Raw genomic sequence first — 272,117 nt, 5'->3', positions numbered from 1 at the left:
AAGCATGGGATGCCTGTTTAGAGGCTCATACTTTTCCTAGTAGAATCTAAATCTTGGTAAAATCTTTGTGATTACATCTACCAGAATCTCCTGGTCAACAGGGCCAGGTTCTGGATGTGGTAGCCCCCCAAAGTAATATTTCCAGGCTCTAGTTAAACCCCAGTGACACTGAACATTCTTTTCACCCATTTATTTGTGTTATCATCTAGCGTGCTGACAAGTTTTTCTTCTAGGGTTTTTTTTTCTGTGGTGATGAAATTATGTATATCTTAGGCGCGGTACAGACGGGCACTTTGCGGCATCCTCATCACAAACTAGGGCTAGATAAGGCACTAGTACACGAGGAGGCTGCCATCATGGCTCGTCCCCATCTACAAGGGCGGTGCCATGATGGTGCGAGCGTGACAGTGTCCAAACACCAGTGGCTGGAAGTCATGTGATCAAAGCATGCAAGGACGCCAGTTGCACCCCTTCCAGGAAGCTCTTTTTGCTCCTGAGAGGGAGCGCATCCCTGCCGCACCATTTGGTTGCTGCAGCAAAGATGCGGGGCAAAGATGAGTGGCATGGATCTGCCCATCTGTTGAGCCCCTTACTCTCTGATAAGATATACTGTGGTCTGGACATTATTTAAAATATTGTAGCCCATCTTTCCAGCAGATAGTCTTCAACTTTACAAGGTGGTGAAAATACACATGTGCTCCATCAACTTCTTAGACAAATATATACTTATTGATCAGATCATCTATCGGGTACCATGGGAAACAAAGGTCTATGAAGTCTGGCTTCTTTTAAGCCATAATTTATCATCAGAAGGCTGGAATTATTATTAGCATAACTGTACCACCACCATTAAGGTTTTATTACCACACATCTGGATGTTACAACCAGTGGTACCACTTACTTGCTGTGTCTCAACAGATGTGGCTTGTTTGTCCATGATGCAGTTAGATATTGTCTGCTCTGATGCAGTAGTCATGAACATTTTGGTATGTGTGCCTGCTTTCTTTTCTTTTCCTTCCTTCCTTCAAAACAGAGGCATCTCTGCTGGAGATATTCTGCTTACCTGGTATCAGCTATGCCTAAATAATTTCCCATTAATTTTATTTGAAATTCAAGAAGGGTGCCTGGATTTAGAGCATATTGTACCCTGAGTTGCTAAAATGTGCTGCTGCAGGGTATCAGGGCTTGCATGCTGTTCAGCTGCTCCTGCTAGCTGAGTGCAATTGCTTTCTAATTTCTAAGCAAGCAAGGAAGGTGGGGAATGGTTTTGGCAACTGAGAGTGTAGCGTGAGTTTAAAAACAAAAATCCACATGACAAGAGATGAAAATTATCCACTTTTCTTGTGGTTTCCTCTCAGATCCTGACCATACTTGACCTCCAGCTGGGGAAGGAACACTAAGCCCCCAACAGGCTGTCTATAAATATCTTGTTTGTGCTAGCTGTTAGGGGAGCTGCCACAATGACTACTACAAATGCAGTTCAATGGAAACTGTTCAGTTTGGGCAGTAAGGAATTAGAGTAAATCCTAGAAAACAGAGTAATTTATGTAGTACTTCAGAGTGTTCAAAGCACTTAGTCCACAACCATCCCTGCACGAGCACCCAGAAAAAACAAACCTGCCTTTGTATTTATTTCTTTGCCACAATTCAGCCAAAACTCACAGGGAGGCTTACAAAATGAAACAACAAAAAATAAGGCACCACCACAACAAAGCAACTTCATGTTGTTTTTACTTATTTCTTGTGTGTTCTTTTGTCAGTATTGGTTTTAATTTTTGTAAGCCACATTGAGTCCCAGTTTTGGGGGAAAGGCAAGATATAAAGGATAATAACTTTTTTAAAAGATCACATATCAGTAGCTACAGATGAAAATAGTCTAAAAGGCTTAAGCAAATATATGTGGTGTGAACAAGACAAAGTCAGGCTTCTGTAATTGTGTTAAGCCACCACCTTACAACAGCTTTGCAAGGTAGGCTAGGTTGATGCAGAGCAGTTCCGGGAAAATTGTGTATGCCATGATTGGGTAGGAACTGGCCCTGGGTCTCCTCAGTCTAAGGGCACAACTGTATACAATATTGAGGAAGACCTTGTTTGTTTGCTTTTGAAAAGTTTATGTATAATCATTCAACACCACAATGGAGCAAGTGTTAAGCTTTCTCCATGAGTTGTTTCCCAGTCTAGATAACACAAACATATCCTGCTCATATACATACCTTGATTACCTGGGGATCTGTAATTTCACCACAGTTATTCCAAACTGTTAATGGCCAACATCCTGTTAGTAACATACGTTAGTGCGAGTTATATTATGCATGTGGAATAGTTTTTTTGAACATGCACAATTGTCATATCCAGCTGATGGTGATCTAAGTGGTGTCAAAACTGTGACAAACTAGAAATAAGTTTTTAGCAAGATTGAGGGGACAGCCCAACAAATTATTACACATCTAAATAAGGCAGTTCAGCAAGTCAGTTTCCAGGATGTTGGGGTACTTTCAGAAGTTATGCCAACTGAAATGAAGCCTGAAAGCCTGTAATTATCACCATTTGGTACTTTTGTCTTTTTCTTTCCTTCCTTCTCGCCAGCAGTCAAAATTACTCCATAAAAACATAGATGTGTCTTCCCCCCTTGTTAGTCTATCAAGTGTTTGTGCAATGACAATTTTTTTAAAAAGTGACCATTTGCAATGTAACAGCCTATCATTGAGTCCACTACCACCACTACCACCTCTGCACACCATTTATTTATTTAGTGACATCAGTGGGATATGTCTTTGGTGGGTTGTACACTGCCATTAAAGTACGCGTGGAGCACGTACTAGGGTTAGGGAGGTGCGGTGCTTCCACACCTTCCTAACCCTAATACGCGCTCTGCACATAAAAAATGACGGTGGCCGTTCCAGACGGCCACCGCCATGAGGACGTCACGGCCGCGCCGCCTCTATACGGGGCGGCGCGGACGTGACGTCCTCACTCCACGCCAGGGCGCCTAGTGCGCCCTTAGCGGGACCAGGAAGGAGCTCCATTTCGGAGCTCCTTCCTGGTTTGCAGCGCCGCTTTGCGTCGCTGGGTGCAGCCTTCAGACGGCTGCGCCCAGCGAAGAAAGGACTTGGCCCCTTTCTCCTTCTCCCTGCCGCCGCGGGGTGTCCTTGGGGCTTGAAGCCCCAAGGACACCCCTTTTCAGGCTGCGGGGAAGCGGCGTTTTGCCGCTTCCCCACAGCCTGAAAAGCGGCGGATCGGGGCCTCAGCGGCTGCCGTTCTACCAGCTGAGGCCCCGATACACCGGGGAAAGGGGCGGGTACAGACTGCCCCAAATGGGCGGTCTGTAACCCGCCTTTATCTATGGGTTGGATTCAGAATAAGTTGGACATTATTCAGTTCCACTGAAACCACATTATTTTCAATAGTCTTGATGCATAGGTAAGTTAGTCTAAGTCCACTCATTTTATGCATTTCTGGAAACTGATAGATTAGTTGAAGGATGGGGGGTGAGAGAGAGAGAGAGAAAGAGAGCTCTATATATCAAATCTGCCAAGTAAATATAATATTTCATTTACTTTGTCTTTTTTGTGAAAGCTCATGTTACAATAATTCATAGACTTCAAAGTGCCACAGTGATAGTATTGGGGGTGCAGAAAATCTCTGGCTGCATGACAGCTTCACAATGGATAGAGGAACAATCCAGCTGAGATCCACCGATATTTCACCATGAAAACAGTATTGTGAACAAGGCCTGAAAAACTGAAGTTTAGCTTAACTTGTGTATGGGAAAAAATCTGTTACCATGCAATTTAAGGAAGGAAGGAAGATCAAGCATATGTACTTTGGCGCACAAGAAGTTAAAAAGAGGAAGAAAAGGCAAGGAGATCGTAGGAGACAAAAGCACTGGCAAAAGACTGAGCAGTTTACAAATGTGATGCTCTAGTCTCTGAAACAATTTGGCAATAAAAATCAAATGTGACAAGAAATTAATCCATATTGCATTCTAATTACTGCTTGGAAAATGGAGGAAGTGTAAGATGTCTGAGATACTTAACTCTGAAAGATGACTATTACAGTAACTTTGTATTTACTACTTTGGATAAGAAGATTTACAACTCTTTGATATGAAATGCTTTAGTGGTTGTTTAAAGTGTCACCCACACTGTCAACTCATACACATGTTTTTCAGTGGGGTTTCAGCTCCTTAATTGTGTACAGATGGCAACTCATGTCAACAACAAAAGTTAGTAATCTAGCATAAGTCCCTGCCATCTTTGAACACTGAATTTTGGCATGTAGTGACTTTGACTTCCCGTTTTCTCCTTCAAAAACATTCATGGGTAGCCATGTTGCCCATAGAGCAAATCAAAAATCCATCAAACAGTGATACCTTTATTGGACCAACCAAAATCCACAATTGCATGTTGCAAGCTTCGAAACTCCCCTGGCTTCTGCATCAGGCGAGGTGTTAAAAACTACACAGGAGGGGGAAGAATTGAAAATGTTAGTCATGGGCCTGCATGTTGCTGGGTTTTGATCTCACTTCAGATGGTATGGAGGGGTCTTACTTGCAGGCTGGAACCTCCTCCTTCTGGCCATGTGGTCACTGGGAGATTCTCAAAGTCCAGCAAATTTAACATCTGGGCCCGTACAGACAGGCCAAAATAAAGTTGCTTCGGGTCACTTTGGAGATATGCTGTTTAAATAATGCAGGTGTCCTAAGATCCAGAAGCTGTGCCAAAACCATGCTCCAGTCCTAAGGAACTGAGTGCAGCTTTGGCGCAGCTTCTAGACTCTTAAGATGCATATGTCATTTAAATAACAGCATACCTCCAAAGTGATCCGAAGCAGCTTTATTTTGGTCTGTCTGTACAGGCCCATCCATTTGCAAAATAAAAAAAGGAAGCAAGACCCCAGACACAACTCTCTTGTGTCAGAGATCATTTGCATCAGTGTGGGTGGGGCCGTCAGCCAATTGCTTTCCAGTCAACCGGGAAACAGATCCTCATTGATCACAAACGCAGCTGCCTGGTAAGTGGGAATTGGGGGACTTTCATGGTCTCTGAATATCCCCTAAACTAGGGTTTATGTAGAAATCATAAACACAAGATGGTCATGAGTGCGTTAACTCTAGGTTATACATTTGTAACAGCCCAATAGGCCAATGTTATATGTAAAGATTTGAGAGTAATATTGGTGGGATACAGACCGCCCAAAAAGGGCGGTCTATCCATGCCTTGTTTTGCTGCATGAGGGACCCGTAGCGGACAAACCGTGCAGCTCCCTCACGCAGCAAAAAGAACCCGCAAAAAGCCAATGGTGCACTCGCGGCATCACAATGATACCGGGATGTGTGGATGCTAGGCACAAGGTGCTGCCATTTTGACACCCTTGTCACGTGCTAGGGGTGAGGCATGTATGGGCAGTGCACCCTTGGCCAACCCCTACCATGTGACGAGGGCACACTTTAGGCCTGTCTAGATCGGGCCATTGCTAATTTTTCTTACAAAATTGTTAGTGTAAAGAGTTGAGTGTTACTTTGAGAGAATCATTCTATAGAATTGGGGGGGGGGGGTATTTGGGGAATTTGCTTGTGTTTCCAAAAAACAAGGAAGGAAGGAAGGAAGGAAGGAAGGAAGGAAGGAAGGAAGGAAAGTTTTTAAAGGAAATGTGCTAATAACAAGAAACATCATAGTCACCATCTTGTTGGTGCCATAATTTTTTGTGGTCATGGCTGCAGGAGGTTTACCACTTTCCTCATGCAACAATCATCATCAGTGCATGGAGAACTCATGATCCTACTGCATACACACACAAGCACAACCATTTAGGAGGCTCTGGAGGATGCATTCATTACTGTGCATCCAGTTATAGGAACTCAGGCAGATGCTTTTTTGGTTGCTGCTTGTTCTCCCCAAGCCACTAAATGGCCGCATGGGGCTATGTTGGGGAGGACCACAGGAAGAAGGTGAATTCTTCATGTGGGGAAAGGTGGCTGATGGTTCACCAAGTTTCACTAGACAGAGTTTTACTAGACAATGCATGATCTCAGCACACCAGTTCTCCTTTTAATGAGTAATGTCCCTAAGCCACTTTTTTTAAAAAAAAATTAGCATCAATTTATTTTAAAAAGTAACATTCCAAGTATTCTAACATTATGCAAGCAATTCAAACTGTTCTTAGCCACTTCCCATTACATCTTGAACATCAAAAGCTGTTCAGTGAAAGGAAAAACCTTAGTAAACTTTTTGAACCATCAACCGTGTGTGTGTGTAAAAATACAAACAGATGGAAAGGGGATAATCCTGATGTGCAAATATAGCTTATATAATGGGTCCACCATATCGGTAGGCTAGTGATTTGAAGATTGGATAATCCATGGATCACCGTGCCCCCATATTGTCCAATGGTGGTATGTGTCCACTGGCATGCTGACACATGGGTGGGTGCACATATATCACCACCTGTTGAATAATATTAGTCTTGAGCGTCCGACTTTTTTACTATCTGCAAGGGGGGGGGGCTGAACTCCCATGAATGGAAAGGATTCCTTGTAAATTAGAGCCCGTACAGACAAGCCAAAATAAAGCTGCTTCGGGTCACTTTGGAGGTATGCTGTTAAAATGATGCATGCGTCCTAAGAGGCCAGAAGCTGCACCAAAGCCACGCTCCAGTCCTAAGGAAGCAGCTTTATTTTGGCCTGTCTATATGGGCCCTTAGTCTTCTTATGACAAATTCCTCAAATGTGTCCACACACCTATGATGTACTTACAAACAAAACAATAAAAAAGCATATCTAGCTAAAGCATGTGGAATGACCTTACATTCATGAAGCAAATTGACAAAGAGTTCACTGACATCAGGAGTATCATAATGACCCAACAAAGGACCTTGAAGAAATAACTGTTATTACATGCTGAATGTGCTAAATTGCTCAAATACTAGGGCAAGTTGCTTTCGGTCCTCTGTTCTTCAGCATCCTAGTCCCTTTAGTGTTATGAAAGTAAACGACTGTTTTCTGAAGAAGAAAAACAATTCTCCCTCCTCTTCTGAATGCAGTCAGATTTAAGTGTTCTTATGAACCTATAGGGTTTGACTCACAAGATTAAATAGGTAAAGGGTAATTAACATGCTTCTTTGCCCTTGGTTGGCTCTTGTGATAGTGGAACTTCCAGTGACATAGCCATGTTAGTTGTGTGCTGTTAAAACAACAACAAAGAATCCTGTGACTGTAAATATTAATGGCCAAAATTAGACTAAACAGAGCATATAACAGGCACGAGGGAGGCAGGGGTTAAATGCACATATCAGCCACTGAATCCCTTGGCTTATCCTGAGTGACTTTAACTCAACTAAACATGATTTACTGTGACTTGACTGGCCTTAATCTGATGTTCTTGATCTGAACCAACTAACTTCATCTCATAAATTACCTGGATCTATGCAATACAGCATGTCTCTTCCCTTGTGGTTCCAAGCCCTAACAAGCAGGGAAGATGGTAGAAGACCCTTTCATTCTTTGAGGTGGTCCTGATTTTTTTAAAGTATATTTTTACTAAACAGGCAAAATGTGTTATTTTTGCTGTGGGAAAAAAAGAGTGGTATCATGTGAGATAGTTACATTTAAGCCCAAAAGGAATTTGTAGGAGTGAACAGGATTTATACATGCCTGGACATGAGAAAGGTCAGTCAGAGACAGGTCAAAGGGTGGATATTTCATTGGCCCTCATTAGTCTTTAATTACACACCAATGAACTGTCAGTCTGCCATTGTGCATATTTTGATTGAAATGGTCTTTTAGACTGGAGTGAATTTAAAAAAAATCTAGTCACAGACTTGTCATGGAATCAGATGGTCATGCATTCCTCAAGAGAGAGAGAGAAGTGTCAGAGTCAAGAGGACTTGGTGACCTGAAGTTCAGAGAGGTCAGCATGGACTGCAAAGATAGAGGTTATCAATAGAGACTGTTTAAAGGAAGATAGGAAGGTAAAGTGAGGACTGCTGAGGATAGAATTCACATAGAAGAGGAGGAAGATGGAGCTGTAGAAAGAAGAAGACTGCTGAAGCAAGTCCCTCAAGAAAGCCACAGGCATGTCTGTCAGCTGTGAAAAGTTGAGCTAAAAAGCTGTAGTGTTTTCAGAGAGAAGCAAGATAACAAATAGCTTCTACCATGAATTTTCATCAGGTGGAACCTGAATAGAAAGAAGATGTCATTTCAAAAATTTCTAAAGCAACCCATGGTGAATTCTGAGTGGGGAAAAGTTGTTGAAAGTGAAGAAAGTGGAACCACATTTCCACAAGTGATTGTGGAAAATAATGGTAGATCCAGGTAGTTAGGGTCACCCAGTGAGTTTCTTCTTTGTTGTCTCGGTTCTGTGGCTTCTTCACTCTCAGGGCTGACTTCACCTCTTCCTAAGTATCTCCTTCTCACTTTACTCCTAATCATGTAGCTAGAAGCCCCCCCACCCTCTCTAAATGGATAAATACTGATCTCTTCAGCTTTGACAGTCATGTTGATGAATGAATCTAATCTCCAGATACAGGCTAACAGAAGGAATCAAAACTGGATAGTTTCACTCATTACAGACATGATCTGCTTCCAGATGACTGACATATCTCTAGGTATAGTATTGGGAATTATCTGTCATTTTAACAACAACAACAAAACTCATGCTGCACTTATATTTTAAATAACATTTGCATATTTATTTACATTTTATCAAATCTCCTATTCTATCTCATGGCCAAAACATGTTTTGTTTGTTTTTTAGAAACAGTTAGTGCCCATGGAAGGCAAGAGATAGCCAATGGCACTGTGGTGAATTTTATGTAGATCTTCTCAGCAAAACCAATCAAGAGAAGTGAAAAAAAAATGGATCAGCTGTGTTGATCCATATTAACAAATTAGTTCTAGCAATTTTAATTGGCACCTGGATTAAATCGTTGGAGAGAAAGACACCCTGAAATACTTCACATTACCACAAGTATAGCTCACAGCAATATATTGTTACTGGGAACATCCATTTCCCTACTAGCTGCTGTGAGGATTACAGGAAAACCTGAGCAGGGTAACAGGTGATATCATCATCCCTGCCAATCAAAAAATCCCAGCATTTTGGCCCTGTGAGTCCAGGGTCAACTACACCAATGAGATCAATGTATATAAGTAGGATCATAGCATAAAATAATAAGCATCTTTAAGTAGGGCAGTACAAATTGAAGGAAGTTCAAATTTTAAAGAGGGATTCTTTACAGCATATTAAATACAAAGACATTTTTAACATCACAATTTTCTTGGCTTTAGCAGATTTAATTGGGTCAGAAGACTTCATGAAAGCCTACACCAGACTATAAATCCTTGAGTCTACAAATTACCACAACAGTTGTCTTCTTCTTCTTCTTCTTCTTCTTCTTCTTCTTCTTCTTCTTCTTCTCCTCCTCCTCCTCCTCCTCCTCCTCCTCCTCCTCCTCCTCCTCCTCCATATAAGATTAACACCTATTCTTCTTACCTAGGGGTACTGTTTAAATTTCAACAAAGTGAACAGAAAACCTATAGACAGTAGCAGGACATCAAGATCACAATCCAGCACTGAGTTAACATACTTCGGCCCACCAATTTTACAGCGGGAGATCATAAATGTTTATTTGAAACAGGATGAAGCGTCCACATTTTCTTAAAGTGTTTAAGTGGTGGATCTTCATCTAAACATAATTTGCTAAACAAGTATCACCAGATCCATCACCCTAGATAATTATCAACCATCTTTTTTCAGTCTTTCTTTTTGAAAGGAGGTGCTACGAGCAGTGATTCCAACAGAACTCAAAGTGAGGCTTTCTTCAATCTCCTTTTGGTCCAGGCCTTGCTTTGGAAAAGATACCACTTTAGGCAGCAGAGGGAATGGATTCCTATTAGTACTGCTGGACTCCTCAGTGGTATTCATTATCATCAGCACAGTATTCCACTATGACCTTTGGTTTATATATTGTTTCAGGGCATAGTTTTGTGGTGTTTCTGGTTGTATCTGGTTGCATGTTCCTCAAAGGTAGTACTGGAAGTCATTGCCTTTGGGATTCTTCAGTGCTCTATTATGCCCCCTCTGTTTTTAACAAATGCATAAAGTCATCTACATAAATCCTTCCAAATATATGGAGCTGAGTCTCATCACTATGCTGATGAGACTCAAGTTTCTTCTTCTTTTTAAAGGGAGGCTAAGGAGGCTGAGAGAGCCAGTGTGGTGTAGTAGTTTGAACATTGGACTGTGACTCTGGAGATCAGGGTCTGCTCAGCCATGAAAACCACTGGGTGACCTAGGGCAAGTCTAGGTCTCAGAGGAAAGCAAAGCCAAAGCCCCTCTGAACAAATCTTGTCAGGAAAACCTCGTGATAGTTTTGCCTTAGGGTCACCATAAGCTGTGGAAATCCTGAGTTATTGAAGATGAAGGTTTTCAGTATTGTCAGCCTGGCTGGATGGAGGAGGAACTTCTTTTCATAAACTTGCACTCCTTCCAAATGACCAGGTTCACAACTTGGGGGTCACTCCTAGACTTAGTCTTGGTTCTAGGTATCAGGTTGTGGATGTGGCCAGGGATTTCTTTGGCTGGGTTTGCATGGTGTACCATCTATAGAAGGCAGATTTGGCCCCAGTGATCCAAGATTTAAATTATTCCACCTGATTACTGCAGCCCAAGCCTGCCACGCCAGACCTAAACAATGTGGGATAGGGATTGGATCACTTATGACAGTTCTAAGATTGCTCAGGGCCTGAAAATTATGTGCTGATTCAAAACATTGGAATATTATAAAATATGAATGCTCCATAGCAAAAATGAAAAGCATCAAAGCCTGTTAATTTTTCTTTTCCACATAAGTTTTGAAAATGCATGTTGTATCCTAGTAAATGGGCCTTTAAAAAAATCCAAAGTCTAGTAAACATTTAACAGAATAAACAATAGTCATTACAGTGGAGGAAGTAGATTGTAATGGGGAAAATCCTGTTAAGAGATTAGAATTCAATTTCCACTCAACCATTTAACTGATTTCCAATTTCCATTTCCTTGTACTAAGTAATAACCTAATTTGTGGTCCTGGAAATATACATTGTGGCTAATGTAATTTTTACTTCAAAAGCATACTTTATAAGATCTCTAGCTTTAGAAACACAACCTCGAAAATGCAAACACAAACATTTGGTAAGGAGTCTTTCATAAAGAATTTTCAATTATAGTCATAATCGCTTTTTTTGGATCTTATACTCTGCTACAGAAATGCTCCTGCCACTTTGTCGCTTGTGACACAGAGCACCTTACATTGGTGTCACAAAGACATATAAAATCTTTTTTGTCTGATCAGGCAAACAGATGCAAGTGAGGTGTGTGGGTTGAAGTTTCTTTTTCTTTGTTCAGTTGTGTAACTGTAGTTGGGCAGCATAAATAAAACCGGGGCTTGGAAAAGTTACTGTTTTGGAAAACAACTCCTAGAAATCCCCAGCCAATGCTGCTTGGTGATTTATGGGAATTGCCATCCGTGTGTGTGTGTGTGTGTAGTTTCCAAACTCTGGCAAAAACACCGTTTGGTACAGAAAAGATGGGATTTCCTGTTTATCTGTTTCAAAAAAGCAAACATGTAAAACTGAGTTAAATATTTTACAAACATTTAAAATATTATGTATGTGTCAAAAAACAGTCTCTTTCCTTCATATCTTTTTCTTTGCATTGTGTCTGCATGCCGAGTCCCTCTTGTCTTTTAATTCTATAAGCTTTTACAGCACATTATACATTTGTGGCAATATTAATAATAGCAACAATGTAATATGCAGTTCCACTGGGTTTTTTTTAGTCTTCCAAAATTTGCACTAATTTATATGTTGCCAAACAGGGAAGTTGCAAATATCTTAATGTATAACATTATTTAGGATTGAAGGTAGGACTGTGTTTCTGGTACAGAACTGAGTTGTTAAGAACTCATCCTTAGATGGTTTCCAGTCTGTTGACTAATAAGAGCTGGGTTAGGACTTTATGCAGCTGCAGATCAGAAGGAGCACCACAGGATTTAGGTCTCTAGGCTTATGGGCAATTGTTGCCTTCCGTCATACCATTGAATGTATGATGTGCCTCCTCCAAAACCAGTACAATTTGCAGAAATCTTTAAAGGTATTTGATCATTAGGAGGTATGTTGTTTCATTTATCCATGCATGTAATTTTCCTTGACAACTCCTGGAGGGGTGGGGTCATTTCACCCTGACACGATAATAGATGTTAATATGGCTGTGTGTGACCTTTTGGAGTTGCTATATTTTGTCATGCTGCTCTTGCATTAAGACTGAAATGGTAAAAGGGAAAAAAAGTAGCTTTTCTCTCGTAAACCAACACTTTAGAGACTGCTGTATAAATAATTTGCCAAAGTACAATGGGACAGCCGTTCTTGCTTGTTTACTCTACAAATATAAATCTTCTTTAAAAAAGAAAGAAAGAAACGAACCCTTCCCGCCCTGCCCTGCAAAACCTGATGAATAAGATGTGCTGCATGGTAAACACAGGGCTGTATTGCAAAAGCTTCATGCCTTGATTGCTACTTGAAGATAAAAATCATTCCTCACACTTTGAGACAAAAGTAAATGGCAGTTTGCAATGTTAAGAACCCCTGTGGAAATAAGATGAAATGAGACGAGGCTTCCAGACCTGTGAGAAAAATCAATCTGATGGAAAATTGACAAACTTGTTTAACGTGCCGGCACAGGATCCGAGAGCTGACCCATAGAGACCTCCACTTAGACACACTGTGAAGTTACTGTCAGTTCTCTTAATCTGTTCAATTACACAACAGGATCTCAAAGGGGAATTTTTACCAAACATCACTTTAAATTAACTTTTTCTCCTTTGTGTTTTAAGCCTTCAGTCTTCCCTCCCATTCAAAATAATGCCTCTCTAGCATCTGTAATAAATTATTTAAAAACCCCAAATGCTTGTCAAAAAGAAAAGTTTATGAGAGAATCAATTTTATTTTATTTTTATTGGCCTACCACAAATCTACAAAACTTTATTTTAAAATTAGTCAACCAATCACTATGAAAACCGGGATTTTGCTACTCGGGACACATCTGGATCTGGTGTTGAACTGGTAATTTTTCAGCAGTCACTCACCATATTCAAGGATAGAAAACTGATTTAAGATTTACAATATTTCTCCAGGGAGAATAAAACAAATACCCTTTGGCATAGCTGCAAGGCAAAACCATGTAAACATTCTGAGAGAGAAGGGAAAACAAATCTTTAGACTGCTATCTGCTGCTTGTGAATATCCTACCTTTCTTACTTACCACAACTATTTTTCCCATGGCATTCATGAAGTTAGTGCTAAGTACTAAGTATTTATACGTTGTGAAATTAGGGCTACAATACTCAGTATGTTTTTGTTGTTATGTGCCTTCAAGCTGACTCCAACTTATTATGATCCTATAATAGAATTTTCTTGGCAAAAATTATTCAGAAGAGGTTTACAGCTGCCTCCTTCTAAGGCAGAGAGAAGGTGACTTCCCCAAGGGCACCCAATGAGTTTCCATGGCTTAGTATAATTAATATAAATCAAGTCCAATATTAAGGGAGAGTATTGGAGAGTTCAGCAGCATAAGGAATGGAAAAAATAAACTTTCTTAACAGGACTGAAAAACTAGAGATTGAATCTACCTCCACTGAAAAAGATATATTTCACAACATACATTACCCAAGAACCAGGAACGTCTGTGGTAAATAGTTAAACGTCTAATCTGCATTACAGAAATAATGCAGTTTGACACTGTCATGACTCAATGCAATGGAATCCTGGGATTTGTAATGTATTGTGGCACTAGAAATCTCTGCCAGGAGGCTAAATATCTTACAAAACTACAAATCCCAGAATTCCATAGCATTAAGCCATGGCAGTAAAAGCAGTCTCAAACTGCGTCATTTCAGCAGGGCAGATTAGAGCAAGGTCTCTGAATGCTGTGTATTATAGTTCGTCCATGGATTTGAGCTTCCACAGACAGCCAGTCCTGGTTTTTTTTTAAAAAAATGGGTACAGGTGTACATGCATGCATGCTCGCCTGTTGAAAAGAACGGGACTTAAAGTCCCATGATTTTTCCCATCTATTTCCCCATATTCCAGTTTCTCAAATCTGGACATTTAATTTGCCTTCTGATGGAGCAGATTCAGCACATTAATAGTTGCATTTTTCTTCTACTAAGTTTCAACCCATGTATTGTTTTTGTAGAAACAACTGATCTAAAAGTACAGTGGACTCTTGTTATATGCTGGGGTTTGGTTCCAAGATCCCCCGTATATAACAAAATCTGTGTATGCTCATGTCCCATTAATGACATAGCAAAATGGTGTCCCTTATAAAAATGGAAAATCAAGGTTTGATATTTGAAATGTATACTTTTTTTGAACATTTTCAAACTGTGTATGCTTGAATCTTTGTATAAAAAAATCCGTGTATAAGAAGGGCCAACTGTATAAAGAAATGCTCAAAGTGAATATGGAGATACTACAGATCACTGCTTGGTCACAGAATTTATTGTATAACCTAGCCATGTGCCATGGCAGAGCGTCTCTCCCTTGTTTGTTCCATTCTGCTGCTTGCACTGCTCACTGTCCCTTTCCTACAGCTTTTATCCTTGCTGCACCTCACATCCTCACAAAGCATATGTTCTTCACAAACTCCACACTTGTATCTCTCACTGTCCCCTTCCATCTTACTTCCTCACACTCTCATAGTGTCTCCCTCCATTGTTTCTTGGCCCGCAGTGCTTGTACCATGCACTCCACTCTCCTTTCCTTCTTTGTTTTTAAATGAGGCCAAATTGACTTCAACTTATGGTGACCAAATGGATGAGAGACTCCCTCACTGAGTCGATCCGTCTGGAATGTGGTCTTCCTCTTTTCTTACTGCATTCTACCTTACCAAGCATTATTGTTTTTTTCCCCAGTGAGTCATGTTTTTTCATTATTTGGTCAAAGTACACCAGTTTCTGTTTAATCATCTTGGCTTCTAGGAAGAGTTCGGACTTGATTTGCTATAGGACCCATTTATTTGTCTTTTTAGCAGCCCATGGTATCTGTTGAACTCTTCTCCAGCACCACATTTCAGATAAGTTGATTTGCTTCCTACCAGCTTTCTTCACTGTCCAGCTTTCTCAAATTGAAAATAGAATGTCACAGACCATTGTAACTTTACTATTTAGTGATGCATCTCATCACTTCTGGAACTTGTCTAACTCCTTCATAGCTAGCCTTCCAAGTCCTAATCTTCTTCTGATTTCTTGACTGCAGGTTCCATTCTGTGTCATGACAGAGCCAAGGTATGGAAAAGCTTTAACAATTTCAATTTCTTTATCATCTGCTTTAAAGTTATGTAAATAATCTCTGGTTATTCTTAATGTTCAGCTGTATACCTGCCTCTGCACTTTCTTCCTTGCCTTTCTTCTGTAATTGTTCCAAGTCTTTGCTATTTTCTGTTAGTAGTATGGTGTCATCTGCATATCTTAAATTGTTGATGTTCCCTCATCTAACCTTCACATATCCTTCTTTACATCTAATCCTGCTTTACATATGATACATTCAGCATAAAGGTTAAACAGATAGGGTAATAAAATACAGGAATGTCTGACTCCCTTGCCATGGAGAATATTTTCTCCATATTTTGCCCTGATGCCTCATCTCCTCATCTCCTGGGTACAAGTTATGCATCAGGACAATCAAATATCACAAATTTGAGTTAGAATTTGAATGGATTCTGCCTCTGTTGCTTGAAGCAGCAATACTGGTACACTATCTGGTCCAGGTGAGTTATTTCTCTCAATTGCTTTGAGTGAACGTTTCACTTCACTTTCTAAAATTGTATATTCACCTTCACATGGTTCTTCCTTGAATGAATCTGTCACCCTTTTATCTTTTATATAGTTCTTCAATGTATAGTTTCCACTGGTTTTTTTAATTTCTTTTTTATTATGTAGTGTGTTCCTCTGCTCATGATAGAGCATCCCCACTTAAAACCACATTTCTCTTTGATTTCTCTGATCATGTGGAAGAGGTCTCTTGTTCTTGTGTGTGTGTCTGAGTGTGTGTAAAATCTTCTTTTTCTCTGTATTGATTGTTATAGTAGTTCTCTTTGTCCCTGTGCACAAGTAATAAATAAAATAAAAATAAATTGTTTTATTTATATACCGCTATTCCAAAGATCATAGCGGTGAACAGCAAGTAAGCTAATTAGCAAGTAAGCTAATTTGCCAACAGTCTGGGTACTCATTTTAGCGACCTCGGAAGGATGCAAGCCTGAGTCGAGCTTGGGCCCTTTTGCTGGTCTTGAACTCGCAACCTTGTGGTTTTGAGTGAATGGCTGCAGTACAGGCATTTAACCACTGCACCACCATCAATCAGTTGCATTCAGGGTTCTGACATTATTACTGTCACCTGTTACTTTTGTGTCTTGTCTGTCTTTAACTGCTTCACGAGTTTCATCTGTCATCCAGTGGGGCTTTTCTTTCTTTTTGGCTAGACATAGTCTCTTTTTTGCATTCTTCACAATATCCCTGGCTTTAGTCCAGAGTTGTTCTGCCTCCTGGCCCATTAGCCTTAATAGAATCTTATAACATAGACATGGATTATACTGATGGGTTTTCCTCAATTCTTATTGATATGATTTGGTCAGTCTTTGCATTATATCCATTCATTGCTTTTGCTATATCTTTCCTCAGTATTAATGCCACCCTATTTCCTCTCAGATTTCCATTTCCTGAGTAAAACACTGTGTAATTTTCTGACTCAAAATGTCTCCTTCCTGCCCACTTTAGCTCACTTACCTCAAATATTGCAATGTTTCTACTTTCCATTCTTTGCTTTACTGTATCTAGTGTCCCCTGGTTCATGCTTATCACATTCCATGTTTTATGCAATGTGTGTCATGCAGCTTCGGACTTCCTTTCACTTCTGATCACATGAACATCTGAAGTCCTTTCAGTTTCAGTCCAGTTGCATCAGTCCAGTTGCCACAGTACTATTCTTAGTTGTCCTCTGTTGTGTCCCATTTAGTGCTATCCAACCTGGGAGTCTCATCTTCTGATGTTCTCTTGTTTCATTTTGGATTGTCTCATCATAGAGTTTTCAAGATAAAAAACATTCAAAGGGGATTTACCACATGCAGTACTAACAAGTATCAGCGATGGTGCTACTGCCATTGTCTCCAAGATATCCTCCAACAGTGTCCTCCCCACTACTGCTGCTGCCCAGTACCTGTTTGGCACATTTAATCGGGCTCCTCAGCAAAAACCTGCCTGACATAGGAGACAGTACTGGAAGTACTACTGCCATCAGCACAGCCCTTTGCCTCCCAGGAACACATCATTCCCATTACTGTGGGAAGGTAGTGTGGGATTCCTTCCTTTGCCTCACCTCATTTCTGAAAGGCAGGGCTTGACTTGTTTCTGGCAAAGCAATTACACAGGAGAGAGAATGCACATTTTACCTCATAGCTCAACTCCTACAAAGGCTAGAGACTCATTTTAAAAAGAAAAAGAAAAAGAAAAAGAAAAAGAAAGTAAGGGAGGAAATGGAATCTAGGCCAGAAGATGGTCTAAATGGGCAGTGGATGGTATGGCTATAATACAGGTAAAATCTAACCAAACCAGGTATGGCAAGTCTAAACAAAAGAAGCTATATTCTATGGGATAGCCATAGCTTTTCCTCACAAGGCTAGAAGGCAACATGCCTAGCATTGCCAATGTGACAGCTTCACTCATGCAAGATGGATTCACTTGCAATTCTGACAGCTTCCTAATGTTTGAAGGCATCTGTGTCATAGGCCTTCCCTGGTGAGAAGAGCCCTTTTAACCGTTAAATTGTTAGGCAAAAATGTTGGCATTTTCTAGTTTTACTAGTTAAAAGGGCTGTTCTCGGGGCCTCACCCCACTGCCTGCCAGTCACTGCCTGAACATCCCATGTATCTTTCTGAGAATCCCAGTGACTCATTCTTAGGCCTCCAGAGTCTTTGCTTATGGAAGATCCAGAAACAGAGCCCTAAGGCAAAAGCTCTGCCCTGTTGATTTCCCCTCAGCAACTGCAAGTCAGAGATGCATTGCCTTTAAAGAAGGAGGCTCCTTCCTTTCAGCTATCATGGCTAATGGACATTGATAGACCTGTCTTCCATCAATTTGTCAAATCCCTCTTTAATGCCATCTAAACTAAAGACCTTCACCACATTTTGTGGCACTGAAACCCTGTAATTAATTATATGTCATGGGAAGTAGTGCTTTCTCCTGACTGCCCTGAATCTGCTACAGTAAATTTCACTAGGTGACCCTGAATTCTACATTAGGGAAGAAGAAAAATCTTCCTATATCCACTCAGCATTTCATAAACCTATATCATGTCTTCTCCTCTCCCCCAGTTATTCTGTTTCTCACTTAACCCACATACATAGACTTCACAGCTTTCTAAGCATTTGACTAAGGTCTTTTTAAAAGTACATTATTGAGTGCTAGGATATTTGCAGTGTAAAGTGAAATGTGGCCATACTATAAATTTATATAAAAGGGTTGATACTGGCCATTTCTTCTTATTTTCTTTCTATAAATGCATCTTTAAGCTCCCAAATACTGCCTCTGCCTCCCCCAGTACTGGCTGGGGTATTTTCTCTTTCATTACTGCTAGATGGAATTAATATTTTTAACACATCCATTAAGATATTATAAAAAGTTACCTTTTGACCTACAAACTCCATGCTGGCTAGGGGATTCTGGGAGTTGTAGATCAAAAAGTAACTTTTGCAAGCTCTATACTCATCTGGTTGAGAACAGTGTAGCTTTCCATGAGGTCCTAGTGCCAAGATAATCAACCCCAACAAGGAAGAATGTGTGCTGTTGCAGTGGATCCAGAGTTTACATCCCTGGGTTCATAGTCAACAGACCTCCCCAACATTGTTTAAATCCCTCCCAAACCTATAATAATACATTATGGGCTGTTTTGGGCCACAAGCCCATAGTGTTTGGCTCACAACTCAACAAGAAAACAATACACTCAAGAAAGAAACATTATTTTGTCGGCTGAAGCTCTTCTTAAGTGGAGTCTCAGTCTGGAGCATTAAAATGTAGATTGCAGAGCTAACAGGGTTTAAACTCTAGGGCAGGGATTGTATGTACAGCGCTGTGTAAATTTACAGCGCTCTATAAATAAAGGTTAATAATAATAATAATAATAATAATAATAATCAACTGGATGGGGGCCAGGAGCCAACTACCCTCAGACTCCACCATGGGCCACCTCAGATCCACATATCTCTCTTTTCCTCAGCAAGGACTCTAAGGCAGTGGCCCCTGGTGATTGAACATTAATCAGAGTTGCAAAGAGCATGACATTCAAATAAATACGAAGCCTAAGTAATGAGGGCAATATAGAAACACATACTTTCCAAGGCTCTCTTGCCCTGAGCTTCCTCCCCCGTACCCTGCAGACCAGAGAAGAACTTTTTTTTTGTTTTTTTATTTATATACCGCTATTCCAAAGATCATAGCGGTGAACAGCAAGTAAGCTATTGTACTCACATCCTACTTGTCGGCTTTCTTCAGGCCATTGGAGGAACCAAAACGCTGGTCTAGAAGATAAGGCCTTGGTCTGTCCCAGCACAATTGTACTTGTTCTTGTTGAAGAAGTTTTGAAAAGGGGAATGATGACAATAATATGACTCTTCACCCATCTGTTTCCAATGCATTGGATACTACAGTACTCAAAAGGGACTTTGAAGGAATATCATACCCAGGAGGACAAGTTACTGGAGGCGGACGTCTGCTTTGATTGGTAGCCAAGTCCTTGGCTGGTAGCAATTGAGAATAGCTCCCTCATGATTCATTGCCTTTCCTTTCCCTTGTTCACAATGGAGACTCTTATTCCTGAAAATACTTGCAATGACTGGAGAAAACGGGGGGAAATGAATTTGAAATGGGCAAATTACTCTTTCCTTGACTATAAAATTAAGCACAACCTCTTTCCACTGAGGATTGAGGCAATAATTTCACTGTATCTCTAGTGGGAAGGAATACTACACCAGCTGGCAACTGCCATAAAAATGCCAAGATATTAGCAGTGGCATCCCATGCAGAGGAACATGACAGAGGGTAGCACTAATAGCAAAAGTGAGATCCCAGTGGTGGCCAAGGGCAAACCAGTAAATATTTTTAAAAATGGGAAACAATTTCCCCCTCTGGGGTTTGCCTGTCAGGGAACTGATTGATTGTTGCAGAAGTTCTTGAATCCAAATCTTTTTGTTATTTCCTTCATGTTTATTGAGAAGAGAATTATTTCCAGGAGGGACAATCACATTGGCATGAGGAGCTTTTAAATAAGAGGGAAGGCAAGAAAAAGGCAATTTAAAGGTTAAAAATTCTAGCACAGACTGTGAAGTAGCTGCCAGGTCCTTTTAAAATCAACATCATTTAGGACATGTTAAGATGTTAACATTTGGTTTAAATGTCCCATAGTATGAAAGACCCTTACTCTGCAAGCAAGATAAATTGCCTATCATAACTGTGGTTTCACATCACATGATTTAGGAGAGAGGTAGCCAATGGCTCAGATGGAATCGCCAAACTGATCCTCCCCCCAACCGATTACATTTTAAGCAGAGAAGGAAGGAAGGGAGTTTAAACAATATATAGTTAAAAAAGAGAGTTTTCAAACATAAGTAAACTATCATAGCTTTTAACAATTAAATTGATAGGAGTGAGGGAAGGAGTGTACCGTTCACTTCTTCCATGACTGGGACCCCTTTAAAAAATGATTTGAACATAACAAACAACCTGAGCTGCATGAAAACCAATGGAAGATGAAGTTTCTCTATGAATCAGAGTACTTGGTTTGGAGTGAGTGGAGATATAAGGGGAATTTTTAATAGACCCATCTCTGGCTTCTCAGACTGGGTCTGTAGTGGAGGACACTGTATTCTCCATGGTAGGAAGTTGGACAAGTTGGTCCTTGCAATCAGTCCCTTCCAACTCTATGATTCTATGACTTGCAATCTAAAACTGATGATAGTAATTGTGGCAATGATTCCTCAGAAACTATTGCTCCTTGAAATATTGACCTTAACCCGGATTACCCCCATACACGACTTACACTATCCCAGAAAGGGCTGGCTTCCTCTTTAGAAAGCATTTCAAATACCTTTAAAAACTAACTCTTCTTCTTCACCTGTGATCACCTGTGGAAAAACTACTTGAGATCCATCTCAGTTCTTTTTGTTAGAAGACAGCTAACAGCTGTATTAGCTTATTCACCTGTGTTTATGACACCATATAAAAAGGCTGGCATTTTTCATGTTTTTAAACAAATATCTTGTGGCACCATTTCATTTTAAAACCTAATATGATTATTGCAGGATTCTCAAAAGATGCTCTCTTCTATCTGGCAGTCTCTGCTCTCAGCCTCTGCAGTGTTATACATAAAAATAAGATATTATGCTAGGGTTGGCGTACGTTCCCGCACATAGTTGCTGGCTCACCAATTATTTCACACTGACCTGGTCTATCCATGATGGGAAGACCCCCAAAGGAGAAAAAATTAGCATGATATCTAAATTTTGTTTATATTGTCATGTAAAATAGTTCCCACCTGACTTTCCCTTATTTTGATGCATTCCCTTGTTGAACTAAACAAGCACTACATGGTATTTTCAAATATGCATAGTTTAAAAGGAGCAATGGCCCCATTCCTCATATCACTCAGCTTGGCTTTACTTTGAAGTTATTTTTTAGGGCTGCAGCCTATGGAGCCATATGTGCCTTTGCTTGCCTTAAAATTAAGCTGGAGAAGTAATCACTTAAAGTGCCAGATTTTTTAGTACACCCTGAAGGATCTATTGAGATGATTTCCCCTCCTTCTTTTTGTGTGGCTAGTGCAATTCTGCATGACTTCGTGTTTTCTATAATGTATTCTCTCTCTCTCTCTCTCTCTCTCTCTCTCTCTCCCTCTATTGCCCTCTTTCTCACACACAGCTGTACTCATCCCTTAATACTAACATCAAAACCATAGGATGGTAACACTGTCATTAGGATCAAATAAATTAGCTTACTTGCTAATTAGCTTACTTGCTGTTCACCGCTATGATCTTTGGAATAGCGGTATATAAATTAAAAAAAATAATAAAAAATAAATAAAAATAAAATGAGTCCTTCAAGAAGGAAAGAGAGGGAGATGCTCTAGGGAAGGAATCAGAGGCCAGATACAGGAACCTTGGTGGTGGTCACCAATTTTGGGTAGCATTGCCTCTGGCAGTTGCCCACCCCTAAACTAAAATGTTACCACATTTTAGCAAATGATTTGGGGTACAAATGTTACTGGAATGTGTCCCACATACTTTTTCTACATTTTATCTCAGAGGTTTTAAAAACAACAACACATACAGCTGGGGTTTGGTTCCAAGATCCTCCGTGTATAACAAAATCTGTGTATGCTCAAGTCTCATTATATATAATGCATAGCAAAATGGTGTCCCTTATAAAAAAAATGAAAAATCAAGGTTTGATATTTGAAATTTATACCTTTTGTGAACATTTTCAAACCGTGTATGCTTGAATCCGTGTATAAAAAATCTGTGTATAAGAAGGGCTGACTGTATTTGAATGCTTCCCTTTGGCTAGATCTAGACACCTGTTTGCAAAGGTTGTTAACACATAGTTTTCATATTGCTGTTCAAAGCCCTTTTGTTTGTGTACTGTAGCTCTCCTGAAATATATTAAAGAACGCTGCTATTATTTCAGGATGATTAAATTGCTATGTGTGCTGAATTATTATCTTTACCTGATGCTTCTGTTGTGGTTTGGAAGAAAATTGTATGGTTGTGGACACTGCACACCACAGTGTTGACAGCTTGGGAGGAGTGATTCAGCACTATGTCTAACTGTCACATACATTTATCTCTGTGACCCTGTGGCTTCATTCCAAAGCCAGAATACTCTGTTTGGGAGAGGGAACTGCCTCTTTCTTTGGCTAAGTCTCAGGTCCCTGAAAAAACAAATCAGACATCAGCAGTTCATAAGAACAGGTTTTCACTTCCGAAATCCTGTATGTACTAATGAGAGGCAGGGGAGATCTGACTTCTATTCTTGCCCCCCCCCCCCCCTTTCCATGGACATTTCTACGATAGCTCTATTCTGACATCAGAACTTGTAAGGCTACGAAGGGGTAAAAGATGGTTCAAGCAATGGCATGGCTGTGAATATGCAGGATCCAATCGTCACCTAACTCCAGACCTTTCTGCTGACTGGGTGATAATCTACACCAGCTGTGGAGCTAATGTAGATTGGTTCCTTCCTACTGATTTTAATAAGATTGATTTGTTTCAGAAACCAGTAGGGAATCAAGCTCCAGGGTCATAAAGGGAAAGTGAAATGCTGCTGCTCCTTTCCTCTCTTGTGCCCTGCTTAGCTTATGTGGGAGAGCTCTGGATTTGTCAGGATGCTATTACACATCATTGCTCTCCATCACAGCATCTCACAGCAATGACAGGTGTTCACTCTGGGGCACTGGAATGGCAACCGCGTAAGGAAAGTTTTGAAACCTGCTCACTTCTCAGTATCAGTTGTGAAGACCTGGAATGGGAACCAGTCAGCACTTTTCAGAACTCATGTGCTGATCAGCATAAGTGCAGTGGCTGCTCTCCTTCACCCCTTTTCTGAGTAGGAAACCCACCCCTCATTAAGTAAAGGTAGAGGAGGCAGAAGCAGAGAGGGCCCACATACTCTGTTCCTGCTGACAAAGGGATGGGTCTCACATCAATATGCGCCAGGGTAGAAGACACACCAGAGGGCAGGTTGTTGTGTGTTTTCTCAGACCTTGAGCTCGTCTTGCAAAGGGCCTTGATTTTATGGCATTCTGCTTTTCTTCTATCAGGATACAATGTCCTTGTCCATTTGTTTTCACCTTGATCTTGAAGAGAGCCACTAAGAGCCACTAAATAGGTAAGCTTAGTTAGTGTATCTGTACTATTATCATCCATTCTACAAAGGTTTCAAACAGTATTCAGAAACTACATTTAGTCCAAGATGCAATGGCCCAGTTGTTATCAGGACCTCTGCATCAATATAAGATTGAAGCAGCAATTATCTTCCAATTTATTTCAAAGTACACATGAAAGTGCTGCTGACCTTTAAAGTCCTTACTGGCTTAGCACAAGGAGATCTGAAGGACTGCCCTCTTCCATGAATCTATTGAAATCACCTATATGCCCCAACAACCTCAGAGACAGGCTTATTTGAACGAGGTAGGAGGCCTTTATGGTAGCATCTAGCCTCTGGCTGTCTCTTCCACAGGAAGCCCATTTCATTTCCTCATTGATGATCATAGAATCATAGAATCATAGAATCGTAGAGTTGGAAGAGACCACTAGGGCCATCCAGTCCAACCCCCTGCCATGCAGGAAATCCAATTCAAAGCATCCCTGACAGATGGCCATCCAGCCTCTGTTTAAAGACCTCCAAGGAAGGAGACTCTATCACCCTCCGAGGGAGTGCATTCCACTGTCGAACAGCCCTTACTGTCAGGAAGTTCCTCCTAATGTTCAGGTGGAATCTCTTCTCCTGTAGCTTGCATCCATTGTTCCGGGTCCTGTTCTCTGGAGCAGCAGAGAACAAGCTTGCTCCCTCTTCAATATGACATCCTTTCAAATATTTAAACAGGGCTATCATATCACCTCTTAACCTTCTTTTCTCCAGGCTAAACATCCCCAGCTCCCTAAGTCGTTCCTCATAGGGCATGGTTTCCAGACCCTTCACCATTTTTGTCGCCCTCCTTTGGACACGCTCCAGTTTCTCAATGTCCTTTCTGAATTGTGGTGCCCAGAACTGGACACAATATTCTAGGTGGGGCCTGACCAGAGCAGAATACAGTGGCACTATTACTTCTCTTGATCTAGACACTATACTTCTATTGATGCAGCCTAAAATAGCATTGGCCTTCTGATCTTCTGAAAATTATTAAGAACACCTTTCTTTTTAGGAAACCATTTGGTATATGATTTTAATTTGCTCTTGTTAATCTGTCCTTGTCTTCTGACCATATTTTGACTGCAATTATATTTTTATTCTCTACTGTTTTTCATATTTTAATGTTTATTGGTTTTTGTTTTTGTCTTAAAAATGTAAGCTTAATTATTAAAGTTTGGCCAAATCAAATTAAAATACTGAAATTATTGCTTACCCCTGTTAAGTAAGGCATTTATCCAAGTGTTGAACCCCTTGCCTAAGCATTACCAGGGGTTAGCTGGTATCTATGGTATAACCGATTAGTCCAATTTTTGACAAGAGAAAGGAATCTGTCATTGTAGTAAATTCATGCTTCACTAACTTCAGAATACAAATTTCTGCACAAAAAAAGTAGTCATGATTTTGTTACCTTGTTCACACTGCTCTTTGGTCATGATACAGTGCTTTTCCTATTTGTTCTCGGATTTCCATTAACTCATCAAAACAATGTGGCTTTTAAAGGCTTAGTTCCAAAATATCCAAGACAAATCCAAGTAGCTTTATTCAAGTTGTTTCCAGTATCAACCCATTTTAAGTGTATAGGGCAGACTTTATGTATCCTGACTTTCAAAAGAAACCTAAGCTCTGTAAATTAGCTCTTTTCTGAACTTCTTAGTCTGGCCCTATTCCAGAAGAGAGGTACATGAGTAAGTGTGTGTGTCGTCAATGCAGATGTTCACCAGGACACTACTCGATGGGTGCATTCAATGTAGGGCATGCAGATATGCTTGAAATTGGGTCCACTACTTCCACAGCATGACAAGAGCTAGATCAACTCATGCATGTTATATGATTGCTGCTTTTTTAAGTGGAAAAAACAACTTTTTAAATAGAAAAATAGATTATTGATCCATGTTTTGAATGTAAAACTCTTTCCTCCCTCTCTGTCTACACCTGCTCTTTAGCTTCATGACAGTTCCCAGTGTGAAACTCTGCAGTAGAGAGGGGATAATATAGTAGCTGGATCATAGTTATAGTAGGAAAGATTACAGATGTGTGGCAGGGTTAAATAAACACTTCCATTTTGGCAGATCTTTACAGTTTACATGCTTTCCTCCACTACTCACATGTGCTATGGAATGTTTGTATATGCATAATTTTAAGGGCTCCATTCAGCTTCATACATTATTATAAGCCACACTGTTCTTTTGTTCTAGCAGTGTCCTTCCATTAGCAGGAAGCTTCTCCTATGCCTAGAAAGCCCATATTCATCATCATACAAATCTCAGACAAAACATTTTCACAGGTTATTTACACGTGTTGATGCTGGTGCTAGTTATTCTGATAACTCTGGGGAAGCATCTAATGAAGGGGTAGGAGACTTTTGCAGGTCTGCCTTGGAGTCCTATGGAAGCCACATATATAAGCCAAAATGGATCTATATGTATGTGCCTGTGTCATAAACACCCACAAAACAATTCACTTCTGGATTTTAAAGCAGTAATCCTGATGTTAAACAGTATGGCTAGTGGGCTTCAACTTATTTCAAAATGTTAGTCTTTTCTGGAGGCTTTGAAGTGATGCAATTCATTATTTTTGTCCTGAGAAAGTGCTGTTGGGTGTGGTGGTTGTGGGTCCACAAAACAACTTGAGGGCTGCATGCAGCCCCATCGCCACACTTTGCCAATGCCTTCTCTGATGAACCATTACTGCTACCTCTTACATTTTTCCTTCTTGTGTTATGACAGATACAAGTCTGTGCTTGCTGACTGTATTTTGAAGCCTGGGCTGATTCAGTCAAGCAATCTTCCAATCTCGCTTTTTGTTATCTGAGTTAGTTTTCTTCTGATGCATTCAGAAAGAAACCCACTGGAAGCAAGAGTGACAAGAGCAGGACTGAGCTGGGCTGGCTCATTCGGCAGAATCCTGGCTTACGATGATGTCCAAATTTGACCTAGGTTAAGCTGAACACAATATTTAAACTAAATTCCAGGTTGAAAGTTGCCCACCTGAAAATTACTAACCAGATTATAGAATCAGATTAACTCTCAGACTAATTTGTCAGAACAGAAATTTTTGAAAAAGTGTACAAAATGCACACTTTCTGTTAAACTAATAGGGACTCAGTGAGAGCTTGTGGAAGTTGAGATAAGGGTACTAGCAATGACTGGGGATACTTTGAGATATTCTGTCATTTGTTAGAGCTGTACAGCAATCTGACGGGCATTAATGCAGTTACATGAAGCTGTCTTCTGTGAAATGAGTCCTGTAAAAATGGGCTCATTCTGTACCAGGGATAGGATAACCACAGCTAGAAAGATGGCCTAACTACAATCATGTGAAGCTATGCAGAGATAATCAGAAATAGGAAATTTCAGCAATCACTGAGAGAGGTACCTGAGTGTGTATGAGGAAGGAAGGTATAATGAACTTGGAGAACTTTAGTTACACCCTTCACTATCAGTTCTCAGTAGGTCAGTGAGCTCAAAGCCTCTTTGCTTACACTTACTGAGGCAGCCTGTTGGAATTAGACTAACAAAACAGAAACATGATAGGGGTTGAGCAGATGGAGAGGAAAAACCACTGTTCCTGGTTTTCCTGATTTAGTTGGAATGCCAGCTGTCTGCACAACTTGGTCCCAAGATGGGCTGAACACCCATGGGCAGTCTGCACCATGCAGTATCAAGCCACATTGCTCCATTATTTTTTCCTCACCTCCTGCCATCCCACTGGAGACCCTGTGTCACACAGTCACAAGAGTGATATACCACCCATACAGTGCATTAATGGGCCCAGTGGCACATTGGCAAAGCACAATCATGGAGACCCCCCCATACCTGACACCTTCTCTTCTTTCCTCCATCGACTGACCAGTTGGTTAATGTGTTTATTAGATCAATTGCATTTTTGTTGACCTGCCATATTTGTTGTAATTTTGCCTCGTGGAGTTTACTGATGTGCACCTGTATGCTCAACAAAATAAAAACTCAATATGGCAAGCAATCGCACTGGTGGTTGTGGCCCAGGGCAGATGCTTCTGTGAGCTGCCTGGGACTTCCTGTATTCCCACACTTGCATCATGCTGTTTATATGCTGGTGCGATAATGTGCACTTTTTGCTTTAGTGGAACAAAAAGGTTTTATTTGGTTCCGGTTTTTCACCCTGGAGCACTGCTTTGTCTCTGTTTCACCCCATTTCTGCCTTGTGTATTGTGAAAATAGAGATCTGAAATGGGGTGAAACTGCTTTTTTTTTTGTCATTGTGGACAACCCCTAGTTGCTGACTTGCAGGGAGACAGAAGACAAGAAGGTGACATGTCAGTAAAGGAAGCAGGTAACTGGATCAGAAGAAGCCACCTTGGGTCCCAGCCTGGGTGAAAGGTGGCAAATAAATAAATAAATAAAGTAAATGAGATTTTTAAAATAAAAAAGCAAAATATTACATATTGAGTATATTATTTAATGATGCAGTACCTGATAGAATGGTTCTGATCAGTTATGTACTATATCCTATGTTTGTAAGCATTTGGGGGGGGGGGGAGAAGTAGGGGACATGGGACCATTGGGATATATACCAAAAGTGCCAGGCTGTATCATTAGTACCTCTGGTCAAAATTATCATGAAACTCTGCTGCTAGTCAAGGGAAGATGGTATTGGACTAAGACACCTTTATACATCTTCATACATTCTCAAGTTATGGATTAAAAACCCCAGCAATGCCATCCTCCTTTCCCATTAAGATTGGGCAAAATGCTTCATTTCATTATAAGTTTAAGGATCAAATTGCAGATATCAGGGTGGGCAACTGATGAGGAGAGTATCTTGGCTAAAAGTGTTTCTTCACTAATAACTGTTCATTGTAGATAGGGAGGAACCCTACGAATGGCTTTACACATTCAGAGTCATACTTTTGGTTTTCATACCACAAAAAAACAAATCCACATGGCTAAGGTAGCTACTTGAAAATTCCTCCGCACCCATCTCATTTCTCTCAGCAGGGGGGAAGATGTCGGGGGAAGACGGTTGGATGCTTGAAAGAAATTAAACTATCAACATTCTGCTGAAGCATGCCTCTCTACCAAATCTTTACAATGTGTCAGTAAACAAAATCACACACACAGAAGTCTGGATTTTTTTGTTTGCATGTTTCTACTTCGAAAAACACACTCATCAATCCCTGTTTTGAATTCACTGATAACCAAATGAAAACAAAACAATCTTCCACTGTTGTCATTTGTGCAACTACAGAGATGGAGAAGAGTTATTTCCTCATTTGTCAGGGACTTTCTACAGGTACAGAGAAAGAAAATTCAATAGCATTCAGCAGTTCCTTTGAGCTTAACAAGTTAAAATTCACCATCGTGTTCAAATGGTTGGTTTTTTTTAATGCTTTTTTTAAAACTGGAGGAATGTTCTCTTCCATAAAGAGGGGCAGAATATTTTTGATATGGTGGCTACTCTTTCTCATTCCCACATAATCAGCAGAGGCAAGTCTTGGGTTAGTATGCTCTCCCTTTACCTCACTTCCAGAAAGGAGATCAGAAGCATGAGATTCTGACTTCCCTTAACTAGAGTTTACAGTTAGATCTGAACTGGGAGTCAGGTGAATCTAAACTAGAGTCCATAAACCTGGAGATCATGGAGTGTCTCTGTAATTTAATGCAAAGAGGGGACTACCCTCTGAATGAGGGAAGGGGGGCTTGGCAGGGGAGTGGAGAAGGTTGGTATGACTCAAATTTTGAATTTGGCTTAGTTTTAAGTGGGTTGGTCTTTACTTCCAATGAGACTATCCCATTGTTTTTGATTGGTTTTGTGTTGCACTTCAATTTCTTTCTCCCTTCTGTTCCTTCAAATTCTGATACAGTCAGTCCTCCATGGATTCAAATATCCACAGCTTGAAAATATTTCAAAAATACATAAATTCCAAAAAGCAAACCTTGATTTTGCCACTTTATATAAGGGATACCATTTCACTATTCCACTGTATTTAATAGGACTTGAGCATCCACAGATTTTGGTATCCACAGGGGATCCAGGAACCAAACCCCAGCGGATATCAAGGGCCCAATGTATCTCTTTCCCAAGTAAAATGAGAGCAAATTTTCCCATGTAGGCAAAAAGAAAGTTTCCCAGGTAGGCAGGAGAAAGTTATATACCTCTCTGTTACTGAACAAGATCAGGTTAGACAGTGGAAAACATGATGTTCATTAACTACGGACGCCAGTACAGTTGTAAAAAGGGGAAAATGCCCAGACATTTTTTCCAGTCATTGTTTTTATTTGTGAAAATAATGCCACTATTCATGTGGATAAAAAGCCCTGCATTTTATATATCCATGTGTATTTCTGACATGCCAAGCAAAATCCATTGTACAGATTTTGTTTTTCTTGAGCAAAGGCTTTTAGTCTCAATTTGAAATATCTAATAAGAAAACATTCAAAGAACTGTCACAAAAATGACATAAGAAGCCCTTTCTGTCATTATCTGGAATGGATGCCATGAGCCTGGACATATGGTTTATACAAACATGCTAATGCTGTTTTCCAAGTTATGCTGCCTAAAGTCTTCTAGATTAGCCAAACATTTTGACAATAATGGCAACTCTTCAGGTCAAGGCTGAACATTTGATGTTTTGGATTAAAACACTTTAACCTTTAAAAAATAATACACAGTGTTACATCTAAAAACAAAACAAAACATCCTTTATAAAATTGTTGCATTCTAAAGGTTACTTACTGCCCTGTCTGTTTTCAGTTTCTGCTTGTCAATTACCATTAAATGTAACTCCTCACAATACAGTTAACAGACGCAAAATTAAACTATAGTGACTATAAAACATCATTGCATTCTGACTATTTTCTGCATACATTCAATCTACAAACTTGCTCTGGAGTCCAGATGACTGACTTATAGCAAATTCAGGTAGCTTGTTATGTGGGATACAATTAAGAAATGTATGCAGTATAATTTAAAATAATGGGGAAGATTTCCCCCTGCCTAGGAAGTAACTTTAGGTACAACAGGGTTAGGAATCATCAGCCCTACAGATGTTATGGGACTCTCAACATCCCTTACCCCTTGGTTGTGCTGCTAGGAGTGGCAGTCCAATAATATGTGGAGGGCTGCATCCTTGATGTAAAGCAATAAGATAATCTAACAAGGAGAGTAGTGTGGCTGAAGTTTTCCATCAGTGACAAATTACAAAATAGTTCATTTCACCCTTAAATGGTCACATTTCAGTACTGGCTCTTTAGCAAGCTTAGCTATCAAACTCTTAAATTTCTCTCTTTAAATTTGATAGTCAGTTATGATGAAATGACCAAGAATGCACTTCTATACACAGCTGCTCAGAAATAAGTGTGACTGAGTTTAACAAGACTTATTCCAAGGCAGGTGTGATTTTGACCGAATAAAAGTTGAGGGCTGGTTTAAAGGGATACATTTTTCCATGTGTACTTGAATGCCAGTACATGACTGCGCAGACAAAGGTTATGATCAACCAGCATCCATTTTCATACTAATAGAAGACGTCGGCTGAGATAACAGAGGTGACTCTGGGGTTACTGCTCTTTCTCTGTATGTATCAGTCACCTAAGCTTTCTGAGCAGTTGTGAACCTGAATACTTGACTGCAAAGATTAACTTGTGTACACCAACTCTAACTTGTTTTAATAAACAGTTTTACATGGATATTGAATTAAAGAAACACTGCATAATAGTACACAAACATAGTGGCTATCCTGTCTTTTCCCTTTGCAGCTTGAATTTATTCCAAAAAGGAGGAAGGGAGACCATATGGACAAGAGAGCCAGTTTGGTGTACGGTTGCTACAGTAAAGGTGCATTAGGGAGTGTGGCCACATCCTGACATCACTTGGTCCTCAGCTGAAAGTGCAATGTGGAGCTTCTCTACCCAGTGCTGTGACCAAGCAGTTGCCTTTGTTTCCCCTCCACCTTCCTTGAGGCCTAACCTGTTTTTGTACCCACATTCCCTTTTGAGAAAAAAATGCAGATGACTCAGGAGAGGGGAGGGGGAAATATGAGGGAGCAATGCAAGCCAGGTTGGGTTCTCAACTGTGGGTTTCCCCATCACTGCTCTATAGCTTATGGGAATTTGGCAAAAAGCCTCTCCACCATGGAGGAATGAACAAATGTGCCTGGGCAGCTGGAATACAAATCACAGATAAAACAGATATCTGCCATGTCAGCAAACCCCAGTGAGCTACCATGTTCAGAAGGCATAGCAGAAGGGGACAGGAAAGATTTGCTCCTACATTTAAACAGACCACAGTTTCTGTCACATCCAGTCTCAGGAAACTGCAGTTTATTTAAAGTATTGCTAGGGAATAAGCCAGGAATGGAAACCACTGTTAGTTTAAATTTATATCCTACATTTCTCCCTACAACAGAGTCAAGATAGCTTGTTTGAAGTAGCCATCGTTTAATGAAGTGGTCCCCAAACTGTGCTCTTTAAGGGATTTTGGACTTCAGTTCCCAGAATCCCAAACTATTGGCCATGGCTAAGGCTTCTGGGAGCTGAGGTCCAAAATCTTTTAAAGGGCACAGTTTGGGGACCACTGTAACTAATCACAGTTCAGATGTAACAGTGTTTTGAAGTGGAAGCAATTGCTTTCAACCTTCTGTTGTGGTGTCTATAGGGAATGCATAAAGCTGAGGCTCATTGCAGCTCTTTCAGACAGTGGGAAACCATACTTTCCTGTTGTCTCTGGATCATTACTTTTCCCTTTTACACATACAGTATTTCATTAATTTATATAGCAAAATTTGCTGAAAATTAAAATGAAATTACAGTCAAAGTGTGGCAGAACCAGAAGATACAACATGGAGAAATTTCATGAATGGCACAAATCAGTAAGGAATATCTACTACAGCTGTTTGTTTCAAAAGGACAGTAGATTTACAAAAGGTTAGCAAGATAGAGGGCAAAAATGGCAGCACTAACAGAAAGCAGCAGTATCATCTATGTAAACACTCACAACATATATGCCCAGCATTTATCAAAGAGTCAATTAAAACAGAGAATCTGTAACCAAAATGTCCTATTCCTCTATATCTTTTACTTGTGGATTCTGTTACTCTGCATTTCAAAAACACACATGTGGATAACATGAATTTAGATAAAATCTGCTTTAAGATTTGTCTTTAATTTCAGTGGAGTCCAGGAAAGAAGTCGTCACTTAGAATCCAAAAAGAAATGGGAGCAGCTGAAATAAAGAAATAATACAAAATAAAAAGGCATAATATATTAAATTATTGAAGCTACCCACAGAACTAGCAGGAACCAACTTCAAGAAATCTGCCAAAGACTTTTAAACATTGAATTCATATACACAAAAAACTTACAATCCACCTCGAAAGAGCTGCTTCCATAATGAACATATACTTCGAAAAAAACATCCTAATTGTGTTTCTACTTCATGTAAACTCAAAAGTATTTTGCATCAAGAAGAGTAGTATCCCCTCTGCAAAATCTTACAGATTTGCAGATATTTATGTTCACAAATAAACATTCAGAAAAATAAAATATCTGACCAGATTTTCTTCCAATGTTTCCATTACTAAACTTAACAGACATTCTCCACTACATAATAAATACATACACACACATACTTGTGTGTGTATATGTATGTGTGTATGTGTATATATATATGTGTGTGTGTATACACACACACATACATACATATACATATACATATATATACATTCAAAATTAAAAGATTTATGCTAAAATGGAACATACGTTTAATAAAAAGCAAAATATTAATAGTAAAAAACAGTTCTCAAATGTTCAGTTTAACTCTGCTCTCTGTTTAATATCACATCATGAATTAAGAGGCAGTGGACATATTGGGTGTCCAGCCCATCTGGTATGCTCTTTCCAAGGTCCTCTTGCAGTCTTGTAGTACAGTACTGAATGTGATGTGTGGGTGCTGCTGGACTAGTTGTTCCACAGTCACTTCATTCACCTGCACACACACAAAAACATATATGTATATAATTTTTTTTTAAAAAGATATGAGTTGACTTTTGACCCCCAAAGAATTCCCAAGAACACTTACAGTTAGAAAGCATTAACTAGCATCTTAATAACAATAAAATAACACAGAGATTAAGAATAAGAGAATGAACTTCAAATCAGAGAATGAAATTTACATTATTCGTAATCACAAGCAGTGTGGAACACCAATATTTTAATGGTCAATTACACAAAAATTAAGTCAGTCTAACCAGGAAATTCCAAACTTACTATGTCGTCACAGAGAAGGTCCTGTTACATGTATCTGCCAACCTAGCTTCCTCTGAGAATGACATATGAAACTGGAGACAAGATCCTACACTGATGATTTAGTTACAAATACACAACTAAGGCCTAGGGATGCGGTGACTTAGTTGTTAAGATGCCAATTTTGACAAGTGGAAGACTGGAAGTTTGGCAGTTCAAGGCCCAATTGCTGCATGATGGAGTGAGCTCCTGTCACTAGTCCCAGCTTCTGCCAACCTAGCAATTTGAAAGTATGCAAATGCAAGTAGACAGATAGGTACCACTTCAGTGGGAAGGTAACAGCATTTGGTGCAGTCATGCTGACCACATAACCACCAGAGCAGTCCTCGGACAACATTGGCTTTTTGGCTTAGTAACAGAGATGAGCACTGCCCCCTACAGTCAGTCATGACTAGACATTCATGTCAAGGGATTACCTTTACCCTTTACTTTTACATAACTAAGGACAGGTTGAGTATCCTTCATCCTGAATTCCAGAAACCAAAATTGTCCACATGGATAGCTGAGATAGTGACAGCTTTGCTTCCTGATGGTTCACTAACTTTGTTTCATGCACAAATTATTAAAAATATTAGGTATAAAATTACCTTCCAGCTTTGTGTATAACGTGTATTTGAAACATAAATAAATTTCATGTTTAGACTTGGGTTCTATCCCCAAGATATCTCATTATGCAAATGTTCCAGACACCAGAAAACAAAAATCCAAAACACTACTGGTCCCAAGGGAGACTCAACCTGTATTGCCTCCTGGCCTGAATCCCCAAACCTACCTTAACAGGCAGCAGCCACTTTTAACAATGAAGTTCTCTTTTGCTTGTGTACACTTCCTCTGATGATTGGCAGCTGGAGGAGGTTTCTCTTGGTGGCTATTTCTCCTTGAATATGAGTTGGCTCCTGGGGCCAGAAGCAGCTTTGGCTAATACGTCAGTTGTGGGATGGTGCTTCCAGCCTTCTGTAGCCAGTGATCTGCAGTGTGAGGAGGAATTGTGTCAGGGGTCCTGCTTCTGACTGTTGCAGTCTTGTTTACTGGTGGGAAAGGGCTGGAAATATCATTCTGCTATGCCCCATTTACCAGACCTCCATCAATCAGAATGGCTCCCTGGAGGTAACAGTGAAATTCAGGGGGGTATGTACAATCATGGCAATACATAGTGTTACTGAATATGGAGCAGTCATTGGCCTGTAACTCTAGGTTATGAATCTGTATCTGCAGTACAGGATGCCAGCCAGGGACTCCAAAGCAGATACTAGACAATGGACAGAGTCATTTGGGAGGAGGTGGTCTTTTAGATTCCCTAGCCCAAATTGTTAGGGGCATTTAAAGATAACAATGAGCCCATTAAGTTGTGTGTGGAAACAATCTGGAAACTAGTATAGTTGGTGCAAGACTGCTGGAAAAAAACACGTATCAGATGGCCAACTAGGTGCCACATTCTGCAGTGGCTGCAGTTTCTGAACACTCCTTAAGAACATATTGTAGTAATTTAAACTGGAAGCAATGAAGACACTGATCACTGTGACCAGATCCACATTCACCAGTGAGCACCACAACTGATGAATTAGCCAAAGCTGCTTCTTGCCAGAGGAGCCATCTCACACTCCAGGAGCAATAGCCACCAAGAAAATCCTCTTCCGACTGCCAATCATCAGAGGGAATGGAATTAAGTGCAAAACAGACTGTAGTTTCAAAACAATCTGTCATTCATACAATGTAATATATAAATGAGGACATACTATTTAGTTAAAGAGGGTTTTGGATGCCACACTGGCTTTACATCTCTCAGTAAAAACTGACTCCAAATTAAGTCTTCTTTTGGTAACAATTGAAATGGTGGCAATCAATAATTAAAATTTACCAGCCTAGCAGGTCAGGAATGTTCCTGCTAGAACTTAACCAGAGATACCACCTTTATTCCTTGATCATACAAAGCAATCAGAAAGGCCTAATTAAACTTAACACCTTTACAACTGCTGTGCTGTGAAGGGATTAATCTGTCAATTATTTTTAAGCTGATTGTAGTTCATATCACAGAACTAGACAGCTTCCATCATCCATTAGATAAATAAAAGATTAACCTAAGAACCACAACTTTTAGGTAGCTTTCTTTAGAATCTTTATTGAACATTTTAAAAGACATCAATATTTAATTTAAATACTCAGCAGCCTAATCTGAGAGGGTGTGCCAGCATTACAACTGTTCACCTTGTATTTTTGTATCACACATCCAGCTAATATGAGATAACAAGCCTAATGACAATAGCAACAACTTTCTGGGGCTGCCACAAATAAGTATTCATTTTCATTAGAAACCTTCTTGAAAGAAATGTTTTTAAGCACAATGCCTTAAATATCCATCTACCATAATCCCACCCTTGCCCTGAATGAACCTGCAACTGAAACAATTGTGCTAGGCAGCGCAGAGAATGAACAGTGATTGCATTTTATGACAGGGACAAATGACGGGTTTAATCTACAGTTCTTCTGCTTTGATAATAGAAACACTCAATCTTCATTGGGAGATCTGTCAGCCGAAGAGCAACTTGGAGAGAAAATGGGTTTAACTTCTTTTTCAAGTACAGAATCCCTGCAAGCTCTAAACACTTTTGTAAACAACTACATTATGGCAACACTGAAGGTGCCCAAAAACAGGAACTCTTTTTAATAAATCAGAATGAAATGTGTAATGGTACAAGATCTCCAGTAGCATGCACATACTGGTAAATCACATCTGAAAGACTGACCAGAAATGTTATTAGAAAGAAGTAACTGGGTATATCAACAGATGAAACACGTAACTGGCATAAATGGTGAAAGGCCTTCAGTCCAGGGACAGAAGCAAACCATAGTCATAATCATGCAAGCTCTTGGTGTGATATTTTATGTGTGATATCAGCACCAAATACTTCTGTTAAACTCTTTGCTTGCTCAGAGGCATCAAACCCATTTTTTCTTTTCTCTCAGAGAAATATGCCCCATGCGAAACCATACACTGGCTTTGAGTTGTAGACCTTTCTAGCCCCCCTTTACCTTTCCTTAGTTTAGAATTAATAGAATAAACTGCTATCCTGTTGTTCTCCATATTTTAAGTATTATTTTCTGAATTCATTTTTTAAAATTATATTTAGCAACAAATGTTTGACTTTTTAAAACCTAATAGTTGAATGAATAACATTCTCAGGTGGCCCAATTATAATTCCTGCCTGTAGCTACAACACAATGAAAGGTTTCTGGAATCATTCTGTGTGAAGTACTAGGCACATGATCTGTAAAGGCCGATATGTACCATGGAGTTTCAATTATTACCTTAGTGTTCAGGGGCTCAGGGCTAGTTGAATAGCATATACACAACACAAAATCTGCATCCTGGATTTCCTGAATGTTAAGGAAAACAATGTGATTCGATTTAAATTATGGATTAAAAACAACATCAGTGGACTGGTAATGAAAGCACCTGGCAAGACCAACATTCAGTAGAATACTGATGTGGTATTTTTGTCAAAATGAATTACTTAGGCTTTTTTTTATGTGCTAGTATTCTTGAACACTGCTTGCATGGTCTAGTCTCCAATACTGTGGCAGTAGTACCTGTAAACAGGTTGATAAGTAAGTTGGACAACTGACAGAGCTCCTGCCCAAGCTGGTGGAAGATGTAATCAAACAATTACCTGATCTAATGGGCATATGATATACAGGCACTGGCTGACATACCTGGGGCCAAAAGGTCACTATTGCATAACCAATGTATTCTGCTGAGTAGCAGTGGAAGTGGAGTTGTATAGACAGCATGTTCTATGCCTTGTCTTTGCATGCTGCAATTTAATACTGTGTGTAGCAGCTGAACATAATATATTGTGCAGAGCAGTTGTACAATGGCACATAGTAATTGACATGTATTGTGCAATGTTGCTATTCTCCCATGTGGATTGTGTAGTACAGTGATCCTTCTGGATTCGCGGCCTTGGCACTCACGATTTTGGTCATTCATGAGGCCAAGGTTGCAGATCCATCACTCCCCCCCTTACTGGCATCTTCCCCCTGGTGCTGGGGACTTTAATCAGAGCCCAGACCACCGGGGCTTGTAATCGCCCCCAGGAACCATCAGGACTCAATTTCCCAGCAGTGTTTGGGGCTCAGCGTGCACGTGCTCTGCCCCCTCTGCCACAGCCAATGGATGTTTAGCATGTCCATTGGCTGCAGCGGAGGGGGTGGGGTGTGCACATGCTGGGCCCAAACACTGCTGCGCAAGAGAGTCCTGATGGCTGCTGGGGCCGATTACAAGCCCCGGCATCCCAGGGTCCGATTAAAGTCTGCAGTGCCGGGATGAAGATGCTGGTAAGGGAGGGAGGGAGGGAATTTCACAAATAGTCAAGTCCCATTGTCTCCAATGATGCCATTTGGGACAATGGGACTTCAATATTTGCGAAATTTCAGATTTGCAGGGGGGCATGAATCCCCTGTGAATCTGGAGGGACCACTGTGCTCATGCAGTGCATCTCGACAAGTGGACAGTTACACTACACGGAGGGGATGTTGTATTGTAGGCATTAACCACTTTGCAATGATTATAGCTCAGTGTTTTGCATTAGTAAGGTAAGAACAGGGCTACAGCTGACCTTAACAGATGTCAGCCATTACTCTGCTTAATTCTGGACTAGAGAGCCAATAATAACAACTTTATATACAACTTTCTGTCTTAGAAGAATCATATTATTACAAAATAGTTAGCTGGCATTGTAAACCATCCATTGATTAAAGTGTTAATTGTCTAATGTCTGAAAAGGCAGCAGATCTTGTTTGATCTTGGAAGCTAAACAGGGTCATCCATCGTGAGTATTTGTATGGGAGACCACCAAGGAATACCAGGCGCTGTAAGCTATATTTCAGAGGAAGGAATTGGCAAAATCACCTCTGAGTATTCCTTGCCTCACAAAACTCTTATGAAATTCATGGGGAACAGACAACTTGAAAACATACATACACACAATGTATGAAGCTTTTAATGCTTGATTAAGCTCAGACTTAAGTGCAGTGAAAAGATGGAGGCCCTCCTACAAAGTTTCTTAAGCTTATACACAGTACTGTTAAGAGCCCAAAATAATTATGTCACTAAGTACAAGGAAACACTAGTGTCTCCCACACAAACTGTGATTTCTGTAACTATCTTGTAAGAACCAAATTAGAGTGTTATTGATGTGTCTAGACCAACTTACCCCATGGAAAAGTAGAACTCTGAAAAGCATTGCATATTTGTAGTTCTGTGTAAGTTGTATATATGGTACTTTGAAGTCCAGGGTTATTAGAGGTTTGTACATTTTTTCTCACTTTGCTTCTAACTTGTAAACTGAACCTTGTAAATTTAAACCTCTTTTGAGAACTAGAAGCTTTACAGGATAATGTCTGTCTTCCCATGGCACAAGCAAGGAAAAAACAAGCACAACTGTTGTTTCCTGCTTGCAGAGATACTTATTTGACATTATAAACAATATGGGGATGAATTAGTTAAACGGGAGATGCAAAATAATCCATCTAAAATCTTCCTGAGCAATTCAGCAAACAGTTTTCAGATACAGCCTTAATAGAAAGTGTCTCAATTTCCCTTAAAAGGCATCTTTTGTTCTATCTTTTAAAAAGCTAATGTTGCAAATCTAAATTTAAAATAAGAACATGTTGGATGGGGTTGGAGTGGATGAAAGCATTGAAGTAAATTGTTTTCTAATAGGATTCTCTGAGTTAGAGAATCAGATATTCCTAATATTACACACAGTACTTCAAAAATCCATAGAACCCAATATGAAGCAATTTGATTTGAACAAATTACAGTCATTTATAAGAGGAGAAAATAAATGCTGGATACTTAGGAACATGAGAAAAGATTAGGCTTTGTAATTCTCTTCAAGAATCACAAGTTATCATTTGTAACTTTTTAAAAAACAAAAAAATAATGTGCGCCATTGTAGTATGCTTGTTTCATATTTACGAGTATTCTGCAATATTAGGAAAGAAACTTTGTTCTATCTACCATAAATGTCCTGCTGGTCTAACAATGACATCTTTACCATTTTAATAGATTGTTGGCCCTCTGTGAGTAATATAGCAAATTATACACATGGTCAGCAAAGACTTGTTCTCATTTTTAATGTTGAAGAGGAAAATAAGTATTACCCATTGAACTGATTAGATGCATGTTTTAATGCCATTAGGAATGAACATCCCAGTCCAGAACTATTAGTTGCTGCAGATGTCTACAAATGTTTTGAACTGTGATTTTTCCAAGAGACCTAATCTGGAGTTCTGCACTGGAGAGAGCAGACAGAGTCTTCTCTGCCAGGGTACTGCAGTTGCAGGACTTATTTGTCAGAAAGCGCCACCAGGATGACTCAAAACCAAGGCTTTTAAACCTGTTGTCCATTAACTAGAAAGTCTGTGAAGCAACTGCAAGAAAAATTTATTCCGCAGTCCTTCAGTTTCTTTCCTGTTACAAAAACTGTTTTTGAGTGCATTTTTATGGGGAGGTGATCTACATCTTAAAGATATCTGTGTCCCATAAAAGGTTAAGAACCTGACCCAAACACAGATTTAATGCTTTGAATCTAAACTTTTTTGCCCTATCAGTCATTTTGGGGAATACAAAACTGGTGTCTATTTTGGATGAAGACATTTTTCTGGGTTCACGGGCATTAGTTTATTGTTGCTGCCTATTTATTTATTAATGTTGTGTGCCTTCAAGTCATTTCCGACTTATAGCAACCCAAAAGCAAATCTATCATGGAGGTTTTCTTGGCAAGATTTGTTCATGGGATGTTTGCCCTTGCCTTTCTCTGAGGTTGAATGTGTGAGGCTGCCCAGTGGGTTTCCAATGGTTTCCCATAGACTTAGTCCAGCACTCAAACCACTATGCTACGCTGGCTCTTTATTTATAGTTTACCATATTTATGGCCCGATACACACCAGCGCTTTGAGCTGGCCTGGGAACAAAACTAGGGCTCAGTAGCACGCACCAACCGCATGCTGCTGAGCCCTAGTACATGTGGGGGCCACCAGGACACATTGCATGCGTTGGTGATGTCGCACATGCACCACGGACAAATGGCTTAGCACACCTGTGACATCACCGCACCATCCTACGGCGCTTGTGGTGTCGCAGCTGCACAGCAAACAGGAGCTGCTTCTAAGTGCTACTTATTTTTGCTGTGCAGCAGTACTGCACCATTTGGTTGCTGCAGTAACGCTGTGCAGAAAAGAGAGATGGCTCCAGCCCACCTTTCCAGGCAGTGTGTACCGCACCTATGATTGATTTAATTGCTGTCCAGTGCTTTTTTGTATTCTGTTAAGAAAAACAGCAGCACAACATTTTAAAATAAACTAACATGGATATAATTTTGTGTCTTTTATGGTTTAGAAATGTTTGAAAGTATAGTTCAAAATAGTCTCTGAGAAATGACAACTATATGGAGTACTCCTAAGAAATGGTGTTGGCACAAAGGTCCATATAATGTTTAGAAGCAGCCACATGTAAATCTAGGTTTTCTAAATGTAGCAATCCTATGCCCATGTACCTGGATATAAGTCTAGCTAAACTGCAAGTACAATTATCTACTTTGTACAGATTTCATGAAAGTATATAATGTAAAATCAAATGGCTTTCCCTTTAATTATTAGATCTGTCACTTTTTTCAAACAGGAAAATTATACCTACAGTGATCTTTCACATATGTTAATTCATTTGAATATTTGCAGCTCTGAAACTGCCTGTTACCCTTCACTCAGCTTGAACTAAACAAAGTTCAGGGACAAATAGCCAGCCAGTCTTCAAAAGGCAGTGCAGGGCAATTTAAAACTATCCATACAACCATTATTTTAATTACAAGTGTTCCAATCTTTCAATCAGCCGTGGGCAAAGATATTCCAATATATACATGAAGTGCTACAGTTTCCAAAGGCAACCCCTTTCACCTCACTGGGAGAAGACCAGCTCTAAGAACACATCTCTATCGGGATCAACAACAGGCCAGCATCTACTAGCAAGTCTGGCTGCTGAAAGCAAAGCCCATGGCTTCACTTTCCATTTTGGGGCTTCCTTTTCCTGTTCCATTTCCTGCTGGATGTAGTCCAGAGCCTAGGAAAGTTACTTGGTTGGACTAGAGATGCCAGAATTCCTCAGCCCAGCATGGTTAGTGGCTGTATATTTGTTGCTTTGAGACAGTGTTCAAAATTTAAAAATGGGGTCTAGGCTCAAGACATGGAGCTACCTGGAGTGATGCTCACTGCTGCCACTCTCCGGAAAGGCAACCACCAACTAGTGACAAAGAAAGGGACTCAGCAGAAGTCATTCGATACCACCCCTCCTCAAACTTGGAGCCAACTCTGCCTTCTATTAAAGGCTGAGGTGTAAATGAAGTAAACATTTGTGAACATTTCTCCTAGTTTTCATGCTGGCAGTAAAGATCTTAATCTAGTGATTATGAATGACTATCCCTTTAAACTAATATTTAATAATTTAAACAGGTTTTATAAAGCTCTGGAGAAAATGTCCCTCCCTCCCCAGATCTTAAATAAAAGTACTAATGCCACTCTTCCACGTTGTTGTTGTGTGCCTTCAAGTCATTCCCAACATATGGTGACCCTATCACAGGGTTGTCTTGGTAAGTTTCTTCAGGAAGGGTTTGCCATTGCCATTCTCTGGGGCTGAGAGAGTGTGACTTGTCCACAGTCACCCAATGAGCTTCAAAGGCCAAGCGGATATTTGAACTCTGGTCTCCAAAGTCATAGTCCAAAGCTCAAACCACTACACCACACTGGCTCTCACTGTTCTCAGTGCTGCTTTTTAATGGTTTTGTAATGGGGAAGGGGGAGGTCAAGCCTCATCTCTGGAAGTGTGTTTAGTAGCCATCATGGAGAAGTAGCATTATTGCTCCCTGGATGAGAAAACACCAAGACTTAGGCACCAGTAATGGTGACTAATGCAGCTGTTCTGCCCTAGTGAAAAAAATGATATAAAACATCCACTTCTTTATCCTTACATTTTCCTGCACTCAAGCTGGGCCCTACAATTATGTATCTTAGATCAAGGATCTTTATACAGAACCCCTCATTAAATGGACAAGATAATGTAATGACATTTTAAGAATGCAGAGTTTAAAAAGCTAAAAGAAAATGTAAGGTTTTAATGAAGACATACAATTGTCATTTGTCTTGATACCAAGATTATTAAGTCATTTTATTCCTCAGATCAGTAATGTGTTGCTTCCACACTGTACATGGAAATAAAAAAGATGACAGTAATGGCAACTTGATGAGAAATGAATTAATTTGATTATTTCCATGGTGTGGATCAATAGCACAGCTACTAGTGACATCTATAGCCTAGAGGCAGTTATATAATCGATGGAATGAAACAGAGCCTGCCTTTACCCAGCCTTGCCATGCTTCTGATCTTTTTTGGCAAGACTCTTGATGCTTTAGTAATTCTAAATTTATGTCAAGCGCATATCAAAGAAATGCCAAACAGACGATGTCATGACGAGTATTTTGGTGAAGACTGTTGAAATCTAATGCTTCATGTTCTTTATGTTTCTTTGTGCTTATGAGCTCCTTCCTTACATGTCTAGCAATATCATGTAAATTTGGAAGGCTACCTGGTATAATCCCATGGGAAAAGGCAAAGAGGAAGGGGAAATGGGCCCATATGTGGCTCTGACTAAAATGTATGGAAGAACATTTTCTATCACAATGGCATTTGTAAATCCTTCTCTGGTTGCCAAGATTTTCTTCTTTAATGATGCTCTAGATGCTTTTAGTTGGAAAAAGAAATTAGGTCTGCATGAAGTTAGAAAAGTGAAGGAAGTAGTTTTGTTTTTTGAATTTCTCTGTGCTTCTGTATGTGAAAAAGGGAGCTGCCAACACTGCATTTTAAACATTTTAAATTCAGGACAGAGCTTCTGAAAATTTGTTCTTTTTATGGCTACTTTCCTCATTCCCCTGCATGCAGAGGTTTAACAAGCAAGTTAAATGACCCCCAGTGGTACACCTAATGCCACACTTTACAGCATTCTCATCAAGATACCCAATATATTTTCCCCATTAATCAGGAACAGTTTTCCCCATTTGCTCTGCAGCCGTCTCACCGATTTTTATTCTTGCTAGCTCAGTTGTCTCCCTACACAGCATGCAGTCCCTTTGTAGGAAGTCGGGAAAGCATAAGCCAGCAATTAAATGAACGTAGACTATACAGTATCCATGGTTTAACTAATGTTGTACTAAAATTCTCAACATCAAGGTCATTGATTGTCTTCAGCAACCAAAGAGAGGAAAACAAATTCCTTTTTTAAAAAAAGTCATTTTTGATTGTACAAGCAGTTTTAACTAAACTCATAGCAGACATCTATGTAAAATTGATCAGGTGGTTCAGGGCATAATCTAAATCCCAGGGTCAAGTAACCTTTTGAACAGCCTAAGCAGATAATCTTAGCCCAATTCGTCAAAGAATCCTCTCACACTTTTTTCCTTTTGCCTCTTACAAAAACCATGTTAAAGTACTACGTTCTGTCAGTTCACAAAGTAGTAGTTCTACAGCCTACCAGATAGATTTTTAATACCTTGATTTTTACAGTTTGCTTTTGTAAACAAAATTGCAGAAAGTGTGAGTTTCTTAAGGAGTTTCAGAATGTAAAAGATAATATGTGGAAAAATTAATAATAAATCCCTTTGAATCAAAATAGCTGTAGTAAGCTTCTTGGTCCATGTGCTTTTACAATGAGGAATTGTGATCAAAGGAAGTGAACTGAAAATTATTTCTTTTGAAAATCACACTGCTTTTAGTTCATTTTGTGTATTAAGACAAAGAAGACATCTGTATTAATGTCATGACCTCCTACAGACAGAAATGATGGAAGTCAGTAACTAGCTGCTGTTTTAAAACAATTGTTAGCACCACTGGATCAACATCAGAGAGCCAGCTCAGGACAAAACTATCACAGTTGCAGTGTGCACTAGTTGTTTTCGTATAACTGCTAACATGAATATAATGCACAGAATAAATGGACATATCACTCTCATGAAAATTATGCGGTTTTTTTAAAAAGATAAAAGCTTCTTACCTTATCACATCTCATCAGTCCCAAGTATCTGAGTGACTTACTACTCTGAGCAATTTGGGTGGCTCCCTGATCAGTGATTTCTTTGCACCATCCTACATCCACAGTCTCTATTGTCATACTATATCGCCCAATAGCTATCAGTGCTGTAAAACATGAGATAAACCATGCATGAATATGCAACATAGATCAGAGAATTTTTTCTTTAAAAAAAGTTTTATGCATACATGAATGATTAAACTGACAAAATAAATGTTATTTATTATAACAAACAACATTTAAAGCCAAAATATAATGTAGAAATTGATATAGAAATAATCAAGCAGGTTTTTTTAAATAACAGAAAACTACTCATGAATATGTTACATTATTCCAAGCAACACAAGTTTAAATTCAAGGTTGGAGGATGATATATAAATGAAGTAAATAAATGTTTACTAAAATCCAGATAAAATGTTATGGACTACCATAGCTAACATTTATTATTATTTTTCTGGAAGCTGCTTGAAACAGGCCAGCTTGAAAATTCTGGCCTGTTGAAACAAAACACAGCTAAGATGAAATGTAATTAAAGGTTCCGATATAACACTAAACTAGTTAATGAAAGAGAAGTGAACGCTTCAGATCACCTTCTTGTAATCACAATAGAAGAAGATAGGAAAGGGTGGGGGAGCACGTGAGGCTATTTGCTGCAACTCATTCCTATAATGAAGAACTGTGATTCAATGTGACAGCTGAACACAGTCTGTATGTTTGTACTAAATCCTTTCTCTCCCCCATTAATTCTGGAAACGGAAGGTTTTATTCTATTAAATCATACACCCAATGAATTATACAAAGTCCACCTCTCCCCATCCTAATTCTCATGTAGTCCACGGAAAACATCTTTTTAGTTTTATATTCCATAATTTGCCTTGATGTCATGTCGTTGCCTTTTATTCCATGAAGAGAAAATATTCATATATTTTAGCAGAAACAGTTTTTCAGTGTGGCCGGGGTCCAAATTCATGCTGCCAGTTTTTTAAATGGTTCAATTCTATCATGTAGGGATTTTGTACATTGATACTGGTACCTAATCAGTCCCGACAAACATAAATAGCTGTTCTGAGAGCCTTTAGTGCTGAAGGGCAGAGTATAAATACCGTAAATAAAAATAAATAAATTGCATGGTAAATATGACTTCTTCATTCCTCAGTTTTCAAAATGAAGCATTAGAAATGCACTGGAATCCTACTTTTTATTCATTTGTAAGACGCAAAGAGGTTCCTCCTGCCTGCCCAATTTCCTTCTTCTCTAGTTAGAGTGCAACTACATCCTTCCAACAGGCATGCTTACTGGGGACAATGGAAACTGTAACCTAATACATATAGAGTGTACCAATGATGCTTGACCAACATTCATCCAATCAGCCATCAGAAATACCTACAACATTTCAACCCTTGATATACCTAAACCTAATGTGCATGCACAGATAGGCAGAGATGTTTAGATTCATATACTTTCACACTGTGATGCCCATCAACATAGCCTGCACCAGCCCATAACTCCTGAGATCAAGCCATCTGCTGGCCTTTACTTTCAAACATCAATTCAATATAGTATAACTGCCATAAAAATTGGGACTTGATATTTACATTGTGATTTGGGAGCCAAACATACTCAGGGATTGTTCCCACTACAGTTTAAACCAGATCTCGATCCAGTTTAAACCACTATGGCTCCCACTTAATTCAAATCCCTGAAGCGATTCGGAAAGGGAGGCATAGTTTTTACCCATTTTTACCCACTTAACCCACGTGAAAAAGACGCTGGTAAAATGAGGTGTTTTTTGAGCTGAATTGATTTATTTGAAAATAAATCGATTCAGCCCAAGTGGGAACCAGGCAGAATCGAATCGGATTCAAATCCGCCATAGTTCCCACTGGCAGTGGCTTTCCCAGCCATACCTCCATGCTCCATCCTCAGTCCTCTGTCCGCATCTCTCCTTCTACCCTGGCCTCTCCTCCGCTCCAGTATGGCCAGGAGGATGGAGGGAGACATGGCAGGGAAGCCGCAGCTGTTGCTTCCAGCACCAATACTTGAAACCGGCGCAAACATAATGGGAACCATGCTGCTTGCTGAACTGGTTTCAGGAATTGGTGCAGGAAGCGAACCAAGAGGTAAATGGGAATGAGGCAAGATTCTTCATGTCTGTCATTATAAAAGGATTGCAAATGTATATCTGTAATGATAATGCTTTATATTTATTGTTTCAAATAGATTTTATTGTAACCCACCCTGAGATCTTTGGATATAGGGTAGGATATAAATATTTAAATAAATTAAATAAATAAATTATGTAAGTCAACCAGTATGCAAGTCAACCTGTATGTGTTTTTTCTAGGAATGTCTAGGTCCTCCAGTGTGACTTTGTTGGTCAACTTCTAGCACAGTCACACTGCAGGAATTAGAGAGAACATATTAATCAAACCTGTGAATAATCAAATCCACAAAAGTCAAAGCAACAAATGTGGAAGGCCAACCGTAACTAAAACATACCAAAATTTATTATGAGTACCACATTTTTAATTGTCAGAATAAGAGTTCAAAGACATCTAAATGTCTACTGTATTCAATAAAATGAGTTTATTTTTATGGCTCATGTATAGGTTTTTGTGTGCCATACCTCCTTAACTATTTCTTTTACTCCTTGGAAAGGATAAGGAGAGGGGCCTAGAGTTGCTATGCAAATTCTCTGACTGCTTTTATTATACTATTCCCCAAAGAAAATAGGATAGGGTAGATAAGAGACAGAGCAAAAGAAATATAGCTTTAAAAAAAAGGCTGATAGCTGTTGCTATATCTCTCCCGTCAAACAACACAAGTATTTCTAGTTCAAGGGGAACAAACAAAGTTAGAATCACCCTAGCCTGTATCTCTTGCCTTCATAACACAGTGCCACTGCTTGCCTCAAAAAACAAGAGGCAGATAATAAGCTTTACTTCAACATGCCACTTCCACTATTGCTTCTCTGTTTTTTTTGCTTATTACACACACACACACACACACACACACAACCAAAAACAAAACAAACGTAAAAACCCCCACAAGTGTGACAACCAATATATAATTTGCTATGTACATCTGTAATCATTCAATCAGTTCTTAAAGAATGTATGTAGTCTATAAATCCTTTAACACCAAAGTTTTTGAAATTTTGCCCATTTTTTCCCATATTGCTGAGTTGTATTCCCTGCAACATACATGGTTAATCTATCCATTATAGCGAATTTGCATATTTTAACTTTCCATTCCTCTATAGATGGTATTACATCGGTTTTCCAGTATTTAGCAAATAACATACGAGCTGCTGTTATCATATACAGCCAGATATTTTTCTCATCCTGACTAATTTCTTCTTTTCTAATGTCAATTATATTTAATAAAAATATTGCTTCTCTATTTGAAAAGAAGGAATAACATTTAAACCAGATGTGTTAGATACACTTGGCCTTAGTCCAACTTATCCCTTTTACTGGTCTGTACTGCGGCTGGCATTATCTGCATTCTACACACTTTAAACAGGGCAGGAAATCTAATGGCTGAAGGAAAATCTAGCATGATAGGGATTGTTGCTCTAACCATTGTCCATTCACCTAAAGATAAGGACCACCCTATTTGTCAGAGTGTAGCCATAAGGGCTCTCTTATACCTCATCCACAACAGAAAGAGATGTTACAAGATGTAACTGTCCAATAAGGTTTATGTGTGCTACCTTCTTTTCTATTTCCAGAGATTTTCTAGTCTACCATACTCATCAGAAGCATGGGATACTTTCTAAAAATGGCTAATTTATTCTGAAACAGTGCCTCCACAAAGGTCCATGCATTTGTTTAAAGGTAATATAGCATCCAGAGTATTTATGGTTATTGGCAGAAAGATTTAGGAAAGGTACTGTATAAACTAGAAATGTTTAAAAAGTTAGGTATGAACTAGAAATCTTTCATTTTATTAAACAGTACAGCATAATAGCTTTCTTCCATGGCTCTTGCCATAAAATTTTATTTACTGTATTCATAGCTTGGGGAGGGAAAATAAAATGGCCTATGATAACAACTTACACGCAACTATAGGATTTTAATACAAGGGAAACTGAGAAACAGTTTAGCAAAGACCAGTGGGAAATAAGTGATATAACCAAATGAAAACGAACAAAGGAAATTGTACATTTAGTACTAAGAACATTTCGCAACGTATCAACTGGACAGTGGAATATTCATTTTAAGGGACATGGTAACATTCTCGCTGTTTAAGTCATTTAGAATATGTATGAACAAAAATATCAGATACTCAGCAGAAAAGGGGCTGTAGTATCAGTTCCTGGACAAGATTATACAAGAAGTATTCCAACTTTATTTCTATTAAATGAAAAAAAAAATTCTACAAGGGAGATTCATACATTCTGGAGACTGATGAGACAGCAAATACTGGGAGGGAAAAGGGCTTTGTCTTCAGGAACAGTATAGCAGCTGGTAATTCTAGAAAATCAAAATTGGTTGCTGTAAAAGATTACAAAGAGTGTGGCACCATGCTCAGTTATGGAACTTTGTGTTACCTGGAAAATAAAATAAGACATCTGCAATCTGGATTGTTAAAATAATCCACACATGTACATTACATGCTGTAAACCGCCCTGATGTTTTCGAAGGGCGGTATATAAATAAAGCTATTATTATTATTATTATTATTATTATTTAAGAAACAATGCAATGGGTTTTTTTTCACTTGGTGAGAACTCTAGGTATTGTTATCAGGACTTTCTGCATAGCAAGACCTTTGATCAATTTTCAAACAAATATAAAGGACTTGATATAATATGAAAAAAATAATAGAATATAAACATTTATTACACACACACATATATATAACCAAAACCTGTATTTTATATAAAAATACAAGACAGGAGACATTTTAAAGTTTGGGGAAGCCTAGAGATATTCAAGGGTTTTCCACTTTCACAGGGGGTACTGTCAGCAACTCATCTGAGCCCTGTAGCCAATGCTGGCATACGGCAGAGTAAACTGGCAAATTCAGAAACGTGGTTCTCAGTCCTCAGTTGAGATAACAGCAGCTGGATGTCTTCCAGGAACTGTCATGGCCAGCCAAGATGAGCTCTTGGAGGATGAGGATGAGCCTCCTCCAGAGCAAGGGCTGATTGAGGCTACGCCAGGTGTTAGTTCTGCTCTGCCAGGTCCCAGCTGTGCTTCCCCAGCCCAAGAGCAGGAGGTCCAACCAGGTCCTAGTGCTGAGGAGAGGCCTCCTATGGTGCCACAGCCTAGTGGTGACTCTGGAGACGATGCTTGCCTGCAGGTGCCTTCTTACCAAGAGAGACGGGCCGAGAGTGCTTGCAGGCGCAGATCCAGAAGGATTGCAGAAAGACAATTAGCAAACCAGCCTCAGGTGGCTCGAGGGAGAGTTTCCCTGATTTAAGTGGGAGAGAGGCTTGAGTTTGTTGCTAGAGTTTATTGCTTTATTTACAGTGCTATAATACAGATCACAAATGAATAGCAACTCTCCTACTACAACCCACAAAGCAATCGCTGGAAGCTCCTGAGCTTATATAGCCTTCAGACCATGTGGTCTCCCAAACTCAGTTATTTCCTGTGCCACAGTGTAAAGTGTCCCACTGTGCAATACAGCTAGATGTTTCATCATCCAGGCACAAGTGCACACAGGCATCAGAGTGTATTTGAGGCTATGAGCATCAGCTGTGCTTGATCAGCCTTGTCCTTCCAGTGCTGGATGCTCATGGTCAGACACACACACATCTAAGCATTTCCCAGTGTGCTGATTTTAACCCTTTAACACAGGGGTAGGCAACCTTTTTGAGCCGGGGGCTGGGTTGCTGTCCCTCAGACAACTGGGGGGCCGAAGTGGGGGGAGGGAGAGATTCCACCCTCCGGGGGCGGGGCCGTGTACCAGGGGTGGAGCTTCTACCCTCTGGAGGCGGGGCCACATGCTGGGGGCGGAGCTTCCACCCTCTGGGGCGGGGCTTTCTCTGCTCCCTTTCCCGACCTCCAGCTGTCTGAGAGACAGCTAGAAGTGGGGGGGATTGGGAGAGGGGGTGACAGGCGCGCGCCTGCTCCTCCTGCCCTTCCTTGGCCCCCAGCTGCCTCCCAGAGAACCAGTAGGGGCCCATGAGGGGCAGGAACAACAGGTGCACGGCCCCTGCTCCTGTCCTCGGGGCTTTGCCAGGCCTGAGGTGTCCTCCGAAGGACACCTCAGGGCTGCCAAAGCCCCACGGGGAGGAGGAGGCATGTGCCTGCCCTCTCCTCCTTGGCCTCTTCCTTCGGCCGAACGGGCTCCAAGGGGCCCTTTCGGCCGAAGGGGAAGGCCGAAACCACTCTCACTGTTAAAGCAGACCTTTTAGCATTGAAAGCACTGAAAACACACAGAAATGCACTTTGGAAAGTCACACTGTCTCACCTTCAGAAAGACTGCATGTCCCACAAACTGACATATCATCACTACCACTCTCATTGTAAAAACAGGCCTTTTAGCATTGAAAGCACTGAAAATACACAGAAATGCACTTTGGAAAGTCACACTGTCTCACCAGAAAGACTGCATGTCCCACAAACTGACATATCATCACTACCACTCTCATTGTAAAAACAGGCCTTTTAGCATTGAAAGCACTAAAAATACACAGAAATGCACTTTGGAAAGTCACACTGTCTCACCTTCAGAAAGACTGTGTATCTTATTCCTACTACTCCTCCTGCTCATTCCTTCCTCCTTCCTCCTCTTCTTCCTCATTCCTTCTCCCTCCCTCCCTTCTCCTCCTGCTCCTTCCTTCCTACTTCTTCCTCCTCTTCTTCTTCCTCCTCCCTCCCTCCTCCTCCTGCTCCTTCCATCCTTCCTCCCTGCTCCTCCTCCTCCTCCTCCTGCAGACCCCTGCCTCCCTCTCCCCAGGCCCCCGGCGCCACTGCCTCTCCCCGCGCTCTGGGAGGGCCAAGGCTTCCCCACAGGGCGGGGGGAAGGCCAGCGCCAGCTGCCCCAGCGCTTTCCCCACCCCTCAGAGCGGGCAGAGGCCGGCCCTGAGGGGCGGGGGAAGGCCAGCGCCGGCAGCCCCAGCGCTTTCCCCGCCCCTCAGAGCGGGCAGAGGCCGGCCCTGAGGGGCGGGGGAAGGCCAGCGCCGGCCGCCCCAGCGCTTTCCCCGCCCCTCAGAGCGGGCAGAGGCCGGCCCTGAGGGGCGGGGGAAGGCCAGCGCCGGCCGCCCCAGCGCTTTCCCCGCCCCTCAGAGCGGGCAGAGGCCGGCCCTGAGGGGCGGGAGAAGGCCAGCGCCGGCCGCCCCAGCGCTTTCCCCGCCCCTCAGGGAGGGCAGAGGCCGGCCCTGAGGGGCGGGGGAAGGCCAGCGCCGGCCGCCCCAGCGCTTTCCTCGCCCCTCAGGGAGGGCAGAGGCCGGCCCTGAGGGGCGGGAGAAGGCCAGCGCCGGCCGCCCCAGCGCTTTCCCCCGCCCCTCAGGGAGGGCAGAGGCCGGCCCTGAGGGGCGGGGGAAGGCCAGCGCCGGCCGCCCCAGCGCTTTCCTCGCCCCTCAGGGAGGGCAGAGGCCGGCCCTGAGGGGCGGGAGAAGGCCAGCGCCGGCCGCCCCAGCGCTTTCCCCCGCCCCTCAGGGAGGGCAGAGGCCGGCCCTGAGGGGCGGGGGAAGGCCAGCGCCGGCCGCCCCAGCGCTTTCCCCGCCCCTCAGGGAGGGCAGAGGCCGGCCCTGAGGGGCGGGGGAAGGCCAGCGCCGGCCGCCCCAGCGCTTTCCTCGCCCCTCAGGGAGGGCAGAGGCCGGTCCTGAGGGGCGGGGAACGGGCGCGCCGGCAGCAGCAATCGGTGGCAGGGCTGGCCTGGGGCCGCTCCTACGGTGCCCACGGGCCGGATGCGGCCCGCGGGCCGTAGGTTGCCGACCCCTGCTTTAACAGGTACTATGTCCTAACCCCCACAAATGTGGAGGGCTGACGGTATAGTGAAATGTAGAGGAGTACAGGGCCTATGATTTTATTGGGAAGCCAACTGAAGATGCCTCAAGGAAATGAAAAGGAAGTGATTTTGTTTGCATCTATATAGTAAGTCTAGTTCTTTAAGAACTTTAGCACATTGGTTTAAATTCCTTCTATCTTACTGCACTGAGAAACTGGCAAACTTCTCAACTAGAAGCAAACAGCAATTCTTAATTATTATGTTTGCTTGGGGAAAAGTAATTTTTAAAAACAGAACTTTAATATATAAAAATATACAGGCTCAGTAACCAGAAGTCTATTGAAATACATATAGTAATCACAACTTGCATTTCTTCAGATCATTCAAGATTTCTTCAGATAAGCTCACTCTTATGCCTACATCACATGTCACAGAATGGAACAATAGAAAACAAGAATTTTCTGTAATGTATATATATACATCTAGAGCAAGTAAGAACAAAATGTAAGCCTTAATTTTAAATTGTCTTGCTTCTGACAGTAAGTCTCATTCCAAGCCTCAACATGAATTAATTTTTACAAGGCTTTGTGCTTGTTCATAACCCAGTGCTCAGTGACACACACACACATAGACAGACACACACACAGCGATAAATGGAGGGATACAGCCAGTAACCATGGTACTGTATCTTGCCATTAAGGTAATTATGATTAACTAAACTTGAGTTGATCTCATTTGCTCATACAAATCAATATAAATGGATGCTTAGATTGTGCATTACTGAGGCTCCGGTAAAACGAACAAAATTAAGAAGGGCTTCACACTGTGAATCATCACAAACAGATTTAAAAAGTAATGAAGGAACTTCTTTTTACATCCCTTCCAGAATTTCTGATAATTAAACCTTTCAGTTTTAACAGTTGACCCAGCAAAACTACTGAGACATTGTACCTAGGATGTATGAAGCAGAATTTGCACCATCATATTTTCAGTGGACTCATAAAATTGCTTTCAGATAATGACTGTTACAATACAGATCCTAGAATAAGGCATAACTGCATAGGGTACACCTTAATTGCAACTACTGCAGAATAATAAAATGTCTGTCATTAATTAGCTGTCCTGTATAAAGAATGGGATAGAACTTCTTGAAAATAGTTGAGTGTGATCACTCGGGAACTCTTTAAACAGTAATTAACATGATGGAAATGCAAATAAAAAAATGTAGAGTCCTAAGGGCTTGAAAAAGGCTACTTTCCCCTCAAGTATTTTTTCAACACACTTTAGATTCAGCAGCATAATTTCAGCCTTCAAAATATTCACTAATAAGAATCATGTCCTAGGGGAACATAAAGAAAAGCATTTCAATGTAGAAAAATTCTTTTCCAAGAGGAAAGTCAGCAAGTCTGTAGCTAGTAATTTTATAATGCTCATAAGATAGTCATTGGTGGCATGTGTCAGGTCAGTAACACATGTCAATTTATCATAGTTAATATAGTGTGGTGATAGGAAATATACTGATCTTTCTAAAGTGTTCAAAGCAGGGTTAGGGTTAGGGATAGAATTAGGGTTAGGTGTTCAAGGCAGCTTTTCAGCTGAAGAGTAAGATAAAATACATTATATTTTATTCGTTTATTTATGGTATTATTATACCATATATGGTATATGCAATATATGGTATATTCAGTGTAATATATACTAATATACTGGTATGGTATAATATAGAATAGTATATACCTGTATATTATATTGTATATAAATATTATGGTATTAATATACTCCTACCAAGGCACCAGCTTTCTATGGTCGTGGGATTGCATACTCCTTTTAGACAAGAAGTTATGCTGATGGCAACAGTGCTGCTGGTAGGGTCTCCCATATCAGATAAGCTTTTGATGAGGGGCCTGACTAAATGTGCTGAACAGCTACTGGGCAGCAGCAGTAGTAGTGGAGAGGGCATTGACAGAGGATCTCTCAGGACAATGGCAGTGGCACCATAGCTAACACTTGTTAGTACTGCACAGAAGGAAGCATGGTAAACCCCTTTTGGATGTCTTTTATCATGAAAATTCTGCAATGAGATAATCCAAAATGAAACAAGAGATAGCACGAGAAGATGACACTCCTAGGTCAGATGGCACTCGCCAAAGTGATGTTTAGCTACTGATGTGTTCAGAGGTGAAAAGAAGAGCTGAAGCTGCACAAAATATAATAGAAACATGGAATGTGAGAAGCAAGAATCAGAGGAAGCTAGATAAAGTGGAACAAACAAATAAAAAAAGAAATTTATTAACAACTGAGCTGACTTCAGGAAAGGAATAGTAACAGGGATTATATTGTAAACATACATTGGATAATGAAGCACACCAAATAATTTCAGAAGAAAATGAGCCTGTGCTTTATAGATTGTAACAAAGCCTTTTGTTATATAGATTATGGATTATTCTTAAAGAAATGGATGTACGTTTGGAATATGTTTTGGAATATTTATATTCCAAATAAAATTTGAATTAAGGCTGGAAATATACCTCTTAAATATGCTCAATAAACTCCCACAGGGGATCGAAAAGAAACACTGGCGTATTTTTCTATACCTGATCACTGTGGCAAGATTGGTTTTGGCACAAAGATGGAAGGATGAGAATATGCCAAGTCTGGATGACTGGCTACTAAAGGTGCTAGAAATGAGAAATATGGATCAACTGACTGCTCTATTGAACAATTATGACATTAATCAAACTGAAAAAGAGTGGTCACCGGTATTAGAAATATGCACCCAGAGATAGGTAGTAAATTAGAGAGAGCAGTAACTGTTATGGCAATAGTTAGTGGAAGATCCACTGAATTAATAAGAATATAATAGAGAACTATTAGAAAACTTTATATGTTAAAGAGATTTTGATTTTGAGGAAGAATAAGACAAGAAGTTGTCAGAAATAACAGAATCAACTATTGAGACAACATTAGGAAGTTAATTTGAGTTGCTATAACAAGGGTTAAGATATATTCTGACATTAGAAGTTGATGATAGAATAAGCACTGTACATTATAAAGGAAGTATCTGGTGTTAGATTTAGAGAATATGTCTTATATGTTTCTTCATTGTTTTCTTGTAAAAGTATTTATTTTAATATCTGTGATATAAATTAGAAAAATAAAGTTTTTTAAAAAATAAAGAAATGGATGTACAACATTTGCCTATCCTAATGTGTAACCCGTGCCCAGGACACAAAGCCATTTGGACAGAATATGGAGATTCTGAGTCATTTCCAATTGACAAGAGGGTCAAGCAGTGCTGCATTTTATGACCCTATCAGTTTAACCTTTGTGCTGAATGTATCATATGCATGGAAGGATTGAACTCTGAAGAAGGACTGGAGAAGGGAACACCAACAGTTTAAGATATGCAAAGGACAATTTATATACTACTTAATATAATCAAACCATTTTAAAAACAGTATTGCTTGAGAAGGAGGCACTGCTGCAGCTGTGGGAAAGTAGGGAGGCTGAGGATGGAGGGGGTGGGGATAGTGTTGGTGGAGGGGGAGACAGAAAGAGAAGAGTGTGAGTTTAGTACCTGGGCTGGGCAGGCCTGGATCATTGGGATGTAATATGGGAGGAGAGGAGAAAGGGGAGAGATGCTGAATTATTTTTTTTTAAAATGCCTGCTTGGGAGAAAGGGGGTTGGTGGAAATAATAGAATCCTAGAGTTGGAAGAGACCACAAGGGCCATCCAATCAAACCCCCTGCCATGCAGGAACTCACAATCAAAGCACCCCAGACAGCTGGCCATCCAGCCTCTGTTTGAATTTTAATTTTAGAACAGTTTAATTCCTTTTTAAGGGGGAGGGTGTATATATTTGTATTATTATTATCTCTGTACATCAGTATTAATTTAATTTTTGGAAACCACTTTGTTTCTTACAAATAAGCGGGATATAAATGAAAGTTTTAGTATTTATTTATTTATTTATTTATTTATTTATTATGTATAAGACCACTGTCCAATGTGAACAACTCTTGCTGTCAGGAAGTTCCTCTTAAAGCTTAGGTGGCATCTCTTTTCCTGTAGCTTGCATCCATTGTTCTGGGTCCTATTCTCTGGAGCAGCACAAAACAAGCTTGCTCCATCCTCAATGTAGCACCCCTTAATCAGGGCTATCACATCACCTCTTAATTGTCTCTTCTCCAGGTTAAACATATCCAGTTCCCCAAGTCTCTTCTCATAAGGCATGGTTTCCAGACCCTTCACCATTATGGTCGCCCTCCTCTGGACACACTCAACATGCCTTTTGAATTATGGTGCCCAGAACTGGACACATTATTTCAGGCAAGGCCTGACGAAAGCAGAGTAGAGTAGCACTATTACTTCCCTTGAGCTTTCAATAGAACGTTTATGCTGACACTTGAGGACAATTTTGAAAATAGTTATACCCTGTTTTTCTACCACATTATTACTATCACTATACACACAGGCACATTACTATCCCTTCCACACACATGGAAATCTATCATATCTCACTTTAGCATGGTGTAGATGGCAACATCCTTAGCTCAACATCATCAACAAAAAGGGGGGGAAAGAGGGAGAGGGGGAGAAGAGAGGTGGAGGGAAACCTAGCCAAAATTCATCCTCAGGTCACATTTTTGGGTTGAAACCCTCTCCCCCCACTTTTTTCCTGAAACAACAGCAGTAAGAGTGAAGAAAGCTGCAAGGGGTGAATCTCACCCTTTCTCCCTCTCCCGCTGAGTTTTTTTCTCTCCCTCCTTTCCCCTACACTGGGATTTTCTTTCCCCTAGAAAATGATTCAGAGAAAACAGCTACTTTACCCAGAGAAGGGGATGGTTTCTCTCTTTTTGATAAAAGCCAAGGTGTAGTATTTACTCTTATTTTTTTTAAAAAAAGGTTGACTTAAAAACCACATGAGGTTGACTTATACATGAGTATATATGGTAATTGGTCCAAAACGACTAAGATACAGCAGAAATAAGTTCACATGTAAAATTTCCAAAGTACCGATGGGAAATCTGGTTCATAGCTCTTCTCTTCTTTATTAAACTATTATACAAATGCATCCAGGATACATACTGTGCTTTTTGTGTTGATTTCAACACAGTCTGCACAACTTCATTGGGGAAAGCCTCCATGGTCATAAATGTACACATTATGTACCAATGAAAATTAATGTAGGGATGTTTATTACACCTATATGAAATTCATAGGGTTGTCATAAGTCAACAGGCATTTTAAGGCACAGACACAAATGACTTTATGACCTGCACTAACTTGTATAGCTGAAAGTTTTGTTCCTCTTTATAAGGAACAATAGAAGACTTCAGAAGGCCAGCAAAGTTGTTGCTATAAACTTAAAACCTGAGTATCAGTTTACTTCAATAGATATTACTTTTTAAAGAAAGTAACTATATAACTATTTATTTTACGCTATCTGCTAGGCTGGAGTTTAAGTGAACATTGCTTACTGACAGCAACTGTTCTGGTCCAGAAAATTTCAACACTGAGTGCACCTTTGTGCATCTGGTGTAAAGAATAATTCTGATCCTTGTGAAGGATCAATACTTCTTTGTTTTTCTCAGCTGTGAGTGCTGCTCTCATTCTGGACATTTCTCCTATTGTAGTACATTACTGGAATTATATCCCTGCACCTCAGATGGGCTTACAGTATGTTTTATTACTACTGCAGTGTAGCTTAGCTCATGTTTCAATCATATTGACAAAATAGTTCCAAACAAGTTCAAACACCTGTTAACCTCAAACAGTATTTGTGCCATATCCATTCCTATTATGCAACAAATGTTTCACTGAAATAAGAAACCTTTTGGCCACTTAAAGTACTTTTTTATTCAGAAAACCTATTAACTAATAATCAGATAGAATGGTGTTAGCTAACTATGAACTAAAGTTGCTTCCTTCTTGCTCTACAATGCAAACAATTTCAGATAAGAACACAGATTAATCCTGTTAGATCATATCAAGTGTCCATTAGCTGAACCTCCTATCTTTCACAGAAGAAAGCATTATGTATGAAAGCATTTGCTCTGCTCTGTTCCCACCTTCATAATAACCCTTTCAGGTTTTTCACTCTTGAATCCATGCTAACAATGATAAATGAATAGTAATACAAATCCACTAACAATGGTGAAAGGTATTGTTAAAAACAAAGAAATAGTTTTATGTTCTATTGCTACAAAAGATGCTCTGAATACTTGTACATTTAAACTAGAATGGTAATCTCATGTTAAAAGTAACATCAGACTCAAATTTACCTGAGTGTGCCATAAATCGTAGCTGCATTGAGATATCATGTACAGTGAGACCTCAGTATCTGCAGGGGATCTGTTCCAGCCCTCCCCCCCCAAAGGATACCAAAAACTGCAGGACAATAGCGGCAGGGCAATTACAGACAATGGTATCAGGTAAGCCCCCGTTGTCCTCAGTGGCGGTGCAGCTGCCACCGCTGGGGACAATGGGGGCTGTCCCTAATGGATGCATGCACCACGATTGGGGACAACAGGAGCTTGCCACCCGCAGATCCTTAAATAATGAGGCTCCACTGTATTAAAAACAAAACAAAACCTGGTTTCTGTATAAATACTAAGGCTAAATCCCCCTATTTTGTTTTTAAATGTGATACCAAGGACAAAAATTATTGAATATATGCAGAGGGACATTCCCTAGGAAGAATATCAATTCAGGTTTAATAAAACAGAATATAGGTCATAGTCCTCTGAGCACATGCAGTGAACTTATACTTATACCCACACCCACTCAACTACTTATATTCAATACCAACAATTTTGTATATTCTACTGAATAACAGTACCATTGCAAGGACACTATATGCAGCTTATACACAGTACTGTATACAAGACTAGCTTTGATTATTTAACCGTAGCTATCCTATCTCCAGGACAATGCTCAACTGGCTGCTGAGACCTGGCTAAGTACAACTTCAGGGGCAGAGGAATCACAATGGAAGAAATGAAAAAGCTTGATGCACTCTGAAAGGTCTATTCAGTTCCCTGTAGACACCAGAAAATTGGATTAACAATAAATTGGGTATGTTCCTGTATTAATACTTATTTCTTTTTTTAAAAAATGCAACATTGAAAGGCTATGTGGCCATGTTCTAATCTAGAACATGGCCACATAGCCCGAAAAACCCACAAAAAGCTATGGATGCTGGCCAAGAAAGCCTTCGACTTCACAACATTTGAAAGTTTATCAAACAAAGTCATACTAAATATTCTTAATTTCATTTTAGTTAAAAGGAGTGGCGATACATTTCCACCATAGTGCACATATTCCACAGAATAATGTAGTTGGATATAAGACGTATATATATGGTCAGGTTTTACCAATGCTTTCCACCAATCTTCTTTAATCTGGTGCTCTTCACTTTGTTGGACTACAACTACCCCATTATGACAAGAATAGTTAGAAAGGACTGCTGTTAACATTTTTTTCTGCACAATACATATATGTGCAGGTTGAGTCTCCGTTATCTGGAATTCTGAAATCTGAAGTATTCCAAAACTCCCAACTCTTTCCTGGGTGCTTGAGATAGTGACACCTCTGTTTTCTGATGGTTCCGTATACATAAACTTTGTTTCATGCACAAAATTATTTTAAAATGTTGTATAAAATTACCTTTGAGCTATATGTATAAGGTGTATTTGAACATAAATGATTTTTTTTTTAGATTTGGGTCCCATCTCCAAGATATCTCATTAGGTACGTATATGCAAATACAGATATTCCAAAACTGGGGAAAAAAATCCAAATCACAAACACTTCTGAAATGAAATGAAATGAAATGAAATTTGAAATGAAATGAAATTTATTTATATACTGCCGTTCCTATGATCACGGCGGTTTACAACAGAATAAGATACAAAATACAACAATACAGGTTACAGACAGGATAAAAACCATATGCTACTATACAACAATAAATCCATCCTTATTCAATCAAATAATAAGACAATCTAAAAATACAATAATTAGTATACAAAACAAGAAAAAAACAACAACAGGACATGCGAGGAAGGCATTACAGCCCATGTCCCAACGAACCCCTAAAAAAGAAACTAACTACGCCCCTCTCCTCTATCTCCCTCCCTCGAAAGAGTCCACGACGGCGGGACCAGGCAACAGTCCTTGGCATTCCGCCCTGATGGTATAGGGGCGTGGACAGAGAGCTCTACAGGGGAGCCGGTGGGCCGGCTTTTGTAGGGGCCGCTCCCACCGGCCCCGCCCCCCTGGAAAAACACCGCTGCGGCGGCGAAGAGTCCTCTGGGCCGCTCTGCCCAGGTGGAAAGGGGCGGCGGCGGCGTCCTCTTCGGGGGAGCCGGTGGGCCGGCTTTTGTAGGGGCCGCTCCCACCGGCCCCGCCCCCCTGGAAAAACGCCGCTGCGGCGGCGAAGAGTCCTCTGGGCCGCTCTGCCCAGGTGGAAAGGGGCGGCGGCGGCGTCCTCTTCGGGGGAGCCGGTGGGTCCCAAGCATTTAGATAAGGGAGCCTCAACCTCTAGGTTTTTTGGGTTTTTTGTTTGTTTGTTTGTTTTTTGCAATTATTAAATCTTAGACTCTTACTAAAAGATCCAGTGTGGTGTAGTGGTTTGATTTTTGGACTAGAACTGTGGGACAATAGAGTTCAAATACCTGCCTGGCAATGGAAACCCAAAGGGAGACCTTGGGTAAGTTGCACTCTCTCAGTCTCAAAGAAAGACAATGGCAAAGTTCCCCTGAACAAACATTGGCAAGAAAACCATGTGATAGGATTGCCTTTGACGTCATATGTTGGAAGGGATTTGAAGGCAAACAACAACAACAAGAACTACATTGTGTGCTTTCCCCCCATTAAGTAAATTAATTTTTCATAGACACTGAAAATAAAAGGATTTGTGTTTAACAAGTTCCAGTCATTTCAGTGGGTCCTCTCTTAACAGGTCCATTGCAAGCATATGGGGCAAAAATTGGTCCTGTTCCTGGTATAGCTGCCCATCTCTGAAGTACAGCTACAATGGAATTGGCTTTTGAAAAAAAAAAGATTGTAAATATCCCATAAACATAGATTTAATTTGTGTGTGTGTGTTCCTTATGTGAAATCATCTAAAGCAACTGCCTAAAAAATCTATAAGACCTGTTGAAAAGACGGATTTAGTGTTCACCACAAACAAAAGTTTAAAAGGTCTCCACACAAAAGTTTGACTGTGCTAGAATATTTTGCTGTATCTTTAAAGGCATGGAAATTTTAGCATTGTTCCATTAGGAGCGTCATAAATTCCTTATGATAGAATTACTCCCGCAAGAAATCCTCTTGTTTCCAAAGGATTCCAGCATATATTTTTATACACCTGAACTGTTTGTTGGCCAATAATATATTTATACAGCCCGTTAATTTTAATTAGGAAGTTCATATGAATCACTATTTTATCTATTCAGTAGCAGTGAACACAAACATCTACAAGGCAGCAGATACTGAGACAAAATATGGAGAAGCCTTTTGTTATAACTTAAATATCATATATGTTACTTTACTAATTTATATCTTTCTCCTGGCATGGGACCCAAGGTGGTTTACCACAAGGCTAGGACAAGATAAAAAAGTTAAGGCACAGTTAAGCAAGCTATCGTGTTAAAGCAGCATTATCTTTTAAAAGTATAAAATGTTTTTAAAATATATTTCTCAATATAGCAGGTGTGTGATGAAACCTATCATTCAGTTGATAAAGATATACTATCATCTAATCCCTCTGAACTGGAATTCAGCATTTGGGCTGAAAAGAGTCTGCCACCTTTGTGTGAAGCTGTTCTTTTCCATTGAAATCAATAGAAGGGAATTAATTTGCAAAAAGAAATACTACCTATGCATTAAAAAGACCTTTTTTTATGATAAGAGCTGTTTGACTGTGGAACAAACTTCCTCAAAGAGTGATGAACTCTTTTCAGGAATGTTAAAGTTGTGTACTCCTGCCTGTCAAAGGTTTGGGCTATAATAATAATAAATAAATAAAACTTTTATTTCTATCCTGCTTTTTGTTGAAACAATCAAATTGGCGTACAAAGATTAAAATGCCTCAATATATACATAATATCTCCCCCCCTTAAAAAGGATTAAACAATATAATGGTAAAATTCAACAATTAAAAACCAAAACGATAACCAATACCGATAGATGATAACCATGGGCCCAATCATATGTGTGGGAGAGTTTTGTGTGGCCGAGTTTTTTATTCCAATAAATAACTACATTGCCCTGGCTTTTCCTTCCAATTCTCTAATTCTATGAAGATCTCCAGCACTACCATAGATTACTGGCTGGTTTCATAGAGTGTCTGGAGGCAAAGAGAAGTGTGGATCCAGGAACTACTGCCTCTCCAAGACCTCCACCCCCAAACACATATACATTGGCATTCCTCTTTTACCCTGTGTCTGATGCAAGGGCATCATTAGGGGTGTGAAGATATGAGGCCACACTAAGTGAAACCCTAAAGAGGCGTGACACCACTGCTTCCCAAACATCTACCTCTTGGCAGAAATGGGCTGTGGCATTTATCTGTGTCCATTTAAAATGATGAAAAGATGATGCAATTGGTGCAAGGCTCTGTGGGAAGTCAAATGAGAGGCTACAAGTTTTTTTAAAAAAATAAATTTAAAATTTAAAAAATATTTTAAAAATAATTAAAAATATTTTAATTTTTTTATTCTTTCACATTTTTCTTTAAAAATATCACATCTTACCAAATTTTCACTTTAACTACATTAAATTATGTACATGTAAACGTTTCCCCACAGATCAACTCTCTCTCACCCCTAGCTGACCTTTGATATCAGATACTAAAAGGGAGATATTAAATGATTTATAGGAATTACAATTTATGAGTAACATAAATGGTAAGTGGTGTGGTATGGGAGGAGGTCAATGCAGGAGTGTGACTCCACAAGTAACTGCACCAGGTAACGCCAACCTTAGTGACAACACTGGGAGCAAGCTTATTTTTTGCTGCTCCAGAGTTGAGGACATGGAACAATGGATTCAAGCTATACAAAAAGAGATTCCGCCTGAACCTCTTGGTGTTTGACAAGTGAATATGCTGTTTGACAGGGGAATATGCTGCCTCAGATTGTGGTAGAGTCTCTTTCTTGGAGGTTTTTAAACTGAGGCTGGATGGGCATCTGTTGGGAGTGCTTTGATTATGCAAACACATTGTGTGCATGGCAGAGGGCTGGACTGGATGGCCCTTGTGGTTTCTTCCAACTGCATGATTCTATGCAAGCATAAAATAAAAACAAATGTACTCAATGGCTGAACATACAATTGTAAAACAGTGGGCCCATACAGACAGGCAAAAATAAAGCAGCTTCGGGTCACTTTAGAGGTATGTTGTTTAAATGATGCATGTGTCCTAATTGGCCAGAAGCCATGCTAAAGCCTAAGGACTGGAGTGCAGCTTTGGCGCAGCTTCTGGCCTCTTAAGATGCATGTGTCATTTAAACAGCATACCTCCAAAGTGACCCAAAGCAGCTTCATTTTGGCCTGTCTGTATGGCCCAGTTCTTCCTAAATTTTGGTACAGTAAAAAACAAAACAAAACAAAAAAAACCCTGACACTTCTTTGCCTTTGTGTTAGTGCTGACTATTGTGGTAAAAATGTTGTGAGATTATTATGGTGTCATTTTCAGAAAAGTAGCCATGTTAATCTGGAGCAGGAAAAGCAACAAAGAATCACATGGCAACTTAAAGACTAACACATTTTATTTGGCTTATGGTTTGGTGGGCTGTAGTGCACTAAATTTATGTCAACAAGACCTGTTTGTCCTTAAGTGCAACAGGAGTCTTTGTTGATTATAATGAAAATACTCCCACTTGTAAAGAATATAAACGGAAGTTTGACTAATATAAAGTAAGATTGAAATGTTTTGAAGAGACTGAAGGGATTTACATAAATTAACTGTTGTGTGAGCTTAATACTCTCTCAAGCAAACAGGAAAAAAATGATACTGGGGAGTATTCACTGAAAAGTATGAACATAGTGATGTAAGACTATGCAGTCCAATAGGAAGAAGCAAACTCTACAATATAATGCATAAGTCTCAAAAAAGCTTTAGATGGCCAAAAATCAAACCCTGATTCTTAATTCAATGGAAAAAAAAAGATTTTTGGGGAAGTCTGTAAGTTTGTAAATAAATTGTACATCGTTCAAGGCAACTATATGTATATTTATTTATTAAATTAGTTTCACTGTGTTCAGTGATGCTTATTCAAATAATAAGAGTTAAGTAGACTTCAGCCTTTACGTTCAAACCTAAACATAGGTTCTAGGGAATAACTCCCATCAGGTAAACACGTTAAGGTTTCTTCCTTGTTTACCTCAGATTATTTACAATGCGTTGGATCCAAATTTAGGATCAAGAATTATCAGAGATACTGCCCTTCTCCCACTACAGTCTACCACACTGATCAAGGCCTCCAGCCCCCCATGTAGCATTTTGAGGATTCTGTAGGGGGTTTTGTGGGGAGAAGGGCAGGAAAGTTTCTTTCTTACAGTCCAATTGTACACACCTAAGTCTAATTCCAATTAAAATAATGTCAACCCTTTTTCCTGGGAAATACAAATAAAAATGTTCATGCCCACAAGCCAGACTGCAGGAGTTCACAGCTGTATGCCAACCCCAAGACATATAATACAATGGAGATATACACTAAATTTATGGTACTCTACAAATGTTAATGTGAACTTTGTGCTTACTGGGCCAGGAGATGGAAAGTTGGGAGGAAAAAAAGAAAAGCCAACAGGATGAGCAACCACCCTGCAACAAACTATCAACAATCCCATCATAAAAACTATACTACCAGAAGCTTGCAAACTATGGCAGCAATACAATTTCTTTTGCCCTGAACCCAACATTGCTCACAATCAGATATTCCAAGAGACATGAAAGGCATTCTGTGGAAGATGCAATTGACAAACCTGACTGATGGGGTAATGTCATGTATTTTCATTTCACTTTTAGAGTGTTATAGCTAGATGTATGTATAAGGGAGTATGGACTGGGTGGTTGTTCTTTCTTTCTTTCTTTCTTTCTTTCTTTCTTTCTTTCTTTCCATTTATAGTTGTCCCCCAACTTGTGAAAACAAGGGGGTAGGGGTGCAGGATCCCTGCAACAGTGGAAAAACAAAAACCTACAGGACACCTTTATTTTTGTCTAGGCATTTCTAGGTCCTCCAACATGATTGTATGGTCAGCATCTGATGGATGCTGATCAAAGAATTGCACTGAAAGACCTAAAAATGCTTAGAGAACATATTTTTTCAGTCACATTTAGATCAGTAGCAAATAATCAAATCCATAAATGTGTAACCTGCAAATGTGGAAGGATGTCTGTAGTGGCTTCTTTTTTTTACCTGAAGATATTGTACTCTCAGTATTAAATAGACCAATAAGCAACTTCTGCTTCTAAAATATAAAGGGGATATGCACATTCCCCACTATTTCTCCAACAGTGAACGATAGCCTGATAATGAGTGTCTCCTTCAAGGCATCAAAGTGCCTCATATTACCATTTAATATATTGAAAAACTAAAGAACCAGGCTTAAACTCATTTGTTCTTAACATTTGTGCATTTAGGTTCACACTCCAGAAAATAAAGAGGTTAAATTAACCGTTCAAAGTCAAAGTCATTGTAAGCAAAGTCAAACGGCAAACCTCTGCAAGAATTATAGATTAAGTACAGGTGTTCCCATTCATAATTTTATGTAGGCTCTAAAAATACTGTCCTTAAATGTGATACATATATACAGCATTTATTTTTCACCAATTCTATTCGTATTATGGCATTTGTTTCACAGCTTGAAAGTCTCCAAGATTTAACACCTTCTCATTTTCTGGTCAATCTTTGTCTTCAATACATAGTTGCAGAAGGCAAGGATAATATATTAAACTCATAACAACTGCTTTCTCCCTTTCTCAAGTTAATCACTGCTGCTTTTGCAAGTTTTATTATATTTTAAGAGTAACAGTATGGATTATACATTTCCCCATATCATTATTTCAATCTAATCACTTTGACACTGAGTGTACACATTTTAAGTACAAATGAACTGATGGCACACACCTTGAAGCCAAAGTGCGTGCAGAAGCCATTGCAGGAAATGTCAGCATTGTACTTGAAAAGTAGCCCTTGTGGATAGCCATCGTATCCATGACAAAAGAGATTTTAAATAAGAAGAAGTGTGAGAAAATATTTTCTTTGATTACTGGTACAGGAAACTGTACTATAGCAAATCTGGTGCAGAAGACATGCCTGGAGAGGAACATATTGGGGGGAAAAGGACACCTATAGAGCACATTCAACTCTATGGAACTGGCTTTCAGTAAGACTGAAAAGGGAAAGGAATCAGAATCCTTTGACCAGCTTTGCAAGAAAATTACATACAGTAGCAATTTGTTCCACTCAATACTAAACACTATAGACTTTGAAACATGCATTCATGCAGTAGAATTGTGATATGCAAGCATACTTTTTGATCCAGACCAGAATATGCCGGAAAGATTGAAAGATAGCTACCGTGCAGAAGGGCTTAGTGTAGTGACACAAAATAATGTTTCAAAACAAGATTTACATGTAAGTATCTGTGCTCCTGCTATACAGATAATGGACCTTCATCATTTTAAATCTTTTAAATAGTTTAATTCTATTTAAATATCAACCCATTATACATTTTTAACTATACTGTAATCACTGTAATTTGCAAGCTGCTTTGAAACCCAAATTTGGAGGAAGGCTGGGGTATAAGTGGTGGTGGTAATGGTGATGATTTCTCAAAAGCAAATCATGCTAAACTGTAACTTTTTTTTTTGGACAGAGTTACTGGTCTGGATATTAGGGAAATGCTGTGAATGAAGGATATCTTGATTTCAGTAAGGTTTTACACAAGTTTTCCCATTACATTCTTGCAGAAAAGTTTGTAAAACTTAAGCTAGATGATGCTACAGTAAAATGGATTAGTATCTGGCTTACAAAACAATTTCAATTATCCATGAGCTGCCTTGGTCCTTTCTGGAAGAAAGGCGGCATACAAATGAAAATGGGGATACAACCTACTGGGTGACACCAATCCTAATGAGGCCACTGGTGCTCTTCAGATTCTCATTTCACTAATTCATCTACATTTTTATCAATATGGTTCAAGTTTGCAAAAATTTAAGAATCACTGCATAGATAATCAGATATGCAATATGTCCATTCTGTATTTAATTAATACCTAGAATCTGAACATATTTTTAAACATCAATAAATCTAAGAATTCTGTTTGCATTATTTAAACCTCAATAAAAATTGAAACCCAAACAACAGGTATTTGTCTCAAATTAAATAAATTCACAGTCATTTACTGATAAAGGAACTAACAATTTTGGTATCCATGGGAGGTCTTGGAACCAAACCCCAGTGGACATCAAGGGTCCACTGTATATTTTTAAACTATTTTGTTTGAAATCCAGAATATTTTTAAACCACATTATAGCAAGAAAGGTAAAATAAAGCTATATCAAATTACTTAGAATCCAGCATCTTAGTACACTTCTTAAATGTTTGTTATACAGTTCTGTTTTGGCTTGTGAGGAAATTAGTAAACACGTTCTCATACCTAGGATCAAACATTAATTGGAGCGGGGACTGCAGTTAAGAAATCATAAGAATGCTAAGAACAGGGAGCACAGAAAACTAGGACTAGAAAAGATCCTAAAATGTAAATATAGGTTTTAGCCATTGTATTCCCTATTACCATGTATGGATGTGAGAGCTGGACAGTTAAGAAAGCGGATAGAAAGAAAACCAATTCATTCGAAATGTGGTGCTGGAGAAGAGTGCTGAGGATACCATGGACAGCCAAGAAGACAAACAAACAGGTCTTAGAATCGATCAAACTAGAAATTTCTCTGGAAGCCAAGATGACTAAACTAAGGCTGTCATGCTTTGGCCACATCATGAGAAGGCACGACTAATTAGAAAAAACAATAATGCTAGGAAAGGTAGAGGGAAGCAGAAAGACAGGAAGGTCATATGCTAGGTGGATGGATTCTCTAAAAGAAGTCAAGGGTATGCATTTGCAGGAGAGCAATGGAAGACAGAGAGTTTTGGAGACGTCTAATCTACAGGGTTGCCATGGGTCGAGATCAACGTGAGGGTGGATAACACAACAAAAACACTTTCACAAAGTTGAGACTGAGCTTGTAAGTGGTAAGAAATTCACTTAGCTACAGTGGACAAAAAGGCACCAAGGGACAGAGTATGAATCCCATGTGCATCAGACAGGAGGCAGAGCTACTGTTAAATTGCTTAGCTTCACTCTAGTTCTGAACTAAGGCGCTGCAGAAATGCAGAACAATCCATACACTTGAGTCACAGAGACCACAAAGAAGAACTCATACAGCTATTTCTAGGTCAAAATAGCTGTATCATACTGTACCTGCCTGCTTTAGAAAAGTTTAAAATGAAGAGCCTTTCAAGAGAAAAAAATGGCAGCCCTAATTCAGTATTAACATGGTTCTAAGATCCTGAAGAGTAAAGATATATAATTGAAAACTAAAGCTAAGATTGTCCATGCCGTCGTATTTTCAACTATATGTGTGGTTGTGGAAACTGGACGAATTTGAAATGTAGTGCCAGAGAAGAGTTCTACGAATACCATGGGCTACCGAAAAGACAAATAAATGGGACTGAGAGCAAATCAAACATAAACTCTGCCTAGAAGCCAAGATATTTAAACTGAGACTGTCGTACTGTGGACATAAGACTCACTAAAAAAGATAACAATGGCGCTATATAGACGGGCCCTATCGGGCGCCGTCGTTACACACATATTTCAAAAGTGGGGTGCATAAATGGATTCCCAATGCACCTTGCCCCTCGCACATAACGAGGGCGTAAAAATGGTGGGGCCCTATACACATGGGTGTCGCCATTTTGATGTGACAGACGCCTAGCGTCCACACGTCACGTCGCCTTGATGACACCACAAGTGCACCATTGGCACCTTGTGGCGTCACAACAGCACCAGAAAAAGAAGCCGCTTTTTGCGCAGCAAACAAGGGTGACGGCATTGGTGCCTTGCACCGTTACAATGGCCCTGGAAAAAGAAGCTGCTTTTTGCAGCTTCTTTTTGCTGCAAGGGAGTCCGCTGCGGCTCCCTTGTACAGTAAACAAGGGAGGCGGCAGCCCGCCCTTTTGGGCAGTCTGTATCCCACTATTGCTTGGTAAAGCAGTAGGCAGACAGCATTCCAGGTCAATAGACTCAATCAAGGGAGCCACAGCCCACAGATTTCCAGGTTCTGAGCAGGGAAGTTATTGATAGGGTGACTTGGAGATCTCTCATTCATAAGACTGCCATAAGTGAAGTCACCTTTATAGCCCTTAACAAGCTTTGAATCCATGTATATCTGGTGTTTGATATACGTGGATTCAAAGCCGGCTCTCAATGAACCGGACTTGGATGAATCTGTCAATTGTATTTGTCTCACATTCAAACTTTAAAATCTGATTGCCTTTCTATTCTAGATATGAAGAAACTTTTAAAAGTTGGTTAATTGTTACAGTTTTTTAAAAAATAAAATTCATATTAAAATTATCTGACCTAGAAGTGAGTTGTTCTTTTATACTGATGACTTCAAATCCAAATCCAACTTTTCAATAGCTATTATGAACATGTTGGACAAGATTTGTCAGGCAAAATGACAGGTTGTGTGCCTATGCATATATATTTCTTCTACTTAGGTCCAAAACACACTGGAGAAATGATCCAGTCTGAGACCACTTTAACTGCCCTGGCTCAGTGCTAGGGAATTCTGAGAACTGTAGTTTTGTTAGCCTTCTGTCAGAGAGCTCTGGTGCCACAGTAAACTACAATTCCCAGGATTCCCTAGCACTGAGCTAGGGCACTTAAAGTGGTCTCAAGCCGGATTATTTCTGCAGTATGTTTTGGACCTAAGATAACTACTAACTTATTGAGAACATATACATTTTTTTTAAAAAAAATCTGTTTTCTATGTCTAGAGGACTTACATTTGTGAAGAATTTGATATACCATGTTAATCTCATATTGCACATAAATTCCTGTGTGGCTGTGAGTCTGGATGTTAATAAACCTGACCAGTACACAATATTTACATATGAAGCAATGGCCACTGTACTATAAGAAGTGCCTGTAACAATGCCATCAATGACTGAATCTCTCCAGTTTATCTATGAAGCTAAAATATAATTAAATAATCCCATTATTTAAGACCGATAATTTAGCGTTATTGGAACAAAAATGTACACAAAAGCAAACGAGGAAGTTAAAAGAAATACTTCACTATGGGCTGGGGCAGATGGGCAAGAAAAAGTGGCGTGATTCTGTATTTTCTGAAAGCAGGTCAAAACCCCACAGGGACATAGCCAGGATTTTGAGAAGGGGGGTCCAGACTAAGTGCCACCATTATAATGGGGTTGGGCGTGGTGGCACGCATCATTGTAGCTAACAGAAGGGGTGGCCTGGACCCCATGGACCCCCCCTTGGCTATGTCCCTGAACCCCACTGTCCACTCGGCCCACTCCCCACAGGCAGTTTGGACCAACTTGAAGTGTATTTAGCCAACTTGCTGGAGTCTACTAGAGTGAAGAAAGATCAGTTCTAGCAGTTGGGACTTCAGAGGAAGAGGACTGACTATTACTACTGCTCACATATCTTCCTTTTCTGCTGTGACCTTCTCTAGAGAAGAAACAAAGGAGTCAGCAATTAATTATCCAGCTTTGCCACTGCGGAACTGTATTTTAGTCAGGCTTCTGTGGCCTCTCAGGATGAAAAAAGACCAGCTTTAGTGACCAACATCAGGTCTATAAATTTTGCTTTTGCTTAGTACTTGTTCCACTGAACTTTTTTTTTTTTACTGAACTTTAATGTTTATTGTGAACTCTGGGTACCGTTTATGGTTTTTAAAAAGCAGTATAAATATATATTAAATAAATGCACATTCATTGGATTATTTCAGTTTTTGTTTTAATTTTGTTGTATTGAGTTGCTCTAAAGCAGGGGTTCCCAACCTGGGGTGTCCATGTTCTCAGGGGGTGTGAGAAGGCATTTCAGGCGTGTGACAAAGAATGGGTTATGACCTTGAATGACGAGTCACAAGTTGTCACTCATTTTTTCCTGAATAAATTAGAACCTAATTGCTCAATTTAGATTTGCATTTTATGCACTGAGGTTTTTTAAAAAGGTCAATTTGTTCACCTGTGGTATTGAATGTGGTCCAGTTTTTGGTTCAAAAATTAGAAATTAGACTTCTTACTCTTTAAATATGGTATTACTTTTGTAGGTTGTGTGAATATTAATCAAACATTTCCTGGGAGTGTGGGGCAGAGAAAAGGTTGGGAACTATTGCTCTAAAGGCTTAACTAACCCACAAAATCAGATACCAAAAAAATTATAAAGTCATTTATTTTGTCTTTTTGTCACAGATATCTGAATTTGATTTGTATGACCTTGAACATTTTCTTACTTGAAAGGTGAGACAGTGCAAGAGCATCTGTGTGAGACAGGAGTGTGGCCAGACAGACATTGATGAATTAGAAAGAAAGGCATGGCAGCTTAAAGATCACACATATAAGAGGCACGACAGAAAACAAAAACCCATTAGCCATTTTGATGGAGTTTGATATGGTAGATAAAGAATGACTATGCTACAGTAGATGATTTTAAGTACATTGTATAAGATTACAACCCATATGCCTCATCATTTTGTATTTAAGTTCATCCTAGGGTTCATCTTTCTAGGCAGGTGGTAATTATAAAAGAACTGAAAAAACTACAAGACACATGTTACACCACTGGATCATACAGGTTTACCATGTTTCCCATTTTAATTGATGTGATTAATAATCTGGTTATCTACATCACTCTCTCCAAGCTATATGTAGCCACTACTGAAAAGGAGTCCACCAAAAGAAATGACATGGAAGGACTCTCTCTCTCTCTCTCTCTCTCTCTCTCTCTCTCTCTAATAACATTTGCTCCAGAGTCCAATTACAGAAATGGGAAGGAGAGGGTAAACTACTATTTCAAATCCCAGCTCAATTTTCAAAGAAATTACCTCTGTCTTTCCTTTCCCAACATTACAAAGTTCAAGTGATGCTTCACAGCTAACAGCTTCTTTTCTTCTTTCTTCCCACCCTCCTTTTGTCTAGCCCTTTCTCTGTGGGCATGAAGAGGAAAAGAGAATAGGGCACTAGTGCAAACATGTATTATGCACTGTAGCTTTGGAGAGGAAAATCTATCTACATTTGGGATATTTTAGTAGATTATCTGCCTTACCACAGTGGGTGATTATATTTAAACAAAAGTCATTACAATTTTAGGGGATTATATAAAATCGACCCTCAAATTTCATGGGGTTATGGGTGCAGGGCCCTGCAAAAGTGGAAAAATGTGAATATTACTGGGCCACCCAAACCATATTTGACACACAAAAAAGTACTTGTACTGGCAGGGTGGTTAAGCATGGCCATGTACACATTCCTTCACTCATTTACTCACTTGCACAAGTAGGTGGGTGGGAGCAGGAAGGGGATGGGATGTGGGTGGGAGGAGGGAGAAAGGGACACTCATCCCAACCCATCCCCCCCCCCCACTTGCCCATGAGAGGGAGGGAGGGAGGGAATGTGCACGCTGCTGGGCCCAGTCACCCCACCAATTTCATTTTCTCAGAGCAACAAAGGCATTATCAAAGTTCCCCTTAAGGATGGTGTAGGGCTGTAGTGGAGAGGGCAACAAATAAAGTAATTTATGAATAATTAACTCACAAATGTGGAAGGACAACTTTGTACAACTTCAGTACACAGCTTCTGTATAAAGCTGAGTACCAAAACTTCAGCTTTAATTAATACACATGTTTTATGCTGGAAGTATGAATAGGAGGATAATAAAGAAAATGATAACCTTGTACTCTGCTATCAGAGTAAACAAGTTGTTGTTAACTGCTGTCAAGTCACTTTCGACTAATGGCAACCCTATGAATGAATGACCTTCAAGTTACCCTATCATAAATGGCCCTGCTCAGGTCTTGGATACTCAGGGCTTCCATTTGGAATTAGGTCTTCCCCCTTTCCTTCTGCCTTCTATCTTGCCAAGCATTGTCTTTTCTGTGAGTTATGTCTTATCATGATATGTCCAAGGTACAATAGTCTCAGTTTAGTCATCATTATTTCTAGCAGAGTTCAGACTTGGTTTGCTCTAGGATGCATTTATTTCTCTTTTTATCAGTCCATGGTATCTGTAGAACCCCTTCTCAAGCACATTTCAAATGAGTTGATCTTTTCCCTATCAGATTTAGTCACTATCCAGTTTAAATAGCCATACATACAATTGGAAATACAATGACATGGACAATCTTACCTTCAGTACTCAATGATACATTTTTACACTTCAGGATCTTGTTTAGTTCCTTCATAGCTGACCTTCCAAGTCCTAGTCTTCTGATTTATTTTCTGCCAGCTCCATTATGATTAAAGACTGGGCCAAGATATAGAAAATCTTGAACTATTTCAATGTCTTTGTCATCTACTTTAGTTATGTAAATAATCTGTGATCCTTTTTTTTCTTAATGTAAACCTGCCTTTGCACTTTTTTTCCTTGACTGTCTTCAGTAATCATTCCCAGTTTTTGCTGTTTTCTGCTAGCAGTATGGTATCATCTGCATATTTTAAATTCTTGATGCTCCTTCCTCCAATTTTCATGTTTTTTTCCTTCAAATCTAAGGGTCAAAACAGACCACTCCAAAGGAGCAGCTCCATCCTGCCCCTTTCAATACTGGATTGGGGCTGTGGCCCTGATCTGGCGCTTTGCTGGCTCTAAAAGAAATGGCAAAAATGCCACTCCTTTTATAGCCTGCAAAAAGGCACCCTTGCTGCCACGGCAGCACTTTTTGGTGCTCCTTTCGGTCTGTGTCATATAAACGCTGTGCCAAAGCAGCACTGTGATGCTGGCGTGGGGGCGGTGTCAGGACATGTATCATCCAAATGCCATGCTCCCATGCCGGCACTTCAAGCCGGTCTGTACAGCCCCTAAGTCTGCTTTATATATGATGCATTCAGCATACAAGTTAAACAGAGTGAAAAAATGTAGCCTTTCACCATACCGATTATAAACCATTCCACTGCTCTGTATTCCTGACAGTAGCCATCACAAAAATAAAATACTGTGGCACAGCCATTTCTTTAAGAGTACAGTGGTACCCCGGGATACGAAAGCACCGCCTTACGAAATTCCCGGGATACGAAAAAATCCCATAGGAAAAAACTGTTCCGGGTTACGTTTTTTTTTTCGGCTTGCGAAAAAATTTTTTGGTGCTTTTCGGCGCTATTTCACACGAAATCGCGGCTTTTAGCGCTAGCGCCTATGGCTTTTTCGGGTTGCGAAATCTTTCGGGTTACGAAGGGCTCCGCGGAACGGATTAATTTCGTAACCCGGGGTACCACTGTAATTCATTTTTCATAATCTGCACAATAAAAGGCTTTGCTATAATATACAAAGCACAGGCTGATTTTCTTCTGAAATTCCTTGGTGTGCTTCCTTATCTAACATATCTTTGCAATATGATCCCTAGTGCGTCTTCCTTTTTTGAACTCAGCTTGGACATCTGGCACTCCTCATCATATATTCTCATTCCATAAATAGTAAAAGTCTTTACTATAAAATTCTGAATATCACTTTGCTTGGATGTGAGATTAAATGCAATGGTCCTGTGGTTATTGCAATTCCTGGTGTTCAGTCAGGATTCTGCCAGATCTTGTCATAAGTAGTGGATTGTTGTTTTGATTGATTGCTGCTATTCTCTTGTTTTTCCAATTGATAATGTTTATGATCTATAAAAGTATATTTAGAGATGTTAAAGGTAATTATCAACCATGGCACGGCATATCATTGAAATTTGGTAGTTTAGCTGATTGGAGTGGTAGTGTTTGTTCTGAGAAAAAAATATTTGACTGGTTGGAGTATGCACCATGGAGTGTAAGGGAGGAAAATGATATTGAATTCCCACAAGATTAGTTTCATGGGGAATTTGAAAGGGCCTAAAGTGAAAGCACAAGAAAAAGGTGGTTAAACCAGTACGGGTTTATGAACAAATCAAGGTAAAGCCCATGAATTAATTAAGGCTTATTTTATGCTTGCATCTGGAAATTATGTTAGTTCTGTCTACAGAAGTCATACTGTTAACTTCTTTTGGTGATGAAACAAAGTTTTGCTGCTAGAATACAGAAGACTGATTTCCTGACTCCAGTGAAGAAGAATTTATTTAATTGCTATTATTTAACTGCCAGATCCTATCATAAGTAGTGACTGTCATAAGTAGATAAGTAGATTTCTTTCTCCCAAGTGGCTTCCACATCATTTTATAAAATTATAAGTTCATCTTCAAGTAGTTCTTACTTGAATTAATCTGTCATCCTTCCCCCCCTTTTATGGAGTTCTGTGTATTGTTTCCGGTCTTTGTAATTCTGCTTGATCATGTAATGTGTTCCCCTGCTGGTCGCAAAGCATCCCCACTCTTGGCTTAAATTTTCCTTTGTTTTCTTTTCTTGGTTCTTGTAGAAAAGGACTCTTTTTCTTTCTTTTTGGTTGTCACCTTCTACAGTGCGCCCGCATTATACGCAAGCGCGTTATACGCAGGCACGTTTTATGTGGATTCCAGCATATGCTGGAAGCTGCAATGGAAGTGAGGGAGGCGCGCACCGGAAAGAAACAATGGTGTGCGCTCCTGCGGCGTGCGCCCACGAGCCGCTACTGTGCCTCTGCGGGCATGAGCTCCATTCATTTGAATGGGACTTGAGAGCATCCGCGTTTTTTCCTTTACGTGGGGGGATCTGAAATGGATCCCCCGCGTAAGAGAAGGGTGGACTGTATTTATCTGCTTCTTCTTGCCCTGCATATAAGTATCTAAATAACTGCATTCAAGGTTCTGACTTTGATTTTGTTTCCTTATACTTTTCCTTCCATCCTTAACTGCTTGAAGAGTTTTAGCTGCCATCCCTCAAGGCTTCTATTTCTTTTTTGGCTACAGATAGTGTATTTTTGGTTCAGTCCCAAGTTCTTCCAGCTCCCAGTCAATTAGACATAACAGTGCAAATCTATTTTTTACATTTTACATTTATGTATGGTTCTGAAAGCTGGACAGTGAAGAAAGCTGATAGGAAAAAAATCAACTCATTTGAATTGTGATGCTGGAGAATAGTAAAGTGCGCCTGTGTCATACATGTGCACGCTTTACACGGCTTTCAGCATATTCTGAAAGTTGTGCGGGGAGAAGGGGCAGTGCGTCCCATAGGGAACAATGGGGCACATGTGCGCTGCCGTGCTGCCACATGCACAATTCCCATTCATTTAAATGGGGCTTGAGCATAGGCAGAATTCACATTATGCGGGGGAATCCGGAACGGATCCCCCATGTAAAGAAAAGGTGCACTATGGACATCCTGGACCACCAAAAAACAAATAAATAGGCCCTAGAGCAGGGGTAAATAAATAAATAGGTCCTTCCTACCTCATAATGCTCTCCCTGTCAGCTTGGCCAATGGTCTGGGATTCTGGGAGCTGAAGTCCAAAACATCTGGAGGGCTGCAAGTTGGGCACCCCTGTCCTAGAGCAAATCAAGACTTCAGACATTCTTGAAGCCAAGGTGACTAAACTGAGATTGTAGTACTTTGGACATATCATGAGAAAGTATGACTTGCTAGAAAAGACAATAATGCTTGGCAACATAGAAAGCAGTAAGAAAAGAAGAAGACGGCATTACAGGTCAATAAATTCAATCAGTCCCACTACCTCTGCAGGTGCTGTTGGTGAAGACTTGAAAGAGAACCTCTGTGGCTGATGCCAGGCTGTGGAACTCCCTTTCACAGGAAGTTCAGTTGACTCTCCCTCTTGCATTTCCACTGGCTTTTGAATTTCAATTATTGAGTTGCAGTGTGTGGTGAAGTGGCATGCTGTGTGTGTTTGTACATGCATGCCTGTGTCTGTGTGTGTCTGCACACACACACACTCTTTTTATTAAAACTGTATTTTAAATATGTTTTTAATGTTTTAACTAAACTAAACTAAACATGCAGCTGCGGACAAGTCTAGATAGGGACCACCAAACGCAGTGTGCAAACAAGAATCAAGGAACATGAGAGACACTGCAGACTGGGCCAGCCAGAAAAATCAGCAGTAGCAAAACATACCACAAGCCATCCTGGGCATAAAATACTGTTTGAAAACACTGAAATTCTGGACCATGCCAACCACTACCATGTCAGGATGCACAGGGAAGCCATTGAAATCCACAAACATCTGGATAATTTCAACCGGAAAGAAGAAACCCTAAAAGTGAACAAAATTTGGCTACCAGTCCTGAGGAATAGCAAAATAAGGACTCAGCAAATGCAAATGGGAAACCACTCAGAGTCAGGGGCTTTCCCAGCAGATAATGATCACCAGTTAGACACTAATCCTCTTTTGCATTAGCCTCCCAGCCTGAGGCCTGCCATCAGCAACTGAACAATACACATGCAAATCACTCCTGCATTCCCAAGCTCACACAGTATGTGTGTATATATACACACACACACACACACAACTTTTTTCCAGGCAAGCATTCTCTGAAGATGCCAGCCACAGATCCTGGTGAAACATCAGGAAGAAATTCTTCTAGAACATGGTCACATTGCCTGAAAAACCCACAAAAAACTATAGATGCCGGCCATGAAAGCATTCGACTTCACAGTATTCTAACTGTTTTTAAACATGTTTTTAATAATGATGGTGTTTAATTACTTTTTAATTTTTGTAAATTAATGTTTTAGTTGGACCCTTTTAAATTATTGTATGTTGCCTTAGATGCCATTTTGGGAGAAATGTGGGATATAAGTGAAACAAATAAATAATAAATCACGGACTCCTCAGCCCTGAGTTTGCAAGACCTGAGCAGGGCTGTTGATGACAGAGTGGCTTGGAGGTTTCTCATTCATAGAGTCAAGTAGATTTCACTACAACAGCAACAACAACAATAACAACAAAGTGCAGGGGTGCCAAAGTGTACCCCTAGGATCGCATGTGCCTCCCAAAAGATAATCTGCTTCTTCTTCAAGCCTCTAGGAGCAACAATTTGTCTTTTACATAGCATGTAGCATGTATGAGCTCACTACAATATATAGCATAAAAAATCATAAAAAAGACAAAGAAATGAACTGTTGCCACTTCTGTCTTTTTATTTTTTGTCAATCAATGCAGTCCTTTGAGGGTCCCAGAACAGGCAAATTGTCTCCATATACTCTGCTGTTGCCCACCCAGTGTTAGAAGGTAAAGAATTGCCCTTCCCGAACCATATTATACAGTTACAGTGAAAAGTTATCCTGCAATATGAGAAGCTCGTGCAGCTTAGCACTAATATTGTGCAACATGACAATGGGCTGCTTAAGAGATGAATGAGGCTATCTTATTGATAAGGTCACAATCAATCTACAGCAGACTTTTTTTAAATTAACAAAATGTTGCAGCATTTTAGTGTCACCAAGATCTCTGCTTTGTGAAAAATGTTCTAGCTTGTAAGAAAACAGTAATTTATAATTTTAAATAAAAATTCTGCACATAATGGCAGTCTTGTTATTCACTCTGTAATTATAGCAGGACCTTACTTATTCTTTTGTTTGTTAGCAAAACTAAACTTGGGATTTGTTCCCCTGAGATCACCCTCATAGTGTTTTCAGAATTTCTTCTCTAAGCAAGAGTTTTTAGAGAGGTTTGTGTTCCAAGGGTAGGTACATTAGGATGCATAATTTCAGAAACTCTTATTAATTACACTTTACAACTGCAAATTATGTAGATGAGTTATGCAAAAAGAAAAAGATGACAAGGGAATGGAGAACCATTATCTTTCACCACTTAAGATTCATATTTACTTTGTGTATGTGCCTTGAAGTTGTCTGTTGACTTATGGAGATCACCATGAATTTCATAGCAGTTTCTTAGGCAAGGAATACTCAGAAGTGGTTTTACCAGGTTGTTCTTCTAAAATATAGCCTACAATCATGTGGTATTTTGGTGGTGGTCTCCCATCTGAGTACTAACTAGGGATGATCTGCTTAGTTTCCTAGATCAGACGAGATCTTAAAAGTATCTAGGTTTCACATTAAGATTTTGAAATATATCAGTGTGGTTTGTTGTTGTGTTGTTATCGTCCAGTCAGTCTGACATCAATACCAGGAAAGATTCTGGAGCAGATCATTAAACAAAGAGTCTGTGAACATCTAGAAGGCAATTCCATAATCACAAAAAGTCAACATGGGTTTCAGAGAAACAAGTCATGCCAGACAAATCTAATCTCTTTTTTTGATAAAATTACCAGCTTGGTAGATTTCAGTAAGGCTTTTGACAAGATTCCCCATGACATTCTTGCAAACAAGCTTGTTAAATGTGGGTTAGACAAGGCAACTGTTATATGGATTTGTAAATGGTTTCATCCTGGAGAGAAGAGACCAGTGGGGTCCCACCGGGCTCTGTCTTGGGCCCAGTGCTATTCAACATCTTTATCAATGACTTGGATGACAGAACTAGGGGCATACTTATCAAATTTGCAGATGACACCAAATTAAGAGGAGTACCAAATACCCCAGAGGACAGGATCAACATTCAAAATGACCTGAATAGACTAGAAAGCAGGGCCAAAGCTAACAAAATGAAATTCAAGGTACTGCACTTAAGGCAGAAAAATGAAATGTACAGATACAGGATGGGGGACACCTGGCTAAATGAAACTACGTGTGAAAAGGATCTAGGAGTCCAAGTAGACCACAAGTTGAACATGAGTCAACAGTGTGATGTGGCAGCTAAAAAGGCCAATCCAATTTTAGGTTGCATCAATAAAAGTACAGTTGAAAGTGGAACACACTCCCTGGAGTGTAGTGGAGTCTCCTTCTTTGGAGGTCTTTAAACAGAGGCTGGATGGCCATCTGTTGGGGATGCTTTGATTGAGAGTTCCTGCATGGCAGGGGGCTGGACTGGATGACCCTTGTGGTCTCTTCCAACTCTATGATTCTATGATTCTATGTTGGCTGCCCTCGAGTTGGTTCCAACTCACAGTGACCCCGTGGATGAAACATCTCCAAGAATCCCTATCCTCCACTGCCTTGCCCAGATCCTGTAAGGCCTTGCAATAATAATGCATCTATCCATCTGGTTTTTGGTTTTCCAGATCCTGCAAGGCCTTGCAATAATAATGCATCTATCCATCTGGTTTTTGGTCTTCCTCTCTTTCTTCTATCCTCTACCTTTCCTAGCATTATTGTTTTTTCCAATGATTGTGCCTTTTCATTATGTGGCCAAAGTATGATAGTTTCAACTTGATCATCTTTGCTTCCAAGGAGAGCCCTGGTCTGATTTGTTCCAGAACCCAGTTGTTGGTCTTCTTAGCTGTACATGGTATCCTAACTACTCTTCTCAAGCACCAATGAGTTGATTTTTTTTTCTTGCTTGCCTTCTTCACTATCCAGCTCTCACATCCGTACATGGTAATTGGGAATACAATGGCCTGAACAATTCTGACTTTAGTGTTCAGTTGTATGTCTTTGCTCTTCAGTAGCTTTTCCAGTTCTTTCATACCTGCCCTTCCCATTCCTAGTCTTCTTTTTATTTTTTGACTGCAGTCTCCATTCTAGTCAATGTTTGAGCCTAGATATGGAAATTCTTTAACTATTTCAATTTCCTCATTGTCTAGATTGAATTTGTCTATTTCTTCTGTGGTCATTATTTTTGTTTTCTTTATGTTCAGCATCAGACCTGCATTTGCAGTTTCATCTTTGACCTTCCTTATTAACTGTTCCAATTCTTGAATGACTTCTGCTAATATTATGGTGTCGTCTGCATATCTTAGGTTGTTAATGTTCCTTCCTCCTATCTTCACTCCTCCCTTTTCTGATCCTAATTCTGCTTTTCTTATGATGTTTTCAGCATATAAGTTAAACAAGTAAGGTGATAGGATGCAGCCTTGCCTGACACCTTTGACTATTGGGAACCATTATGTTTCCATAAATTCAATTCTGATGGTGGCCTCTTGTCCTTGGTACAGATTCCCCATCAGGACTATCAGATGTAGTGGGATGCCCATGTCTTTGAGTGCATTCCATAGCTTTTCATGATCTATACAATCAAATGCTTTGCTGTAGTCTATAAAACATATGCTTATTCTATTTTGGAATTCTTTGGTGCACTCCATTAGCTATCACATGTTTGCAATGTGGTCCCTAGTGCGGTAGCACTAAGTGTTGTTGCAACTAAGAAACCCTTTTTTACTGTCTTTGGGCACATGCACACTGCATAATCATAGCAGTTTGATACCATTTTAACTATTATGCCTCCATCCTAGGAAATTCTGTGATTTACAGTTTGCTGAGCTGCTTAAACTTTTATGCAAGAGAGCTCTAATACGGTAGTTCAGGGAGGGAAGCAGAAACATCTAAGCATTCCAGCAAATTATAATCCCTAGGATTCCATACTATGGAACCAAAAGAAATAAAGTGGTTTCAGGCTGCAATAATTGTGCTCTATGGATACACCTAAATTACATACAATATTGACAAGGAATTAATATTATGACCAGTATTATAATAATACTTACATAGATATCACAAAGACTAGTTTCAGTATGAAAGAGTAAGAGCAAAGGGGAAAAAACCCTGAGTTCTTCAGTGTAAACGGTCTTTCATGGACAAAGAAAATTCACCTGAAACGTTTTTGCTTTGGATAAGTTACTGTCTCTTAACTTGCCTTTCAAAATTGTTTTTTGAACAATGAAATCCCAGCTGCCAAGGTCATGCAGTACACTCATTTATGACTCAACCTGGCAATCTTCTAGGTACCAAATGATCTGCCTTTTTGACAGATCTGCTTGTACAAGACAGACTTTAAGACCACTGCTAATTATTTACATATAAAAGACATTTTAAGCTTTAAAATTTATGTCTTTCCTTCTTTAACTGTTTTTGAAATAATCTCGTGTTGCTTCTGGAATAAATGAAGTTCAGCCTTGATAAGTGATGCCATTGGCAAGTGGCCCTTCTGTCTGTTGTTTGGAACAAGGCTGTATTACTCCAAAGGATCAAGTTCATTATCTATGGTCCAAAACACATTGCAGAAATAATCCAGTATGAGCCCACTTTAACTGCCTTGGATCAGTGCTAGGGAATCTTGGGAATTGCAGTTTATTTTGGCATCAGAGCTCTCTGACAGAGAAGGATAAATCTCTCACAAAACTACAGTTCCCAGAATTCCCCAGCATTGAGCCAGGGCAGTTAAAGCAGTCTCAAACTGGATTATTTCTGCAGTGTGTTTTGGACCTATGCTTGCAGATCCAGTCCTTAGGACTAAGGATGCAGTGATAACCTATCATAGCCAGAAATAATCACATGCATTCATTTTCTAGTATCAATCTCTTTGGTTACTGTACATCATTTGTACATATGGTTGCTCTTTAAAGTGGTCCAGAAACTGCATTTTGATCATCCACAAGACTGGATGTAAATACAACCGTACCTCCATTCTCATGTACTTCGAGTCCGTGGTGTTGGTCCTTTGTGGACCGGCAAATGGGAAGGGTTAAAATGGCTTGTGCAGCTATTCAAGCCATTTTTGTGGGGTGGGGGTGGGGGTGGGGGTGGGGGTGTTCCGTAATACTGTGTATTACTATACTGGTATGTCTGAAGCTCAATCCATTTCCAGGAACAATTCAATAAATTATTTTTTAACCCTTAAAAACCTAAATAACTTAGAACTCAGGTGTTTTAAGTATTCTTCTGCATGGAACTTACATCTTCATAGTAGATTTTGGAAGCTACTGCTGCTCTTTCCTCTTCCTCCTCCTCCTTTTAAATGATATTCTAGGTATTATTACTTTTTCCAAAGCAGTATTTCAGGAGCATATTTCATTTTCTTTTTTTTAAAAAAAATATAAAACAAAAGTACACTTTAAAAGTATTTTTAAAAGCCCTATAATTCACCAAAATGATCTTCAAAACACCAGTTTACTTTAGGAAATAATTACGAAACATTATTCAACACTAGAGAAGTAATGTTATAAGTTATTAAATTATTTTGCAACTGTAAGTTATGCCACTGTTACCATCAAAAGCAATGTGTAACAGTTAACATGTTACTTACAAGCTCTATTTCATGAGCGAGACAAATGATGCCCCTTTTAAAACAGAGGTGGGCAACTGCACATGAGAAAACAATTTCCCGCTCCCCACTGAGGAGCATATTTGTGAGTACAGTGGGGTGGAAAATCCCCCCAAATCACTCAGGGTTTATTTTGGAGGGTGCTCTGGGGAAGGACAAAAGAGATTCAGGTATTGGAAAAGTGGGTATTGTGGCTGCATGAATCTCATAGGCCACATATTTTGCACCCCATTATGTTTTCTGAGGTCAAGTTACTGCCCACAAACAGGGCTATGAAAGGGCCCCTAACTTAGACTGTTTCAGTGATCTGAAGTGGTCCAATTCAGACCTGATGAAATCCAGTTCTAACTTGAATCTGAATCAACATTTGAAAATGCTTATCAATGTACACTAGGAAACAAAACTGGCCATAACTTTTACTTGTTTTTTCACACAAGTACCTACAATTTGTAGAAAAGTGGTAGCCTGCTTAAAGGAAACTATGTGTGCCAATTTTCAGGGAAATAAATCCGTTTATGCACCCCACTTTTGAAATATGGATTTTTTTTAATGTTTTTTACAAAATTGCATGAAGTTCAGAAACATGGAAGCCCCTCCAAACCCTAAGAAATTGTAGACAGATGGCTCCTGGAGTTTTTCAACTACTCACCTGTAAAATATACATATTTTAATATGTTTAAAATTTGCTAAATACTAGAGCAGTGTCTGTGATTGCTCCTCCATGGCATCCAGAGAATGAAATCAAAACCAAACTTAATCTTAACAATGAGGGCCAGAGCACTTTAACCACTTCAAGATTAAACAGTCTAAAACCATGCTCCTCTACAGAACTGGACAAAATCACTCATTTGCACTGGAAGCTACAGCTCTGCCCTCCCTCCTTCCCCATCTTGGTGCTATCCTTTCAGGGTTGTTTTGCACTATTTTTTAAAAAAACAGCTTTTCTTTTGCTAACCAGATCACCACATCAGTCCAAAGTAATCCAGACTGATCGGCACATCATCTAGATCAATCTAAAGTGACCTGATTCAGTTTGGGATTTTGTGGCACAGCATACTTAGGCCCGGTACAGACGGGCCCTTTGTGGCACACCAATGACGTGCTAGGGTTGCTTGCAGGTGGGGCGTGCACATGGCCCGCAACCCTAGCACATCATGGGCACGCCGCAGTTGTGCGGCACCATCCGGATGGTGTGCACAGCGATGATGTGCCAGCAGCTCAGCGTCCAAACGGGGCTGTGCCGCTGGTATGTCATCACACCATCGCTGGCGCTTTGGCACGGTGCAAGTGTGCCGCAAAAAAGTAGCCACTTCCATGCGCTCCTTTCTTGCGGTGCAGCAGCGCCTCCCAGGTGCCTCTTTTTGGCGCTCTGTACCGCGCCTATAAATCATTAGAGAACAAAAGAGGAGAGGGGAGCAAGGGACAGGCAGAGGTTTGTTTGTTTCCATTTCAGTCAGACGTGAGAATTATGAGTACAACTATAAGGATACAACTGGAAGCAAGTAGAACCAAATAATGTATGATGATGTGGTGATCCTCTTTTAAGATTTTCTTGACACAATTTATGGAGAGATTTGCCATTGCCTTTCACTAAGGCTGAGAGAGCATGACTTGCCCAAGGACAACTGGTAGGGTTTCCATGGCTGAGTGCAGATTTGAATCCTGGTCTTCCAGAACTCTAGTTCAACACTCAAACCACTACAGTATGTTGGCTCCTTAAACAGAACTTGTGCATAAATATGATCAAAATGTTAAGTTGAAGCTTTCTGATTCTAATTTTCTAGTGAATATTACCAAAGCTTATGGGCAAAGTGTATTTCAGCTGGTACTGCACAGTTTATCCAACGATGGTTCCTGGGTATTTATTGTTATTTTATGTGGGTATCTTATTACTCAATAGCTTAATTGAGATCCATGGAATATAAATATGATACAATCTGTGACAAAATTGAAAAGAAGAAAGATTGGGAAAACAAACTTTGAGGAGGAGGGGAGGTCAAACCTCCTATTGCTGACAGTTGAAGCTTTGACATCTATCAAGAAGATCCACATGAAATCATAAAAAAAAAAAGAATTCTGTCTGCCATATATTTCTGTAATATTCAGGCCATCCACAGATATGCCAAAATCACAGAATCATTGCACAGAAGGAGACCACAAGGGCCATCCAGTCCAATTTTATACTTATAGCTGAACAGAACCTGGTTCAAGAAATTGATAAACAGTGTAATGGAAGTGGATTACATGTTTCCTGGAATGCCCATGTTATATTGGAAATCTAAATAGTGATCAGTAAAGGATGAACTATTCCTCTAAGATATGAAATTAATATGCTAAGTTAGAAATGAGTAACCATTGGACGAACCCAAATTACATGCCACAAATATCTTTATCTGCCAATATTTAGCCAAAACAGCAATTTTCCTCCTGGAAACAAGCAGGGCTATATTTCAGAGGAAGGCAATGGCAAACCACCTCCAAATACAGCTATACCTTATTTTAAGGTGCTTTGCTCTAGAGTGCTTTGTTAATATGGTATCTTTCAGTTATGCAGTACAGTAGCAATGTGTTGCCTATGCTTAATCTGTTTACAGCATTTCTGCACTTTGTGCCTCAGTGTCATATTCAGGTATATATATATATAAATATATATATGAGGCACAAAGTGCAGAAATGCTGTAAACAGATTAAGCACAGGCAACAAATTGTTACTGTACTCTCTCTCTCTCTCTCTGTCTCTCTCTCTCTCTCTCTCTCTCTATATATATATATATATAACTTTTGCATCATTTTTGGGGCCTAGTGCTCTTGTGCACCTAACAAATGATAGTGTAAATAGGTTTTTAGGCTTTTATATATACTGGCAAGTGGAGTTTAAAAAAAGGCTGTGATGTGCTTTAAGGCAATATTTGCTTCATGTGGTAAATTTAACCATGCCTATATACCTTGCCTAAGAAAATCCTGAAATTCATGATATCTACATAAGTTGACAGGCAACTTGAAGGCACAAACTTACACATACAGAAACATACATTTTTGCTGGTGTCTGCAAACACATTTTTCCACTCTGCAGTAAACAGATGACCCAAGAGATACACTATACTTAGATGGCAATTTGTAAGTCAATGCTTGTTTAAAGAATGCAGAATGTTAGGACTAGAGAGAATTGTATTATACAAAGTCAGACTGCTGATCCATCTAGCCCAATACTGACAGTGACTAGCAGTGGCTTTTCAAGGTTTCAGGCAAAATTCTTTCCTAGATCTACCAGAAGGTGTCAAGGATTAAAATTAGGACCTTCTACAGGCAATGCGTGAAGGCAATAAATATACTCTATTACTGAGAGCACAAAGGGCTCTTCTATAAACTACAATCCCATATTGCAGGTGCTGCATAAAAATAATGAGTAAGACCAGTAATAACAGATCAAGGTAGATTTAGTTGAATAATCTAGCTAAGGCATCTTCAAAATACAAGCAGCTAAACTAAAAGATAAACAAAATACACAAGCCATTCAGTTAACTAAACTATTGCACTTAGCTCAGCAGTACAAAGTAATCCAGCAGTGTGTATATGTATATGAATGTATGTGTATATGGGTGTGTGTGTGTGTGTGTGTGTGTGTAGGGAAGAAAAACATTGTTTATGAGCAAAATGAGCCAGTTAACCTTTTAAAGCACCTTTCTTTCTTTTTTCCTGACTTTTATTAGATTTATAAGACAACTGCCTGAGGTTAGAATTAATCTTTCTCTCTGGGCATGGCATTCTTATTATCCATTTCAGGATTATTCATATGCTTCTAGAATATATTTCAAATATATATTAGTAGTCAGTGACAGGAACAGCCCACCTCAATAGGGTCACTCTTACTCAAGAATTAATTTATTTCTAAGTATGTAAGCACAAGTTGAATTTTAGGTACAGTGGATCCTTGTTATACACTGGGGTTTGGTTCGAAGATCCCCTGTGGATAGCAAAATCTATGTATGCCCAAGTCCAATTAAGTATAATGACATAACAAAATGGTGTCCCTTATAAAAAATGGAAAATCAAGATTTAATATTTGAAATTTATACTTTTTTTTAAACATTTTCAAATCATGGATGCTTGAATCTTTGTATTAAAAAAATCCATGTATATGAAGGGCAGACTGTAATCTTTTGTGTTTATAACACAAACCTCCTATACACTGAAGGGCTTACTGTAATGCAGGGCAAGGAACTGTTCTATTGTTCTTTCACTTGTAAAGCACCATGTACAGGAGTGACACTATATAAAAATGATGATGATGATACTTAGGATGTCCTTTGCAGGAGGCTTGCTTGCCTTTCTATATACTGTACTTGATAGTTTTGTCTTTACTAATACTTTCCATCATTTTTTAAACAAACATTTAGCTAAATGACAAATAATTTCCTATATGCCTTTTCTCAAGAGTTCCTCTGTACAAAATTGGTGTTAACACTGCCTACTCTCAAGTCTTCTTGGCTGATCTTATGAAAATTCATTAGAAAATCATCAATTTCACATTTTAATTTTAAAAGAGCTCTTGGAATATATACCATTACACACAATGAATTCTTAAGCATTTGAACAGCCTCTCTTTTCATCACCATGAGCCTAAACTGCTCATTCTACCCTGTTGGAAACATCAGTTCAGGCATGTGTCCTATTTTCAGATGTGGAAACAAATTAAACAAACTAATGTAGCTTCATTGTTGTCTCTTTATCCCTCGTTACAATTCCTTTCATTCCATTGTCATCCAATGATCCAACAACCTCCTCGGTTTCATATTACTGATGCATTTAAATACTTCTTCATTTATTGCCTTGATGCTTTTAGCAATATGTTCCTCAAAGTCTTTGTATGTACTCCTGATTGTCTGTCTGTACTTCCTCAGTGTAAGTTTGTGTTATTTCTGTTTTCTTCATTTGGGCAAGGTTCCCTCTAATATACTCTGATGGTGTAATATATCATGACTGCGATGCCCATGGACCTTTCTCTACCTTTCCTGACTTTTGGTATCCATTTGAGGTAAGCCTGTATGAGTAACCCCCAAGTGTTAGATCTAAACCTTGTTTCTTTTCAACTTTCTTTCTTTTTATCAGACCCCCTAATTTGGGGGTTAAATAAAAACATGCTGAAGTCCTGTGAAGGTTTTCCTCTTACATATTAATGAAATTTTATTGCACTATGCTTATTTCCAACCATACTATTGGGTACTAAGCAATACTACAAACCTGGACTATTTAGGATTAAGTCCAGGATCACCTGCAATCCTGGAAGATTATATGATCAACTATTCTACAGCACAGCCATTTATGATATCTAGAAATGTGACTGCTTTGCTGTGACATGAACTCAATTTACCCAGTCATAGAAGAATCATATGAGGGAAGTAAAGGTTGCCCTTTATTACAACACCATCATGGATGCCTGATACTGTTCTCCATATGAATATCATTCTGCAACATCTTGGTCAGGGAACTAGCATGTCTACTGTACATAGTTACTTTTGAGTTTTTGTATCATGCACAGTGATTCGGTGGAGGAACTTCTACTGTTTAAGGACTGTTTGCTACTCTGACTATTATAACAAACAGAGCAATAGTGCTTCCAGCACATCCTTTCTGGTCAATCCAGAAAGGTGAGGAAAATACAAAAAGTGCAGCATGTCAAGCGCTCTCCTCCACCCCAACATTTCGTTGTGGTTTTTTGTTTGTTTGTTTGTTTTTAAATCAAAATGCTCTCCTGCACTCTTGGGGGAAATCTTACAATATTTGAGACCTGGAAAGGTTCCCCCCTTCAAAAAGACTCCAGAAGTGATGGTTACTTCCCAATCTGAAAAATGGTCTCTCTAACATGAATTGGAGGGAGGGATATAGTGCAGCACCCTAGACACCAGAAAGTTGTTCAGCCTTGCTGCAGAAGTTGTACCCAGGCATGGCTGTATACCAGTGGTTCTCTCCATTATACCAGACTTCTGTTGTGCTCATTATATCCATGTGATCCCTTAAGGCTAAACACTCCAACTCTTTCATTTTCATTTGAATACATCTGGCAGAAACACTTACACATACTGTCCTTCCCCAGATGTCTCTGGATTAGGGATAGGAAGACTATATTTAAACATTGAAAAATATTAGAAATTTGTTTCTTAAAATACTTTCTCAAAAAGATTGATATATTCAGTATTTTGCGTAGTTCAAAACAACATGGGGGAAGAAATATTGGTTTTGGATATACTTAGAATACAACATATTATGTAATCAAAAAGTCATTTTATTAACAAAAACACATAAAGTATAGCATTCCACACTACTAAACAATTAAATGCTTCTATCTCCTAAGAAAAATTCATACTATAACTTGCTATTGCAGGTAAAACAGGCATAATCCAAGGTTGTATTGCAGGGCATACACATCTCACTTCATTAAGAGTGCAAAATCTTTATCCTTTACCAATTAGAGCAGTCAGATCTATACATGCTTATTAGAAGCAAGTCCCATTGAGTTAGATGGGACTTACATTCAAACATGTATAATATTTCAGTATATGCTTGAAATTAACCCCTAAGCAGGGGATATATGTGTGTGTGGTGTGTATGTGTCAAAAAATTGAAATAGTGAATTAATGATCATAACAGAAATGTTATTTAAGTAGACCTATACTATCCATGGTTATAATTTTAAAGCAACATTTAGTTCTAGTATCCATTTTCTTACACAAAGCATTTCACTGTAACTTATTTACTACACAGTCAAAATGTTTCTCAATATTTATTCCTACAAACAACTAATTGTGACCCCAGACGACTTTATTTTACATAAAAAGAAGGAACCACTGCCTTTGCTCAGGTACACCAATCAAAACCAAGCAGACAAAAAGCTTTAAAAACACATAATCTCTTCTTATATGGATTTGGTCAGGGATGACTGGCTAATTGGGGAAACACATGAAAGCACATCACTATCCAATTAGCACTTCAGTGCAATTAAATGGAAGAGGCTTTGCTATTCTGTGGAGATATGGCTTTGATCTTGCAGTGAAAAATGTCCTTCTCTAAAGCTGCCGTTTTGATTTTCTTTCTCTCCATAATTAGTGCTAATTGTGTGCCCAAGCCTGACCTGCCACAAACAGAGTGTTTTGCTGCATTTGACACCATGACCTCAGATCAGTGTTCCATTTTGTCTATATTGTACTTGCTTATTATATATACCCTGAACTACTATGCTAATTGTTACATGCACAGTATAAAAGATGGTGCTAAAGTTGGCTGAAGCAGTTTATTGAATTTACACTCCTGAGTAGATCTTTTCACTAGCATTGTATACATTTAGGATCTGAACAAAAGTAGAGGAAATTTAACTTTAGCAGTAAATATGTTTGCCCTTTCCTAAATCAATTCAATTCACCAGCTAATCTTTAGATACTATAGATTCAAGAATGGTTGAATCTTAAAGGTTTAAAAGCATAGGGATATGATTCACAGTGCATGCTATTAGTAACTATCGCAGCAACCTGAATTTGGCTCCTATTTATATGCTTTGCTTGTTGAAACACCTAAAACTTCTTTCAAACCTGAGAGAAGCATCCTAAGAGACCTGCTGTACTCTGCTTATAAAGTGGTCTTTGGTCTCACAAAGGAAAGAGAAAGATCTAGTTCGTGGAAAGAGTTGCATTGTCATTGGCAATGAAGAAGGAAATTTTTATTGCATTTCTTTTACTGCTTTTGTTTCCAGTTCCCTCATGGCCATGAAGGGGCTGTGGCCCAACCTTTCTATCTGCAATGACCTTCCCACAAAACCACCTTAAGCAAGTACATCAAAGAAGATGTAGATTTGTGAGTTTAACACTACTACCTTTCTTCTCCTGCATGATCTTCTTACCATCTTGGCTTGGTAAAGAAGCCAGTAGCTTTTGAAAGCTGCATGCTAAATTTTGCCCTTTTGGTTAACCTAATAAATATATCACTAAAATGTATTTTGAGTCTAGTTGGAGCCAGATTAGAGCTATACACTCTAGGTCATACGTGTCCAAGGAAGTAGCTTCCCTCATTTCAGTCATCATGATTTAAAATAACTTAAGTGTGCCCTCTTGAACATATCAAGCATACAAAGGCCATTTTAAAAAGCATTTTAGCAGCTTTCCCTATAGGATTCTTTTCCTCTTGCATTCTGGCAAAACTCAAGCATATTCCATAGAAAAAGTAACATTTTGATTTTTTTTAATGAACCAATTATTTATTTGTTTTAAATGTTGCTTCTTTTACATCTGCGGTGGACCCTTGCCATCTATGTGTGTTTGGTTCAGGGCTCCTCGCAGAATGGGGAAAAAGGCAGACGGTCATGCCTCATTTTATTCAATGGGCGTCAATGTATGTGTGTCCATGTGCACATGCCTCCACTGAATAATATGGGGCATGGCAACCAGTGGGAAGTTGAATCTGCAGATCGTTAGCCCACTGATACTGTGGGTTCACTATATTAATATTGTTTAATTAGTTTTATTAACTTTTGTACTATTCATTTTAATTGTATTTTATTTTAACTCAAATTCTGAGTTGCCTTGGGTCCCATTTTGTTAAAAAGGTAAAATAGAAATAAATAAATAACAACATATCCACAACCACTCAGTCCTCAGCCCTTAAGGACAGTAAAAAAGGTGGTGCAATGAAACTTTGAATTTTTTTACAATGCAGCAAACTGAACACAGAACACAGATCAGATTTAAATTTTACGACATAACAGTGTGTTTGTGTGCACACGTGCAAATTAACCAACACAAATGTGGGGGAAAGTATGTATTAATGCTAGCCATATTTAAGGCCGAAAAAAATTCATGAAGAATGAAAGATGTAGTAAGGTTGGTGGGGAGGGGGGAATTAGTCTTGAATTATAAGCCATCTTCAGGATAAATATAAGGTGGGATAAACAACTATTATCCTACTCAATCAAGAAGACTATCTGAAGTCTAGTCTTTGGGACATTAGCTCATAAATGACTGAACACTAGTTTTCAGAGAGTGAGAAAAGACAAACCAATCAGGACCTAATCTTGTAGCAACTGACGTCAATGGAAGTTTTGCCATCGACTTCAGTGCAAAAAATAATAGGCCATTAAAACATAATTTTACTTACCATCAGTCTTTATACAAATTGATGGAATGACTCACACAAATATCTGATTCATTATCTTTTAAGCACTTATATATTTGACATAACTTTAAAATAATTAAATTTAATAGTATCCTTTAAAACAACATTTACCCTTTTTGTATTGGAATGAATCCAGGACATCTCTTAGTCTTGGTACATCAACGCTGATGAAATACAAACATCATGATTCATAAGAAATATGTGTACCATGGTTTGATAAAGTAAGAAATTAGATTTCTCAATTTCCCTCTGATGTAACTTGAAGAAGCTCTGTTCCATTACCTGTAGAAGCTGAGTCTATATTGATATAAAACTGGACAGTGGTTGTACAATGGATGGATGATGCTTTCCACTGGAATACTGAGTTCCATTGACGGGAAATACTTTGTAGGAAACAACTGCTTAATTAATCGTGGAGCCATGATATTTGACCTGTGTTTCAGTGGTAATTAAACCCAGGGGAGTTGGCTTCCAAGGGAAAAAATTCAAAGGTTGCACACTGACCAGAAAATGTCATAAGAGCAATACAAGCAGGGATGGCAAAATTTCCCCTCAAATTCTGTGGGTTTCTGGGGGGGTTGTATTCCAGCTGTAGGCTGGAACCAATTCACTGCCTCATAGAGAAAAGACAAAATTCATTCTGTCTCAAGTAGAAAGAACTAGATCTCATTCCAAGAAACAATCTCATCTTATCTTCCAACCACACACCCTTTTCCTCTTTCAGAGCATTTATCACACTCAGAAAAAAAGTATGTCTCTGTGCTTGGGAAACGATCTTGTCAGACACTGAGAAATAAGAACAGGGAACATTTCTTTGGTTTTTGACTAGTTCCTGAGAAAAATGAACGCTGAGCTAAGATTCACCAATGTTTTAGACAGCACAGGAACTCTTGCAAGCTCATGGGATAATTGTAACTACCACATATACTCAACTATAAGTTGACCTCATGTATAAATCAAGGGCAGGTTTTGAGGCCAAAATTATGGATTTTGCCATGACCTAGGGATAAATCGAGGGCAAAACTTGGAAGCTCCTTCAGTGTGTGTATGTGTGTGTGTGACAAGAGGGACTCTAATTGTGGCTTTTTGCTTCAGTGTTTCATCCTTGGTTTCAGCCTTCATTTCCCAGACAGCAGTGGGAAAGGGACTCTGTTTAACAGCAATCAATTATTACTTGAAAAGTAGCACCAACAACAGAAACAGCAAAATAGTTTGGTACATAGATCTCAAAACACATTGAGCAATGCTTACTGCTTCTTATAGTTTACAGGCTTGTTAAAGTTTGTAGCTAAAATAAAAATCTGTTAATTTCTGTCAATTTACACAATTAAGTAACCATTAGGCCAGTGGTGGCGAACCTATGGCATGTGTGCCAGAGGTGGCACTCAGAGCCCTCTCTGTGGGTACATGCACCATCATCCCAATACAGAGTTCACTAGAGTTTGTCACTAGAAAGCCAGAGGGATGTGGCACTTTGTGATAAATAAGTAGGTTTTGGGTTGTAGTTTGGGCACTCGGTCTCTAAAAGGTTCGCCATCACTGCATTAGGCCTTACATAGTACCTATTGCTGGGAGAAACTTACTACTAATTTAAACAAACCTTTTCTCAAATGTTGAAATCTGCCATGATCAAATCAAGTGAAAGTGACAGACATAAAACATGTTGGACATGATAGGTCCAGTTTATAACAATTGCATCTGAAACGCAGTAAAAGTTGAGATGCTCAAATATAATGAAATATGTATTGATCTTCAACAACCTCGGCTATTTTAGCTTAGGTAAAAGCTCCACCAGTTAAATCTAAACATGAATTCAACTGGGAAGAGTGTTGTCTATTACTACTACAATGTTCACAGTCACTAGAATTTAATTTGAACTGGACCCTTCGTAAGAATGATTTGTGCCAATCACATTCAGTTAGAATTAATCACAAAGTGATAGGTAAAAACCAGGAAACTTAATGTGTGAATTAGTACTTGGCTTCTATTTGCCACAATGAAAATACGTAGCTTGTTTTAAAACCAACACCAATGCACCCCCTTTATGTTGATTTGTAAAGAAACGGCCAGGACACCATCCTTATTTGAATTTGCAAGAGTCAGGACATTTTGGATCTACTGGTAGATATCTAAAATGATTTTAAGTAGATTAGCAAGGACTGACTCCCATCTTGTCATAAATTATTTTCCTGAAATTACATCCCAGAAGTAAAGAAAGCTTGGGGGGAAAACAGGGATGGATTTTTGTATGGAAGGGAACTACAATCTCTATCTAGCCTAGTATTCAGAACACATTTCTGGATTTAGAACAGTATTTTTGCTTTTCAATGAAATAGCTATGTTAATCTGTTGCTCCATAAAAAAAGGTGGAGGAAAAGAGGGGAATAACAACAAGTAGTATCTTTAACACTGATATTTTAGCATGAACTTTTGTGGATATCAACCCATAAAACTGATTAATGTATGAATCAGAAAATGCATTGATCTGAGCATTAAAGTGAGGATTGTTCAAGCCATTTCATTCCCATTACAGTTGGCCCTTCTTATTACAGTGTGCCCGCGCCATACGCGGGCGCGCCATACGCGGCCTTGAGCATACGTGCTTAAGCCGCGGCGCGTGCGCAGGGCGGAAGGGGCGGCGCGTCCCATTCAATTGAATGGGCGTGCGCGCCCGTTGCGCCTCATGCACACCTGCGCCGCCGCGCCACCGCGCACGAGCCCCATTGTTTCCAATGGGGCTCGAGCATAGGCGGAATTCGCCTTACGCGGAGGGATCCGGAACGGATCCCCTGCGTAAGGCGAGGACGGACTGTACACGGATTCAAGCATACATGGTTTGAAAATATTCAAAAAAATTTTTTTAATTTAAAATATCAAACCTTGATTTTCCATTTTTTATTAGGGACACCTTTTTGCTATGTCATTATATTTAATGGGACTTGAGCATACATGGCTTTTGTTATCCGTGGAGGATCTTGGAACCAAACCCCAGCATATAACAACGGTCCACTGTACCATGTACAGATGAGAGGGCTGGACAGTGAAGAAAGCTAATAGAAAGAAACTAAATACCTCTGAGATGTGGTGCTGGAGAAGAGTGCTGAGGATACCAGTGTCAGCCAAATATGTAATCAGCCCATGCCATAGCAGGCTTTCCTTACGTGGCTTTCAGTTTACGCTAAAGCCACAGAACAATTAAATGAATGGTGCACGTATTGTGCCGCACCACTTGCACATGCCCAATTGTTTTCAATGGGGCGTGAGCATACACTGTTTTCTCCTTACCTGGGGGAGGGTCCAGAACAGATTCTCCACATAAGGGGAGGGCTGATTGTACAAACAAATGTGTGGTTGAACAGATCAAACCTGAAATTTCCCAGGAAGATGGTCAACTTGAGGTTGTTGTACTTTGGCCACACCATGAGAAGGTATGACCCATTAGAAAAGAGATTAATTCTAGGGAAAGTGGAGGAATGTAGAAAGAGAGGAAGACAGCATACTAGATGGATAGACTCTGGTAGAGAATACTGTGGATGGCCAAGAAGACAAACAAATGAGTCCTATAACAGATGAAGCCTGAACTCTCCCTTGAAGTGAAGATGGCTAAACTGAGGCTGTAGTACTTTGGCCACATCATGAGAAGAAACAAATCATTAAGAAAGATAATAATGCTAGGAAAGATAGAAGGCAGTAGAAAAAGATGAAGACCACATGCCAGATGATTAGACTCGATTAAGGAAGCCACAGGCATAAGCCTGCAGGATCTGAGCAGAGCAGGTAAGGACAGGGGTCTTGGAGATGTCTCATCCACAGGGTCACCATAAGTGGAGGTTGACTCGAGGGCAGTTAACAACAATAACAATAGAAAACCAAAATTAGGTATATCATGTATATGTAAGTTTTATTTCTGTCCACCTGAAAATCATTTGTAATTTACTTCTGGGATTAAAAAACAAAATAAACGAACAAACATTAAAATGCAGACATAAAAGTAACATGTACAGTCACCCTTCCAAGACTTGGACTTGAAATCTGCAGACTTGAAAATTTGTGGAGGGGCGACTGCCATTAAGGGCAATTGGGTGTGCACCTGTGGTGCATGCCCTGCATGCATGCCCCCCATTTAAGCCTATGGTGCTTGAATATGCGTGAGTTTTGGAACTCCTGTGGGGGTTGGAATGGATCTCCCGCAAGTTCCAAGGGCCAGCTGTAGTTCATACTAACCTACATTGAAAACAACATTAAATGTCACCATTCTGCCAGCTGTAAATGGTAAGATGCTTGCATGTTTCTGTTTGAAAGCTAAACAAGAATTTGGCTTGTACTTTGGACAGAGAACAGTACCTACAACTCTAGTCATTACTCACCTGGGAAACGATAGGTAAAAATATGTGAAAGATATAATGCGGATTAAATAATGAAATTAGATTAGAAATTATTATATAAAGCCATTTGACTTTGTGATGTAGCAGTCAAAATCTATTCCACTACTTTTTATCTATTCCTCTTCGCCCGTTCCTCTAGTAAATGGATTAAATAGATATACTATATACTTATTGCAGCTACTTGGTTAATTGATGGACCTTGAAGACAACATTTCTACAAACTGTTCTTAATGAGCATATGTACCAATTATAATGTCATGCTGAAAAGTGGGCCACAATTTATCTTCCTGTCATATGCAATAGATTTTCTGCAAACAGCCTACAGGTATTACTTTTTACAGGCTATGAATAATACTGATGCCCTGCAGCATCTTCACAGTTAAGATTTTGTCAGCATTTTTGTTAAATTCACTGTATATCTTAACTCCAAAGTTAAAATATTGATCTAGTAGCTTGAGCTCTAGTACCTCGATTGTAAACTGACTGGGACAGGAATTAAAGTGCCAATCCAGTATATAAAATACAAAATTCATTAAACACACACACACACACACACACACACACCTCTTATTTTATTTTATCTCAAAAAAGGCAATAATCTAGATTATGGCTGAGACAGTGACAGCTAAATAGAAACATTGTACTACTAAAGTCTGCCAATGGGCAGGAATTTGGGACATAGCAGTTACTAAATAATATACTCCTATGCCTAGATAAGTGATGTGCAACCAAAAGGTGGAATTTTCTGTTTAAAATTGCATGCATTCTTAATTCCTGAAATACACTTACTAGATAGATAAATAACAAAGGAATTGTATTTTTGTCCTAGCCCATCCCTTATTTAGTACAAATTCCACTTTTCCTCCATCAGACACAATAATGCTGATCATGTGCATCAGCATCAAATTATGCCCCGTGTAATGCCCAAATGCTTATGCAAACAATGCTAGCAATAGTTAGTATGAATAGCTGCTAATGTCATAAATCTTAAACGTTATAATGATGGTGGGAGAATGGCTTAAAAGAGAATGGTGGAACTGGGAACTGTCCAGACTGACTGAAAGGGCCAAGAAAATAAATACATAGGTAGGTAGGTAGATAGATAGATAGATAGATAGATAGATAGATAGATAGATAGATAGATATTGGAGAGTTGCACTTTGTCCATCCTAACTTAAATATTAAGAATATTACATGTGTTGTTATCTGTTCAATATATTCAATATAATCTAATCAATGCAACCCAAAATACAATTACTTTAAATAAAATTACAAAAAAAAAAAGAGATGGGTGTCGTTTTCAAAACTGCAATATCAGGAGAATGCTAGTGCTTATGTGATTTATTATAAAAAGAGGATAAGTTTGCCAGAGTCATAGTAACCTACAGGACCATTTTAATTTTTCCACTTTCATCTTTTCAGGTAGGTTTTACTTGTTGAAATCTGAATCTAACAAATTGTCTTGAAAATAAGTCTATTTGAAACTAAGGCCTGTTACAGACTGCCAAAATAAAGCTGCTTTGGGTCTCTTTGGAGGTATGCTATTTAAATGATGCATGGGTCCTAAGAGTCCGGAGGTCGTGCCAAAGCCACACTCCATTCCTAAGCACTGGAGTGCAGCTTTGGTGCAGCTTCCGGATTCTTAGGGTGCATACATCATTTAAACAGCATACTTCCAAAGAGACCTGAAGCAGCTTTATTTTGGCAGTCTGTAACAGGTCTAAGTCTCATTTAATAATAGTTCTGACAATGGTTATTTGGTAACAGACCAAGATGTCAGAGAAACTCTGACCCAATTAGTAGCAAATGCCTCATTCTTATACCTAGTTCAGCTCTTGAAAGAACGAGAAGTTTGATAGTAGTCCAGGCATAAGGATTATTAGCTGTTATACTCCTGGCATCAGGATGATGATATGGCATCCTGCCAAATGTCTTAAGAGGACATTCAGTGCAAGCAGTACAGACAGTGAAGCAATTCTGTACTACTTGCACTGAATATGAGTATACTTTGACTTTTCTGCTGAAAGCCTGTCATTTCTTGATTACATGTTAGAAACTACTCTTGAAGTATCTTTTAAAATTGGTCTCTTATGCTTTCACCCATTACATCAGAAACTGATTAAAAATGCAGCAGGACCTCAATTTTTATAATTGAGTAACAGCTCTTCTCACTTCTCAGAAGCAGCCTAGTGGTTTAAATACGCTGGCTTAATAATAACTTGAAAAATCAAATAAAATATGTCCTTAAACATATTTTTCTAAGTGACTATTGTTTTGGATACTAAGTAAATGAAAATCAAATAAAGTGAATTACCAAGTATGCTATTGGTTAAATACAACCTTCCTGTCCAAAATCAAGTCAATTTCACCAGATATGCTTAATTGGGCCTCAGGGCTCTAACTGCTCAATGCAATAAGCACATTCTTCTTCTTTTAGTGGTCTCTCCCTAAAATACTAGTATAGTTTGAGTCTTTAGGTTTTCAGTCCTTGGACAGGTTCAAAATATTTAGGATGTGTTGATTCAGGGAAATGAAACCACAACCTATCAGCTAATTAAACTTACTATTTCTCAAGCCACACAACACTTTTAGAATTCCATTTATGAATAAAAGATTAAGAAAAGATAAAATGTACAATTAGAATGGCAGTGGACTTTTATCAAGCACATAGGAAACACATTCAAGTACAAGCATACAGACTATACTAGTGTTTTAGGCAGAGATCAGGCCGTGATTTTCTACTAGCATCTACTAGTACTGGTACCAAATCACTGTTACAGCATGATACCAACTTTCAACCATGGCAATAACCACATCTTCATGCATTATGCTGTTAATAAATACTTCCATCAATGAATAATTTACTATGTGTAATCTTCCCCTGCCTACTCAGATGTCTGTCTACTAGCCTTTGCTTGAAAGCAAGAAGTTGTGCTTGTGGATTCCTGTGCAAATGAGGCAAACATAACACTAACATGCCCAAAGACAATAAAAGTAGAGAGTTAGGGACGCAAAAAACTTATTTTTAGAAAGGTGTTATCACTAAAAACATGAAGTCCAGAAGTAAAGAAATCTTAAAATGCATTTGAACAATGAAAGCAACTAGGGTGTTAACAGGATCATTGGATGACAGTGGAGTTAGAAGAGTAGTAAAGAATGGTAAGGGGACAGCAAATCCAAAACACCTCTGGGCCAAAACATAAAAGATAAGGGATACTCAACCTGTTCTAGTGACAATTGTAGTAGTAGTAGTAGAAGCAGCAGCAGCAGCAGCAACAACAACAATATTGTCCTGATATAAATCCTTGGTGCAACCAGATGTGTAATACTGTGTTAAAAATCTATACTACAGATCAGGCAAAGATGCAGAAAAGGGCAACCAAAATCAAGGGCCTGGAACAAATCCTCTATGAGGAAAAGTTATATACAAAATTTGGGCTGTTTAGCTTAGAACAGCTGGAACCCTGGTGTGTATAAAATTAAACATGATGTAGATAGGGCTTATTTAACCTTTATACAGAAAATACTGTATGCAGAACAGTTTTAGACTCAGAGGCAAAAGGAGCAAAGATCAGAGGTAGGAGCATTAACAATTTAAGATATACTGATGACACACTACTACTAGCAGAAACCAACAAAGACCAAGAGGAATTACTGAAGAGGGTCAAGGAGGAATGTGCAAAAATAGCTTGATGATAAACATCAAGAAAACAAAAATAATGACCACAGAATATCTACAAGAATTCATCCTAGATAATGAGAAAAGTAAAATAAATGAGTTAAATGAGGTCCCATACTTTGGATCAAACATTAATCAAGATTGCAATCAAGAAATTAGAAGAAGAAATTAGATTTGGGAAGGACAGCTCTGAAGGAACTAGATAAAATCCAAAAGAGCAATGATATAATGCTGAACACTAAAGTGAGGATTGGCCAAGCCATCGTATTTCCCATTGCCATGTATGGCTGTGAAAGCTTGACAGTGAAGAAAGCAGATAGGAAGAAAATAAACTCATTTGAGATATGGTGCCAGAGAGGAGTGCTGAGAATTCTGTGGACTGCCAAGAAAACAAACAAACAGAACAGGCCAAGCCTGAACTGGAAGCCAGGATAACTAATCTGAGCCTATTGTACTTCATGAGAAGACAAGAATCATTAGAAAAAACAATAATGCTATGAAGGGTAGTAGGCAGCAGAAAGAGGGAGATGACATGCCAGATAGGTGAACTCAATCAAAGAGGTTGCAGGTCTGAGCCTGCAGGACCTGAGCAGAGCAGTTGAGAACAGGGTGGGTCTTGGAGAAGTCTCACTACAGGATCGTCATGAGTCGAGGTTGACTCAAGAGCAGTTACAAGATGGGAAGAAGTTTTCCCCTTTCCCTGACGGATCGGGGCCTGAGCTGCCGCAGCAGCAGCAGCCCCGGAGGCCCTGATTTGCCGCTTTTCCAGGCCTCGGGGATGCGGCAAAATGCCGCTTCCCCGCGGCCTGGAAAGGGGTGTCCTTGGGGCTTCATGCCCCAAGGACACCCCAACAGCGGTGGGGAGACAGAGAAAGGGGCTGCACAGCCCCTTAGTATTGCTGGCACAGTTGTGTAAAGGCTGCGCCAGCGATACACGGTGCAAAAGAAGCTCCGTTTTGGAGCTCCTTTGGGTGCCACTGAAAGGGCGCTACAAGCGCCCTTCAGCGGCGCCAGGACGTAACGGCCATGTAGTGCCATTTGGCTGTGATGTGGCCGGTACGTCAAAATGGCGGCGCCCATGTGTACAGGGCGCCACCATTTTGATGCCCCCGTCACATGCTAGGGATGAGGCTGGTATGGACGCTGCGTCCTCGGCCATCCCCTAGCATGTGACGGGGCGCACTATTTGCCGGTATGTACAGCGCCATAGTAACTGAACCTGGGGTTATCCACTTAAGCTGAATAATGGGAGACACATAAAGCACATCTTTATATTCATTTCCCACAAATATGCAGATGGCTGACAACTCTGATAGCCTCAAAAAGAGAATAACTGACATTCACGTGGGACAGGGACAGACTGCCTATGTTTAATCATACTGTTTTACATACCGATCAACCTGAATCACTTTTCATTTCATACGAAGTGACAACAGAAATAAAAATGCTGAGCCTGGACAATGTATTATATATGGCAATTTAAAATCTAGAATTATGCATGTAAAATGTGCATTTGATGTGAGGCATTTCATTCTCTACCATTATTATTTCAGTAGTCATTTCAGCATAGCTCACTGGTAAGAAACATTATTTCCTGAAATGCACATGTTTTTTAGCCAAAATGTTACATAAACTGTATCCCTAAATTTTTGTCCAACTGTTGGGTTTGCAAGCTCTTAATCTTGTGAGGAGAAATACTTCACAGGTAGTAGCCAAGCAATCCTTCTGCAGCAGCAGGGAAATGAAGGTAAAATCTGGATTCATTTGCTTGCACCTATATGGTCTTTTGCTCAAGCCATTTCTTTACATGTATTTTCAATGGTTATTTTATTTTATTTTATTTTTATTTAGGGATGGCTGTTATCTTTGAGGTATTTTTGAAGATGCCTGCAAATGAATCCAGGTATTATTTTAAATCAAACATCAAGAAGCTTTTTTTTTTAAGTCAATACTTCTTTCTATACCAGCCATTCCACGGGTCAGCTCACCTAACTGGGTATCTGCAGAGATACCCTGCATGCATCATCACTTTCCCTATTGTGTCTAAAAAATGATTTCACAGAGACTTACTTTGAACCAGAGAGTGTGGAAAAACTATCACTACTGCCTACTGGCTTTCTCTACTACTGAAGGCTTGAAAAATTGCTTTCACGGTTTCTTTACAACACAGTAAAATTTGAGACTCCACCCCCAAAAGCAATGATCTGTATCTTCTTTGCAAGCTGCAATTTATTCACAGACCTCGTGAACATGCAGAGTTTCTTTGTTTCCCATTATCTGTTTAGACAACCAGTGAAACAAGCTGCTTTGAACTTCACAGATTTTCTTTTAGTGTGTCAACTGTCCTTTCATTTTCATCCAATAATAAGACTACATTTCTTCACGTTTATCATTGTTTTCTTGTAACAATAATTTCCCTTTACAACCGACTTTCTTGAGGTCTACTTTTTTCTAAGTGTGCAATGAAAAGATTGTGTAAATTTCTACACAAAAGCTAGAATCCTGAAATCTACATATGCAGTACAGGCTGCCTCCCATTTTGCCAAGCTGTGCTGTGCTTGTTGTGCAATGGCTGTCCTACCTCATCAGGCAATCTATATCAATAGGAGACTTTCCTGTTTTCACTAAGATGCATTGAAAAGGTGTCTAGGCGTATAGATTATGCAGGAAAAGGACAACCTGAAATGTATATGAGAGTCTGAAGTAGGTTCCAGGTGCATCTAACACAGGAATAGGAAACCTGTGTTCCTTGGCCTCTTTTCAAAAGAATTCACAAGAAATAATTTTTAGACACCAGGAAGGAAAGATTTATTCCCCCCCACCCCATCTGACAAAGAATAAAGAAACAATGAGAGGAAGACTTGGGAGTCAGGCACAGAAAGAACAGCAGGGTAGCACAGAAAAGAAAAATAAGGAGCAGGAGAGAGAGCGAGACAGAGAAGTGGAAAGCACAAGAAAGAGAAAGGGAGAAAAGGGCGGTGCCACCCAGTTTGGGTTGTACCCATGCCCATCATTGTCTTTGGCCTCTATCAGATTTCTTCAAAGGAATGTGGTCTTTGTCAGAAAAAAATATTTTCCTGTAAACGGCAGGAGCCCTTGGCTTATGCAAAAATTGCCTGACAACACTGGAGCACAACCCAACAACTTGCCTGGAACATTGGGAGCTTATCAGAGGAGAAGTAGATCTATAAGCACTTCTTTGAAACTTGCTGTCCTAAGCACAGAGCAGTATGCTCATTAATAAGTGTAGGTCTTTATACTAAAGTATCTTATTTTTAAAAATGTGAGAAAAAGGGATAGTTTAAAACAGTGGTTCCCAACCTGTGGGTCAGGACCCCTTTGGGGGTCAAACGACCCTTTCACAGGGGTCGCCTAAGACCATCGGAAAACACATATTTGCATGTAGCAATGAAAATAATTGTATGGTTGGGGGTCGCCACAACATGAGGAACTGTATTAAAGGGTTGCGCCATTAGAAAGGTTGTGAACCACTGGTTTAAAAGATGATTATGCAATCAGTGATTCAAAAAACAAACTCTTGTTGATATTGGTGAAAATATCAAAAATTGTTTACTTCTGCAGCAGAATGGCTATTAAGGGTAATAACACCATATAGTTAATTAAGTCACTGTTTGAAGGAACTTAAAAGTTGTTGAAAAACATACTATACAGGTTTGTGGCAAATATAAATTACATTAATCATTTATCAGTTTTTCACTTTTACAAAAATGTATAAAACAAGTTATAGGTGAGACTAAGTATGCTTCAATCTTTTAAAATTATGACAGGTATCATTGTTCTCTTTACATTGTTGAGTTTTTTCAAACCCCTATCTTGTACAGCCACTGAATTGTGGGCTTACCCATCCCATCTATTCTAGAGAGTTCTCCAAGTCAGACATCTATGAGAGAAGAGGCTTCAGAAGGTAGTGGGGATTGTTAAAAATTCATCCTCTGTTATTTCACTGATGGAAATCTTCCACCAGCAGAAGGGAAAATAGATGAATTCTGGGCCATTCCTACAGCCTTCAATATCTGCATCATTAAGTAAATAAATAAGCCTACTGAATAAATGATATGTTTGATGTATATGTCTGTAGATAAATGGCTATTATGAAACAATAATACATCTATGTATTAAAACGAACTCTAAAATCTGAGTTCAAAAGGACTCCAAATAAGGTAAGAACTAGCCAGGAAGCCGAAACATTGTTGAGAACAGACTGTGCACATCAGATTTGAAAAATACAATATTTAATCCTTATTTCATCTTCATGTAAGATGAGCAAATTAATATTGTACTGTTTCATGAAACAACAAAAGGACAGTTGTAAAGATGATACCATGAAAATGGCAACACTAATGGAGTAATCAAAAATCTACAAGGATCTGGCAGGCTGAAAAATCCAGATAAATAAAAGGACTTGACACAATCATTACTTATATCCAGCATCTGTGAAACAGGTTATTGTAGTCTGAGTTTTATTAACTTTCAAACCAGAAAAAATGGCTCAGTTTGACCGTATAAAAAGTATCAGGCTCCTTGAATACCTTTCTTTCTCAGCAAATAAATGATCAGAAGGTATTGGTGTAAGTACACTTTGAAGGGGCAGCAGGTTTGTGGTAGCCAGCTACTACACAACTGCCTAGAAAGAAACCCAGATTGACTGCTCTGCTCTTCTCTGATAAATGTGATTATTACAGAGAGTTTTACCCCACCTCTCCTTGAGAGTTCAATGTGGCTAAAAAACAAATCAAAATCAATAGAAACATTTCAGCTTGGATCCATGGACCACTTTCCCTGAGCAAGTTCCACTTTGTTTTCTCTTGCCAGAAGAAATGAGAGGGAACTGATTGTCGACCTCTCTTCACTCTCCAGCCTCTGGCACTTATTCCCTCCCCTCCAATTCTAGAGAGCCTCCTGAACAGGTTTTTTTTTTTTTTTTTGGGAGGGGGGAAGGGAGAAGTGAAGAGGATTGCAAATAGAGGAGATAATTATGAAAATCCCTTCCCCTCTATTCTTCTTATGAACCAAATATTTGTATATGGAAAGGAGTCCTTCTATCCACAGAAGGCATATTATGGAAATATTTTCTAGTGAAAATAAAAGTTGTAAAAAAGTTTTTTAAGGAAAGGACAAAAATCTCATTCACAATACCACTGTAGCAGAAGTATAATAAGAGCGATGAGAAATCACAAGAAATTCACAACACTTAATAAAACTGCAGCAGGAAAGACATCAGTGTTAACAGATCATTAGCACAGCAGATTAAAATGCCTCATCTCAGCACACATCTACTCAAATATGAAACTGACTTCAGCAAAATTTCCTCTGCTGAAATGGATAAAGGGTTGCAGTCTGTTTATTTTTATATATGCTGAACAGTATACACTTTTAATATATTTCATCCCTCTTCCAAAATCTATTTATTTCAGAACTCATGCTAGGGACAGGTCATATTTGTTTCCACAACTTTAAAATTTCAGGAAATTTGCATCTCTAAGCATACCTGGAGTGGTGGAGGAGGATTAGGCCAAGAAAGAACATGACAAGGTTACTCTGGAGACCTTATGACTGAAGGCAGCTTGAACTGAAGCCTATCTAAGCAATTCGTACACTTTTTTCACTACAGCATATTAACTTTCCATTTACTTCTCAAATGGTCAGATATTTATTGGTAACTAGAACAAAAAAAGCCATCCAGGAAATGTCCATTTTTTACAGAGACATATTTTCAAAAGAAATCCATATTCTTAGGTTTTATAGTTTTCAGCCATTCTTTTCCCTCAGACATTGCTCAATTTTATTTTTTTTATTACTGGAATTTGCACAGAGCTTCTGCCTCGGTTATTATCTTCCGCTTTGTGTTCTAGGGCCCAAGTGGTTACATATTTATAGAAGCATTTCATTTGAGCTTTTGGCATTTTATAATTAGATGTGACGTGTTTCAGTATGTACAGTTAATAAATAAGCAAGAATGGGGCACTGGATGAAAGAGAATTACAAATAAAGTAGGCCATTAACTTAGCTGGGTCAGAAAGATGTCTGACATTTCAAAAACTAGCATCATTCCACTTGACTTACAGAAGAACTATAATTCATACATTTAAATTACTTTGGAAACCATGTTGTAAAGACACTAACTTAAGCTCCATGCCTTCAGGTTAACAAGATGAAATGTCAGTTCCCTGGCAATGCTTAGACCTGAAAGATAGGATTTCTGGATCACAAAATCTAACTAATCTCAGGGCCACATCATACATTGCAAGGACCAGCAAAAATGCACACATACAAAGGCACAATGTCATATACTGTAATGAGTACAGAGGAAGGTTTCTTTTGTAAGCTGTTTATAAATTAAAGACTAAATGAACAGGGCCTGTTTTTATCAATCTCAAATTTGGTGGTCAGCCTGGAACAGAATCTGAAATTGGAGACTAACTTCAGTGAAAAACAGGATACAAATAAAAGTTTCTGAAAAGGATTTATTTATTTATTTAATATTTTCACAGAGAGCCACAATTGCTATACATCCCAAGAGCCCAAGGAACATTACTTTAGCTTTAAGAAGATTAAATGTTAATTAGCATTTAAGCTGTTTTGTTTACTTGTTTGTTTTCAATATTTGGTTCCCTACAGTTTCCTGTCCAGGAAGCAAAACAAACTCTTCAAGGAGAGTTATTATAAAATTTGTTTTAGAGGAATTTAAGTGAAGACAATGGATGTTTTTGAACTTGGAGGCATACTTAATCATGATAAATGAGACTTCTGCAATGTGAGTGACCACCTCTGGCATGGTGGAGTGTAAATCATAGTTGGAGAGCAGTCTGTTGACTGTACACAGTGATAAGATAGCTTTAAACAGCTTTTTCTAACCTGCTATACTGCAATAAACCCGCTTGGTGGGTAAGAAGGTGATGACAATAGTTGTACTGAATCAATTCACAACCCCATTCCCCATTATATGTTTAACTTATTGGCTTCCTCCAACAGAAAATACCTCATTATATACTTCAGTACAAAGGATTTGCAAATTTATAATATTGAGGAGTATGCTACTACTGTAATTTACTTCACTGCATGGAACTTTATGATGCACAGTGGCATTCCAAACCAAATTTCAAAGGAAATTGCCTGGAATTTTCATGACATCAGTAGTATTTTGAAAAGTTATTTAAAGAGAACAGATTTCAGATAGTTACAAAGGACACTGTCAGATTGTAGAAAATGTTTTTGTTTTTTTTGCATGAGTGATTAAGAATATTGTCAACAAAATTTGAATATAACTTTGCTTCTTAAAGGATGATTTATATAATTTACAACTTTATTTAGATTATCAGTCTTCTACTGTCACTTCTTCACACTATATTTTATTCCTTTACCCTCCAAGGGGCTCATCTCTACCAAGAGCAGTCAAGGCATTTGCATATACAACCAAGCTAGGAGAAATCTCAAAAAAATCATCATCAATATTATTTCATTATGGCTTTTAAAAATATTACATACCATAGTCTGTAATCTTACAGGACACCAAATAAAGTTCTTTCAAGTTCTGTCCTTCTTTAGCAATGACCTCCACGCACCTGGAATACATACAAATCTGCATTTAAAATTGTTTATTCTGTACTAATGAAAGCTTATGGCCTACTCAGTCTCTAGAATGTCAATGACTGAGCAATGACATTAAAATTTCAATGTATTCTTGATTTAACCAAAGCAATTTCAAAATACATTACATCCTTTATTTTCAATTTGAATGAGTTCACTAATTTTGAAAGAATTGCAATTTATTTTGTTTTTTAAAGTTTCTTCTAAACATACAAGTCCTCACCAAAACAAAAAGAACAAGACTTCAGTAATTTTGACAGGAGCCATTGATGGAAAAGGTACTTTAATGAAGTAAAGAACTTCCATTAATGGATCACATCTCCATGTATTCTTCTTTCTGAGATATTACACAAATCATTCAAACAGACAATAATAAGTTGAATACTAACACAACACATGACTCAATTAGATTAAAATATCATAAAGAAATGTAAGGTAAATATTATGATACTATTAAATTGCAGTTTAAAATTTTACTAAGGCATTGATTCATTTCTGTATGTCCAAATATGAAGTAACAGAACCATAAATAAATGAGACATCAGCAAACATCACAGTGTAATATACTATCTAGCATTTCATCACAAATATGAAGCAACAAACATACATGAATTAAAATGGGAATTTAGAATGGAAACTATATTGGTTATGTTGGTTTCTCACACAGAATTGCATTTTTTTTGTTTTGTAGTTTCTCCTAAACATAAGAGCCTTCACCAAGGCAAGAAATAAATACAAATATTAAGATTTTACTCATTACACTTCATTGTAAACTTTTAAAAAAGCAATTTCAGCATTAGCTTTTGCTACAATAAGCATTATGACTTTATTTCTAAGGAATTCAGTTTCCAGTGTAAGAGGTGCAATACATAACATTAATCATTTACTGAACCAACTTGACAAAAGAGTTATCATTCATTTATCATGAAAGCCATGTAATTGAGGTTGAATAAAATTCTATAAACCTCAACTGGCATATGTAGAAAAACAGAAATTACAACTTTCTAAGCCACAAACAAAATATTTATTTATTATTTTTATTTCTTTACTGTATTTCTACCCCCCTCTTCAGCCACAAAGGCTCTCAGAGCAGCTTAGAAATAGTTAATTAGATACTTCCCTGCCCTCAAGCTTATACAGTGAGCCCTTCCATTACATGGGTGATCCATTCCTGACCCACCATGTAAGGCAAAAACTGCATATGCTCAAGCCCCACTGGAAACAATGGGGCACATGCATGCAATGCAGCATACAAGTTTATTTTTTACAAGGTGCAGCTTCAGCGTAAACCTAAAACCGTGTATGACTTGGACGCACTGTAATCTAAAAAGACATGACACAAAAGGAGAAGGGAATGGCAGTGGGGAAGGAGAATATATCCAACTGTTCTTCTCTCCTTCTGAGGCCTGGACCATGGTAGATGGACTAGAGGGAAGGTTCGTCTTATTTAATGCTAAGCCTTTCACTCCCTCTCAGGCTAGATGATGTCAGATGGCATGGAGGAAAAGTCTTCTTCTTTAGGCTAGGCCTAATGGAGCTGGGTCTGTCTTTTCACTCCCTCCGAGGCTGGATATATCAGATATATTCAATGAAAACCCAACCATCAATACTATTTCAAGTTCTTCACAGCACAACTGTACCAGTTTTCAGGTACTAATTGTCATTTATGTCATTCTACGAAATACAATACAGTATATACTAAGAAACCAATTATACAATGCAAGGCATGACAAACCATCTCAAAGGCACAGTACTGAATGCCACTATGTATGGTCACAGGGAATCGCATACTAATAAAGTGAAGTGTGGAGAGATTACCACACATACATATTCTTCCTCTTCCAAAATGGGTTTGTAAACATTGAAAATTACTTTTTCTTTCTATGTACATTTATAACCTTTAACAATAAGTTAAAGATTTTGCTTTTTTAACGTTTCAAATGTAGTAAGCATAAAATTTTAAACATTAAATAAGTAATTTAAAGGTTAGAAGAGATCGATTATGCATTACAATTTCTGCATTTTCCCTAGCAACTGCCTTTCTGTGTTGAATCAGGATAAAGGTTAATTAATTAAAATGTGGAAAGTACAAGCTATCAAATGGATTCGAAAGGACCTTGAATTATGGAAAATAATTGTCTGTTCTACATGCATACATACTTTTTACTTTTTTGGTCTACTTTGCAAAAGCTTGGAACATGGCATTAGTGACAACTGAAATGAACTAATGAGGAAATATGACTACATAGCTTGCAAGAAAAGTGGTCCTTGGAGACCTTGTTACTGTTTGTGATGCACTTTAGCTAATAGGAACTGCCACATACTGGTTTAGGACATTTCACTTTAAAGAACACAGTTTCAATCACCTTAGAGGTATGAAAGGAAATGACACCATTAGAGACAGAGCTTGACAAGCCCAAGAATGAGTATCACAATGCATAGGCCAGATCACTGTTGTATTTGAATAATATAAATATTTTTCTAAGAAAAAAACATCTCTGTCATCAGTTAAAATGTAAACCACACAGTATAAAATTGACTGGTGAAAAGATCTAGCTATAAAGATGGTGCAACATATGAGCCAGGAAATGTACACTTAAAAATAATATATATCTTGCTTATTCATATGGACAAGTCTGTGGAATCTTTGATCGTCCAAATGTTTTAGACTACAACTCCCACAATCATACTATGAGGAAAGCTGGCTAAAGTTTCTGAGAACTGAAGTCCAGAATATCTGGAGGGCCAACAGTTTTCCACGTCTGACATAGGATGACTGCAACTTAAATATCCAAACTGAGAGCAACTGTTAAGCAGATGTAGGGATTGTAACCTTAGGGAGAAAGCACAAAGATACAATTTCATCCAGATCATGAAAACATTATCCATATTCAGCACTCTTCAAATTCCATCAAATATAATGGCAAAGAAGAAAACATGCTTAGAACATTATAATTTAAATGGATTAATCAAGAGATGTTGTCTTCCCTCTGAATTACCTCTGGTTTTGTATGTGACAAAATTATATTGCTTCAAAATTGACCTGTCAAGCTATTAATATGAAATGTGGCACCTCTACTCTGTTTGATGAGTTGCACAACATTTCATACACATCCAGTGAAGATTGCAAGGGTTACAGCAAGTTAAAAAGTACTGAAAATTAATGCATCTACCCCTTTCCTTCAGAAAGGCATACCATATATTTCTGTCAAATTGGTGAAAACTACTTTGCCAAGGAAGAAACTCTACCATTGGTGTGATGAACACATGAGCAACAAGTGTAAAAAGTTACTGAAGTTTTCAAGTATCAATAAATGCTATAACAGCAACTATTTGAAAAGGTAGGTAGTATATGTTTAGCTTTCATCTGACACTAGAACCCTGCCAGTCTTCTAATTTTCAAAGAGGGATGTGTGTTTTTAGTGATGATCACTACTAATTAATAAATGGGTAATAGGTTTTGCCCCATGTCTGTTAAGACTGGATAGCAATTTCAGAAACAGGAGCCCATTAAGAGAGGATACTGCAAGATACTTTGTTCAGATGTTTAGCCTCAGGCTAGTTTTAAGGTATAAATATGACTAGAAAAACCTAGCCTCCTCACACTCAGTCTGGCACACAATCACACACACCCCAGCTGTGTTTTGTGACTTTTGCCCTCAGACTCCTGTCTGAGCCACTCTCTTTGCACTTGGCACACAGTCTACCCCAGTTTGTGTTTCATGACTGTTGCCCTCAGACTTCCCAGTTTGACCCATTCCTGCTTTCCATGGATCACTTTTCATGACAGGTTGATATCACCTGCCAGAATCCTATTCTTAATCTCCACTATTCCCTTTCACTTTGCCATTACTGTTAGCTCTGTATGCTGGATGTTAGAGTGATTTATTCTCATTTGTGTGTGTTCCTTCATATTTCTCCCAAATAAAGGTTCTCTTAGTTCATGCATGTCTGGAATCTCTTATCAGCTTATACCAGTATAAAAAGGTGATTTCAGTCCTAGAAGTTACCCATCTTCCTGCGAGCCAAGATAACATTCCCCAACATATTAAAGATAGACTGCTGCTAGTAGTGGAGGCTCTCTAAACCTTCCACTTTTGTGGTTAACAGATGGTCCAAGTAACATCCTTGTATTGCACTGTGATATAAATTCAGATTTTAGGGACATTAGGGTTTCTTGAAATAGATGTTTAATGCTTATGAATATTGCCACCTTTATTTCCTGATGACAAGACAAAGGTTTTGGCCTGAACTGAACTGCACCACTGAATCGGTTCCTGAATGAAAAATCGACACTTATGTAAATGCCATCGATTTAATGGAGCTACTCTAGTTGGGATTAGTAATTGGATTTAGTCTTAATTGATCCATTATCTAGAGTTAAGTACTTAAAAAAAATTATCCATGATTTTGTATGCTGTGCCAAACACTGAAAGCTTTTTCATGGATACACAAAAATCTCTGCAAAAACCTGGCTGTGAAATTTAAATAGGTATCCATGAAATGAAATGACCCATGTGGCCATGATGTTTCTACATCTCTCTCCCTCTCCCTCTCTCTCTGTGTTCATGTAACCAGAGATTATACAGATCATTGCACTAGTCATTCTTGTTTACCACAATCAGTTGAATTTTCCCTTCTATTGCTACTACTACAACCACTATTACTACTCAACAGAAACTATATCTAAAAGTTGAGAGAGAGATTATTTGACTTGGCTCAGGGAATGCAATGTGGTACATATCTATATTGTTCACTTCAGTGTTAATGCCCCCCCTAGAGCATAAAGCCAATTAACAACGCAAAATAGGGATGCAGACATTTAGGAATGTATTTCCGCAACACACAGCATTTTCCCAGGCTGCACATCAGCATCACACATACAGTTTCTTTTGAATATCCTTGGAATGGTTTGGGTATGAATGTTGTCTCATTTTATGGCACAGCATTTACAACGCTGAGATCAACCAAGATGATGAATCACATTCAGAAATAATTAGAAAGTAAATGCTGACTTTCCAATATTGCTATTTGTGCTGCTATATTGTGTTTAATACTGTCAAGTTCAGAAGGAGCTGCAGAGTTGTTGATTGAGTACACTTAGTGAAATGGCTCTCTCGATACCCCACTTTTATATGAGTACCTTTGGAACAAGCATGATAGATATTGTGTAGAAAGGTGCTAAAGCCATGATTAATTAGAAAACCTGGAGGGTAATCAATATACCTTTTCCATGGGCTGAACTATACTTGTTGAGGATTTACAGCAACTCTTCCACTAGCTGGATTAGGATTATGTATATTTAGATTAAAGGCATTAGTAAACTTTAGGATTGTGTATATATAGATTAAAGACATTAGTAAACTTTTGTTTGAATTACAAGCTACTGGTGTTGTTTTTGGAGTCAGTCTCAGTTCTTAGGGAAGAATAGTTAGACAAAAGCACATTTCTCCTACACTGCTAATTTAAAGGTAAGCCCTAACAGGCTTCACTTTGATATTTTATATTTTTGTTTCTTTATCAAAGGCTGAAGCCTTAGGGAACTTAAATTACCTTACAAGAATTAACGGTTGAAACAATAGCATACAATATGAAATAATGTCGTGATAAAGTCCAATACCTGTATTATGAGGATAGGGCATGAATCTGCTACATTGACTATCTATGGGGATTACTGGTAAACCTTTCACTTTAATTACACAGCACAAACATGTATTTAGAGAAATTTCTTTTTAGTAGGAAACATAAAATTTGAAATACTGTGCACCTGCCTCAACCATGGGCTTGCTATCTGCAGATCTGAGCATCTGTGGATGGCACCATCCCATTCACCCCAGCAATGGTACAAGCACAGTGTGCCATCATTAAAAGCAACGGGAGCTGAGGTCCCACAGTTTTTTTTTTTTTTTTGGGGGGGGGGGTGGAACGGAACCTCCATGGATATGAAGGGCTGACTGTGATAATGGTTTCTTAACAAGTGTAAAAAGTAGTGCAAGCACTAAGTCATCTTCGACACATGACCTAAAGAGACAGAAAAACTTGAAAATTTCAATTTTCTTATCTGTATATTCTTTGAAACGTCAGGGCTTGACCATGGCCTCCCGTTAATATATATGGGGGACCTTCAAAACATTGTGTAAAGCTCATTAACAATCAAAGCCAAAGAGAGGTAGCTCTTTATGGGGCAAATATCTTATTACAATCATCAAGAAGTTTAGTAAACAGCAACATTTAATTATGTATTTCCTTTTTATGTATTGATTATGAATTTTCAAAAGTTGATCCAAGTAAACTGAACAGACTGGCTATAATTTATTTTTGTCAAAACATTCACACAATTCTTACAAAGCCATTCACTCACCTCAATCCAAATTCTGAAAATACTTGTCATAGCAGAGCCATGGTTCAACACACACTTCTCATACACTTTGTACAGGATGATACTTTACAACATAGGTTTGAAAACAATGTATTGGAAATGCTCTCAGGTATTATACATTGACCACAAAATTGTTTAAAGGGATATAAAGACTTTGTACTTCACAATGCAAATTGTCAGTGTCCAGACAGCGGGAGGTTATTGAAGTCAATAATATGGAACTCTTTAAAGAGAAATGTGTTTCTGAGAGCGAAAGGAGATGGTAAACACACTAGTTTTCATGTTGATCTTCACTGAAAAAATCTTGGAAATTCATTGTTTGTGTCAGTTACTGCAAGCAGAAAATTTATCTTTTATATTGCTTATAAAGTTGCTTTTTTCCTATGTTATCAGTAAAAACATTGACCTTCCTCTGAGAAGGTTAAACTTCCTGTTTTATTTGAAATACCAGAATGCCTTTTCTCAGAAGAAATGCTACATGTTCATGCCGCAAGCAAAGAAGAAGAATACACTATCATCCTAGCCTTCATTAGTCAGAGGATTTTGGCAACAGCAATGCTGCTTGAATACTATCCCTGCATGAAAAACTGTTTTCAAACGTAACCTTGCCAGGAGCTATGTTCTATCTTGGCAAAAGGAAGCAAACTTTACTTCTCTACCTATTGGCTCAGTCTGCATGAAAAACAGGTGTTGTGGTAGGGAATGGGGTTTGAAGAGACAACAAAATGAAATTATGTTGCTGTTGTTTTTTTAAATGGGGAAAAATTAGATAAAAAATAGATAACACTGCAGGGCCCAAGTGTTTGTGCAAAATATAAATCATGAAAATGGTTAAGGGATTAAATGCTCTTTTGCAAAAAGTGACCATGGAGATTATAATCATTAATTAAAATCATGTAAATAATGTTCTGAAATAACTCTCTCTTTTTATCTCACAGTTTTCAAAAAGCCTAATGGTAAAAAGGTTTAGTCTCAGAAGAGCTGCTCTAATTAAAACTAAAAATCTAGTATGATTAATCAGTGTGAGAAAGCTTGCAATCCCATTCACTTAACAAAGGCAAAGTCTGAACACTGAAGTCATGTATGAAGCCCACTGAAGCCACGTATTTTTCAAATTATGACTGAAAGATAATTTATATTTTCCATAGGCTTTCTCTACCAAATATGTACTAGTAATCTAAAGCATTAGTGCTATTCTTCCTGAATAATATCAGATAAGCTTTCATTAAAAAAAACACAACTGTCCTTAATTTTATGAATTTTATATGTATCAGTCTAACCAAGTGCTTGTTATATATTATTCAGAATTCCACACTTCACAATTCTGAAGAACGTTCAAATCTATGATCTTAAAATAGTCTACCTTCTTTTCATTTAGCTCACTATATCCTAAATGTTTTACATAGGACCCTCACATAAATTTCCTCATAGGTTCAGGACCCACTTGCAAACTAGTTCCATCTTTTGACTGATACTTTCCCAATACAATACAAACATAAGAAATGTGTATCAGCAGTTAGCATTGAACTTGCATACATTTTTAGTTGTAATATACTACATATAGCCAGTATCTATCTGAATAGAACTTTAATCATGACACATGGGGGAGTGGGATGAAAGAAACTATGTCTATTAAGTGTAAGTAATGATATGCTGTCATAATGCCAACTCTAAAGAGATTCTGCCACATCTGTATAAAACAGTAAGTTACATGGACCAAGAGTATGAATTGGTATAGGCTGCTTCCTGTGTGCTAAGAGTTAACTTGTCACCATAAAACTTTAAATTAGAAAAGAAAATAACTTTTGTTTTAGTTTCAAGATTAACAAACTCATCTTCAAATATCTCAAAATCCTCAAACCACCACCTTACACTGATATAGTCTCTTAAATTAACCAACAAAAATATTAAGTCAATAGCTTTTAAATGTTTTTACATTTAACCTTAACATCCAAGCACACAAATATGGCAAGTTCCATCAACAATTTCTAAAATAGTATGTAGCTTTATTGATTTATTAAACATTTCATATTATTAATTAATTTATATGATAGTTAATTTTATTCTGAGGTGAATTTAGGAAAAAAGCCATTTCATTGTTGCAGATAACTGAACAACAGAGCCACCAGGAGTTTAAAAAACTGTGCAAGGTGTTATTTCTTAGATCAAAATATACATTTTAATTTGTATCCAAGCACATTAATAAATTCTATTAATCCATTGCCTATCATATTCAGTTGTTTGTCTGTAAGCAAATATCAAGGGACTATGCATTTTTCAAATCAATATACAAGGTAAGTGCAGCCAAACTTGAAAGTAAAGCAAATTAGTAAAGAATTTAAGATACTGCACTATCTAAGAGCTATGATCTTCCATAAACTGGAAACAATCAAGTCAAAATTTACATCTGTGAAACAAAACTAACAATGTATCATGATTTTCTTACAGTCATTATTTTATACAAATTAAGTGCTCTGAGACCAAGCTAAATCACTGGGGTGAAACACTGATACACAAACAACTTATGAAATCCCATAGGTTTTTAATATGCAAAATTAATTACATGATTATTTATATATCTTGCATATAACAGTTGGAAATACTTTTAGTATCTTGCAAATTACAGCTACAAGAATTTGGAAATATGTTCATAGAAGGTATGCATAAATGTTTCTATTATGGAACAACTCACTTTTTCTGCAGTTACAGGCTTTCTTATAAAAATGTAACTACAACAGATCACATTGAAGTACTAATGATGTCTGATGCAACTCTACTCTTGTACACAAAAAGAACACAAATTTCCATAATAATTTGCACTAAAAAATCTTATTCTTACACATTCTCAGTGAGTCAGCCTTGGAATATGAAGAATCCATCAAGTCATTCTTCATCAAATTTTCCAAACACAGGAAAGGAGCCATCATAATCCAATGTATAATTGTCAGGTGGAGATAGAGCAACATGCACAGAATCCTCTTGACACAATGGTAGCGCTAAAGGAGGCTTGTTCTAATCTGCAACTATAATTCTAACTGAAATGTACATTTGTTTTTGGCCCCCTTCACGAGACACACCACCTGCTTCATAATCTGAAGGTAAAGCCTGGACCGGAGAACCTCTGGGATTGGGATGACTTTGTCAATTTTGTCATTATTGAGAAACTGTGATGAGAAATGGGAAAATAGACATCCTAAAATTGAGAGCATAAACAGTCCATGATATAAAAATTAAGCAGTATAAAACCTAGAACTGTATTAGCTCTTGGTCAGGGGTCGGCAACCTCCGGCCCGCGGGCCAGATGCGGCCCGCGAAGGCCTGGCTACCGGCCCCCGGCTGCTCTTGGGCTCTTCGCTCTTTGGGCGAAAAAATGGTGGCGCCCATAGCGGCCTCTGGGGCTATGGGCGCCACCATTTTTTCACCCAAAATGGCGGTGAAGTCTCGCGTGACCTCGGGGGAGGTCGCGCGAGACTTCGCAGCCATTTTGCCGCCCAAAATGGTGGCGCCCAGAGTGGCCGTGGTGGCAGCAGCGGCGGGCCTCTAGGAGGCCCGTTGCCGTCTCTGGGACCCTCCAGGTGGGCTCCCAGGGCGGCAGGGGGCCTCTGCGGGGCCCGCTGCCGTCCCTGGGGCCCTGCAGGAGGGCACCCAGGGCGGCAGGGGGCCTCTGCGGGGCCCGCTGCCGTCCCTGGGGCCCTCCAGGTGGGCTCCCAGGGTGGTAGGGGGCCTCTGCGGGGCCCGCTGCCGTCTCTGGGGCCCTCCAGGTGGGCTCCCAGGGTGGCAGGGGGCCTCTGCGGGGCCCGCTGCCGTCTCTGGGGCCCTCCAGGTGGGCTCCCAGGGCGGCAGGGGACCTCTGCGGGGCCCGCTGCTGTCCCTGGGACCCTCCAGGTGGTCTCCCAGGGCAGCAGGGGGCCTCTGCGGGGCCCGCTGCCGTCCCTGGGGCCCTGCAGGAGGGCTCCCAGGGCGGCAGGGGGCCTCTGGGAGGCCCGCTGCCGTCTCTGGGACCCTCCAGGCGGGCTCCCAGGGCAGCAGGGGGCCTCTGCGGGGCCCGCTGCCGTCCCTGGGGCCCTGCAGGAGGGCTCCCAGGGCGGCAGGGGGCCTCTGCGGGGCCCGCTGCCATCTCTGGGGCCCTGCAGGAGGGCTCCCAGGGCAGCAGGGGGCCTCTGGGAGGCCCGCTGCCGTCCCTGGGGCCCTCCAGGTGGGCTCCCAGGGCGGCAGGGGGCCTCTGCGGGGCCTGCTGCCGTCCCTGGGGCCCTCCAGGTGGGCTCCCAGGGCGGCAGGGGGCCTCTGCGGGGCCCGCTGCCGTCCCTGGGGCCCTGCAGGAGGGCTCCCAGGGCGGCAGGGGGCCTCTGGGAGGCCCGCTGCCGTCTCTGGGACCCTCTAGGCGGGCTCCCAGGGCGGCAGGGGGCCTCTGCGGGGCCCGCTGCCGTCTCTGGGGCCCTGCAGGAGGGCTCCCAGGGCAGCAGGGGGCCTCTGGGAGGCCCGCTGCCGTCCCTGGGGCCCTGCAGATGGGCTCCCAGGGCGGCAAGAGGCCTCTGCGGGGCCCACTGCCATCTCTGGGGCCCTGCAGGAGGGCTCCCAGGGCGGCAGGGGGCCTCTGGGAGGCCCGCTGCCGTCTCTGGGGCCCTCCAGGGGGTCCTCCAGCGCTGGCAGGCCCCCCCAGCTTTTTTGCCGGTCTCTGATGGGGCCTGGGGCCCCGTCAGGGGCCAGCAAAAATGGGGAGGCCTGGCCCCCGGAGGGTGGAAGCTCCGCCCCTGGCATGCGGCCCCACCCCTGGAGGGTGGAAGCTCCACCCCAGCACACAGCCCCGCCCCGGAGGGTGGAAGCTCCACCCCCGGCACGTGGCCCCGCCCCGGAGGGTGGAAGCTCCACCCCTGGCATGTGGCCCCGCCCCGGAGGGTCGAAGCTCCACCCCTCGGCTTCGGCCCCCCAGTCGCCTGAGGGACAGCAACCCGGCCCCCGGCTCAAAAAGGTTGCCTACCCCTGCTCTTGGTAAACAGTACCATAACATTCAAGATTTTCCTCATATGCTCTGATATATCCTTGATAAGAGTGAAATTGTACGGCCTCATACTGGATGCATAAAAAGTGGACTTTCTAGCCCTTTCCCTCCAACATAATAGCCTGGTCTAGGCACAATCCTAAAATATGACTGGGGTATATGTAGTTTATTCTCCTGCCCTAACTCTTGTTTCAGCATGGATGTGAGATCAAAACTTTTACAGTACTTTGATTTTAAATTAATTATAATTGGTAATGTCCAAACCTGGACCTGTGGTTAAGCTGTTAAAATACAGAAGTCAGTTTCCTGCTGGGACTTCATTACCACCACCACCACCACCCCCCACAATGCAAAACGTGGAGTTGGCCAGAAGTCCATTTCTCAGGATGGGAAAGGTTATAAAAGTTACAATGGCATGCGCGCCTCTGGTGCACCTACTGCACTGCGCGTCATGCATGAGCCCCATTATTTTCAATGGGCTCGAGCATATGTGCTATTTGCCTTATGTGGAGGGGTCTGGAATGGATCCCCCACATAAGGCAAGGGCGCACTGTAATAGTTTTGTTGCAAGGAGTCCCAGCATCCTATGTAAAAGGTGAGCAGCAATTTGTCCCCCCCCCCCTCCCCGATAGGATAGGATGTGGTCTGAGAGATCCAATGTCCAGATTATAAAGATGCGAAAATAGGCTGACAGAGGCCATGTGTTGTCTGTGGGCCACACTTTTTCCAACCTATTTATGTAAACCACAGGTTGATATAGAGGTTACTTGTATAAATCATGGGAGAGAGATTATCAGTTTTTGAAAGATTCTGACTCATACATTCAACATTTCTTGAGAAATTTATTTAAGATTCAAAGGATAACATAGGGCTAATAGCAATTTCTATCTACGCAAAACAGAGATTATACCAGTTTTGTGCAGATATAATTCTGCTTGGTCACCTAACTAAGGTTAATATTGGCAGCGACGTTATATCTATCTTTTCCCCATCCTACAAGTATGAGACTTTTTCCTGAAAACAAAGAAACAAAAACAAAACTTTTGAAATTGTTGTCATGGTCCTCTAGTTCAAGGTGAAGGAATAGTGAAAGAAAAGCTGGTAAACTTTCTAAAGATGGTTGATTTCCTTTCACTGCCTTCAGCTTCTGATTCCTCCTTCCCTCTGACATAATGGATGTAGATAGATAACAAATTAAGTGTTAAGCCAAAATAAGCATATTAAGCAGGATATACACCAGCGTGGTGTAATGGTTTAAGTACTGTATTATGGCTCTGGAGACCACAATTCAAATCCCTGCTCAACCATGGAAACCTAATGAGTGGCTTTCGGTAAGTCACACTCTCTCAGCTTGAGAGAAAGGCATGAGAAAACCCCTCTGAACAAATCTTGTCAAGAAAATTCTGTGAGTGGGTTGCCTTAATGTTGCCGTAAGTAAGAAATGACATGAAAGCACACAACAACAAATTAACCTGTATTTCAATATAGAAAACTATATTTTTAAGATAGTATTTTTATGTATTGGAAAATTTTCAAGGTAGTAATTCTGATTTTTTTTTCTTCTGAAGCAAAAGGAAGCACCAAGGAAGCATTATATTTAAAAAAAAATGGATACTATTATAAAAATTTCAAAGCCATGTGGCTGACTCCAACTAGTTATAAACTGGTTTGTAACTTTCCAGGCATAATCATATCTATTAGAAGAATTTGTTCTTAGGCCTTTTTATGTGAACAGAGGAATGTCACCAAATAAAAAGGAAAGAGTCTATGTCATCGTTACATCAAATGCTTGTTTCAGGGCATATTTAAAGGCGGAGGCATTCAAGGACCCCTTTAGAACTTTGCTTGAAATGTTTAATTATGAATGGATGCCACAGCAAACAGACAAAGAAATTCAATGTGTGTACACAGACTTAATGTTAACTGGCCAAGATTTTATTTCCAAAATGACACAGAGGCTACTCACTGAACAATGCTTGTGTTTAGTTCATCATACTGAGACAGTACTTGTGCCAACTCACTTAAGCTTTTAGCTGTTACACTATTCATCACAACAGATATCAATATTCTTCAGTTTCCACTAAGGTTGAGACAGAGCTCATTCAGCATAAGCTGAATGTTAGGCTCAATCAAAGGAGTTCAAGGAAAACATGAAAAAGTGTTTTGTATGTACACTTTAGCCTCTGGCAGGGTGTGCTAACATAGTACTGTTTCCAACTAACTCCACTCATTTAAAGCACAGTATTTTCCAGCTAAATTGAGTTACCTCTCTTCTTAAAATTTGTTATTGTTAATTACTAGTGGAAGGAAGCATTCAGAAAAGTTGGGTTCAAGGTCTGTGTTTATTTAAACCAAATATTTTTTCTACATTAATCTAAATTATTGACAAAGAAAAGGTTTTCCCCCTTTCTCCCTAAGATGTAGAAAAACAACAACAACAACACAAAATGAAATGTATGGAAAATTTCTTGTACAGATAACATATTAATAGGGAATTGAGAACATCGGTTAGAGGAATTGCAAAAGAAAACAAGAAAAGAAAATACATATTTACCTTTCCTTGAAAGCAAATACTGAATCTTTATAGAAAATATTCAGTAATATGGATCGAATGTATAGTTATGTTTATAAATTAAAGAGTATAATATCTTCAAATCATTAGAATTACTGGATTATTGTCAACGAAAAGTATTACTTCTTATTTTAAAAAGGGGCTTTAGTTCTTACTGCCCGTTTCAGAAAGGATCAACATGTATTTTCTTCTGACACTTTTGCTTCAGCAGCTTCTTCCCACAAGCAATAAACAACTTTTGCAATCTTATCTGAGACTGTGGTGTGTAGAAATGGATGAAACAAAAATTATGTGTTCATGATCAAGGACCGTAGCAATAACAATGGCCCTCTACAGACGGGCCTAAAGTGCACCCCCGTCACATGCTAGGGGTTGGCCAATGGTGCACCGCCCATACATGCCTCACCCCTAGCACGTGACAGGGGCGTCAAAATGGCAGCACCTTGTATTCATGGGTGCCACCATTTTAACGTGATGGATGCTTAGCGTCTGCATGTCCCGGTGCGTTTGCATGTCCATTGGCGCACTGCAGCATCACAAATGCACCGCAAGAAGAACCCACTTTTTAAGGGTTCTTTTTGCTCCGAGGTCTGGAGGCTGCAGCTTCCCTGCAAAGCAAACCAGGGCGGCAGGAGACCGTCCTTTTTGGGTGGTCTGTATCCCGCCTATGTTATTCAAAAAGAAATGAAGTACATTAGAATATTCATTCGAGATGTAGTGCTGAGGACAGCCAAAAAGACAAACTATTGGGTCCTAGAACAAATGAAGCCTGAATTCTCCCTAGATGTCAAGATGACTAAATTGTGGTTGTTGTACCTTGGCCATATCATGAGAAAGCACAACTCATTAGAAAAGATGATGCTGGGGAAGGTAGAGGGCATTAGAAAGAGACAAAGACCACATGCCAGATGGTCAGACTCAATCAAGTAGACCATGGGCCTGAGTTTACAGGACCAGAGCAGAGTGGTAGAGGATAGGAGGGTTTGGAGATGTCCCATTCACTGGGTTACCTTGAGTTGAAGTTGACTCAAAGGTAGCTAAAAACAAACAACAAACATCAGAAGATCATGATAAATAATTTGTGAAATGCCTTAAAGTATCCAGTGATTCTGGCACGTTACAGACCGCCTAAAAGCGGTAGTCTGCCGGCGCTGCTGGTTGCTCCGTGAGGGAGCCGTAGCAGCCAAACCGCGCGGAGCAAAAAAGAAGCCCCAAAATAGTGCTTCTTCCCATGGTGCGGTTATGATGTTGCGAGGCGCCAATGGCGCACTCGCGACGTCATAAGCGCCGCGTGACATGCGGACGCTATGCATCCGACACGTAATAATGGCGGCGCCTGTGTGTATAGGGCGCCGCCATTATTACGCCCCTGTCACGTGCTAGGGGTGAGGCCGGTGTGGACGCTAGGTCCCCGGCCAACCCCTAGGACATGATGGGGGCGCCTCAAGAGCCCGTCTGTAATGGGCCAATGTTACTATTATGATAATATGTCCTATCAATTTCAGTTTTTCTAAATTAGAATAGTTTTAATGCTTTACTTGAATGTAAACTCGCAATTACAAGTACCATAAACAGAGAAGCAAAACCCAGTAAAGAGTTTTACATCCACCCAAATCATCAGGCACCCAACTACCTACATCATTTCAAAATAAGATACAAACTCTTATTTTCCTCCCCAAATCTCTTAAAATAATATATCACAATAACAAAGTACATGTTAATTCCTAGAGATTATGTCTAATATTTATAAGTAAATATTAACCATCCATTAAGAAGCCAAGCCTTTCCTCCAGTCCATCTGCCTTGGTCCAGGCCTCTGAGGTGGAGAAAAACTGCTGGACCTTATCCCCTTCGCCACAACCATTCCTTCTCCTTTTGTGTCGTGTCTTTTTAGATTGTAAGCCTGAGGGCAGGAAACCGTCTAACTAAAAGTGTGTATGTACAGCGCTGTGTAAATTTACAGCACTTTATAAATAAAGGTTAATAATAATAATAATCTTCTGTTACCCATTACTTAATGTACTGTGTAAATGGCTAAAACTGAGGATGAGGGACTGAGACAAAGTTCAGTCACAGAGCACATGGTTTACAAGCATATATTCCCAAGTTCAATTTCTTTCACCTTCAATTACAAAAACAAAAGAGCTAATGTACATCTATGTTAAAAAAAAGTGGGAACAATCTGTGACTCACAGAAAACATCATGGACATACATTCCAGGGGGCACACTTTAATTTCTTGACACTGTAGAGTCAGCCCTGCATATCCACAGATTCCTTATTCATTTATTCCACCATCAAGGTTTAGAATTTGTTTATATAAAATATATAAATTCCAAAAAACAAACATAGATTTTGCTATTTCATATAAGGGACATCATTTTACTATACCACTGTATATAATGAGACTTGAACATCCATAAATTTTGGTATCCATGAGGGGTCCTGGAACCAAACCACAGCAGATACCAAGGGACCACTGTAATTAACATTGATAACATAACTTAAATATTAGTTGAAGCACACATGATATATGTTGCAATAAAGTAATACTTTGGTCATCTGATACTTTGTCTTGCACATTAAACTCTTAGATTCAATATAAAATGATTTTTGATGAAAAAAATTAAAATCATATCTTTATTTTTCAACTTTATGGTATCAACAAATTCAGTGAATTCAAATCCACTACTTTGGCGTGTGCAGGTGAATTTACTTTACAGGAAACAGAAATTGGGCTAGCTCTGGCAGCTGTGTGCTTGACAATAAGTACAGTAAGCACCTGTATTCTTGAAGCTGCTTATAAAGTATACTGTAACTGTTGACAGAGATCTGGACAGCACTCTACTCAATGGAAGTTGTAGATTTTCATTAAAAAAATATCAGCTCTTATTACCTGACTGAATCATTATTGAAGACAAAAATGAGAAAGAAAAACAGGAAACTAGGCGACATTATTATCTTCTTTCCATGTAAAATATTTAACACTAAATAGGTTGTGTTTATTTAAAGGCCTGTAAACATCAAAATATTCAGCGAGGCACAAGACAAGAACTGAAATCATTTTAAATTCAATAAAAATAAATAAACATATAAATACACCACAAAGCAGAGGCAAAGAGAGGAGCTAAACAAAATTGTAGATTTCCAAACCACAAATATCAAGAGTTCAAATAAAAACCCTTCAACACCACCTTCTGGGTCTGCCTTCTAGATACAAAGAGACCCACCAGAAACAAGACAAACCATCATCCAACTCAAAAGTTTCCTTAGAAGGATACTAGGATCTATGACATGGATAAGCATTCTAGTGCAAATAAGATGCTTTTGAAATCACTTGCTATTACCGTGACCATAGGTCATATTTGTTGGTGCTCATGTAAGCAATAGTGCAAAACACCTGGAAGGTATAAAGCTGCCTTCCCCTGGTCTTTATGAGAGACATAATAGCTTTGAGAAAATCAGCAATGTTGTATTCACATTTTTCTAAAGTAACCCTACAGACCACTACAGATTTTCTATCAAAGCCAAGTTTGAAACCTAACTGCAATGGATCAAGAAAAGCTGTTTCATCGAAGCTTGGAGTTGGCAAGCAGATTACAAAGGAAGATGGTAGACTATTAGCCACTGCTCATTTGTTATCCACAGCTTCCAAATCCCAGGTAGAATTATTTATGAGTGATCACTGCAACCCCCTTCAAGTTATCTAGGAAAGCATCTCTCCACCTCAAAGAGGCATTAGTACTTCTCACTCAGCCAGAAACTCCCTTCCTGCTAAATGAAATATGTCAAGGTTGGTAAATGTCAAGCATACAGATGGTCAAGAACAATGGGTTCAGGTACTTACTCATACTGCCAGGTCTTAATAACAGAAAGCCATCCAACAATATTGGGCTAAATTATTTCTTGGACATATCCCTTATTTGATCTGCATTAAATGTAGCATCTACCTTGTTGCAAATGCCAGTTATTTTATATTCAGACAAACATGTCATAATTCAATGTGAAAGTATGCAATTGCTATTGATTCTTCAACCCTAAGAACTCATGGGGAAGTGTCAGGGTGACCACAACCTCTCTGGGAAAGGAATTCCAGAGCCTAAGAACATCCACTGACAAGACCCTCTCCTGTATGCCCACGAGATGCATCTGTATGGTGATGAAACAGAGATGAGGACTTCTTCAGCAGATCTAAAAACACAGGCAGGTTTGTAAGGGACTACTGTATATACTCATGTATAAGTCCAAAAATTTTAGTCAAAAAGTTGACCCCAAAAACCTGTGTCAACATATCCACAGGTTAATATAAGTACTATACTTTAATACTTATTTTTAAAAGTAACCATACCCTGATGAAAGACCATAATCTGTCTTGGAGGCACTGACCCCCCTCTATTATCTCATCTATACAGCCTTTAGTATGAGCACAAACAGTTAATGTTTGCTGGAATTTTTTTATGTTCTTTCACATTTTTTTCCTTTGCACCATCCTTTACATCCTTTGATACATGTCCCTAAATTTTACCCTCAACTTATCCATGGGTCTTATCAAAATTCCTAATTTTGGTCCCAAACCTGCCCTTGACGTATACATGAAGTCGACTTATAGTTGAGTAGATGCGGTATGTTGTTGTTGTTGTGGTGGTGTGCCTTCAAGTCATTTCCGATTTATGGCAGCCATAAGGCAAACCTTTCATGGGGTTTTCTTGTAAAGCTTCTTCAGAGAGGGTTTGCCATTGCCATCCTCTGAGGCTGAAAGAATGTGACTTGCCCAAGGTTACCCAGTGGGTTTCCATGGCCAAGCCAGGATTCAAACCCTGTTCTCCAGAATACTAGTCCAATGCTCAAACCACTACACCATACTGGCCCATATAAGGGATTACATGGCCCTTCAAATAACCTGGACCTGAAATATATAGGAATTTATACGTCAAAACTAGCACTTTAATTTGTGTACAGAGAAAAATCAGCAATCAGCAGGAGCTGTTGTAACAAAGGAGTTCTGTGTTCCCTGTAGTCAGATCCAGTTAGCAGTCTGGCTCCAGCCCTCTGAACCAGCTGAAGTTTCTGAATACTCTTCAAAGGCAGCCCCACATAAAGGCATGTGCCACCATGGCCAGATCTCACATCTCAAGGAATGGGTGCAGATGGCGCACAAGCCTTAGTATTTAGGTAGAAATGAAACTTGGAGAAAGAAGGGGGATTTTTCAGAAACCACCTTTCCCCAGACCCCCAAGTCAGTGCTGGTGCTGAATTAAGAAACAGGAAAAATACAGTTGAGAAAGAGTGATTCCATGTTGCTTGCCCACCCAAGTTTCAGCAACACAATAACAATTAAATCATGAATGAATTAGGTTTCCCTCCCCCCCCCCCCTCATTTCTGACTGACTCAGAAAGCAAATGCTGCAACAAAATATTCAAAGGTGTTTTGCAAGGTAAGTAGGGACTGTGTTGTGAAATGTTACAGAAAGAAAAGATGATCCTATTTTGGAAGGAATAAGCATACATCATCAAGTGGTGGTCAAATCAGTTTTATTAAGGCTTTCTTTGTAACTGATTTCAACTTTTTTAATTTGGGGCTGTGAAGAATTAATGGAGTATTTCTGAATTTGACCAGAAAACCATTTTATACATGCCTGCTAGCTGCAGGTCTATGTCTTTTTTACAAGCTAGAAATACTCAGTTTCTTCTTAATTCAACATTATATTATTTTAAAGCATCACGTGTGATGAGTCGTTAATGCAGGTAAAAACTGAATGATGACTAAACATTACTTTGCTAGGCAGAACTAACATTAAAAGGGAAGTGCAAACCTATGCATGATGTACCACTAAAAAGCTAAAGCCACTTTATTGATTTTCTCTTATAATAAATACTGTAGGACAAATAAATCTAAAAGAAAAGTCAACACGGTTAGCACTTCTGTGTGGTTTTACTAATCTATGCATTTTTGCCAATTCCAGCTATAGAGAACTTTACAACCACCTATTGATTCATGTCCTGTAATAACAATCCGTGTAACCTTAAACTTCTTTGATTTATTCGTATCTACCACTCAATCATTTTATCAGTCTCCTCAGATACACTCTTTGGCATGGATTTTTCACATATACTGCAACATACAGAATAATGAGTATCATTTATTAATTAATACAAATTATTATTTAATAAATAGGCATAAAGTTCCAGTAAACAGTTGACCTTTTCCACTATATGATATTCACCATAGAGACTCATTTATTTTATTAAACATGCACTTATAATAAAATATGTTTTTATATTTTAAAAGTATTATATGTCTGTAGAAAAAAAAACCACTTGTATTTGTAATGCACTGGATTTCACAAATATTGCAGGTCCTGTTCACTGCATCAATTATACAGGTGCATGGCATCAATTATAGCTACTGCAGTCTGAGAATATGGACAGGATTCTCAGTTAAACAACTATGGAAATTTTGTTTCCTGACTAGAAAAATCTAGAAGGGATGGATTGCCTTCACGAACCCAGGGAATTGTACCTCAGTAGGTCAACCACTTTGAAAAATCAGAAGATACATTCACTTTTAAAGACGCCCCCTCTAGATTAAAAAGTGTTACATGATTGATTCCCTATAGCAAATATCCCATTCCTGACAATGGTTAGCTCTTTCCCTTGTGTATTACATTTGAAACTGCTTGAATCTGTAGATAAAGAATCAGTGGATTGGGAAGGCTGACTGTATATACCACTACCCTCCAACGTTTGCATAGGTTATTTTTTCTTTCAACGCAATGCATTGTGTGGGGGGAAAATTACACCATAGAAAAATTCATTGGTTTTTCTGAGATAATTTTAGACTACACACAATATATTGCAGATGGGTAAAAATCAAATATATTGCTTAAACCTTTTCAGATGACAACGTTGTGAAACTTTTCAGATGACAACCTTGTAGGTCCACTTGTGTGTGAATTTTTCAACAAAACACAGATTTGTAGCACTAAAATGTCCTGTTTGCTAGGATAGGGATTAATATAGCCTTAATAGTTAATTAAAACAAATATATGTTCAGAATCTCTGTTAAAATGTAAGAAGTACATGGTTTAAATGTAATAATCAATCATTTAATCAATTTGCTGAATGAGACACGATCAAAGTAGTTCAGCATGTTTTGGAACAATCCCAACAAAATGTGGCCAGCAATTGGCTAGAAATTAGTTTTAAAAGCCTAATTTCTGTCTCTCCCTGCTCTAGAGAACCTGGCATCTTAAAGGCCAGCAGATCTTTTTTATAATGTAATTGTAAAGTTTTTACTTTTTGCATCACAACTGAACAAATTATAATTTCTAGAGCTCTTATGGATGTTAAAAAGCACTTCCATGTCATCATGGAAGCAGGTTCTTAGCCCCTAGAAAAATAAATCATATCAAACAGATAAGAAACAGAAGAGGGAATGCAACAAAAAAAAACTAATTATCTATAAACTGTATGCTCATCCTATGCACTTTTGTCTAAATTATAGCAAGTAAGTACCTTTGAGACCAACTGAAAGAAAATGAGCTTTCATAGACTTCATAGCAGCATGAGCTTTCATAGACGTCAGTCTACCTCCTCGGATGCTTCTCCAAGGCAGCATCTAAGGAAGTAGACTGAAGTCTACGAAAGCTTATGCTGCCAACTTCTTTCTTTCAGTTAGTCTCAAAGGTGCTACAAGATCTCTCTGCATACTGATTCTACAGATTACTATGGCCAATATCTTTGAATTATACCAAGGTAAAATCAAAAGGTTTACTGTGTGATATCAGATAACTAGCATTTTGAGGAGTAGATTATAGATATACAGAGAGAATGTAGCTATAGAAATCTATTCAGTTCACAGTTTATGCTGCCATGTTATGGAAGAAAAGCAAAGCAGATTTCTTTAGAAATGTTCAACATCATGAAGGTAAAGACACAAGGTGCTTCCTACGACATCTGAAGACACAAGTAGCTTATTTACAACTAATATTCCACATGTAAAATTTTCTTGTCCTGTTAGTGTGACAGAAATGATATGGAAAATTTTCTTTTTGTCCTATTTGCACCACTATTGTTTTAATTGGATCACACTGCTAGTTCTTTTACATTTTTGGTAAATGTAAATGGTTTGATGATTTTTTTAAAAAAAATTACCATTCACATGGGGAAATAGTTTTCCCAGTCCCATCTTTGACATCTCGTGTTGATGTGCCAATTAATAGATGTATAAAATTCTGACTCTCTTATTATATATCAATTATAACCAGCACAGTTCCCTGAACAGCATTTAAAGTACAAATAACCTAAATCAATGTTCTATTTCTTGACAGTACAGAAGTCTACCTAACAGCTTCAGAAGTTGGTTTGTCATTAAACATTATAACTACTTGATCCCCACAGACTTGCTTGAATTCAGAAAACTTTCTTAACTCTTTGATTTTCAATCATGGAAAGCAATTCTAATATTTTCTATGGCCTGTTACAGCCAAAATAAAGCTGCTTTGAGTCACAGTGGAGGTATGGTGTTTCAATGATGCATGCGTCCTAAGAGTCCAGAAGCCACACCAAAGCCACGCTCCAGTCTGGAGCATGGCTTTGGTGCGACTTCTAGACTCTTAGGATGCATGCATCATTGAAACACCATACCTCCACTGTGACTCGAAGCAGCTTTATTTTGGCTGTCTGTAACAGGCCTATGCTACCATCATCCTAAACCAGCATTTGTTACAAGCTAAATGCAGCATTAGATGGGGGAGGGAGGTAACATATAAAATGATATTGTTCTTTTCCTTTTATCATTTATTTCATCTTTGCAGTTCTGCCTTTAAACATCCCTCTTCTGACCTGTATTCATTTAACGCCAGGGTTGGCTGGTTTAAACCTAGGTTTAACCTAAATGACTTTGATGACCAACCAATGAAATAAGACATCAACTAAACCAATATGAAAGAACAATTAACTTATATGCCAGATAATTTTAATATGAATTTTATAAAAGTTTTGTTGTGTAATAATTATTCAAATTAAAAAGTGTCTTTATATTTAGGAAAGAAAGAAAATTAGGTTTTTAAATTTTGAATGTGAGACAAACATAACTGACAGATTCATCCATCTAGGTCCATGTCATTGAGGGCTAACTTTGAATCCCTGGATATTTATTGGTTTTGTTCTTAAAGGCTTTAAAGTCAACTTCAATTTATGGTAACCCTATGAATGAGAGAACTGCAAGTCATCTTATCTATTATCAGTAGCCTTGCTCAAGTATTATAGACTCAGGGCTGTTGCTTCCTTGGTTGAGTCTATCCATCAACAATGTGGTCTTCCTCTTTTCCTACTGCCTTACACCTTACTAAGCATTACCATCTTTTCCAGTGAGTCATGTCTTCCGATAGTATCTCCAAAGTACAACAGTCTCACTTTAGTCATCTTGGCTTCTAGGGAGACTTGTTGGCTTGACTTGTTCTAGGATCCAGTTATTTATCTTTTGAGAAATACATGGTATCCACAGAACTCTTTTCAAGCACTACAATTCAAATGGGTTGATTTTCTTCCTATCTAGCTTTCAAAAACATAGAGAATGGAAATATGATGGCATAGACCATCCTAACTTTAGTATTCAACTATATATACTTCACAATTTTGTCTAGCTTCTTCCAAGTCCTACTTGTGTTCTGATTTCTTGACAGCAGTTTCCATTCTGATTTATGACTGAGCCAAGCTATGGAAAATCTTGGGCTATTCCAATGTCTTTATCATCTACTTTAAAGTTATGTAAATCACCTGTGGTCATTATTTTTGTTTTTATTATATTCAACTTTAAACCTGTCTTTACAATTTCTTCCTTGGCTTCCTTCAGTAATTGTTTCAATTTTTTGCTGTTTTCTGATAGTAGGATAGTGTCATCTGTATATCTTCAACTGTTGATATTCCTTCCTCCAATTTTCACACCTCCTTCCTCAGAAACGAATCCTGCATTATGTATAATATTTTCAGCATAAAAGTTAAACAGGGTGATAAAATACTGACTTGTCTGACCATCTCCCTTGCCAACTTGGACACCATTCCGTCTCTCTGTATTCTCTCTTGATGGTAACCTCTTTCCTGAGTACAGGTTATGTATGAGGACAATCAAGTGTTGTGGCACACCCATTCTTTAAGAGTGATCCATAGTTTTTTTATGATTTACACAATCAAAGGCTTTACTATGACCTATAAAGAACAAGCTGTTTTTCTTCTGAAATTCTTTGGTGCCTCCATTATGCAACATATGTTTGCAATATGATCACTAGTGCCTCTTCCTTTCCTGTACCCAGTTTGGATATCTGGCATTGATCACTTCATCACTTTGCTTGCATGAGAAATTAATGCAATGATCCTGTGGAACATTTCTTGGGAACTGGAATGTATATTAAGATATTCTAATCTGTAGGCCATTCTTCTGTTTTCCATATTTGCTGACAGATTTTAGTTAAAACGAGAGTAGATTCTGTCTCTATACTTTGAAGCAGCTCTAGTGGCATGCCTATTATTCCTTGTTATTCCTTTATTTCTCTTGAGTGCTTTGAGTACAAATTCCAATTCACTTTCTAAAATTTTAGGTTCAAACTATAGAGTTCCCAGCAGCCACCAACCTCAGAGGAAGAGAGGTGGTGGCAATACCTACTCCAAGGAGAGAAGTCAAGACAGAGAAAGGCACAGACATTTGCAGCATTTATACAGGAAGCATGCTGTAATGAGGGAGTACCTGTGAGACCAGGATGGGCTATAAATAACCCAGCACCTCTTCTGGACAAGCCTTGCTGACCACCAACCTTTACCTTGGGAGAAAGCTAGACTGGTGCTGCGTTACATGACTGATTGCCTCTTTGCCTTGAACCCTGCCTGGATTTCTAGCTACCATAGACTGAAGACTGACCCATAAAGGATTTGGACTAGACTGGACTACCTCTGTTTCTCAGCTGATGTTTGAGCCAGACACTTTCACTCTCTCCTTAAAATCTCTGGGATGCTGAGACTTCTGGTTTGCTTACTGAAGGAAAAACAGGATACTATCCATGGTAAGTCTGGGGACGTATCCCCCATGAATACATGTGTCAGACTGTATTTGTCCTTCTTCTGTAATGACACTTGGCATGACAACTGCTATATAGTATATGAATGTTATGGGTAGGTTGGTTGTTTACATGTTCTGCAGGGGGCTGCATATTCTCTGAAGAAAGGTAGCTATTTGGGGTACTCCTAGATTATTTCAATTACTGGATGTCAGATGCCTTCGTAGCTTGGAGTGCCCAATATCAATTTCAACTGGTGCACAAACGATACCCTTTCCTGAATAAGAAAATCTTGTCACCATGATTCATGTGGGGCTGCGCTTGCATCTGATTTTTGAAATTTCAGCTACTGTAGAATGCAGCAGCTACAGCACTTGCTGGATCACTCAGTTATGCATATTAAAGCTGTGCTGAAAGAAATACATTTGCTACTTATTAGCTACCAAGCCATGTTAAAGGTTGTGTTGTTGAAATACAAAGCTTTAAATACCTTGGGATAAGGATACACAGCAGAGCAATGTCCCCTATATATGCTCAGTTAGCACTGAGACCTTGTATGAGGAACTTACTATTTGTTCTGCAACCAATTGAATGTTACTTGACATCACCAACATTTGACATCACCAATAAACTGTTTTGGAATTCTCTTCCCCAGCTGATTAGAAACAGTGTCGATCATCCAAAGTCTGCTGAAACTCTGCTTATGCAGACCACACTAATATTCATTGTCACAGCTCTTTTTGGGCACTACCAATTGAATTCTTTTGTTTTTCATATTTAATTATTTGTTGGTTTTGACGTTTTTGTTGTATGTTCTTTCCATATTTTATGCCATACTGGTACTATTTTTGATGTGAACTGTTTAAGGATTTCATGATATCAAGTAGTATACAAATATAACAAACAAATGAACAAACAAAGACTGTGTGCTCTATACCCTTAATTGGTAAAATATAATGCAAAAAGTACAAAGTACTAAATTGTACATTTTACATTACATAATGTTTTCTCTCCCTCTTCTATTCTATACAGTGAAGCACCATTTCTATTAATACATCTAAAATCAGTGAGTGATCAAAATTCTGTCACTGCTTGCCATTTCATTTTTAATATCATTTGCTTCCATAAAAATTCTAAATTCTGAGTGCTGTCCTCATTGTCATTATATCAGATGCTCTTTATCTAATTCTAATCATGGCGCTGAGGATGCACCTAGCCATGTTCCCAATGTATTTTACATTTACCGACAGGGACTTGCACAAGTTTTATTTCACTGACCAGAGCTCCATCTACTGTTCAATGTGCCCCTTTCTTTGCTGATTGTTTTTCAACAGGAGAATAAACTTATCTGCAGCAGATCTGTTACAATAAGGTTCAGTGTCTCATTAAACATAAAAAAAATTCCTGTGGAAATACTTTCTTAAATGCTTAAAGAGAGTAACAATATTTTAGACAAATTAATATAAATCATCAGCTCAATTACATATTTTATGTTAGGTTTAACATTATTATTCATACTTTTCCCCCTCCCAAAATTAGAAAATTAAAGGGCTATTAAAAAATTCAGAGAGTAACTCCTAGAATCATAGAGTTGGAAGAGACCACAAGGGCCATCCAGTCCAACGCCCCCTGCCATGCAGCAACTCTCAATCAAAGCATCCCCAACAGATGGCCATCCTGCCTCTGCTTAAAGACCTCTAAGGAAGGAGAATCCACTACACTCCGAGGGAGTGTGTTCCACTGTCGAACAGCCCTTACTCTCAGGAAGTTCTTCCTAATGTTGAAGTGGAATCTCTTTTCCTGTAGCTTGCATCCACTGCTCCGGGTCCTAGTCTCTGGAGCAGCTGAAAACAAGTCAGCTCCCTCTTCAGTATGACATCCCTTCAAGTATTTAAACAGGGCTATCATATCACCTCTTAACCTTCTCTTCTCCAGGCTAAACATCCCCAGCTCCTTAAGTCGTTCCTCATAGGGCATGGTTTCCAGACCTTTCACCATTTTAGTCGCCCTCCTTTGGACGCGTTCCAGTTTTTCAACATCCTTTTTAAATTGTGGTGCCCAGAACTGGACACGATATTCCAGGTGGGACCTGATCAGAGCAGAATAGAATGGCACTATTACTTCCCTTGATCTAGATACTATACTTTTACTGATGCAGCCTAAAATCAAATTGGCCTTTTTAGCTGCCACATCGCACTGTTGACTCATGTTCAACTTGTGGTCTACTTGGACTCCCAGATCCCTTTCACACGTAGTCTCGTTCAGCCATGTGTCCCCCATCCTATATCTGTGCATTTCATTCTTCTGCCCTAAGTGCAGTACCTTACATTTCTCCGTGTTGAATTTAATTTTGTTAGCTGCGGTCCAACTTTCTAGTTTATTCAGGTCATTTTCAATTTTGATCCTGTCCTCTGGGGTGTTAGCTACTCTTCCTAATTTGGTGTCATCTGCAAATTTGCTAAGTATGCTCCCGATTTTGTCATCCAAGTCGTTGATAAAGATGTTGAATAGCATTGGGCCCAAGACAAACCCCTGTGGGACCCCACTGGTCACTTCTCTCCAGGATGAAAAAGAGCCATTGTTGAGCACCCTTTGGGTTTGGCCAGTCAATCAATTACAAATTCATGTAACAGTTACATTGTCTAGCCCACATTTCAGTAGCTTGTTTGCAAGAATGTCATGGGGAACCCTGTCAAAAGCCTTACTGAAATCAAGATATACTATATCCACAGCATTCCCTTCATCTACCAAGGTCTTAATTTTATCAAAAAAAAAAAAAAAGAGAGAGAGAGAGAGAGATCAGATTTGTCTGACATGACTTCTTTCTCTAAAACCTGTGTTGGCTTTTTGTGATTAGGGCATTGCTCTGCTCTAGACTCTTTCCTGGTATTGATGTCAGACTAACTGGATGATAATTGTTTGGATCCTCTTTTTTCACTTTTTGCAGATGGGGACGTTTGCCCTCCTCCAGTCTGCTGGGACTTCTCCTGTTCTCCAGGAGTTCTCAAAGATTATTGCCAGTGGCTCAGTTATTACTTTTGCCAGTTCTTTTAATACCCTTGGATGTAGTTCATCTGGTCCTGAAGATTTATATTTGTTTAGATTAACCAGATATTCCTGTACTATCTCTTTACTTATTCTGTGCTGAAATTCCCCTATTCTTTCCTCCTCTCCATTATCCTCATGTTGAGCACCCTTTTCCTTTTCTGAAAAGACTGAGGCAAAGAAAGTGTTGAGTAATGCTGCCTTTTCTCTGTCCCATTAGCATTTTGCCATCTTCTCCACACAGTGACCCTACCGTTTCCTTCTTCTTCCATTTGCTGCGGACATATCCAAAACAGCCCTTTTTGTTGTTTTTAACCTCTCTAGCAAGCCTGAGTTCATTCTGTGCTTTAGCTTTTCTGACTTTACCCCTACATGTGCTTGCTATTTGTTTGAATTCCTCTTTGGTGATTTCTCCATTTTTCCATTTCTTATACGTGTCCCGTTTAAAACTTAGCTCAGTTGAAAGTTCCTTAGTCCATCCTGGTTTCTTGAGATATCTCCCATTTTTCTTCCTCATTGGAACTGTTTGAAATTGTGCCTTCAGTATCTCTCATTTGAGAAACTCCCATCCATCCTGAACTCCCTTCTCTTTTAGTATTCCTGACCATGGGATCACCCCCAGTATTTCTCAAAATTTTCTAAAATCAGCTTTCCTAAAGTCTAGAATGCATGTCTATGCCTGGCTTCTCCTTTCCATTGTATAACAAACTCCAGAAGTACATGATCACTCCCACCTAAGGATCCCACCACTTGCACTCCATTAATTAGGTCATCCTTATTGGTTAGGATCAGATCCAAAACAGCTGATCCCCTTGTTGCCTCTTCCACCTAAAACCAGAAACAGAGTTCTAGAAGAGAAATTATATGGTGTGACTGAGAAACCCTAAAACAGTGATTCCCAAACTTTGGTCCTACAGGTTTTTGGACATCAACTCCCAGAAAACCCAACCAGCTTGGCCAACAGTCAGGAATTCTGGGAACTGAAATCCAAAATATCTGCAGGACCAATGTTTGGAAACTGCTGCCCTAGAACATTGTTCAAGAAAAAACAATATTTTATCTCTTCACAGAGACACTCACCTTTTAATTTTTTAAACAGGAGATATTTCTGCTGATTGAACCTTCAAGGAAACTTTATAAGAAAGGAGCCAAGTTTGATGGAATATTATTTTGAGGACTCAACATCATAACTTCCATTTCAGAGCTTAGAAAATACTTTTTAAAAGCAGTTTAGTGACAATTATAGTAGTAAGGAAAGGGACCACTGTACATGTACGGATGTGAGAGCTGGATAGTGAAGGAAGCAGCCAGAAAGAAAATCAACTCATCCATGTGGTGCTGGAGAAGAGTACTGTATATACTCATGTATAAGTCTAGAAATTTAGGTTAAAAATTGAGCCAAAAGATTGAGTCGACTTATCCATGGGTCAATGTAAGTAGTGTATTGTATATATCCATCCCTTGTTGAAAGGCAAGAGTTTAATCTGCCCTGGAAGCACTGACCCTCTTCTATTCTCTCATCCATCCAGCCTTTAGTATGAGTACAAATAGTTATGCTTGCTGTAATTTTGCAAGTTCTTTGGCATTGTTTTCCTTTGCTTCGACCTTTACATCTTTCATTACATGCCCATACGTTTTACCCTCGACTTATCCATGGGTTATATCAAAATCCATAATTTTGCCCCCAAAACTTACCCTTGACTTATACATGAGGTCGACTTATAGTCGAGTATATGCGGTAATTAGGATACTATGGACAACCAAGAAGACAAACAAATGGGTTCTTGAACAGATCAGACCAGGGCTCTCCTTGAAAGTAAAAATAATCAAGTTGAGACTATCGTACTTTGGCCACATAATGAGAAGGTGTGGATCACTGGAAAAAACAATAATGCTAAGAAAGGTAGAGCGTAGAAGAAAGAGAGGAAGACCACAAGCCATATGGATAGACTCAATTGGGCCGGGGTGTGTGTGTGTGTGTGTGGGCAAGGGCTTGCAGGATCTGGGCTGGGCAATGGAGAATAGAAATTCTTGGAGATGTCTCATCCACGGGGTCGTCATGAGTCGGAACCAATTTGAGGGCAGCTAACAACAACAACAGAGGATCTTTTGATGTAGTGCGAGGCAGAAATATTTTCACAACAACAACAGTCCCATTTCCTCTCTACTGGCTATATTCACACTCCACACACACAAACCAGCTCACTGAATTAAATGTGTGATTGCCTTCTTCTATCAGTACTAGTTACTTCTGTCAATTCTGCTACCTTCACTGGTCTTGAAGATACTCTTCATATGAAACAATCATAAATCTAGATCTCAGGGAAAGTCTTGATCCACTTAAGAGGTGTCTGCATGACAAAGTAATATTTTTAAGAGTCAAATTACGATATCTGAAGCAAAGATGCTGTGTTTCACAATAAAAGAGAATGTAAAAGCTTCTCACATAATGTGATCTAAGGGATACAGCAGTTTGAAGTCTGCCTATCAAAAATGCTACGTGGCTCTTTTAAAAAGTCTCAAAACTAAGCTTAAGAACAGTTCATTCCAATTTTAGTTACTGCTAGAAATTATACTTCACAGAAATTTTTAAAAAGTAGTATCAGGGGGGAAAAACACCAAGTTCACCAGATACCGAAGGATTCTGTTTCAGCGGGACACTTTATAACCTCAATAGTTTTCTAGGAAAATTTGAATTATTTTCTGTCACCATAATGAGCTTTGCATAGATTCTGAATGACTATTGTCTTTCAATTCTAGGCTAGCATTTGAGTAGAATTAGACTACATGATTATTATGTAATAAGATCAACAAGTGCACTCACATCTTCCTTGTATCAAGACTTTTACATGATTAACACACTAAGGAGTTTATCGCACTGGCCTTAAAACAGGCCCAGTGTGTTCTAAAAAGTGCATGAGTGCAGCGCGCATGGAATAGGATGGGGCCAAGAATCCCATTTTACTGCACAGTGGAAGGCCGCCTTTGCCACCGGGCATTCCATTTGCGTCCCTGTTCCATTCCAGTGGGCGCCATTTCTGAGAACGCTTTAGGACAGTTCTCAGAAATGGCACCCTCTAGAATGGAACGGGGATGCAACTGGAACGTCTGGCGGCAAAGGCGGCGTTCCAACATGCGGTAAAATGGGGCTCATGGCCCCATCCTGTTCTGTGCGTGCCACGTGCGTGCACGTTTTAGAACGCACTTGGCCCATTTTAGGGCCAATGCAATAAACATCTAATTCTTCAAGGCAAACTTTCCTAACTACTAAGTTGTCATATTAGAGAAACACCATTCATGTTAATTCATGCTTTGTTTTAAAGAAACCTAGTTCTTCAGGGAAAATTCAGAAGGTGTGCTGTTTAGCCATACCTAAAAGTGCATCCTGGACATTGTGGATGAAGAGAAGTTTGACTATCTTGAAATGTTCAATATATACTTCTAAAAGTAGAAACATTCCTTTTTTTATATAAGCCTTATCACTTTTTTTACAGTCACCCAAATTGTAAAAAGCCACATGTCTTATAATTACTTTGCATAAATTTTTTTGTTTCCTTTGTAATCTTTTCACAAACAGTAATTTTTAAAAGACTATTTGGAGATTTCCGCCACTTTCAACTCCCAGCAGCAGATGATTTTTTAAAGGACTTTAATGAGCTAAATCTATACTCATATCCAGAATAAGGTAAAACTAAGAAAATAATTGTATCTAAAACTTACACCTGATCACATTGTGTGTGTTTTCTTTATACAAAGAAAAACTCAATCCAACAATATCTGGGCCTCTAGAGATTTAATTCACAAAATAACAGACCACTATAAATAAGTAGCAACTTTTTCCCAATAAGCAAATCACTATTATGCACACAATTTACATAAATAACCTAATTATAACCTTTTGGAAACTAATTGCAAGATTAAAAAACAAGAGACAAAATAATGCTTTAATTAGTGTACTTTTCTTTTCTTTTACCTGACTTCATCTTGCTTTTTTAAAGAAATAAAAACAAAATAAAAATTGGCAATAAAAGCCTGAGAGTTCTGGTTATCATCTGCATTATAAAACAAGACACTGACTTGCCCTAGGATCAATATCCAAAAACTATTGTCACAGTCCATGATGGTATAATAAGATAACTAATATAGTGAAGATGTGAAATTTCCTTAAGGTAAGTGATGGGCTATACAGATATGAAAGGAATATAACAAATGTTGCTCAAAAGATTGACATAATTATAAGTGTCATAAATGCATGCTTTAGGCACTCATTAACCTCAAATTTGGGTTCACAATCTATCTGTGCAATTATTATAAAAGCCTTAAGGATATTAATGGTCCATTAAACTGATCGTGCTTCTTCGCCTTTTACATATTGTTTAATATTTCTCTAATGACTTATAAAAAGAATTTGGCAGTTAGAGATGAATAACCTAAAGAGTTTTTCAGGGATTACAAGCTGAGCTCATAAAGATGGCATTCACTATTAATATTTCATTACGTTTTGTAAATTTCTGAACAATGCTGTAAGACAGTAGCAAATTTAAATATGAGCTTTGCTTTGTTTTGTCTTTTTGCAAATACTTCTATGAGATAAAATCCAAAATTCTCCATTTATATACACCATTTTACACCACTCAACCTTTCACTGAACTATGAAAAGACTCATAAAAATAAGTGATGGAACCAAGGGCTGTTTCGGGTAGATGGGTACTAAGGGAAAGGCACAGAATAAAAAGAGTAACCCTAACGCTTAAGCAACTAGTTCCTAGGGTGAGAAGTACCTGTGAGAGTCTGTTAGGAATATTAGTGAGCCTATAACAAGAGAAACATGGCTGATATTGTTGATCAAGTATGTGACAGACAATGTTAGAGTTAATCATTATATTAAATGGGTTTCTACTGGCAGATGGAACGCCTCTTCCCCAGAATTACTTTCTAACTTTTTTGTAACAGATAAATCCAGTGAAAATGAAGAACAAACGTGTAGAGACCATTGTGCATTTTTGCTTCGACAGCAGCATCCAAATCCTTAATTATTTTTTAAAAAATTAAAACTGTTTCAGCAGTAGTGCCAGTATTCACATTAACCAGTATTAAAGCAATCTTTTTAAAAAGGAGGGGAGGGAGTCAAGACTGCAGAACATCATTGTTCATTCCACAGAACACATAACAATAGGAGGGTCAAACAGCCATCTGGCACATTCATTTCAACTCATTATAGCTGCCACGTTTTACAGTACATGAATCCTGGGAAGACACAGACAATGAAAGACCATGCAATTAATAGATGTTGCTTAGGGTTATCTCTCTACTACAGCACCAACTGTCTGTAATGGAGCAAGTCTGAACTAATACCCAAGAAGATTAGATTTATATATCCTCGAAAATGTGTTATACGCTGATGCACAGCATAAAATTGACATAATGACTCTTCAGGGCCACAAATGTAGCTTTCTCCAGTTTAATTGGTGACGATTACATTGACCTTTTCTCTATAACTGTAATGATAGTAGAGCAATTAGAGAAACCACCACCTTTACTGTTTTACACATATATTAAGAAAAAAGAGAGGAAAAGACTCCTGGTTTCAAGCTTTGTAATGGAGTTAACATAAAATAGAGCTGAAGAGAGTCAATACATTCCAGTTACACAAAGAGACATTTTTACATTTCACCATTTAATGAAAAATTCCTAATATTGTAAGTATCCTGTAACATTTAAAACCACAACATCTCTTTATTCTGTCACACATGACTAACAGTGTTTAGAATTAAAGACATGATAAGTCATATTTTTTCAACACTCATTCTGTCACTTTTAAAGCTGAATTTATTATGTAATTTTAATAACTGGAACAATTTGATAAAATGCAGGGCTCATGATTTTTCAGGTTAGCAAAGTGGATGCTAAAGCACAACATAAATCCTTGACAGTGGAACTGTCTGCTCTAGGTTTGTGCTTGGCCATAAAAGTGCTATGAACATTACTGTTGTTAAGCAGATAACTAAAGGGTAGGCTTTGCCTTTTAAAGACCACATTTCCCAAGGCAGTGGTATTAATTTTTCATTCTTTCCCACAAATTCTAAATGAGCACTAATAAACAGGAAGTTGGTTTCGGCAAAACAGAGATCAGAGGGGTGGTAATTGATCTGTTTTCGATGGGATTGTACTCTGCAAAGTATCAAGGTTCTGCATTGGGGGCTACCAGATCTGACCTTACTTTGAAGTTTGAAAAGGCATTTATAGACCCAAACCAACATATATCATTGTTTTATTAAAATGCTGTGCTAAATGCAGTTCCTCAACAGGTATTCTTGTTCTGGTAACAATACAGAGTATTGCTGCAATGCACTGAATGACAGAATGAAAGGTATTGACTGGAACTGGACAACCAAAACTTATCTCACCAGTACTGAAAGATCTTCACTGCCTTTCCATCTATTCTAGCTTATCAAATTTGAGGCTGCTTGCATTGTTTAAGGCTTGGGTACATCTAGTCAGGAAATGAAGAGAAAGAAATGGGGTGGCTTTCATACTAAGAAAAGATAAAGCAAAAGCAATATAATGCAAAGTCAGACTCAATCATGTAAATTAGGCTTAAAGGAGAGCCTATAAATATTACCATAATCCAAATATATGTGCCAACCACTGAGGCAGAAGAAGAAGAAACAGAGAATTCTATGAAGGAGTACAGGAAGAAATTGACAACAGACCAACACAGGATTTCAAGCTAACCATGGGCAATTGGAATGCTAAAGTTGGCATCAAAGAAGAATTCAAAAACTGTAGGAAGATTAGGACTAGGTATAAGAAATAGAGCAGGAGTGTGTCTAAATTTTGTGAGGTCAATAAACTATTTGTTGCTAACATCTGATTCATACAATCACTAAGTAGATTATACACATTGACATCACTAGATAGATGGTCAACACAAAAATCAAATAGACTATATAATTGGAAGAAAAACATGGAAAAACACTATTCTTGCAGCCAAAACTAGACCACGTGCTGATTGTGGCACAGATCATGAACTACTCATATCAAATATTAAACCTGAAGAAGAAAACAAAAATTGTCATTATACCTAAACATGACTTGAACAATATCCCAGGAGAATTTACTGACAATATAAGAAATGGATTTGCACTATTGAGTAGAATCTACCAAGAACCTGAAGAACTATGGGCAGAAGCCAAGGACATAATTAAGGAAGAATGCAGGAAGATGCTATCAAAACACTGACCCAAAAGAAAGAGAGAAAACAATAGATGACAGATAAAACACTCCGTGCAATAAAGGAAAATAGAAAGGAAAAAGTAAGAAGATATAGGAACAAAACCAGAACCATGAATGCAACTCTGCAACAACAAGTGTGCAAGGATAAATAGAACTATTATAATGACCAATGCAGAGAAACAGAAGATAACAACAAAAAAGGAAAAATGAAGGACCTCTTCCACAAAATCTGGGAACTTACCAGAAGGCTCTATGACAAGAAAAAGAACATACTACATGATCAAGAAGAAATTAATAAACAAACTTTTGGATACAATACATAGAGAAGTTATATACAGTGCGCCTGCGCCATACGAGGCTTTCAGCTTATGCTAAAGCTGTGTCGCAGGGGGAAATGGTGCACACGCACTGCACTGTGGAACACACATGCCCCATTGTTTTAAATGGGGCTCGAGTATACACATTTTTGCTTTATGCAGGGGGGGAGTCCCGGAATGGATCCCCTGCGTAAGGGAAGGGACCACTGTAATAGAGATGAAAAGATGAATCACACATGGAGCAAAGAACCATATGAAGATGAACCCCAAATTCTAAAAAGCAAAGTGGAAGCTACAGTAAGAGAAATTGGGAAAAATAAATCACCAAGAACAGAAGTTATTCCAATTCAATTGTTACAACACAACAGACAGAAGTAACCATAGTACTACATAATATATGTTATAATTCATGAAAACATAATGGTGGTCTATAGACTGGAAACCATTAATATACATTCCAATCCACAAAAAAGAGACACAAAAAACAGCAGCAATAGCATTAATCTCCCACACAAGTGAAATTCTGCTCAAAATTCTGCAGAATAGACTCCAATCATACATGGCGAGAGAAATCTCAGAGGTGCAAGCAGCGTTGTATACACCACAAAAAGCTATGGATGGCTCTTGAGGCCATAGAAGTGCCACTATATGTGATAGTCCTGATGAGAAATCTGTACTTAGGACAAGAAGCTATTGTTAGACCAGAATTAGGAGAAACAGAATGGTTCCCAATTGGCAAAGGGGTCAGACAAGGTTTTATTCTATCAAATTATTTTTTCAACTTGTATGCAGAAAATATCATAATAAAAGCAGGTTTAGGAACATTAATAATCTTAGATATGCAGATGACACCATATTACTAGAGGAAAACATCACAGACTTGGAACAATTACTAAGGAAAGTCAAAGATGAAAGTGTAAAGGCAGGCTTAATGCAGAACATAAAGAAAACAAAAATAATAACCATGGAAGAAATTCATAAATTCAACCTAGACAATGAGGAAATAAAAATAGTTAAAGCATTCCTGTACATAAGATCAAACACTGAATAGAATGGTGACTACAGTCAAGAAATAAGAAGATGACTAGGAACGGTAAGGGCAGCTATGAAAGATCTAGACAAGAGCCTAAAGAGAAAAAATATACAACTGAACACTGAAGTTAGAATCATCCAAGCCACTCTATTCCCCGTCACCATGTACGAATGTGAGAGGAGTTTTTCCAGTAGTGATACTTCAGTTGGGGCATTTTCTCACCAGGGACACTTGTCAGTTTTTAGGTGTCAACAGAAAAATATTTTTAGGCGATGATGGCTTTAATTTCTGTTTTGCTACTTTGCTGACTAGTTTTGAAACATTTATATGCTGCCTTTCTCTCTTATTAGCAATGTACATTCATAAGCTGCCAAAAATAAATCACAGCAGAACATAAGGCATATTATTGACCAAAACAAAACAAAAGTAGCCCCTATTAGTTAAATGATTTTGGTCAGCTGATTGAATTCTCTTGTAACCAACTGCGAACTGTAAATTAAACTTGCCGTTCAACCTGGTTATGCTGACTTGAAGAACACAATTCGGTGTGCAAGATTTAGATGTTTAGCAGGAACTCTATTTTTGAAACATCCCTAGGACTGCAGTATGAGCCCTGGTGGCACAGTGGTTAAATGCCTGTACTGCAGCCACTCACTTTAAAACCACAAGGTTGCGAGTTCAAGACCAGCAAAAGGGCTCAAGCTTGACTCAAACTTGCATCCTTCTCCAAGGTCACTAAAATGAGTACCCAGATTGTTGGGGACAAATTAGCTTACAGTTGTAATCTGCCTAGACACTGCATAGGCAGTATGAAGCGGTATATGAATGAAGCTTGTTTATTTGACATACAAAAACAAATTCTTAAGAGAAAACGTATTATAATTGTGCATAATTTTTCATGTAGCAAAAAAGAATGGCAACCAGGGATATGTGATGACACAAGAACTTCAAAATATATGTGCATCCTGTACCACACACACACACACACACACACACACACAGCCTTCATATTTGGTTTTCTATTTACATTTGTTAGCTTGTACAATCAACTGATGGTTATTTGGTCCCTCTAACTTTGGGCTTGTCTACTTTGAGCCTGTCCAACACCACCCTACAATGTGTTAATGTGATGAAGCTTAAAACAATAAAACTGCTTAAGCAGATACCTACTAAGAGTTCATAAAAAAGCCTATGATAAAGTTATAACAGGGGTTGAGAGGGGTTTTGATGTCATGGCATTTAAGTCAGGTAGTTCCTTTGTGTACACTAGATCATGATCAAAATTTTATAGTATCTATATTAATGCTCAGCAGTGAGAAGCTCTTTATGGCAATATTTCATTGAATTACCAGCCTAGCAAGTTCATTGCTAAATTCAGCTGATGGACAGCTACTGTGACCCATAACAGAAAAGCAGTCCTTTATAATATAATGCCATGGCTTGGGAATATGATCCATCTGAGAAGATTCAAACAAATAAATAACTTTCAGAGGGACATTCTACTGAAAGCCTATATAATCACTAAAAACTATTACTGCAGGCAAGTCAGTTCTAGCACAGTATCTATGCATACAGAATTGTAATATTTGTAAAATATATCAATTTATGTTTATGTAGAAAAATTTAAATACAATATTTTTCTCTCCTTTTCCCCTTCAGCCTTTTGGTGGAAGTTAAGCATTGAGACTAAATGAGACTTTTTGATGAAATGTTTTCTTAATATTGACATTCCATACACAATAGTATTTTTTTTTCTGTCTTATCCTTTTGTGAAATATTAACTAAAACAACATTTACTTTTGGCAAAGTACAATGACACATTACAAAAAGTTCTTTAGGATAATGCCAGTTTTATCATATACATCTAACTGTTCTAAATAAGTGGAACAATAAAGAAGAAGAATGAGAACTTTTATTTTAGAACAACATAAAACAAAAAGTGATACAGTCAGAATATGTTTTATGCATATATACGGCAGTGTGCCAAGTAGGCCTCCTTATGCTTAGAAAACTGCTATGGGATGTATAAGTGAAAAGAAATGAGAAGTTGGCAGAGAGAAAAAGTGGCTGCAAGGAAGAAATTCATAAAGGGATTTAAACGATGAGGAAAAACCAAAATGGACAAGGCAGGCAGAACTGACAAATGTCTTGCTGAAGGCATAGGTACTAGGTTTACCAGTTTTCAAAAGAATCTTTGAATAATGCTGTGAGCGCCTTTACTAAAATTTTGAACAATCTTTCTCTGGCTCTACTTTCTAATTTATAACTTCTACCCAACTACATTAATATAGTGTTAGGACAATATGGAAAAGAGAAGGAACATAATAAAAACAATATGAAATAAATATTAAATTAAGTTACAATTCATCATCAGCATATATTAAATTAGTAAAAACATTTAATATTATTTTTCCTTGCCTCGCTTGCTGGTTCTATCTAATATCCAGTTTGTTAGTAACCATATAAGCTTATGTTTGCCTATTTACAAACTACTACATTCATAATTTGCAAACATAATTTTGTGTATTTGCTTGGGAGCTTAGTTCTCAGTATTACACAACAGTTCCCTTTAACTGAACCATAATAATTAATTAACTGGATAGTGTGAATCTGTAAAATGAACTTGGAGTTGTTACTAAGGGACAGGCCAGACACAGGCTGTTAGGGATTACTATGCATACCACTGCTTTTAGTCCACATCAGTACATAAATATTTGATATACTTATGGAGTTTACCACTTAAAAATGTGTATTGCTTTTATGTTTTCTACTCTGAACATGCCATGAATACTGAACATATAAGCATTCTAAGTAGAAATCAGCATTCCAAGGTGACATATAAACACATAACAAAACTCAGCACAGTTAGCATGTACTATGTAGCAGACTTCTAACACATGCATCACACAAATGATACAAATCATTTCAAAAGTGATTTAGTAATCCTGAAACACAGCTTTTTTTTTCCTGACGTTGTCACAATTCCAACCAATACTAATCTCCCATTTTGTATGGAGGACCCCATTTCACATGTGTGCACAAACATACAAATTGCAAAATAATTTATAATGCAGCTGAAAACTCATGTACAAGAGAAATCCCAAGGCAAATTTAAAAGTTGAGTTATGCATTCTTCAAAATTTTTGCATATAATGGAAATACTGACAGATCCTAAACAATATAGTCAGTGCAGTAAATCATCAGGACAGCCATCATTTTCTTTCTTTCTTTCTGATGCAGCCTGGACTAAATATCTAAGCTAGTTACAGAGTAAATTATAGACAGTAGAATCAGTATAACAAGCCATTACAATAAATATTGTATCTCATTTTAAATAGCTTACCTTTTACTATATTGGACTATTTTGAACATACAAGATTATATTTTTAGCTATAGTAGAATTATGCTAATAAAGCCCTAAATATTTATTTACTGGATTTATGTCTCACCTTTCTCCAAACATGAGATTCAAGGTGACTTACAATAATTTTAAAAAACATTAAGCTAAAACATTAATTTATAAAAATTCTATTATTTTAAAAACATGATTAAAAATAATAAAAAACATTTTAAACATTTAAAAAACATATTTCCAGCAAAAGATTAAAAATACAGTGCATCACTTCATAAACATACCCACTCCTCCATAATTCAAATTCAAAGCCTGCCTAATAAAAACATATCCACCTGTTGGCTTAAAGAATGTAGGGAGGGTGCCAAGAGGAGCTCCCATGGAATGCACTTGTGAAGATCTTCCCTGTAGATGTTAAAACACAAGCTCACTTGGATAAGAAAATATGGTCTTTCAAATAGTCTGGCCAAGCCATGTAATGTACAGCTTTAGAGGTAAAATTAACACTTTGAATTATGCCTGGAAACAGCCAGTGAAGCTGCTTCAACAGAGGAGTCACCTTATCAGTGTAAGATACCCTGATCAACAGTCTATCTGCAGTATTTCGGACCTGCTGAAGGTTCCAAACGGTTTCGAAAGGCAGCCCTGTACAGAGCACATTACATTAGTCCAAACAGGATGTAATCGAGGCATTTGTCACTGTAACAAGATCTGAAAACTTAAGGAATGGGCACAGCTGGCACACTTGTTTAATTGTGCAAATGAACTCTGGCAGAAAGCAAAAGCCTGGGCGTCCAGGCTCAGATCCAAGTCCAGGAGCATGCTCAAGTTGCAAAACTGAGATTTCAGAGGGAGTGTAACGCCATCCTACACAAGCTGAATTCCTATTTGATGATGTGCCTTCTGAATGACCAGGGGCACCTATGTCTTCTTTCGATTATTTGTTCACCCTCATCTAGTCCATTACTGATCAGACACTGGGTTAGTAGAGAAACAGCTTCCTTCCTCCCACATGTCAATAGTGAATAGCATGGGAGACACGCCTGAGCCCTGAGGGGACACCACGGGTTAGGGTCCAGGATGTCACACAGATATCCACCACCAGCTTCTGAATCTAGCCCTACAGGATAGACTAGAGCCACTGTAAAACAGTGACCCCGATCCCCATCTTAGAGGCAACCCAGAAGGATATTATGGTTAATGGTATAAAAAGCTGCTAAGATGTCCAGCAAAACCTACAAGCATACCCTCCTGTCTAGTTCCCTGTGTAAGGCATTTACTAAGACGATTAAAGCTATCTCTGTCGCATAGCTAGGCCTGAAGCCAGAATAAAATGGATCTAGATAAATTGTTTCATCCAGGAATGCTTGGAGCTGAGAAGCTACCACCCACTCTAGATCTCTGTCCCAAAACGTGATATTGCACACTGGCTGACAATTCTCTAGTACAGTTTGGTCCAGGAAGGGGGAAAATCCCCAATAATTACAGCACCACAGCCTCTTTTAGGCAAGTTGAAAACCTGCCTTGCTATAATGTGGCACTCACTACTCCCCTTACGCAATCCACCAGCCCCCCTCAGGATGCTTTTGATACTAGGCATGCGGTGGCTCTCATTTTGTCAAGAATCCTGTCCACATCTTCAGGTTAAATGAACTGAAACTATCCAATAACATGGGACAAGTAGGGAATAAGGTTACATCCACTAGACTAGTGGTTCTCAACCTTCCTAATGCCGCGACCCTTTAATCCAGATCCTCATGTTGTGGTGACCCTCAACCATAAAATGGATAGAGGAACGGTATCTCAGTTCCTAAGACCATTGGAAATATGTGTTTTCTGATGATCTTAGGTGACTCTTGTGAAAGGTTCATTCAACCCCCAAAGGGGTCACAGCCCACAGATTGAGAACCGCTGCACTAGACCGATATCAACTATAGCATCCAAATCGGAGCAAATCAAGCAATTTCATCTGGAAAGTACTGTACAAATTCTTCATGGCAGGCTTTCAAGTAGTTTACATACTGCTCTTGTGGTGAAGAATGTAAAAGCTCCCTGACCACGAAAGACAGCTCCACTGGACAACATTGCACAGAACATTGGTTCTGACCTGTATTACGTTCATTTCCAGTGGAGAAGGTGATTAATATATTATATCAGTTGTGGTGTTCTATACCAACTACATCTGTTGTTCTCTAATCTTGCTGTTTTTAGTATTTTAATTCTTGTATCCATTGTTGGATTTCTTTCTTACTAATCTTAATATCTTTTCCCCATACTCCCAATAGGTCTATGTAATTATATTGATTATCCAATAGAATCTTCTAAATCCTACCACCTAATCATTTCTTTCCTTCTTGTTTCATCATCAATATTTCTTCTAGTAGATTTTGGCAACATTTTATAGATATTATTTCCTGTAGACTCTTATATATTCCACTTAACAACCCAATACTGATTACCTATCATCTCTAATATTTCATTTATTTCAGCGGTCCCCAAACTATGTCCTTTAGGAGATTTTGGGCTTCAGCTCCCAGAATCCCAGACTACTGGCAACATGGCTGAGACTTCTGGGAGCTGAAGTCCAAAATCTTGTAAAGGGCACCATTTGGGGACCACAGATTTATTTATGTTTCCCTACATCATTTGATAAATGACCAATTGCCCTATACCTGATGCCCCTCAGTTTCCTTAATACTATATCTCCTTCCTTATTCAAATAGTCTATTGGGTGCCAATAGTAATTATAATTTTCAGTTTTCTCCCTCATTTTCCCCATGTTTGCCACACTGACCAAAAAGGTCCTTTGTTTATTTTCATTTTCTCTCCCTTGGGTCTTTTTCCTAACACTGATTTATGTTCCATGTCATTTAATTGTTTCTTTATCCTAATCAATCTTTTATTAATGTTATTCTAATATTTGGAAAGCCTCAAGGTATTTTTCCAGACAGGGAAGTCCCCTCCCTCCTTTTTCTTGATGAGTGTATAATATTGTATTGGAAAACCTAGTTTTCTTTTTCTTTGAAATCCATTCTTTTATTTTCCTATCCCAATTTTTAAAATATCCTTGTTGGTATTTGTTGGGAATGATTTGGAAAAGGAACAATAGTTTAGGGAGAATCATCATCTTGAATGATCTAATCCGTGTTAAGGTATTCCAATATTTTTTCCCATTTACTTATTTGCCTTCAAAAGCTTCTTGATATGAGGGTGTGAGAAAATTCTAGCTGCTTCATCATGGGGAAGTATAGATATAATAGCAGCTACTTGCTACTTCACTGTGTTGGACCTGAGGCCCTCCTTAATGCCATCTTGAAGGAACTGGAGCAGAGTCGGGACTGAGGCTTGTTGAAAATCCCAATGTTTGCACCTCCACCACCTGCAAAAGGCCCTAAACATGTATTCATAGATCTTGACAGTAGATGGATATCTTGAAGCAAGCATAGATCACGTTGGTGATCTCCAAAAGTCAGGGTCTCCTCAGCCAGTCTGGACCAACCAAAATTCTGGTTGCTCTGTTCTTCCAGATCTACCTCATCACCTTGAAGAGCAGTGACATTAAAGGAAAGTCGTATAGTAGTGTCGGAGGCCAAACCAGTTTGAGGACATCTATGGCTTCAGCCCCCTCCATGTGGTACCGCAAGATGAATCTCTGAACCTTAGCATTAGTTGGTGAGGCAAAGAGATGCACCTCTAGTTGGCCAAAGAAATTTGTTATCATCTGGAATACCTCAGGATATAGGCTCCATTCCACCAAAATTATGTCCATTCTGCTCAGCCAGTCCTCCTTTGAATTCAGTTCCCCCTGAAGATGTTCTGCCTCCAGATTCAGAAGATTGTTTTCCGCCCATGACAGAAGCAGTTGGGCCTCTTTCATGAGAGAGCAGGACCTTGTTCTGCCTTCACAATTCAGGTGGGCCATTGCCATAATATTGCCCGTCCTCACAAGGACTGCCTCACCCCGAATCAAATTCTCAAAGGACAACACTGCCAACCTCAATATTCAAATTTCCAGCCAATGGATAATGTGTTCCTGTTCTGTGTTCCACTTGCTTGGTGCCAAGTGGAGTCTGCAATAGGCCCCTCAATTCCTCTGGCTAATGTCTGTGGTAATCTGGATCTTTTCCCGATGCCATATGGGGCAGCCCTTGAGAATCGCCGAGGAAATCCCCAATTGAGGGATCTGTTGACTCTCCAGGGAACTATTATACTTTGATTGCTCTTTTGAGCAACGGCCTCCTAGTGTGGTAAGAGAAGCCACTGCAGGAGTCTGGCATGGAATCAAGTCCACGGAAGGCAATCTATCAAGGAAATAATCACTCCCTGCAAGTGAGACAACAGGGGTCTTGAGGGAGTGATACAGTCCCTGCCACTGTATCTGTCCTGGCTCCCAGATGTTGCATTTGCTGAGCTGGGATCAAGGAGCCCTTCTCGATATTCACAAGGAATCTATGCTGCCTCAGAGATCGGAGCACCTTCTTGACATCCCTCTGTCCCTGCAGTTCCGTCTCTGACTGGATCAATAGGTCGCCCAAATAAAGACAGACATTTAGGTATATTCTCCTCCAGTGGGCCACCAGTAAGACCATTATCTTTTTCTTTACAAAACGGTTCTACATTCTCTGATGGTAATCAGAGACCACTGCAGCACTGCCCTGGCCACCACAGATGCTGGTGCCACTGCCATTACTCTAATACCAATGGAGGTTGCCTCATGTGCCCTCTTTAGAACCGCCTTTGTCCTCCTGTCCTCTGTTGTCCTAAGGGCATTCTTTCCTTCCTTGGGGGGAAACTGCTGAGGAGACCATGGCAGACATGGGGGAGCTCATTTCTTTTCTTTGACAGACTGGGGAAAGTTATAGAGCTTCCTAATCACACTATGACAGGGTTTCCTAGCAGTCGGCTTGCTCCACTCATCCCTAATGACTGTCACCAGATTGGATGGGCACAGCATCTCCAACACTAGGGGCTCTGCTGGAGAAAGCAGCTGTTTCTCCACCCTAGGGAACACTGTGTACTGGGATCAGTAGATAACACTATCCCCAAAGTTCTTGCAGGTTATTTTTCAATAAAAGGGGAAAGTTACCTTTGCCTAGAAGAGCCGGGCAGAGCAAGGAGACTCATTATCCTCGATTTGCTATTCCTCTGAAGCCTCGCCCTCCTCCGCCTCTGAATAGCCTGTGTCGGAACCCCCATCCTCATAATCCCCTGAAGAGAAATGGGAGGAACCAGACAACCTTATGCTCATTGAGGGTCTTACTGGACTTAGGGCAGTTCTTGAGGAGGCGGGTGCTGCACAACCTCTGCTTCAGGGTCAGAGCAGGAGACCTCTTCTATCAAACCACGGCATTTGTTGGATTGGTCTGGGCGATACGGCAGCCCCCTTCTGCACAGCCAAGATGGCAACTGCAAGTGATCTTACTCAGAGTCAATCGTGTGGTCTTGACCCTTGGGAAAGATCCATACCTCCACTGGCCAAGGAAGCCAAGTGGCCAATGCTGCTGTCCCATCCTCACTTCATGGTCTAAGTGTTCCCCACAGGTATTTTCCACCCCTCAGGTAGCCCTGAACTTCCCTCAAATAGGGTAGCTGCCGCCCAGAACAAGACTCCCCACATCCATGCTGCCAATTCAGAGGAACGTTCCCCAATGTGAGGGTGAAATGCACTTACTGCCCTCAATTCAAGTCCAGCCTTGTCAGTGAAGGAAGCACAAAAAACCTCTGAAATCCCTTGCCCAAAGTGGGCTGGATGGGAGCTGCAACAACTTGTAGAGGAATCACCTCTCCAGGCAGCACCTTTCCACTGTCCTCTGAAGGTCTCAAAAGTAGCTGCTAAGCTCCTGGCAAATCTGAGGCCAGTGGTATCTGCGGGCAGGCGAACACCTTCATGGCCAGCCTCTCCTCGTCCCTGAAATCCCACTGGGAATCCCTATCAAAAAGGAAAAGACAGAGGTGAACAAAAGCCAGGGAAGAGGACTAGAAGTGGAATAAGAGAAAAGTAGAGAGGCCAGGGAGTCCACAATCCAAAGTCCAAATTGATAAAAAGGAAACGTCTGCTGGATAAATCCAAAACATGTGGGCAGGAAAAAAGATTGACCTCCGGAGGGGAACTGGAAGGTCTTTTCATATTTATTTATTTATTTATTTATTTATTTATTTATTTATTTATTTTGCTGCCCAATAGGAGCAAAGGAGAGGGCCAACCCATACTACAAGACGTTCTGACCAACTTGTAGAGGAATCACCTCTCCAGGCAGCACCTTTACACTGTCCCGCTGGGAAATAAAAAATTCCTCACTGCCACCATGACCACGGTACAGACTTTCCAATGCGTTCCAGCCTGGGTTCAGTCAGACTTGCTATCGGTCATCCATTATCATCTCTGCAGTCTCCGTCCCACTTGCTTCATCGTTACCATCTCCCAAGTAATCTAAGGCTCTCATTTAGCTCCACTAAGTGGAATGGGATGCTAAGCATTGATTGTGTACCTGGCTACTTCCCTATTCCAGAAAGCCAAATCTTCAGCAGGGTCATTGATAAGACAACAGGAAACTCAAGAGTCCTCCAGAATATATCCAAATCTATAAGCCTTAATCAGACCCCCACCCCACCCCTGCAGTGACTAAGTTCCAGAGAGTCTAAACTCAACCAGGTAGTGATTTGCCCATGTCAATAGAGCTATAGAAAGTTCATCCACAACCATCATCCCATCTCCCACAGAAAACTAGCTCCTGCAGCATGGGTGGCACCAAATATACTTGGGACCAATGTCATGGAGGACACGACATTCTGAGCTGTTCCTGACAAAGAGGTTTCTGCATAGATATTTTTAAGTCCCCCAACACAACTAGCCAAGGGGATTCCAACACCACTGCAGAGACCAACACAAGCAGCTCAGGAAGGGAGATTTGAACAGCAGGGTGGGCAGTACACCAACAGAATCCATATTATTAATCTTAGTTTTTATCAGAGCTACTGATGTTACTTGCTAGCATGGGTGGGCGATGAGAGGAAATTAAAAGAATGACACTATTACTATTTAAATGTAACGAATGATATTATACATTACTACTGAAACACTGGTTTTCGGGGGAATTTAGGGGGATTTGTTGGGCATTTTAATTAAAAATGAAAATACCAAGTTAGAAATACATTATCATCATATAACAAGTAACAACTAATCTTTCACTCTGAGTAACAAAATTAACAAATAATGTCCAATGGATTTCTTTTAAACAAACAACATTACAATCTCTAGTTTTTGCTATATAGTGAAGACTTAGATTTATAAAGTACTATCATTCCTTCTGCAGTTGCTGTCCTTCCTACTTCTGAACTGTCACAGAAAATTGCACGCAAGTTTGTCAGAATGAAGTTCCATTCGGTTTAATCATATTTACTCCTGAGTAAGTGTGCATATGATTTGAAGTCGTGTTTAAGTAAAGTCTGGCATTTTCTATTACCACCAATAAAGCCCAAGTAATTTCTACTTTGATTTAACATCTACATATCTCTCTTCAAGAAATGTTTATGTCACAATTCATAAAACAGTGAAGGTTGATACTAAACCCCTTTCACTAAATAACCAATCAAAGGAGATATTTATCATCTAAAGCTTCTTACAAGAATACTGTCAGAATTAATCACCTTTCTCATATTTTTACTATTAACAGTGTTTCATTTATCATGCATTCTAGCAGCTGGACAACATGGAATAATTTTAGATAGTTTCCTTAAGCTTCAAGGTTCTAGAAAAAAGTTGAAGCAGCCCTCCTCCAGCTGAGCCACAATATTTTACACAATGGCCTGTTACAGACAGCCAAAATAAAGCTGCTTCGAGTCACAGTGGAGGTATGGTGTTTCAATGATGCATGCGTCCTAAGAGTCCAGAAGTCACACCAAAGCCACGCTCCAGCCCTAAGGACTGGAGCGTGGCTTTGGTGTGGCTTCTGGACTCTTAGGACGCATGCATCATTGAAACACCATACCTCCACTGTGACTCGAAGCAGCTTTATTTTGGCTGTCTGTAACAGGCCAATATTTTCAAGATTTCCTTTCTCTCTCTCTTTCTTTCTTTCTTTCTTTCTTTTTTTAGAGGGTTATGTCTGTTTTACTGTCTTCTAAGCTTAGGCCACTTAGACAAAAAAAAATCCTCTAAAACCCTCATGCTCCCTCTCCCCCCCTCTGCTATATTTCTGATGGATTCAAGTATTTCAAATGCCTGCCCTCTCTGAAAGTCAAATTCAAGCAGAAATCAACATCTGTGAGCTTGTTGCACTGACAGACTTTGAGGAAAAGTTCTGTGCTATGAGGTTTTGTCAATACATATATTTGCAAAAAAAAAGGGGGGGTGAATGGAGTTAAGTCTGTCAATCTAGGATTGAATAGATCTCACAAGAAGCATTAAAAACTAGGGCTCAGGCTGAAAACAGATATATACTTAACTCCCATAGTATACTTGTCCTCTGTAGAGAAATTATTAATAATTCAAAACTCATATTGGTGTATATACTCATGGTACAGGCAAGTCTAATAGTATTTCTACTTCTAATCCAGCATAACTATTTAGCTTTTTTTTAAAAAATGTTTTGTTACACCAAATCAGCAGCAATGCAGTTTGTTCCATTCATTCTTTCCTTTGGAGGAAGCCGCTTTAGACAAAGAGACAATGCAAATGTATACTCAACACTTTAGTTTATGTTTGTCTTTTGCCATAGCAGGCTTTTGTAGAATCCATTTTTTCTCAATATTTAATAGATTTTCCTTATCTCATTCAGAGTTTTGGCAAAGACTAAAGCTTTGTGGACTATCCAATGGGGATTCTCTCTGTAGCAATACTTTTCTACAGAAGATCAGGTGTAGGATTCTCTCACTAGACAGGATTCTCATCAGATAACATAAGATTTTGTTGATTCAAGAATACACAAAAAATACACAAAAACTGTAGTGATGATGTGAACCAAGTTAGCATTTCCTTAAAGAAGGAGCCAATTCACCAATAATCCAAATTTCGAGCCAAGAAAATAAAAGCAAAACTACAAAGGGCAAGTAGGAACACAGAATCAAAGCAGTTAGAATCATAGAGTTGGAAGAGACCACAAGGGCCATCCAGTCCAAACCCCTGCCATGCAGGAAATGTCAATCAAAGCATCTCCAATAAATGGCCATCCAGCCTCTGTTTGAAGACCTCTAAGGAAGGAGACTCCACCACTCTCCGAGGGAGTTTGTTCCACTGTCGAACAGCCCTTACTCTCAGGAAGTTCTTCCTAATGTTGAGGTGGAATCTCTTTTTATGCAGTTTGCATCCATTGTTCCGCATTCAAGTCTCTGGAGCAGCAGAAAACAAGCTTGCTCCCTCCTCAATATGATATCCCTTCAAATATTTAAACAGGGGTATCATATCACCTCTTAACCTTCTCTTCTCCAGGCTAAACATCCCCAGCTCCCTAAGGCATTCCTCACTGGGCATGGTTTCCAGACCCTTCACCATTTTAGTTGCCCTCCTTGGGACATGCTCCAGTTCATCCTGGAATGAAATAAATTTTAAAATGTAAAGCAACTATAAATAATTGTCCTATTTCAGGCTAAACCCTAAAAGGTATAATGGTCAAATGCAACTAATGCCCAAGATAGGCTACTGGTGTTAAAGGGATCACAAATAGCTCACTTCAGAACAGCTATAAGGTTAAAGGGGATGCAAAGCAGCCTTACAAGCAGAAAACTCCAAGAATAGCCTGGAATCAAAGAGAAGTTTAAGTAATCATGCAATAAGATGAGTGTCTCAGGCTTGGGTTTAAAAGGGGTCATGCACTACTCTTAAGATGAATGTTCTGATAAGGGTTCTGCCCTAATTGAAATAGTGGAAGTGTATGTTACAAAGCAACAGACAGTCCTCTAAGTAAAAAGATGGAACTGCTGTCTTTTCCCTTAGATCAGGGACTCTGAACCTGGGGTGAACACAACCCCAGGAGGTGTGACACGGAATTTCAAAGGGGTGCAGCAAAGCGTGGTTTGTGTCCTTCAGTGACAAATTTTGAGTCATCATTTAGCCAGCTCCCACTTGTGCCTTGAGAAGTGTTTGTAGGTGGTGGTGTTGCATGGATAGTACTCCCATTGTTTAGTGAATCAAAAGGAGAGCATTTTACAATTTACAAAAGTTTTAAAAAAAATTCTGAACAAAATAGAATCTAATTGCTTAATTTAAATTGGCATTTTACGCATTGAGTTAAAAGCTTGCTTTTCTTTAAAGTTCATTTGTTTACTCACATTAGAAATTAAACTTCCTTATCTTCAAATATAGTATTAGTTTTGCAGGGGCTGCGAACATGAACCAAATATTTCCTAGGAATGTGGGGCATAGAAAAGATTAGGAATCACTGCTCTAGATGATTCCTAAACCCACTCATCCCAGCTGTCGGTTTAAGCAGATGCTTCTGCTCAGATATGTCAGAGAGGGGAATATTTTGACATGAGGACTCTTCTGTTAACAGAAATTCTTGCAGAATGGGACACATTTGACCTTTCAGATGTTGCTGCAACTCCCATCTACCTTTGCCAGCATGGTGAGGTATGATAGGCACTGCATTCCAGTTGTCATCCCTCCAGAGCATCTTTGATGCTCTTGAGACATATATTTAGTTGAGATTATATTAGCTTTTTTATGTATTAGTTTAGAAGGGAAAATAGAGATCTACAGCTTTAAGAAAGACAAGGATTGTGGGAAATCCCAGGGTCTTATGCTGTCTCCCTCTAGTTAGTTTCAGTGTGTAGTAAGATTTCAGCCAAGTCAGACCTGGAGAGAGTATTTTCCTTTGACAAAAAGATAAGTCCACAAAAGAAAAAAGATAAGTCCACAAAAGAAGAAAGATAGTCCTCAGAAGAAGTAAGATAGAATCTACCAAGAAGAGAGCAAGGTATTTAGGAAGGACTATTAAAAAAAAAAGGAAATCAGTTTTGTGTTATTTGTGTTTATAACCAGTAAAGCTTTTGAAACTTTAGAAATTTGTGGACAAGTCTTTTGTTCTGGCTGTGTTCCCGAGAGCCAGAGGCCTTACTACACCCAAAGTCCATAGCATCGCTCTTGGGACAAAACACCAGTATTATCTGGAAGGACACTTGTTCCCAATCTCTGCCATACAGATTCATCTCACAACCTCACAAGCTTCCAATACTGGAAACAAAAGTAAATTACTATTACGTTTTACACCTCACCTTTCTTCCATTATGGAATTCAAGATAGCACACCTATCAATCCCAACCACCCATTTAAAAACTAACCAGACCCAAAAAATCTTAGCTTCAATGAAAGTATTTCATGGTGTACCTATACCTGCCCAGTATTTGTATATATTTGATAATTAACAATGGATAGTTTTCACACAACAGGAATCGTCAGAATGCACAAGAACAATTTTACAACGTATCAGTCTAAAGGCATCATTTTAAATAAATGCAAGAAAGATTGCTAAAGAAAACAAGAGAACAGTATTTTGGACTGCTAGTCCAATAAAGATTCCCTACTAGATTTATAACCATTCTGCACTGACTCCAGATGTGAAATAACAAATTGTTTTCATAATTTTATTTACCAAAAATGTGCATATGCTCTATGCATACGTAGAAGAATTTAAACACCTGCTGAGACATTCAGCACATTGTAGGCTGCCCTAATAAGCCATTTAAAAATAAACTACATTAAGGATCCTTTTTATTGCCCAACATCTGTGAAACATGTTTGCTCATCCTGATGAAAAACTAGTTTTCTCCAACCATTAAAAATAATTCAAAGCTATCTTGCATGAACATGCTTTAGCTTTGGGTAAAAATAAATTAATTTTCAGTACCCCATGCTTTCCTTGAAGTCACAGATGTTTTTAAACAAAACAGCTTTTAATAAAACATGAAGTATCATCAATGGCTCTTCTATTAAAGTGAACTGTTTAGAGTCACAGCAGCAAACTGCAAGCATATGTGTGACAAACTAGAACCCAGCAGAGGTCAGCAGCTATTGAAAATAAGAAATTCAAAGCAAATACTGAACCAGAACTCAATATGATGATGTGCTACAAACAAATCAGAAAACATTCTATACATAATTTGTTCAGACACAGACATATTAAGACAATTATTTAACTACAGTGTCTAAAATGAAGTACTTTTGTCTCAGATGCTATTTTGTATGAGAATTCAAAATAGACCTATTGAAGCATTATATTTTTACATAGGATAGCACAGTGGCACTCAAATGTTATGCCCTTGGGACTCCACTTTACATTTACATGTAGATGTCACACCACTGCTCATTAGTATATTAATAAAAATATTTTGTTTATTTAATAGGTGTATTTTCATTTGTACATTCATGTATATTAATATCTTAACATTTTATAAGGAAAGAACATTGTTCAAATTAAAACAGTTTTAGTTAAGTACATTCAATTTTTAACTCACTGCATGTGTAAATTTTGCACATTAAAAAGTCTGGAAAAAGATGGGATCAGGACCTCCATGTTCTGAGTCTCCCCTTGAGCAACTCCCGAACCCCCACCTCCCACCCCAGGGGATCCTGCCCCATCGTTTGAGAACCACTGGGATAGCACCATGTGCATAGAGAGGATACACCAATTTTCTGCTTTGGTTGCAGTTCTTTTTGCAGCAAACTTTTACAACATAGGGATTCCTTATCTTCACTAAAATTGGTAATCTAGCTGCATTCTGCTAAGGCTATGTGTGTGTGTGTTGTGTGCCTTCGAGTCATTTCTGATTTATGGAGTCCCAAAAGTGAACTTATCACAGGGCTTTCTTGGCAAGATTTCTTCAGAGGGGGTTTGCCATTGCCTTCTCCTGAGACTGAGAGCATGTGCCTTACCTAAGCCAACCAAGAAGGTTTCATAGTCAAGCCAGGAATTGAGCCCTGGGGTCCAGAAACATAGTCAAACACTCAGATCACTATGGCATGCTGGTTCTATCACAGATAAATCATTATTTTTCAGACTTTTCTAAGTTTAAAAGAGATAATGATTAAACTGACAAGAATTGCTGTCTCACATATATTCTACCTATGAAGTAGATAAAATGATATTTAGTAATCATTTTAATGTCATGTTTCCACTGTATGATGTTTGAAATGTTTGCTTTCCTTCAGTGTACAAAATATAGCTAGCATTGACTTGGATTGCCAACTTATAAAATGAAAGAACATTGAAACTGAAGGGTTTCAAACTGAGGTTCAGTTGGCATGCTCAATGTGTGGTATAGCAAAGAAAAAATAAAGAATTCAAGGACCATTTTACTGGAGGATTGCTTTTGAAAGTCTGGGGAGATAGATATAAATAAAATTTACAGGGAAATACTGCTTTAGATAGCACCACAAGAGGCCCTGTTTGGGAGATGGCAAGAAGCAGATAAAATATGGGTTAGATAAAAAAAAGATTTACTATATAGAGATCAACAAAATAACTATAAAATGAAAACTAGAGGGGAATTAGAATTGAAATAAATAAATTGCAATTGATTCACATATGAACAATGGTCAGAAAAATTAAATTGGATTTGAAATTTCGAGAGAGAAGAAAAAGAAATAAAGAAGCAACTGGTGAATAAAGGAAGATATAAAATAGTAAAATGTTATAAATATTTACTGAGGCAAGAATTAAAAGAAGAAACAATGAAAGAGGCAATGATAAAATAGGCCCAGAATATAGGACATGAAACAGAATTGAGAAGGTGGGAGCCATCATGGGAAAAAACAAATAAATTCACACTATGTTAAAACATAAAAGAAAACTATTTCAAGATGTTCCTTCATTGGCATCTAACCCAAGTTAAACCTGATAAGATGTACAAACTAGAAAGAAAGAATGCTGGGAATGTCAAGAAAAAAATAGGCTCTTTCTTCTATATGTGGTAGAATTGTTCAAAAGCCAAGCAGTATAGCAAAGAATTACATAAGCACATGATAAAAATCTTAGGAAAGGTTTTTCCATTGTATCCAGAACTTTTCATATTAAATATAACTTTGGAGATAGAAAATAATTTTGAGGGAGAAAACTGAAGAATGATCTTATACATGGTAACCACAGAAAGAATTCAATGGCAACAAAAATGGAAAACCAAAGCTTTACCAACAGTTTAACAGTGGCTTCTGAAATTGTTGGACATGATAAAAATGGATAGAATCACCCATTGGCTGAGAGACAAAACGATGAAAAAAGCTGGAGAAGAATGGGCTTTTACTGGAAACTATTGGAAAACTAAATGGCAAAGGCTACAAAACTTTAAATAAAATGGTGAATGTCCAAAGTAGGACAAATATATAGAAACATGGCATGCTGTCTGAGGAGAAAGAAAACAAATAGTAGAAAGAACAGTGTAGGCAGAAAAATGAACATAATTATAGAGACTAACAAAATTAGAAATTCAATAAGGTTACATAAGAAGTATAAAAAATTAAATAAATTAGATGTAACTGAATAACAGACATAAATAAATAAAATGATCAAGGATACTTTTTTTCCATACTATGACATTTTGTTGAAATTGATTTGCAGAAACTGTTTTTTAGTTTATATGAAGAAAGGATGTTTAATTAAAAATATGCTCCTACATAGGCATGTTAGGGGTTCTCATGACCTAGTAGTTTTTCCAAGGCTCAAAAACATATGATATTAAAAGCTTCTCAAACATATTGGCATCAGCTTATATACAGTCACCTCTTCACATTTGTCAGGTTAGGGGCCAAGGATCCAAACAAAAGTGGGGAAACTACGAATATGTTAGCCCACCCAACATGAATGATAAAGAGTCCCCTCCCACCAAGAGCACCACCCGTAACTCTCTTTGCAACCCTGAAACACAAAGACTCCCCCACATTTCCAAGGTGCTTCCACTTTCAATCTGATGTTAGCAGCTACAGCTCTAAAGGATCCACCTTCTCTCTTACTCCTCTCTTCCCTCTCAACCAGACAAAAGCAACACTATATCTTCTACACTTTGACAAACTTTGCATTCTCCTCATTTCCAAACTCTTTCCAGTCTGAATCTGATGTTTGTAGCAATCACCACACAAGGAAGGCATGATGTTGCTTTTGCCTGCATTGTTTCTGTCTGGTCAGGAGAGAGGGGAAGGAGGAGGAAGGGAAAGAAATTGGATCCTCCCTGGGATGGGATTCAAAGGGAAGGTCTGTGGAAATGAGGAGGATGCAAAGTCTGACAAAGCAGGTGAATGTATGGTGTTGGTTTTGGCTGGCTGGCTGGGAGGAAGGGTGAGAAGGAAGAGGTGTGTGAAAAAGCTGGCCTTGTTAAGCAGTAGCTACAAAGTGCTGAATAGTCAAAAGCGTAAATCTGAAACCTGCAAATATGGAGAGTCAACTGTAATTGTTTTATCTTTATTCCCCTACACAACAGGTTTAAAAATATTTTAACTAGAGATCAGGGAATCCAGAGGCAGCAGATATTCGCTAAGTTAAAATTCAGTGCATCCCCCCCCCTCTCTGTGTGTGTATGTGTTCCAGAGCATTAAACATTACATTTAAAAGTAATTGCATTTGTTAACATTCCAGGCCCCCCAAAGCATTGAGTACCTATTATGGTTTTTAAAAAACTATTTAAAACTTTGCTTTTCCATTTTTCAGAATTAACTAAATCTATTACTTTTGGTTGCTTTATTTTTAAAAAGTCTGAGTGACACAACCTCATATCTATAAAGAATGTGAGGCAGCACCATAAGGTACAGAAGGAGCCATTTAGTGAGATTCACAGTTGAGTGAGGTTACACATCTCACTAAATTAACAATATTAACACAATTAACAAAAGTATAAAATTAACAAAATGAACACTTAACCAAGAAAAGGAGTAATGTTATCCCTTGTTAAGGTAAAATTATAATGCAATGTGATTAAGTTATCCTAACTAACAGAAAAAGGAGCATACTGAAAGTAGTTATTCCAGTTCTGCTTGGGCTATGTGTATGTTGTATTCATTCTATAAGTAATTTAAATTAAGTGGTGAAAATTAGCAGTTAGACTAGAAAAGGAGTAAAGTTATCCCTTTTTAAGTTACAATTATAATTCAATACAACCAAATGATCTTAATTAACAGAGAAAGAAACATACTAAAAATAATTGGTTATCCCAGCTCCAGTTCAGGGGATTGTATTCATTCTATAAGTAATTTAAATTAAGTAGTGAAAATGTTACTGAAGTTATGAAGAAGCTGAATTCTATCATTACAATTAAAATAATACATTTTCTTTCTATTAAACAACTAAATAATATAAATTTGATACGAGGAAATATGATTTCATATTTCAAGCACTTATTATGGAAAACCAAAGAAGACCAAAAGATGTTTGTGCTTTATAGTTACATTACTTTCTTGGTATATTTCACTCTTCAAGTAAGACATCAAAATAAAATACAGTGAACTATGCAAATCCTTAGCTAAAAGAAAAGCTATTAAAATTAAATACAGTCAAGTTATATCAAGCATCTGTGTTACTAGACTATCAGGAACATTTTACAATTCAGTCTATCACACCATCCTCAATTTATTTTCATTATCCAGTCCTCCATCTGCTGCAGTACACTGCATACTGAATAAATATTTCACATTTGAACTTCGATAAATTCCATCCACCACTTTTCAGACCTGAGCTTAAAAACTAACTGTATTGTGACATAAGATTTCTTGATGCCCTATGAGAAAAGCAAAGTCCTGTCCATAAAAGTTTATAACCTCCACCAAATGTTCTGCTACATGAGATATTTTTTTTGCTGCCAAAATAAACAGTATTATTGTATAAGCTTTCTTGATGTAATGTGAAATAAATAAATTCTTGTCCATGAAAGCTTATAGCATCAATAGTGTTCAAGGTCCTACAAGAATCTTTGTTCTGCTCCTACATAACAGAGCTGGAAACAGTGATTAAATGAAATTTAATTCAGCATCTGTTCTTCTTAATCTAGTGTCCCTGGAATAAACTTTAGAAGGGAGGATGGATGTTGCCCAGTGTTAGCCCTATGAGTGTACTAGAGGCAAGGAGTGTTGTTTTACAAATGCATAGTCAGGTAATGTTCAAATGCTATCACGAACATATGCCCTTTTCTTCTGGCTTTTCAGTTCCTTCATCTGTCTTTATATTATGAGTTCAGCAGCTCAAATGGAACCAAAGGCCTTGTGGTAGCAAAACTAGGGAGGACCAGATGCAGGAAGATGTTTTCTTTGTTAAAGCATTTTTTAAAGAAAGGTTTAAAATTAAACTAGACAGTAAATGCATTACTGCAGTATTATTCACCTATTTAGGATGATTCAAAGAACGCAACTTACATGGGTACAGCCCACATCCAGTAAGTTACATGAGAGGATCTCAGACAGGATCAAGAGAGTACCAGTGATAAAGGACATGTTTTCCATGCAAAAGATCCCTGATTAATCCCTGCTATGAAACCTTAAGGAACCACTGCCAATCACTGTAAACAAAAGTGAGATAGATGGGCTAACAGTATAAAAGTCAGTATAAAGCACCAAACCCATCTTCTTTGAACAACATTACCTGGTCCTTTTATAGTAATAGCAAGTACATTTCTATACTGCTTATCTGTGCACTTAAGCACTCCCTAAGCAGTTTACAATGTGTAATCTAATTGCCCCCCACAAGCTGGATACTAATTTTAGCAACCTCCGAAGGATGCAAGCCTGAGTCAAGCTTGAACCCCTGGCTAGTATTAAACTAGCAACCTTATGGTTTGTAAGTGGATGGCTGCAATATAGGCATTCAACCACTGCGCTACCAGGGCTCTTCTGGCATGGTTTTACTTGGGTACTCAAACTGGATCCTAATACTATACTTCTTCCAGAATTAGTTACTACCTCCAACTCCCTCCTGTAGCTTCCTGTGCACCCTAAAAACCTGCTCCAAAGGCTCCTGGGTAGATTCTTACAGGAGGTTGGGGGAGGAAGGTCATCATTCTGCTGAAACCAGTGGGATTCCATATAAGCACTCCATTGGAGTCTTGCCATTGTTTCCTCAATTTCAGCTATGTATAAAAGGTGCAGTGTAAACTCATATATTACAATGCTAATACTCCACAAATAATAAGACTAATGTGTATGTACATCTTTGTTTGCCTACCTACTTATAAAAGAATGCAACTTAAATCATCTTAAGTCAGAATAATAATAATAATAATAATAATAATAAAATTTATTTATATCCCGCCCCTTTGAGGTCAATCGGGGCGGCTAACAGCAATAAAATACAATACATTATACATCAAAATTCCCTCCCCCCCTTAAAAAGTTATTAAATCACTTATAATTAAAACCAACAAATTAAACAGCATTAACACATACACATTACAAGACAAAAATAAGCCAAAACAAAACTCCCTTCCAGGGAGGATAAGAAGAGAGATATTTCCATATCTATGGAAATATCTGAAGCAGCTGACAATATTAAACACAGGATTCCCCCATAATAAGACTTATAAAACCAAATCTTTTCTAGAAATGTAAGAACACCTTTGTCTGAACTAAATCTATATGGCAGGAGAGGAGATCCTCCAGTTTGTGGGTCTAATCTGACCGAGTGAGAGTCTACTGATGTCCCTTCTTAAAGCCATCTTGCCCTCCCCAAAGCTCTATTCCCTAGAATTCACTGGATTCTCCTGCAAATTGTTTACCCCTGAAAATACAAGGGGAGAGAAAGGATAGTCCAGTATGTGCCATCTAAAAATCAGAGATAACATCAACATTTCTCTTGCCTTACAATTTACATTGTAAAAATGCATATGCATCTACGAATCTCATATTTTCTATCACAAAATTAATATGGTAAACTCAGCCAAAAAGGTATGGCTATATACCGTATATATGCCACAAGGAAGCATTATTTGTTTTACATCGCCAACATTTAGCTAAATTTCTTTCCTTCCAAAAAACATCATGATACCCAGTATATGGAAAGATCTCATTCTGCTGAAGACTTTATGCAAACATATTCTTCACTCTGAGCTAAGCAAAAACAACATGGAACACACAAAAAGTTTTTTAGAAGGTATATGTACAAGAGGTATCAGTGGATATGTAAAGCACACAGAAATGTCAGGAACACAGAAAGAAGCCTTTCACTGAGTCAGACCACCAATTCATCTAATCCATTATTGACAATGACACTAACGAACTGATGAACTGTAATATATCAGCCGGAAAGGAGTGATCACTGGGATTTGTAATGCTACAAAGAATCACTATTACATTTATATCACAATTCACATGTTAGATCAGTTGTTAGGGCCAGATTAAGAATTTTTACTATAAAGAAGCAGTAATGTTTTTCTATTAGTGATAACAAGAGCATTCTCAGCACTGAGTAAAATGGGTAACGGGGAAAGGGCAGGATGATATCAGAGGATGGAGGATAGCAAACCTGATATGGCACATCAGGCAATGTGCTAATTAACAGCTCCCTTCCAAACATCTATGCTGGTGTAATTGCTTTGTGATTATTTATTTATTTAGCTAATGTGCATCTTTCAATAAACTAATTACAACAGAGAGAAAAAGTAAGACTAGAGATATTCAAATTATTTGTAAATCCCAACCTTTTTTGTAGCCCTTATCTGGGCTTCCAATTTACAAAACAAGTGTGGAGGACAGACACAATTTGATTGGCGATAGCCAATCAAATTGAAGGCTGGAGATGATAAATAGGGCAGCTGGTGACAGGAAGAGTTAGATAGAGATGGTTAGGGATGATGTTTGAGAGCCCTGAAGGGTGAAGAGCCTTGGTGGCTAGGTTATGCTGCTAAGACTGGCAATTGACAAGGGTTTGAGGGACCCAAGATAAGGACGGTTAAGAATTGAATCCAGATGTGAAGGACTCCCTACATGTACAGAACTCTAAGAGAGGGAGTTGCTGTGTTGTAATATCCTGTGGGATAAAGTTGGCCTTGGTGGCTGGTACAGAACTAAGTTTAGTAACTATTGTTCTCTGGAGAAGGTGTGAAGGACACTGTAACTGTAACAAAGCAAAACCAAGACAATAAGACTTTTAAAGAGCAAGTGCATATATATCATCTCAACAAGAGAAACATTGTTTAAATCATTTTACAAATAAAGTTTTATTATCCTTCACCTACAGGCTTGTCTGAGACTTGAATAAAAAACCACGCTACTAACATTTACAAATAGGGAATTAGTTTCACATATAAGTTGATGTACACAGGAAAAATAAAGTGACCGTTAGAAGAAGACAACTTAACTATATTTGAATCAATGTAGATTGTTGTACCATACTTAATAAGACATCCCCTGAAATAAGCCATAGTATGTCTTCTTGAGGAAAAATAAATATAAGTCAGTGTCTTATTTTGGGGAAACACAATAGGTGGAAGTGTCACAAATTAATAAGGGAAGTGTTTAAAAAAGGACAGGTGCTTGTCACAAATTGGTGGCAGCGATGGATAACAAAGCCCACTGTGCTGCCACAAGAGAAAAATAGGTGAGTGGGACTTATTGTGACAAGTATAACAAAAATAAAAAAACAAACCCCTCCCTCCTTAAGACCTCATAACATTTGCAGACTTCAACTGAACCAATACTAGAACTTCTTTGTAAGCAGAAAGTCTTCTGCCATTTCATTTTAACAATTTTAAGTTATACTTTCAAGTAGAAACACACCTTTCCAGAACAACAGCACAAAATAAATCAGAGAAGGGCAATTGTTAATCCATCCAAACCTCTTTCCCACTCTCCAGTGGGGGGAATGACACACTTATCAACCTTTTCTTTAAAAATATCCAAGAGGGAAGACAGGCGTCATAATTTCCAGAGGACTTCCACTAAACTAAAATTTAATGCCTAATAATTTAACCTTATTATTTATCGCATATGTTATAGATGGAAGAAAAAAAAGTTCCATCTCATGTTTCTGACACCATTTTTTTGATCACTACTTTTTTAACCTCAGGCTAAACATAATTCCTTTGAACCTTTATATGAAGATCTGAATTAGTAACTTGTAAATGCAACTGTTCAAACAACTGCATACACTTAATCTTACTCAGCAATCCCATTGGTGTAAATGGAGTTCATATCTTTAGCATGCGTTGTATGAACAGGGTATTTTTCTAGCCAGCCCCACAAGTTGATATACAGATGCCATGTCAAAGTAGACTGAAATCCTGATCACATACAGGATCCTAGTACATATTAAATAAATGATTATAGGACAGAAAAACTGGTTAATTCTGACCTGAAGTATAGTAGGTTTAATAAAGCAATGGTGCTCTCTGCCTTCACTTGCCCTCAAGATACTTTTGTGTAATTGTATTACTTTCCACTTCTCTTCCTCTTATTTAGGAATAACAAATTATTTCATGACTTTCTGTTGCTACTTATAAATTATATATTTGTAATATTTATATACCACTTGATATAATAAGATAAAGGCATTTTAGGCACTCTGAAGGTTCTCAGTATTTTGCTATGTCATAGGTTTGACAAATAACACACTCTTTACTACTGATGTAATAAAATAGCTGAATCATCCCTTTTCTTAAATCCATCAGTCATCTCTCATATCTTTTGAAATGTTTTAGGGATCCCATTTCCTTCCATAAATAAAAGAAACGTCCAAAAAGTTTAAACTGAAAAATTAGGCCTACAGCACTGATTTATCAGATCAAGTTCACCAACATAAACATTTATTTTTAGGTAAATTTCTCTTGCTCCAAAACAAATGACCTAATGTGAAGAAGAACTGTAGATACATTAAATCTAAAAAACACTTCGCAGACTTCTGAGATTCACTTTCCCCAAGAATCTGATAAGTATAAATTACTAATAATATTTAACACAAAGGGTTAACTTGCTTTTCTATTATGAATTACCTGTCATTTATAATCCAGTTCAGACACAGATTGAGGGAAGTAAGGTTTTTGCATCTCTTTACTATTTCCATCACTGTTTCATTATCCAGTTCTGTGATATGACGTAGATCCAAGCTGGAAAGGTTTCTTAGCTATTAAGATAAATACAATGGTAAGTATTGTAATTTTTACATAAATACTGAATTACTTACAGAATTATTTGCAATTTTCATTGCTTGAGCTTCTTTTTGTCCTATAACAAGTTTCCTGTTGTTGTTGTTTTTAAAAAGGAAAGGAAAAAAGAAACAGCAACAATACTAATAATTTTTACCCCAGAAATGTTCAGGGTAATTGTTATTTTAAAAAGATGTTTCCAAATTTCGTGCTCATCAGTCAATACAATCCATTTAATGTATATAATTTACCATTATTAAAGACAATATGGTTTTAAACTTTTGAAATCAAGTCATAGCTTGATGAAAACAGAAAACACTGGGTTAGTTCCATATTTTAAGTATGTGTAACTGGCCTGAAAACATCAGACTTTCCCAAACAAATACACCTTCTGGTATTTGCCCCAAACCACTGTCTACACAATTCAAGAGCATTCCCAAAAATCTTGGGAAGTATCTGGAAGGGATGGTGCAGGAAAGACGGAATGATAAACTTTGATTTTGCCAGCCCTATTGCACAAAACTAAATCTGGATCAAGTCCACTTGGTTCGTTTCAACATTTAAGGCCCGTAGCCACAACGGCTCCTTGTATACACAGAAGTTTCTAATCCACTACAGCACTTCCTCTGGCCAAACAAAATACAGTAGGAACTTGGTATCTGCAGAAGATTTGATTCCAGAACCACCTACTGATAAAAGAAACCAAGGAAGCCCAAGTCAGTATTTAAATTTTAAAGTTACCTATAACTGACAGCAGCCAAGCTGAAAAGCAGTCTCAGGGCAGTAAGGGAGGCAGAAGCAGCAAGTGTGTGACTCTTGGAGGCTCGGTTTGCTGATGATGCTTTACACTCTCCCACTGCTTCTGCCTGCCTTAGTTAAGTTGTCCTGGGATTGATTTCAATGAGACATAGGGTGGGAGAGAGGCAGAATGGAAGGCAGCATCAACAAACTGAACCACTTAGATTCAGGCACTGGCTGCTTCTGCCTGCCTTAGTTAACTCCTGTCCGGGACTGATTTCAATGAGACACGAGATGGGAGAGTGGGGAATGGAAGACAACATCAGCAAACCCAAGCTCTGAGATTCGGGCACTTGCTGCTCCTGCCTGTGATAGATTTCAATCAGCAAGGAGGGAGGGGGAGAAAAGTCCTCCTTCCCCAACACCATGCCTCTATTGTTCCTGCTTCCTGGGAACACACCAGTTGCCCCTTCCAGCTGAATTGCAGCAGAAGCAGGAGGAATGTGTTCCTAGATCTTCGCACCCAAGCCTCCCTTATTGCCCTGAGACTGCTTCTCTGCCTGGTTGCTGTCAACTGCAGGTTTGAACAATTTAAATATTTCTTCACGGCCGCCTTGGTCGATGATCTGTCTGTGCATCGAAAGGGGAAGTGTGGCCCTGTTGGTGCTCTTGGACCTCTCAGCGGCCTTCGATACCATAGACCACGGTATCCTTCTGGAACGCTTAAGAGGGTTAGGAATCAGGGGCTCTGCTTTGCAGTGGTTTTGGTCCTATCTCTCGGGTAGGTTCCAGATGGTGTTGCTTGGGGACAGTTGTTCGGCCAAGAAGGAGCTCAAATTGGGTGTCCCTCAAGGCGCGATACTGTCTCCAATGCTATTCAACATTTACATGAAGCCTCTGGGTGAAATCATCCAGAGACATGGGGCAGGGTGTTATCAGTACGCTGATGACACCCAAATTTGTTTCTCTATGTCTCGGACTGCTTTGGTGACCAAGGATGGCATCTCCCCTCTGAATGACTGTCTGAGGTCAGTAATGGATTGGATGAGGGAAAATAGACTTAAACTGAATCCAAATAAAATGGAGGTACTCGCTATAGGCAATCCTAATCCGGGAATGGTGATAAGCTCTCCAGTTCTGGACGGGGTCACACTTCCCCTAAAAGATTGTGTTCGTAGCTTGGGGGTACTCCTGGACTCATCGCTTCAGCTGTCATCTCAGGTGGATGTGACGGCCAGGAATGACTGTTACCAGCTCCAGCTGATACATCAGCTACGACCCTTCCTGGAACGGGAAAACCTAGAAACGCTTGTACTTTCACCTCGATTTCTGCAACACGCTCTACATGGGGCAACCCTCATGCCTCCTTCGGAAGCAACTGGTTCAAAATATGGCAGCCAGATTGGTTATAGGGAGTTCTAAATTTGATCCTATTACACCTATCTTAAAATCCCTACACTGGCTGCCTATTAGCTTCCAGGCACAGTATAAGGTGTTGGTCATTACCTATAAAGCCCTACATGGCTTGGGTCCAGCTTTCCTGAGGGAACGCCTCCTCCCATACAATCCTTCTTGCACTCTCAGGTCCTCTGGGAAGAATCTCTTGCAGTCTAAGAAAACCAGACTGGTAACGACTTCCCAGAGGATTTTTTCTGTTGCCGCTCCAAAAGTCTGGAATGACCTGCCGGAGAAGATCCACCACATAACATCTTTAAGAAGGCAATAAAAATGGATCTCTTCCGGCAGGCCTTCCCTAACTGATCTCCTTGTAATGTTTACTCTCCAGTTGCACAGCCGTTCCCACCACACTGTGATTGTGATTGATTTTATTGGGAGCATTTTATTGGGAATTGTTGTTTTAACATGATTTTAGGGTGGGAGGGAGTTTTAGGGTGTTTTTGCTATGTTTTTACATGTGACTTGCTGTGTAGCATTTTTATTGTTCTTTTGTTTGTTGTTACCCGCCTCGATCCAATACAGAGAGAGGCAGGATACAAATAAATATTATTATTATTATTCATTTCAATCTGAGGATGCCGAAATCCCTCGATTTCAAATCTCTGGATAGCAAGCGGAAATCTTTATTTATTTATTTATTTATTTATTTATTTTTGTTCATCGCTCACCACCACCACCACCACCCCCAAAAAGTCAAGGTGCTCGAGGACAGAGGGGTGTGGTACTGAAGATTTCACACTGAAGGGGAATCAGTGAAAACGGCCTCCCAATTTTCTGTTGGCAAGGGTATAGTGCCCTGACTACTGAGCCAAGGGATGTTTCTACTGGCAGACTGAAATGCTGGGCCTGGAACCAGGACAGTTACATATTTAGTCAGACTTACTGAACTCAACAACTAACTTCTATCCTGCTGATTTCAATGTACTGTAGGGATGACCATGTAGTGATCCAACCCAATGTCCTTATGAGCCACAAGATGTAAATGTTCCTTTAATAAAGGTCACAAGACACAACATTGGAAGAGTAGCTCATCACAGTTACCACACAATAAAAATGGGTCATGCTGTGATACACCCCTGAAAAGTTAGGTTCCTATGAAAAAGGTATTATAGTTGTTACAAACATTAAAAGCACTCTGGAGATAATGTCCAGGGATATTTTTGAAAGATAATTATTGTATTAAAAGTTCTCTTGTGCTTAAAAAAAAGTGTACTTTAGAATTATTATTCTATTGAATAATACAACAGCCAGCACCCAAAAGGATACTTCTCATGATGGAACTGATCAGCAAGATCAGGAGGAAATTATTCTCCCTTCCCACTTTAGTGCCCAAGCATGACCACCACATGTTCTAGATAACTTGGAAACCTCATTGTTTGGGAGTGCTGCAGAGACTAGAGAATCAAGAAGAGGAACAAAGCATTTTGTTGGAAGTCAGTCAGCAACAATAGCACTGGATATAACCAGCCTTCGTTTAGGTGAGCATTACTTCAAGGGGGAAGTAATGTACATATATGTATATATATCCCAATACAGATATTCAAAAATAAAAACAAATACAAAATACTGCTGGTCCCAAGCACTTTGGATAAGGGAGGCTCAACCTGTACTGTATAATTAACCTAATACAGTCCTCCCTCCATTCTTGAGGTCTTCAGGCTCAAGTCCCTCAATTATGCACGAGGGACAAATGGAGGGAGAATAAATGGGGCACCCTCATGTGCCTGCACCTATATTCAAGCCAATGGGGCTTGAATATATGCAAAATTCCATTTTTGCAAGGGGGTCTGGAACGGATTCCCGTAAAAAATGAGGGGAGACTGGTTCCATGTTGCTGCAAAATGTTTCATTTTTCACAACAGCTAAAAGGAGGCATGCAATTTTCTGTGTTAATTCCAGTTTTTTCAAGAATGAATTAAAATACTACTACAAGCATCTCTACAAATATATCATACCATCACTAACAGGGTAAACCAGAGCTCTATCTTAAATTCTTCCTCAAAATTGTGAAGAAAGACATGGAAAATAGTACCATATCCTAGACAAATAAACTTTTTAGGTACCACCTTCAAAAGCATGCACCTAGACTACAGAGAATCTGAGATTTCCCCAATGAAATGAAGACCCTGCTTATTGCTGGTTTTTAAATACAACCTATTTACTTTTCAGCTTTGTACTAATAATAATGAATTTGGAAGCCAAGGTATTTAATTTATGATCTATTCCTTTTGCTAATTACCTGTGTTTAGAAACTCTAGTTAAAGATGCCAGAATTTTACTGTAAAGACATCAACTTTATTTTAAAATTTAACAAAAGAACACAAAGGATGAAATAAGAGCAATTAATTCACTTAGTTCAGAAATGGAGCACTATTACACATTTTATACCACTAACAATTATTATTATACAGGTCCTTATGGCAAAGACAGCATCTAATTATGAGTAACAGACACAAAATGGAACGTTGGTACTTACCTGATATATGTGCCTTTCCAGCAGAGAAGGTCCGAGCATCCTTAACATTGGGTAGCTCCGCCTCTTAGGCTCCTGATAGGCAGGGAGAGAAAAACAAAGGCCAGGGGCCTGGCCCTGCCTCTATGGGCAGAGACACCCCTAGTAGCCTCAGTCAATGATCAGCCAAGAACTGCTTAGGCCTCTCTAGGAGTTTAGATGTACAGAACTGAACAACCAGCGAGACCAGGTAGGCTTTGGCAAAACTTATTGGTGATAGCATTTTTAAACTCAAGCAGAAAACACCTAATTTTTGTCCACGAGTGCCAGCAGGAAGACAGGGTGGGGAGGATGCTCAGACCTTCTGTGCTGGAACTGAAGAAGTCTGGAGACTGTGATCCAAACAAAGTCCCTCTTTTTGCGCTTACACCACCTCTTGAAAGCCTTGAAGGTGTATTCACAACTTTTGATGGTCGATGGCCATCTAGACGCCAGGATGGACTCGATCACTTCAGGGGAGTAGTCATAGCTGGTAAACATGCGCCGCTCAATCTCCAGGCATGAAGCTGAAGCCTGGTTGGATCTGGATGGTGAACTTGACCTTGAGACAGCAGGTCTGGTCTGGTTGGGAGAGGTAGGCTGTTGAGGATCTCTGAGATCCAAGGGCGTCTAGGCCATGCTGGGGCCACCAGGATGACCTCTGATTTGGTCCTCTGAATCTTTGACAGTAGCTTTGTCAGCAGCGGGACCGGTGAGAAGGCATATAGGAGACCCGCCAGCCAGTGGCAGTTCAAAGCTACTGTCAAAGACTCAGTCCTCCAACCCCTCTGTCTGGAACCTTGAGAAGAATCTGGGGGTCTTGACATTGCTGGGAGAAGCAAACAGGTCCATGATCGGATGACCGAATGTCAACACAATGATCTGGAATACCCCTGGGTGAAGACTCCATTCTCCGTGATCTATGTCGGTTCGGCTTAGCCAATCTGCTTTGGAGTTTAGTTGTCCCTGTAGATGTGCGGCCTCCAGGGATAGTAGATTGCCCAAGTCAGGAGTGTCTAGGCCTCGTCCATCAGGGGCCGAGATCTTGTCCCCCCGACGGTTGACACGGGCCTTGGCAGTAATATTGTCTGTCCTTATCAGGACAGGCTTGTTGAGAATTAGCTGTTTGAAGGATAGGAGAGCAAGACGAATCACTTGGAGTTCCAGCCAGTTGATGCTATGAGACGGTTCTTCCAGGTTCCACCGCCCTGGGCAAGGTGCGACCCGCAGAAAGCTCCCCAACCTCAAAGACTGGCATCCACGGTGATCTGGATCTTGTCTGTCCCCCAAATGGGCCAACCTCTTGAGAATGACCGAAAGGTCTACCAATGGAGAGGCCAGCGCACATTGTTGGGAACCAGGAACTTCTTGGGCCTCTTGAGGGTGATGGCTCATTGGTGAGGAAGGAGAAGCCATTGGAGGGACCTGGCATGGAACCTCGGCCAAGGCAGGCAATCAATGGCCACAATAATCACACTCTGTAGATGTGCTAATAGCTGTAGACTGGCTCAAGATGATTGTAGGACCTTTTGGACAGTCAACTGGATGGACCTGATCCGATCCTGGGGGAAGGCAGACTGTCCCTGACTGAGTGTCTAATCTAGGCACTCAGGTTAAGGATCTGTTGGCTGGGATGGAGGGTGCTCTTTTCCAGGTTGCCCAGGAAGCCATGCTCCTCTAATGATCTGAGAATCTTGTTGGTGTCGAGGATTGCCTGTTGTTTTGAGGGCAACCGGATCAGGAGATCGTCCAAATAAGGATGAATGTGAATGTGATGAGACCTCCAATGAGCAACCAGGGTCACCATTACCTTGGTAAAGACCCTGGGAGCTGATGAGAGACCAAATAACTTAGTGCCCAGGAAGGGGTGAAAGCTAAGTTTTATTTGAACTTAGAATCTACATTCCAATTTTTAAGTCAGATTGGCCATCTGACAGCCACGGTCGCTGCTTGGGCCCTAGCAAACTGCTGAACTGTATAGAGGGTGCCACCTGCCGCAAAGGCGGACGCCTTGGCAATCTTATTGATTGTCTGACCTTGGTATTTGCGTTAGGGAGAAGGTCAAGGAGATCTCGAGACCATTGAAGATTGGCACACATTACCATGCAGATGGTAGTTGCCGCCCTAATGGCTATGTACATGGCTTCATGGACTTTCTTGATGATAATAATAATAATTAATAATAATAATAATAATAATTTATTTGTATCCCGCCCCTCTGAGAACAATTGGGGCGGCTAACAAAGTTAAAAATACAGCACATATAAAATCCCTGGTGCCCTCGCCTCCTTAAAAAAGTCTTAAATCCAATGCAGAATTTAAAAAACAAACAGACAGACAAAAAAAAGTCCTCGGGGCTTCTGAGGGTATCCTCTCTGTCCCTGCTTAATACAGCGGAGGAGATCAGAGCTGACACTGGGGCATCTACCAATGGTATCTTGAGCTTATCCATGACTGCTGGCTGGGGGATATAGTGTTTGCGAGTAACACTATGATTGGGCCTACTCGCAGCTGGCCTATTCCATTCATCTCTAATAATCTGCATGATGTTAAAAGAACAGGGAACCTTTTGAACAGAGGGCGCTGCAACTGGGAAAAGAGCTTCTGCGATTTTGGGGAGGTCAGAGTCTGGCGGGGGGGCTGACTCAAAGGTAGACTAATGCCAAGGGTCTTGGTAGTTTTCTGAATAAGGGTGACATAATCTTCAGGCCTGAAAAGGCGAGAGAACATGGGGGCATTCTTGTTGTCTTCACCCTCATCATGTGACAATTCACTTTCCTCGGACTCCGAGTCCGAAGACTCAAGCCCCCTCAAAAAAAAACCTCCTCATCGGAGGAGTGAGAGGAATGGGATCGCTTGCATTTTGAGGGATCTCTAGCATATCTGGCCCACTTATGCAGGGGGCAGTAAGAGTGCTCAGAATTGGAATCTGAGCCTGAAGTTTCATCATCGTCCCCCTTGGACCCAGAGGAGGTCTGAGGTTAGGCGTGGGCAGGGTATCTGGGGGGCCTGACTGAGAAGAGGCGTTGCTGGACCTCCCGCCCTGCATTGTCGCACCACGGTCAGGGCCCGCTCCTCCCCAGGGATGGCTGGTGGGCTGAGGGAAGGCCTGGGACAAAACACCAGTGGGGGGTTGGGTTGAGGAGGTTAAAAGACCCGCAGTGGACAAGGGTGCCCCCCTGGCGCTTCCAAAAAGGCAGCCCCCATCCGGGACCATACAATCAAAATGGCGGACCCCATCAGTGTCCATGCGGCCAAGATGGCACACTTTCAGGTTGGGGGCAATATAGCAGCCCCCATGGTGGGCCATGCAGCCAAGATGGCACACTTTCAGGTTGGGGGCAATATAGCAGCCCCCATGGTGGGCCATGTGGCCAAGATGGTCGTTCCCAGGAGTGGCTGCATGGGCAGGCTGGCTGTCTCTGATTGCCAATGCAAGCATCCCCCCTCCCATGGGGCCAGAGAAAAAAACAGCTGTAATCCATAGCCCAAGGGCCCCTCCATCCCACTGCAGGAGGCCTATCCCAATCGCTGGGAAGAAAGGTGGTCTGGCCGGAGGGTAAGGGGGGTCCCTGTTGAAGGAAGGGGCTTCCATGAATAGGGGGGACCTCCCAAGGGGCTAAAGGGTCCACCTCCCCAGATCGGCATGGCAGACCCGACAGGCTGCGATCCGCTGGGCCCGGCCTCCCCCTGTGAAGCCCTGACGATGACCTGGGTGAAGAAAGACCTGAGCCAGTGCACCATCTTGGGTGGGTGGGGGGTACTCATGTCCTCGCCGCCACGATCCAGGGTTGTTCGTGTGGGCTCTCTCTCCTGCAACCCTGGCCGGGTCGCTTGGGAGGCCCTGGCCTCGGCAGCAGCACGGAGGGGAAAGACCTCCATTGGCTGCGGTTGCGCTTCCACTGATAGTTCAGAGCTAAGTAAATTAAGGAAAAGAAAGAAGAGATTCTTCAAGAACATGAGGATTTTACAAAATGAAGGTCCCCAACTTGATATCCTCCTAACAATGTCCCAGGAAGTGTACTACATATTGGTTAAATGGAAGAGATTTTTCATGAACTTTAGGGTGGCTTCAGTATAGTAACTGAGGACAGAACCTCTTCATTTTAACTTTTCAGCATTCAACTCTCAATAGTGCCTGCTACATAGGTCTCTAACAATCACCCCTATAATCACAAAGTTAAGATTAAGCACTATCATGCTCTGAATAGAGGAATAAAATGACACAACAGCTGGTCAGACAACAAGACTAAGCAGAACATCATGCAAAGAGTATTCAAGAGTATACAGAGTTTAATCATTGGTTTAGCCTGTGAAAAGCATGTACTTCATATTTTATTTAAAGTCACAAAAATCTGTAAGTACAATAAATAAATCAAATACTGAATTATTAGGAAAGCTGTGTTGTAAGAATTAAAATATCCAGTTTATTACAAAAAGTATTTTTAAAAAGGAGCTTCAGAAAGGTCAGCAGAATAATGTCCTTACCACTTGAGCTCCAAGCTAAAGAGGTAGGTCATACTGACCAAATTTAATGATAGTAACATTGTCCACTTGCTTAAAAACAAGCCCTAGATATCATGGTTGACTTCACAGATCTCCCAATGGCTAAAAGAAACATCTTGGCTGTATGCCACAAAAAATGAATCCTAGTCTTGCTCTTCAGGCTGAAGAACGGACCACCCAAGTACATAAAACAAAAAGATCTCCTCACATCAGGACAATGGATACTAAAAGGCATATGTAGTTCAATGTAAACAAATGTAAAGTGATTCATACGTGGGCAAAAGCATTTTTTTTAAAAAAAATCCTAATGTTACACGTGTACTGATGGATTCAAAGGGGAGGATGACTGACCAGTAAGGGGATCTTGTGATCTTTGTGACTGATCAACAAAAAACTGAGATCCACTGTGCAGCAGATGTGAAAGCAGTGAATACATGATGAAATATTAAGAAAAGCAACTGCCAACATTATGAAATCTTTACACAAATGTATAAGGTCCCCATATTCATATTGTTGTGTACACTTTTGGCCACCACATATTCAAAAGTATATTGTAGTGCTAAGCAAGATTTAGAAAAGGGACAAATATGATCAAGTAGCTGAGGTACCTCTCACATGAATAAAGGTTGGCACATCTGGGGCATGTTAGTGTGTGGGGGGAGGAGGGATAGTACATGGTGGACATTTAAAATCAAATTATGTGGAGAAAATAGATAGAGAGAAGTCTCCAACCCAACACCCACCCAAGAAACAATACAAGAAACTGGGTTGAAGATATGCAACTGAATGAGGAAAGAGAAAAGGACAGATGAAAGGAAGCAGTTCTTCACAAAGTCCATCATTAAACTATACTATTCACTACAGATGATGTAAGAATGGCTGTCTACATGGATTGCTTTGGATCAAAAGCAGGACAAAGTGTGTCCTGTGGCCACCACAGCAGTTTTTCCCAGGGATCCCAGGTATAAAAAAAATTGAAAAATTATTTTTGTTCCAAGATGACACCTCAAGCAGTTGTGGAGAGCATGTTTTGAGGCCCCCTACCCCTCCTGGAATAAAAACATTTCTTCCCAAGAATTTTGAAAACATCTTTTTTTTTTTTTTTTTGCCTTAAAATGCCCTCTAGGGGCCCAGGAAAGGCCAAATATTTGGTAAGAATGCCCACAAATCTCCTACAGGTAGGTTTGCCATAGCTGAGGACCTCCAAACCGGGACAAATGTAGGACAAGGTTTAAAAATGTAGGACCTTTTTTTTTTTTAAAAGGGTCCTACATTTTTAAACCTTGTCCTTCTTCTCCTTCCCGGCTTGGGAGGAAGCCTCGGCCTGCTCCCAGGCCGGGAAGGAGTGTGGGGGCCGCCTGTCATCGCGGCAATCGCAGCGATGACAAGTGGCCTCCTCAGCCTCGCAGAGGCCTTGGAGGACCCTGTGGCCGGAGCTCAGACCACGGAGTCTTCCAAGGCCTCCCTGGGGCTTGGGAGATGATGTCTCCCAGGCAGCAGGGAAGCCTGGGAAGGGGGAGCAGGGCACCGCGATCGCCGCGATCGCGGGTGGCCCCCACTCCCCTTCCCAGCCTCTGTGGAGGCTTGGGCCTCCATAGAGGCCGGGAAGCAGGGAGAAGGGCGCCCGCGCCCCCGGCGATCGCGGGCGGCCCCCACTCCCTTTCCCGGCCTCTGTGGAGGCTTGGGCCTCCATAGAGGCCGGGAAGCAGGGAGAAGGGCGCCCGCACTCGCGGCGATCGCGGGCGGCCCCCACTCCCTTTCCCGGCCTCTGTGGAGGCTTGGGCCTCCATAGAGGCCGGGAAGCAGGGAGCAGAGCCAGGCCGCCTCCCTCACCGGCGGAGGAGGCGACAAGGCAGCGGAAAAGGGCCTCGCCGAGGTGAGACCCTTTCCTGCTGTCAGGCCGCTTCCCTCGCCAGCGGAGGAAGCCAAGCATTGAATGGAGGCGAGGCTCCTTTCCCTGCTTGGCGTCCGTCGTGGGGTGGGGGGTGTCCCGGGGGCGGGGCCAAACCAGGGCGGGACCGTGCGGACCCGCCCCAAACCGGGAAAGTCCTGCCCCCCGGCGGGATATGGCAACCCTACCTACAGGGCATCTGGGGCCAAAGATGTTTTGCAGGAACTGGGATGGTGGGGGATACAACCTTACAAGGGTTCCTGAGGGGTTACTATGGCCTCCTTGCCTTCCATAGCTGCCTACTGCTTCAGAAGAGTATTTGACAAATTTATGGAGGATAAAGCTATAAATGATTACTGTTCATAAAATAAATATACATACACACCCACATATATATTGTTGTTCATTTATTCATTGTTCATTATGCACACACGCACACATGTACTGGAGGTTGTATAATACCGGTACTCATGCTTGTGGGCTTCTTTACTAAACATATTTACTTAGCATGATACTCTATTAATTAAATGCATATAGCTACAATATTTTTATTCACGTAAAAAATTCCTCCTAAGAATTTCTTCTTCTCAAATGTGACTACTATGTATGATTAACCAAATTTGATAAATTTTTATCTTAATCAACTATGCCCTTTACATTGCTTCTTCTTGATTATGCTTATTATATAGGGCTACCTTGAACTGGAATTGTCAATAGCAAATTTTACTGCAGTACTTACATTGGTAAGGTGTATGACTCCTTTAGATGTAACAGAACACCCCATAAACCCAACATATTGCAACTCAGGACAGTGTTCAGCGAATGCTTTAACAGATTGATCTGTCACCTGCACAAAGATAGAAAGAAGCAATTGAAGGTGACAATGAATATTTGCAATCACAAAGTCCAGGAGACATCTCAGCAGCAGTGTTACTTTGTAGGTTCAGTGGTTTCTTTTGCCTTAATACCATGAGAGAGAAAGTAAAGTGTTCCTAAAAGATCTTCAGGTAAAAATGAAGATGAAAAGGGTTCCTCTCCTCCAGCAAGTGACAAAGTAGCAGATAATGAAAACAGAATGCACCGTATCTATGGAGATTAAAAATAAAATCCATTCTTTGTTTTTTCAAAGCTTAAAACTATAACCAGGAGAAGCATTCTTCACATGTCACCAGATGTTCAAAAGATGACATAAACTAGATTATATCTTAGCCAGTTTTTAAAAATAAATATATTCTGGGGGGAGAGGCACACAAAATTAAGTATAAGTCAGTTCCTCAGTCAAGTAAAATACATACACTTCATATATGTGCTTCATATAGAAATTGTCTTCTTTTGTGTTTTGCATTAATATTGCACAGGGATTTATATGAACTGGAGAAAGAAAATATATACAATACGAACAAGAGCTAGGCACATATATCAATATAAGTTAGTCATATTTTTTTAAAATACAGGTTTCTGAAATCTGGCATTTACAAAATATACCATCATGCATAGTAAGATCTCCTGACCACTGAACACTAGATGGTGAATGTATCTTTCCAAATATTTTTGCAACTGTAAAACCAGGTAGATTCCAAGAACACAGACCCTAAGTTAAAATTCCACATCAGATGAGTAATAATTCCTTGTGGAGAATATGATGGGGGCAAGTTCAGTGATTATCCCTTTTTGGTAGAATGTGTTAAAAGAATTAATTCTGATTAGAATTTGAAAAAAAAATTCTAGATCAGTGGAACTCAAACTTCCTAATGCCGCAACCCTTTAATACAGTTCCTCATGTTGTAGTGACCCCCAACCATACAATTATTTTCATTGCTACATGCAAATATGTGTTTTCCGATGGCCTTAGGCGACCCCTGTGAAAGAGTGGTTAAATTACACTCATGTAAGTTTTCTTGAAATGCAATAATATTACTTTCAAATGTAATATGTAAAATATGAGAGTTTGAACTAAATTTGAAATTCCTTTCTTGCCCAGCAGCTATGAAGTTATAAACTACAAGATTAGATGAATCTGTAAAGAATAACAGTAGGCGGGTTACAGACGGGCAAAAAGGGGTGTGCTCATGACGTCATGAAGGTATAGCCTTTAGACGGCCCTTACCTGAATGCCGCCATGAACGCGCCTCCTGCACGCCCCAAGCGGGAAGAAGCGGCATTAAAAAGGTGCCGCTTTTTTCCGCTTCTTTTCTATATACTGCGCAGCTGCGCATCTCCGTCTGTAAGCTGCTGCACCGGTACGCCAGAATTGTTACGCCGCTAATTTAAGTTGCCCATTTAAAGGCTCCGAGTCAGCTGCGTCGCATAATGAGTCGGGGTCCTGGAACATGCGCAGTTTGCATCAAGGCTCTAATTAGAGCGTCAGATGCCATGCAGATGTGGAAGCTGCAGCACAGCCGCACTCTATTTTAATGCTCGTAACCCTAACCCTAGAGCAACATGTACGCATGCGCTGCTAGAATTGTGGAAAGTTTGGAATTTAAAGTGAACCCCTACACACATTCCTGCGCCATTTTCACCTAACAATAAAAAACGCTAAAACTTTAAATATTTACATATGTACAAGGGAGGTGATGGGGGATGGCAGGGGGACAGCGGTGGCAGCGGTGGCAGCAGCGACAGCTGTGGCTGTGCATTGCAGATTCAGCAAGAGCGCGGGGACCAAAGGCATCCATGATGCCGGTGAGACTGGCAACGTGCAAGCGGACAAGGATGCCAACACCAGCTGATCACCAGCTGGCAGGAGGCCACCTTTGTTCTTGGGTAGGGCAGGGGAAAAAGTTTAAAGGGGCCTGGGTGCTTTAAATGTGTACATATGCTTTCTGCCGCTGGTGCTGACTGCCGCAGCTGCGCAGCTGCGCATCCGCCAGCCGGCAAAAGAAAAAAACCGTTTTTGGCCGCCGGTGCAGAAGCTGCCTCTCTCTTTGCAGCGTCCTGCGAGGCGGCGGTATGGAAGCTGCGGGTAAGAAACGGCCCCAGGTGAGGCGTCTTCACTACCCCCAGTGTGGAAGCCCCATCCACCTTAGCCACGCCCCCAGGGCGGGCGGTCTGGAGGCTCCGTATTCAGGGGAAGACACCTTCAAGACGTCTTCCCCTGCCCGTCTGTAACCCGCCAGTAGTCTCCTTAGTCAGCAACAGCAATCTCCTTGTCAGCTTACCACACTCTTTCTTACCACACTCAAATTAAAAAATATGTATTTTCTCAGCTCAGATACACTATACAGCAACAGCTATTTTAATTCAGTAGTGTCTAGTGAAGTGTCAAGTGATTTCAACAGATATTTCAATGCAATCATTCCATCCCCATGACTATACTTTGAGAGTTTCAACAAACTTATTTTTTTAACTCTGAATAGTGTTAATGAAGACAAAGACTGAAATGATGGAAAGCTTGTACTCTTTTACAAGGTTGGCAATTCAGTGGTTTCTTCTGCAGCATACCAAGGCTATACTGTGACACATATCCAAGTGATTCTTTTGAAATTTGGCCATATCATTGCATTCAATTGATGTCATGATTGTTCATCTCTCTTACAACTGCAAGGATGTATTTTGAACGCAGCCTCCTTTTAGCACCATACAATAACATTTCACTAATTCTCAAAGATTTGGGGAGGATGAAAAGCAGCCTGCTCAATTTATTATTTAAAAAATTATTAAAGTACCATACAGATTATTATACACTTGTCCCTCCATATTTGCTAGGGTTAGGAGCACAAGACCCCCCTTGAAAGAGAGAAAGCTGGCCCAGTACCATCAGGGGCTAGCCTGAAGACAGAGGCTCCTCCCTCCCTAACGGTCATCTTCCGGCCTCTGAGGGAGAGAGAAGGCTGGCCCAGTACCATCAGGGGCTAGCCTGAAGACAGAGGCTCCTCCCTCCCTAACTGTCATCGTTCGGCCTCTGAGGGAGAGAGAAGGCTGGCCCAGTACCATCAGGGGCTAGCCTGAAGACAGAGGCTCCTCCCTCCCTAACTGTCATCTTTCGGCTTCTGAGGGAGAGAGAAGGCTGGCCCAGTACCATCGGGCTAGCCTGAAGACAGAGGCTCCTCCCTCCCTAACTGTCATCTTTCGGCCTCTGAGGGAGAGAGAAGGCTGGCCCAGTACCATCAGGGGCTAGCCTGAAGACAGAGGCTCCTCCCTCCCTAACGGTCATCTTTCGGCCTCTGAGGGAGAGAGAAGGCTGGCCCAGTACCATCAGGGGCTAGCCTGAAGACAGAGGCTCCTCCCTCCCTGTCATCGTTCGGCCTCTGAGGGAGAGAGAAGGCTGGCCCAGTACCATCAGGGGCTAGCCTGAAGAAAGAGGCTCCTCCCTCCCTAACTGTCATCGTTCGGCCTCTGAGGGAGAGAGTAGGCTGGCCCAATTCCATCAGGGGCTAGCCTGAAGAAAGAGGCTCCTCCCTCCCTAACTGTCATCTTTCGGCCTCTGAGGGAGAGAGTAGGCTGGCCCAATTCCATCAGGGGCTAGCCTGAAGAAGAAGAGCCCTCCCTCCGGTCCATCTGCCTTGGTCCAGGCCTCAGAGGGAGAGAAGAATGCTGGACCTGATTCCCTCCCCCCCTCACCATTCCCTTCTCCTTTTGTGTCGTGTCTTTTAGATTGTAAGCCTGTGGGCAGGGAACTGTCTGTTATCCCCTCTATTGTAAACCGCTCGGATTCCCAGTGATTGGGCGGTATATAAATAAAACCTATTATTATTATTATTATTATTATTGAAATAAGGAAAAACCGGAAATAACAAAACACCACATTTTTACCTGAGAGGACACCTCTCTAGGAATCTCTAGGTCCTCCAGTGCAACTAAAGATATCCTTTAGGGCTGAAGGGTGGGATATAAATACCATAAATAAATAAAAAAATTAAAAAATCTCTGTAGTCAACATCAACAGACACTGACCATAGAACTGAAGTGGAGGATCTACAAATGCCTAGTAGAGTATTCTCTTTAGGAATCTCTTTCAGTGCAACTTTTAGTTAGTTGACCATAGAGTTGCACTGAAGGACCTAGATATTCCTAAAGATAACGTATTAATCAAATCCGTGAATAATCAAATCTGCAAATATCAAAGCCGCAAACATGGCGGGATGAATGTATTTGCCAAGAAACAAAGCAAGAGCTATTATATTTGTACAGGTCAGTTTATTTTAAACAATCTTAAAAGAGTAAATCCTCAAAATAACATTTTTGAAAAAGGTCTAACTTCTTTTCCTGCACTCCATCTGTTCATGCACACCAATTTTACTGATCAGTCTCCTGATTCATGTATAGACATCTAATGCCCACTTCATTCAGACAACTCACAGACTGCCCTACATGTTGTACACATCTACTCACCACCACAAACTCCAATAATAAACAATAATCACAGAAAGACAAATATGTGACAATATATTTAAGCAAGTTTAAGGTGTGCCTAATCATTTTTCTTCCACATGGTGAATTAATTCCCCACCAACTTGTTCTAGTTACTATACTAGCCATTGCATTTGGTACTGGCAGTAGTTTCTAGATCCGGTTCAACAACAGGCCCATGAAGAGATATAATGAAGAGATCTAAACAAGAGGATACCAGAACATGAATAACCATGGCTAGAACATCTGTCCATGAGAAACCTGTGTATCATAAATCCTTGGTATCACAAGGATGCTACAGTGAAAAGTATTTATATCTTTCTCATCAGACAAAAAGGTTCTCAGAATAGTATTTGCACCCTGGTCTTCAGCCAGAACATTCTCACAGGAGCTTAGAGATCAATAATAAATATTTATATAACTGAGATCAGCCCCCAAAAACCTTGATCTAACATCATAGTGAGACTACACATTTTTATTTCCCAAAGGCAGTGCAACCTCATCCAGAGCCATTCCTGTAAATACCTCTAATGTGGTAAGATTCAACTTCAAATTTTTTTAAGACCTCATTGAACTCACTACCAAATACACACAGTTTTAGAGCAGAATGAAATTGTCTTCAGCTTGCTGGCTGTGTTCATTCTTGTTATCGTCAAATTGGGCCAATTAGATCTAGTTCAACATTTGGGAAATTATCCTGGTTTTGGTGGCAAGATATATCTTCATTATTAAGATAAATCTGTCACCAATGTATCATATAAAACAGCAAGAGCTGTAAGACAAAAATGGCCCAAGTTGTATGAAATTGAAATAACATGGCCAAAGGAAATAATTTAACAGAACAAACAATGTGCTTGGAGGATATGTATTTAAAACCATAAATTAAGACTTATCAGACTGTACAATTAACCCTTCATTTTTTAACTGCTACATATTGTTTACCTGAAGAATTGGTGCTACTAAGAAGTATCAGCAGAACATGATCATGGCAATTGTTACTCTTTAGTAATTTAATAGATTACTATTAAGGAAACTTAAACTTTCACATGGGAGTCAGTCATCAGACCCTGCAAAACACACTTTGGTTAAATCAATCCAAATTGAGCAAAGAACATACTATACTTCTACTAGAATACTTTTACCCTTGTAAACGAGGGCACAGATATTCACAACTAATCACATTACAAAGGTCCATTAGTGTTCACTGAGAAATCTGTAATAATTTGATTGGCTCTTCAACCTTTACTGACTTTCTTTCATTCTGCCTTATATTATGTTAGACTTGCTTTCAAAAAATCATATAAGCAGATGAAGAGATTTATAAGCTATGCACAAAAGCACAGTGAGTAGAAAAGAAATCAGCCTAGAATTAATGGCACAGATACTACACATTCTGTAAAAATACAAGCGTGACTTTGGCCATTTTTCTTAAACATATTTGACTACTTTGTCATTGCAGTTTTGGATTACATTACTGAACCTCAATATTCTGGGAATAGTGAATATTTTTCTTCTTCTGTTTGAATTACCCCCACAGAATTGTGATTATGTAAATATAACTCTATATACCAAGGCATTTTTTGACATAATCTATAGGCTATATAAAGAGAAATGCAATATTTTTCTCAATGCAACATTTTTCTCAAGACATTTCTCTCATATTTGTTGTATTGATCTGCTAAAAATATAGCTCCAAAAAGTATTATATTATTAGCTAACCGGGTATGGAAACATATAAACAATTAAGAATTATAGCTGTGAACTACTGAAAAAGCCAGATCACTCCTTTACCTCCCACCTCCCCCTTATTTCACTGTTGGAACAGCCCTCTTATTTTCCCTCAATATAAACACTTTTTGGTACATCCATATCTATATTACCTCCTAAACATGTCATGGACATCATGTAATCCAAGAAATTAGCAGAGTTTACTTCGATGGAACTACCAACCAACTGATGCAGCTCCTTTGATATTAAGAGGCTGCATGAGCTAGGTGGCAGTTGTGTCTAAGTGGACTGCACCAACATGTTTGATTACATAATATCCATTATCTTAGCAATCCTTAAGCTTTATACTATCATCACAGATATGAGTAATAGAATCATAGTTAGAAGAGACCTCAAGGACCATCAAGTCCAACTCCCTGCCATGCAGGAACATACAATTAATGTTCCCCCAACTGAGGGCCATCCAGCCTCTGTTTAAAGACCTCTAAAGAAGAAGACTCCACCACTCTCCGAGGGAGCCTATTCCACTGTTAAGCAGCTCTTACTGTCAGGAAGTTCTTCCTGAGGTTGAAGTGGAATCTCTTTTTCCATAATTTGAATCCACTGCTCCGGGTCCTAGTCTTTGGAGATGTAGAAAACAAACTTGCTCCAACATCACCTCAAATATTTAAATAGGGCTATCATAGCACCTCTTAACCTTCTCTTCTCCAGGCTAAACACACCCAGCTCCTTAAGTTGCTCCTCATAGGGCATGATTTCCAGAACTTTCACCATTTTAGTCGCCCTCCTCTGGACATTCTTCAGCTTCCCAACATCCTTTTTGAATTGGAAGCCCAGAACTGGATACAGTATTCCAGGTGACGCCTGACCAAAGCAGAATAGAGTGGCACCATTACTTCCCTTGATCTAGAGACACTATACTTCTATTAATGTAGCTTAGAATCACATTGGCTTTTTTAGTTCCTTCATCACGCTGTTGACTGATTTTCAATTTATGGTCTACTAGGACTCTTAGATCCTTTTCACCTGTACTCTTGTACTCACCTGATGTCCCCCATCCTATATCTATGAATTTCATTTTTTCTGCCTAAGTGCAGTACCTTACATTTCTCCCTGTTGAAATTTATTTTGTAAGTACTGGCACAGTTCTCTATATTGTTAAGTTCATTTTTAATTTTGACACTGTCCTCTGGAGTATTAGCAAACCCTGCTAACTTGGTATCATCTGAAAATTTGATAAGCATGCCCTCTATTCCTTCATACAAATAAATCACTGATAAAGATGTTGAATAGCACTGGGTCCAAGATAGGACTCCATGGCACCCCACTGGTCACTTTTCTCCAAGATGAAGAGGAGGTGTTGCTGAGCACCCTTTGGGTGACATTAATCCAACAAAATAAATATTATTTTTTAACTTTATAAATTTTAAGAGTTGTATCTAGATTTTGACATATGAAGATGACTTGGTGAAACCAGGTTTCCTTGCCGCCAACCTCTCCTCAACACCCCTCCAGTCTTTCACATTTATACATTAGAGTTTGGGTCCCTTTTTTATGCTAAGAAGAAGAGGAGGGGTGATCCCTGAAAGAAACATTTTTCCTCTGCAATGAGCTAATACTTCATCTACTTTTGTGCAAGAATAAAAAGGCAGGAAGATTATCTAACTGATTATCTAACTTTCATCACCCTGAAAGTCAGCTCTGTCTCAAACTGTTCTACTACAGTTTTGAGGAAAAGACTGAATATAAATAAAGGGGTGGGGGGGAGAGACAAATTATTTCATGTCACAATAAAAAAATAGTTGTGTAGAAAAAAGCAAAGATGGTCTTGGCCAAATGCTTAATATTTTAGCCATGTGTCATCTGTTGAGATATGAAAATTTGACCTTTTTTTAACTGACACAAATTAAATACATTATTTGTCAGTAATTATTGCATAATGCACAGTAAAGAAACCAAGAGTGTTATCATTTTAAGTGTGATTATGTGAGCAATAAACAAACTGCTTACAAAAAACAAAGCAGAAAGGAGGGGATATAGTACAGACACACAGCATACACTTTGGGGGCAAATAGTCCCAGCTTCAGTCATTAGCATCTCCAGGGAAGGCTGGGAAATGGTTCTTGCTGAATTGTTAGCCAGTATCAACAATACTCAGCTAAATGGACCAAAGCCCAGACATAGTATAAGGCAGCTTCCCAGATTCTTACCAGGTCCATATATCTAAACACTTTGTTGAAGTGCTTTTATATGGTTTTCACAGGAACATGGAAGCAATTAATTTTAACTGGGGCTCTATAGCCTCTGGCGCACGGCTTTTCCCCACTTCTTTGGTGCTGCATCATGTAAATACAGCACCAGAGGAACACCATAATGCCGTGCACCATGTGGAGCAGCGTGTGGCATCACGCCGGCCTGGAGGTGGAGTCAGGGTGTGCAGCATGTGGACACCATGTCCCAACTCTGCCCCCAGGCCAGCCTTAATGGCTGGTCTGTCAAGCCCCTTATGTATCTATTGTAAGCCCTGAGATTAGGCAGCATGTTGTTGTTGTTTCCAATTTATGGCAACCCTAGGATGTTTTTTTCAGGACTGAAACTAAGTGACTTGCCCAAGGTCACCCAGTGTGATTCCATGGCTGAGCAGGGATTTAAACCCTACTCTCCAGAATCACAGTCCAATGCTCAAACCACTGTGCCACACTAGGTTTTGGTTGAATATACTAATTAAAACTATTGTACAAATATTGCATAATTATGACTGACAATAGATTGGTATGAATAATATAGTGTTGGGGAAATTAATGAACCAATAGTGAGTTTTAAGCTGTTTCCAGTAGCACTTTCAACATAAAATTAATCACAACCAGAATACACAAACATTTTAATATCCTGTTAACAGTCTCATCTGCCATCTTGAAATTTTATTACATGAGACAGAATGTCCTACAACTAGTTTACATTACAAAATTGTTTTCATGCCATTTTATTCATTGTCCAAATATTGTGTATTGTGAATTGTTTTAAAATACTACTTCAAAAGCATAATATTTAAAGTTCCCTTAGAGTACAATTATACAGAAACCTGCTAACTTTTAGAACTGGAGAAAATTTGTTTTAAAATTAAATTGCAGGTGGCTGGCAGCACTGTGTTCAAAATGATCTGCAGAGATTTATAAGCAAAGTACATGATTTATTCACTGTGGACTTGGGGGATCTAATGTCTGCAAACTGAAAGTCTCGCTAACAAAAATATCCTGTGTGGATATATTAAAACTGTGTATACTTGATTTGAGTACTGAAAGTCCAAATCTGCTTACATAAACAAAATCTACAAGTGCATCAGACACATGGTATTCACTAATGGTTATTTTCCCAATTTAATTCATCTCTTACTGAGATAGAAAGAGACAGACAGATCACGCTGCCCTGTACTTTGAGAATTCAACATTCTTCTATACGCAGTTAGAACATTTGTTATAATTCCAAGAGTACAGCTTGTCATCCAACTATAAAAATAAGCATGTTACCTAAACTTTTTACAAATTTAAATGACTGCACTAGAATATAAGGGGAGCAGCCTATTTACACAGAATAAGATTTCTCCAGTAGAGAACATGTTCAGTCTGAACAAAAGATGGATCACTCTGTGGACTATGAACTCTCAAAAGTGGCTGAATTAGCAGCAGCAGATGAGGAGGGTAAGGCTGTACTGAAGTAGAGAGAAACAAAGATTGTGAGGTACACACAGACTGGGAGAAGACAGTTAAAACAAGTATCAAGACTAATTGAATAGTCCACATGAAGGAATCACTTTGGAGCTGTTACTGCATGCTATAAACAGACACATGAGCACATAGCACATGATGTGTAGTAGTTAGATTTCACCTTGGTGTTCAAAGAATTTAGGGTAACAGAAATCAGATGGAATGAAGCTATTATTGGCACAAATGTAGTACAGTGTCTCCACGTGATTCACAGAGACCACATCTTGTGTCAAAACAAACATTGAGTCATTCAGTTATGGGGTATCTACTGGATGTATGAGTGTGTGAACTAAAATCACTGCACTGCAGAACTGGGGAAAATCCTAAGAGCATCTAAACCAGTGATGTCCAAACTCTGGCCCTCCAGGTGTTTTGGACTTCGGCTCCCAAAATCTCAGACCATTAGCCAAGATGGCTGAGGCTTCTGGGAGCTTAAGTCCAAAACACCTGGAGGGCCAGAGTTTGGACATCACTGATCTAAGCCAGTCCTCTACCATGCAGGAATCCACAGCTAAAGCCCCAGGAGATAACAATCCAATTTGTTTAAAAACCTCCAGTGAAGGACAATCCACCACATTCTAGGATAGTCAGTTCCACTGTTGAACAGCCCTTACCATCAGGAAGGTCTTACACAATTTTTGGACACCCTATACTGTATGTACTGCTTTGTCATGTGAATCCATTGATTCATGCAGTAGTTTCTGGAGCAGAAGAAAGCAAGCACACGACATCTTCTACAGTACAAGACATCCCATCAGATATTTAAAGCCAGCTTTCATATCACTTCATAATCTTTTTTTCTCCAAGTTAAACATACCCAGTAGCCTTAGTTGTTCCTCACAGGTCTTAGTTTCAGATCTTTTCATTATCCTCCTAGCTTGTTGATGTTCTTCTCAAAGTGTGGTGCCCAAAAGGGACATAATATTCCAGGTGAGATTTGCTACATCTCATGTTTTAGGATTCATGTACACATCAACATTTCTTATTTGCAAGCACTGTGAAGGATATTCATGCCCAAGAGTACTGAGCAAAATCAGGTTTCAAATACAGTATCATGTTTATACAGAATATATAAATTCTTATATACTGTATTTCAATTGTGATATTTATCTCACCATAAGAATCGGAAGTATGACAACACTTGTTTTGGGGTACATGGTCCTAGGAACTGAAGATGTTTATTATTTTTGTTTTTAATTTCAATGGGAATAAACAATAAGGATCTGGGAAATACTATACAAACAGTTTTATGGTAAAATGGGACTTTCAAAAATTTCATCAGATAGGAAGAGCACCTAAAAAATTAAGTGCAAATGTTTTATGTATGTGTGAATAATATCTATGCTTGCAAGTCTCATGCCTGATCTGTATACAATTGCTATTATCTTTTTAAAAACTTCAAACAAAAAATACATTACAGTCTCAATCAGAAATTTAACTCTTTTGAAGTTCCAAAATGTCTGGCAAGTCTTCTTTAGCACAACAGAATTGTAGCCCAAGGCCTTTTTAGTATTTCAAACAAAAAAATCTTAGCTTTGTATCAGCATTACTGAGGGAAAAATGTCACAACTGTAAAAACCACATAATATATTCTAAGCTTTATATACTCCAAAGCACATCTTTGGTGCAAAGTAACAGCTAAATAATATTTACAGTACACTTACTCTTACAAATTATTTTCCTTTAATCTCACCATTTACATTAAGCTGTACCAACCAGAAAAATGGGTGCCAGGCAGGCTGCTTTGCCATCAACCAATAATATACTAGGAGACATACATTTTAGGAACTGTCACAGGATCAAAGAGATTTCCTAGAGTCCTCGTCTTCTTCATTGGCTTAGTCATATTTAATTTTGGTAATCTGCTGTAATGCGATAGTTGCCACACTATAGTAATTTGTGCTCTAAAAATAACAAGATGTATTGGGAAATTGGGTTAGATGTAAGTTAGATGACTACAAATTTTATTCTGTTAAAAAAAATATTGGCTGGGTCTCAGGAGTTTCTCTGTCTGATGCATATTTGTTTGCTGCTGCCACTCCTTCTTCCGCTGCCACTGCCACACAAACACACAACACTTCGCTAGACATAGGCTGTTAGGAGCAGCAGCAGCAACAAAGCTACATTTCCTCAATGCAAGAATCGGTATTTAGCTGGGGTGAAAATTCTCTGATTCCATTTCCTCTTTTTTTCCTTCCCTCCCTCTTTCCAGCTAAACAGTGACTCCTGCAATGTGAGGAGGTGTAGCTTAGCTGCTGTTGTTCCTGAGAGATCTAAGCCTAGCCAAGTGTTGTGTGTCTGAGCAGTAGCAGCAGTAGTAGCGGAGGAAGCTGGATTGTCTCAACAAAATGTGTGTGGTGGTGGTTGGTCACCCGAAGGACAAAGGAAAGAGAAGCAACACTTTGACAGGATACAAGGATGGCATAGAAAGAGAGGAAGTGGGGTGTGCTGAAAGACAACAAACATTTGCCAGGCCAGAAAAATTACCTTGTGGAAGGGCTGACTTGAGTTGGTGCAGGCAGGTGGCGGGCTGGTTTGGCTCTTCCTTCTTGGAACTGAACAATTAAGATGAGGGGAGGCGGGGTTGCAACTTAAAAAATGAGATGTGGAGAGGCACCAATGTGATAATTTTGAATGCTTGAGATGGGAATTGAGCTATAACCAATTAAAAGTTCACATCTCATGATAATCATGATAATGATTAATTGATTGTGTCATTGCCAATCTGTATTGAAAAAGGACAGGTTGCATAACTGCAATTATAGTTCTTTGAGTGGTCATCTGTGAACTCACACAAGTGGATTATCTGGTGCCTCCACAATGCATCTTTTGGAACTTTCTAGAGCATTACACAAGTGTTTTGGTGGTAGTCCTGCCCATTGCTAACAACCTTATATGAGACCTTACCACCTAAACCACTAATTGCATGAACACCAATGCAGCAATCCATAAGATAGGCAGGGCATGACGAGGGGAGGACAGGCAGGGTTGTGAGAGTTCACAGATGAGCACTCAAAGACCTACAGTTATTGGTATGCAACCTGTTCTTCTTTGTGGTCTCTTAACTCACACAAATTAGAGTAGTCAGCAAGCTACACAAGTAGGGGGAGAAGTGTCATTGCAAACAACGGAAAAGTGTATTAAACATTAAAAGTGAAATGAGAAACATCAAAACTTGATGATGTTACTGCCTCCCTACACACCGAAGGCAATAACAGTATAGAAGCAGTTTCAAGGGATGGAAACACCCTGAAACACAGTACAGAAGCCAAACTTCTGTGATACAGTCAAGATATATTGGAATGAAGTACAGCTCTCCCAAAGACAGTATCAGCTTTGGTTTTTGGAATATTTTGTATTTTGGAATTCCAGATAAGGAAGACTCAACCTGTACTCAGTTTTAGATTAAATTACTTCTTAATAGCACATTCAAAGTTTTATTAAAAATCAATGTTTTCCAAATACTTTATCACAAAATAGTAATTATTTCAAAATAATAGCTTAATATTATTAAAAGTACTGGTTCATATGTCCAAAAGCAAATTGACAGTTATTTGGCTTTTCTATGTCCAGTTTCATTAAAGTCATTCTTACTCAAAACAGATCACTACACTAGGCATCTCCTTCTCTTGGGAAATACAACCCAAAGTGGGGTGGGGAGGAGACTAACCTCTCATAAACCCAGATCGGCTGATTTATTTACTGAGCATTACTAATGGATAAGGTTTAAGACTTTGATATACCTCCAGTACTCACTTTGATGTCAGCAGTGAAAAACAGCAGCTCCTTTTGTACTCACACTTTTTAAAAAGACATATATTTTTAATGTTCTTTTGACAGCCCCAGTATTAGTCCTGAGTTTTCATGTTAGACTATGAGTGATAGGACTTGTGTAAAATTGTACTTTCAGGCATTGTTTGCTCTTTCTTTTTCAAAACTTTTAAAGAATTCATTATAAACCTAGATTTAGCAAAGGTGTTTTCCAATAAAGATAGATCAAAATATGAGGGTTAACTAAAACACAATTCTTTAAGCTAACTGGAGGTTATCGGATACATGGGAATAATATTAAAAAGTTGCTGCCCTCTATATAAGCTTGCTCCCTTCAAGCAAATATTAGAAGCAGAAGAACTACACAGTTTTCAAAAAGTAGTTTTGAGCCCTATTACACTGCATTACATCTAAAGAAAATAATGCTTGAGGATATGTTTTTACATGGGAAAGGAGCTCTCTTGTCAGGTCTAAGAAGCTGTTTTTGGTAGGCAGTCCATTTCTGACAAAGGAGGGAAGAATTTGTGGATTTGGCAATCTATTTGGTTTGGTTTGGTTCTTTTTAACTAAAATTCTAAGGTCTGTTCACTTGAGCTAGAAGCAAAATGGTGGATCAGCAAACAGAGACAATTAACTATCAAAGTTGACAGGTGGTATACTAAGATGACCCACATGGACAAATACAAATCTACAGCTGAGTCAATACACAGAATTATTTCTCTCATTAGCCACCACCACCACCACCCCAAAATTGTTTATGTTAGATAACAGGGAACTGGAGACTGTTTCAGAACTGAATTTCAACAGTCTAGAAAAGACCATGCTGAGGAAGGACAGGTTGCTTACCTGTAACAGTATTTCTTCGAGTGGTCATCTGCGAATACATACAAATGGGTTTTACTGTGCCTGCGCAGTGCTGCTCGGAACCTTCTGGAATCACTGGGCAAAGTTTACTTTGCAACATATAGAAACTTTTTGGCGGTAACTCCACCCGCCCGTTATAAGGCCCCTGCCTTCCCGCTCTTTCCCCAGTTCCGCAATTTTTCCGCCAAGCAGGCAATGGAAAGAGCCAATAAGAGCAGGACACTGAGGGGACGGACGGGTGGGATTTGTATGTATTCGCAGATGACCACTCGAAGAAATACTGTTACAGGTAAGCAACCTGTCCTTCTTCTTCGTGGTCTCTGCGAATCATACAAATGGGTTTAGACTGACAAGCTTAGGTAAGCGGCGGCGGGAGTGTCCTGAGACCAAAGCTATGGTAAACCAAAGGCATATTTATTGGAACAATAAACACCTTGAACCATAAAAGAGTCAGCCTTTTTGTTGATGCACAGACCAAACATAGCAATAACATTGCTAAACCTGAGAAGGGAACAAGAGGTCGTGCAAGACCAGTCCCATTGAAATTGTGCAAAACAACATTCAACAGAATGTAAAACAGTGAGAGACATTATGTACATAAATGTTGAAACACAAACCATCAGTAGTGCAATCAATGCAACCCTGAAACCAACACAGCCCTCCCGAAAGCTGCGTCTCGGATGGCTCTGGTGTCCAACCTATAGTGCTTTATAAAAGTCAATGGCTGGGACCAGACAGCAGCCTTGCAGACATCCTCCAAGGGGATCCCCGACAGGAATGCAGAGGATGCTGACATTGCCCTTGTAGAATGGGACCGAACCCTGCCAGGGAGAGGTTTGCCCAACAGTTCATAGCAGAGGTGGATGGTACCGGCCACCCATTTGGAGAACCTCTGCGCAGACACAGGCAACCCCTTCTTCGGCTCCGAGTAGCATTGGAAAAGTCTCTCGGACCGACTGGAGGCAGCAGTTCTGTCCAGGTAAAACGCCAGCGCTCTCCTGACATCAAGAGAGTGCAGGCTTCACTCCGCATCCGAGGTCGGATTGGATGCGAGAGTAGGCAACACAATGTCCTGGCACATGTGGAAAGCAGACACAACCTTGGGCAAGAAAGTAATGTCTGTCCGAAGGACCACCTTGTCCTTGTGAAACCTCAGGAAGGGCTGGTCCCTCCGCAAGGCACAGAGTTTGCCCGCACGTCGGGCAGAGGTGATGGCCACAAGAAAGGCGGTTTTCCAAGTCAGTAGTCTCAAGTCCGCCGTGGCCATCGGTTCAAAGGGCTTGGACTGGAGTGCGGACAGTACCGCCTCCAAGCTCCAAGCCGGTGCCGGTACCGACACAGGAGGATACAAGTTGGCACATCCCTTAAGGAACCCCTTCACCAAGGGATCCCTGAAAAAGGAAGCCCTCCCCCCGAAATGGTACTTAGCACAAATGGCAGACAAATAGCACTTAATGGATGCGAGGCACAGCCCCTCATCCAAAAGCGCCATCAAAAACTCCAGCACCACTGGAGTGGACACTTGAGCAGGAGACAAGCCCTTTCGATCAAGGAAGACGCTGAACCTCCTCCATTTCAGGGCATAGGACCGCTGGGTGGAAGGTTTCCTTGCAGCCAGGATCACCTTTTTCACCGCCTCCAGCAGGGCAGTCAGGGCCGTATCCTCCAGGCCACCAGCGGTAGGCTCTCGATGTCTGGATGGAGAATCCGTCTGTCCTGGATCGACAGCAGGTCCGGGCGAGGATCGAGGCGAAGGAAGCATCCCTTGGAGAGGTGGAAAAGTGATGCGAACCAAGGTTGTCTCGGCCACCACGGCGTGATCAGGATCGCATGCGACCGGTCCGTTGTCATCTTGGACACCACCCTGATGATGAGAGGGAATGGAGGGAAGGCGTAGAGAAGCTCTCCCGTCCAGAGGAAAGCGAACGCGTCTCCGAGAGATCCGTCCATTCGCTTCCTGGAGCAGAACTGGGGACAGTGGCTGTTCCACCTGGTCACGAAGAGGTCGATCCGGGGATTTCCCCACCGGTCGAAGAGGTCGCTGACCGTCTCGGAGTGAAGCCTCCACTCGTGGCACACCGAGGGAGATCTGCTGAGGCGATCCGCCAGCTTGTTGTCCTCTCCGGGAAGATGAATCGCCTGGAGGAGGACACGTCTCTGGATGCACCAGTCCCAGATGTGGAGAGTGAGGTCGAGCAGGGTCCTGGACTTGGTGCCCCCCTGTTTGTTGATGTAGTACATCACGGTGGTGTTGTCTGTCCTCAGGAGGACTACCTTGTCTGTGACAACGGATTCGAATGACCTCAGTGCCCTTTCTACTGCCAGCATTTCCAGAGCGTTGATGTGGAGAAGCTTGTCCTGGGCAGACCACCTGTCCTTGACGACTAGGTCGAGCAGGTGGGCGCCCCATCCCTCCAGGGATGCATCTGTTGTCAGAGTCAGTTGGGGCTGAGGCTGATGAAAGGGCATTCCGATGCACACGTTGCGGCAGTCCAACCACCATCTGAGGGAAGTGGCTACAGGTCTCGGTACCGTGAGCCACTTGGACGGAAGGTCTTCCATCGGGGAGAAGGCCGAGAGGAACCAGGACTATAGAGGTTGAAGATGGAGTCTTGACCAAGGTGTGACGAACGTTGTCGACGCCATGTGGCCCAGGGCGACTTGAACATCCCTGGCCCTCACCCTTCTGTGAGAGATGCAGGGCCTGATCGAAGCCGTCAGTGCCTGGAAATGATCCGGAGGGAGAGATGCGGAGCATGTTTCGGAGTTGAGGATGGCCCCGATGAACTTGGCCTGTCTGGACAGCGTGAAGTGGGACTTTTCCCGGTTGATGACCATACCGAGGGAATCTAAAAGGTGTAAGGCGAATGAGAGTGCCTCCTGCAGTTCTCTCTGGGATTCGGCAGCGAACAGCCAGTCGTCCAGGTACGGGAAGACCAAGAACCCTCTTTGGTGAAGGTACGCCACCACCGGTGCCATGCACTTCGTGAAGACTCTCGGTGCCATGGCAAGGCCGAAGGGGAGGACGTTGTAGTGATACGCGGCGGAGCCCACAGCGAAGGCGAGGAATCTTCGGTGAGACTCCTGAATCCCGATGTGGAAGTAGGCATCCTTCAGGTCGACGGTCGCAAACCACAGGCCCTGATGGAGCAGAGGTAGAATGGAGGCTAAGGTTACCATTCGAAAACGACGGTATTCGAGGAACAGGTTCAATTGTCTCAAGTCCAGCATGGGCCTAATGCCACCATCCACCTTCGGTACCGTGAAGTACCTGGAGAAAAAGGCCCTAGAACATTGGTCGGGTGGTAGAGGGGAGATTGCCCCTTTTTTCAGCAAAGTGCGCACTTCGTCGAGAAGGGTGTCCGAGGGGAGAGTGGACATAAAGGCTCCGGTTGGGGGGAGCTCTTGGAACGCAAGGGCATAACCCCTACGGACGATGCTGAGAACCCACGAGTCCGATGTTATTGAGGCCCAGGTGTTAACAAAGGGCCTCAGGATGTCCAAAAAGAAAAGGGACGGAGGGGAAACGAAGTGCGCTGCGTCCCTTCAGGCTCTCTTCTTCCCCTGGTCGGTGTCCTGCCGGCGGGACTTGCGGTACCGAGGCGGGAAATTACGACGGCCAGAGGAGGAGGAAGACTGTGAGGGGTAACGACGCCTCTGTGAACCCTGCTGCTGGGGCTGTCGGTCCTGAGGGAAGGTACCCTGGGACTGACCTTGCGGTGGCCAAGGACGGTGCCTCCTCCTGAAGGGCGAGATGGAGGTCGACGACATCCCGTGCTTTTTTGCTGCCGCCTTCATTCTGAACTTGCGGTTCAGACGCTCGTCAGTGTCGGCATGGAAGAGACCGGTACCGTCCAGGGGCATGTCCTCAATTGCCGATTTGACGTTGGCGTTGAGGTCCGACCCCCTCAGCCAAGCATGTCGGCGCAGAGCCAGCGATGCTGCCATGCCTCGACCCACGCAGTCGGCGACGTTCCTGGAGGCGGTGATGATCCAGCTCCCGATCAAGTGGGCCTCATCGCGGATCTCCACCAAGCGGCGTTGGACCTCATCTGGGACGTCAGGGATGATGGGTGAAATCCCCTCCATCAAAGCCTGAATGCAGGCCCCCATACAGGTGTTGTAGTTTATGGCCTTAACGATGAGGGCAGCCGATGAGTAAGCCTTTTTAGCTAGGCCATCAATCTTCTTGGCCTCTCGATCTGCCGGAGACATCGCTTGCTTGGGCACAAAGGTCTGCTGTGCCCCCTCCACAATCGCCGAGTTTTGCTTGGGGTGGTCGGCCAACCACGGACAGCCCGGCGGAGAGATCCGATATAGCATCTCGACCTTCCTGGAGGACGCGGCGAGCGAAGTCGGGGCATCCCATGACCTCTGAACGATGGACTGCAGAGAAGGCAACATCGGGATGCAGGGAGGCGTGGGGACACGACAGAGGACCCGTCGCTCCACAGGATCGCGAGCTTCCTCCTCAGGAGGGGAAAGCTCGATGTCCAGGGTTCGGCACATCTTAATGATGTGCTCGCTGAAGGAGCGGACATCATCGGTTGGAGATGAAGAGCCCAGGTGATGCATGGCTTGGGGTGAGGGCGGTTCGGATGGGTCGTCTTCCCCTTCCAACGGTTCCCGCGATGGAGGCAAGGGATCTTGGTCGGAATCGGAGTCAGACGTCAGGGGAATGTCTGCGACCTCGGCTCAGGATGGAGTGCGGGCTGGGATCCGAGGGATCATTGGCTCAGGAGACAGGCGGCGAGGTACCGAAGTCGACGCCACAGCATGGGAAGATGGTGGCTTATCTGTCTGGGGAACCGCCGGGCGCAGGTTAAGCCTGGTGAATTCCCTAAAGGCCGTCTCCTTCGGGACTGACATGTAGTACCTCTGGGTCTCGGTATCAAAGAACATGTCAGTGTCCGGCTCCTGTGGCTCGTCCATGTCAGAACCAGGGTCAGCTTCCTCCGCGTCCGAATGGAAGGAGAGAAGGGATGGCTGCCTCCGAGGGGAGGTAGGCTCACTGACGGTGGCAAGGTCTTGTGCCAGCGGCAGCGGTGTGGTCAGCACAGTGGCTGCATGTGCAGCGGCAGAAGTCTCCGGGCGCGAAGGGACCGTCACCGAGGCCCTTTTGGAAGGGGAGCGTTGCTTGTGAGAAGCACGCTCCTTTGGCTTGGCTGGGTGCCCTGACCCAGTGTGGTCCTTGGGCTTGGACTTCTTGGGTGGAGCTGCCTCGGTCACCTCCTTATGACACCTCTTCTTGGAAGATGCCGGCGTTACCGTTTGGTCCTTGGGGGGGAAGAAGGGGTTGTCCGGCAAGTCATGTAGGACAGTGGCTCCCTTAGAGTGGGCCTTGGCTGGCTTAGCCTTATCCAATGGTGCCATCTTCCCCGACGGTGCCTCCGTCTCGGGCAACTTGGATGCGTGTCGAGATGCCTTCGACGACGCCTTGGAGGACGGAGGCGAAGCGATCCGGACCTCCGCCTCCACACGCTCTCTCGAGCGCGAGCCCTCCGGGGATGGCTTCCTCCCGGATCTCTCCCTGGGCTCGGAACTCTCAGTCCCCGAGGTCTTCTGGGGGCGCTTGGAGGGTTCGTCGGTGACACTGGGTCTCGGGGGACCACGGGTCACATCGGAGGTGGTAGGAGATCGTGTCCCGGCTGGGACAGAGACCACACTTGCAACGCTGGCCCGGGACGAAGACGCAGGTGGCGCGACCGGAGGGAGCGACGACGAGCGGGGATGTCCCTCCCGGACTTTTCCCAGGGCAATAGCTGAGGTCAGCCGGGACTCCCGGTTCTTCCTGGCCTGGGAGGACAGAGACTTACAAAGGAGGCAGGCTCTGGCATCGTGGTCCTTTCCCAGGCACAGCAGGCAGGAGGAGTGAGGGTCTTGAACGGGCACCTTGCCCCCGCAGACATCACACTTTTTGAAGGGTGCAGGCATCGTTCCAAGTCGTCCGGTTAAAGGGAGAGTCAAAAGCGAAGTCAAAAACGAGCCGAAGAAGTCCGAAGTTACCGGGGAGGGAGAAAGAGAGTGGTCAAAAACAGTCCGAGGTCTAGTGAAAGTGATTCCGTAACAAGCAAGAGCGAGTGAAAGTTCCTTCAAGCAGCTAGCGTGGCGGAAAAAAGGAACTGGGGAAAGAGCGGGAAGGCAGGGGCCTTATAAAGGGTGGGCGGAGTTACCGCCAAAAAGTTTCTATATGTTGCAAAGTAAACTTTGCCCAGTGATTCCAGAAGGTTCCGAGCAGCACTGCGCAGGCGCAGTAAAACCCATTTGTATGATTCGCAGAGACCACGAAGAAGAAAGAGGGGTTCAAACTGCATTTGAAGCAAGTATACCTTCCTTCAAATGTGGATATACTCCTAGATCCAGCCCTGATCCTAGAGGCCTAGATTTTTTAAGAAGTCGGAAAAGCAACCGCATAACTATGACTGGTACACCAACCATCCCGCACTCCTGGAGATGCTGGACAGAATACAATGAGGGTTGCCTTATGTACATCTTGTGTGGGCTACTATAATATGCTGTAAATGATGGTACATTTGTGAAATTTTCATAAACTTCAGTTGGACCAGAATGCTGAAACTCGATAGTGACCAGGATCAGTTAGACGAAGCATATAACAATTGATAGAATAGTCAACAAGAATCATAGAATCATAGAGTTGGAAGAGACCACAAGGGCCATTCAGTCCAGCCCCCTGCCATGCAGGAAACCAAATCAAAGCATCCCCGACAGATGGCCATCTAGCCTCTGCTTAAAGACCTCCAAGGAAGGAGACTCCACTACACTCCGAGGAAGGAGTGTGTTCCACTGTCGAACAGCCCTTACTGTCAGGAAGTTCTTCCTAATGTTGAGGTGGAATCTCTTTTCCTGTAGCTTGCATCCATTGCTCTGGGTCCTATCTCAGCCACACCTGAATAAACTTTTGGTTTTTGAACCATTTCAGATTTTAGAATTCCAGATAAGGAATACTCAACCATGATTGCCTTTAGCTGTATGTTTTGTCCATGTTGTGGGCTGCTTTGGGTCTCATATTTTATATAAAATAAACAAAACATGATGAACCCATTTTTCTTTTGTGTTCCTACAATATAGTATTAGCACAGAAGATAAGCAGACCAAGGTTATTTTGTCCTTTAGAAGAAACGGGGAAATCTGTAACTTGAGTAAAAGAAATACCATTTAAGGTTATGAATAGCAGTAATTTAAAGCATACTAAAAAGATTCAAGTGATTGCATGTGTTGGTTGAATAATTTGTGAACAGGGCTTTCCACTTATACTGTTAAGCCTCAGACAATTAATTTACAACCTCCCAAAAGTTATGAAGCAATAATGTGTGGACATGGTGAGAACAGACTACGTGCCACAAACTCACTACCACCGTACACCCCTAACCTTACTCTGCTTTGCCCTAGTAAGAAGACCCCTGTCACTGCATCTGACATGGAAACAGGACACCTGGCTGCAGGTACATGGCTAGGTATCCCGTTTCCATGTCACTAGTGACAATGATAGAGTAAGGTAAGGGGCTCATGGGGCCTTCTGACCTGCTGGGGTTTGCTACAGAGCTTCCACGAAACTTCACAACAAAAGGCAGGTTGGACTGCATTAAGGCACCTTTGACCAGGGATTGGGCCGGATCTACCAGATCTGCATCTGTTCTGCCAGATTCCAGCCCAATCCCAGCCAGGGATTAATGGCCTGTGTTGTCTTAATAAGACAATGCAAGGCCGGGGGGAGCATGGGTCTTTTAGCCCATGCAGACAGCTCCCATAAGAAACTACAGCTGGCTGACCGTCCTAAGGAATCCAGCAAAAAATAATAGGGGCATTAAAACACATCCTTTCAGAGCTACTTTGATTGGTCAAAAAACATTGCCAGGTATTTGAGGCAACTCATAAATGTGGATCCTGTAGAAGACATAATAAGCACAGAGAAGGGGAAGAAAAACAAACTGAACTCCTACACGAGAGCAAGAAGAAATAGGATAGCTAATACATTGTCTTCCACAAATTCTGAGAAGTATGTCAAGTCAGATCCTTGACATTCATAGCCAACATCCAAAAACAGAAACCTACAACATCAAATGGCAATAAACAAAAACAAAAAAACCGAAACAAGGATAATTTCCAGAAGTCATTTGTGATATATGGCAAATAGATCTGTTAATTAAGAAGAGGAATGAAACCTCCCACTGGGCAAACCAAGTCCTTCACATATATATGAAGCAGCTCTTTCAGTCCAACCATGTCTTCATTCAGTGCTTTGGCAAGTTAAAAAAAAAAGTGAGTTATCTTGACAACAGAAAAATATACATTTAGAAACAGAAGCTACCTTAGGCTGCAACCAGCAAAAGACAAAACACTTTGACTCCATGGTTAGAAACTGGTTTACAGAACCAATCTTTCATACAGAAAATAACACCCATTATTGACCACTTCTTCCAAAGGAGCAACCATAGAAGTTCAAACCATAAGAGCCCTATGCCTCATACAACCCTCCCATTGTTAAATACTGATGCCTAAAGAGGATTAATTGATCAATATTTACACAGTGCTTTCAAAATATAAAATAGTAACAGGCCAGATTACCTCACTGAGGTCACAAAGGGTCATGTAAACTGTGACCTTTCCTAACCATGAAATTGCCACTTCTTTCATTTTCCAGATTTGGGCATGCTCAGGACTCCTGGAAAGTTAAGACCACTAGGAGTTGACATATAGGAATCCCAAGAAAATATGTCTACTCTTAATCTATGTTCTTCATTCCTGTTAAATATATAATGTCCACCCACTCAATGGGGCAGATGGAAAATAGGGGGAAACAAACTCTGAATGGATGACAGGGCGGAAAGGGGCACCAGTGAAAAGCAGGAGTAGGGAGAGCATAATCTGTTCTTTATCCTTTTTCTGATAAAATAGCAAATGTCAGAAAATACAATAAACGTTTGCTGATCACAGAATTTTCCACCAAAAATTTCTAGAAACCTGTACTTTACTACAGCATGGCAATTTTTGGCTTGTAACAGAAAATCTTTTTTCTTCCTGTTAACAATTCCACTATTTTATTGTAATATTTTATATTCTGTAGATAACTGTTACTCTGTTACACTAAAAATTAAATTGCAACTACTGCTTGTTAAATAAAACATTAAAATATTTGCTTGCAACATTTTATAATATATGTAATTGTATATCTGATGTCTAAATTTAGGTATCTTTTGTAAATTAATGTGTTTGTTTTCCATAAAACAATCAAATCTGTTTACAACTTTAAAATAGCTGGAGGGAAAAAATAAGAAACATTACCACAGCAACAGATTTGATTTTTAAAATCACCAATAAAGTTGGAAATTAAAATCAAAGACTGAGGGTGGCGAGGCATTTTCAACATGAACAAGCTGACAAATTCTTAATATTTTGGCAAACCAAATATAGTGCGTGGCTTCCCATGCTGGGATGTTCCCTCACAGAAGAGGAAAGCCCCACCCATCCTCCCTATTACAGCCAACGGAGGGTTAGGGAATTCTACGGTAAACATTACACAGTAAGAGAAGGGATGGAGAATTGTTTTGCCACAATCCTCCTCACACTTGCAAAGTTACAGAGATGCTCTACATCTTCTTGCAAGATCAGGAAATCACCATACATTCACAGTCCTTTCATTAAGACCCCCCTAATCCAGTACATTTTTTCCCCATTTCAATAAATTTGCAGTATACCACACTGCATTCTCACTATGCATGCCCATTTCTCAAAATTTTGGAAAAAACCCAACTTTAGCAGAAGTAACTCAATTTAAGGAGATTAAACTTTTTAAAAAGATGTTTATATAGATTTTAAGTTCTATGATAGAACCATCAAGACAAAGCCATAGATCATGATGTGCAATATGACAAGTCTCTCCAATGATCAATGCAAAGTGATGGTAATATTAATTACTTTGCGGGTTTTAATCATGGATCATTAAAATTAAAAATATGTGCCAAAACATGAACATCTGAAAAGATCCTTTCACTTGTTTCTATTTTTTTATATATTTAAAGAAAAATCTTATCAATATGAAATCATCTTTATGTAGAATGGCATAGGAAGGCTAGGGGGGAGCAAATAAGTTACAGTGACTTCTTGACTGCTATTTAAGAACTTTACTAACAATACAGAAAAGACAAAAAATATTTAAGTGTATTATTTAGCTTAGAATGTATTTGTTCCAAAATATCAAGAGAAACTGCAGCTCACCAAATATGGCCTGAAAATGTGTTTGACTATAAAGTGCCTGAGAAGTACCTGCCTGAATATTTCAATTCAGCAAACAAGAATGGCACAAACATGCTAAATACTAGGGTACATATTGCTGTACGTTTATGTATATGGGAGTATATTTCCTAAACCAACTGGAATGCTACCACTATAAATTCGTTATCTTTTTTGTTATAGAGAACTTCCTTAAGAGACACAAAAAAGTAAATAAATAAACTGGGCAACTCCTTTGCAAAATGGTAAACATTCAGCATAAGGAACTATAGCAACATGTAGTATAACATTCTGTTATATCTAAAATGCATAAAAATGCTCTCAAGCAAACAAAACCTCTGAACCAGTGGCTTGAAAAATGTATATTCTGTTTCTTATACAGTACAGTACCTTTCTGATGAGGTACAAGTTATTTAAACCCCTCTCTCATTACCATGAACATGGAGTTTACTAACAGCAAGATAATATGTATATTCATTTGTCACTTTTGTGGATTTTTAATTGTGCTGTGTTTTTAGACTGTAAGCTGCTTTGAATCTCAATTTTAAGGAGGAAAGCAGAATACAAATATAATAATAATAATAATAATAATAATAATAATAATACATACATACATACAGACCATTCCTTTTCCAAATCGTTATGTAAATATATGTAACAGGTACACAAAATGATTCCCTGTCATTCAAATGACACATGTCACTTTGTAGAAAACACTTACTAAAAATATGACTACTTGGTGAACATTTACATGTATATGTGTTTATGTGCCTTCAAGTCTCTTGTCAACATATGATGACTCCATGAATTTCATATGGTTTTCTTAGGCAAGAAATACTCAGAGTTAGTTTTGCCAGTTTCTTCGTCTGAAATATAGCCTACAGCATTTGGTATTCATTAACATCCTCTCATGTCAACTATAAGCTTTCAGTAAACCTTCAAAAGACCTTCATTTTGATGTGCTACAAAAGTTTCACCTTCACAATTCTTTAAAACTAGTATTTTTTTCTTCTCAAACAGCATAAAAATCTGTTCAAAGAAAACTATATGATGAGCTATAACACCATAAGCAGACAGATTGTATTATACAGCTTAATACTTATTTATTGTCTATGACTCCAGCTATATTACATCTTTTAAATTTAAAACCATTCTTTGTGCTAAAGCCATACAACATTTTGAAAAGTATTTATTGAGATATATCAAATATGAACTATTGATTGGGAAGAAATACTGTCAATATAAAATACAATGAGATCTATCAATTTGTAATATTTAATGGATGCCTTTCCTATAAATTTACATTCAGTCGTGTATATCCACAAAATAATACAGAGAAAAGGATTACATTAGAGAAATCTATTACTGTAACAATCAGGTTCTAAAATTCAGAGTCTTTGTTTCTTCTTCCATGATACCTGTACCTCCTTCATTAGTGACATCATTTCTTTATGTTTCTGAGAGTAAGATATGCAGTGTAGTTTTCCTGAGGAAATGACCTCCTTAACAACTTTGTACCATACAATGCTCCAAATCTTCATAAATAATTTATTCAGAGCAAAAGTATTAAATAATAGAAGAGGAAATATATTTTCCTAAGATACATAAACATTGTGAAGTCACTGGAGAATAACCAAAACAGAAAGCACAGAAAATGACCTTCTATTTATTTATTTATTTATTTATTTTATTGTATCTATATTGCTGCCTTTCTCCTGGGATGGGATCATGTAGATCTCAAATTGGTCCAATATTACAGTACTACTGGAAGTTGTATTTCTTTCAGTACCATTAAGAAATTTGGCAAAATGATCAGAATGTGTTTTAAAAACACTTTTCCTGATATGTAGACTGAAGGCATAAATGAAGTGGAATTGTTAATGCTCAAATACTTGCTTGACCTTTTTTTTATAAGTATACTCCATTGGCATATATATATTACAGAACCAGGGGTATGGTGTGTTTTTGTATTATTGTTTTGCTTTACTTTTTCTAGCAGAAAAGTCTCACAAAAGAAATATCTTTGACACTACATAACTATGTAGTTACATGTAAAATGTGTCCTACTTTATCATCATTATTCATTTTGCTATGGAACAACTGGTAAACCCTGTGAGTACAATAAAAGAAAACATGTCTTTTAATAGTTCATGTTTACATATAAAATCAGTCTTTAAAAGTGTTAAAACTTAAGAGATTTGTACAAACCCCAAATTTATTGACTATAAATATTCTTAAATATTTTTTTAAAAGATAAGAATATATGGTCTTAAACATTAACTGGCATTCCTGTTACGGTGCAAGAGAATTCGGAATAAAAATTCAGAACAATACTGCCAGAAAGTAAAGGGCAGCATGTGAATTATGCATCCAGAACACAAACAGTAAACTCACAACTGCATTAATAAATCCCTTATGTGTTAATTAAAAAGTAAAATAACCATGTAACTAAAAAAAGATAACTAAGTAACTCTCAATATAATTTAGCGATCTGCAGTTCTAATCATCAGTCAATATATAATTAAAACAATTACCATAATTATGATAAGAATAATTGTGAATTCTATAGACCAAAATGAAATATAAAGATTGAAACATATCTTTCAGAAAACATGATTTCTTTCAGATAACAGGTACTAGCTATACTTTGAGAAATTGTGGTGTAATTTTGTTTTAAGCATCATTTTCTTAAACTCTGTTGCACTAAGCTTATGGACTAAATCCACCCTCCATTTCCTTCAGAATGAAACATTACCTCTTGGAGGGTATGGAAATACTATACTCAAGACTGCAGACTTTAAATTCTAAATTATTACTGTTTTACACATGTACATTGCTATATTCTCTACATTTACTGACAAGGCACATTTTTCGTGAGTCTCACCCTGCTCTTCACTATTCAATGGCTCTGGATTAACTCCAAATTGATCTCCTCCTCCCACCTGATGTATGCTTTGACACTGTCTCATGTTAAAAGCAGTGTTACAATTCTGCAGGATTACCACAAATGAAAACCAATGGAAAGAGTTCACTTCTGCATAGTAAGAGGAAAGTTATGACAGCAAGTGACCTGCATAAATGTTTATTTAGTTTTCAACCCTTATAGAACTTGATGAGTTTCAGATTTTCTTTTCTTAAAAAATAGTATCTATCAAACAATTAAGTTGCTTTCCATAAAATGCAAAGAAGCATTTGTGAAGTGGCAGTATTTTCCCTTTAGGAGAATTATTTTGTATAAACATTTAAACATTTACACTTAGGTCCTTGAAACAACTGTTAGGTAAAAATGACTAGTTAAAACACCTAAAATTAGGAAAGAGAAACTTATTTAAAATTAAAGCTCCTCAATAAGGCTATGCAGTATAAAGGTACAGTAATATAAATATCATTTCTGAAAGATGCCAGTGACATCAAAACTCTCAAATGTATACCACTGTTTTCTGCACATGTAATCCCTTAGCAGCTTTGATTACACTATCAACATTAGGGTTTACTGCTTAAGCATACAGAGCAGTATTGATTTCCCTCTCTACAACATTGTTAGTGAATGTCACGCTGTTAAACCACAACTACACAATCCGCTGCCAGTTTTATCTATACTGAGAAGGCTGGAATATTTATACATCAAATAATTCAACCTTGAAATATTTATACTTCAAATACAATGTATGTTTGTGTTACACACACACACACACACACACACACACCAGTGGAAATATTTGTAAAAATGTGCAGCTGAAGCACAACTGTAAAGTAAGAAAAATTGATAACTATTGCTGTCTTTTTGAATTCTGGAGTATAAGCATTCCAGATTTTATATACATGACCATGTAAATGAAGGCAAATGATGTAAATTTTGCATACCAAAGAAAAACAACTTCACTGAAGACAGCCTAGGAAGAAAAAGAAATCTGCTTCACAGACATGTGGCTAAATACAACAGAAAAAAGTTTTATGTCCTACAGTACATCCACGCGTTAGCATATGAAAATCTATTCAGTATGGAAGAAAAAGAACAGCAATAAATGCACAAAGTCAATATGTAGTATATGCTTTTATTTATTAAGGAAAACTAAACCCAAAATGTGCTGAATGCTTAGAATTATTATCATTACCAATTACAAAGTGCATTCTGTTCTATAGCTTTAGTAAAAAAACTTTCTGATATTTTATTTCCTTATTATATTGTGCACAGAAAGATTTAGCATTGTGTACTCAAACAGTGCAATAAAACGCAGATATAAGATCTGCATGGTTTTCAGAATGAAATATTCTATAAATTTGGTTTTAAGACTGCATTTTCTCATTGCTTAATACCAGCTTCACTTATAAATGGGATCACTCCTCTCTGTGTGTGTGCGTGATTGTGTTTATTTCCTTGATGCTTAATATCAGCTTTAATTGTAATTGGGATCAATGTTTGTATATAATTTGTTTATGTACAACATACATTTCTTATATTTAATTATTAACATGAAAAACTAATTAAGAAACATAATATAGAAGGAGCCATTGTATACTGTTTTCCCTTCTATTTTTTCCCTTTTGAAATACTTTTCATTTATTGATTTCATCCACTTAGCATTATGCCAGCTGAATGTAAAGTGGAAGATCTAGTAAACTTGACCAAAGAGTGGCAAGTTCTTTGCAAACAAAGTAAATCTACTGCAATTATTGGCTAGGATTCGCTTATGTCCCTAGGGAAGAGTGACAGTAATTGTAAAATCTCAAACACACGCATACTTAAAATTTGTCCTAAAACACTTCTCCTATTTGACTTCTACATTCCAGATAAGGAAACTCCAAAGTTTCTGGAACTGAATTGTTGTAAGTAGTGTCTTCAAATAAACTAAACATACATAGGAGCATTTCTGGACCTTGCAGGGTTTTCAAGAATGGTCTTCCTCAACTGGTTCATGAAATTCTGGATAACATGCATTACTGCTATAATACGTTGCAATGTATTTTATCTCAGATTTGCTTCCAGTTTTTCTCTTATTGTCCTATCAAACAGTTTGCCTATGCATAACTGCTGCCAGGGTGGTTTTTTAAAAAAAGTTCTGTATTTACTTTGTTGTTGCTGTGTGCCTTCAAGTTGTTTCCAACTCATGGCAATCCTAAGATCAATCTATCATAGGCTTTTCTTGGCAAGTTTCTTCAGAGGAGGTTTGCCAGTGCATTCTTGGAGGATGGGAGAGTATGACTTGCTCAAGTTCATCCAGTGGGTTTCCATAGTTGAGCTGGGATTTGAACCTGGTCTCCCAGTGTCCTAGTCCATCCCTCAAACCATTACACCACACTGGCCCTCTCAGTATTTACTATGTAATTTTTTTTTAAAAATGGAAAACTAACCAACAGATTTTCAAGTTCAATACTGGGAATAGAGGAAATCCAAAGTCAGCCATTAAAACATTTATCAACTATTTATATGTAGTGCCATTGCTAAAACCTCACCACCACCAAGCAGCAATCAGAATGTTTAAACTGAATCTCAACTGCTTAAATCTGTAAGAGTACAATATTACGTGGCAATATTAAATTTAATACATCCACAATAGCTCACTCCTTATCTTGAGTAAAACAGATTCAAGCTAATTTTCCAAAATTATAACTATAATAGTGGTATCTAATAGTACAATAAAATGACAGATCCTTTCCATGTTGGAATTACTACTTCGAAAGAAAAGATGTGTGACACCCAATTACAGATATGTAAGTTATATGAAGTTAAATAAATTTAATTGCATTGGTTACATTCTGTTGAGTCTGCTTCTTCTGAGCCAAGATCATGATTAAGAGATGCATTCCACTTTTTCTAGTTAATCCAGCTATTCAAGCTCACAATAATTTTCATTTCTGATGACAATTATATAGTCTAACAATTATCATCAATTCCCTAGATACAGTCTTCCTCACCAGTTTTCATTTGCCACTCCATGACAACATCCTGACTCAAGTAGAAACTCTTACTCATCACTTAGGCTAGGCACTTAACATTGCTTTAGTGATATAGATACCTAAGCAAAAATGGTCTTCTCGTGTTACAAGATAACAAAAGCATCTCAAGGTCTCAGGATATAGGCTCTCTTCTACAAAAAATATTAATTTAACCTACTAAGAGGCAACAACAGCAAAATAAGGAGCTGCAGTGTGGATTTCTCACTGTGGTTCCTAAACTATCAGTACATGAGCATCAGATTTTTCTTACATACTGAAAAGCTGTGGAAAGCTGATCATATACTGGAGGGAACGTGTGAAAACACCAAATAAAGGTAGACAGACCACCTCCAGCCATATCATAAATACTTTTACAGGTCAATACTATGCCAAGAACAGTATCAGAGCATATTTTTGAAGTCTTCATACTCACAACTGTGTGCACTGGTAGCAACTCAAGATCTATGGAAATCTTAGATTTTCTAAAAGCACTCAGTTTTTACACAATTATATAGAAAGTCTGAAGCACTTAGAAACAGAAAATATTACCTTGCCAAAGCACAAAAGATAACCATTTCAAAATCTCACATGGCCATTGTTTAGTTGACTATTCCCAAGAGCCCAAGATACAAGTACTCTATCAACAGCACAAACATCTGCATGTCTCAATAGTAAAACAAGAGTGTCTCGTTCTCATAATCTATTTCTCATATCCAGGGAATGGGGTGTGAAGCCTGTTTACAATACCTTCTAGATGATACTCTATTCTCTGAAAGAAAGCAAGTTTGTTAACTTACAGGTATTTATTGGTAACAGCTTGATAACTATAACTCATTGTGCCATTTACCAGCTCCAACTGTTACACCAGCCTACAAGGCCTTACTAGGACAGGCTAACCTAGCTACCCCAGGAAGCTCCCAGGCCTTGGCAACCTCCTGACCAGACCACACACATAAGGGTGTCCTTGAACACAACCCACAATCACATTACACCAGATGAAACCACATTCCACCAATTTGGAAGAAGCTGCCCAGACTACATATTCCCTTCTGAGACCAATTCCAAGTGCTGATGCTTAGCTTTAATGCCCTTAATGGCACAGGAGCTAAATATTTGAAGAAGCGACTCTCCCTTTATCATCCCATCCATGCATAACAGAGAATGCTCTTCTCCAAACTTATGTGACAAGTGGGGAGTGTCTTCCTTGATATACAATCCCGACTATGGAAAGTTCTCTCTCTACAGCTACATCTGGCACTGACAATGCTTTTCATCAAGCATCAGGCCAACTGTTCCATCTGCACAGATATTTTAAATTGGGTTATTTGTCTTATTGCAGTGGCTTCTCGACTGTTTTAATAATGTTTTTAATCCATTTTGTATAGATAAACTATTACCCATTTCACATATTTCACACCACCCTGATATTCACTAAGATGAAGGGCAGGTTATAATTTTTTTCCATAGAAATATATAAATATTACATATGAATAAATTAATATTGGTGGCAAGAATAAATAAGTGAGCAAAACAAAAAAGAAGGTAATTGTTTTACTTAGCAACTTACAAATTCTTCAGATAATTGGCAATATATTCTTCCACAAGGGTTAAGGAAAGAGAAAAATATGTTAAAAGTCAAGATTCTATATTAGCATATCCATTTTGCACATCATAAGACTTGTGAAACCAAACACACCTTGCCTCAGATCTTTACATACTTGTGAAGATTATGATAAATTTTTGAATAATGAATTCTACATAGACATTTTAAAAATATTAATGACTAGTTGTTCCAGTTGAAGAAAAAGCACACACACATTTAATTAATAGGAGAAAAAAATATGGTGGGGTAAAAACACAAAGAAAATGAATGCATATAAATTCCCATGTGAGAAGAAAGTGTGATCTAATATAAACCAAGTATGAAACAAAAATGTATTTGGGATTTTGAAAAATACAGAAAGGAAAAATTCTTTCATATCTCCAGTCAAGATTACTATTCTCTGATGAAGGTTAGGATAGGTTAAGCTGGGATGAAATGCATCACATTCTTTAAAAAAAAGATTAATATTTCTAATCATTTGCATGAAACATAGAAAAATTAAACTGTATCACCATCTACTTTATTGCATGCTTTATCCAGTTTAGTGCCAAAGGGGGTGGAGAAAGAATCAAACTTCAGTGTGTGTGTGCGCACAAAATATGACAAATGTCAGAACTCTGTATTAAACACATATGCACACTTTAAGGCACTGAACAGATACAGATGTTTAAAGGCATATACTGTATACAGACACGGCAATAAGTCACCAATTACATACTCAAATTATTTTCCATAGACATAAATTATATGTTTTGATTCATAATATATGCTGGATTGCTCATCAGAAAACACCAAAAGAACCAAAAATAAAGTTAAATATTAAATCTCATGGAATAAATCAGAAATGCACACGAACAGATCCAGATATTTGCAGATGGAATGGAGAAGAGCATAAGCTTCCTTGCCTGCCTCCTTTCTGCCAGTCCAGTCACTCAAATTCTCCTTTGAGGAACAGGGCATAGAAAGCATAAGGGCTATGGGGAAGCGGAGGAGAGAAAAGTAAGCAAAAACACCTTTTGTAAGTGGAGTACCTGATGTCTCCACACAATTTTCAACTCTTTCCCTCTATGTCCCCAGCACATATCACACTTCAGCTAGCACAGCCCCCTGGACGTTAGATCTGGCAGAAAGAGGATTAGGCAGGAAAGTCAGGTTTTGTGTGTCTGCTTCTCTGGAGTGATATTTGGATCCACTCCTCTGGAGCTATTAACTGTGTTTTCTGTTTTATTCCAACACAGAAATACTATTTTGAATGCTTTCAGTGTATTTAGCAGCACTATTCTATGCATGGTTCCTTAAGGATAAGTCAAATGTTTTGACATGGACTTCTATACATATAACCTATACGTGTATTTCCAAGCCCACCAGATTTTGCAAGATATTTTCCCAATACTGTTGCCTTTTTCTCTAACAAAGTTAAAATCATTTTTCTACAAGAATGTTAATTGTAAATTGGAATGCTCAGAATGGATCGCAATCTTTAGAATGCAAAAGAATAATTTACTCGGCAGTATGTTGTGTAACTGCCATTTTTGTAAGCTGTTCTCATTCACTTTACATATGCTGCCCAAGTGTGAACACTTCACACTTTATTGAGGAGACATTTACACATCTTACAACAGGACCAGAGCCAGTATCAGTGTCATATTACAAAAGCACATTTAATTGTTGCAAAAGGAAAAGGAAATCAAAATCTTCCTGTCTTCAATTCAGTTTCCATCTTTTCCTATTCACTGTACATCAAAGGGAATCAACTCCACCTGACACACAAGGCACATTTCCCCCACTGACCAGGCAGGTGTCAAGGCCAGAAAGCAAGCCTATTTTCCACAGCCCCTTTACCTTGTTTGATCACTGGTTACTTTTGATCTGACATTGCCCTCACTCGAGTAATGACTTCCACCTCATAGAACTTACCTCACATCTGTCAGAAAGAATAAAAGACCTCAAACTGAGTCTTGACAAGGCCTGTGGGCCATGAGCTGCACTGCCAATGGAACATTCCCCAGCTCCCACAATTTCCAATTCAGTTTCTTTTGTTCTGGTGGGTACAGGGGTTAGGGTACCATTGAGAGCATGAAGGATTATACACACACTGTGAAGCCAAGTCTTCATGAATTACTATCTTTTCATGTCAGCTTCTTCATCGCCTTAAACGCTGTGAACGTCATGGTCGTTTCCATGAAACACAGATTCTACAAATACCGTTATGGAAAGTTTGTTTAAATCTTCTTTCACACACTGAATGTCTTGTAGCTGAACTATGGGGATTTTAAAAAGTATACAGACTAGTGAGCTATTTAGGCTAGAAACCAGCTGTCAGCTACTACTGAATGAACAATTTTTAGGTAGACTATAAAATAAAAATTCAATTTTAATGCATTTCCGTTTAAAATCATGATTATGATTAGTATGTAAACTGAGTAAATTTAATGAAAAAGCACGCAGGCAAATCCTGCTGTTTTTACTTAATATTCTTAGAATTTCAAGTAGTCATTTCAGGTTCAAGAACAAACACAACAAAAAGAACAAATGATCTAACTTGGCATAAATAGTTAAAACAAACTTTCTCAAAATTTATGAAGTACTTGAACACAACAAAGGAGAGAAGCAAAGAAATAACCATAATAACCACTTACATGACAACTATTTTAACCATTTTTTCTTATCACTTCTTAAAACACTGCATCCAACCATTAAAGGACTAAGTTCAAAAGAGGCACTTACTTTAATCTCTAAAAACCACAGCATCTCTTTGAAATTATAATACTCTAGGCTTCACACGTTTAATTGACTTTGAGATTCTCCTGAAGCCTATGCTTCAACAACTTGCATCCTCAAAGGCCAAACATCTTCCAAGAAATCCTTAAACTTAGGTTTGTGCACATTCTTTTTTTAAATTGAACAAATGCTTGTCCATGGAGAAAATAAAAAGTAAAGGTGTCACTGCAAAAATGTTGTTTCACACATACAAGCCCCTCCTTTCCACTGCTGTTACTATCCCAGTGTAATAAAGGCAATATAGTAAAACATTTTTTAAAAAAACATACAAACTGATCTTTTAAGGTTGGATTCTTAAATACATTAAGTTATAGATCCTATTGAAAACATGCTTAGTTCAGAGTATATATGCACAGGATTATGTAGTCAGCAGAAGACACAAATAATCGCATTAAACTGGTTTGGGAGAAGAATTCTGGACCAGCTGTCCTTTATCTGTAATCCCTCCTGTATTATATCTTATTTTTTTAAAACATTACAAATTCAAAGTAGTATAGCTAATAGTATAGTATAGTTTAGAGTGGTAAAGTTATTTTTCCTTTAATCTTAAAACAAGTACATTACACTATGTGACCTTTTGCCAGGATGCACAGGGAAGCCATTTAAATCCACAAACATCTGGATAATTTCAACCGGAAAGAAGAAACCCTAAAAGTGAACAAAATTTGGCTACCAGTCCTGAGGAATAGCAAAATAAGGACTCAGCAAATGCAAATGGGAAACCACTCAGAGTCAGGGGCTTTCCCAGCAGATAATGATCACCAATTAGCAGACATTAATCCTCTTTTGCATTAGCCTCCCAGTCCGAGGCCAGCCATCAGCACAGAACAATACACATGCAAATCACTCCTGCATTCCCAGGCTCACACAGTATATATAGACCCACTTTTTCCAGGCAAGCATTCTCTGAAGATGCCAGCCACAGATGCTGGTGAAATGTCAGGAAGAAAATCTTCTAGAACATGGCCACATAGCCCAAAATCTTACAATTCTCATGATTCACAGCTATTTTATAAACATGAAAAGTGCTAACATACATAACAAAAGGAGAAACAGCAAGACTACTGCAATGAAGACTGAAGCCACTTTTACAAAAAGAAGTCCAATTGTCCTACTCTTAATTCAATGGTGTCAGTCTCTGGATCAGTTATCCTTCCATGTTACCAAGTCACATATCAGTAAGTTAGAAAGTCAATGTTTACAGTAGTCATGCAAAGTAATTTCACATGAAGATATTTAATGTACAGTGGGCTCTTGGTGTCCTTTTGGGTTTGGTTCCAAGACCCCCCCACACACACACACACAGATACCAAAATTCATTAATTCCCATTAAATACAACAATGTAGTGAAATAGTGCTCTTTATATAAAATGGGGAAATCAAAGTTTGCTTTTTGGAATTTATATATATTTTAAAATATTTTTCAAGACATGGATGGTTTAATCTGTGGATAAGGAATCTGTGAATACAGAGGGCCAACTGTACATGATTAATCTAGAGAAAGATTTTTGTATTTTCCTAGATGTTTACTTTTTTTATTTATAGCTTGAGCTCTCCATTTTAATAATGATTTCCATTTCAGCAAACCACACCAGATAACATACCACTCTTTTTTTAAAAAAAAGTATTTACAAACTAAGGCCCGATACAGACAGGCGAAAAGCACCAGTCTGTGGGCGGAGTGAAGATTGAATGTCCCCACGCTCACACCCCTCCCCGTGCTGGTCGTGCACCATACTTGTGCAAGCCTGTTCAGACAGTGTGTGCATTGATGACGTCCCTTTGACGCAGCACCCAAACAGGGCTGCGCCAAAGAGGCGTGATCAAGCCGCCCGGCAGCGGCTATGGTGCCTCTTCAGAGGCACAAAAAGGAGACGGAAAAGGTGGCTCCTTTTTGTGCTCTGCAGAGGCCAGACTGGTGCCACTGCGTGCATTTGCCGCAGCACCTATTCGGGACAGAAAGGGGCGGTGTCTCGCCACCCCCTTCCTGCCCGTCTGTACCAGGCCTAAGTCTAAAAATTGATTATACTTTTAAAAACTATCCATACTAGGAATATTTTTCCAAGGAGAAGATAATCACAGATTATAGTGCAGGCACAATGCTAAATTCCTATAGAGTCCGCCCTTCTTTTACGCGGGGGATCGGTTCCAAACCCTATCCACCCCACATAAGGGGAATTCATTATGTGCTCAAGCCCCATTTAAATGAATGGGGCTTCTGCACGTGGTGGTGCGATGGCTCACGCACACCATGGGCATGCACACCTTTACCCCGTATGGGGCACGCCACCCCTTTTCCCAGCGCAACTTGCAGCATATGCTAAAAGCTGTGTAAGGCGCACTCGTATACGACTCAGGTGAACTGTACACAGGAGACTGAAGATTAAGAGTTATTCCCTTCTCTTCTTTCAAGTGTAAATTAGTTGCTCACTGCACAAAACCTTAATTATAGTGACAGCAAGGTTTCTTTTTATATACATTTTTTACATATCAGCAACACACAATACCATGGGGCTACCCTTGTGCCTAGTCCAGAAACTTTAACTAGTTCACAACATGGCAGCCAGATTGGTCACTGGGAGCTCTAGGAGTGACCATATAACACCTAATTTGAAATCCCTCCACTGGCTTCCCATTAGTTTCCGGGCACACCAAACAGTGGCTGGATGGCCATCTGACAGGGATGCTTTGATTGAGAGTTCCTGCATGGCAGGGGTTGGACTGCACACCACTGATAAAATTCTCCCGTGGCTTCAGCATATGCTGAAAGCCATGTAACTGAAGCCTGTGTATGGCGTGGGCTCACTGTATTTTGTATTTTAATATATTTTAATGCTGTTTTAATGTTGTAAGCCGCCTCGATCCAATTGGAGAGGCAGGATATAAATAAATTTTATTTATTATTATTATTACTACTATAGTACATACAACAGGGTACAAACAGACAACAAACAAATAGTTTGATTTCCTACCCTCTGACCTGGAACCACAAATAACAGTAATATTACCTCCATTGTTTATATATAATGAATTTTAGCTTTCTAATCATCAATTAAATTCAAAATAATTAATATTCAAATCTCTTCAGCATTCTTCCCTTCTTTTTATTAAGAAAACCTCCAGTTTCAATTATATCTTAATTCTAAAAAAATAAATAAAAATAAAATGCATTCATTTTTGGATCTGTCCCCAAAAACGCTTCACCTTGTCACGTGTTCAACACGCATGATAAAAGGTCCCTTGATGTGCTTTTCACTGATTCAAACTTATACACTGCTTTTATCCAAGTAACAACATTGCTACCAAACTCCATTTTTTCCAAAACAGCAAATAAAATGTCCCACTTTAAATTGTCAAATGCCTTCTTCTCATTATATTCATCTACTAGATACTTTATTATATCTACAACACATCTCAAATTATTTCTTGCTTCTTTCGAAGAAAGCCAATTTGATCTTTTATGAATAAATTTTTGCAAAATCACCTTGATTCTTTCTGCTAAGATTGAAGCAAAGATTTTATAACTGTTATTTAATACAGATATGAGACTATAATATTAATTCTTGGCCTTCCTATATAACTACTTCTTTGTTTTTCTTATGAGCTGGTGTCACAAACTCCTTCCCTAATTTGAAATAATATTAATATTTTGTGTCCTGTAGCTTGGTGACATCTTGTAGACAGATTATATCATATTTGTGTTTAGGCAAAGGTTAAAATATTCTTCTTTGTTTCTGAGGGAGGTTAAAACCTTTCATTTCCACAAGATATGATATAAATCCATGCCCACATAAATCCATGTTTAATCACTGGTACTAACAGTATCCTTAACCATGGCTCCTTCTCCAATTAGTTTCCTGCTCCTTCTGTTTTGATTTTTCTATCAGATCTCATTCTTGAGGCTTACAACCCTCTATTTTTCTAAATCTTTTCTGTACTTTCTAAGGAATTCTTTCACTTTCATGACAGGATTCAAAATATGATGCCTCTCTTTAAAAAACAAAGAAATCCCTTTAAATTTCTCCCATCTTCATGAGATGCCTTGCTGCATTTTTTTTTTAAAATCCTATTTTATTTTCTTTGGAATTTTAATAGATATTTTTAGTTATTAAGATTTAAAGGTATTTTAATACTTCTTTATCTTCAGTCTTCATTGTTTCTTTAGAATTTTGTTGCAGAACTTGGTTAACACGTTTACTTTCAGAGAAAATGGATGGTAACATCTCTTGAAAGCCTTTTCTGTACAGCAGTTTTTGAGTTTATTCTATAAATTCAATATCTCTCTCTCTCCTTCCAGGTCTCACTCTCTTCAAGAAGTAAACAGTTACCATAAAAATGATTAGCTAATTCCCGTATCAAAATTGTAACTATCTCAAAAACATAAATTTGATTCCCTCTCTCTTGCCTTCAGCATTAATAATGAATCTAGGATGTCCGTGCTCTTTATCAAGTCTTTTTGTGGTCTGCGCCATCTTCATTGTTTCCTCTTCCAATAGCTGAACCTTCTCCATTAATGTTTTCACCTCTGCAATCATCTGTTTTAGAGATTATTTACTTCTTTCCACTTCAGCTTCAATTTTGGCATCATTTTCATATCCACACACATTAGTGTCATCTGGCTTCTCATGACCTGAATCTCCTCCAATATTTTCTGATTGGCATCCATAGTTTTTAGAGGCATATCTACAGATCCCCTTCTCTTTTCTTTGCCTTTAGCTCTCTCTTTCTCTTTCCACAATATTATCTCTGGCTGTGGTTGTCATAATCTGAAGATCAAAAGGAAAGAAAAAAGAAATTTAAAAAAACCCAAAGCCTCAATCAAAACTTTTTTAAAAAAAATCAAATGTTCAAAAATATTTTTTTTTTAAAAAAAGGGGAAAGGTAAACAAAAGAAAAAACAAAGTTGTTGAAAATTAGATGTAAATAATGATCAATACACTATATAAAAAAATAAAAATATTCTTGCAGTAAGAAGCCAGAGAAGATATTTTAAAATATGAAAAAGTGTGTGTGTGCATGTATGTCCAATGTACACAAAAATGCAAAAATAAAATAGGACAACAGAGTCCAATATTTTTTTATTAAAAAGTCTGTTAATAGATCTCATTGTGCTAAATATTTGTTAATGGCAATAATGCCAGAAAGAATAAATAAAATAAATTACCAGATTCTTCCACTAGTGGTCTCTCTTCGCTCCCTTTATCATTGAATACTTGTGATATAAGCAGTCTATTTACATCTCACTGCTTCATTCATGTTTCAGTCAAGATAAGAATTAGACAAAGGTAGTTTTTTTAAAACTTATTTTTCTTTTCTTCTCTCTTCTTCCTTCTTTTCTCTAATATATAGTTATATATAATCCAATATAATAGGATCAAAATTAACATAATTAAGAAAAAACAGGGGAAGAAAAAAATCCTTTGTAACATTCGTTGTGCACGATAAGCAAGCTTCAAAAAACATTTATTCAATTTTCATGTTATTATTAGTAAGAATAACCTCAGAGGTTCAATCACTGACTCAAATATCTAGGAGGCTTCAAAACCTTTTAGTCATACTTAGCCTTTTCCCCATGGGAGTCATGTTCACAGAGAATAGTTCCAAAAGCTGCAACGTGAGATGGTCAAAGTCCTTGCTGTCCAAACCATGTTCATCACTACTGGGTTCCAGAGCACTGGCCAGATTAGTGGGCACAAGGAGACACCCTTCATTCCCCCTTAACCAGGAAGGATCTATTTAGCCCCAATTATTAATTATTGACAGGAACCACCACAATTTGCATCCCCTTCATCACAATCACCAAATGACAATGTCTTCACTCTGCCATTGCAAAACCCAGAAGTCCCCAAGGCACCAACATTTCTAATTGCCCAGAGTTTACAAACCAATTTCAAAATACGATTAGCTTCCATGCAAGTATAAGGTAAACTGTGACTTAAGATCAACAATGGATAGGAATTCACATGGCTCAATGTGTGTTTTCAAGGCTCCTGGTGTGCTAACACAGCAATAAGCTATCATTTTAAGTCAGTGTGAAGATGACAGATATATGGTGCTTATATTGTAGAGCCACGTGTGACTGATGTCACCAAGCTACCTATAATTTTATTACATATGGCAGTGTTCTCGGGAATCAAAAATGCAGTGTATGAGTCAAAAGTGGATTATGTGCTTTTACCATGCAAAATCCTCTTTATGTTACACTGAAATGGCTCCTAATGCACAGAAAGAAACCAGGCAGAAGACAATAACTTTATAATATAATACTGTGGGATCTTGGTATCCACTGGGATTTGATTCCAGGACCTCCATGGATACCAAAATCTATGGATGTTAATGTTTCATTATACAATGGCATAGTAAAATGGTATCCCTTAAAAATGGCAAAATCATTTGCTTTTTGGATTTGTTTTGTACATGAATATTTCAAACGATGGTTGGTTGAATCTGTGAATAAAGAATCTGTGGCTACTGAGGCCAACTGTAATCTAAATGCTTAAGATAAAAGCCTTAGGCCCATTTAGGGGCAAAACAGACCACCCCATAAGGTGGAATGACACTGTCCCTGAAAAAGCTGGGAAGGAGAAGCAGCAACTGCATGCCATGCCACCAATGTGCCCCAAACAGGAGCCGAAAAAATCCACTCCTATTTGGGGCACAAAAAAGCCACCTCTTTGCTGTTGGAGCTGGCTGACCTGAAGCTGGATAGAAGCCGGCTGGCATATAATGGCCAGGTGGCTTCTGTCCAGCTACGCCCTAGCCAGCATAGAGCATTCCTTCTCTTGCTCCTTATTACACTTTTCTTCTTACCATTTACTCTTTGTGCTTATAAAATGGCAAAATCAAGTTTTGGGAATTTATATGTTTGGGGAATATTTTCAAGCCATGGGTAGTTGCATCCATGGATAAAGAATCCATGGATATGGAGGAACAACTATAATATTAAATTACTCATGTTGCAAAAAGTGCACTGCACAATAGGAAAAAGCTGAAAACCAATTATTTGATACTTATACTGTATATTTGATTTTTGTACAGCCACACCTTTGTAATTCTTCAGACACATATTCAGGAGCAGTCATATTGAGATACACAAGCAAAGAATAGCGACAAAACTGCATTCAATACTAAAATGGGAATAAAAATCTACGAAAATTAAGTGTCTTTGATCAAGATTTGTTCATTAATTTCCATCCTTATCCATCAGCAGCAATTATAGAGAGTGCGCTAATAGTGCTTTAAAGAAGTCATTTCATCAAGGTGATTACACACTAAATAAGCTTGGGTCAAAATTTAACTGAAGATCTACTCCATCTAAGCAAACAGACAATTCAAACCCAATGCAAACATCCTACTAGTGTATCTTATTATTTATTAACTGTTCTTGTGTGAGTTGAGGTACATGTATTAGCAATACAGTTTGTTCCTGAGTACTGGCACACTCAAAAAAAATATGCTTTTCATAGTATTGAGGAATGCTTCATGGAAGCATTTTCTATTGTCAAGAACATGGTAATGAAAAAGCAATATACAATGGCCCCTTCCTATACTCAGGGGATCCGTTCCAGACCCCCCCCCCCCAACATATGTGTAAGGTTAAATCCCTTTATATTCTATGGCAGCGTGTTCTCCCATGTGTAAATAAATATTAATAAGAATTTCATACTGCTTACTCCCACTGCATTAAATGACATATTTTTGAGATAATATTATGAACAACCCTGATCATGCTTGTGGAAAGGTAGTATAAGTTCCCTATACAAATTTGAAGAAGACCAACAACACTCAATCCAAATTACACTATTTCATGAAATTGCTCCACTATGGACTGAACCAACCTCTAGCAGAACAGAATTTCACATCTACAAATCAACTACTATAAATGTATATCCTTACACATCCACATAATACCAACTGATAGAGAGGTATCCTGATTGCTCCTGGAAGCCAAGCAGTTTCGGCCCTGGTTAGTATTTGAATGAGAAAGAAAAGAATTGGCAAACCAACTCCAACTATTCCTTGCCTAAGAAATTCATGTGGTTGCCATGCACTGACAGACAACCTGATGACACATACATAGACAAATACACTAAATATGTATAAGAAAGTCAATCAATCACACATTTGAGGTAAGTCTCCTTCAAGACCCATCCATGATTTTATAACATATGGACATATTAAATGTTGCTGTCAAGCTTCCAAAAAGTTGAAGAAAGAAGAGGCACTCTTGATCAGGAAAAAAATATGGGAAAGTAAGCTTGGGAAAGAATAAGGGATTGATCTAGTGCCTTGAAATCAAGTTACGTGGTATAATAATGGTTAATTTTCTGTAGGAATTGCTCCTGAATGTAGGAATATACTGGGGTTAAAATAAACCTGATAGGCAGCATGGAAACATAAATAAAACAGACATTCAAACTGAAATTCCCTGAAATATGAAATCATATATACAAACAGTCAAATGCTTTGAATGCCAAACTTCATGTTAAACAGGAAATATCAGCCAGTTCAGTACTAAACAAACCTCTAGGGAAAAAATGCCTATGCAGCACAAACCAAAACAAGCCAAATGCGAACAATGATTTGACTGCCATGAAACACTGATCAACTCATGGTAAAAAGGGAGGGAGGGGCAGACAAATAGATAGGGAGGAAGGGGTAGAGTATTTTGGAGAAAGGTGTGGTGGTTGGGCTAGAATGCTGAACAAGAATATTTTGTTACAGGTCCTACTGATGCCGTATATTACCATTAATCAGTACAAACAGCCGCTTCCCCCCAATTCAGATAGCTGGTACAGATCTCCAACCCATACTTACATATGTTATATCTACTTTGGCCCCTAAGCAATGAACATTTATGTATGTATGTATGTATGTATGTATTTATTTATTTCATTTTTATGCAGCCTTTCTCCCAGAAAGGGGCCTAAGGCAGCTCACAAGATAGTCCAACTACTCAGCTGCATAGGCTAAGAAATTAATTTGAAACTTCTTACCACACATGTTGCTGTCAGTGAAATAAATCACCTCCCAATCTGGGTGAATCAGGTACAACCACCAGAGGAAACATTAACTACATATTCTTCACTGATTTGGAACCATGAAATCCTGTAGGTTGACCTCTCAATAATGTCTTATTGTTTTACAACTCTTTCCCACCTCAAATAAAAAAGGATTCTCAAGACTGTATTGTTATCTTTAAATAACTCTAAACTTAAGGTTTGAAAAGAAAAAATAAATGGAGCAAGATCTGGTGAGTGGGGTGGGTGGTCTATGTACTTAAAACCCAAATTCTTCAAAATGCCCATCATCTTGCGAGCCATTGTAAGCAGGTGCATTGTCCGAGGGGGGGGGATGTTTTTGCAGCTTCCCTCACTGTTTTTCCTTCACTGACTCCTTTAATCGGCACAGCAAGTTAAAGTAATATACTGTACTGCATTAACTCTTTGGCCCTTCTGAAGATAGTTAGTCATCAAAATACTTTCCTTTCCCCAAATACTGCCAATGACCTTTCCTGCTTGCCTTTGTGTCTTGAATTTCTTCAGCCATGGAGGGCCCAAGTGCCACCACTGCAAGGGCTGTTGTTTGGTCTCTGGATCATAGTGGTGTAACCATGTTTCATCAAGAGTGACCAGCCATTACAAAAAATATCACTAGATTACTCAAAGGCTGCAAAATGAAGGTATCCACTTGATTTAGTTTCTGATCAACATTCAAGTATTTGGCACCCACTTGGCTGACAGCATCTGCATGACCAACTGCTCATGAATTACAAACTCAATGCGTTCCCAGGATACTTCTAGTGTTTCAGCAATTGTTTCAGGTGAGATTTACCAATCTGACAAAGTCAGTCTCAAAATCTCCAAGCTGAAAGTTGACATACCACTCCTTCACAATGGAGTATGACAGGTACTTATCACTCGTTGTTTGCATCATACGCTCACAGATTGTCCAGGAAAGTGACCAGCAACTAATAACAAGACCAAAATAATACAAGCAAAATAGCACAACACAGTGTATGTAATACAGCAAGTCTTGAACTTCAGACTTACAAAAGGGAAAGCAAAATGCAGAGTTCCAAAAACAAGGTCTGTAGCCAGTCTGAGTTGAAGCTAAATAGGTCAAACAATCAGCATAGTAAAGCAGTCCGAAAGGGTCAAGAATTACAGCAAACAGAGTGGTCAATCCAAAGTCCAAAGGTCCAATCCAGGAAGTCAACAAGTGAGTCCACAAACAAGGTGCTTTCGCCAAGGAAATCAATTAACATCTGACAAAGGTTCTGGCATTCCTCCCAAGCTTTCATCTCTAGCTCTCACTGGTGCAGCTGATCCCTAATTGCTTGGCATCTCATACAAAGCCTCTGAGGCTGCCACAGCCTTGCCCTTTCAGATCTCCTTTGCCTGTAGGAAGGCATGGGTAAGTTAGCCTCTTCCTCATCCGCCTCAAGGCTCTGCAGTCTGGATGCTGGGCTCCTGACCATCCTGTTCATCACCAGTCTCTACTGGCACTGTCAAGGCAGAACTAGGGCCAAGCTCAGGGTCAGACTACTCCACCTCTCTTTCCTCTTCTGAGTCTTCAACCAGGCTGGGCAAGACACAGATTTCCTTTAGAGTTTTCTTCTGCAGGAACTGGAACATCATGATGGCCCAGAGTTCAGCAATTCAAATTCCAAAATTCCACACTTTTTGTTGACATGGTTCTATCAATGATCTGAAAAAATTCAGAAGTTAGAACTACGATCCTGCAAATTAACAGTTTACAATACAAAATAACACTCCTTCAAGCTACAGTAACAAAATTACACAGAGATTTGGGGAAGTTGGTCACCCCCAAAGGCCAATTCATTCTCCTTCACACACATCAGGCTGGATCATAGACACAATTCACTGAAGGCTTCATTTCAAATGGAATGTTTCTTCTGGTAGAATGGAGAATTGATTTCACTCTGATCCTGGCATTCCTCTAAACCCGCCCTAAAAAAAGTTGGGAACCCTCAAAAACAGCAGGACAATGATGCTGGGGCAGCAGATGTAGGGGGAATTAGCAACAATAACCTTCTTCCTACTTTTTCATCTCCAGGATCAGTCAGATTGGATCTCTGAACAAAGGACAAGCCAGTGAATAAAAGGCCATGTTCAGCTGACCAACTTGACAAGAAACCTAGAGCTAGTAAACATCTAGGTAGGTGAGTATCGTGTACCCAAGTCAGTCTTATATGGCAGCATGGATGAAGAATACATAGTCTATATTCCCCATATATCTGGAGTCTGGGCCTGCACCGGCTTATTTCTCTCCTGGTGGCACAAAATTCCATCTTTTGTAGTTACATACTCCATATACCTGGGTGAGAAGGGCTGTGCTATGGTTTTCACTAGGAGTGAAAACCTTTGACTTTACAATTTGACTTTGACTTTGTAATTTCAAATGCTTAATATGTCTGCTATAAACTACAGTCAGCTCTCTGTATTGGCAGGCTAGCCATCCATGGACTGGAGCATCCACAAATGGCCCTGCCCCATTAATAGTGATGTATGCATATAGCTGTACCAGTGCAGTCACACACACATCACACATTCATTGACAATAACAGGACTTGAGGTCCCACTTTTTTTAGTATCTACAGGAGAGGGGGGTCCAGAACAGAACCTGCGCCAATATGCACAGCCAACCGTATACATTTTTTTAACTTTCCTTTGATACATCTTGTGGAGGCAAGGGAAAATAAATGTTTCTTTCTGTTTTACCTTGTTACTAAGGTTGTGTAAGCACCATAAGGGCACAAACCCAAGACAAGTATTCCCATTCCAGAGACATTCAGACCACTTCTGGATATGATATATCCTGATTGCCTAGTACGAAGAAAACATCAGAAGAGCAGAGTATTAATTTGGTTGTGCCCAAATCTAATAGTTAGGTATTTGCTGATTTTCCCATAATAGTCAATGGAAAAGATTATCAAAATAAAAACGAAGTATCACTCTGAGGTTGTGAGATCAGGCAGCCGCCCACTCATCTTACCATGGCAAATGATCATAGAATCATAAAGTTGGAAGAGACCACAAGGGCCATCCAGTCCAATCCCCTGCCATGCTGGAGCTCTCAGTCAAAGCATCCCCGACAGATGGCCATCCAGCCTCTGCTTAAAGACCTCCAAGGGGGGAGACTCCACTACACTCTGAGGCAGTGTATTCCACTGTCAAACAGCCCTTACTGTCAGGAAGTATTTCCTAATGTTGAGGTGGAATCTCTTTTCCTGTAGCTTGCATCCATTGCTCCGGGTCCTAGTCTCTGGAGCAACAGAAAACAAGTCAGATCCCTTCTTAATATGACATCCCTTCAAGTATTTAAACAGGGCTATCATATCACCTCTTAACCTTATCTTCTGTTTTTCTTCTGCACAATATCAGTCATTACTATTTTTTTAACCTCTCAACATTTTAGTTACCTTTTCCATTTCTTGCAAGGTCTGTAGCATACTAAAAAGGAATGGCATAAATTAAGCAAAGTATATGTCTACTCTAAATTATTCGCACAGCTGCTTCTCCCCCCCCACCCCAACTACTGCCATAATATTCAAGAATGAACAGAATAAAGTGTTTGAAGCAGTGTTGAAGACAATGGGAGAAAATGTCTGAGGCTTCCAGGGGTGTAAGCTCATTTAGAAACCATAGAACTTCCAAGTACAATTTATTTTTAAGTATTTATTTTTCCATTTATCTCAGTAATTTAGTTCTCTAGGAGATATACATAATCAAAGCATACAATTGCCCTGTAAGTAATGCCTGAGGAGCTAGCCATCAATCTCAAGATGAGTTAAGATTTTTTTTTCCCTCCTAGTACGAAGCACACTAATGAAGGTAATTTCAATCCAGTATTTGTCCTATGTCTAGCACCAAGTACAGAGGCAAAAGAGGAAGAAACAAAGATTTTACAAAGGAGTCCAGAAAGAAATTCACAACACAGGGCATTAAGCTGATCATAGGTAACTGGAACGCCAAATCTGGAAGCAAAGAGGAACCAAAAACATTAGGCAGATTTCGGTTAAGAAAAAAAAATGAAGCAGATGAGTGTCTGATAGATTTCTCTGAAGCCAACAATGTATTCATTGCAAATACCTTTTTCATACAACCAAAGAGAAAGCTATACACATGGACGTCACCAATAGACAACACAAAAACCAAATAGATTATATAATCGGAAGCAAAAGATGGAGAGGCTTCATTTTGGTAGCCAAGACTAAACCAGGTGCTGACTGTGGTATTTCTTATACAAGAGTAAAACCTAAGAAAAGAACAAAACCAGTCATCATAACAAAATTTTATCTAAAAATTATTTCAACAGACTTTATTGACAATATAAGGAACAGATATGCGCTACTTAGCACAATAGACTGAGAACCAAAAAAACTATGGTCAGAAGCCAGGGACACCATAAAAGAAGAATGCAGACAGAGACTTACAGTAATCAAAAAGAAAGAGAAGAAACCATCGATAACAGATGAAATGCAATAAAAGAAAGAAGAGAAGCCAAACAAAAGGGAGACAGAAACGAACTCAGCACCATGAATACCACAGGTCAACGACTGGTGCAAAAAGATAAAAGACAAATATTACAATGATCAATGCAGGGAGGTAGAGGAAAACAACAAAAAGGAATAAAAACAGAGACTTATTCCACACGATCAGGGAAATCAAAAGAAAATTAAAACCAAGGGCTGGGATATTCTATGCCGATAAAAATAACCTAATTCAAAACCAGGAAGAAATAAAAAGATGCTGGATGTAATATACAGAAGAGCTATATAAAAGGGGTAACAAAACGAAGGACACATGAGTTCAAGAACCATATGAAGATGAACCCTAAATTCTAAAATGCATAAAACTTCTGGAAGTCTGACAAATTTAATTTTCCTGGATTCCTTTAAATCCTCTTGGGAAATTTCCCTCCTTAAGAAATTAAATGAGCTTGGTCTCAATAAAAATGAAATTTTAAAGCTTGACACTGATAGAGCCAAATCTACTATTAAAAAAAAAAAATCCTAGAAGCAGAAAGATATATGGACTCAACTTCCCTTTCAAAATATGTCATGTTCAGTGCTCAAGTTTTGGTCCCCTCCCCAGCTTCATATCTGTTCCATGTTACTCTCCCGAAGTTCAGAAGGGCTCTAACTCTGGCACGCTTCAATGTGTTGCCCACAGCCATGTTGGAAGATAGATTTAAAAAAACACCTTTTGAAATCCGTTTTTGTCCATGTGGCTCGGGCACTGTTGAAACCAATGAGCACGTTTTCCTTTATTGTCAATTTTATAGAGACATTCGTCACCAACTGATTAGCCCACTACTGTGTAAATTCCCAGACAAACCTGACTCCTTTTATTTACGCCTCCTATTGGACAACAATGATCCTACAGTATCCCTTAAGGTGGCTAAATTTTGTTATATTGTTTGTAAACTGCGCCCTCAACTGTCAAATGGCCATTTTATTACCGTGTAGAAAGAACTGTTTGATACCGTACATGTACAGTCTACTATCAGTTTATATTTTAATTTGTTATTGTTATATTGATATGTTGCTTGTGTGATTTGTTTTTATACTGGTCAATGACCGAATAAATTTTATTACTATTACTAAAATGAGAGGTGGAAGCTGCAACTAGAGAAATGGGGAAAAAATAACAAACATCTCCCTCTGTGGCTCCCTCATTCTCTTTTTTCTCTCAGCAGAAGCGCAGCTGTCGCTGCCTCGGGGCTCCTGGCATCGCTCAGCCACTCCCTCCCTTTTTTCCTTAGTGACATCAAGCCCCATCCTCATCCAGCCTGGTCAAAGGAGAGGGGGCAGCTGCGTGATGCCGGGAGCCCCAAGGCAGCCACAGCAGTGCTTCTGCTAAGGGAAAAAAAGAGAGCAAGGGAGCTACAGAAGGAGATGTTTTGGTCCTACAACTCCAATGCCAACTTCCATGGCTGCCTCCAAACTGGAGCTTAGGTAACCTAATCCATGGGTAAAGTTGAAAAGATGTGGGTGCCAGAATCTCTGTCTCTTAATAGTGGCACAGTGGATACTGAAAGCCAACTGTACTTCAAGCCTTTCTCCATTCTTGACCTAGTTATGTGAAACTTTTTGAAAATGAGAATACAAATACCACTACAAACTGCTCAATTTATTCACTTTTAAGTCTACCATTATCAGTTTATTTTTATACAATATGATCCCATTAGGCACAGACAAAAGAAAAGCACCACATTATGGATACCCTCAACATTATTGCACAGAATCACAGAGCTGAAAGGGATCACGTAACAGCCATCTATTTCAACCCCTGGCTAGTGTAGGAATCTACCACTAAAGCACTCCTGAAAATGGATGCAAACCAGCCAACTTCTCTTTAAAAACTTCCTCCAAAAGAAACATTAGAATAGCATAGTACACCATCAGGATTCCAGTCAAAGGGAGGTGGTATGTGTTAAACTAGGAAGGGGGGAAATCTATTGTCAGGATTCAAGGGGATAGGAAAAGTATGATTTTGACAAATCAAGGAATAAGCAGTCAACAAATACAGTAGTACTATTTGATAATTTCTTCACTTAGACAGTAAACCTTTCATTTTGGTATTTGAAATAATATTCAATGCCAATAAGAGACAGCTGACGAGACTACATAAGATCATAATAGTAAGATAGAAGACACATAATTCAGAGAACATCAAGGAAGTCAGAACAGGACAAAAGGAAACAAAATGTAAAAATAAGTGTCTTTATTTTATTTGTTTGGGGGAAAATGTTAATACGATATATTCGTTTCTATACGTACAGTTACATTTTTGGTAAAATGTATACAAAATTTCCACTTTTGTAATATTATAATATACCTATTACTGAGCTTCTTCAGAATCAAGACAAATATTTAAAAAATAAATAAATACAGTAATACACTTGAAATTATACACATAAATGCAGATTTTAACTTTGGAAGGCTTTCAAAGAAATAGCCTTCATATTAGAAAAGACAGACTACTCTATTCAGGCTACTCTATTCAAACCATTTATAGAAACTACAGGACTGACTAAATTCAATTCATATTAACCTTCTAAAGATTATGAGAGTCTTACAGTGACTTCAATGTAGTCGAGAAGACCTGTCAGTTCTTCAATTTTAGGCTACTACCTTGAACTTTTACCAAACAATGCTTCCCTTGTGGCATTATTCCCAAGTCAGTTGAAAGACTGACTCTCTATTCGAAAATCATGCCAAAAGCACATGTAGATGCTAAGCACTGCTATGTCATTAAGGCACTGAAAGAATACTACATCCCCATCTAAAATACAGATCTAGAACAACTGAAACAAGCAAATCACATTATGGTCTTAATTATTGTTTTGCAGTATCCTGTACTCCAAAATGTAGTTTTATTTAATACTGCATGTGATATGAAATACTAAATAATCTGAAAGCATTTGCAATTAGTCTGACATATTGCTTAATGAGAATTCTTAAAGCATGAGTGGCTAAGAAAAATAGCCAAGTAGCAGCGCATAATATACATGAGAAGCTACGTAATACACTAATGTAAGAATGAAATCCATTTACTAAGCTGTCTATAGAAAGAGAATGTCACATTTACAAAGTTGTACATAAATACTGTAATAGAATTCTACAAATGAAATATTCTTTTCGCACCTGAAAGTGCCATCTTAGACAACTCATGCAAACAAAATAGCCTTATAAGGCATATGAAATATGTCCTAATTCCATGGAGAATGCAATAGTGAACATCTGACATTTGTTTAGAATAAGACAAACTGAACTGATTATTACATCCCACTTTGGGGTTTGGCAAGGGTATATTTTTCTGTTAACAAATATTAGCATCAACTCTCAAAGGTTCCATTCCAGAGAAGGACTGCATATCAAAATATCACATTTACACTGCTAGTCAATCATGAGTATTGTTGGTCATACTCTATGATTGGGGGGGGGGGGGGAGGAATTTCATATTCAATAATACCTAAACTGAGGTATTTGCAAGGAACTTAATTTATCTTCTTACACTCAGCTAACCATGTTTGGTATAATTTTCCAGAAACAGGTTACCGTAATCAGCAAATTAGCAGCTGCAACAGGGAGATATCATAGTGCTTCTCCTGTGCAAAAGCAATTAAACAATGTGATGTAGTATTTATACTGGTTTATATTTCATATGAAATCTGTAAATAGTGGTGCTCACATGAGTTGCCAAAAAGGTCAGAAATTACCATAAAATATTATTTTGCAAACATGGTAGAGGATAAACTATTATGCCTTAAAAAGCCACTACTGTAAAGTCAGTATAAACTACTGTGCAGAAACCATGAAAATTCACATTGCTCCTTCTGAAGTAGAAAATTATGGCTACATATTCTCTGTTACTATATTTGCAGTCCACTATTTCCAGCATTTCATTGTTGTACCAAGGACACAAAGACATGTATGTAATATCTCTAAAGTCAATACTGCCACCTAAAGGTCAATAGAAGTAAACTTTTTTGAGAGTACAAGACACTAACGTTTAGCATTTTAAACAAGTAAATTTTATCTATTGCCAGGATAAACAAAAAATCAAAATGTATTGCCATTTGAGAAGGACAAATAAAGACAGATCAGATTGTACTAGTACTGTTAGTAACAATCAACTATGTCATTTAGCATATTTCTGTATTTACTAGTCTCTATTCTAATGACATTTTAAAAAATAGTTTGCTTTTCACTTTAAAGTAAATTTTGAGAACAACCATTTCCATTTCAGTATCTTGCAGAAGAATAACAGTTAATGCTCCTAGCAAGACACCACGTAAGTGATACAAGGAATTCTTTCCCCAGCATTTGTTTTCTTAAAATTAGAAAAGGCTGTCTCAAATTCCCCTCTTATTGTGCAAAAGCTGAGCGCTGCAAAGAGTAATGCAGTAAAATCTGGGGAGGTCAAATAGAATAGGTTTGGAAAACAGAAATCAGTCTAGAAGTTAGTTTGTCAAACTAATATTTTTATTATAGATTATTTAGAAGTTTTAATCTAAACTGTGCAGTAGAATAACAAAAACACTTGTGGAGCTCTTCATGGGGAGAGGTAACATTGTTCTGTTAATAAAACTACACTTATTTTGTTGCCTTCATGTGGTCACAATCTGGTTTGGCCCCATTACTTTCTAAGACCTATTATACAGTCCACCCTTCCCTTGCGCAAGGGATCCATTCCGGACCCCCACACACACTGCGCAAGGGAAATTCTGTGTATGCTTGAGCCCTATTTAAATGAATGGGGCTCATGCACGTGGTGGTGCAGCGGCGCACGCACACCACAGGCACATGAGCCATTACCCCTTATGGGTTGTGCTGCCCTTTTTCCCAGCGCGGCTTTCAGCGTATGCTGCAAACCACATAAGGCGCAGCCGCGTATGACACAGGCGCACTGTATTGCAAAGTAAATGACACTGGTGTAGGGAAATGTCCTTTAAAAAAATTGCTGGTAAATGTGGAAGGAGTGGGGGACATGCATGCAAATACAAAGCACACATAAATCAAGCCGGCCTAGACAGCCCATATGAGAGGTCTCCAAGAAGAATTTTTAAAATCTAATACAACAATCATACTGCTTTAAAAATATCAAATAGAATAGAATCAAATAGAAACAAATATAGAGAGTGATATAGCTACAAAGGAATACCGTATATACTCGACTAAAAGTCAACTTCATATAAGTCAAGAGCAGCTTTGAGGGCAAGAATTATGGATTTTGATATAACCCGTGTATAAGTCAAGGGTGAAACTTAGAGGCATGTAACAAAGGATGTAATGGATGAAGGAAAGGAAAATGATGCCAAAGCACACTACTATTTTCCTACCTAGACATTCAAAAAGGCCAGAGGTAGCACTGCAGGGGAATGAGTAGAGGGGTTTGGTGCTTCTTTTAGATTCTCCCAGGATGGACTAAGCACTTACCTTTCACCACTCTACTCACAAAATGCTATGGTTCCTTTTTAAATAAGAGTTAAGGTACACTGGCCCATGGATAAGTTGATCTGAGGTTTTTCAATCTATTTTTTGACTAAAATTTCTTGACTTATACATGAGCATATACAATATGCACTATTTTTATATAGAAAAACAGATTATATTTCTTATATTTTTAACATAACATGTTCAAGTCTATGTACTCTCTCATTTCAGTATGTATTTATTCAGCAGAATGATAGTTTACTTCCCCTTACTGTAATAGCTTAATTAATGTATCATCAACTTCTTTTTAGAAGAAGCAGAATAACTATCAGAGAGATGCTGGAGTCACAATCAGATGACACCAAGATCCTGAATTACCTAATCCAGTAGTTTCTTCATTTGTATTTGTAGGGATGTGAAGAATATTATGCCAAATGACCCAAAGAAACAAGATTTTAAAAGAGAAGTTATCCATCCATATCAAACTGTCACTTTGAATAGGACAGATTAAGGAAACAGCTATTACAGAATGTCAACTGATACAATATTTTCTTTAATGGAAAAATTAGCTCAAATATTCTGTGATATTTTAGGAATGGTTCATAAACTGTACACATAGTGGTGATCTCAGATGTGCACCAATATTCTACAAGAATGCATCTACAGTAAACTGTGTTTATCTAAAGTATTACTACAGAAATGATGGACAGAGACATAATTTTCTATTGCAAAACCTGGCTAGAAAATGCTATTCAGGAATCCTAGGTCATAATTTTACTTTTACTATTAAGGAACAGAAATATTGATTTGAATGGGCTAATCTTAACCTCATGATTTACTAGTAAAACAGGGGATATTGAAGAGCAGCTCTGGCAGGATTCTGTCTGATTCATCAGAGACTTTAAAACAAGCATGAAATAATGCATAAGAACTGAAATAAAGCGCTTTTAAATCCTCTCACTCAACATTAAACCTCAGCAACTAAGCTTTATCTAATATATAAATTACCTAGTATATCCCAGTATAACTACAGTTGTTGGGTAGAATAGTACTAAGCACATCAATTGGAGCTTCTTGTATGAAGGGCAGTATATAAACTATAACAAAAATATGAATAAAAATAAGCAAATTAATATGACACTAAGCCAAATTTTAAAGTTTGGAAGCCCAAATGTTTCATATAATCAGAGAATCTAACCACACCTGTTTTGTACTGTATAGTATTTCTAAAGATTTAAGAAAAAGCACATTTAAAATAGAATTGTATTCTAGATATTCACTGTATTTCAACTAACCTGGATTATCTGCTCTTCTGCTTACATGACTCAACTGGAGGATACTGCTGAAGTGAAAGTGCTCCTAGGCTTAAAATAACCTGAGAGACAATAACTGAATATAAAGAATTGTTTTGTGGCAGTGGTACCTTGGCCATCTCCAACTTGAAAGGCCAGAGTTTCCATCATACTACATCAACAGCACACCACTGGTTTTGTTTTGTTGTGTTTTTGTTTTGTTTTTGGTCACATACATACTTTTGTGCAGTGAGAATAGAAGCATGCCATGGAAATGGAGACATAGAGGAGGAGCATGGATGCCACAGAAAAAGAGCATCAAAACAGAGAGGAGGGCCAGAGACAAAGGAGGTTACTATATGAATAGAATACCAGAAAAAAAATAGCTCATTTTCAGAACAATCTTCAAAGTTAGATCAGTATTATAATCCCATACTGAAGGAGAAGAAAAAACCTGTGATTGTGCCCAAGATCCCCTACAGGGAGACACAAGTGTCCAAGGTGAACTCACATGTTGCCTGCAACCCTATCTCAGGCCTGACACAGCAGTGTAGTGTAAGCGGAAGCAAAGTATCCCACTGTGTTCCTATAGCTGGACAGACAATGGCAAACACTTCCTCGAGGATCTCTAAGCAGTCCTCCAGAGTCCTGGAGTATGATGGCACCATTGTGTATCCAGGTATAAGGATACAGCTGGCTGCTCCACCCCGACTATATTGACCATCACCAGGAACCTCCTATCCAGAGGTGATTTTTGAGGGAACAAGATTTGCTCCCCTCGTTGTTTGTTGTGGGGGTTACCACTCTCCTGTATTTAGTGGAAGTTGAATACAATACTTTCAAAGTGCAGCCACATGATTCAGCTGCTGTGGCAAACATACAGTTTATAAACTTTAGCCAATACTTCTTAAATTACAGCTGCTCATCAATATGAAAAGATAGTTTTCAGAGGATACAAATGCAGAAATTACTTGAAGCATTTTAGACAGTCATGAGATTTAGAATCCATTCAAACTAGCTGATTTCCTAAGATATAGTCCACAAATTATCTTTACAACAGATGTTGCCCTACACTAAGTCCTTCTAATACAATGTTTACTAGCAACAGCTCTCCAAAGCTTTCTGGAGATGCTGGGAACTAGGCAGTTTTTTGTTCCCTATGACTTTTTGATTTTGGTCAGAAGTAGCAACACTGTTAGCTCTGTCTCTGGGATGATTAAAAAAATTGTGTACTCCTCATTGAGAGAAACTTGGGAGGGGTGCATTGTTGGGTCAATTTATGCAAGTTACTGCAACAAAATACATTCCTCCTTTCAAGCAGGAACAGACAAACCTTTTATATAGCTTTCTGCTGTTAGTGAACTTCCCCAATATCTGGGCAGTTGCATACTGATGTTAATTAGACTAGAGATCAGAAAAGAAGACCAACAGCATAACAGGATATGGTACTGACAACCTCTCTGACATGGCAGATAGAAAGTTGATTAACAAGGCAGCTAAACTGCCTTGCAATGTATTTTGCTTAAGCTTACTGTGAAGAGCACTAGGCAGCAAATACAACTGTGTATTTTCAGATGTGCTCCAGCAACATTCATTTTTCCATATGACTTCCTCAGACAAAATTTTCCACTCACATACGCCAAACTATTGGATTCAAATGAATTTTGTCCTATCTGATTCAATTTTTCATGAATTTAATACAATTAGCATCTCAAATACACTAAGAGCAGATAACCAAATAACTGAAGTACTATTGACAGTCCCACCTGGAAAACTTTACATTACACTAAGAAGTCCATGACAGTTTTCCAGTTCACCTATTTCCCAATTCTTTTTTAAAAGAAACTACTCCAAACAGATGTCTATAAAGGTAAAAGTGTGATGTCAGAACTACATCAAAATAAGTAGCATAAGAATTAGGCTGGACCAAGTTTATATAATTTGATTTGCTACAAAGTTACTTATGTTATTTTCACATCTCATTCAAATGTGAAAAGATTTACCTTCAAAGGCATTAAAGGACATCTCTATAAAATTATCTCAAGGCTGTAATAATGGTATTTTATTATTATAACCAACAACATTGTGGCTGCCTTGCTGATTCAGACCACATTTCCATCTACCCACTATTCTGTGTCTAAATAGTAGCCAGTCATACATATTCAGGAAGCAGAAAAGCAGGGCATAGTACCAACAGCAATTACTGCTTTACCCAGTGTTTTATAAACTGTACACTAAATTTCTAGATGAAAGTTCTATTTAGTCATTAATAAATCTATTCCTTACGAATTGTCAAATTGTTTAAAAGCAGTCTGATGGCCAACACGGTACCTTGTGTTCACATAAACTGTCATTGTAAACAAGTTCTACATGTACAAATAAACATGTTTGTGAACTGAATAAACCAATCACTTTAAATCTGCAAAATTATACAAAGAACACTCTGTGTCCACCACAGCACTTTTGTCCTGAAACCCAATTTAGATGTACACTTACTGAAAGTTTCCAATAAATGGATTTTGTTAAGTTTTACCAATTGTTCAAACAAAAAAGAGAAGAAATATTTTGCAATTTTCTTGAACAAGTAGGCCATCCTTAATAGGATTGATTGGTACAGACCAGATCTCAAGAATCATTTTTTTTGTTTTATATTTTTAAATTATCCTTTGTATTGAAGGCTAATTTTATCAGAAAAGAAATACGAATCTGACAAGTTCACTCTTAAAATTAAATTAACTTATGACAGTCCTGGGATGGACAAGTGTGCAGTCATTTTTCATTTTAATATATGAAAACAAGAACTTACTAATTTGTTTTCCTGCATGTATATTCTCTGTAACTTCAGGCAGCCTTTAGCTATAATGATCATTCCTTCATCTGAGATCTTGTAACACTGCCCAAAATGGATATCTTTTAGTTCTCGACACTCTGAGCCCAGCTGGAAATAAAGTTAACAAGAGCATAAATATAGCAACTTAGTTATATATACTTGTCAGGAAACTTCACTATATATAAAAGCATTACATTACTACAGAATGAATTTAGAATTTAACTATAAGGTTTGTGAGGTTTTAATATCACCCTCAAAACATAAAATCACATGAATTTTACAGATGTCAACAGTTCAAGAAAGCTATAATGCAAACTACCCAATTTATTTTCTGTCACTCTAAATAAATAACAGGCTTATTAACAGATATGAGATATGCATTTCAAGTTATCACCTCCAATTGATAACTAGAAACTGAAACACAAAAATAGTAAGGATTTATCAATCTAATCCAATTTTTAAAAGTATTTTAAAGCCACTTTCAAGGACTCCAGAGTTAGATTTTAGCACGTGGTCAGGGTTCTGTGGTCTTCAGATAACCTCTAAAGCCCTGAATGGTTTGTATCAACACAAACTAAAAGACTAAGAGCCCTCCTTCCGACCACCATCTTGAGGGGGAGAGAGGCCTGGCCTGAAAGACTAAGAGCCCTCTTCCGACCACCATCTTGAGGGGGAGAGAGGCCTGTTATGTTTGTTTGTTTGTTTGTTTACTTTGTATTGTACTTCCTGTTGTACACCGCTTTGATCTAATTTGGAAAAGCGGTATATAAATAAACATTATTATTATTATTATTATTATTATTATTATTATTATTACACTGTACCACTTTAACAGCCATGGTTCCATCCCATGGAATCTTGGGACATGTAATTTCATTGTAATCAGAATTCTCCAGGACACTCTCTTGAACTATAATGTTAGAGTTCTGTGTTACAGGCCATAACGAACCTCAGGAAACTACAAATTCCAGGATTCCATAGGACAGAACCAAGGCAGTTAAGTGTAGCATGCATACATTTTTACTGGGCTAAAAAACATAAAGCTAGCCAGTGCAACTGACACAAAAACAGAAGTTGTGTTCAGATTTCCTGGCTTCAACAAGCATGCCATATTTTGCACAAGCTGTAACTTCCAGACAGTGGTCAAAGGCAGCCCCATGTAAAGCACACTGCAGCAGTCTAGTTTGGAAATAAAGAGCATGGGCGATGATGATCAAGTCCAACACTTCAGGCAGGGCTGTTGTTGGCATGCAGACTGCTATCTTATAAAAGGCACTCACAAACACTGCTGTTACTTGTGCTTCCCCAGAAAGCAATAAATCCAGAACACGCCTGGTCTTCCAAAGAAATGCAATTCCATTCAAAGCCAGTTGTGCACTACTGTCCATATCAGCTGGCTTCCCAAGCCACAAAGCCTCAATTTTTTCAGCCATGTACTTATTTAAATAAAGATGATTGACAGTATAGGTTTAAATCAGCAGGAGAAAACTCTGGCTTAGGCCATTACATTAAATAAAATATCTCTAGATATTTCTCCACACATAGGAAGAAACTGATCACTGAAATATGTTAATTTACAACTGGATAGAATAGAGCTGTTTCAACACCTAAAAGGATATAATTTCTGTAATTTTTAAAGATAAGTTTATTTTTACTGCCCACAGATTTCGCATCCATGGATTCTACCACCCATGGCTTCGAAATACTCCAGAACTCCATAGCACTGAGCCATGGCAGTTAGAGCAGTGTCAAACTGGATTATTTCTGCAGTGCAGTCTTAATCTGCCACTAAAACAGAAAACAGAAAACTGTTTCTCGGTTCATAAAATGGAGATCAGTACAAAGTACAAATATCATTGCTTGAAGAGTTATTTATAAAAAGTAAAACATTAGCATTACTTTAGTTATATATCAAAATTTTGTTTTCATTGCATTACTTTACTCACTAATAGTATGTTACTAATGCTGTACTTTTAAATAGTTTTAAAATAACCTTTAAAATAAAAATGCCCAAAACTTCATGAGCGAATTTCACTTGTTACATATGGGCATAGTATGCTAGTGTAAACATTAAAGTGCACACTGTACACCCTCTCCTATTTCCCTGAAAAATAATCCATTTAGGATACCATTATTTCCAACACATTATGTTCAAGCTCTGACAAATACACCTACTTTTTACTGGTTGAATGAATAGTAATACCCAGTATGCACACCTTTGACACGAGATAAAGATCTTTCTGGAGTTCGTAAGAAAACAGAAAGCTTTTAAGTTTGTTTCTGCTGCTGCTGCACTGCATTTTTATTTCAATATTGGCCCTACCTTAGGTGCCAAGGAAATTAATCAATAAATACTTTTTATTCGACACTGAAATAACACTGCTATGCATGTTTATTCAGAAGTTACAATTTGGGAGGGCTTACTTCAGAGTGAATGTATAAACTACAAATCTGTGTGAATTTCCCAGGCAGTAAATTCGATTGAACTTAACAGAGCATACTTCTGACCAGACATGTACAGGACTGCACTGCACACAAGGACAACACACTTAAAGTGTTCTTTCAAAACTTTCCCTTACCTGCTTGAGTCCTTCATCAGTGAGTCGATCTTGGTTACCCACATGTACTTTCTGCAGTTGAGGACACTGTGAGGCCACTGCAATTATAGATGTATCGGACAGTTGTTTACACCTGTAGGCTGTATATCTTAGCAGTCCAGGGCATTTAGATGCTAGCACACATACTCCTGTATCTGATACATTACGGCAATCTGAAATATTGATTTCAGTTATATTCTGACTCCTTGATGCAATTCTTTCAAGTAACTCATCAGTGACCTGTCAATTAAAATTCAAGATGTAGCATTAATATTTTCATAACTGATTCATAATTTTTTAAAAACCTATACAAACAAAAGCAGATGGAAGTATAAATGAATCCCAGTATACACTGCTGACACTCCCATGAACATCATTCACATAAGCAAATCTAGCTTTCTATGCACTTGAATTTTAGAAATCTCCTGCTGCTAACAAGCCTGACTGCAGCATTATGTTCATACAACAGATGAAAAACAACTGCCCTCCGAATCTCTCTTAATTCCATCTAATTCACTTCTGACATTTTACAAAAAATCTACTCTGCTTTTCAGGCATCTGTTATAGGAGACACAAACTTGGTGATGGCACCAAGGTATGGATGGCTACTTGCACTGGAATTGACGTTACTCAGATAATATGCTCTAAGCTTCTTTAGTCTGTTAAGAGTACCATAAAAGTCATGCTATATACCCATGTTGACGAACAGATGGCACGCGAAGCCATTTTTCAGGCTATGCAAAGGGTGGGGGGAAGCTGAAGGCCCGGGAGGGTGGGAGAGAAGTCCCGCCCCCAGAGGGTGGAAGTCCCATTCCCCCCAGAGGTCCTGCCCCCAGCACCATATAACACACAGTGCCAGAAAGCCTTTAGTTTGGGCACTCCGTCCCTAAAAGTTTTGCCATCACTGCTATATACTATATACAAGAGCCCTTATAAGCAGGTGCTAGGATTTGACCATAACTTGGAACAGTTACACTTTTGGACTATAACAGACTCAGGACTGTTAATGATGGGCTCATTAAAGTATCTAATTCATAGGGTTGCCATATATCAAAGCCAAAGCTTCATGGCAAATAACAAATAAATAGTCCAAAACTTAATTTTTCCAAGCTCTACTGGATGCAACCAGTGTACCTGCCAAGAACTTGGATTTGGAAGCAGCTAAAGGTGGAGAAACTAATACCTTTGCTCTCAGAGAAATTGGATGCCCTGATCAAGTTTCTTCTTTTGTCCTAGCTGCAGCCCAGAGTTGGGACCTATTAAGCCACAGGTGGCCTATTTACAGTTGTTAACCATCTATAACAGTTACCTTTTTTTAAGGATCTGAGATAACAGGTCAAGGAAGGGTTTCTACTTTACTCAGTGACTGGCACTGGTCATTAAAACATTACTTAATAATGATGTTAAGAATTACTTAATACAGTCGGCCCTTCTTATACACAGATTTTTTATACACGGATGCAAGCATCCACAGCTTGAAAATGTTAAAAAAAAAGGTATAAATTTCAAATATCAAACATTGATTTTCTATTTTTATAAGGGACACCATTATGCTCTGCCATTATATTTAATGGGACTTAAGCATACATGGATTGTGTTATCCACAGGGGATCTTGGAACCGAATCCCAGTGTATAACAAGGGTCCACTGTACCACCCTTTCACTCAAAAAAGCCAACAAGATAGTTTAACCTAAATTTAAAATGAAAATATTTAAAAATCACCATTAATAAAGCCTACATTATGTGTCATGATAACAAGAGTTTAAAGGGCACTCCAAAACAGATGCATTGAGACTATTTCCCTTGAAAGACAGATGAGCAGGGGCCAGTTGTCATTCAGAAAGGAGTGCATTTTTCAATTTGGAAGTGACACAGGAGAAAGCCCATTCCTAACAAACAGCCCTCTGAAGCCAGTGGTTTACACAGCAATGCCTCTTCTGTATTAATAGCCAGACAGGTTCATAGCGAGACTGGTGGCCAAAGGTCCTAAGCTGACAAGGGATCTGGACATTAAACCAGCATACTGAAATGAGTCCCAGATAGTAAAAAGTGATAGGCCAATCATTTAAGCCCTCATGATAGCCTTTAGGGCTGAAGGGCGGGGTATAAATACCATAAATAAATAAATTTTCTATGTTCATGGATGTTAAACAGATTTTTAAAGGAAACTCACCAACATGTTATTACAATGAACTAACCACTCAGGTAACTTGATACACATTTGTTGTACTATAAATTAAGCACAATTAAAAGATGACCAGGAGTATCACGTTTACGAGTGAAAGACAAGAGTATTGCTTTGAAAGGCTCAGAGGCATTCATTTTTCAATACGTTTCCTTCATACCTGCTGACGACTACTAAGATCCAATTGCTTCCAAAACTGGAAATCTAAACAGAGGTCACGCCAATATTTACAAACCAATGACGCTGAGAGACATCTTTCATTCAAAGATAAGTTGGAAAATATCTATGAAAAGAATAAGGGAATAAATAAGTAAGTACAAAAAGGTTAAATACCTTGGACGTTCTTTCAAAAACATATCCTTAAGACACAGAATTGTCATCTGAGCTTTGGACAAGTCTATGCACTTTACAAAATTTCTTCTAGCTACACATCTCATTTAACTTAAGTAACTTAAATATGACAACCCTAAGGCAAATTATCACATGGTTTTCTTGATAAGATTTTTTCAGAGGGGTTTTTGCCTTTGCCTCAGAGGCTGAGAGAATATGACCCAGTAGGTTTGCTTGTACACTGGCCTCCAGAGTCATAATCCAATTCCACTACATGCTAGCTGTCTCCAAAATATTATGGATCTCCAATTCTAAATGTAGTTGTTGGAGAGCATTGAAAAGGTTTGGCTTGGTCCACCAACACACTTCCTGTCTCTTCATCATTTAGATGTACTTCATCTTAGCAAACAACAGCATTCCAGAACATTGCCCCAAACAGGGAAGTATATTCTTCTGTGTTGTTCAGTATCTTGTAAGTGACACAGATCTCCATGGAGGGGTTTGCCCCTCGGACAGAGTCTCCGCCTCCTGCTTCATTGTCAGGCATTTGAGGACATATCCAATGAAGTTTCCAATGAAGCATTTTCACATCCTCCTTACAATGTCATCTCACACACAACTGAGTTAGCAACAGCTTTGGGCTAAAGAACCCAAGGAACCGAAAGATGCTTTATGGTCAAATTTGGGTTAGAACGAGATAACTAAGAGTGAAGAAAATTTTGACAGACCTGCAAGCACCAAAAAGTCAACATACCCTGCTCACCTTGCGAACCTTTAGACAGTGGTAACCTGGCAGCAATTAGAGCCTAAATACCTATAGCAGTAATCCCCAAACTGTGTCCTTTAAGAGATTTTGGACTTCAGCTGAAGTCCAAAATCCTTTAAAGAGCAGTTTGGGGATCACTGCCTTAAAGGCACCAGATCCCACCTGATCTTGGAAGCTGAGTAGGATTACCCCGGGTTACAACTTGGATGGGAGACCTACAGGTGCTGTAGGCTATATTTCAAAGAAAGGAACTGAGGGTTCCTTGGCTGAGAAAACCCTGTGAAGTTCATAGGGTCCCCATAAGTGGCCAGATGGCTTGAAGGCACATACACCTATCAATGAAAGATAGATTTCATGGTGATTTAACCAAAGAGAGGTCAACTTGACACAGCCAGCATGGTGTAGTAGTCTGACAATTGGGACTGTGACTCTGGAGACTAGGGTTCAATTCCCAGTCAGCCGCACTTTCTCAGCCTCAAAGGAGAGGCAATATGACGTAGCGGTTTAAGTGTTAGACTACAACTCTGGACAACAGGGTTTGAGTCTCTTTCTTTGGAGGTCTTTAAGGAGAGGCTGGATGGCCATCTGTCACAGGGGATGCTTTGATTGTGAGTTCCTGCATGGCAGAATGAGGTTAAACTGGGTAGCCCTCAGGCATCTCTTCCAACTCTAGGATTCTACGATGTATGGAGCGCCACTAATTACTCATGCCGATCTAAATCAAATCTTGCAATTCTTACTGAATATGGAACAAGCTTGCTTTCTGCTGCTCCAGAGACTAAAACACAGAGGAATGGCTGCAAACTGTAGGAACAGAGATTTCACCTCAATATTAGGAGGAACTTCCTGACAGTAAGGGTTGTTCAACAGTGGAGCACATGCCCTCAAAGTGTAGTGGAGTCTCCCTCCTTGGAGGTCTTTAAGGAGAGTTGGGTATGCTTTGATTGGGATTTCCTGCATGGCAGGGGATGGACTGATTGGCCCTTGGGGTCTCTCCCAACTCTAGGATTCTACGAAATTCTAAGATTCCCAACTCGGACATGGAAACCCACTCAGAGGATGCCAATGGCAAAGCCTCCTCTGAACAAATCTTGCCATGAGAAAATCCCATCAGGGATAGCCATAGCAAGAAGAAGAGCCCTCCCTCCAGTCCATCTGTCATCGTCTGGCCTGGGAGGGACTGAAAAAGCAGGCCGAACTCCATCAGGGCTAGCCAGAGCAGGAAGAAGGTCCTTCCCTCCAGTCCATCTGCCTTGGTCCAGGCCTCAGAGGGAGAGAAGAACCACTGGACTTGCTCCCTTTCCCCACCACCTTTCCCTTCTCTTTTTGTGTCATGTCTTTTTACATTGTGAGCCTGAGGGAAGGGAACCGTCTGAATAATTATCCATAAGCCGCTCTGAGAGCCTTTAGGGCTGGAGAATGGGGTGTAAATACCATAAATAAAAATATATAAATGACAGGTTTGCCTTTGGGTCGTGGAAACGCCTTGAAGGCACACAACACACGAGAGAGAAAGAGAGAGAGAGAGCAAAGGTCAACGGATACAGAGACCCCTCCGGTGAGCCCCCACCTTGAGGAGGATGGAGGGCGGCAGCTGGTTGATGTCTGGTGAAGGGAGCTGGAGCTCGGGGCAGCAGTCTCCGGGGTTCTCAGGGGGCTGCTCCTCACAATCCGGTTCGTGGGGCTCCTGCCTCTCCTTCCCGCTGGGCTCCTCAGGAAGCCGAGAAGAGGAAGAGGGGGGCGGAGGAGGAGGAGGCGGCTGTGGCGGAGGCTGCGGAGGGAGCCCTGCCTCCTCATTCCCGGCGGCAGGGTCTTTGGGTGCCCCTCCCCAGGAGGCACAAGGCTCAGAGGCACAAGGGTGCCGAGGAGGAGGAGGAGGAGGAGGAGGAGGAGGGGATGGAAGGGAGCCGCCCTCGGCCCCGGTGTCAGTCTCTGTGATGTCAGTGGCGCAGCGGGGCTGCTTTCGGGGCGGGCAGGCGGCGAGCCCGACCCCTTTGCGCTTGCAGACCATCTCCGTCGGAGGGGCCTCGCCGCTCGCCAGGGCAGCACCGGAGGCGGCCCGATGGGAGGAGGGCCCAGGAGGAGGAGGACTGAAGAGGAGGCCCGAGAGGAGCAGCTGCCGGCGGCAATAGCAGCAGCAGCAACGGCGGCGGCGGCGGCGGCGCTCCTCGGGGGCCCTCAGCGGAGGAGGAGGCGGCGGCTGTTGCTGCTGAGGCGCTGAGGAGGAGGAGTAGGAGGAGGAGGCGTCGTCTTTCGGTGTGTGGACCAGGAAGCAGAGCAGGCAGGGCCCTCGGAGGAAGCGGCTCCGGCTCCAGGGGCAGCGGCTCTTCCTCTCCGCGCTGGGGCTGCTTCCCTTCCGCGAGAGGAAGTGGCCCATAAAGGAGGAGGAGAAGAGGGGAGGGAAGCCGCAGCAAGAGCAGCAGCAACGGCCGCCCCCTGCCAGGACGCCGGCCCTCACGACATGGCGGAGCCCCTCCGACGCTCCGAGGAACCGGCGAAAGGTTCTGGGGCCGGCAGCCACAACACGGCCACTTCCGGGAGTTTGGCGGAAGCGGAAGTAGTAGCAGCAGACGTCACTTCCGATCCGGGTGCAATGTTCCTCCCCCGTCTTCCTCATCCCCAGCGAAGAGGTACCGGGAGGGTTTTGTGTCCCGCCTGCAGAGCCAGAGGGATGTCAACAGAAGTCACACACACACATTCCGCTTCCTCCGAAGGGGAGTGTCTCGGCCAGAGGATAATTAGATGATTACACGCCGCTCCCCAAACTGTGCTCTTTAAGGGGATTTTGGACTCCAGCTCCCAGAATCCCAGGCTATTGGCCAACGTGGCTGAGGCTTCTGGGAGATGGAGTCCAAAGGCTCTTAAAGGGCACACTTTGGGAGCGCGCGCACACACACACACACACACACACACACACACACGAGAGACTGCTGATTAACTAAGCCATGGTCCCCAAACGGTGCCCTTTAAGAGATTTTGAACTTCAGCTCCCGCGTTGGCCAATAGTCTGGGATTCTGGGAGCTGGAGTCCACAATCTCTTAAAGGGCACAGTTTGGGGACCACTGATAGCAGATAAGGCTTGTTGGTGGCAAAGTGTGGCCTAGTGGTCTGAGTGCTGATGAAACCCACTGGGCGACCTTGGGCAAGTCACACTCTCTCAGCCTCAGGGAGTCTTCCCAGAGCAAGTCTTGGCAACAAAGCCCCATGAAGGTTTCGCCTCAGGGCTGCCATAAGTCGGAAACGACTTGCACAACAACTGGAGATCCAGCTGAAATGGGAGAGGTACCTGGGAAGAAAAGATGAAGAAATAAGGCTGTGGATGGCAAGGAAAGGAAAACAAGACCTGCCTTGCCTCAATCCTGCAGGATCCTGGGATTTGTAGTCTTCTGTCAGGCACCCGCTCTCCTTGGCAGAGGAGATTAAAGACCTTGTAAAACTACAAATCCCAGGATTCCATAGCAGAGAAGCAGAGCACTCAATGGGGGTGTTAAACTTTATTACTTCCACAGTGTGTATGTGTTGTGTTTATTTTAATGTATGGTTTTAAATTCTTAACTGTTTAATTGATTTTTTTTGGGGGGGGGGGATATTGGGACATGGGATTCTGTATGTAATTTTTAACTTGTAAGACACCTCGAATGTCACTGACAGAGAAGCAGGATATAAATAAAGTTTTATTATTAAAGCACTGTATTTATTTTATGGCATTGTACTTTAAGTCAGTGGGCAGCTAGTGACCATGCAGTCCATGGAAAATGCACCTTGAAATCAAATTCCCCTCTCATAAATTGTATAAAATCATTGATTCTTCAACAGCCAAGTTAAGCATGGTCTAGAACACTAAATGCATCTGAGGAAGTAGACTGAGGTCCACGAAAGCTCATGCTGCCAACTTCTTTCTTGCAGTTAGTCTCAAAGGTGCTACAGGATTCTCCACATACTGAGTCCATAACACTGTTTTTGAGCATAGCATAGTTTCATCTTTTTCCCCTCCCTCCCTGGATTTATTTCGGCTTCATCCTGTGCTGCTTTTCTCTGTTGGGTATTGCACATGTTTTACAGTAGCTTTGTTTTAAAGTATATGGTTTTTATCTGCTTTTATCTTTTTTAAATTGTATTCTGTTTTTAAACTAAAATCAGTTTTCATATTGCAAAATTTAATTCCATTTTAATTGTCATTTTTGTAAGTTTTTAATTGTGCTGCTTTTTTTACTGTAAGCCGCTTTGACTCCCAATTTTGGGAGGAAAGTGGGACACATTATTATTATTATTATTATTATTATTATTATTATTATGTTCCTTCTTGGAGAGGTAAACCCAGAAGGTGGTGCTGGGGGATTCCTGTTCAACCTCCCCTGGCCATTGGCTTTGGTTGGCTTGGTGCATGATCTACACAAGGAACTGGACAGGAGGAGTTTATCCCTGTTGGTTCTGCTGCACCTCTCAGTGGCTTTCAGTACCATCAATCATGGTATCCATCTGGGCCGCCTCTCTGAAATGGGGCGTGGGCGCACTGTTATGCAGTGGTTCTGGTCTTCCTTGGAGGGGCAAACTCAGAAGATGGTGCTGGGGGACTCCTCCTTGATGCCCTGGCCATTGGCCTGTCGAGTCCCACAGGGTCATTTTGTCCCTCATGTTATTAAACATCTATATGAAACCACTGGGAGAGGTCATCCAGAGCTTTGGGGTGCTGTGTCACCAGTAGGCGGATGACACCCAGCTCTATCTCTCCTTTCCTTCTGATTCCAAGGAAGTTGCCTCTGGACTGAACCAATATCTGCTGTGTCAGTGATGGACTTGGTGATGACAAACAAATGGAAGCTTAATCCAGACAAGACAGAGGTGCTCCTGGTCAGTCGTATCAGGGAATAGGGACTTTTCCTGTGATGCATGGGGTTACCCCCCCCCCCCCGAAACCTCAGGCTCGCAGCTTGGATGTTCTTCTGGACTCACATCTGAGCCTGGATGCCCAGGTCTCAACAGTGGCCAGGAGTGCATTTGCACAGCTAAAACTAGTGTGGCAGCTGCGCCTGTTCCTTAAGATGTCAGATCTGGCTAAGGCTAGACATAGGGCTGAAACAGATTGCCCTGAAGAGGCAGCTTCACACCACCCCTTTGAATGCTGGATCAGAGCTGTGGCAACCACATGCCACAGCCCTGATCCAGCTATTTGCCAGCTCAAAAAAAACCAGCAAAAAGCTGGCTTTTCTGCTGCGACCATGGCTTTTTGTTGCTTTTATATGTGTGCAGCGTATAAACACCTCAGAGCTGGAGCACCACAATGTTGCCCGCCATGTGGTTTGGTGGCCAGTGTGATGGCTGCTTGGGGGCGACATTAGGGCGTGTGTTGTCTAAATGCCACCTGAGGTCAGTTATAGGAAGCATATAACTCCCTTGTTAAAACATCTTCACTGGCTACCAGTTTGTTTCTGGATGCAATTCAAAGTCTGGTCATGACCTATAAAACCCTTAGGTCCAGCTTATCTGAAAGACTGTATCTCCACATATGAACTCTCCAGAGTTCTAAGATCTACAGAGGAAGACCCTTTCTCTTGACAAGAACACAAGAGAGAGCTTCTTGGTGGCTGCTTCCATTTGGAACTCCCTTCCACAGGAGGCTAGACTGGCCCTGTTTTTCTTTCACCAGTAGGCAAAGAGCTTTTTCTTTAAGTAGATTTTTAATGTGTAAGTAAGGGAACTTCTTGTTGGGATGTTTTATTTATCTTTTAAAACTTATACAGTTGGCCCTTCCCTTACACGAGGATCCATTCTGGACCCCGCCGTGTAAGGGAAATACCATGTAAACTCAAGCCCCATTAGAAACAATGGGGCTTGTTCCTGCGGTGCACACCCCATTGTTTCTTCCGGGGCGCAGGAGAAGCCTTTCCAGCATGGCTGCGTATAGTGCGCCCGCGTATGATGCGAGTGCACTGTATGTCTTTTAAATTATTTTATATTGTTTTGTGTAGTGATTTTAATTGTTTATAAATTTTTATTATGAAGGTTTTTCAATCGACTCTGTCTGGGCATTACCTTGGATCCCATTGTGTGAAAAAGGTGGCATGCAAATTAAATAAATAAATAAATAAATCCCAACTCAACATTTTCATTTAGTTATATATTCACATGGGGAGTGTTTCTTGCTTAGGAATGCTGAAAAGACCCAGCTGAAAGGAGAGTGCAGAAAGGGACCTAGAAGAGGAGTTTCATGGCCAGCCACGAGGAGGACGAGGAGGAGGACTCTGCTCCTCAGGTGCAGGAGGAACCTGAGGCTGTGCCAGGCCCCAGCTCTGCTCTCCCAGCCCCAGTGGTTTTGGCTCAGCCAGAACCTAGCTCTGTGGGATCTCCTCCAGTGGAGCCTGAGGCTCAGCAGCCCAGTCTTGCCCCAGACTTGGGAGTGCCAGACTTGGGAGACATAGAGCAGCAGAGCATTGAGGTTCCTACCTTTAGCCAGAGGAGATCAGAAAGGGTGTGCCTTCGGCATTCCAAGAGGCTTGCTGAGAAATGCTCATTAGGGAATCAGCAGCTGTGATAAGGGAGCTAGATATAAGGCACCAGGCAGACACTGAGCTCTTGCCAGAGACTATTCTCATTAGTGAATGCCGCTTGATCTGGCTCTTGGCTTCCTAGACCCTTGACTACCTTTGAATCCTTGACTTCGGACTGAACCCTTGACCAACCCTTTGGTACTCTTGACCTCAGACTGGACTGGTAGTGTGGCTCTCTGTAATCCTGAACTTTGGACTGGCTAATGGCTTATTCTATTGGATGTTGTTTGGCATTGTGAAGGAACTGCTTGGTGTGTTTATCTTGCCCAGCAGGCTCTTATCAGCCGTGTGAGTGTCTGTGTTTGCAACATTCCCAGACAAGGAGGTCCCATTAGTAGGCCTGTATGGTTTGGTGTGGCTTATTGTGGCTATAAATCACCACTTCGGTATTTGTACTGCAGGACAGGATGCATCATGAACCTTGCACTTTACAAAGTTTTGAGCCAGCTGTGAGAGTAAAGTATTTTATAGACCAAGGGGGCATCAGCCTCCAGGCAGGTATGATCTGACATGATCTAAAAGTGACTTAGATATATCATGAAGCAATATGACTTACTAGAAAAGATAATGTAATGGGCCCTTGGTATCCACTGTGGCTTGATTACAGGACCTCCATGGATAACAAAATCCGTGGGTGGTCAAATCCCATTAAATCCAATGGCATAGTAAAATGGTTTCCCTTATAGAAAATGCCAAAATCTGAGAGTGCTTTGGGGAATTTTTTTGGGGTGGGGAGGATATTTTCAAACCCTGAGTGGTTGAATCTTTGGATAAAAAATCAGTGGGAAAAGGGCTGACTGTATTAGGTAAGGTAGAAGACAGCAGGGAAAGAAGAAGACCGCATGACAGATGGGGAAAATCAGTCAAGAAAGCCACAGTCCAAAGTATGCAAAACTCTGGCAGGGTTATTAATAACAAGGTGTCTGGGTGGTCTCTCATTTATCAAGTCACCATAAGTGAAACCTGACTTGATAGCAGTTAACAACAAAAAGTAATATGTGGAGACAGAAATATCAGAATTTATTTCCTTACTTTTAAGCTGCCTCTGCATTTCTGTGTTGAATAATAGAATCAGGAACCAACTTCATTTGGATTTCAACAACTGGGAGTTTCAGTGGTTGCGTAGTCTTCAGGGATGGGGAGTGATTTCAGCCTTCTGAAATCAACCCCTTGTTAAGACTAGAGGGCTGTTTATTTGGAAGTATCTCCAATTGGTTGCTTGTTGCTTTAAAAAAAAACTGTACCATCATGACTGTCTCTAACGGAATAGAACAAAATACACTAAGTCTTCCATTAAACACTAGAAAAGTGTGTGTGTGTGTGTGTGTGTGTGTGTGTGTGTATTGACCATAATTATAATCCCTTTCTTCCCTGTTTTTGTTTTTCATGCTTAACATATATCCAATTAACGAGGGCTTTTTAATGAACTCAAAAGGTCTCTTGTTTCTTTAAGACCCCTACTAAGACTTAATGAAAGTACTATTACTGGACTGCCTTTATTGGAATGTTTTTTTTCCTAATGAGCTAACAGGCCTGCTTGAAAGTTTGTATGAAAGTCCGCTAGAAAGCTTGTAACTTATCTGCTTTGCCCCTAGATGTCAGTGTTGTTTCAGACAACAGGAAACTTGTGACACAGGAATGAAAGCTGAGAAGCAATCAGACATTTGCAGAAAACATTGTTACTGTTGTTTTAATTTGAGAAGCTAACTGTAACAATCCATTCCAACATGATTACTGAAGGTGTGTAAATATGCCCTAAATACCCAAAGGGCACCAGAGCCTGGCTGATCTTGGAAACTAAGCAGGGTCAGTACTTGGTTAGTACTTGGATGGGACTCCGCCAGCAAATCCTAGGTGCTATAGGCTATATTTCAGAGGAAGGAAGTGGCAAAACCACCTCTGAGTATCCCTTGCGTAAGAAAACCCTATGAAATGTATGCAGTTGGCAGGCAACTTGAAGGCACATACACACATAGTAAATGTGCAAGATAAAAAAAAAAAGATGTGAAAGACAAAAAAGATCACGCTTAAATCTTGAATTAAAAAATGAATCACTTTATCCAGATTGGCAACATCACATTGTGAGAACTGCTAAGCAAGCCATCTTCTATGGTATTCAAAACAGAAGTTAATTACAGCCCCTGGTGTTAATTCACAGCTAGGGACACTGGCATCACTAGGGTTGGCATCACCTGGTGCAATAACTCATGGTGTCACACCCCTCATTGACTTCCTCCCAAACCACACCATGCAGAATCCTTAGTAATGTTTGTTGTACTAATGTTACTAATAAATTGTCATTCCTATTTTATCACTAGAAGTAATGGCGATATTACTGTGATATAAACAACTAGCAAACTATGCATATTTACACATGCATAGTTTCATGTAGTTAAAGTGAAAATTTGCTGTGAGGTTTTTAAAGAAAATTTAAAAAGTGAAAAATGTTATAATATTTTTTAAAAAGTTTTAAAGTTTAAGAGTTAATTTTAAAAAAAAAAACCAAACAAATAAACCTGAGACCTCTCCTTTCCCCTCCCACTGACCCTGCCTCCATTCACACCATTTCTTCAGTGTTTTAAGGGGATGTATGTGAACACTGTAGACTGAGGGAACAGTGGTGTCACCCCTTTTAGGGTGTCACCTGGCGTATCCCCCTAGTGACACCCCTAGGTAAGGGTCCTTTTTTTCCTGTGGTGTACTGATTACTCTTGGGAGAAGTACATTGGGGCAAAGCCTGTGGCAGATGCAGGGAAAACCAAGTAACCCCAGATATAAATGTGTGTAGAGCCCCCCTCACATCCCGTTCTCTTACCCTTTCTCTCTAGATCCTCTTTATACTTTTTACTTCTGCCACTCCTTTTCCCTCCCCTTCTGTTATTCTGTTTCCCCTTCTCTCATTCTCTAGTACCAATCCTTTCTCCATCCCACTTTTTGTTTTCCCATCCTCACTCAAACATGCATATAGAGTTTCAGTTCAATGTGAGATCTTGTTTCTGATACTGTGTGGCATCTTAGAAACACCAGGAAGAGCCAGAGACAAAAGGAAGCATCTTTGTCTTTTCCACCCAATGCAGAATGGTGAGAGTCAAGGAAGACATGCAGATTTTCCCCATCTAGCGATGTAGCAGAAAAAGGAGAAAACCTCAGGTCTTCTATCCTCTGCCTCCAGGTCACAGGTGATTTTATTCCAGAGGCAAGGAGGGAAGGTGGTCCCAGGGCCTGGTGAGGGGTTGGACCTTAAACAGGATAGCTGACACAAATGCAGATAAAAGAACCTCCGGCTCAGGAAAAAGCGAAGCAAGAGGGCTTATACTTTGCTAGTTATTGTTTCTCATCAGCATACAGAGCACACCCAGCAATGGCATCCACTGCTTTTGTTCCATATGATATTTCCTGTGTGGAAGACAAAGTGGACCCAGTAAAGGCTGAAACAGGCCAGCTGGAATATTGCCAGATCTGACCTACAGGCAAGAGGTTCTCTACCATAGATGTAATGCAGCTGTCTTCTTGCAGTACTTCGCATTTATACCAGAGTAATATCTGGGCATAGCAATGTACAGATAAATAATTTAAAACACACAAAAAGAAAATAATTTATAGATCTAGCTCACAAAACCAGTAGAAATCTCTATGTGTGAGAGCACAGTGTGGTATAGTGGTTTGAGCGTTGGGCTATGAGTGGAGATTAGGGTTCGACTCCCCATTCAGCCATGGAAACCCACTGTGTGACCATGGGTAAGTGATACACTCTCAGCCCCAGAAAGCACAGTGATAGAGTTGCCGTAAGTCAGAAACTTGAAGGAACAACAACAAGGTGACTGAAAAGCAAACCAACAGCCCTTCTCCCAAGATCTCAGGATTTATTTAATCACTGTGAGAGAAAGAGAGAGATTAACAAATAGAACTAAATAATAGTCATACTACTACTAGTAATAGGAAGATGAGAAAAATGTTTCAGCTCCTGCCTTCTTCAGTTGCTAAACTTTTTGTTGCACCTTTAGCAACTGAAGAAGGCAGAAGCCAAAATGTTTTCCTCATTTTATATTTATTAAATTCTGTTTGTTAATCATTTCAGTGAATATTATAATTATATATGTATATGTCTAAAAATATTAAATGATGCAGTATAAAAATCTATTAAGTAATAAATCGCTCAACTTTTTAAAAATGCACTGTGCAATCTTACAAATAGCAGTAAGGGTGAAGGTCCTTAAGGAATAAATCAATAACTGAAGGAAAATGGATGGCCCAAGGTCCTGGCAGGTCTTCGTTCAAAGAGATGCATTTCAAACCTCAGTGGGCAATGAAGTTCTTATATTTTCCATTTCTCTCCTCCAGACAAAGGTGTTCCCCAGGAAAGCAACAAGGCTCTGCATCTAATTGCCACTGCTGTCATACTTTTTTTTTTTTAACAAATAGTGATTGTCTTCTACTGAAATAAAATATACTGCCAGAAAAGGTACTTAATTGATGAGACATAAGGTACATAGGTAACCTAGTTTGTGCAATGTACAGATCCCCTCATCATTGATAGCAGTTCATGCTGTTGATACTTGTAAGAAAGTTGTGAAAACATTTCTCTTCAAAATAGACTCTTAAAAACTTTGTATTATTCTGTGATAATTTTAATGATTTTATAGTTTAATTTGTTTTTACAGGTACTGATGTTTGCTAGTAACTTCAAGTTCTGTTGGGTTTTTTTCTTTACTGGAAAGGCAGGAAATGTAATAAAAATAAACAGAGCTATCTAGTCAAGAGGTTGGTTGCCATAACACTTAGGAAGACTTGCTCCTGTTCAGAGGTCATGCCCAGTTTCAGGTAACTCACCTTCACAACACACTGTAAACCCTTAGCATTTTGTCCATGATCTTCCATTTCATTCTTTACACATCATGATGGACCTTGACTTCCTCAGCAATGCCAGCTTAATCATTCCTCCCATTTTTAATGCTGGTCTATTTTCTTCAACCTCATTCATTATGTCTTCCTATTTGCCCCCTGCATGTTGCAATGTGACATTATCCAGCTCCTAACTTGTGGTGAGGAGGGATAATGGATAACTCATTCTGCATTCAGTGTTCAAATTTGTTACAACCCTGCTAGTGGTGAGAAAGAAAGTAGCACTAGCCATATTTGCTAGGGAATGAATTGCAAGAAGATAACACACTAGAGAAGATTCCTTTTTCATTTACAGTTGTGGAAAGATGGAATGGTATGACATGGTCAGCATTGGGCCTCTTTTCATATTTTGAGGCATAACATTTTTGATCTGCTACTTCTGAGCAGTCAGATCGTTGATTTAATTAAAACCATCAGAAGCTTGATTTTGGCACAGTACAGACCACCAACAAGTGGCGTACCAGCACCGTACATGCAGCATGTACACACTCCCTAACCCTAATACATGCTGGCGGCATGATAATGGAGGCACTCTGTGTACACGGGCACCACCATTATGACGTCACGCACCGTGTCCAAATGGCGCAGCACATGTGTGACATTTTCGCGCCGCCCCAGGCCGCTTATGGCAGCCTGGCTGCAGCGTGAAAAGCAGCTCCAAAACAGGGCTCTGTCTGGGCACGCGCCTCATTCCCGCAGCCACCAAATGGCTGCGGGAACAATGCAAGGGAGAAAGGGGCCAAGTGGCTCTGGCTCCCGGGGTGTCCAGGAGCATGAAGCCCCAAGGACGGCCCTTTTCCAGACCACAGGGAAACGGCATTTTGCCACTTCTCCATGGCCTGGAAAAGTGCCGGATTGGGGCCTCTGAGCTGCCGTAATGGCTGTCCTGGCCCCTTTTCCGCAGCCTGTACTGGGCCATAGATAGATGGGCCAACAGCACTTTTCCCCAGTTTGGGACTCCAGTTACCTTACAACAGTTAAAACAAACATAGTTTTAAAATTACAGCATACAAAAATTAAAAAGTAAATAAACCACCCATAAGAATAAAACCAATGAAAAACATAAACCATTAAACAACAACAAATTAAAAGTCATTATACATTATATACAGCCTGGAAAAAAAATCAGTTCTCAGCAGCTTGCCAGAACAGAAATGCTTTGATTTGTTTGTGGAGAGATGGGAGGGAAGTACTATGTTAGCCTCTCTGGGAAGAGAGTTCCAGAACCTGGGAGCAGCCACTGAGAAGGCCCTCTCCCATATCCCCACCACTTGTATCTTTCAGGGTGGTGGGATAGAGAAAAGGGCAACACCAGATGATCTCAAAGCATGGGCAGATTCATATGGGAGAGTACTGTCCTTGACATAATCTGGACCTGAGCCTCCAGGGCTTTATTGTTCATCACCAGTAATTTTGAATTGTGGTCAGAAATGAGCAGGCAGCCAGTGGAGCTGTTGCAGCAAGAGGGTTGTCTGTTCACTGCAAGTAACCCCAGTTAACAATCTGGAAACAGTTGTTGTTTGGACCAGTTGACGTTTCTGAATACTCTTCAAAGGCAGCCCCAAGTAGATCACATGACATTTATCCAAATGGGAGGTAACTAAGGCTTGTGCTACCATGGCCAAGTCTAACATCTCAACTGAGTCCTTAGCTTCCAGGCCTAGGGTTGAATCCACCCAAGCTACAGACCTGTGTCTGCAGCAGGAGTGTAATCCCATCCAGCACAGGCTGAATCTCTATTCCTCAATCTGTCCTTCAGTTTGGAAATTGTCTGCTGTTCTCCAAATCTTCGAAAATTCTATGTGGCAGGGTGGAATCTGAAATGGGATCTTCTCTGAGTTAAGAGCTCCATCTCCAGCCTTGGAGGGAAATTCTAAATTTGTTTTACAATCCTGGGAATCTCTTACAATGCAATCCTATATGTGTCTACTCAGAGGCAAGTTCCATTCAGTTCAATAGTGGTCAGTGTTCATGGTTTGCAATATTATTTTCATCCTACAAAAATAGACTCAAGAGAGCAGCAATATATGCAAAATACTTAAGAACAGCTGTTCCTTCCTCTTTATTAAATTCTGGCACATAAATGGCAGGCTGTCTGCTGGAATTGGGAGGGTGGAACATGTTTTAAAATGTTTCTCATCTAAAATGATTTTTGCACAATCCCTGTCTGCAAACTAGCCTTCGTAACTGATATCTCTATTAAGATCACCAGCATATTTTCAGCCCTTATCAAACATTTGAGTTTACAGAAGTGCTGTAACCAGGTTTCTGCTGTCTCTACATTCTTTAGAATCATCTTTAAATTACACGTGTTTTCTATTTGCCATCACAGGCATATTTCCTGCAAGATGATAGTTCCTTCAGCAAACACCTAGAGAGAATGGATAATTCTCCCTAGGGGAGGCCACAATTGGCCATATCAAGCCAAGGGATGAGCAGCTGAAGCTCTTTTAGGCCCTGGGAAACCTTTTAAAAAAGATGTGTCATCCAGCCATGTTTGTTGGGGATTCTGAGAGCTTTAATCTAAATGTATAAATTTTCCTAAATCTCAAAAGCCTTTATCTTGTTGCAGTGATTTCCAAAAAGGTGGAACAGTCCTCTTGGGGACCATGGAAAAATAGTGGAAAATGCCATCCAGTCATGTTTGCTGGGGTTTCTGAGAGTTTTCATCCAAGAGTATAATTTTTTCCCAAATCTGAAAAATCTTGATGGAATGATTCCCAAAGTGTGCGGTACAGTCCCCTTGGGGGCAGGGGAAAGATCCAGGAAGCAATGAGGTGAAACATTCAGGCTCCTCCAACTCCGTCTGTCCCTCTGTCCATGGAGCTTCCTCCTCCCCATGGCACGTGACTGATGGGACAGTTGGAGAGGCTCGTCCAGGCCTGATGGAAGCAGGGGGGAATCACGAGCCTTGGGTATTCCTTGGGCCTGGAACACCAGGGAGGGAGGGAGGAAGGCCTGAGGGCAGCACTCCAGAGTGCTGCTTCCAGGGGTTGGGTGCTCTGGGCCTGGTTGGATGACCTTACGGTCCGTTTCAGCTCTGCCCAAGCTGAGGTTCCCCTGCTCCACTTCCTGCTCCTCCAGGCTTTGCCATGCCCACCAGGCCAGAAGAAAAAGAGGAGGAAGAGGAGGAGAGGAAGGCTAGGTAGGATCTGGGTGGCTGAGGAGCAAAGTGTTATTGTCCCCAATGGTGGCACGGCTATGTGGCCACACCACCATTGAAGTCAATGAGACTTGAGCATCCATGGATTTTGGCATCTGCAAGAGGATCCGGAATGGATTCCTATGGATACCGAGGGCCCACTGTATAAGAAACAATAATTGGGGTGTGGGGTGACTTGCAGCTCTGTGGAGAAGGCACATCATCAAGGAAGGATAGAGAGGAGTATCAGGGGTAATTCTTCAAAAGAGTCCTTCACTGCTCTTACATCTCTCAGACTGAGAATGCTTCCTCACCAGGAAGAAAAGTGGGAAACCATCTGTGCCCCATCTGCTCCAGCGAAAAGGACTAGAGTCCTTATTTGCTGGGAAGAAGTTGTACCCAGTCACCATAGGAGCAGCAACCAAGCAGCAACCAAGTTGAATAGGAACTGAGAAGCCTCTAATCTACACTGGCCTCTTACTGCAAAGCTGGCTTGGGTGAGAAGCTTCTTAGTTGCTGCTCAGGCAGCTGCTCAGTTGCTGATCTCAGGGTGATTGGGTGCAAAGGAGCAGCAAACAAAGACTCATCCAAACACTAAGAAGTTTCTCATCTGTACAAGCCTTGTGGCAAAGACCGGCATGGGCAAGAGGCTTGTTGATTCCTGTTCCTGGCGTTTTGGCTGCTGTTCCACTAAATGCCAGGTTGCTGCTTGGTGGCTGCTCCCTTTGCACCCAGTCACCCTGAGAGCAGCAGTAAAACAGCCGGCCTGCAGGCTTTTCTTTAGATGTAATAAAGGAGAAAGGGAGGAGCAGCTCACATGAGAGGAGGAGGAGGTGGCAAACTGGGGTGCGACTGAGGTAGACACAACTGGTTGGCTGACTGGCTGCTGCACAAACAGAAGACCTAATATCAATAAATAGGCATTGGAATGCACTAGGGTCATCTCTTGGGACTACTGTCTCAATGTCTGAAGTAGGAAATAGGCTCAGACATAATCCGACCATTGTCAGTTTGCCATAGGAAAGGATGACCAAGACCAAGACTTGAAATCATACAGCTCTCCAGATACTGAGCATCCCCCCCCCCCCCCCGCTTTCACTATGATGGCTATGGCTGTTGGGAATGCTAATCCAACATCACATTTCCCATCCATTGTATAATGAGCCCTTGTAATCCACTGAGGTTATCCACTGAGGACACCCCCACCCCCCCCCACCCCCCACCCCCCGGATATTATGCTTGGCATAGTAAAATGGTGACTGTTTTATAAAATGCCAAAAATAAAAAAATGTTATTTGGAATTTATACTTGCTTTAAATATTTTCAAGCCATGGATGCTTGAATCTGTGGATAAAGAATCTGTGGTTGCAGAAGTCCAACTGTATATAGACCTACACCCACGAAGAGGACACTGCTAGTTAAACCTTGTAATTATGAAAAAGTAGTTGAGAAAGTACTGCAGTTTAACTCCTCAGGATGCTTTTCTCTTTACTTATTTATATCCTTGGAGAGGATGACACAAGTCTGAGGCCTAAAAGGTTGTGAGTAACTGGGGTGCTATGGCTTTTTAAAAGGCCGTAATTGCTGGTCACTGTTTTATTGGAGCATGGTGGATTTGATGTTCTGATAAACAGCCTATAAATTGTATGAATGTATGTATGTATGTATGTATTTATGTATAAATAAATAAATAAATAAATAAAGATGTCATGTGCATGTGATCTCACTTGTGCATACTTTCCAAATGTCCCAATTTGGCAAAAATAGTCCTGATTAAACTCCTGTCATCTCATTTTTTAAAATTCTTTTGAATTAAATTTTGAATTCTCTCTCCTCTTCCAGCTTTTCCCCTTTGTCCTCAGCTTACTTCACTTGCTATAAACTGAGTCCATATTGCAATAATAGAAGATTATCGCACAGCGTTCTGAGAACGTTCCGTGAACCCAATGGGAACGGAAGGCAGTGTACTTTATCGCACGTCTCTGTTCCCATTGGGTTCCAATCACGACCTCGAAGTGTTCTATCTGCGTTCCAGGGTGAGAACGGATGATAACAGTTCTCTGTGAGCTGTAACATTCTCAAACCAGTCCAGGAGAAGTTTGAGCAGTAATCTTATCCATTCCTACTTCCGTTCTCTCATTCCTCCTTCTCCTGATTGGCTGAACGAATTTCCTTCTCTTCAGTCCTCCCCAGTTCCAGAGCATCAAAAAATGTTTATTGCTCTCTCGTGTATGATGCGGCGCCCTCTTTAACAAAAAGGCTAGCTGTTTTCTCCAAACACAAATGTTAGCATATGAAAACCTTTCAGTTCTTAAGGATATATATACACACATACACGCATTTGTCAGCTTATCTGTAATTTGTATAGATATTATATAAATATATGTGTGTGTATGTGTTTTCTGCGTGCGCACACACACACACACACATATACACACACACACACAAATGTGTTTGCTATGTATATGTATGTATATATAGCTATGTGAAGGTAAACACATTGATCTATATGTACATCTCTATCTATCAATCTATCTACTATATCCTCTATCCATATACTCAACACGCATAATTATAGAAAAGCGGAAACCTTATATATGAATATATATATAAATACTGTATATAATCATGTATGTGACATGCTTGGAGATGAACATATATATATTCATATGTATTTAAAAGATTGATTGATATAGATAAGTATTATGTTTAAATGATTCAATATACAAAAGCTTGATTAAAAGATATACACTCAAATAGGCATATCTGTATGTATACATAGATATAGGTTTATATACACTGCTGTAAAGACATATAGATGTATATCCTCAAATGCAGATGTGTATGTATGTTTATTTGTATATATGTAAAGTAAAATTACTTGTTTGTACAAAGTTTTGTTACCTAAATTATAACTTATATGAATATATGTGTTGTTCAGTAATGCCCTGTAATAGTAGATCTGGTGATGTACATCTAATCTAATAATCACAATATGTGTGTGTGTGTGTGTGTGTGACTGTGTGTGTGTGTGTGACAGTGTGTGTGTGTGTGTGTGTGTGTGTGTGTGTGTATATATATATTTTCACTATAATGTAATATAATAATACATATGTAAAATTTGACAGTATGTTACAAATATATGTATGTATGTATTTTAAAATTTTTATATTATTTAGCAGTATAGTATCTGGTAACATAGTATATTGTGTCCATCAGAATAGAAAAAATAAAATAAATAAAGTGTTTATTTTAAGTATTCAGTATCTGCTAGGTTTTTCATCCTCTGGTTTCCTACCACTTGTAGTTTTAAAAAGTACTGTACCTGGCCTTTTCAAGGACATATGTGCCAAATGTTGGTGTAATGTCAACCAATAAATGGTTTTCTGCCATAAATTCAGAATAGATATCTGTGTTGTTTGTCTCTGCTGTGTAAGCATACACAATTGACTTAATATCATAATTCTCCAAATAGTTTTCAGGAGTAAGCATGAGTAACATATTTCTACTCCTACTTTCTGCTTTCTACATGGATTTGTAATTGGTTGACTGGCCAAACCCAAAAGGGTGCTCAGCAATGGCTCCTTTTCATCCTGGAGAGCAGTGACCAGTGGGGTCCCACAGGGCTCTGTCCTGGGCCCAGTGCAATTCAACATCTTAATTAATGACTAGGATGAAAGAATTGGGGGCATACTCATCAAATTTTCAGATTTCACCAAATTAGGAGGAGCAGCTAATACCCCAGAGGACAGGATCACAATTCAAAATGACCTGAATAGGCTAGAAAGCTGAATCACAGCTAACAAAATGAACTTCATCTGGGAGAAATGTAAGGTACTGAACTTTGGACGGAAAAATAAAATGCACAGATATAGGCTGGGTACCCATGGCTGAACGAAACTACATGTGAAAAGGATCTAGGAGTACAAGTAGAGCACAAGTTGAACATGAATCAACAGTGTGATGCGGCAGCTAACAAGGCCAATGCGATTTTAGGCTGCATCAATAACAGTATAGTGTCTAGATCAGGGGAAGTTATAGTGCCACTCTATTCTGCTGTGGTTAGGCCACACCTGGCATACTGTGTCCATTTCTGGGCACCAAAATTCAAAAAGGACATTGAGAAACTGGAGCGTGTCCAAAGGAGGGCGATTAAAATGGTGAAGAGTCTGGAAACCATGAAGCCCAATGAGGAACGACTTAAGGAGCAGAGGATGTTTAGCCTGGAGAAGATAAGGTTATGAGGTGATATGATAGCCCTGTTTAAATACTTGAAGGGATGTTATATTGATGAGAGAGCAAGCTTGTTTTCTGCTGCTCCAGAGAACAGGACCTGGAACAATGGATGCAAGCTACAGCAAAAGAGATTCCACCTCAACATTAGGAGGAACTTCCTGACAGTAAGGGCTTTTCGACAGTAGAACAAACTCCCTCGGAGAGTGGTGGAGTCTCCTTCCTTGGAGGTCTTCAAACAAAGGACCATAGAGTGATGACGTCATCGTTACACAGTCCTCCATAAGAAATATGCATGCGCAACAGCGAGACGATATGGGAACGTTCTCAAACAAATTGGAAGCACTGTGCAGTAAAATGCATTCCCATTACGTTATCATCACATTATAAATTCTTGAATGAGATAATTCCAGTTCCCATAACGTTTCCTCTCATAATGTTTTGGGGACAGAATGAGAACGTTACAGGCTCTGATGCGATAAACTTCATAGTTTTCACTCAAAGCAGGGGGAAGGGGAAGGGAGAAATTGTGCCCTTTCCAGTAGGCTCAAACCAAAACAAACTGCTGCAGCTTTTCCTAGCGTGTGTGTTCTTCCCCATTAATATCTTTTGTCACCTTGGCCACATTCTGATGTTGCTCAGGCACATGTGCCCTAGTTTCCGTCTGTGAAATTTTGGAGGGTGTGCTTGCACATTCTGGGACACTTTAATAAACTTAACCATGACTGGACATGATGGTGTGTCCACACAGTGAAAACATCAACAGACCCTTCTGAGACTTGTCTGAAGTTCAAACATGAAACTCAACACCATCACCCCACACAGTCTCATTAAAAAAGTAATCTAGCCTCTTCTTCCTTTTCATGTATACTCACAAATATAGAAGCATTTTTAGGCACTGTATCCAGAAGTGCTGGTTAGATTACTTTTATAATTGGGTTTTTTAAAATGCTGGAACTTTATTTTTAAAATGTTTAAGCCAATATGCTGTTATTAGGATTAAGAAAATGTTCTTAAAGCTTTGTCATGCCAAGTGTGTGCAACACTTTTCATTTTTGAAGATGTTTCCAAAGTAAGGAGCTTTTACTTCAAGGCCTTGGGCAATTTTCATTTATGTCCTGCCATACAATTTGTGAGTCATCATTGTGAAAATATCCCAAACTATAAGGAAACTGAGGTCTAATTAAGATACTGAATGAAAATACTAAAATCCACTATGATTCATTATCCTTTCTTTATTCTTTTTGACATGACTTTAATAATTATTGTAACAGGAAATAATTATTCAAGCTTTCAAGTATGTCTAATTCTAATCATGTGTATAATAACCCACCCTTGCTCAAATAAGCTTGGAAAGATTACCTTTATGTGTGTGCCTTCAAGACGCCTGTCGACTTATGCTGACCCCATGAATTAAACAGAGTTTTTAAAGGCAAGGAATATTCAGAAGTAGTAGCCAATTCCTTCCTCTGACTTGCCTACAGCAACTGGAATTCATTAGTGGTCTTCCATCCAAGTACCTAACCAGGTCTGATCCTGCTTAGCTTCCAAGATCAGACGGGATTTGTTACCTTTAATATATTTAAACCAATTAAAATTACAGTGTGTAGCCTAAATACCCTAAAGGCACAAGATCAGATCCTGTCTGATCCTGGAAGCTAAGGACTGGCCCTGGTTTGTACTTGGATGTGAGCCCACCAAAGAATACCAGGTTCTGTAGGCAATATTTCAGAGGAAGGATCTGGCAAATTCCTGAGTATTCCTTGCCTAAGAAAACACTATGAAAAATTCTTGAGGTTGTCATAAATTGACAGGTACATACACATACAAGATTAGCAGTATGGGATACATGATGTCAGTGTGTTATATAGACCACTTCTGTCCATTACAGGAAATGCTTTAAACAAGAAGTCTACTTCTGTTTTTGAAAAATGGGTATGAGTATACCTTAGTTAACAAAGTAGATATGTTCCTGTGCATTCCTTCTTTGGCTGAAAATTTGGTAGCAGAGGCAGAAGTAGTAGGGAACTATTAGGGATAGTTTCCTCAAGCACAAAAAAAGAACAATTCAAGTTTCAGCAAACTTGTTATTCAAAAATAATAATATGCAAATATGAAATGAAACAATCAAGCCAGGTTAGCCTTTGATAAGTAAATAAAAATATTTTGAATCCTCTAGAAGCATTTGAAAGCTATTCCAAAAATGCATCCAGGGATGATTTTCGTTCTCTTTGGGTGGCCTCCACTTTCCTTTGATTTCTTTTAAAACAGAGGTGGGGTATATAACGCTTGTGGACCACATATGGTTTCCAAAGCTATTTTCACACCCTCCCATGTTTTCACAGATGAAAACCGGGACGCGTGTGGCTAAGAAACTTCAGAGTATGGTCAAGATTGCAAACATTATCAATGAGGAAGAACACACAAGCTGGCAGAGGTTGAAACAATTTCCTTTTGCCTTATCCTACTGGGAAGGAGAAGATTTCAACCCCCCCCCCTCTCCCACTGGTGAATTGAATTATTTTGTATTCTGAATTCAGTTTTGGGCAACTGAAATAAGCTGAGGACAAAGGGGAAAATTGGGGAGAGGAGAGAAAAACCAATTGTTTTAAAAGTAAAAGAAAAAGTAGGACAACCAACCATTAATTGGAATTATCCCTGTATTTGGTTATAAAAGGGATCAGGGGGCAAAAAATAAAAAACGTTTTCAAATGTAAAACATTCAAGAGTTGGGGACTTAATGGTTCTTCAAGGTCTGAGAAGCAGCAACTGCAACTCTTAGACCTGAAGTAGTTTTCCACCCCTCTTTTAAAATATCTTGCTAGGAAAAAAAGGCTTTTCCTTTCCATAGAATTTCAGATTGTGTTGTGGCTCTGCCTTATTTTTTAAAAAGATTAAAGTTAGTAACAAGGTTGTCTTGTCCCATTAAGGAAGCACCAGAGACTGGGAAAGGAGGAAGCTGTGTGCTGACCTCTTTTCCCTCACATCAACATTACTGATGGATTTTGTCTCCAAGTGAAAGAGCTATTGGACTACAGCAAATTATGTGACACCTTTGGCAGAATGGCTTCTTTTTACCTTGTCAGATTCAGTGTTCCTGACCATTAGACAGACACGCCAAGTAATACACTATTTACAGTCTCTACTTGTCTATCTTTTAAAGTACTTTTCCCCTTAGAGGAAAAGGGGTTTCATCAGCTTTCTCCAGCCTCTGTCAGATAGATGTCATTCTGTATGTGCATTTCTTGACCACTATTCTATTGCCATACTATTTAGGAAAGAAAAAATTACATTGATGGGCTTGTGCCTTTACCATTTGTTAGAATAATTATCTCTAAAATGTTTTTAATATATTTTTTGGTCCGCTGATTCAATCCAAATGTTAAGTCCAGCATTTATCAAGTCCAGCTAACAAGCACAGCACAATAGAGATAACCACCCCAGCTTGATCGCTGGCCCAGGTATAGTGGCTCTAGTTCTGGAAATGGGAAAGGCCACAACTATAGGGGTAGAATATATGTTTAGCACACAGAAGGTCCCTGATGCAATCCCTACTTTCTTCAGATAAAACTGGGAACAATGCTTTTGCCTGATACTGTAGACATCCATTGTCATACTGATTTAGAAAGATGGATCAAGAGTTGGACTTAGTATGAGGCAGTTTCCTTGGAGGTGAAATAGGCTGAAGTACTTGACACCCATAAATACCATCCATTTCAAAACTTGGACTAACACTAGATTTAGCCTAGAGCTTGGGGGGAGGGGCATCTTTTTTGAGGAGAGAACTACATTTTGGACAGTGTGAGTGTTATAGTGGTTTAATTGTTGGATCATGACTCAGGAGACCAAGGTTCAAATCCCCACTCAGCCATGGAAACCCACTGGGTTACCTTGAGCAATTCATATTCTCTCAGCCTCAAAGGAGGCTTTTGTTGTGTGCCTTCAAGTCATTTCTGATTTATGGTGATCCTACAGCAAACTTAGTACAGGTTTTTCTGGGGCTGAGAGTGTGTCACCCAGTGGGTTTTCATGGTTGGAAGTGAACCCTGATCTCCAGTGTTCATAGTCCAATGCTCAAACTGCTGGCTTAGAGGAATACAAAGGCAAAACCACATCTGAACAATTCTTGCCAAGAAAATCCCATGACAAGGTGGCCTTATGGTCACCATAAGTTGGAAGCAACTTGAAGTCACACAAAAACAACAACACTCTGTGAGATTCTGGAGTTGTAAGCCCCAAAAGAAATGTTTCCAAACTCTGGTCTTAAGTCCTGCCTCCTAGTTTGTCCCATGGTTTTGTCTTTGTCTTTCAGTTTTGAAGCCTGGAGTGGTCCCTGGCTTCTTTCAGGTCTTACAAGAGGTGCTCATATAACAATCCTGGATGTATACCATAAATTACTTAAAATATAAACACTAGCACTAGAATTTAATTTGGAAACAAACTGATGAGCAATGAATACATTTTGGACTTCATTTTGAGGAAAGTCAAGACATTTGTTTAGCTTTCACATGAATACACAACAAAACAGTTTTCAGCCAACCAAATAAACCTCCCTACCTTCTGTTATCGCAATACGTCAGTCTGAGGTTGTTGGTGTTCTTAGCTTATTCAATCAGCCTAAACTGCCAAGGGAGAGTCATTGTGGCATAGTGGTTTGAGTATTGGGCTACAACTCCAAAGACCAACGTTTGATTCCCTGCTCAGCCATGAAGCCCACTGGATGACCTTGGGCAAGTCACATGCTCTCAGCCTCAGGATAACAATGGCAAACATCCCCTGAACAAATCTTGCCAAGAAAACTCCATGACCTTAGGGTCACCATAAGTTAGAAATGACTTGAAGGCACACAACAACAACAAAGCTGCAAAGAATAATTGCATATCCTAAAGTACCTGGAGTCCAAAGAAGGTCCAATCAAGCTTATCTGGTGACAATAAACTCTTATCTGGTGACAAATATGACATAAGTAAATGTTTATGATTTCTTATGATGCATTTCATCCTGATGATGCAGGCTGGTGATGAATTCAAGCTCCCAAACAAGAAGTTGCTTTTCTTGTCACTCTTACAACACAATAAAACAGGTTAGTAAGTGTGCCTTCTCAGCTTTGCTTCTCACCAGTCCCAGTCTTTGTAAAGACCTAAGCAGACAGATTAAAAAAAACACATGAATGATATTTTCCGATAATGTAGGTTGCACACTACACATTAATGATTTTTCCTGCATGTTGGGGAAATGAATCCCACAACTCAAATCTTTAATAAACAGCTAGAAGAAACTTACAACATTGTGTTGTAAGAGTGACAAGAAAAGCAACTAGAGGATCCTTAGAGCTGGAGCCACCAGGAATATATTAAATATTTATACAACACAGAGTAACTTCCTCTTTCTGTATCTTAAATAAGCAAGTAAGCCACTAAAAATGCATGATGTACAAAATATGGTAAAAATTATTGTGGTTGTTAAAGAATACAAATAGATCTATCAATGCAGTCAGCTGATCATACTGAATTTAGTATGCATCACCACAGTTAGCTGCATCCTATAAAAGATCCAATGTGGTGCAGCAGATTTAATCTGTAGTCCTATGCACACTTACATAGGAGGGAGTCCCATTGAATCCAGCTGTAGAATAGATAGACACACACACACATTTTCATGTGATGAGAGGATTAAAAGACTTAGAACAGCAGTGGGAATTGTGTGTGTATGCTTTCAAGATGCCTCTTGGCTTATGGTGATTCCATGAATTTCA

The 272,117-nt window shown here is 39.7% G+C and overlaps 1 protein-coding gene across 3 annotated transcripts; it reads right to left on the bottom strand.

The window, feature by feature from the left end:
- Positions 1-30,176: 30,176 nt before the first annotated feature.
- On the bottom strand, positions 30,177-250,054 carry FBXL17 (F-box and leucine rich repeat protein 17). 3 transcript variants are annotated; one of them, XR_016277441.1, is made up of 10 exons: positions 249,107-250,054; positions 246,601-246,723; positions 244,237-244,494; positions 241,634-241,765; positions 183,257-183,364; positions 171,281-171,411; positions 109,305-109,381; positions 45,371-45,513; positions 35,044-35,239; positions 33,874-33,954 (listed from the first exon to the last, which is right to left on the bottom strand). XR_016277441.1 is itself a non-coding variant. In XM_089492475.1 (9 exons), exons 1-9 carry the CDS (start codon positions 249,911-249,913, stop codon positions 33,817-33,819), a joined length of 1,917 nt encoding a protein of 638 aa, XP_089348601.1. In that variant the 5' UTR covers positions 249,914-250,054; the 3' UTR covers positions 30,178-33,816. The 3 variants fall into 3 exon arrangements, 2 of the variants coding, with proteins under 2 accessions (XP_089348609.1, XP_089348601.1); XM_089492475.1 differs by lacking the exon at positions 35,044-35,239 and having other exon boundaries at positions 30,178-33,954; XM_089492483.1 differs by lacking the exons at positions 35,044-35,239; positions 183,257-183,364 and having other exon boundaries at positions 30,177-33,954.
- Between the last annotated feature and the right edge of the window lie 22,063 nt (positions 250,055-272,117).

Source organism: Sceloporus occidentalis, unplaced genomic scaffold, assembly GCF_023333645.1.
Source record: "Sceloporus occidentalis isolate IW3139 unplaced genomic scaffold, rSceOcc1.0.p SCAF_1, whole genome shotgun sequence".
Lineage (NCBI taxonomy): Eukaryota > Metazoa > Chordata > Lepidosauria > Squamata > Phrynosomatidae > Sceloporus > Sceloporus occidentalis.
Note: the sequence above shows the minus strand (reverse complement) of the source record. Positions and strands in the feature narration are given on the sequence as shown.

Bases quoted from the DNA above. Each gene is read 5' to 3' on its own strand.
- FBXL17 (XM_089492475.1), bottom strand. From the start codon at position 249,913: ATGGGCCACTTCCTCTCGCGGAAGGGAAGCAGCCCCAGCGCGGAGAGG. The intron at 246,724-249,106 runs GTGGGGGCTCAC...TTCTTTTCATAG, and splicing joins CGCCCTCCATCCTCCTCAAG to ATATTTTCCAACTTATCTTT. The intron at 183,365-241,633 runs GTAAGTTCTTGT...ATCTTTGTGCAG, and splicing joins ACATGCAGGAAAACAAATTA to GTGACAGATCAATCTGTTAA.